Genomic DNA, 288,358 nt, shown 5'->3' with positions numbered 1-288,358 from the left:
ACATTAGAATATATATATATATATATATATATATATATATATATATATATATATATATATATATATATATATATATATATAAGTTATTGGGAGAGCATTACCTGTGGGTCAGGCGGAAGATGTTTATGATTGCATGTTGTTGTCACAATAGTATTAAGCTTACATGGCAGTTGCTTGTAATTTAAACCAGTGATGCTATGATACTAATATTAGATTATATGTGCTGACTTTACTTACTTTTGTTCTATTACTTCAAGGGGTAAAAAGTGGATCTGAAAAGGTAGGTGGACACATGACGTCAAGCCGTCCCCCGTGCTTATGTTTGCCAATTGTAATTTTTTAGAAAGCGATGGGACGCCACAGATATTTTCTAGAAGTGGGGGACGACATCCCCCACGTTCCCCTTCATTTTTATCTCTGATTATATCTGATATCTTGCGAATCTGTTTTCTGAGATATTGACAATAAATTGGATTAGTAATCTTTGTAGATAAAGAGTTTAGTTAAAGGCCAAAATTTATCTTGAGATGCAAGTGTACTGTTGTCCTCCCGGTGCATTGCTTTTGCAATCATTCGCCTAACACAGGGGAAAAGTCTCAAGTAATGGTTTCAAATTAATAATACACTTAACCAAATTTATGTATATTTGCTTTGAGGAAATAAAATAGAGTCTACTGAGAACTTAGGCGCAGAGAGGCAGGGGGTATAGTATCACTGATAAACAAGTACCCTTTGTTTCAGTCCGTCGTTTTATCCCTCTGTTTCAATTCCTTGTGAATTCTTTTGCACTATCTATTCTCTTGTAATCTCTTGTAGATTATGATATTTTGGTCCCAGCCGTGGGTGAATTTTGCCCACCATCAACGTTGTTACCTATGAATAGTTAACTTATTAGTCCAAAAGCATTTTGGGGGGTGGCCTAAAACTTTTGGAAGTTTTGATCATCCTATACGGAGCATATGGGCGCACCCTAATCGATAATACAAGATGTATTTTTTGCAGATTCTTGGTCCGTATCGTTATGAATAATATTTTACGAAGTTTCGGTTCTTGGTCTGCTTTTTCATGGTGGCCCTCATTCGCTCTAATATTCCTCGTGAATTTATTGGTTTTTGTTCCAAAGTAGTTTTTTTTATTTTTGCTGTATCTGTACGGCTCCTTCCTATCCACATTAGTAATTCCCGCATCCACTTCGTAAGTTTTTGGTTATGATAAAAAGTGATTTTTGGTTCTTGGGCTGTATCAGTATGATTGAGTCTTGGCATTTGTACATTTTTGGTATTTGATTTAGTTTGATTTGTAGTGAAGGCAGATGATCTTGATTACTGAGCCCAGTAGAATTAATGATAATTAGATACCAAGGTCTTGCACGAACGTTGAGAACATGGATTTTAAGTTATGGTAGGATCATGCCCTCTGATGTTTGCACTTGTTTCTTTGGGTTTTGTAACTCTCGGGGAGCTCGATACATGACGGTCTGAAGAGACGCTATTCTACGATCTTAGCCAATTCTCGCGGACTAGTTAAGTATAGTATTTCTGGTAGATAGAATTTTGTTAGTTTTGTCTCGTAATATTCTCCAGACTTAGTTGCTAAGAAAATCAATTTTAAAAATTTGTGTTGTAGATAGAGACCTTACACGTCTACATTTCTTAATTATGTTTTCTTTTTCTTTTTCCCTTTCTTCTTCTTCTTCTTTCTTTGTAGGTTTGGATGTCAAATCCGGCTGCACCATTTACTCCAGTAGTGGAAAAATATGGAAATCAACCTTTCTTGAAGAAAAATCCTTACGATATTATGAAGGATGGAGAGATGCAGAATTTGCCTTGGTTAATTAGCGTTACAACATCGGAGGGACTTTGGTTGACTTCAGGTATATCGAGCGTCATTCTAACTCTATATTAGTTTTATTTATTGAGACTGAATAAACTAAAAAATAAACTCTCAAGACCTTCAAAAGGTGAATCTGGGAGAAATTTTGATGCTGGTTTTAAATCCTTCTTTTGATTTCCTGCACTACCCTATAAAAGGTTCAACAACAGCAGTATAGTACAGTAGTAAAATTAAATATATACTAACGATGCATACAAAAAATTGGTTATCAGCTACAAAATGTAAAATGGTTGTATGTGTAATGGTCGGGTGACGTTCATAAGTCCTAAACTGTAGAAATCCTTAATATATAAGATAAAGCCTTAAATTTTAAGTCTTCTGTAGTTGAGGTCTACTACATTTCAGTAATTGTGCTCCTAATTTTGTTTTGGACTTATGCACGTTGAAATTTGTGCAGGAAAATGATCTTTATACCTTTTGTACTTCAGGACTTATGCATGTGAAGTTCAAAACAGTTTAGGACTTGATCAAGTTAAAATTCAGGTTGAGATCTTGAGCTGATGGTGATCAAATACCAAGTTGAGGTTTCAATATATATAGTTTATTGTTAAGAGCTTTGTTCCATTCTAGCTGCCAGCGCTGATGGAACTGAGCAGTGAATTGCGAACACAAATTCCATGTTAGGTATCTGGAGACTGAATTCCCTTCCTTCATGGGCAGCAACTTTCGCTACACATTCTGTCTCTTTTATTATCGGCTATTCAAACATGGCGCGGAACCCAGCAGAGTTGTACCTCACATCCCTATGCTAATAATCTATGACATGATAGGAGGTTTTGCTTGACGAAGGTGTTTACGTTGCACAAAATGGAGGCTACTCAGGGTATTTTGAGCGTCAGAACATATTCACGTCCTGGGTGTGTGATGCGCAGAGAGATAAAGTAAAGTTTGGAAAATTGCAACCAACTCAACAGTGGATACTGAAGAAAAAGTGTGTAATTTAAAATCGTAAGTACGTGTATGGGTAAGAAAACCAGATATGACAGAATCAGAATCTTTGCAGCCATCAATGAGAATACCGTACAGTCTTGAAACTGATGTAAGAGAGAGTAGAACTCTTGTCGAAATTCGTGAGGACTATTGGTTGATCCCTTGCCTTGTAGCAGATAGAAAGAAAGGAATGAACGAACTATCTTCCATGGGAGTGTTGGTAAAGAAAAAAACAAGTGACATGAAGGGAGAATTTCAACAGCAAGATATTCAAAAATTCTAGAACATGAATTCCAAGAGCTAGCAATGTTATGTAGTGCCAGTAACGTTTGCAATGCTCTCCAGCTTCCAGTGGAAAAGATGAATGATGATGAGGTATTTATTTTAGATGAGCAAAATAGTAGAGCCATAGCCGACGATGGCGCTAGCCGACTCGATCGCTTAAATATTCAAGCTGAAAATAGGACTAGTACGGGATGCACCGGTCGCAGAACATATTCAAAAATAATGGACAGTGTATAGTGGGCATAACTTGGTAAGTATGGTGGAGCCATAAATAATGCATCCATAGTCCAAATACAAATGGATCAGACTATGGTACAGTCGTAGAAAGACAAGGTAATCAGTACCCGAAGAAATATATTACAACAATATCAGAACCTTAAGTGCTCGTACACAGCGATATTTTTGCTTTTGTAGCCCGCCAAGCCATTGATCAAACTCAAGTCCGAAATGTGATATTGTCAAGAAAGATCAGCATATGTAACAAAGATGTATGCGCAATTGTGTAAGCGACAAAAGTGGATACAGTGTCGCTGAGGAGAGAGTAAATCTAATGTTCGTCAATCAGTGTAAAAGGCTGTTGAGAGTATGTTGTAATTGACTAGGACAACACGATTATCAGAAGGGCGGTAATAGATAGCCAGATGGTACACAATATTTCATGAATGGGTGCTAATATCTGTATCATAGCATTATTCATTGTCACACAAAAAAGTGCCACGCTTAAGACACTGCTTTATAGAACGCCTTTTCTAGAAAGAAGCAGTCGGAAAGTATGGCTTCTAATCAGACTCGAAAGTACTGGTCTACAAGAAACGTTTGTAGAAAGAAACCCATACGACCTTATACTTCTCAAAGAAGTAGGCCGTAAAATTCCGTATCGTCAAGCGGTGTTATAGGCTTCCAGAAGATCAGTGAAAATAACATTCAGTGGCGAAAATCATCCTGAATTGCACTATCGAGTTAAAAACTATTATCTATAGTGGGACGGAAATTCCGGAAGCCATATTGGAAATTAGAAAGCAAGGAGTTCGTTTCCAAATGCCACAAAATCGGCCACGTTGCATTGATCATTTCCAACAATTTACACAAGAAACTGATTAAGGAACCTAGTGTATAACGAGTTCGACGTGGCTGATTTTTCAGGTTTCAGGATAGGAAGAACACATAGTTTATGTAGTCTGATCCTGGTGCATTATTTGTGGTGATAGCAGTGGTAAGTTTAAAGGCAGTAAAACGCAAGTTGTAATCTTCAATATTTAGTGACGTAAATTCAAATGTTTCCATTCTGCTTGTGCTTTAACTTGTAGAAATCAGGCGAATAATGAGCCAAACTAGAAACTGCAGCAAAATACTGGCCCAATTCATTGGCAGGCATTGTTGCTGGTCAATGATCAGTTCGTCTAGCACAAGTAGCGTAGACATGTCGATAGAAATTGAATCACCCTAAAGACAACAAGCTTTGGACAAACAGCACTGATTGAACGGCATGCATTTAAACGAGGTATATGATATCGTTAAGTACGATATTTCTGTTGCTTAATCAAGTAGACTGCGCTTGCACGAAAGCGACGAACTTTGCCAAATTGCCAGCAGTAAAAGCACGATTAAATGGACTACGTCTCTTCCAAACAGGGAAGAGTATGTTTTCCGGGAACACTATTTTACAATGGAATCGACGTATTACCAGCAGCCATAACACTTGCTTAAAGAGTCAAAGTGTTCATCAACAAAAAGCAGGGAGTCTGGTATAAAATCAAAGTATTCAAAAAAACTCTCACCAGTCTGCATAATTTTGATTGTAACCTGGTGAATGATCGGAAAGTGATCCCTAGCCCATAAGTCATGATGAACATGCTACTGAAGATTAACAGAAGTCCTGGGCTGCAGGCAGAAAAATCTAGATGTAAATATGTTCTTTAGCAGTGGTAAAATGTTTTAGACTGCCATTTTTAAAATCAAATGTGTGAAGTGTTGGGAAAAGCTGCAAATTCCCAACCACGAGGTCCAGTATGACCTTAAGAATGACTGGACGTGGGAGTTGGCAATATTTATCACCTAGGTCAACCAGTGTAAAAGCTTCAGGGTATGAGTTAGATGTTTTAGAAAGGATAAGTTAGCCAAAGAAAACTCGAACAGTTAGAACCTGGAAATCATTGTTTACCTGGATGGAAGTGGAATATTTATCATGTATTTCAACTACTAGTCTATTTTTATGACACTTAAGTCTGTCACCTAGATGGTTTAATGTTTCGTACAACGTTAAATAATTTTAGATGTACAATGCAAAACGATTAAAGTACGTACGTCACTGCTCTTACACAAATTTAATTAGGTTCAATTTATCCTTATTATTTTCTTGAAAAAGTTATATGCAAATGAAAGAAGGTACTTCTAAAAGTAATTCATCTGACAACACTGCAATATGTCTGGTGAAGTTAGTTCATGACATCTACACAAACTTATCAGACGCATAAAAGTCTTATCTTTGGCAAGTAGTGACTTGAGTTCTTACACCATTACTTTACGACAATTGTAAGAACCGATAAGCTCACTAACGAAAATACAAAGTAGGAAAACGTTGTTTTTCAATGTTCAGATAAGTCGGACAATGATTCCAATTTGTTACATACTTATGAGAGATTGATTGATGGATATTAATCGTGCTTTGTTGAGACTTCTTTAAATTTAATTATTATCCTCAGTATTTGAAACGATTCTAGGATTCAAATGTTCCAGGCAAAGTCAAATACACACTTATTTTTCTCAATTGTAGTTTGTCTTTAAGAAAATGAATTCAAAAGAATCACTTTAATATAATCTTATTCGTATAAATTCATATTCCTCAAAAATTTAAATAATGTGCCTTATTTTCCAAATTTTTAGTGTTTATAAAACAAGATAGGCTTACTGATAAATTTACTTTTTTAAACAGAGTTTATAACAAAACCCGATCGTCTTGAAGAACTGGACAGAAATTTTGGAGCTATTGCCCCATTTTTATACGGCTACAACTACACTGCACCTCGGGAACAATTTGAAGAAATAGCAAAGAAGATTCGCCACTTCTATCTTGGCAATGAACGAATCAGCAACGCCACTACACATGAAATTACTCAGGTAATCTAATCTAATCTAATCTAATCTACCTAATATAAATAAGATTGGACTCCATCAGATCGTACTATGATTCAATGTTGAAATAAATGCTATATATTAAAGTTTTTTCTGCAGCCATAACAGAACTGATAGTAGCTGCACATACCAAATTTTCAGGTACAGTGACGTATAGTGTACTTCTATCCGTCAATATATTAAAACATCAGAAAATGAAAGATCGCTTATTAGCTTTGTTAACGGATTTCTCATATCGATTAGCCAATGCATGATTTTATCTAATGAAGATCGCTAGTTTAGTCTAGGTGAAATCTATTTACGCAACGTTAGAAGTGAAGTGCTTCTAGCAGAGAGCTATTTCTCCTATACGCAAACATGCGCATATTGCTAGTTTTATTGAAGCATAAAAATGATCCCAGGTAACATGTACTCTTAGCTCAATAAATTTAGGATTTTATGTGAAAATAATTCATAATTAGCTGAAAATTTCAGGATTAGTTTCTCTTTAAATGCAGAACGAATCCTGAAAAGTTCCCTAATTTTCCATGCCCGCTTCTATCCAAAATGGTGGATCTAAAATGGCCGTCAAGCACTTTTGTTTTATTTTATATTTTTCCACATATCTAATTTAAAAATAAATATATTTCAATTATGAAAAACCCTGTATACTCTACAGGAATTACTACTTCTATGTATATCATAAAATGACCAACAAAACAAGTCCATGTATGTATATATGGATTTAGGATTCGTTTTACATATCTCTAGGAGCTAACCCTGCAAATTTAGCTAGTTATGAATTTGTTTCACACCCACCCTATTTTTGGCCTAAATTTACTGGGCTATCACCTTACACTTCCAGATCAGCAAAGAAAGGGAAACTGACCAGAAATGCTTAGTTTGCAATCGGTGCTCAGTAGTTTAAATCAGGTTTACGCTACCTCAGATAAACAGTCGACAGAGTTCTAGCTTACTATCTCTATGAAAACAGTGAACATACGGAGCTGGTTTCTTTCTATTGAGTCTTATAGTAATTTCACACTACCATGTTTCCTTGATCTATGTAGCAGATGAAACCTCTCCTTGTATGTCTCTCTGCTTTCCTCTAACTGTAGAAGCAAGAATGTAATATATATACACCAAGGTTCCATGCATTCCATCGCCGTAGGACTTGGTGGGCCGCGAAGCGAAGAAGGTAATAGTGCATTGGTACCTCTACTAGAGATTTGAACTGGTGTCCTCTAAGATGATTGTCGAAGGAATGAAACAGATGATAATCGGACGGTATAATGTCCGGGGAGAATAGCGGATGCAATAGTGTTTCCCATCCAAAACGTAGAATAGTGTTCCGGGACAATCATAGCCACGTGAGGCTTAGCGTCGTCCTGTAACAGGAAGACTCCTTTGCGATTCAGAAGTGCTGGTTCCAGAGTTTTGAGTTTTACTAGAACACGACCCAACTGCTGACAGTACACAGTTGCATTGATGCTCTGACCAGCTCTAGCAGTTCCCAATGCATGATGCCGCGAGCGATCCACCAAACACACAGGAGGAGTTTCTTCTGGTGCAGTACTGTTTTCGGTTGTTTTGGAACCGGTTCATGGAATGCTAACTAATGATGACGGCACCGTGGAGTTTCGTACAGAACCCACTTCTTGTCACATATCAACAACCTGTCCAGAATTGGCTCCTTCCTCAGACGAGACAGCAAAGAAACACAGTTATCTGCTTGGGTTGCCTTCTGGCCCGGAGTCAAATTTTGTAGGACCCATCGACCCATTTGTAGTGCTTCCGAAGTTGATGGAGGTGCTGCCGAATGGTTTGTCCACTCACACTGAATTGTAGTCCCAGTTCCGTACATGTCTAGCCACTGTTCGCCTCAATTCGTGCCTGAATATCTTCATTTTGTACATGTATTGGCCTTCTGGCACGTGGTGCGTCTTCGAGTGTTTCGTCACTGTCCTTAAATTTGTTAAACCACCGCTGTATTGTCCGCGTAGTCACGACATCCTCATCAAAGGTCTGGCACATCTTCCGCCTCGCTGCAGCAGCGTTTGATCATTTTTTAAAACTCGTACAGCATACACGCCCTTATGACGCTCTGTGGAGATTCCATGTTCACTCTGTCCTTACACAAGTTCACGGTGTAACTAAACTGTCACAAGCAGTTAGCATGTTGGATATACCAACACCAACAACTGACCTTCGCCTTACCTCCATTCGCATTTAACTCACGGTGTGAGGGCCAATTGAACACTGACTTCCACAAAAACCGACAGATCTTTCTTGGGTACCTTTATATATTTGCTTACTAGAAGTTATAGTTCCATAAAATTGATTGTGTAACAGGCGAGATTTTGTATATATTTAGTCAAAGAAATATGAACATTTTTACTTCTCTGAAGGCATTAATCATAATTAATTCAGAAAACTTTATCAATGTTAAGAGACTCACACCAGTGTGAACTTGCGTATGTATGCAGAATTATGCTGGATACGTATGTGTATTAGGGATGGCCAAAAATTTTCGGATCCGGACCTAGATCCGGATCTCGGATCCGAAACTCAGATCCGGATCTCGGATCCGAAACTCAGATCCGGACCTAGATCCGGATCTCGGATCCGAATCTCGGATCCGAACCTCAGATCCGGATCCGAAATTCGGATCTCGGATCTGGGTCCGGATCTCGGATCTGGATCCGAAACTCGGATCTCGGATCTAGATCCGAAATTCGGATCTCGGATCTGGATCCGAATCTCAGATATTGATTCGTATGCAAACCTACATCTGAAATTGTGATGATAAAATTGAATATCTAAAATTCGTCAAAACTTTTTTCGGATTCACTAATATAGTAGGATGCTGTGCTTTTAAATGTTTCCATAACACGTTTGTGCTACCTTTGTTCTTTATGTTATTTTAACCTTGCAATATTTACTTTCTTATATAAACTTTCTTATTTTCTCATATACAAATGAAATATCTTTTAGATAAGACCCTTCCAATCGCAGGAATACTGGACAAAACAAACTCTTTATTAATAGTAGTTTCTGACTCTCTAGAGCCCAACCATCAACAAATCTTTCACTTCGAAGGTACAACAAAAAATATAGACTGGTTGGCGTGGAACAACAGTAGATCTTTAAACATACACACGAGAATTTCAGGAGAGCGATATGGTTGTGTAGTATTATTAGTATTAATAAAAGTGTTCGTTGTACGACTTTATTACCTAACTTATGGCTTGCCTTCTGAGGTCAGGAGTTTGTTGAAGGAGTAAATATAAAAGAGATTTCTGTCATTTCTTCTTCACCCTCCAGGTTTCTTTAATCATACATTGCAGGACGTAACCAAAACATATGCATGCATCGTATCATTGAAGCGTTTTGTGTTTTGTATATTAGTGTTCAAAAATATTTAACATATTCGCATTTGTTCATGTGATCTCAGGTTCAATTCTCGGTGGAACATACATGAGATAATTGAAAGCTGAAACAATATGAAAATAGTATTTAAAAGTCAGGAAATTAATATTAAAACTTTAGCTATCTATTGGGACTGTAAGGCTATAGTTAAATTAACCCACACGTTTCGTGAAGATATATTAAGTCGTTATTGTTTATTTACTATAAGCTACCAGATACATCCTCAGAGGCCACTTTACACTGTAATAATCAACAGATGAAAACATTGGGAAAGGAATGGAAGGAAGGTCTCCAGAGCCTTAGATCAAGGTACTAACCTAGCATTTGCCCAGTATAACTGAGGAACAACCCTGGAAAATCCTCAGTCAGGATAGCTGGTCTCCGAATTCGAACTCGGTATAATCCAATTGCGAAGCAAGAATCCTAACAAGTAGCCTGAGCTCACTCCGTATTATTATTATTATTTAATTAACGTAATGTTCTAAAATTAGTGCAAATTAAACCCTACTTTCTTTATTGCTGATGATATAGTTAATAAGCCTACATGAGACATCAGTCTCCCATTACATAGGCCTTGCTCAAGAAAGAATACCAGAACTGGAATTCAGGAAGCGGGGGTGAAGAGATTAATGAGGATGAGGAAACTATGTGCGATGCAAAAACTGAGAAATTATGACTTCATCACAGATATATTCACTTACATACGTCAATTAATATTTCTCTGATACAGGGCACTGATACAGGGCAGGGAAATGGCCCGCTTTTGTAAACGAACACATTAAGCACGTGCATATAGGCACAATATCCGTGCAAAGAAACATAGGTAAAACTAGAAAAAAAAATAGGGAAAGCGAGGGGAAAGTGATAAAACGCCATTCAGCTTAAAAAAAAAAAAAAAAAAGCTGAAAATAACTTAGAGCTACGAAAGACGCGAGGCGAATTTTATTGAAATGATTGTTTTTCCTTAGTGATTAGCTGTGCTAACTATGAACATGAATTAAAAAGAAAACAAGTAGCTAGCTCTGAGTTTCGCAAACTGGTTGAAAAGAAAATATTGGATAAAATTTAATAATAAAGAAGGCATTTATGATAATTAAAACAAATTAAATTCTTGGCACGGCAGTCCTTTGGTTCCTACCATCGGGCTTACGTTCATTTGAAGCGGGATTTGAATGCAAGACATTTACAGTAAAAGGATCCACAGCCTAATGCCGCAGACCACTCGACTATGGCTGTCGGGTTTTCTCGGCTAATCTGTAGCACATTTACAGTAACTGATTATTTTAAAAGTTGCTCCTAAATACTGACAATCTAAGTTTTATGTATCAAATATTTCCTGCGATAATACCATACACTCTCCGACTTCTATAGACGAAAAGCTATCGTTACCCACATTATCTAATACAGAAATAAGTTCTGATTCTCTAATAGCTGCTGATGGTGATAGTCAAGGTTCACCGAAGCATGATCCCAAACCCAAACTGAGATATTGATGTCACTGGAACGCCTGAAAAGTCATTGTGGGTAAGTGAATTGCCCACTTGTCAGGATGAAGGGCGATGGTGATGTGAAATGCAGGGCTGTCAGAGGTACTACTTATAATAATTGGATTTGTAATATTCTATGTTGCCGTAAACCCTCTTCAAGAAGATAACTGTTAATTTCAGCTTTGAAAATGTTACATAAAGAGTTTTATTGCTATCATTAGGTTGCATATAAATCTCTTTATTCCGGAATTATCGGATTTATTTTACCGCTTAACTTTCGCATCTCTTCTGATTTACGAATATTTAAATCACGATTATCCCCTTAAGGTCAATTAGTGATATTTTAACTTATTTCGAACCAACTATGTATATGGCTAGTCTTGTTATATGGGAATAATTGAGACTAGAAGCAGTCTACAGGCTACGTTCAAAAGAATCTTGTCCGACCTCCTGATAAACCACGTCTTTAAGCAAGGTGAATTGTGGCAATCCGATACTAACATGAGGAAATCTTCCGGTTCAAGTGAAAGCTTCCATAAGAATCAGCATCCTAATCAGTGGTATGTGCCTTGCTAATTTTTCTCCAATGTGAAAGTACCTAATTTTATTGTTAAAAATGAAAAGGTTTTTATTTCAAACAAGTTGTCATTACAGTTTTCATATTTGAACACAACACTCATGAAAAGTCATGTTAAAGCGCGACTTACTCCTGAAAAAGAATATTTATCTGTTTTTAATTTCTCGTGTTCCTCAAACTACATGCGGAATTAGTGCAAGTGCCTTCCGCTCGCATTACCTAGGTACAAACGCAATGGCGTATTTAGGGGAGAGGCTTCCGGGCTTAATCCCCCCCCGAAATCTTACTTACTATAGTAAACTATATGAAATATCTTGCAGAAATTTCACATTTTCAGGCAAAGCCTCCCCCCGAAAGTTAGCAAAGCCTCCCCCCGAAACAAAATCGTAAATACGCCACTGTACAAACGGCTACGATCTTGGTACTAGCACATGTTTTGGTTTCCAGATCTCAAATATTTATATTTCAGCCTGATTCTATGTATGAATTCGAAATTTCAAATCTAGATAAGAGGCACCAAAATTCATAGTTTATTCTCGGTGCTCATATTGTGATTTACTAAATAATTATTAAATCTAATTGTAGGGTATACATTTGATATTTTGAGCAGACTGAGCAAGATAAATTTACGTAAAAAGTAGTCAATACTTGTCTTAACTGTTTATGTTTTCTTAACTGTCAATGAAATAGGTGCATTGAGGAATTTTAAATATTCATCTCGGTCCTGCAACCGAGTGGAACTAGATTCGACATTTGAGCTCTCATCCGGATCATTTTTTTTTCTTAAGTAAGCCAAACATTTGATCTTTAGAGTAGAATGAAGGAAACAAATAGACTTGTCAATATTCGTCTTAATTTTCTGTTCTCTTCTTCACTGTCAGGACTTTGTGAAATTACTTTCGGCGAATTTTAGATATTCATGTTTATCATAATTTGGATGGGATGTGGGTTTGGATAAGAATCAAGATCCGAGATCCGAATCCAGATCCGAGATTCGAGATCCGGATCCAGATCCGAAATCCGAGATCCGGATCCAGATCCGGACCCAGATCCGAGATCCGGATCCAGATTCGAAATCCGAGATCCGGATCCAGATCCGAGATCCGGATCCAAAGGATCCGGACCCAATCAGATCCGGATCTTCGGATCCGGCCATCCCTAATGTGTATATGCTGAATTGCTGAATTAAATACCGGTTCTGATGTATTCTATCTTTCGCCAAGACGTAGTAAAATCCATTATACTTTAAACTTCATAGGTCATTATTGTAATTCATATTGATGAGAATGTAAAGTCTAATGAATGAGTTATATGTTAGAAGTAACTTGTAAATAGAATCCGTGGGTTTAATATACAATGGAAGCAGTAAATGTTAACTATAACTCAACTCAAATTGAACTACTCGGGTAAGAAATAATGATGTAATATTTCATTAATATCAATGTATGTGTACTCGCTTTTTCTTTCTAAGAAGCGCTGGCTTGTTCGGGCTCATACTTTCGCGTTATAGTCTTAATAAAAGTAAGATTTTGGGGTTGTCTTATCATAAATAACGCGTTCAGTGCACAAGGTGATTCAGTCCATTTTTTGTTAATTTTGACGTATGTAATCTTTGGAATTCTATTTGAAGCTCCTTGCAGAGTTTAAGAAATTCATGTTCAGATATTATAAATAACTCTTATAATGTAAAAACAGTATTAACTTCTCCGTGTACTGAACCGTACCATATACAAACTATACATATCTTTTTTTTTGTCACGACCTCCGGAACTGAACTTGATTTTCTTGTGTTCTCAACGCCCCAAATCTATAATGTCTGACTGTGAGTAATATAAAATGAAATCTTACTTTATTATTCCATGGTTATGGATAGTATATGACTAAGGAAGAGAAATCATAATTGTAAGTGAATATTACTGGAATGAAGGGAGTGGGATAACAAGAGAATCATGAAAACCTCACTCAATTTTGTTACAATTGAAAGTTACCTTAGTTCGTATTGAAGAAGAACTCTTGGTGCTAGATGTGAATGCCGAACTGTGAACCACTGTAACCTTTTACTTTTTAAAAATAGTAGTGTTTGTAATAATAATCGTGCAAATTCACGCATACTTTCAGCGTGTTGTCTATCTTGTTTAAGAGGCATGTTGGAAAAGTATCAGACTTTTGTTCTTTAGAAAGCTACACGGCGTAGAGTGACCAAATTTTGTGTCGTGAAAGAAAGGTCCATGATGCCGATAGTCTACAGATGGGATTACTTTTATTTGAATATTCTGTTGTAGAGGAGTGGTTATGTTGGGTGCTCTTCTGTTATTAGCCCAGTCAAATTAGCCACAAAAAAAAAAAAAAAAAAAAGAGGGGGCTAAACCCGGAGAAAATCATAAGCTGAAATGTTATACATATCTTTGGGAAGATGTATATATAACAACCTACTAAAAGTCCGGAAATATCCGGTGACGGGTATGGCCGCCATATTGGAGAATGGCCGACAAAATGTGGTTTTTCAACGTAATGACTGATTCTCAATTTAATAGCTATAACTCACGTTGTATTTGCACTATTGATGTTATTTTTACTTCATTCGAATAACAAAGAACTATTCTTACAGATCACGTATTACACTTACCAGTTTACTTCATATGCGGGAAGTAACGGAGGGATTTCCTTTTAAAACTCCCCAAAATTTTCCTTCTTCCAGATAGATTGCTTATATATTAATCCAGAAAAAATCATAACAAGCTGAAATTTTGTACACACCTTACAGAACATGTATATAACCACATACTAAAAGTCCTGAAGTATCTGATGACAGGTTTGGAGACCATATTGGAAAATGGCCGCCGAATAGTGGTTTTTAAAAGTAATAACTGTTTCTGACTTTGATAACTATAACTCACGTAGTATTTGCACTATTGATATTACGTGCAGAAATTTTATCCACGCTTTATATATAAAAAAATAATATTGGAATGTATTGTCTGAGGAGTATGCAACCTGGAATAAAGATGTAATTTTTTTAGCGCCTCTGGCGGAAAGTTGTGCATTACGCACCTATAACGGTGCCGGAAGAGAATGGCTTAGCCATTCGATTGCTACTGTGCATGTGGTCACTATCAGTTTTGTTATAGTCAACTGCGTATAATGTGATTATATATATATCTCGCGTTTCGGAATTAGTGAATTTTACAGTTTATTCATGAGAAAGAAATCTATATTCAAATATTTTCTAAAGTATGGGTACCTAAGTTCCGGAAAGTGTTATTTCTTTTTGGTGATATTTTGTGGATAAAATTTGCTGTGGTGTGACATCAAATTAATTAAATCGGGAGTGCATATAATTATATACCATTCTTGTAAATAGGTGAGTTGTTAAACTAATTTATTATAGTCTCTGATTTAAGGTGTTCCATTAGTTAGGAGTAAATATACATTATGTCTAAATTATTTAACAGCATGTTATTAGAACAATTTTGAATATGATTTTTTTTTTAAAGAAAATTAATGTTATGGAATTCTGGTAGGGTAGATGTTGCTACTCTGTTAGACTCCTTAAATATAATTACTGTAAAAACAGTTTTTATAGTATAAAAAGATATATATATATATATATATATATATATATATATATATATATATATATATATACTTAGGGGCGGATCCAGGATATGATCAAGGGAGGGGCTAAACCATATTTTGCCGTTTTATCCAGTGTAAAGCAGGATTGAAGCCCATTTTATCCATCGTATACCTGAGCGTCAAGGGGGTGGGCTATAGCCCCTATAGCCCTCCCCTTGGATCCGCCACTGTCTATATATATATATATATATATATATATATATATATATATATATATATATATATCAGGATATCAATTTACATATTGAGAAATTCTATTCTTGTTCGATTCCAATGAAAGTATATATTGCTTGATTGCAGTATGGTTATAAAATTTTTCAATTCACATATATAAGCTTTTATTTCACAATTTTAAGTGCATCTTTTTGATTATTTAAATCATGTTTTTCTGTTTTGCTAAACTGAAATACGCAGAACTAATATAGATAAGCATAATTATAGAAAATATAATTAAGATTTGTACTAGAAGGAACTCCCTATATTTCCCTGATTTAACAATTATTATTGTAAGGCATTCTTTACTCTATAGATATTTGTCCTGGTCATTAACGGCCGGTGGCCCACGACGGAGCCATACCTAAGGTACGTTACAGCTTACAGACAACGTATTACACTTACCAGTTTAGTCGACACGCAGGAAGTAACTGAGGAGTTTCGTTTTTAAAAATCACCAAAATTTCGCTTCTGAACATTAGTTTTCATATATTTATACATTAATCCAGAGAAAAGCCATAACAACGTGAAATGTTGCACATTCCTTTGGAAATGTGTGTATAACAACATACTAAAAGTCCTGAAGTATCCGGTAACGGGTTTGATCGCCATATTGGAAAATGGCTGCCAAATAGTGGTTTTTAAAGGTAGAAACAGGTTCTCACTTTAATAACAGGTAATAACAGGTTCTCAGGCTATAACTCACGTTGTATTTGCACTATTGATGTTACTTTTAGTTCATTCGAATAACAAAGGACTACGGTTTCAGACACTTACCAGTCTACTACTCACATGAGGGAAGTTACAGAGGATTTTAAAAAAAATCCTAAACTTTTCTTCTTCAGATTTCTTTTTTTTTTTTTAATCAGTTAACAATCTTGTCCCCTGAGAGCAGCAATTAATCTTATATTAAATACACCATAATACACACAATATAACACCCAAGTTTCATTCAAATCATAGTGATAGAATCGGAATGACAAATAAAACTTCGGTAAGTACTACTCCTTGACTACGCATAGGGGGAATAAGGCATTCTGTCAAGCTACATTCTCCAACCGTTATGTTTACTTCTTCAACGCTAGTTGTCACATCTCCAAAGAAGTTCTTTGTGAATCTGAAGAACAATTCTAGATTTATTGGAATACTTTTTAATCATCTCCACGGGTTTTTAGTTGTTACGGTAACTAAAAAGTCAGATAGAACGAAGAGCCATCTTAAAAAGACTGAATGTATAATATCTTAATGTGTCAAACACGATATATGTTGAAAGTGAATATATATATACAGGGTTCATTATGAAAGTAATGAGCATGATACTACCCTGACTCAATAATCCACCGCAGCGCGCGCTGCCGGCGCGGAAAAAGAATGGGTGGTCTGTCCTTCCAAACGCACCCGGAGTCAGTCTGCTGCGAATAGTGACAGCGTGTGGATGTCGATCCACGTGAAGCACGCTTTTATAAGTTGTAACACGGCGCGATGGAGGGTTCGCTTGAACAACGCTACGCCATAAAATTTTGCGTCAAGTTGGGTAAGAATGCACGGAAATTTACCAGATGCTGAAAGAGGCCTACAAGCAGGAATGTTTGTCAAGATCCCAGGTCGGAATATGGCACAAGTCGTTCAAGGAGGGTCGGGAGGAGGTCGCCGACGAGCCCCGTTCTGGACGCCCAACAACGGCCGGGACCGACGACAACTTTAAGAGTCTTCATCCCGGCGAAATTAAAATACCGCTAATTTTACAGTAATTATGTGATATCTTCAAATAGATAAAAGATAATCGAAATGTGGAACAAGACCGCCCTAGACAATATTATTTTACATAAGAAACCGTTATCACGACTCACTTATCTGCTTTCGATTTCGAGCCATTTTGAAAATTGGCATTTATTTTCGCGTTTCTAAACAGCTGAAAATGGAAAGCCACTAGGTGACTTGTGATAACGGTACCTCACGCAAAATAATATTGTCTAGGGCACTCTTGTTCCATATTTCAATTATCTTTTATCTATTTGAAGATATCACATAATTACTGTAAAATTAGCGGTATTTTAATTTCGCCGGGATGAAGACTCTTAACCGTGTGCGTGAAGTGTTGCGCTCAGACCGGCGTGTGAGCATTCAACAAATCGAGGACACCCCAAACATGTCAACATTTGCGGTACATGGGATAGTGACCGAGGACCTGCAAATGCGAAAGGTCTGTGCGAAGATTGTGCCGAAGGTGTTGACGAACGAACAAAAAGAACTTCGAGTTTTGCGCTGCAAGGAGTTGTTGGCATTGTGTGAAAGTGATCCGGACTTTTTAGACTCAGTCGTAACTGGAGACGAATCCTGGATGTTCGAATACGATCCAGAATGCAAAACGCAGAGTGCGGAGTAGCAAACCTCATCCTCCCCCCACCCCAAAAAGGCGCGCATGAGCAAATCCCGAATCAAAACCATGCTCATTGTTTTCTTCGACGTTCCAGGAATCATCCATTTGGATTTTGTGCCACCAGGACAACCTGTCAACGCAGGATTTTATCTAGAAGTGCTGAAGAGACTGAAACGCAGGGTCGCCCGCGTTCGAAGTGACATCAAAGACTCAATGAAACTTCACCACGACAATGCACCACGTCACATCGCTTTCACCGTCGTCGACTTCCTGGCCCGGAGCAGAACTCCAGTGGTCCCCCACCCCCCTATAGTCCTGACCTGGCTCCTAGTGACTTTTTTGTTTTGCCTCAAAGGAAAACACTGGGACACCTCAAAGGAAAACACTGGGACTCCGTGCAGAACATTCAAGCCCATGTTACAAGGTTTTTAAAAGCCATTCCAGGCGAGGACTCTAAAGATGCTTTCCAGGCGTGGAAAACACGTCTCCAGAAGTGTATCGATGCAGAAGGAGCGTATTTTGAGGAATTTTAAGGATTTGTAACAATCAGAACAATAAAACAGTTTTTCTAAAGCAATGCTCATTACTTTCATAATGAACCTTGATATATATAGCAGAAGAATTAATGTTACATATTTATATGGTGCTGGAACCGTGGAACTTTGTGACTAGTAAGAAGTATTAATAAACTATCTCACTCAGCATCACGGATTATCTATTACTACGTAATAAAAGAAAAATATACCGAATACCTAAAAATGAATACCAATACAGGAGATAAGGATATTCCAGAAATTGAGACTTCAACGGATGTAATTAATCTTTTACGATAGCTAGGACAGCAGATGAATTCCATGACACAACAGATGGATTCCAATTCGGATACCAAATTTGAATGAGTGGCACAACAAATAGGACAGCAGATCGATTCCAAATTGGATACCAGATTGGAACAAGTGGCACAGCAAATGGATTGAAAATTGGATACCAAATTGGAACAAGTGAAACAACAAATAGGACAGCAGATGGATTTCAGATTGGAATAATAACGCAGCAGATAAATACTAAATTGGAAATAACCGACAATACGATGGAACAAATTATTCATAGCTTATGCGGTGATGAGTACTGTTGATGTAGTCGAAACGCAAGTCAACGAAAATACAAACCAAATTCGAAGACTGTAAGAAGAGATTCGTACCATCAAAGAGAAAATCAGTACCGCCAGTGTAATCCTGATCCTGCCCTCAATGTTGTGTATGAAGAACATACGAGAAATGAATCAAGACCCTGTGAAGAAGACAACAACTCATCAGAAGGCTACTCTGAAAGGGAAGATACTATCTCAAATATTGAGTACGAAGAAAGAAAACTACATCCCAGGAACCATACACACGTAAAACCTCGGCATCTAAGGTACTTTTGTACTAATAATAGTCGCGTAAAATTCAGTGAAATAAGGTCACTAACTAAATTCAGCGGTAGATCTGAGAACATCCCAGCGAGTACCTTTTTAGAGAAATTTGAGGAAGAGTGTGAACGAATTGGAATACATAAGGCTAATTTCCTCAAAATCTTACCGCATATTTTGTTACCACCTTATTCGGTATGGAACAAAGCAATCACAGGTAGTCTGCGTAACTATTCCGATTTTAAAAATGCGCTGTTAGCAAATTTCGAGAACATTTTATGTTGGCAAACCGGGATGCCCAAATTAGAAACCGACGTTTTGATCCTAAAGTGAACCTTGTGAAAGTCAGACTAGATTGCAAGGTAATAATAACATAAATCAAGGTAACTATATTCGTGTTCGAAATATCAATGTTAGAGAAGATTGTAATTATAATACGAGGGGTTAGGTTAGATTTTCTCGTAATGGCAATACGACCGAACCTAATTTCAGAAGAAACAGAAATAATAATCATACAGCTTTTAGGAATAATGTAAATAATCGAGCTAATTTTTCACGAACTCCAAGATTTTGTAATAATTACATAGATAGAAACGAAATAATGGGTGAAGTAAATAACATACAGGACTGTACTCAAGATTGTGCCATTCAATGCAACCTAATCGAATCGTTTGACAATGCCAACTTAACCTAAATGTGGTTGACGTGGAATGGGTTAAAGCCACGTTAGCAATTTATTCGTAAGAATATAAAAGCAGTGATTTAAACTTAAATGACAATGCTTCAAATCCTTGAGACGATAGCAAGAAATAATATTGTGAGATTATTTTTGTGATATCAATTGGTTTTTGTTTTGTTTCACTCTGAATATTGTTAGGATTTCATTGTAATTTTTACTTCGTTCACATTCTATACAATTACATCTATGCAGCAATACAAATATTGTCTATTAAATTTATGTTAAATATGCCTCAATAGATGAAACATGTTACGATAAGAATGATTTTGAGATAAAATGAAAATAATATATTATTTTATGAATAGTAATTTTTATATATATGAAGACTATTCAAAAAATAAGGTAACTATTATATATGAAATGTTTAACGGTCCAGCATTCTTTCTGTAATTGTGATCAATTTAAAGAAGACCCAGTTCGGGAGCCATACATTCAACGATAATGTATAATTTTGTATGTACTTTCTAAGTATTGTTTATATTTACGGGCAAAAGTACTATTTTAAAGGCACAAGCAATTAAGAAGAAGAAGAAAAAATATAAAGAAATAATTTAAATATTTGTATCATATCAAAATATTTCTTAATTTCGTTGCTATGACAACTTGTTTATCTAGTTGATGTCGTTGTTATGGTAACTAAAAAAGAGAGATAGATCGAAGAGCCATCTTGAAAGACTGAATGTATAATATTTTAATGTGACAAGCACTATATATGTTGAAAGTGAATATATATATATATATATATATATATATATATATATATATATATATATATATATATATATATATATATATATATATATATATATATATATATATATATATATATATATATATATATATATATATATATATATATATAAAGTGCATAACTGTGTTTAATCTCGTGATCTGTATAAATATTCAATATATACATTTGGAACCAGGGAATGTAACGTAGCAGAAGAATTAACATTACATTTTTATCTTTGAAAACCATTGCTTGGCGGCCTTTTCCAATATGGCGGTCAAATGCGTTACCGAATATTTCAGGACTTTTAGTATGTTATTATATGTACACACATTCCCAAATCAACGTGCAAAATTTCACCTTGTTACGATTGTTTTGGGGGTTAATGTATATGAAAACTAATGTTGAGAAGAGAAATTTTGGTGATTTTTAAAAAGAAACCCCTCACTTACTTCCTGCGTCTTGAGCAAACTGGTAAGTGTAATACATAGTCTGTACGCATAGTCCTTTGTTATTCGAACGAAGTGGAAATAACATCAATAATGCAAATATTACATGAGTTATAGTTATCAAAGTCAGGAACAGTTATTACCTTTAAAACCACTATTCGACGGCCATTTTCCAATTTGGTCTCCAAACCCGTCATCAGATACTTCACGTTCTGTAAGGTATGTGCAAAACTTCAGCTTGTTATGATTTTTTCTGGGCTAATATATAAGAAAACTATTTGGAAGAAGGGAAATTTTGGGGAGTTTTAAAAGGAAATCCCTCCGTTACTTTCCGCATACGAAGTAAACTGGTAAGTGTAATACGTGATCTGTGAAAATACTTCTTTGTTGTTCGAATGAAGTAAAAATAACACCAATAGTGCAAATACAACGTGTTATAGCCATTAAAGTGAGAAGCAGTTGTTACCTTCAAAAAACACGGTTTGGCGGCCATTTTCCAATATGGCAGCCAAACCCGTCACCGGATATTTCCAGACTTTTAGTATGTTGTTACTTATACCTTCTCAAAGGTATGTACAAAATTGCAGATTGTTATGATTTTTTCCGGGTTAATGTATATATATTGACTGCATTATAACTCGGCACGGCTAAATTGGTAAGACAGGGGTAGACCAAGAGAACACTTGTAGATACATCCGACTTCACCAAGTCCTGACAGAACTCACGAAGATCCAGAGAAGATCACCAGATGCGTAGCAAAGTCAAACGAATGTTAATTGTGTTCTTCGACTTCCGAAGCAATTTACAATATGAGTAAGTATGGGAAGGAAGTACAGATACAGAAGATTTCTCTTCAAACGTTTCCCGTCCTCTACGTGACGCTCTCTCTGCGAAATGATAAGATCTGTGGATGCAAAGCCCTGAAAAATACGTCTTCAGACATTTATCTTTGTACCTAGGTATAATGTGCATACTAACTAGATTTGCAAAGTAAGACAGTAGTAGAAAATGGATCGATCTGGGCCAACCTAGCTCAGTGTTTAACAACTCACAAGCCACTGGGAAAATGACCACCGTGCACCGTGAGCCCACGGTCTTTTACGACCTCCATTTTAGGGGTGAATTCGTTCCCTTTTATGAGCACTTTTAAGGGGGGTGTATTCGTTCTCTTTTACGAGCACATTTTAGGAGGTGAACTCATTCCCTTTTATGAGCATATTTTCCAACCCCTATGAACAAACAGCAGAACATCAGACTACGTAACATAACGAACATACAGAAGAGCAAATTGAACTCATTCTCTTTTATGAGCACATTTTAAGGGGTGTACTCGTTCCCTTTTATGAGCATATTTTTCAACCCCTATTTTAATTACGAACACAGCGAAGAGAAGATAACACATAACACTACGTAACACACAGCAGAACAGATAACAGATAAGAATATGAAACATAGAAGGGGTGTATTCATTCTCTTTTATGAGCATATTTTTCAACCCCTATTTTAACACAGCATAGAATACATGGAGACTATGAACATACAGCAGAGCAGATAACAAACACAACCACCTCCATTTTAGGGGTGTATTCATTCTCTTTTATGAGCATATTTTCCAACCCCTATTTCAACATGACAGAGACTACGAAACATGGCGGACATAGCACAGGGGGTGTATTCATTTTCTCCACCCCTAATTGAACATAGCAGAACTAGTAAAAGAGTATGACTTATTTTTCAACCTTAATTGAAGACAGCAGAGAATAGATAATATTCAACCTCTATTGAAACATAGCAGTGAATACATAAAACATAGAAGAAGTTACATAAGACTACGGGGGTGTATTCCACCCGTATTTGACCATAATGAACATAGCAGAGAATGGGGGTGTATTCGTTTTGGATTCCACCCTTATTTGAACTTCGTTACCTCTTACGAGCATATTTTAGGGGTGTACTCGTTTTAATGTAACATAGCAGTGGGCCTATTTTTCCACCCTTATTTGAGCATAGTCCATTTTTAGGGTGAACTCGTTTTCAACCCCTATTTCAACATGACAGAGACTACGAAACATAGCAGAGGTGAACACACAGCAGATACATAAGACTTGTTCCACCCTTATTTAGAGTATGGTATATTTTCCAACCCTATTTGAACCCATGGTCTTTTAGGGGGGTGAACTCGTTCCCTTTTCCAACCCTTATTTTAACATAACAAAGAATACACTGAGACTATGAACACACAGCACAACAGATAATACATAGCTACGGAGGGAGGGTGTACTCGTTCTCATTTTTCAACCCTTATTTGAACATAACAGATAATACATTCGAACTCTATAGCAAAGATTCTTTTAAGGAGTGAACTTGTTTTAACCTATATTTGAACATAGCAGAGATGATTATTTAAAGAATGCGAAACTTCCGTGTTTTGTTATCAGTTACATAATAACTTCCGCCATATGTAGATAATTCTCATTACGTCATTCATCCGGATTTTAAAAAACATTGACCTAGTTTTCTCTTTAACAGACAATAACTTGTCATTCAACGATAGGAATCCCTGAACGTAATGTAATCAATCACAAAGGTATAAAAAAAGAGGGGAATTCCCGAGTATGACTCATACTATTGCGCAATATGACGTAATGCTGTCAGACAGGTATAAAAGACTGACCGACATGTTTTTTTGTAATCACTTCATGTTTACCGTGTGAAGCGTAAAGTTCAGATATTTTTTGTGTGTGTGCGTTTATATTATTAGTGTGGTTTATTAATAGTGTGGTTTTGTTTTCTTTTGTAAGTAAGACATTTTATAATAATACTATTAATATTATATTATAAAAACTCGGTTCAGAATTATTATAGTAACTTTGAAGAGTTAGTTTTTTAAAAAAATGGCAACAAAAAAGGTCAACTCAAATATTATCAATTCTGATACTCTATTTAATAATAATTTTAAAAAAATTATTTTAAAATGTGATACTGATTTAAATGAGGATAGTGGATGTTTTTTAAAGAATAAAAGAAAAGACTGTTTAGATATATTAAAACAGGAACAAGATAATTCAGCATTTAAAGTAAATTTTTCTTTGGCTACAACTTTTGTAAAACCAGTAGATTTAGAAACATGTCGATTCTTTGTAAATAGTGGTAACGAAATTATTTTACCGAGTACAGATGTGAATTCTATAATAGAAAAACTATTTAAGGGGCTAGACTACTAAAAATGATACAAAAGCTAACCATTTTTCTTTTGCTCGTTTTTCGTAAGTAAAAAGAGATAATGAAATGCAACTTACCACAATAATAGACAATGTTATTCTACACCCGAAAATACGAATTAGAAGAATTTTCAGTGTTGCTATCCATAGAAATTACAGTGTAGCCAGAATATGAATTACCCAAAAATCTAGGTTAAGACAGCGAGTAGGAAAATGAACTCAACGGTAATTGATAACTTATCATGCAGTCTTGCTTTCTTGTTTACTACTTTTAAAATAGTATTTGTATTTACTTTGTAATAAACAAAAAGTTATTAAAATTAAATATTAATATTCTTAGGAGATTTCGTAATGTTCAGAAGGTAAATATGATAAAGTGCCAAGATAGAAGTCAAGAATACACTTTAACAATAACACACATGAGTCCATTTATATTGTTACTGTGAATTTGTGCCTGTAATTAGAGTAATTCGAAGCTAATTGCAGGCTTTTTATGTAACGGCATACGATACTGCCATCTGTTGGCGAAATCGGGAAAGACATATTTCTCGCGGAAGGATATATCATCTCGCGCAGGTCTTCTGCTTTGGCTTTATGCGGGTAGTGTAAAGTGGCGGTCGGCGCCAAACTCGATTTAAGAGTGGAGAGCTGAGAGCGGGAATTGGGAAGAGTAAAGCGTAAACCATGCCACCAGAAAGGAAGAAAGCGAGATTGTTTTTGTCTGCCAAAAGAAAAAGAAAAAAAACGAAGAAGAGAAAATTTAATAAACTGGCATAAAGAACAGAAGCAAAAAAGGCAAATATATTCTATAATACTCTTTTGTTTTCTTATTAAAGACTAAATATTTTTTCAACTTTGTAGACAATTTTTACCGCTAACAAACAAATGTTAGATATTTGTTTTATTCAATTTTATGTGTACGTTTTTTTGGGTGAGAGCGGAATCTGGGACCTAATAGTTACCATTTACTATACTTTGTTATGTCCCTCATGTTCTCCTTCCCCTGGCTAAAGGTTTCGTTTTACCAGTGTAAATTTGCCCGTATTCTCTATCTCTTGTGTTCATTTTCGCTGCTTTACCAGTTTGTTATTCTCTATCAGTATAGTCCTGCCCTTCGTGTTTCTTTACTTTCTTTGCGCCTGTTATTCGATTCCATCTTGTTGTTGTTGTTATTATTATTATTATTATTATTATTATTATTATTATTATTATTATTATTATTATTATTATTATTATTATTGCCTGTAAAACATTTTCCCCGCAGTAAAGAGGGAAAAAGAAAATGAGCTATGCTTCAAACATCCAATTAAAAAGGGCGATGTGATGATTTTCAGAGCAATATGAATCCATTTACATGTTCTTTCATTCATTGCAGGTGAATGACCTTGACATCTCTTTCTAAAGAGAACGGAAGGGAAATTGTCCTTTTTCTTTTCAGTCATCTTCCTTTCCATTCCCCGCTTTCGTGCGTTTGCACACGGTGTATTTTTGTTTCGTTTCTTGTCTTTGGAATTTTGTTGTTTCCATTCTTTCTATTACAATTGTATAATATTATTATTATTATCTTGTCCTATAAACAACTTCGGAACAGCTTGTTATATTTTACAGTCTCTGTTTTGGAGTAGCTAATTCCCTTTATTAAATAACTATAAAATGTGGGAAGTCTGAAGAGTACTGGTTTCCCTCTAAATAGCTATTACCAAATAGAATATAGGAAATTTAAATAACCAATTTCTTGATTATTTTCCACTCCTTTTTTATTTTTGTTCTTTCTCTCTCACACACGCACACACTCTTTGATGGTATATTTTTTAATCTATTAATGCCTTTAAATTTTAATACATTCTGGAAATTAATTTAAGAGTAATTTTCAAAGTTTGATACACTGTGAACATAAGCATATGGAAAAAATCCTGATTATTATTACTTTCTTTTATTTTCATCAGAATTGTGTGCAGATCACTTTTCCCGGTTCCACTCAATAAGCAATGATTGAATAGAATATTTGTTGACAAGTCAAAGTAGAACTATTATTATTTTGAAACGAAACCAGCACAGTCAAACACTCTTTCCAAAGCTCCAAGGACAAGTTACTCATTTGGCATTTTCTTGCTTGTGATCTCAACAATAGGGATGTGACTTCATGCTTCACTTGTTGCAGATTTTTTCTCGAATTTCCAAAACTATCCCAAATCCCCCCTTTTTAAAAATAATTTGTGGAATGGCAATTGAAAACAAAGACCAAAGCTATGTATCCAAGTTTTCCCTCTCCCCTTTGTACCGGGATCGACCCCCTAATAGAGTTCTGCAGTTTAGCTACAGTGACTGAATGAAAAGGTTGTGTATTATTGCATTCGTATCTTTCTAGTTTTGCTTAGATTTTTAGAGATGGCAGGAATTTTTCCATTCGATATTTTAACCCTTATTGAACTTGTGGAATGTAGACCTTGCATATGGGATAAGATAACAGACTCTTTCAAGAACAGAATTGAAAAGCAAAAAGCATGGCGAAAAGTTTATGCAAGCCTTGCCCAGGATTTTGAGTTCATGGACAAAAAGAAACGAGAAACGACAGGTATGTATGCAACAGCGCAAATCTGTCTTCAACATTTGGGGGGGGGGACGGGTAAGATCGTTCCTATATTATATGTATAGCGATGTTCAAACTATTTCTGTAGTCGAGAAACAATGCTGTGGAGGATCATGGGAGCAGAGTTGTCTTCAACATTGGGATGAGGGCAGATTTGAGGCCTATTCTGAGTGGACATTAATTTCATCTCACTTTCCTTTCTGGCGATCGGATACAATCAAATTTCTCTCCCAAAAAACACATTTCAAATCGGATTATTGGGGGGGACAATCTCCCCAGTTCCAAGATTGGAGGGGACATGTCCCGTTCATCCCCCCGGGATTTGCACCAGTGTATGTATGGAGCAATGTAAAACAGAATTACTAATTCGAATCTTATCATTTAATCTACTATGACATTAATGTTAATTGCATGGAAAACAAAATAATATACATACAATATGTAACAGTGTTCCAACAAAAATGAAAACTAATATAGCTTGCAATGTACCGCAGCATCAATTTTCATCGAAACGAAGATAATATGTTTACAGCATCTATTTAAAACGGCACTGTTAAATCTAAACATGTTTAGGCATAGGGCTATTTTTTCTGTTTTGTACCGTCCTCCACACCTCTTCAAAACAGTTTTTGTAGTCCTTGTTTTAAAAAATAGTTTTCCCAATTATTATTTTTTTTATTTGTTTTCATATATGGAGGAGATTTTTTTGTGTGTGTCGCTTACTTCGCTCATCACCGGCAACGATATTGTCGGGGCTTCCACCGATATTGTCGGCGACGTGTGCAAAGTACGCCGACACCGACACCGATATTAACGGGGCTTCCACCGATATTATCGTTGCCGTGTGCAAGCGCACTTCTCAAATTTCACCGAGCAATTGCCAACAAAGCCACCCTCTGCTAAATCTGGCAGGTTCCAGGAACACAAACCCTGACAAGAACATAATCTTTTCACGTAGTTATCCGCACCCCATTGTAGGTAGAGTTCTTTAGAAATCTGCCTGTTGCAGAGACCCTCATGTGAGAAATTCCGGAAATTTTTTATGTATTTCTTCGATCATCACTTTCTAACCCTCATTTCAAATAGTTCGCATATATATATATATATATATATATATATATATATATATATATATATATATATATATATATATATATATATAAAATGTATATTATATATGCGTCTATGTGTGTGTATGCTTCTTCGACAGGCAATTATTATCCTCCATCATTATGTTCTGCCGCTGATTCTCGGTTTGAAAAAATGAGAGGTAGAGAGAGAATCGTTAGCTTCAAAAATGCATTACTGATTTTACTACTAGCCTTCAATAGTTATCCACATTGAAAGGGCTTATATTATAGCTTCAACGTTCGGCAGAATTTGCAAAATGAAATCGACGACTTCTTGCCAAAGTATAATAAAATTCCTTTTATACTCTATACCAGAACCGCTGCAATGATGTATGGTATTGAGAAGGAGCCGTTTGCTGTAGAACAGTTCGAGGCAGAATATGGAATGAAGGTAAATCCTTGCGGATTATTCATTGATGCTGAGAAGTGCTATTTAGGCGCAAGTCCAGATGGTATTATTGGAGTTGATTCTGTATTAGAAGTAAAATGTCCGTCTTCAGCAAGCTCCATGACACCAGAAGAGGCAGTAAGAACCAAGAAGGTTACATTTTGCACGATAAATCCTGATGGTAGCATGTGTCTTAAAGACAATGACAACTTCATGTACTAGGTTCAAGGACAGTTACATATTACTCGCCGAGATTATTGTTACTTTGTCTTTTAGACACCAAAAGGAATGCTGGTGCAAAAAATGCTTCGTAGTGACAAGTTCTGGGAAGAAAAAATGGAACTGCAACTTCAGAAATTTTATATGGAATGCTTGCTTCCTGAAATTATCAATCCTCGCCATACAAGGAACTTAAAAATTCGAGATCCCCAGTACATTATTGATGTTAAGCAGGGCCGTGCCGTGGAAAATCAGCGCCCGGGGCGAGAATATACGACGGCGCCCCCATACATTATTCCAAGCAATTTTTCCTATCTTTTTCCTTTTTTCTCCCGAATTTTCACCCCCTTACTTCGGCGCCCGGGGCCGTCGTCCCGCTCGCCCCGCCCCCATGGCACGGCCCTGATGCTAAGAATAAGAAATAAAAAAACAAACAAAAAGAGTAGAAGTATATATATGATATTGCATTCTGTAGAAAGTACGTCATTTGTATGTAGAATTAAGTTTTCTGAAGTAAATTGTGTAGAAATGATACTATTAAAGGCGTGAGTACCATTTGAAACGCTATAATATTTTAGTCGAAATACGTTGTTGTAGTGTTACTGAAATTCTGTGTTTTTTATTTATTGCATGTACAGGTTTTGGTGTGTAACCTTTTTGTATTGTTTTCACATATTTACAGGAAGACTTTATAAAGTATTTATTTTAAAATGGTAAGCGAGAGCTTCTGTAAATTCGCATTGAACATTCGGGTTCCATAGGCCATAGAGTTAGTTATATTCAATGCTTGGATTATTTTTAATTTTATAGTGCATTAATTATTATATTTCATGTATGCTTTATGCTATATTATTTGTTGAAGTTACTATAGTTTTTGATGTCAAACAGAAAATATTAGTAAAGTAAGAAATAGTGGTCAGGTTTTAATGTTATTTTATGTACTATTATTGTTCGTCCTTCATTTATTTTTTTTTTAAATCAGTCAAAAGTATAGTATATATCATACGCGATCGTTCAAACTCATCTAATGAAAAATCAAGTTGAACGTCCCACGATTATGCACCGAGGCTAAGAGAGACGGTGATGATGAGAAACGAATGAAACGGTGGAATGAAGAATGAAGAAAGTGGGTGGAAATGAGAGAACCCCGAGAAATCCCACACAAACGGGCAGGCACCACAAAGCTCCCTTGGCGAGCGCTGGATCTCACTAAGTACCACACCACCGCCTCCTCGATTCACTAGGCAGTGTACCACACGCACCAGTGTGAATGCTCTACCACTGAGTACCACGGCCCCAAACCCATCTAATACTGACTAAACTTGACATGGTAGTTGAGCTTGACGGGAATAGTGTGCAATGCGTTGGCTTTCAAGTTATGGGTCACCGAAGTTGAAATTTCGACTTAGTTAAATTAATTATGTTGTTGTTTCAGTACCTACTTATAATGAAGCTGTTAAAATCGATGAGGGACGATATTTCTTCTGAATAACAAATTGACTTTTTTTTTTTGTATTGTGTAAAAGTTGCATTCGTGAAAAATGTGTTTGTTTACGTCTAGAATTAAGTTTCCTGTCGTAATTACGTAGAAATGTTAGTATTGTTTAAAGATATCTGCAACTTTCTAAAGACTAAAATATTTTAGTAGGAATTTTGAACTTCTGGTACTCATTTCTTATCTTTTATTTCATTAACTTTTATGTATATTTTGTTTTATGATTTGGGGCTGTATCGTCTCGAAAAGATGTGAAAGTGGAAAGTTATGTTTTCTATTGAAAGAATTCTGTCCGTCTAGAACAGCGTTTCTCAACCGGTGTGCCGTGAATGAGCCGCTGGTGTGCCGCGAGGAATCGAATCAAAATTATTAATTTTATAGCAATCAAATTCCAAAAGCTAGGGAAAAATGTATATTTGTATTTCACATTACTATGAACCTCTACTGTGAATCTACAATTTTAAGTTTCATACCGTGTTACTTTTCTGTACATTTTTTATGTTGAAAAAGTATTTGTCATCATTGTTATGACTATTATGGCTTCTTTATTGTTGCAGACTATTTCGTAACTTAAAATTTAAAATATCATTCAATCCTTTCGACAAATTACCTACGTTTGTGTTTTAAAAGTAAGAGAGATTTGTTCGCTCGTTCGTTATTTAGTGATCTTCCTTCTTAGTAAAAGGTTGGATACACTTTTTAAAAAGAAAGCGTATTTTTAAAAACCTGAGTCCAATTTTTCATTGCAACTGTTTTCTATTTTAAATTAGGATGAAAGATAAGCATAATGATTTACCACGGGGAAAAAACAGTGATAGAGCTTTTTTCTCTGTGAGAAGATCAATAATCACAGAAAAAATGCCACTGTGTTTTATATTTACAAATAATAATATCCATAAGTGTGCCGCGAGAATACAAGTAACCCGTAGTGTGGCGCAAGTTGAAAAAGGTTGGGAAACGCTGGTCTAGAATATGGCAATGAAGAATCTGTCTCGTCTCGTCTCGTAGGGAATATCGTGCTATATAGTGTTAGTAGAAATTTTTGGTACGCTAATATGCCAATTGTTGATAGCTCCTGATTTACATGCAGTATTTTATATAATGTTTGACAATAAATATTTAGGTATAAGAACGGTTGACGTGTAGAAACAAATTGGATATCAATTGGTAATGAATTCGAGTACAATACTTTTTTGTGATATGTGATTTCCATTATCGCTATTTTGGATAATTTCTTTAAGTAAAAAGGTCATAATAATAGTGTCGAACTTCTACAAGAAAGTAGGTATATAAAAGAGGGAAAGAAAATCAATCCCAATTGAAAAAATGGAAAAGTACTGTAATTACATCCACGGTGCTTATAACGGAAAAATACTTTTTTTTTTTTGAAAATTATATCGTTCATTTCTTAGAGCGGGTTTGAAATTGCTACTAGACAAATAGGTTCAACAAACAAACTTTATATAAAAAGGATATTCTATATGTAAATAACAAAACATCTGTAGAAACTGGAAATGTCTTCGTGTAACTCCTTTCAAAAATATGTCCTTTTCTTAGAATTATAAATATGCTAGGAGAATGCCTTTCTTTGCATCTACCAGGTCAGACAACACTGCTCCCGCCAGCAAACCCACAGTTCTAGCATGATATGCCAAGTGACATCACCGAATCAAAAATGTCGGATGTAAGGCGAACAATCTTTTGTATATCCATTTGTGTGCGCTTAAGTGTGTATTATACAAATTTCGTGGCTGTATGCTGAATGATTAGACCCTATAAATACGTTGGTAATAACAATGGAAAAACATTGAATCAACCTACGTATCCCTTGAAGTGGGATTACTCAAAACTCCATCTTAGTCTGCATAGAGAACATTGTACAAAATTTAATCTTTCTAAGGCAGGCCTGCAATTAGGGGCCCAGCCCCCTAAATTTTTTTGGCTCCCCCAAACTACAATGCATCCGTCTGATGCAAAGAGATCTAGAATTGTTACCATTGCCCCCCCTAGCATATTTATGTCCCCCCAAACTTTAGTGACTGGTTACTGGTCTGTTCTAAAGTATTGAAATTCAGAAAATTCGGTGTTACCCAAAGAATAGTCTAGAATCTGAGGACAACATCTGTATCAATTATCTGTACTAAACCGAACTGTTTCGGGGATCTGACGCCGAAAGAAGTGCTATGGCGTTTTCCCCCCACAGAGCATTTCTATAACTTTGTCTTCTTCTAAACCTAGGGAGGTTCACTCACAACATGTACAAAATTTTAAGTTCCATGCCTGACATAATATGGGAGAACAAAAAAAGTTTTCTTTTTCCCTTAGAGGTTGAATTTCGCGAAATCCCGTCTTTTAAAAGCCAGGGGTGTTTTTGAGTAAGGGTGACATTTACTAACACTGGGAATCTAATTCGAGTTATCGCACCAAATCCAATATTCAAGCATACCTCATCTAATTAGAATTTCAGTCTCCTTGAGAAAATGGGATTTTTATATATTGCATATGGAATCTCACACAGTTAATAATGGCGTTAAACACCTCGCCAGCTTCTAATGTTCTCACATACTGTCGCCAAGGAACTTTGATCATTCATTCTCAATCTTATCACTTATTAGAGTTGATGAACTTGATTGACTTTCTTACATCTCGGTTGTTTTTGAGCGAATAATAGTACCGTAATACAGACACACAAAAGAAGTGGTCTGTTCCGAAGATAAGATCTATGTATCCCTATGCTTATTGACGCGATCTGACGAGGTGTATTGACACGATTATATTATATCTATCACTCCTGTAATTTTTCTGATCCATGTATTCCTTTTCCTGTATCTGCGAGTTATTGAATAAAGTAGAGAGAGAATTATTGATGTACAGAAAGAAATTAGCTATTAAAATTTATTAGCAGTATATTATATTCTTATCCGACTGCAAGCTTGAACCCTGAACCAGTGTCGGACTGCCAAGTTAAGAGCCCTTGGCGCGGGTCCTTAAAAGTCCCATATATATATATATATATATATATATAATATATATATATATATATGTATATATATATATATATATATATATATATATATATATATATATATATATTGTGTGTGTAAACTTAACAGGTCAGTTGCAAAGCATGGTAAGTGACGAAAATCATATTTTCTATATTGAATAAATATATAGTACAAAACAGATCGCAAAAAATGTTACAATAATACTGAAACAATCAAACGTAATCGTGAAGTTACTTCAGTTACTTTGACAGTTTTGACTCAAAGAAAGCATTTGCGATCGCGAAAATTCTTCCAAGACCTACAGGGCAAGCCCCTCGTGATCCCTGTGGGGCTCCTTGGGCCCTTGGTAATCGCTAAGTAGTCAACGTCGCCAGTCCAGGACTGCCTTGAACCCAAAGCACTAATCTACATCCAAATAATTACGCAAAATACACATATACGCACACACAAAAAGAAACATAGCTACAAGACAATACACTTCAAATTCAATGGATATCCACGGGAAACAGAAGAGAGGATTTCTGATGTGTCTTTCTAAAAACGTAAAAAGAAGAAAAGAAAAGAAAAACAACCCCCAAAGGCGAGGCAATAAGTCCCTTTCCACCGCTGTGCCTTATGTGTTCTCCTTCCCTTTTCCTTCTCCTCCCCATCCCTTTCTTTGCTTCCCGATGTGCTTTCAATAATGAACTGAAGGCCACTGACGTGGGAGGAACCGCGGTAGGAGGAACTATTTTTTTCTTGTGCATTTTTGCAATTCCATCAGTAGCGGTGCGTCCCATGTGCAGTTTAACTTTTCTTTTTGTCGATAGATGTCTCACAAGAGAGTGTGCTGAAATCCTATCTGTGATCCATTGCCTTAATAAAATTTTAGTTGAACAAGAAAATAGAGCAATTAAGAAATCAGCGTGGTCTTTATGTTCTGAACCAAACCATCACTTAGAAATTAAAATCAGTAAATATGATCCTCTTTCCGCTTCTTCTTTTATAAAATTACCTCAATGGATTTTATCCAAAAAGAATTGTGTTTTAAATATTCAAAATAACGATAATAGATGTTTTATGTACTGCATTCTAGCTGCGTTGCATCCCGCAAAAGATAATCCATATCGTGTGAATAATTACATACAATATAGTAATACTTTATTACCATTATTTGAAAGAACCAATATAAAATTTCCCGTCGAAGTAGAACACATAAGCAAATTTGAACATATGTATAATTCTGTATTTACTAAGGAACAAATTTCCATTAATATATATGGCATTAATTATGATCATGAAACTATTTCCCGTTACGTATAAGCGAAAACACATGTGTAGATAAACGTATAGATTTACTGTATTGTGAAGAAAATTGCAACAGTCATTATTGTCTTATAAAAAATCTCAATGCGTTATTGAAGAGTCATAAAGAGAAAATTTATGTAAAATTACCTCAATGGATTTTATCCACAAAATGTGTTTTAAATATTCAAAATAACGATAATAGAAGTTTTATGTATAGTATTCTAGCTGCGTTTCATCCCACAAAAGATAATCCACATCGTGTGAATAATTACATACAATATAGTAATACTTTATTACCATTATTTGAAAAAACCAATATACAATTTCCCGTTGAAATAGAACACATAAGCAAATTTGAACATATGTATAATTCCGTATTTCCTAAGGAACAAATTTCCATTAATATATATGGCATTAACTATGATCATGAAACTATTTTCCCGTTACGTATAAGCGAAAACACAGCTGTAGGTAAACATATTGATTTATTATATTTAAACTCTCATTATTGTTTAATTACAAATTTAAATGGTTTAGTCAGACATCAGTTAGGTAGTCATCAAACATTTATTTGTAGACGATGTTTAATATCTTTTTATAACAAATCAAAATTAGATGAACATGACAAATTATGTAAAGAACACACTCCAACCAAAATTAACATGCCGAAACAAGGAGAAGTTTTAAAATTTCGAAAATTGAAATTGTTATTACAGAATGATGTGATAATGGATCGATCTGGAACAGCGTTTAACAACTCACAAGCCACTGGGAAAATTACCACCGTGCACCGTGAGCCCACGGTCTTTTACGACCTCCATTTTAGGGGTGAATTTATTCCCTTTTATGACCACTTTTAAGGGGGTGTATTCGTTCTCTTTTATGAGCACCATTTTAGGGGTGAACTCGTTCCCTTTTATGAGCATATTTTTCAACCCTTATTTTAACATAGCAGAATATGAACATACAACAGAACAGAGAATACATAAGACTCGTTCCCTTTTATGAGCATATTTTAAGGGGTGAACTCGTTCTCTTTTATGACCACATTTTAAGGGGTGAATTCATTCTCTTTTATGAGCATATTTTCCAACCCCTATTTTAACATAGCAGAAATTACACTGAGATTATGAACACACAGAAGAGAAGATAACACATAGCACTATTTTAACATAGCAGATAACATATAAGATTACGAACACATAACATAGCAAGGGTGTACTCGTTTCCAACCCCTATTCTGAACATAGCAGATAACACATAGAAGAGCAGATAACACATAGCACTATTTTAACATAGTAGGTAACATAAGATTACGAACACATATAAGAGCAGAAGACTACATAACATAGCAGGCCTCATTTTAGGGGTGAACTCGTTCCCTTTCATGAGCATATTTTTCAACCCTTATTTTAACATAACAGAAATGACATAAGAATACGTAACATAGCAGGGTGAACTCGTTCCCTTTTATGAGCATATTTTCCAACCCTTATTTTAACATAGCAGAGAATAGGGGTGTATTCGTTTTTCAACCCCTATTTGAACTTAGCAGAGAATACATAAAACTACTTCAACCCCTATTTTAACATCTTACATAGCAAAGACTACTAAGGCAATAATGAGGGTGTACTCGTTTGTATTCGTCCACCCCTATTTTAACATAGCACTGATTTCGTTTCCCAACCCTTAATTGAACATAGCGCATCAGACAGAGACTACGAAACAGTGAACTCGTTTCCAACCCCTATTTGAACATAACGAACATAGCAGAGAATAGGGGTGGTGAACACACAGCAGAGTGGAGAATACATAAGATTCATTCCCTTTTCCAACCCCTATTTTAATTACGAAACATAGCAAGGGTGTGTTCGTTTTCAACCCCTTAGCATAAGACTATGTAACATAGCAGAACTAGTAGAAGAGGCTCATTTTTCAACCCTTATTTGAACATAACAGATAATACAATCGAACTCTATAGCAAAGATTCTTTTAAGGAGTGAACTTGTTTTAACCTATATTTGAACATAGCAGAGATGATTATTTAAAGAATGCGAAACTTCCGTGTTTTGTTATCAGTTACATAATAACTTCCGCCATATGTAGATAATTCTCATTACGTCATTCATCCGGATTTTAAAAAACATTGACCTAGTTTTCTCTTTAACAGACAATAACTTGTCATTCAACGATAGGAATCCCTGAACGTAATGTAATCAATCACAAAGGTATAAAAAAAGAGGGGAATTCCCGAGTATGACTCATACTATTGCGCAATATGACGTAATGCTGTCAGACAGGTATAAAAGACTGACCGACATGTTTTTTTGTAATCACTTCATGTTTACCGTGTGAAGCGTAAAGTTCAGATATTTTTTGTGTGTGTGCGTTTATATTATTAGTGTGGTTTATTAATAGTGTGGTTTTGTTTTCTTTTGTAAGTAAGACATTTTATAATAATAATATTAATATTATATTATAAAAACTCAGTTCAGAATTATTATAGTAACTTTGAAGAGTTAGTTTTTTTAAAAAAATGGCGACAAAAAAGGTTAAATCAAATATTATCAATTCTGATACTCTATTTAATAATAATTTTTAAAAAAAATATTTTGAAATGTGATACTGATTTAAATGAGGATAGTGGATGTTTTTTAAAGAATAAAAGAAAAGACTGTTTAGATATATTAAAACAGGAACAAGATAATTCAGCATTTAAAGTAAATTTTTCTTTGGCTACAACTTTTGTAAAACCAGTAGATTTAGAAACATGTCGATTCTTTGTAAATAGTGGTAACGAAATTATTTTACCGAGTACAGATGTGAATTCTATAATAGAAAAACTATTTAATAAAATTTTAGTTGAACAAGAAAATAGAGCAATTAAGAAATCAGGGTGGTCTTTATGTTCTGAACCAAACCATCACTTAGAAATTAAAATCAGTAAATATGATCCTCTTTCCGCTTCTTCTTTTATAAAATTACCTCAATGGATTTTATCCAAAAAGAATTGTGTTTTAAATATTCAAAATAACGATAATAGATGTTTTATGTACTGCATTCTAGCTGCGTTGCATCCCGCAAAAGATAATCCATATCGTGTGAATAATTACATACAATATAGTAATACTTTATTACCATTATTTGAAAGAACCAATATAAAATTTCCCGTCGAAGTAGAACACATAAGCAAATTTGAACATATGTATAATTCTGTATTTCCTAAGGAACAAATTTCTATTAATATATATGGCATTAATTATGATCATGAAACTATTTTCCCGTTACGTATAAGCGAAAACACATGTGTAGATAAACGTATAGATTTACTGTATTGTGAAGAAAATGCAAGTCATTATTGTCTTATAAAAAATCTCAATGCGTTATTGAAGAGTCATAAAGAGAAAATTTATGTAAAATTACCTCAATGGATTTTATCCACAAAATGTGTTTTAAATATTCAAAATAACAATAATAGAAGTTTTATGTATAGTATTCTAGCTGCGTTTCATCCCACAAAAGATAATCCACATCGTGTGAATAATTACATACAATATAGTAATACTTTATTACCATTATTTGAAAAAACCAATATACAATTTCCCGTTGAAATAGAACACATAAGCAAATTTGAACATATGTATAATTCCGTATTTCCTAAGGAACAAATTTCCATTAATATATATGGCATTAACTATGATCATGAAACTATTTTCCCGTTACGTATAAGCGAAAACACAGCTGTAGGTAAACATATTGATTTATTATATTTAAACTCTCATTATTGTTTAATTACAAATTTAAATGGTTTAGTCAGACATCAGTTAGGTAGTCATCAAACATTTATTTGTAGACGATGTTTAATATCTTTTTATAACAAATCAAAATTAGATGAACATGACAAATTATGTAAAGAACACACTCCAACCAAAATTAACATGCCGAAACAAGGAGAAGTTTTAAAATTTCGAAAATTGAAATTGTTATTACAGAATGATGTGATAATAATTGCAGATATGGAAAGTTTATTAAAACCTATAAATAAACAAAGTGGATCTCATACAATACAAATTCACCAACATATACCATGCAGTTTTGGTTATATTGTATGTTGGAGTAACAACTATATGAAATCAGATTTAGTTATTTATCGGGGAGAAAATGTATCGATGAAGTTTATGTCTGCTATGGAGAATGAATTAAGAAAAATCATAAACATATTAGATCAAGAAAAACCATTAATACCATTAAATAGTTCTCAGTTACAGGAGTTTAACCTATCCACTGAATGCTCAGTTTGTGATAGTAAATATACGAGTAACAATAGAAAAGTTAAACATCATAACCATTTAACTGGTCAATTTATTGCCACGGTATGCAACAAGTGTAATTTACAAATTAAGCGTCAAAGTAATTTTATCCCTGTCTTCTTCCATAATTTGTCTGGGTATGATGCACGTTTATTTGTGAAAGAATTAGGTTGCACCCCTGGAAATATTTTTGTAATTGCTGAAAGCACTGAGAAATACATAACATTCTCTAAGCATTTTAATTTTAATGGTAGACCTATCGAGTTACGTTTTGTAGACTTATTTAAATTCCTACCGTATAGTCTCGAAAATTTGGTGTCAAAATTAAAACCTGAGCAATTTGTCTATACAAAGCAATATTTTTCCGATGAAAAGTTTCCTTTAATTCTCCGTAAGGGAATTTATTTTTATGAATACATAACAAATTTAGATACATTTAAAGAAACTGAATTTCCTGGAAGAGAGGCGTTTAGTAGCAAATTGAATGGAACACAAATTTCCGAGACTGATTATCAATATGCAAAATTGATTTGGCGTGTGTTTAAATGTGAAAATTTAGGGGACTACCACGATCTATATTTAAAATGTGATGTACTTCTCACAGCAGATGTGTTGGAGAATTTTAGAAAGACATGTTTAAATGCTTTTTGTATTGATCCGATTAATTGTTTTACTGCACCTGGGTTGGCATGGCAAGCCATGTTATATAGAACAAAAATTGAACTTGAACTTTTATCAGATATCAATATGTATGTTTGTAGAAAAATCGATTCGCGGAGGTATTACTCAAGTTGTGTTAAGATATGCCAAAGCTAATAATCCTTACGTACATGATTTTTCTTTTTCCGCATCAAAATCATGTACGTAAGGATTATTAGCTTTGGCATATCTTAACACAGCTTGAGTAATACCTCCGCGAATCGATTTTTCTACAAACATATACATATTGATATCTGATAAAAGTTCAAGTTCAATTTTTGTTCTATATAACATGGCTTGCCATGCCAACCCAGGTGCAGTAAAACAATTAATCGGATCAATACAAAAAGCATTTAAACATGTCTTTCTAAAATTCTCCAACACATCTGCTGTGAGAAGTACATCACATTTTAAATATAGATCGTGGTAGTCCCCTAAATTTTCACATTTAAACACACGCCAAATCAATTTTGCATATTGATAATCAGTCTCGGAAATTTGTGTTCCATTCAATTTGCTACTAAACGCCTCTCTTCCAGGAAATTCAGTTTCTTTAAATGTATCTAAATTTGTTATGTATTCATAAAAATAAATTCCCTTACGGAGAATTAAAGGAAACTTTTCATCGGAAAAATATTGCTTTGTATAGACAAATTGCTCAGGTTTTAATTTTGACACCAAATTTTCGAGACTATACGGTAGGAATTTAAATAAGTCTACAAAACGTAACTCGATAGGTCTACCATTAAAATTAAAATGCTTAGAGAATGTTATGTATTTCTCAGTGCTTTCAGCAATTACAAAAATATTTCCAGGGGTGCAACCTAATTCTTTCACAAATAAACGTGCATCATACCCAGACAAATTATGGAAGAAGACAGGGATAAAATTACTTTGACGCTTAATTTGTAAATTACACTTGTTGCATACCGTGGCAATAAATTGACCAGTTAAATGGTTATGATGTTTAACTTTTCTATTGTTACTCGTATATTTACTATCACAAACTGAGCATTCAGTGGATAGGTTAAACTCCTGTAACTGAGAACTATTTAATGGTATTAATGGTTTTTCTTGATCTAATATGTTTATGATTTTTCTTAATTCATTCTCCATAGCAGACATAAACTTCATCGATACATTTTCTCCCCGATAAATAACTAAATCTGATTTCATATAGTTGTTACTCCAACATACAATATAACCAAAACTGCATGGTATATGTTGGTGAATTTGTATTGTATGAGATCCACTTTGTTTATTTATAGGTTTTAATAAACTTTCCATATCTGCAATTATTATCACATCATTCTGTAATAACAATTTCAATTTTCGAAATTTTAAAACTTCTCCTTGTTTCGGCATGTTAATTTTGGTTGGAGTGTGTTCTTTACATAATTTGTCATGTTCATCTAATTTTGATTTGTTATAAAAAGATATTAAACATCGTCTACAAATAAATGTTTGATGACTACCTAACTGATGTCTGACTAAACCATTTAAATTTGTAATTAAACAATAATGAGAGTTTAAATATAATAAATCAATATGTTTACCTACAGCTGTGTTTTCGCTTATACGTAACGGGAAAATAGTTTCATGATCATAGTTAATGCCATATATATTAATGGAAATTTGTTCCTTAGGAAATACGGAATTATACATATGTTCAAATTTGCTTATGTGTTCTATTTCAACGGGAAATTGTATATTGGTTTTTTCAAATAATGGTAATAAAGTATTACTATATTGTATGTAATTATTCACACGATGTGGATTATCTTTTGTGGGATGAAACGCAGCTAGAATACTATACATAAAACTTCTATTATCGTTATTTTGAATATTTAAAACACATTTTGTGGATAAAATCCATTGAGGTAATTTTACATAAATTTTCTCTTTATGACTCTTCAATAACGCATTGAGATTTTTTATAAGACAATAATGACTGTTGCAATTTTCTTCACAATACAGTAAATCTATACGTTTACCTACAGCTGTGTTTTCGCTTATACGTAACGGGAAAATAGTTTCATGATCATAATTAATGGCATATATATTAATGGAAATTTGTTCCTTAGGAAATACAGAATTATACATATGTTCAAATTTGCTTATGTGTTCTACTTCGACGGGAAATTTTATATTGGTTCTTTCAAATAATGGTAATAAAGTATTACTATATTGTATGTAATTATTCACACGATATGGATTATCTTTTGCGGGATGCAACGCAGCTAGAATGCAGTACATAAAACATCTATTATCGTTATTTTGAATATTTAAAACACAATTCTTTTTGGATAAAATCCATTGAGGTAATTTTATAAAAGAAGAAGCGGAAAGAGGATCATATTTACTGATTTTAATTTCTAAGTGATGGTTTGGTTCAGAACATAAAGACCACCCTGATTTCTTAATTGCTCTATTTTCTTGTTCAACTAAAATTTTATTAAATGGTTTTTCTATTATAGAATTCACATCTGTACTCGGTAAAATAATTTCGTTACCACTATTTACAAAGAATCGACATGTTTCTAAATCTACTGGTTTTACAAAAGTTGTAGCCAAAGAAAAATTTACTTTAAATGCTGAATTATCTTGTTCCTGTTTTAATATATCTAAACAGTCTTTTCTTTTATTCTTTAAAAAACATCCACTATCCTCATTTAAATCAGTATCACATTTCAAAATATTTTTTTTTTAAAAATTATTATTAAATAGAGTATCAGAATTGATAATATTTGATTTAACCTTTTTTGTCGCCATTTTTTTAAAAAAACTAACTCTTCAAAGTTACTATAATAATTCTGAACTGAGTTTTTATAATATAATATTAATATTATTATTATAAAATGTCTTACTTACAAAAGAAAACAAAACCACACTATTAATAAACCACACTAATAATATAAACGCACACACACAAAAAATATCTGAACTTTACGCTTCACACGGTAAACATGAAGTGATTACAAAAAAACATGTCGGTCAGTCTTTTATACCTGTCTGACAGCATTACGTCATATTGCGCAATAGTATGAGTCATACTCGGGAATTCCCCTCTTTTTTTATACCTTTGTGATTGATTACATTACGTTCAGGGATTCCTATCGTTGAATGACAAGTTATTGTCTGTTAAAGAGAAAACTAGGTCAATGTTTTTTAAAATCCGGATGAATGACGTAATGAGAATTATCTACATATGGCGGAAGTTATTATGTAACTGATAACAAAACACGGAAGTTTCGCATTCTTTAAATAATCATCTCTGCTATGTTCAAATATAGGTTAAAACAAGTTCACTCCTTAAAAGAATCTTTGCTATAGAGTTCGATTGTATTATCTGTTATGTTCAAATAAGGGTTGAAAAATGAGCCTCTTCTACTAGTTCTGCTATGTTACATAGTCTTATGCTAAGGGGTTGAAAACGAACACACCCTTGCTATGTTTCGTAATTAAAATAGGGGTTGGAAAAGGGAATGAATCTTATGTATTCTTCACTCTGCTGTGTGTTCACCACCCCTATTCTCTGCTATGTTCGTTATGTTCAAATAGGGGTTGGAAACGAGTTCACTGTTTCGTAGTCTCTGTCTGATGCGCTATGTTCAATTAAGGGTTGGGAAACGAAATCAGTGCTATGTTAAAATAGGGGTGGACGAATACAAACGAGTACACCCTCATTATTGTCTTAGTAGTCTTTGCTATGTAAGATGTTAAAATAGGGGTTGAAGTAGTTTTATGTATTCTCTGCTAAGTTCAAATAGGGGTTGAAAAACGAATACACCCCTATTCTCTGCTATGTTAAAATAAGGGTTGGAAAATATGCTCATAAAAGGGAACGAGTTCACCCTGCTATGTTACGTATTCTTATGTCATTTCTGTTATGTTAAAATAAGGGTTGAAAAATATGCTCATGAAAGGGAACGAGTTCACCCCTAAAATGGAGGCCTGCTATGTTATGTAGTCTTCTGCTCTTATATGTGTTCGTAATCTTATGTTACCTACTATGTTAAAATAGTGCTATGTGTTATCTGCTCTTCTATGTGTTATCTGCTATGTTCAGAATAGGGGTTGGAAACGAGTACCGGTACACCCTTGCTATGTTATGTGTTCGTAATCTTATATGTTATCTGCTATGTTAAAATAGTGCTATGTGTTATCTTCTCTTCTGTGTGTTCATAATCTCAGTGTAATTTCTGCTATGTTAAAATAGGGGTTGGAAAATATGCTCATAAAAGAGAATGAATTCACCCCTTAAAATGTGGTCATAAAAGAGAACGAGTTCACCCCTTAAAATATGCTCATAAAAGGGAACGAGTCTTATGTATTCTCTGTTCTGTTGTATGTTCATATTCTGCTATGTTAAAATAAGGGTTGAAAAATATGCTCATAAAAGGGAACGAGTTCACCCCTAAAATGGTGCTCATAAAAGAGAACGAATACACCCCCTTAAAAGTGGTCATAAAAGGGAATAAATTCACCCCTAAAATGGAGGTCGTAAAAGACCGTGGGCTCACGGTGCACGGTGGTAATTTTCCCAGTGGCTTGTGAGTTGTTAAACGCTGTTCCAGATCGATCCATTTTCTACTACTTAAGACTTCGTCATATTAAGTATATCAAGTACAGTAATTAACTCAGTATTATTCTCTCAAAATGTATTAATTTCTTCAATATCATCATGGGATAATTGATTTAAATACTATCCGCACTGACAGACGGGGTACAACTAACTATTTGTCGGGTCACCGATTGCCGCGCAACAGCCTTATTTCGTGCAGCAATATGTGACTGTTCTTTTGGCAATAGTCACTCACAAGAGAGTGTCTATTTGATCAGTGATATGATGCAACCGTTGTAATCGAACACATCGGTGTGTATTTCCTGTCTGTAGCCACCGATTCGTATTCACATCATTGAGAATCCATTGTTTTCAACACGAGCATCAATATCGCGGAAGATAATCAGCAGTCGCGATATACAGAGGATTGCCAAAAAAATATAAAAACACTTCATACAGGACACGTAAGTTTGGCCCTCCACTGTAGAACACGTGTTGCGGTTGCCGATCTTTTTTTTTTTTGTTTTCAATGTATCACGCGAACCTTCCTTTTCCGTCAGCTGTAACCAGTTCACCTGTGAGTGTCGTGGTGTAAAAGTGGTGCGGTAAAATGGGCTACCTGACTGACTTCCAAAGAGGCATGATCGTTGGTGACCGTCTGGTAGGAGCTTCAGTGGCAACAATGGCGAAAATTGTGGAAGTATCGAAAGGCACTATGTCCAATGTCAACGAGGGCATACACAATTCATGGGCAAACGACGTCTTCAAAGCACAACAGTAGTCCAAAAACAATCCTGTCAGATAGGGACCGAAGGGCATTAAAACGGATTGTAGCAGCTAAAAAGAAGACCACTGCGATGAAAGTTATGTCTGAACAGAATTCAGGCCTACAGAACCCGGTTTCATCGAAAACAGTGCGACGGGAACTTCATAAAATGAAAATTCATGGCAGGGCCGCTATCGCCAAACCTCTGGTCATAGAAGTAAATGCGAAGAGGCGTATCCAGTGCTGCAAAGACCACAAGGCGTGGACTCATGAGCAGTGGAAACACGTAATGTGGTCCGATGAATCGACCTTCACCTTGTTTCCAACAACCGGTCGTATTTACGCATGGAGAACACCGTCGCAGGCCTATGATACAGACTGTCTGCTCCCAACTGTAAAGCATGGGGGTGGTTCTATTACAGTATGGACAGTGATATCATGGTTTTCTGCAGGTCCCATCATAGTCCTGCATTGAATGATGAATGCTAAGGCGTATGAGGCCATTTTGGGGAACCAGATTGTATCCATGGCCTAAATATTGTTCCCTGATGGTGATGGCATCTACCAAGATGATTTGACACCCTGTCACGCTGTAAAAACGGTGAAATCATGGTTTGAGGAGCATGACCAGGAGCTATCACACCTCCCCTGGGTCCCACAACCACCAGATATGAACATCATTGAGCCATTGTGGTCTGAGTTAGAAAGACGTGTTCGGTCTCATTACCCTCCATCAGCATCCCTTAAGGAACTGAAGCATGTTTTGGAGGAACAATGGCACTAAATTTCACACACCACGATTTAGGAGCTGTATACGTCCATTCTACGTTGGATCCAAGCTGTTTTGGACTCAAAAGGAGACCTCACACCATGCTAGGTATGATTTTCACACTTTTGCAAACGTTTTAGATTTTTTTGTCGAATCCCTCTAATTCTTCTGCCATAGATCTTTCGCAAGCAAAGGCGGGAATCTGTTGATGCTCGTTCAATGATGAAACATTGATAGACCATCTAAACACACTTAAGCCACGGCCACTACTGAACTATGACTCTCTGGCCCGCGCCCGATTGCTGTTTCATGGGGATGTGGTCAGTGCACATGGTGATCGTTTTTCTATTCTTCCATTAACTACGAATTCTGTAAATGTAACTCAAGCTTATTTATTGCATTTTAAACGTCCATCAATGTATAAATCTCATTTGGTGATAATTTTCTGATAAATGAATTGAGAAAAAGTGTAAATAAAGAAATTACTAGAAATGAAGTATAATAGCTGTCAAAATTAGAGTGTTTGAAGCTTCACAAGTACGTGAAGTACTCAACATAAGTACTTCTGCTTTATATATCATTCTACACTTCCTCATTCGCATAGAGTAGAAACAGTAAGATACAGCATTTTTTTCTTTTTTATTACGAATTCATCATCCCAAGAATAGATTATATCTTCACCTCTATTCTCCATTGAAACCGGAAGCAATAAGTTAGATTGCAATATTGGAGTCCTATTGTTAGTTGAGCCAATGTGAAAGAAAACTCATTTGTATTCTTTTTCTTTACAGAGTGTAACTGATAGAGTATTTATAATATTTGTAGAACAAGCAGCAAAACTCAAAGCGTCCATGGGGACATCACCTGTATATTTTTATCAGTTTGACTACAGAGGCGAGCTTAGTTTGTCGGAGGCTTTAACTGGAGGATCTCAAGAAGACTTTGGTAAGATTCATGTATACTCAATAGCACAATACTTACAAGTTGTACAAGTGTTTCTTACAAGTACTAAATATTAGGAAGCAAATACAATTGAATGGGAAGAAAATTCAATTATAAGTCCTAATGCCATTACCTGTAATTTGCGATATTTTTAATATTTTGAGTGTTTTTACACTCATAACACAAGTTTCTTTCAGAAACAGGTTCCAGATCTACTAGCGGAAAAGGTATGTTATTTTCTAATAACTACGTAACGCTTTTTGTTTCTGACTTCACAAAGAGAAAAGCGCGTGGCAAAACCAAAAGTTAAATTAATAAATAAAATCTAAAAACACCAAAAGTATCAGGTATATTATTAACAGACTTAGTAACGGTTTTCTAGAAAACTCTATTTTTATATTGAAATCACTGAATTTACTAATAAGACACATATTCTATGACTTGTCCTTCCTTTTGATCTACTGGCTAGCATGCGCATCTTTGGTGTATGGGGTTCGAAGTTCAGTTCCCAGTGTTTTGGATTTCACCTTAAACAGTAGACCCAGTCTCATATAGGCTTCACTGAAAAGGGATGCTAAATTCTAACAAATTAACCAAACCAACCGTATCCTATGCCTTATTTTCCAACAGTGATAAAAATATTTTAACAAGTTATAATCTATTTGACAAACGAACTAGTTTTTCATATGTTCAAGGAGAAAACTCAGTCCTTTCTACTGTGTCGAAAGTATTCATCCTAATATATTTTAAAATGTTAGGAAAATAACTATTTATGTGATTAATCACCCTTGAATATTATAGTAGTCGTTAGGACTCGAACCTACTAGGGACGTCCGGAAAGTAAGTTTCCCTAGGACAGTAAACACAAAGAAGACACAGTGACCTTGAAGAAATGTATTACCACAGACACAGAACAGGTGACAATTGTTTTTCAACACATTCACCACCGAAATTGAGACACTTGTCATACCGTGAGATCAACTTTTAGTTAGCTAAGGGAGTCCTCAGATCCCGCGTTTGCTTGTCCAAGGGATTCACATCTCTTCTTTTAGCCTTTGATTCTTAATATTTTCCGTTTATTCACTTGCATTTATTTTTTACAGCAATCTTGTTTTGTTATTCATCGATAAGAAAAAAGATCGAAACAAAATTTTTGATTCTTGCAAGGATTAAGGAACATTTTATATTTTCCCTCTAGTACCAATAATTAAAAAAGAAAAATAAGTTAAGTATCTTTCAAAAAGACAAAGAGTCGTATTTTTAAAGCTCCGTAGAACCTCCTAGAAGTATACTTTTTTTTTTACGACTTTCTTGTTTGTCAGTTTCAAAATTCTACTAGCATACGAAGCTTTGAGTTTCTATTCTAGTTTGAACTCCCTAGACTTTTATGTTTCTCATTGAAAAATTTAACAAGGTCAATATTAAGTTAAGAAGGGCGTCCAACTAAAAATATTGAGTTTTGGAATTTTTCTGTGAGTTAGTATCCAGGAGGCTATAAACATGCAAATTTCGTCACTGTAGTCCTACCAAATTATAATGCGAAGGAAGTGTCTCATTTAAATGACATGGGGAAGATTTTTCAGTTCACCATTAGACCTCACTAAAGTTAGCAATATTTACTTTCGGTGATTTACTTACACAACACTATAAAAAATCTACAATCATACCAAATTTTAAGTATTATTCCGATTATAATTACCTAAAATGTGAAAATTAGTTAAAAAAAACTTCCATTTAAATAACATAGGGATTTTCTTACCCTCTTAGACTCCCTACAGCCTACAGACTTAGACAGATCCGGCGACCTGGTTAAATTTGGAGACAGACCCGCTAGCAGCCGAAATATAAGCTCTGGAGCACTGCTTCAGAATTATATGGTGTGTTAATTATGTAGTTCTATTATTTATTTATTCAATTTCCAATTTCACATTTCTTAATCAATTTGTCATGTCCTGTATATTTTGTATATTTTAAGTTGTACACCAATTATTTTATATTCTACACGAGCATTATTGATTCGCTCAATTAAACATTGATGATCCTTCATAACAAAAATATGTAGCTTTTCTTTTGTGATTCTCACGTGTTTATACTCTGATAGATCTTGTAGTTATCTTTCGGTGCTATGCTTTGACTCACAAGCTAGAAAGAAAACTGTAGATTTAGTGACAGGACAGACGCAGTGAGAGAGAGAGAAAAAAATAAAGAAAAGAGAATCAGTAGCCTCATACTCTCCATGAAATTTAATCATCTCTTGGTCACACTGAGTCAGCGGGTTAGACCACGTCACTGGTCACGAACTTCGTGAGCAGTTTCCAACACTGCCCAGGAAAATTCAAGAGATTACCAATTAGTACATCTACAGGCAAATAAAGTATAGAATTAATTGTGTGTAGTTGTAATAACCATAAAATCTCATCTTTACAACAAGCATCAGCAATAACATAATTTCGTAAAACATTCTCCTCACTTTTATTTCTCCTCCATCAACGCTGTTTATATGACACGTAATCTTTCTTGTCTTTTGAGGTATATAGATAACTCAAAATTATAGAAAACTGAAGCCTGCAATATTTACACAATAACATTCATTGTAAAACAATAATGATAATAATAATAATCAAGAATCATAATGTTCCGACTCATTTTAAGGAATATTTCTTTCTTAATAAGTAGCCTATATGCCTATTACTAATCGTAATCCAATACACTCTTAAAAAAATACCGGAATTTTTACGGTGAAATATATGGCAATCGGGGATGCCATATTTTCACCGGAAATTTTGCAGTAATTTCAACGGAATATTCCAGGAATTTCACCTGAGCTTTAGATATTTCACCGGGAAATTTTAGTAATTTCACCGGAATATTTGCATGAATTTCCCCTCATCTTCAGACATTTCACCAGAAAATTTGCAGTAACTTCACCTGGATAATTCCATGAATTTCACCTGACCGGTAGATATTTTACTGAAACATTTACAGTAATTTCACCGGAATAATTCCATGAATTTCGCCTGGACTTTCAAATATTTTAACGGAAATTTTGTAGTAATTTTGCCGGAATATAAATATTAATGAAAGGGGAAACAACCAATTTTTTAACATACCAGATCCTATGTAGATGTGAATTCTATACCCCACAAAAACAGTGGAAAAATGACCGACTGGATCGGAACTCGGACCCGGGACCTCTGGCATACCTTATCGATGCGTTAACCATTATACCACCCAGTCCGCCTTCCATAACAGCCACTCACTCTCTCAGTCTCGAGGTCAGTGCTCTCCACTCGAAGCACGTGGGTTATACGGAGTCGAAGTGGGAACCACCGATCTCGAGAGTGAGTGGCTGTTCTGGGAGGCGGACGGGGTAGCATAGTGGTTAACGCATCGGCACGGCATGCCGAGATCCCGGGTTTGAGTGTTGGTCTAGAGGGGCAGTTTTTCATTCTTTGTGCATTATAAAATTCACATCTACAGAGGAACTGGTGCGTTAAAAAATATGTTGTTCCATCTTTCATTAACATCTATATGAAATCACAACCGTCATAGGTGCTCAGTGTACGGATACAGGCATTGTCCGAGAACAGCAATGGTTCTCTGGTACAATCCATGGTCTGGGTGTAAAGCATCGACCTCGAGAGTGAGTGAATCTTCTGGGAGATGGACTGGATGGCATAGTGGTTAACGCATCGACACGGTATGTCGGAGGTCCCGGGCTCGAGTCTCTGTCCAGTTGGTCACTTTTTCACTCTTTGTGCATTATAGAATTTACGGGAATTATAGCATATACATAACCTCAAGTGCTAGATATTTCACACAAAAATTTAGATATTTCAACGGATATGTTGCATGAATTTCATTTAACAATTTACAGAAACTTCTTCTGAAAAGTTCCGTAATTTCACCAAAACGTTGGACATCTGTTTTCCACAGCCATTTGAAACTGCCTCACAGACTGAGTGGAAATCATTATGGTTAAAAACTAGATATATTTTGTGATTTCGTGTTTAGTTTAGAACAACAAATCAGCATGAGAGTATTTTGCACAGTGATGATTTAATGTATTTATTTGCAGTACTCTTCAACAAGCTTTGAAGTTATTGGCGCGTTCATTCAACAAAGAAATATCTTTTATCGGTTTCAACATCAAATTCAAGAAAGCACCTCAAGAAAACAATTTTACAGTGAATAGGCTTAGGCGAGTTCTTCCATAAATTATAAAGTGAAATAGAATCAACTCTTGTTCCTTGGCCGAAAATGCGGACAATATACGTTATCAAAAGCAAGAACTTCAGTTACTATCAATCACGAAATTTCAATGCCCAAGACGCTCCTCGCAGCCAAAATGGATTACATTATGGCAAAATTCGAGCAAGATTGACATGTTTGACATCGCTAACGATCTAAACATCCATTTACCCAGAACGGCTCCTACCACTAACAACTTGGTTTTCTTTCTGGACAATGTAATACAATGAACAATGCGTTTACGCTCTTTCTTTTCCTATCATCTGCATTTTCACAAGACAGCAAACCAATATTCACATTCTTTAAACAACACTTTCTCTAATGTCTTCGATAACTGAAGTACAAGATTCAACTTTGCGAGGAAGAAACGAGAAAAAATAATATTAATAAATAATCAATTATTGTGACTATTACTGATAGAGTTACAAGTAAGAATATTTTCAAGTGCACTTTTTCACAAGTATGTTAGGATTACTTTAAATTTTATTTACCCCTGCAAATTCACACATAATTACTAAGACTATATTTTTAACAAAGAATTACACAAATACATCTATAGCACATACTGGACATATTTTCAAAACTACATTAAAAATCAAATCAAATAGAAACCTCACTTACTCTTTCTCATTAGAAGGGTCCACTGGATCAATAGCGTTATTTCAGGTTTTGACAGGAGGAACAAAATTGTTCACTGACATAAGTTTCACGTTTTTCCATTAGAATATTAGTACACAATTTATTAAAAAGCATGTATTTCTCAAACTAAGTGCTAAGTGGGGTGCAATTGCCCCTACCCTTCCCACATGATGCCTCTGCAGTGAATTTGCAAACATTGAAGGCTAAAGCGGTAATCAAGGAAATGGGTAAATTTATCGTTTAATGGAATCTCGTGATTCTGTTCAGTGAAGAAAAACTCTACATGATATGTCGCAAAAGCAAAACGACTCCATATTTTCGGTCACAAAATTGCGGCAAAATACCTAATCTTGCATTCAGGAATATACAGTAGTTTGTATACAAAAACGTGTATGTATTCACGACACTTTTTCTTTGTAGCAGTAATACAACCAGCGTTAAGCCTACATGTACAGAGACCAGATGAAGGTTTTCAGAGAGAAAGAAGCAGCGAGTCATTTGGGAAGGGCAAGGAGGATAATTGTCCCTCTGGGTTTGAGAATCACATGCTCTTCAATAAGTTGCATGCTAAAATACTAATTCATAATGTAAAGCTCTTATGTTGATGGACTAACTTACTCCTACCTGGCAAAGTCTGAAATGACGCTACTGAAAAGAAATACTTAAAGATTTAAACATAAACTAACAGGACTTAGTAAAACCAAATGAAAACCATATATTCCTAAATATCTCATCATATTTAATTCTCAAATGATAGTACATGAAATAAAAAAGAAATGACCAGTCTAGTCAATATTCCGTTTATAAACTGACAATGAGTTATTTCATGGAAGTCAAAAATTTGCTACGGATAATCCTTAGAAGTATCATGTTGCTGTATCTTCCCTCGCTTTCCGTGGAATGGATTCAATTTCTGGATTAATTCCAACAAAACACCTGAAATCAGAAACAAATATATTTCGAAACTAGAGAAAAATAGGCAAAACCTATTCTTATTTCTTTCAAGCTGTAAATTGACTTATGTAGCTCTGAGCGCAATATCATGCTTAATGGTTTTTCTCTTATGTCTCTCATATCATTACATTTTCCTTTCCTGTACGATTTTTTAAGACAAAGTCTTCTCTGTTTCATAAACAATACTATGAATTATTTATATACATTTGCATTAACTATTCTATAAATTTACTTAAGTTTTGATTAACACTAACCATTCTCATTTTGCACTATTTCACATCCGTGAAGCTGGCATAAGAACTGTGGATTAAGATAAATAGAAGATATTGTATTATCATCAGTATTACAGATTTCACCTAATAGTGGTATCAAACACAAGAAGTGTGTTTTTCACTTACAAAGGGAAACCATATGTGTCTGGGATACATAGATATGGACAACATTCATAATCGTACTAAATGTGTGAGAGAACCGAATGAGTAAAACTGTGCATTTCACGAACGTCCAACGTGGTGAGATGGTTGCATGCCACATCTAATGTGTAACTGGTTCAGGATACTTAAGCTCTTAAAAAAAAAAAAAAAAAAAAAAAAAAACTCAGTTTGTTGCAGTGAAGAGGAAAAGTGGTGCGACGTTCCTGAACACAAAAGCAGCGTGGACGACCTCGCATTTTGGCCTCCAGAACTGTAGAGCGTTTAAGTGGATTGTTCTGTGGAATTGCAATCATCTATCGCCACGCTCACAGTGTATCAGGTTCTATTCACCGTAAGTGTTCGGCACAAGAAGTGAAAACTTAGGTCTTATGGCCAAGTAGCTACCCATAAGTAATTTTACTCCGACAAATGTTGTGAAGCCACTTTACTTGGTGTATGGAGCGACATCACTGGAACACGCAACAAGAGAGTATCGTTATTAACTTGAACTAATCTTGTATACGTCAGTCGTATAGTAACTGCCGAAATTTTCGATAGGAACTCCCGTCTTCATTAAAACACCAACCACTTGACAAAATTATAAATATGTCCGGAAATAAAGTTGTGTGAAAATAAACCTGTTTTGTACCATACAATCTTCAGACTTTAAAGTTTGTGCTCCAGATGACAGTTGATTATTTTAACTCGTTTGTTGTTCAAGTAGTCTTTGTCAAGATTCAAACTAGATTGTTCATTCTTGTACAAAACTATTCATAAACATTCCTCTTAATGAACAAATTTGTTCTGTGTAGCACTTTAATATCATTGACCTATGTTTGAACGCATGAAGATGTGACAAGTCTGAAAGTACCTTATCATCCTCTTTATCGAATCTGGAATACTCTTTGACCTTAGTGGCTATAGGCTTTTTTCTCATATCTATGAAGAACTTTGCTAATACATGTACATTATGAATAATTGTTATCTGGAACTTCAACTATGAAGTGTATGGGTTGAATGGTACAATACAGGTTTATTTTCACATCACTTTATTTCAATTTCGATGCAATAACTTATTAAACTGAACCTGCAACAACTTAATAAAATTTCAACCTACTGGTTAAAAAAATGTGATTGGTTAGTTTGTAGTCTTCATTTCTTTAGGGTGTCGCGGTGGCTCAGTGGTAGAGCGTTCACATCTAGTGCATGGGGTCCTTGGATCGATTCCAGCTCGCGGAAAGTGAGCTTTGTGTTAAACAAACACCGGGTGGGTTGGTTTTCTCGAGGTTCTCCTGTTTTCTCCCACTTTCTTCATTCCACAATTTCTTTCATTTCTTCTCATAACCGTCTTCTTTAGCCTAGCTGGCATAACCACGGGATGTAAAACTCAAAGATTTCATTTCATTTACTTTTATTTATTTGTTGACTTCTTTGTTCAAATATCAGCAAACGACTTCGTTTTAAAAAAACTTTTATTTCATAAAATTATAGGCAGAAGTATCGAGAAATTATTGCATACGTATTTTGCAGAAGGTTCGCGTGCTGACTATTCAGCTAACCGGAAGCCCTGTCATATTTATTTCTTCTAATCTTAAAAATTTGATGTGGGATCTACTAATGTTAAGACATTGTTCTTATAAAAGCGAATCATCTCTCTACTGAATCAGGGTCAATTATATAAACGCACTAAGCAACGCTATACTGTAGAATCAAGATTGATGATAGTTAAAATTAACGGACTTTGATGCTTGCCTCATCTAATATTTCGGCACATATTAACTCTATCTTCAGCGAAAAGTTGTTTATAATGAAACCCTTGAATAAGTGAAAAAAAAAAGTAAATCATTAATATATGGTATGGATGTGTGGTGTTTGGTGAGCAAAATAATTATATATATATATATATATATATATATATATATATATATATATATATATATATATATATAAAGAATGTAAGAAAATATCGCTACAGCATTAGGAATGATTTCAACTTACAGCGTACAGACCGTAATGAAGACAAGCGGATCATAATGTAGCAATTAGTAAACCGAGATTTTATGTTGACGCACAGCAAAAGGTAACAACTGCCAAGTAGCCACACGATACCATTGTTTCATAATAAGGAAAGAAAAAAAAGTTATCAAAGATGTAGTTCAGTTCAGTATGAGCTGTAAATATTTTAAATAATATATTCATTTTTATAGATAAATTGCCAATCTTTCCATATTATTTGAAATTTTCAGTCTTTCATGATTTTAAAAATTATTCCTTTATAAATACCTAAAGACAAGCATATTAAAAAAATCCCGTATTTCACAGAAAATTATACTCATAGAAAATTGTACTCTACTCATAGAAAATTTTTTTTAAAGTTCAAGAGTTGTATTCAAAATGAACACTACCATGCAACCATTTAAGCTTATATTAAGAATAAGGATTGAAGAGTAATATTTATTGATAAGTTGTGCCATGCAAAATTTATGAGACAACTGTACATCGGAACATTGAAAATAAGCATGAAACACTTTACGTTAAAGAGAGTTTAACTGTTGCTAAATAACAACGATAACTATAAAAAGCAATAATTATTGTATAAAGCAAATGAAGTTGGTATGTCTTAGCCAGTAACTCAATATGCTGATTAATATGCCCGATAAATTTTGAATGTTCAGCAAAGCAGTGTATTAAATTGAAAACTTCTTACCAAAAAAAAGTATGTTTACAGGGCTACTATAAAATTTGTAACCTTAATTCACCTGGCCTTACTCACCTTTTTTTCCTAGCAATCAACTGTTAGACAAAGGCACGAAAGCGAAGTCATATTCCGATCTCCACTATTTTCATTAACTGGTTAAAATGTGTAACGAAGCATCCACAGAGAATTTCGAGTTAAGTGCGTGAGAGTAGGACCTGAAATATGAAAAATACGTAAATTTTCAAGGAAAAACATAGTATTTTTTAAAAATTCACGCTAGATAGTTTAATGTAATATTTTCAGACGTGAAAATCTGCGTGCTGTTGGTACTATTTTCAGCGGATGCATGCTGTCATGAGACATTAAGGTATAATGAGGAAATTCGTTCGGCGTATTCAAAGATGGCAACTCGGTGTTCAATTTCGATTTTGAGTGTTATAAGAATGTGTGTTGTGAAGAAAAGAGTTATTATATTTTGTGATCCGGTACGTATTATTGAAATTGAGCAGAAAATATGACCAATGTAGGAAAACATTGAAAATAAAGAAATGTAGAAACAGTTATACGTATATTCAAATGTGTTAATGATATGAGAGAAGTGAGCACATGAAAGGTTATCAGAGGAATTCAAGTCCTCTACCACAAACCAGTTAGTTGTTTATAGTTTCCTAAATGGAGTGTCGGCATTGTATAAATGGTAAAGCTAAGTAATCGTGTGTTAAGAAAACAACCAAATTTATCTAAGTGTTTTCAACGACATCCTTGTTTACGCGAATACCTACCATCGCTGACACGCCTGCTGCCTACGCATGCACCCCTTGCTACCACTTGGGCTGCCCTGTCTTGACTCTATTACATGGCATTCGTGCGTTTAATGGCCACCCAGCACAGGTTACTGCAGTTTTATAGCATATATCCGGACGCAGTATTTACACACAAACGGTAAGGTCCTCTTAAAGTGAATGCGCACCAAGAAACAATTTCTAAGGTAGTGACAGCGAATTTCTTGATAAATAATAAAATTTTAACGTTTATAGGCCTGAAAATACTGGATCTACTCTACGGCACAAAGGCCCATTTTTTTTCTTGCACTTAAATTGACGGCACACATTACTACTTGCACTAGAACACTTCCGAACGTACTTTTCCTTATGTGATGTTGCATAATATGTGACTTGAACGTCAGTGCGTTATTTGTACACTGAACATGGGATCAAACTTTGGATGCAAAAAACCGAGGTGCTTCACCGATCAAAACTTTACACAGAAGACGATAATAAAATACTAAAAGAAACTTGAACTCCAATCCGTAAAATACAAGCAATAAGAACCTTATAAATATACTTAAAATAATAGTAATAAATGTACTCACCTATAATGTAAATGAAGAAAACGTATGATCAACAGTCTCTAACGTTGGAATACACACAACAGAAACAATCCCATTACTGGCGAGATTTTTTTTTTTTTTTTTGTCTTAAATGCTTCAGTTGCGGAAACAACTTTCATTTGTCATAAAAGTATCTTACGACAGTGTCTGCAACCACTAAATATAAGGCTAAAAGTATTTAATAATTCTTCAAATTATTTTGCAATTAAACCAGAAGAAATAATGAAAAACATCTTTGAGAGTTATTTTCTTTCGTATAACTTAATACTCATTCTATTATTCGAAATATGATAACAACTTCAAACAACTCGAAAGAACTTTTGTCAAATGCTGGATACACTGTTCAAAATTTACTGAAATTTCACCTGAAATGTCAATTCTGGTAAAAGACCTGTAAACTTTACGGTGAATTTTCTGCGAAACCACCTGAATTTTTAAGAGTGTAGATATATTACTTGCTGAGTAATCCAAAAGAAATATTGCATACATACAAGCAGTGGCGGATCCAGGAAATATTTTTGGGGGGGGCTTGGATAAGCATATTTCACCATGAGTTAGTTCGATTGAAGAAAAACCTTCCTAAATTATTTATACATGGTGCTAAACACGCTATATTAAGGAACCATAATTATAAGGAACTACAAACATGGTGTACAACCTCATTGTAACAAATATACAAAATAGAATGAAGAAGTAACAACATTTATGCCTAATGCAATACTGCTTAATTTGATCTTACCTGGTTTACTGAAATAACAATTGCATTCGTCGAGGATGCAATTGAGAAAAATGATCTATAACTTCTTCAACACTAATGGAAACATTTTCTCTATGAATGTTCATTAGAGCAAGTCCATTTAGTCTATCTTCACTCATTGTTGTCCGCAGATATGACTTAACCAATTTCAAAGTGGAGAAGCTCCTTTCAGCAGAACATGTTGTAACAGGTAGAACACATAGCAAGTGAAGAAGTTTCTTTATATTGGGATAGAACACTGTAAGTGGGTCACTGTATGCTTCTATTGCACTGTTAGGTGGATTGCTTTTATTTTTCCAATGCTCACGCCAAAGAGCCACTTCACTTTTTAGTGCAACTTCACAATCATCAAAATCTTCCAGGTATTTGCGAGCAGATTCAACCACATCATTTTCTTTAACTTCTTTCACAAAGGCTGGTAACAGTTTAAAAAGGGGGAGAATATCAGATTGAACTGATGAGAATCTGGAAGACAATTCATTTATAAGGTGGTCCAAAAATGGAAGGTAAACATTCCTTCTGTAGAACTCTTGAGGATTTGATGCTTCTACACTAGATCTGTGTACCTGTCTTTTAACTGTACGAGGACATGCTATTACAACACCATTTTGCTTTGCTATTTCCTCTGCTTTTTTAAAAATAGTATCATAATGTTCATTGTCATTACGGTACTCCTTAAGCAGATGCAAAATATTATCTATCATTGTGTAACACTGGTGAAGCTCCACAGAGGGATTCTGAAGTTGGCGAGAAAGTGAGAGAGTAAGACCAAGCACTGTGCCTACAATGTTAAGTGCAACAATAAAATCAAATCTCATAGTAGACGACAGGAGTCCAGCGGATTTTATCGATGGCACTTTTTCATCTACACAATTTAAAAATGCAACAACAGAATCAAACACATGAAGAAAAAATATAATGCTATCATGGCGTTCAACAAAACGAGTTTCACATAAAGTTTTAAGTTTGTGCCTCTTTTCTTCAGGATGTTGACTGATGATTGAATTTGCCATCGTTTCTATTCGTTGGGCTGAGTCCCGCACAAAGTTTACTACTTCTGTCACTGTACCTATCATATTTCTAATACTTGGTTCAGAACAAGCGTGTGTTAAAGATAAATTTAACTGGTGAGAAGCACAATGCATATATATTGCCAACGGATTAAGTTCCCGGATCCTATTCTGTACCCCTTTTACCTTTCCTGCCATGTTGGCTCCACCATCATATGACTGCCCTCGTAAGTGACACAGATCTAAACCTAGTTCTGAAAATTTATTCAAAATACTTTTTGCAAGACCTTCACCTGTGATATCATTAACTTGAACAAAACCTAAGAACATTTCTTTCACTTTACATAAGTCAGTGTCAAGATAACGAATGCACACAGACAATTGTTCAGCAGAACTGGCATCTGTTGTCTCATCGGCAATCACAGAATACAGTTTCGACTTTTGTATTTCATTTGCGATTTTTTTTTGCAATGATATTACCACAACACTGGATTAATTCATTTTGGATAGTCTTACTAATAAATGTGGCATTTTTGGGCGCTGTTTTCAAGTGATTTTCAAGTTCTATGTCCCCTGCATCAACACGAAATCTTAGCAGTGACCTGAATTTACCTTCATTTGTTTTGGTATCTTTGTCAAGTACAATTATTCCGTCATCACGATGACCACGAAGAGGAATATTTTCCTGACCACAGAACATTATGGTTTTGACAATGGGAATCAGTCGCTTTCTGTTTTCAGTTATTCTTTTTTTGGCTTCAGCATTGAGCAATACATCAATTGAAAGTTCAGGGTTTTCAAAAGTTCTTACAAAATTGACACTTTTTTCAATAGCACTTTTGTGATAAGCATTGCCTGCATGTTCCCGAAACACTTCCAGCGCATGCTTATATTTTTTCAACGGCGTTTTCACTAAATTCCCGAGAGGAGTTTTTCGTTTTTCTCCTGCTTCGTCCGGTCCAAACAATACACACACCTTACAGTAAGCACCTTCATTCTTTCTACTATATGACAACCAAGGGAAATCGGTTAACCACTTTATATTGAATTTACGATTCTGACCGGACTCAACGACAAGTGGAAATTGATAGTTTGAATTTGGTGTCCATGTTTTTGTGAAAATGTGGTATTTTTCTTCATTTGTAATTACACATTGTCCTACAAAACTCCCAATGTCGTCCATTGCAGAACCGTGTTTTAAGTCAGAGCTGCTTATCTTACCTTGCACTGCAGCTGTGAGTCCAGTTGGAATAGTTTCACAAGAAGCACTGGAAGAATCATTACCTAAACGTTCTTCTTCACCACTTGCTTTTTTCTTTTTTTCGGTCTTGATTAAAAATGATTTTAAGTCAATTTGTTTACGCTTCGACATCTTAAAGAACAGAAAGCTCAAACAAAAACATATAATTCTTTCGAATGGCGGGAATGTAACTCTTGTCTTGTCTTGTCGTATGACTATTATCAGTCAAATAGGTAGGTGTACCAGCTCACTAGTCATATGTGCTACAAATGCTAAATGGTCAAATTTGTACCTCAAACAGAGGATTTATGATTCAAAAGCAAAATAGAATAAAATACAGGACACAATCGGGAAGAAATGACACAAGTCAGGAAAATAGTCAAAGTTAGGGAAAGGTCAAAATCGGGAAAGAAGTTCAGACAGGGAAAGAGGGCGAAAAGCCAAGATGAACAGGACAACAAATTAAGGGTAAGTGGGAGGTATAAAATGAAAAAGAAAGCGTGTAAAAAAGAAGGGAATGTGTGTACGTGTAAATGTAACAGAAAGTGTAAGTGTATAGCAAGGCCCACTTAACCTTCTTCCTCACGGAGCACTACCAGACACGAGACACCCACTATAACAGCCACTGCCGAACTCCGATGTAACTCTGCGTGCTACGGACGATAAGCGTAATTGTTTTCTTCCTTCTTTACGGAGGCTGGCTGTACTCAGTTACGTAGCAAGTAGACACCGTAGGGCCTTATGCAGAATCGTTTTAAAGTTGATTAGCGTGATACTAAAAGTCTGACTACTGCAGGAAACATATGTTAATCGAACTCTTTAGTATGGCACTAATCATGCGTCAGAACAACTCTACATAGGACCCCGTAGCCTTGTCTAAAGTAGCCCTTGAAAATATAATGGATCTTACTGCGTGTTAAAATAATGAAATATATTTGGAAAAATAATTATTCTTGAATGGAATATATGTACGTAAGTTTACATTGTCAGCCGTTTGTACTTTCATTGCTTATTTTGAATTTTTGAAACAAGATTTTGGGGGGGCTTCAGCCCGTTAGCCCCCCCCCCCTAAATCCGCTACTGCATACAAGAGATATGTCATTGAAATAGAGGAATTATCAAAGATTGAGACCAGAAGAGGAGACATAAGTGAAAACTACTAATATCGTTGAAGTTACCCGGACATTGCCGTATATTTATTAGCATAATAGACTTCTGTGGGAATGCACGTTCGAATCCTATGTGTTCCAATTGTGGCTCACTGAAAGAGTACTTACCTCTGATAAGTGGGGTAGAGGTCTGCACTTGCTCGGGCCGAGCCCGCGGGCTGGGCGCGAGCCTACAAAGCATATATCACTTCGGGCCCGGGCCGGGCTCGAGCCGTGAATTTTTAAGTATACAACCATATTTCTCGGGCCTTCTTGGGCCTAACTTTGTAAATATACTATACAACGATATAAATTGCATTGTTCTTTCTGGAGAACTTTTAAAGCACAACTGCAAAATTAAACCTCTAATTGCTGTAAATAAAAATACAATTTTGCATTAATTATTAAGTTTCTGTAACTCGGGCTCATTTGATTATCATACGAGCTCGGGCCGGGCTCGGGCATAAATGCTAAAACATATTTCGGACTCGGGTCGGGCATCACATTGTAAATTCATGGGCCGGGCCGGGCTCGGCCTAAAAGTTCTGGCCCGTGTAGACCTCTAGTTTGGGATCACTGATACGATCCCTGCCGAAGTACGTTTGTGATGGACAACATCGTGTCCGTGGGTTTTCTCGGGGTACTCCCGTTACCTTCTACTTTTTCATTCCGCCAATTTTTCCATAATCATTCACTTCTTTAATAATCGTCTTCCTCAGTCTAAAAGGCATAATAGTGGGGCGTTAAACTGAAATATTTCATTTCATTTCAATTCAATTCCCTACTGAGTTTCAACCAACAACGAGATTATGGAAGCCGGAACTTACTAGTAATGTGAGTTCCGAACCTTAACGGAGGATATAATTCGGTGCAATTGGCGAGACTATTATGCAAGATCGGCCCTCACAGTACAGACCATTCCTCATCATACTTTCGCGCCTTCGCCTACAAGAGAGCTGTATAACAGTGCGACGCCACTGTCCCTAGGTCCATTACTTCTGATAATAATGGTAATGCTTAGGATACTCTGTGTACTGTGTACTTTGTCATCATAAATTATCATTGATTCGTTACATACAGTCTGAGATATTTGGATTTTCTTTCTGAAAGAAGGTCTCCATATCAGGATTCACGACTCTATTCCACTAAAACTTTTCTTACATTTATGGTTATTGACCTGCAAGGGTTTTGCGAAATGTCAACCATGAAAAGGTTTACCAAATCCATTTTTAGGATTTTGTATACCTATTTTACAGTTATAGGGGCCATGCAGGCACACACTTCCATGACCAAAATGCACGAAAGGTTTGTTTCATCACGCATGTTCGAAGATTTTTTTACCCATACATGTTAGAGGTCTGCACGGTCCTAAAGCCTATAACATATTTCGGACTCGGGTCGGCCTCACATTGTAAATCCACGGGCCGGACCGGGCTCGGGCTAAAAATTCCGGCCCGTGTAGACCTCGAACACACGTATCAACTTGCTGTCCAACTTATTAGAAGAATGAATCAGAGGAAAGAGTCAAGTGATTTCTTCCGCTGTCGTGATTGGCGGACCTAAATATAAAACAACCAACATGCATGAACGAGGTATGTGGTTTTATAATTTTTCATGCATGTTGGAAAGTTTCTTCATGCATGTGTCTGCGCGTATGGGTTCCTTTAGGAAGCATTCTTCGTTACTAATGTGAGACATACACGTACACACTTGCATGACCAGCATGCATGAAAAATTTGTTTCATCATGCATGCTGGAAGAATTTTCTGCCCACACACGAACCAACATGCTGTTCAACTTCCTAGAGGTAGTTTGAGAAATGTGGAAGACGGGGACCGGGAAGAGTCGAATGGTAAGACAATATGATTACTACAAACAAGTAGTAACCATCGAAGTATGTTAACTCTACACGCCAATACATAGGAATAAGTGTGAAAATAATAATAATAAAAAACTAGTTTTAATAATGATTTTTTTTTTTTTTTGCTTTCTTGTGGAGATAATTCTTCAGGGTCTTCATCACTGCTATGTTCATCTAGGTTGCTACTGCTTACACGTGTTTCTTCCTGATCCAATAAAAACGAAAGTTCATCGTAGTACCACAGGGATGTAGCCACGGGGGTGGGAAGCATCGGGGCTAGTTCCAAATGATTTCCTGGACCCCCAAATGACCAGCTTTTAAAACATAATCGTAAGATTGCCATGCTTCAGTCATTTAAAAATAACATTTACACATAATGAATAATCTAGGATAAATTATTTACCGATCGAAAAATAGAATGGTATCTCTTCCGTGTAAGGAATGACCAAATGCACAGCTTGCTACCACATCTGCTACAATCGATTGATCTAGTGCTCCTGTGAGAATCATGTCCCAATTGGATGGAAATGATTTAGGTAATGTAACTATGTTATTCCACACCATTTATAATATTTTGTGTAATTCTTCTTTAGATTGTGTCAATATAAACTGCATAACAAACAAATGGAAATACTTTTTCTGTAACAACAGATTACACAATTTATTGTGCTTTATATTTGGCAGTTTGAAGACAAACGTTTCAACAAGGTAGGCCCTACTATAAATACTGCTACAAAACAATGACACTAAACTGACTTCTAAGTACATTATATTTTTATATGCTGTCAAGTGTTTTAAAAAATACATTTTTTATCAGATGGAAAATATGGAGAGAAATAACATTTTTATTCAGTTTTTAAGCTTGGATTTCCTTCGTTTTTTTTAACACTTGATGTAAAACAGGAAGTGTGATGTACCTGTTAATAAAATAATTATGCTTATTTTTAGTCACGAATAATAAATAAATATTTTTGTCAGGAAATAAAGTGATTAAGTGAAATTTCAAGGAAAATGAGTCTTATGTAGATAGGTTTGTGTACAAGGGCTTAAGTTGAAAAAGTTTTGCACAAAGGTATAACGTTTGGTCCGGGGTAGTAGTTCTTGGTTAAGCATAATAAAAACTACCTGGTACATAATATTTATGGAGAAAAAAGCTTTTAAAAAGTGTTTTTATTTTTTCGGACGGAGAAAAAAGCTAAGTAACAGTGCTTTTAGTTTTTCGGGTGGCAACCTAAATTTTTCCGTTTTTTTTTTTCAGGCCTCAAGATCTCTTGCTGTATCACATTATTTGGCTTTGTACATTGTAGCTGCCCCCCTCAAAAACGACCGTCCCCTCCTAGATAAACCTGCTGGCTACACCCCTGTAGTACCATAACTTCGGCATGTAAACTTCATCAGCGGCAGAACCACTTAATATGCTTTTTACTTACTTTGTTGTGCTCTCTTCTGCAGTTGGAGCGCAACGTGTTTATCCTCCTTTTAACACCATCAAGTGTGGCGTCATGTTGAAACTCTTTGAGCTTTTCTAATTTTCAACGAACTTGAAAAGTTCGTTATTGAATTCTCTATGTCTGTGTGTGTGTTTGTCTGTCCGTCTCTCTATTATTTGCGATTTTTTCAATTTTGAACCGCACATTTGATAGAACTTCAAAAACTATCGGAGAAAGTGGTTAAATTTTTCGCGTCATTCTTACCGTTCCCGAGATATTGACCAAAAAATGGCTAACTTCCAGAGATTTAAGGAACCGTAAGTCATACACAGATCATATTAGTGTTGTTCATTACCTAAGAGAATGGTGAACATTTTGGTACCAAATAGTAACCGATGGCCACTGGTTTGGCCAATGGCCAGTTGTATAGTAGGCACCAACTAATATCGGTACCAAAATGCGTACCATTCTCTGAAGTATTGACTAACACCAATATCATCTGACTTACCGTTACCGTGATATTGGCCAAAAATGGCCAATTTCTAGACATTTAAGAAACCATAGCTCGAGAATCATAACTTGTAGAGACATGATATTGATGTCGATCAATACCTAAGAAGATGGTGAACATTCTGGTACCAAATAGTAACCGATGGCCACTCTCCAACTGGCCACTGGTTTGGCCAATAACCAGTTGCCCAGTGGCCACCAAATAATATCAGTACCAAAATGTTTACCTTCCTATTACAACACCCAATCTTCAAGGGACATCACCCAATTGTCCGGCTCCGATTTCAATGAATTTTTTTGCTGATAGAGGACATGTATGTATTATTTCTTATGACAGAACATTTTGCCATGGTGCATGTTTTCTATTTTTCTATAATTTTTAAGAGTTGTGATGTGGTTATTAGAGATTACTGCAGAAGTCCCTTACTACCCTTTGTAAACGGAGTGTTAATGAAAAAACAACCATGTAGATACATATAAGGCCTAGGACGAAGTCGTATGGTGGGCATGATCTTGGCGGCAGCCATCTTGAAATCCGTCATTTTGAATGAAGGTCAAGTTTTTCAAATAGGAATAGGGTAATGCGATACATAAGTTCAAGCTAGAATTTAATTAGGAGGACAATGGTGAAGTTAGTTTTAAGGCACGCCCATTTCAGGAAAAGTTACAGACATATTAATTGTTTATACTTACTAAGTGCGTAAGTCCCTTATCTCCGCTTCTAATCCGCGTATTAATGATAATAATGGATAAAAGCTTCGCTAATACATATTATGCCTAGAGGGAAGTGATACGGTAAGGGTATCCTTGACGGCAGCCATCTAGAAATCAGCCGTTTTGAATTAAAGTGGTTTTGAGAAATGAAAATCGTAGCATATGACACCTCATTTTAATAGTAAATTTTCCCAAAAAGCCAGTAGTATGCTTATTTTTGTTCTATAGTTAACTAGTATGAATTTAGTACTGCTTCTAATGTGCACCAAACGTCCATCATTCGATCTTTCAAATTGGCAACACTCCTAGTTTTCACCGCATGTTTTAAGAGTCTAACTGGCACTTTGCAATTGTTACCATGGCTCATGTTTTCTAAATTTATTACATGTTTTTAAGAGTCGCGATTTGTCAGTTCATGAATAGTGTTGGAATAAGCATCCTGCAATTTTTCTGAATTTTGAAGAATTGCCATGTAATTATTTATTTGCTATACCTGCCCTTCAAAAACTCGTTTAGTGACATGAATAATCGCACAACGAAAAAAACTCCAACTTTGTATTCAGGTAGTACCGAAGACGAGCTGGTAATGTATAGTAGATGAGACGAGAAATCAAATGAAAATTCACTTCAAAAAGGAAAACGAAATATGATTGTTGTGTAAATCAATGGTCTTTTGTTTCGTTTTATATTTATTTCTTTATTGTATATTTGTTTATATTCTATGGCAATTTTTTTAGCTAGTGAGACAAAAAAGTCATTCTTTTTCTAGCGATTGTTGTCAATGGTTCATTTTTGTAAGATTTATAACCAGTATTGATCGGGAATTCGATTGAGTTACACCTCTTTATAAACAAGTTACCTATTTTCATATTATGTTCATGGTACAGTCCGTACCAAAAAACGTGCAACATGAGGATGTAAGTTTATAGTGAAACAACGAAGGTTTTTGCTCCAAAATAAGTATGCAGGGAGGACGCTGAGGTTTCTGTGGCGTGATTCGTGCCACTTCGACGTTATGTTGATTCCCTGCGGTATTAGGCGTAGTTTCACAATAAACTTACATTCTCATGTTGCAGTTTTTTTTCCTGCGGACTGTACAAACAGTGTGTTGGGAGCAATCATAGTTTTGCCTCTTTTATGTTTTCTATCATTGCTACTGTTCCTTTTAAGTTGTATTTATTAAAAATATTTTATTGTTTGTCGTTTGCGCAACCTGTAGCTACATTTCTTGATAATTTTTGTTCGTATAACACCACTTTGTTTTAATTTCATTTGTATTTCTTTACCTCACATAGGTCCATAGGTTCCTCATGTACTCTGGTTCAAAATAAATAATTACATTGCAAGTCTTCAAAATTCAGAAAGATTGCTGGATGCTTATTCCAACACTATTCACGAACTGACAAATCGCAACTCTTAAAAGATGTCATAAATTTAGAAAACATGAGCCATGGTAACAATTGCAAAGTACCAGTTAGAATCTTAAAACATGCGGTGAAAACTAGGAGTGTTGCCAATTTGAAAGATCGAATGATGGACGTTTCTTGCACATTAGAAGCAGTACTAAATTCATACTAGTTAACTATAGAACAAAAATAAGCATACTATTGGCTTTTTGGGATAATTTACTATTAAAATGAGGTGTCACATGCTGCGGTTTTCATTTCTCAAAACCACTTTAATTCAAAACGGCTGATTTCTAGATGGCTGCCGTCAAGGATACCCTTACCGTATCACTTCCCTCTAGGCATAATATGTATTAGCGAAGCTTTTATCCATTATTATCATTAATACGCGGATTAGAAGCGGAGATAAGGGACTTACGCACTTAGTAAGTATAAACAATTAATATGTCTGTAACTTTTCCTGAAATGGGCGTGCCTTAAAACTAACTTCACCATTGTCCTCCTAATTAAATTCTAGCTTGAACTTATGTATCGCATTACCCTATTCCTATTTGAAAAACTTGACCTTCATTCAAAATGACGGATTTCAAGATGGCTGCCCCAAGGCCATGCCTACCATACGACTTCGTCCTAGGCCTTATATGTATCTATATGGTTGTTTTTTCATTAACACTCCGTTTACAAAGGGTAGTAAGGGACTTCTGCAGTAATCTCTAATAACCACATCACAACTCTTAAAAATTATAGAAAAATAGAAAACATGCACCATGGCAAAATGTTCTGTCATAAGAAATAATACATACATGTCCTCTATCAGCAAAAAAATTCATTGAAATCGGAGCCGGACAATTGGGTGATGCCCCTTGTTAGGTATTGACTAACACCAATATCATCTCTCTATGACTTACCATTCCCGGGATAATGGCCAAAACTGGCCAATTTCTAGCTATTTAAGGCCATAGCTCAGGAACCATAAGTTGTAGTGGTATTATATTGATGTTGATCAATACCTAAGAAGGTGATGAACTTTTTGGTACCAAATAGTAATAAGTGCAAACTGATTAACTGTCTACTGGCCAACTGGCCACCGTTCCCCGGATATTGGCCAAAAAGGTTCAAATTTCTAGATGTTTAAGCAGCCATATCTCGTGAACTGTAAGTCATAGAGAGATAATATTTTACTAATTTTTGCGAGAGAGAAAAGAAGATGCGGATAAAAAGATTACTTTTGCATCTAGGAACAATGACAGTTTTCCTTCCCGCTCCATCTCTCCATTCATTTCAAGTTCGTTCTGGCAATGCTCATGGAACATTCACAACTGGTTTTCATGTGGAGAATTCTTTACGTCCTTCCCCACTAAGTAGTTTTTTTTTATTTTATCTTCCACAAACATCGTATTTCTTTGTATATCTGAATAAATTCATGCACAGAATCCCTAGTCATGTAATGCAGATCATCCATCTTCAACGACCTTGGCATTGCGGAGGAAAGAGTCACGTCTTTTTTTCTGCTGTCGTGTGATTGGCGGACCTAAATATAAAACAACCACCTTGCATGAACAAGCCCATACACGGTAAACATCAAGGATGTTATAAAATAGAGGATCTGTCCTTACAACAAAATCTTGAAGCCATACGCCCAAGTTTCGCCATGCCTACTCTGCCCACTCCGGCCAATAAGATCGCAATATTTTGAGCCAACAATCATGGCGGAAACGAAAGTAGCCAATCAGACGGTGGCGAAAACGAGAGTGCCGATGCTCGGGTGTTTTTTGGCTTCATTAATTTAATAGGATGAAGATACATATAAGTAGATCCTCTATTTTATAACATCCTTGGTAAACATACATGAAGAACGGCAAAAACGTCATACATATTTTCAGAAGATTTTGAGAACTTTCAACATGCATGAGCGAGGCCATACACGATCAACTTGCCTGAGGTTTTATCATTTTCCATGCATGTTGGGAGGTTTCTTCATGCGTGTGTGTACGTGTATGGACCTCGTAAGTCAAGTTGAACATTCAGTAGAAAACAGGGGCGTCATTTAGGGGCAGGAGGAGGCAATTGCCTCCTCCCAAGAGTTTGAGGAATACATATACTTTAATAGATTGTCTACTAATATACTAGTACAAAACGTGAAAGTCTTATGTCGGTGGTGCTCTTGCCCCCCATAAGCGAGGTCTGAAATTACGCTCCTGATCCTGCTCAACAATGCTTGATTTTAAGAAATGAATTTTTAAACTATCTTCGTAGTGCACAAGTTTCCTGTTTATAGTAATTTAACAAGATAAAATAGTTTTAACACTTCACATCAGTACTATTCTTCTGACAGCGTTTGCAAATAATCTTGCACAACAGTGTAGAGAATATCACTGTTCTTAGAAAACTTTTTTACGGTGTAGAGGTATACTGTTTACGTACTTCAAACGATATTTTAAACTCATCACAGCATGGCTTGAAAAACGGTGCTGCCACCTACGAAACACTTTTATTAGTATTGCTAAGGTACGAAACATGATTTCATGAATATCTTTTTTTCTTACCAATTCGAGAACAAACTGGGTCGTTTTTCACAAACTGTAGGCTAGCTGATACATGAAGATATGGGCTATACGTGTATTTGTTTCCAAGAGGTTTTGTCCTCTGCCACAAATCTAGGTAACAAAATCTTTCCATTCCGAAAGTGAGATTTTCTGGACATTTCACTCTTTGCCAATTCTAGTCAAAATGTTAGAGCACCTAGTTCTGCTAGTGTCTTCCCCTGGTGTATCTGCTTTTGAACCATTGTTTCGTATTATTCTTGTTGTTTCTTTCAACCATCCGGAGCTTTATTATAGTACATGTTAGTATTTTTTCTTTGTTTACGGGTCTCCTCAGAAAAGCTATGAGATGGTAACTAATTTTATGTAGTGACTTTCAAATAACTATATTTCCACTGTTCAACAGAGGTTTGCTATATGCAGTTTTCGTAACATCCACAACTATCTGGTTCAAATATCTCTGGACTTCTTGTACACCTGCAAAGAAAAGAACAAGATACTATTTTTCATTCATAACAATTTAAGAAATTTGGTGCAGGCAGATGTTGGTTTAAAGACCCACAACCTCGTCAAGGTCCTTACCTCTGTGAGGGCCTACTTTTGACTCGAGAGAGACGTAAGATTATATGCACCATACGATCTTACGCCAGAGAACCAGATTCTAGCAAATTCCTTGATATTTCACTTAGCAAACCCTTTGGAATTCCTTTAATGCCAAAGATTTTGCTGCGATTCTATATCAAGTAACTTACTAGTGGATGATGATCAGATGAAGGGTGGGAAGAATTCTAACAAATTCCTTGGTATTTCACGACGCAAACACCTTGGTATTCTTTCAATCCCAAAGATGTTGCTGCGATACTTTACCAAAGAATTTGTTATTTTCAGGCTGAAAAAGGGGACAGAAAATGAAGTAGAAGCATGCTTATGTGTGTATGAATAGAGGATTGTGGAAGATGAGAAAATAAGGAAATTTGAAAGAAGATATTAAGTGTAAGCCCGAAGAAAATGGAAATAAAAGAATGGAGTGCTGCTATGGTTATAAAAGAATATTGTTTCAACAATACTTGTATTTTTTAAATACTAAATTGTCTTTATTCAAAATTGCTTATCCTCCTTTTTCTTCATTATTACCGTTAAACATTTTATGATGTAATTATCTTGGGAAGTTATAATAATTGTCTGTTTATCTTGCTGTTAATAACTGTCGAGATTGCGTTAAGAAACAAATCTTCTGAGCTATACCAAGCATTCTCATTTCTAATGAAAGTGATTTCTACGAGTTACAGACAAATATTGGCAAAGAAACCTTAACAAGTGGTTTTAGATTTTGTTCTTTATGTCCTTATAAAGGATGTACCATAAAGAATCAACTTTTGAAATGACCGCCATTTTTGTTTTAGTAAGTTGGCAGCACTGAACGTTACACGATTTTCATCTGTTGTCTTTGTGGTTAGTAGTAAGGATGTTGGTTAGTAGTCCCTGAGCGCCGAATAGCACAGATCGTCATCTATTTTCTGTACGAATCGGAATGGGGCGCTTCACTACGGAACAGTGTGTTGCAGTGTTGCCAGAGCTACTGATTTTGCAGGAGATCTCCTGCTTTTTCTACATTCTACTGATCTACTGCGAAAGAAAATGAAAAGTGAACAATCTCCTGCTTTTTCCTTACTTCGAAAAGTTGAAGAAATATTATTATCATTAATATTGAATTTTCAATGTTTCCTCACATAAAAAGACGAAATTTCTCTGTTATAATACACAAAGCTCTGTAGAGCATATAGTTATAGAGCTTTACTGTATATAATATGATGGTGTGGTGGTGTGTTTGAGTTTAACGTCCCGTTCAGCAGCGAGGCTATATGAGACGTGGACCTACTGATTAACGTGGAATCCGAACCACATGAGCTCCAGCCGGGAATCGAACCCGGGTCTCCCACGCCAATGTATATAATATGAATCCAAGGAATACAACTGTACGTCATTCTCTATATGCATTAAGGTTAGCGTTTTTATGACTTTCTGTAAAATTTACAAGTAAGTGTTGTAAATCTGGACTTGGGCTGGAAGAGTGGCTTAGATCGTTTCTCCGCGCCACTTACTGCACAATATAGCTACGTTATCCCTACGTGCATGAAAAGACATTTTCCCACTCCACTTTGCACTTTCACTACGTTTTACTTCACACATGTTTGTATCAAATAATATTAATTTAAATCGGGAATTTTCACTTTCATTTGCTCAATGTAGTTCATCGGAAATTAATTCTGGATTGCTTGTTTTGACTACTGCCCTCTTAATAGTGGCAAATTTTTATTGCCCTCACTCCAACGAATTTACATTGAAACGCCACCACTGTATGTGTCTACTGCTTTCTCCTGTTTTTTATCTTCGAATCTCCTGCTTTCCCAACTGACTGGTCTGGCAACACTGGCGTGTTGTCATAATCAAAAACTTATTACAAATGTGGTGAATATTGTGACAGGGGCGTCATTTAGGTGTGGCAGGAGGGGCAAATCCCCCCAAGACTTTGAGGAATACATATACTTTAATCGATTGTCTACTAATATACCAATACAAAACGTGAAAGTCTTATGTCGGTGATGCTTTTGTCCCCCCCCCCCTCAAGTAAATCTGAAATGACACCCCTGGTAGAAAATAGAAAAGTAATGTACGTTTTTATTTGTTTTCAATATAAACAAATCTATCTTTCTAGATGTTTTTTATCCATTATATTTATGTGTATATTCAAATACTTTTTTTTTTTTTTTGTCTCTTGTCATACTTCCCTCTTAATGTGATTGTGCTTCATTTCTTCTTTTAGGAGTGTGCCACGGAGATGATTCTCTTTACTGGTTTGATTCATCCGGATTGGTACCAAATACTTATTTCACTGGTGACGATAAACTTATGCAAGACGTCCTACTTGACATATGGACCAGCTTCATGAAATCAGGGTAAAAGAAATTCTGTATAAGTTAATAGAAAAATTTACAATTATAGTGATTCAAACATCGAAGTATTCATATATCAATTGAAAAACCACGATCATAGTTATTCGTTAGTTCAAATCATATTTGTAGTCATCAGAAGAATTGTATGAATTTCTTTCAGCAAGGTTTTTTAATTTTCTAAAATGTTTTAGAATCTACAAATTTTGTTCAGTATTCATCCATATTTAGTCTCAACACTCTATTCATCTCAGTATGCTATTTTAGACGGAAGCATTTATCGTAGCATTTCTGGTAGCAAATATGGTATCATCGATATCCTACCGTCTAAAGTAGCAAATGCTGTAGCATTTCCCATTCCATGGCATTTCTTGTCGATAGAACCTTCTCTATTTCGTAGCATTTTTCCCCAACATTTTTAGTCCAATTGCAGCGCCGTGATGTGTTAAAAGGAAGCGAAAGATTTTGTGTCAAATACGAGGGTCACTACGAAAGTTTTGAGATACGCTTTGTTGTGGCACAGTATTTGAATTCCAACAATTGCGTTCGGTAGTGGTATCCAGAGCGAAGAAGCGAAGCAAGTTTCAACTTGCCTCGCTTATCGGCGTGGCCGTATCGCCTTCACTTGTTTGTTGATGTGCGCAGTATTCGGCTGTCTAGAATGGAGCTCGAAAGGGAACATTTTCGGGCAATGATACTTTACGATTTCAAAAGTGGTTTTAACGAGACACAAAGCCTTGACCGTTTGCAGGGGGCATTTGGGGACCTTGCTCCTTCCCTTGCTACAATTTTTCGGTGGTTTGGTGAATTCAGAAGAGGCCGGACATAGCTTAAAGATGAAGAGAGAGCTGGACGTCTAGCAACAGCTGTGTCAGATGAAAATATTGCCGCTGTGGAACAAATGATTCGAGAAAATTCTCGAACAACTTTTAAGGATATTGAATCTACAGTGAACATTGGATCGCCAGCAGTAACAAAAAATCTTCATGATCATCTTCGGCTCAGAAGGTTTCATCTCGTTGGGTGCCTCATTCTTTGACTGAACAGCAGAAGCGCATGCGTGTGGAATGGTGTGAAGAAATGCTTGCAAGATTTGATGGAGGCAATTCTCGACGCGTCTCTGACATTGCTACTGGTGATGAGACTTGGATCTATCAATTTGATCATGAAAATAAACGCCAGTCTACAATTTGGATCTTTCCAGACGAAAATCCACCCACGAAAGTGAAGCGACCGCGAAGTGTGGGGAAGAAGATGGTCGCAACTTTCTTCTCCAAATCTGGCCATGTTGCAACTTTTCCACTTGAAGAACAAAGGACTGTTACTGCTCAGTGGTACACCACTGTTTGCCTAACAATAGTGTTCCGAAAGCTTCGGGAATGGCGTCCAAGAACTGGATTGCGTGGGATCCTGCTTCATCATGACAACGCGTCCGCACACACGGCCAACACCACAATTCAGTCTTTAGAATCTACGGAGGTCAAACTTATGACTCATCCGCTGTATAGCCCTGACCTGTCCCCGTGTGATTTTTTTCTGTTCCCCAGGATCAAAGATCGCATGCGTGGGAAGAGATTTTGCAGCCCTGAAGAAGCTGTAGTGGCTTACTATAATGAACTTTCAACACTTGAAGAAAAAGACTGGCAAGACTGCTTCCAAAAGTGGTTTTCGAGGATGCAAAAGTGTGTACAGTATAACGGTGAATACTTTGAGAAAATGTAAGTGTTAAATTGATTTTAGGTATGTAAGTTATTTCACATCTCAAAACTTTCGTAGTGACCCTCGTATCCATGCTCTTTGTTTTGTGTGGGAAATTGAATTGTAGTAAAGAAAAATGAGTTGAAGTAGAGGTGCTATTATTATACTGATTGAAAAATATGTGGAGCATCCTTTTTTGTACAAAGTTAAAAGTCCTTTGTATCATAAGCATCTATGACAAAGGACTTTAGAAGAAATGACAACTGAAATATCTGCTTTTAGTTTAGAAGTCATAGTTGCGCTCTTCTTCAGTGATTTGTTTGCTACGTCACGACAAGATGCTTATCAAAATGCTACCGTGTAAAAGTATTATATACATTTGATGCCATAGAATATTATACGAGATTTTTGGCAGCACATCTGCTACGATAAATGCTTCTATCTAAAAGTAGCCTTAGAATGATTCTAATATTACTGTACATTTAGGCATTGGTATTTAAAATAGGAACTAATAACAAATGAACTTCTTTCGACAGTGTGAAACTACATAGACCTCCAAACTATGGGAAGTCAACATTCAAACTTGAAGTAGTACATCTGTAACTACTGGTTCAAATACAGGAATAAGATCAAAGATCGAATTAGTTTCTAGAACGCTAAATCTATATCAAAAAGGCATTGTTTGCTATCTCTTACTATTTCTTTCTTTCTTTTCGTTTTCTTTTTCTTTCTTTTTCTTTCTTTCTTTTTCTTTCTTTCTTTTTTTTGTTCTATAGGGATTAATATTAAAACTTCAAGTGCTATAGATGTCCGTCATTTCCGATTGCAATACAGGAATAAAATCAGAGGTGAAATATATTCTTGCGAACTAAATCCACATTTAATATATATATATATATATATATATATATATATATATATATATATATATATATATATATATATCGTTATCTATTTCCGTTTCATCCTGTATGCGATCTATGTTGTAACCGAAAAATCATAGATATTCACCACTTCGGTTTGAATAGATAGATACAAGTAGTGCTCTCAACGGGTCGGGTCGGGTCGGGTTGAAGACCGACCCGACCCGACCCGTGACCCGAATTGACTAACCCGACCCGATGACCCGACTGACCCGAACCGTGATCCGATCTGATTGACCTGATCCGATAACCCGACCCGAGCTGACCCGGTTGACCCTTCCCGAGCTGACCCGACTGACCCGACCCGACAACCCGACCCGTTTGAGAGCACTATGGTCATGACACTGGGTGAACGCCAAAATGCACTCAAATTGGGAATTAAACCCGGACCACGTGTACCGAAGTCTTACACGTTAACCACTAGCTAGATCAAGCTGGGGATTTGTATATGCATCTTAATGAATATTTGGCACTTTTGAGGGTTAGTTATTTCTTTTTATAACTGATACCAATGTCCGACATGAAAGAATTTTTTTTCTTGCTTTAGTTCTTTGTGACGAAATTTTTCTTCAAGGTCAGTGAGGTCAGTGTTCTCACCTGCTCGGACGGCAGGGGGTCTTCTCAGAAGGCAGTAGCAAGAGTATCTTGGCGGAGACAAAAGGAAATCGTTTAACTACAATGATAAGGGTTGAGGAAACGGGAGAACAACTGTGATTTTTTCCAACCCTAGTAGATTGGTTACCTAACTACCAGCGCACTTTCCCCCTCCACCCCCTAACTACCCCAAAAAAAAATATGAAGCCGCCACTGACCATTGTACTTTAACACAGAAGGATACCCCAAAGTGAGATCGACTATGCTTTTATGACATTTAAAATCATAAAAACTTACACCTAAACTTACATCTAAAACTTACAACTTATAGCGCTGTCTTTGATTGAAAAAATAGTTTTTGTTTGGTGTAAATTGGTTCAAAAATAACTGAATTATAAGAAGATAAAGTTTACTATGTTGCATACTACAGATATATGTATATACACTCTCGCTCAATCACACACACACACATTTACAATATCAGCTGTCGAGCACACATATACATATATAGGAAAGAAGAAGGAAGAAGTAAAACTTGGACGCTTGCCAATTTTTTTTTCTCTCATTCTCTTTCTCTTTCCTTCCCATCAGCTCTGAACAACAGAGAGGTTTATGCAATAGAAAACAGAGAGAGAATGATTAACGACGGCATATACGTCGCCTCTCATATACTTAGTATTGAAATTAACGGCTTCACATAGCTCGGGCGCTGTATCCTTCGCTAAAGTTTTCTCTCGTAACGATTCGTAACGATCAGAATCCGAGCGAAACATTTCACGCTGTTACACGGCGGACTTTGGCTGTGAGGATCTTTGTCGACAGAGCCGCTATTTAGTTCCAAAACTTGCCACATGCGCGCGCTAGTGTTTCATATACAAAAATGTATTTTCTCGCATCTCTTTTTCTCCCCACACATTCTAGAGTTGAAAGCATGCAATAGCTGAGTTGTATCTGTATATTCAAAGGTCTTAGTTTTATGGCTTTATAACCATAAAACACTTAAAACATACTTAAAATTACAAGTTCGGATACTGATAATGGAATCTTCTGTTAACCTCGTTCTCTATAGGAAACAATGACTTCTTAAACTCTGTCCATTGATCGTAATTCAAGCTGAATAAACAGCCGTTAATATCAAAAACTACTTGAACTTCGGTCTGCACATTTTTCACAATTACATTGAAATTGTTAGTAAGTATAAACTTCTTTTGGGGATCCATTCTAATCACACCATTTTTTACTTCTGACAACATATTTTTGTTCATTTTCATTCATTTTTGGATTTACATACAGAACTCAACAGTTGGATAGTTTTCTTTTAGACCAGTGTATTTGATTTTTATTCCATCTTTAACGATCTCATCAATCATTTTATCTGTTAAGTGTTTTGTAAATCTAGGTGGAAGAAAAATCTTGAACTTCTCACACTCGACCAAAATGCTCTTTCCAAACTTAGTTTTAATCTTTTCTATTTTCACAATCTTATATTCTACATTTAATTCTAATTCTCTTAATCCAATAACTTGTTTTTGCTCAAGACTTCCAAGCTTGTTTAAAAGTTCAATGTGACTCGTCATCGTATTTATTATATAGAAAATCAATCTTCAATTTTTATCTTCACCAAAAAATATTTAATCATTTTTTATCAATTTCGTTTGATGGAAAAACTTCCATAAAACAATCGTTAATGAAAACAGTTTGAGGGTATCTTTTCGATACCCTTATGCCCGTTGATATTTTGCTAACTAACTAAAACTCTTCTACTACTTTTTCATTCTTGGGATCATATGTAAAGTTCTTTCGCCCAATTAAAATCGCATAACATATAGTATCACCAGCCACATCTTCTGAAAAGTCTACAACAATTTTTATGTTTGTTCTTTCATTTACTGATACATTCTTTCTCTTACTACAATTAATCACATGCATTGGTCTGTTGTCTATAAACTCTTTAGGGTCATAGTACATTTCGGTGTTGCCACACGTTATTCTCTTAAATGCAGTATAATCTTCGTACATCTTGAAATAATCCTTGTTAGCAATATCTAAGTTTCTTGATTCTTTTGGAAATACCTCATTCCTCCCATTCTTAAGATAGATATTCTTTACCTTACAATGATCAAACTTACTTGCATCTGCTGTTTGTTTGCCACTTCTATCAGTTTGGAACATTACAACTACGAAATCAGGCATATCAAATTGTCTAGAATTAAATTGAGTAGTAACATCAAACTCCAAGAAAGAACCTACAACAGTCTTTTGAACACATTGATAAGTATGGAATGAAAACATGATTTTTGGTTCTTTAAGAATATTCAACTTTAACTTGTTTTCGTAATTAGACTCGTATTCAACAATAGGCATTCTTATCTCCATACTTTTTATTGTTATTTTTCCATCATGAGGAGCTGCTCCCGATCCAGTCCATTTGTACAAGACATCGTTATTGTAGTTAGCTTTTGTAAATGTTATTCTCAATCCACCTTTCCACATAACCTCTTTATAATCACTTAAGAAGCCTGGAATTAATCTTAATGGATACAAAACACTAAAGTCCTTTCTTAGACCAAGTTTATCATCTGTTTCAAATCCTGCCTGTTTTAAATATTCAACTTCTGGCTTGGAAATCTTTAATGTTCCGACAGCTGTAGATGTAATTCCAGGTAGCTCAATTTTATCTATAACAACTCCATGCTTTCTAACCTCAATTTGAGAAAAGAAGAATGGGAAGAAGTTATCTACAAGTTTTATAGTATCGTTTGCACCAAATGTTCCTCCAACTGATGCACCAACAACTTCAAAAGTCATATGACAATCTGCGTTGTGTGGATGTATAAAGCCATCACCCACGTTGAAATCAAACTCAATATCTTTGTTAGCTTCATTCAAATTATTAAATGTTCTTGTGTTAGCTTTAAAACTCTGTAACTCGTAGCTCTCAACACTATCCATTTATTATAAAGAAAATCTTGAAACAACGCTTTGATGGGATATACCCATATAAGAATCATTGGTCCTTCACATGTGAAGGGCCTATTAACAGTCAAAAACTTATAATCCCCATCCCAACTTAACCTTAGCATTCATAGCAGTACCAACCCCAAAAGCAGCTAATCGTTCACCAATTGGCGCATCACTACTAAATGCTCTTTTCCATGCTTTAGTTTCTAGTTCCTTATCTGCAATATGTCTCGACTCTGTATCTTTATTGTCTCTGTAGTATATATCGTGTTCTTTACAAGCCTCATCTAATGGGTTAATACCTTCATCACCTCTCTCTAACCTTTCTTGAAGCTTCGTAAAAGGTCCGCAAAATCTGAAGCCTGGTATATGTAACTCCGGTATTCCCTTCATGTTTAAAATCTTATTCATTAGTCCTTTCCCAAGCTTCTCATCATTCCAGAATCGTGGCGGTAGCGTATTTAAGATCTTAATCAAATAACCTATACCTTTCGGATCATTAGGAATAAATTGTGAAAGCTTATTATTAATCATACTCACTATACCTACTTTCTCATTGTAAAAGTTATGATTTCCAGCCCTTTCTTCTCCATCTATAACTATTAGCCGATCAATTAACTTTCTCACATCATCCATCCATATATATTCTTTAGGCATCTCTGTATATTGTTTAATTCCTTCACCAGTCCTTTTAGGTGTCGTGTTCTTTTTAGGAGTTGGGGGTAAAGTTGGTTTAATATAATTATCCCAAATAGGCTTGATAATATTAATGTACTTTGAACCTCTACTAGATGCTACCTTTTTATCTCGATTATATTTTTGCAAGGCAGCATCTGAGTCTATTATTATTTCCTTGTACTGTTCAAAATCGTCATCATCATAATCTTCAATGGTTTTACTAGTATTCGTCGTTAACAATTCCCATAGACCTTCTGTTCCTTTATAAGTTTTACCATTAATTATCAAATCATCACCATTCACTTTAACTTCCAAATTTCCTATCTTGTTTATTATTTTTCCATCTTCTTCTACAGTTCTTATTCCAAACACAGCATCATTTCTTTTACTATAATATTTCATCGCAATCTTCCCAAATGACTGTGCTGTTGTTAAAGGTTCTACTCCTTCCACTTTGTCTTTAATTTGTTTTCTCATTTGTTTTATTTATCCCGTTATAGGCGTATCACTACTACTTGGAGAACTATCATAAGTTATCTTTTTAGGTGTTTCTAGTAGACTGGGATCTATTGAGACCTTGGGAGACCCGGGTTCGATTCCCGGCGGGAGCTCATGTGGTTCGGATTCCACGTTAATCAGTAGGTCCACGTCTCATATAGCCTCGCTGCTGAAAGGGACGCTAAACTAAAATCAACTCAACTCTATTGAGACCGTCTTATGTGCAACTGGGACAAGTTCAGTTATTAGATTTTTATTTTGTTCTGCTACTTTTTGATCTCACTTCCCAAGTTTTGAATAGCATCAATTACAGGTTGCTTTTGTGTTTTAAATTTATCGTATATACCTGCTCTTTCTTTCTTCCAAGATTTGAAGCCCTTTATCAAGAACTCCTTCAACTTAATATTCTTATCAATTTCTTTCTCATCCATTTATTGTATAGAAAACGAACGAACGTCAATGAACGTCAATGAACGTCAATAAACGTCAAAGAACGTCAAACGTTAAAACGTCAAACGTCAATAAACATCAAACGTTCAAGAAGTGTTTTATCTTGTTCCTATACTTACCATTGTTTACCTTCCTTGTCATATCAATTACTATGAAACCATAATCTTCTTGCCAACATTTTGAACATATCTCTTTAAACTTATCATAAGACATATCTCCTCCAACAAACTCATTATACACATGTTTGAGATTAGTATCATCTTGCCTGAATATACATAGGAAGTTGACGTTATCTCTTATAAGCTGTTTAGGTACTTTTGAATATGTTTGTGCAAGATAGAAACAGTCTAAATGTCTATGCCTACCTCTTGTAAAGTAATTTCTAACAGTATCTTGATTCTCCAAAATGTAATCGTCAAACACAACAACAGAGTATTTTTCACATTCATCAATAGGTACAATAGAATCATTACCGCTTAAGAACGTTGCTATTTGCTTCTTAAACTTTAGTTCTGCCTTTTCAAATCGATCTTTTAACTGCTCATACTTTGGCTGATTCATGCTTTTAGAATATATGTAGAAGTAATTATTGTTTAACCAACCTGGCTGTAATAAGAAGTTAAAGAGCAAAAACGTTTTACGAGACCCCGACGAACCTACGATAAGACAACGAACATCATCAGGTATAAGCTCCCCATTTCTTTTCTTAGCTGTTGTTTCTTTTATCATCTCTTTTACATCCCAATTGATAGTTTTCTTACTCATTTATTATAGAGAAAATCAGGGGCCCACCAGCACTGGACTCCTTTCAAACAGTTTGAGGATGAACTGTAGGGTGAGCGTTTTGCTCACCCTTAAGAACATTTTGGACATTCGAATACAGCGGGGCACCTTTTATGATCTTATATCTTTAAGTTGTTCTCTGATCTTAAGCAACGTATCTTTTATATATTGGCTATCCATTTCACCATTCAATGTTATTATCATCTCTAACTGTTCTTTAAATGAGTTAATACAAGTGACAATGGTTTTATACTCGTCTTTTCTTTTGCTTATGTTTAACTTCGAAGACAAACCTGTTATTATAGCACTTCCAGTTGCAAGAGACGTTGTTAATATCGAGTAAATTGTTACAGGTATAAAAATATTAATAAACCCAGTTGTCGCAGAAAGTATAACCGACAACGTGATCAAAGTGTAGTATGCATATTTAACAATTCGTAGTTTTCTCTTTTTCTTCTTTAAACTGCATTCTAACTTTCGAATGACATCTTCTATTAACTTGATTACTTTCTCTCTTGGAATATCTCTAGGTAAATCAAACTCGTTCATTTATTATATAATAAATGGCTAAGGTATTTAAGCTAACGAGTGATACTTCTGTTTTAAAGAAGAAACTCCATTACGAATTAGACAACAAGAGCAACTATTTAAGCATAGGACTAGTTGGGTTTTACAGTACATATCTAACTCCAAACATAACAACACAAAAAAACAGTTTCTCATATGGTGATAGACAAGTTTTTATACCAGAAGGGCAATACAGCTTAAACAGTCTTAATGAATATTTAAAATCTCAATCCATCAACATAACATTATCAGAAGATCATTTAAGAAATAGAGTTAAAATTGAAACTGATAGTAATGATGTTACAATTGGGAGTATAGGCTCTGTCCTCGGGTTTAATGTTTTTTGAAGTTTTAGAAAAGAACAAAACACATATTGGAAGTAAGTTGCCAAAGTTTCATCCGTTTGATACTGTAAATGTTCACTGTAATATAGCAGATGGCATGTTTGTTAAAGATACAGAATACACACATAGAGAAACAGGAATTATAGCATCATTCAAAACAGATGCTGAGTTCAAACATAGTATTATTTACGAGCCTACTTATCCATTATTTTCCCCTATATCCAAAGACAAGGTTGACAATTTTGAGATAAGGATAACAGATGAGAATGATTCCTTAATTGATTTTGGTGGAGCAACAAAAACTGTACTTTTACAAACCAAGATTTTCTCTTAGATAAATAGGAAGATGTGTTCTATTAAAGGTTGTATGTTTAGTGTTCCTTATAACGAACTAAAGGATCTAAATATTGATCATGTATTAACAAAGAAACAACTTAGCGATAAAGCCAAGAAAATTAAAGAAGGTAAAGGAATGGATTTAACTTTAACTACTGCACAAATGAAAAAGATTAAGAAAGAGCATATTCGTGGTTTTATCTTTACAATTCCAGCTATTCTAGCAGCTTTAGGAGCAGTTGGCTCATTAGCAGGTGGTGCAGCAGCGATTACTAAAACTGTATTGGATGCTAAGAAGAACAAACAAGAACTTGAAGAACAAAAAAGACACAATATGGCTATGGAAGAAAAGCAGGGAGCAGGTAAACCAAAGAAGTCAAAAAACTAAAACCATTGACCAACTTCGATATAGAGAGGTTGGCTAAAGAATTAAAGATAAAACGATTTAGAGGTGTATTTATGAGTAATGAACTTCCACAAAAACCTTATGTAAATGAGTGTGGTATAGTTAACCTTGATAAATCAGAAAACATTGGTACTCATTGGATATGCTATTGGAAAGATAACAACATAAAGTACGTGTTCGATTCTTATGGTGGTGTTCCTCCTAAACAACTGGTACAATATCTTGGTACCGAAAACTTACTTTACAATGACGAACGAATACAAGACTTTAACTCAGTTATATGTGGTCATCTTTGTGTTAAGGTTTTAAATCTTCTAAATCAAGGGTATTCTTTTAGCGACGTTATGTATATGATTAAAAATGATTAAGTGCTTTTATGGTTTGTATCCATAAATATGGAAGTTTTGCTTTAAGATAAATATGGAAGCTATACACAATAGATTTTTAGATTATTTTGAGAAGCATGAGGATGAACTAGATGCACTAGATAGATATAATTTTTATCAGTATTTTCAGGATGTTAGCGAGATAGACTTAAAAGATAAAAACAACGTATACAATGCTATTGATCTATGGAAAAGGTTAATACCAAAAGTTTTGTACACGGAAGAAGAGTTGAGAAAGTTACGTCCAGTAATTACCTTAAAGGACTTGCTGTCAAATTATAGCTCTAGGCCATTACAATGCAGTTATTGTGGTAGTAAGTCATTAACAAAAGGTATGAGTAGTTACATTTGTGACGATTGTTCTGTAGAGAGTGGTTGGGTTTACAGTACTTGTGAAGAAACGAAAGCTGCTTGCGTACGAAAACCATGGTATGATACTATAAAACGATTTAAGTTACAGTTATCTCGTTTGCAAGCTTTACAGGATAGAATTATTCCCAAAGAGGTGCTCAAGGTGTTAAATGATAAACTTAAAGATATACCGAGAGATTTAATATCAACAAAAGATGTTCTAGAAGTACTAAAGAAAAACAAATACACAAAATATTATGATGATGTCTATTTAATACACTATCACCTTACCGATCAAAAACCATTAAAATTACAACATATGGAGGAAACACTCATAAACGACTTCGAAAACTTACACGAGGTCTTTAGGGAGCTGTATCCGGAAAGAGCATTGTTTATTAACCTGAAATGTGTATTGCACTATCTGTTGAAAAAGCATGATGTTCATGTTGATATTGATTTTAAACGCTCACCTAGACAAATAGAGATGTTAGAGAAATGTTTTGAAAAACTAGGATGGGGAGAAAAATTTTTCAGAAGTTAGGGGCGTTGAATCAACGCCCCCGCGTTAGAGATGTTAAAGAAATGTTTTGAAAAACTAGGATGGGCATTTTCTGTATAATAAATGAGTATGGATATATTTGGTAATGTTGTAGATAGAAAAGGTGATGTTGATATTAGTGAGGAAAAATTAAAATTGTTGGAGAACTTAAATGATATTGTTAGCGTAAGTCAACTTAGGTCAATAGAAGCTCAATTAGAGAACGATAGAAAACGATTTGAAGATGCATTAGAAACGTTACAAGACACATACATCAAGAAAGAAGATTTTCAAAAGGTTAAGATGGATACTACTAAATTGATTATGCAGAAAGAAACCATACCTCTATTATGTCGATTGAGAGCTAAAAACGTTAAGGAGCCAATCTTTAGAATATTTAATCTCTCTAATGGTTACAAATTTCTCTATAATGGGAAAATAATGCATATGGAGTTAAGTTTGGATAAATACTTTCTAGAGATATATTTGGATGATACTTTGATTGAAAATTTACCTTTTAACTTTAACAAGAGTGATATAATTACAATTAAACCAACTAAAAATTCAGCTATGGAAGAAGGACAATTATTGTTTGTTGTAATGTACATAGAAAGAGAGCTTTCTTAAAGACGTTTGCTATATAATAAATATGGATATCTTTGGCAATGTTAAAATGACATCAGAGTTAGATAATACAGTTGTGAGAAAAGATATTGCTATGTTGAAAGAAGAGCTTAACTTCATCAAACGGAGTCATGTTATAGAGCTTCACAGTCGATTGATATAAGAAAATGTTGAAACTCCGTTCTTTTTAATACATAATCTATCTATCACATACAAATTTCTTTATAAAGGTAGGTTAATGCATATAGAGTCATCTTACAATACGTATTATATAGATCTATATTTAAATGATTCTCTAGTTGAAACTTTTCCATTGCACTTTAATACAAATGATAATCTAGCAGTTAGACCATCTAAAGGTTCTGATCTGAAACATGGTAAATTGCTATTGCTTCTTATGCATGTAGAAAGAGAAGACGAAGATAGTGATGATGATGGTGAGAATGTTGATAGCGTAATATTAAACAGCGATAGTTATTGATTTTCTATATAATAAACAGGATGTATTGTGTTAAGTGTAAGAAATCGACAGATACGAAGAAAGATACTATTAGAATTGAACAAACAAAGAATGGAAGATATCTAAAGAAAGGTATTTGTTCTGTATGTGGTGTTACTAAAACTCAATTCGTTAAAAAGCCTGATTGACTAGAAGAAGGTAAAGGTGTTAGAGAAGACATTATAGAAGAAATTCACAAACCATCTAGAAAAAACTTTGACAGATTAAGTGTAGTTATAAAAGGTATCGATGATCTTTGGCAAGCTGATCTTGTAGAAATGGATAGTGGAGTGTTAAAAGGCGTTTCCAAAATCAATAAAGGTTATAAGTATCTGCTAACGATTATAGATGTGTTCTCGAAATATGCGTTTGCTGTTCCTGTTAAAGATAAGAGTGGAAAGAATGTTACAGAAGCATTCGAATTCATATTAAGAACGAGAAAACCTAGCAACTTACAAACAGATCAAGGTAAAGAGTTTTACAATAAAGAGTTTAAGAAGTTGATGGATGAAAATAAGATTAATCACTACTCAACCTATAGTGGTAAGAAAGCTTCTGTTGTTGAGAGATTTAATCGAACACTTAAGCAGAACATGTGGAAAAGGTTCACGACACAAGGGAACTACAAATCGATAGAGATATTACCAACACTAGTTAAAGAGTATAATCATCAAATTCATAGAACAATTGGTTTAAAACCTATAGAAGTTAACAAGAAGAATGAGCAAACAATATTGGAGAAAGTGTATCAAAAAGAATATAAGCGTGTTAAGCCCAAATACAAGTTAGGTGATCATGTTCGTATAAGTAAGTCGAAAGGGTTATTTGAGAAAGGATATACACCTAATTGGTCAACAGAAGTATTTGTTATTAGTGAAGTTATTCCATCTAATCCGCCTACCTATAGAATTAAAGATTTAGAAGAAGAGGATGTGCAAGGTAGATTTTACGAACCAGAACTATTAAAGACGAAGCATAAAGATGAATACTTGGTGGAGAAAGTGTTAAGAAAGAAAGGTGATAAAGTATATGTCAAATGGTTAGGGTTTGATGATTCACATAATAGTTGGATAGATAAGAGTAATGTTGTAGTGTAAATATAAATGTTTGTCTTTTATGGTTATTATGCCATAAAAGGTTGGTTTAAATGAGATAAGGGGGGAAGCGAAACGACACCCCCATAACATATTTCCGGGGTCGGTATTTCGACTGTGGAGATTATCAGAAAAAAAAGCGATGGGGACGATTCTACCAACCGCTCCATGTACACAGTCAAAGGTGGAGAAAGGCTTGATAACTGGTTAAGAAATAAAGAATCAAAAGAACTCATAGCATACATTTCCAGCGCTCGTATTATAGGAGATGAAATTATCAAAAAAAAAACGACTCCTCATATACGAGGGATCGCTCCAAGACAAAGTTACATATATTTCCAGCGCTTGTATTCCAGCTGTGGAAATTATCAAAAAATAACAACACAACAAACTTCGAAGTGGCTGGGATTAATCATCGGAATTCCGAGGGTTTCAAACAGGCATCATATGAAGTCAAATTAGCAGGTAACGAAAATGAAGTTAAAAATAAAGATTATCTATATAATAAATATGAGTACTATGGATAGCTTTTCTAGTTTAAACGATATTTGCTACGAACAGATCAAAGATAACTATTGGTATGGTATCTTCGGTGATTTCAAGTTGATTACAGATAAGAGTACAGGATACTTCAATGCTACCAAGTTGTGTCAAAGTGGTGGTAAAAGGTTTGATCATTGGTTAGAAAACAAACAATCAAAAGAACTAATAAAGTACTACAGTGAAAAAACCGACTCCCAGCTTCCTGGTAGTCGCTCTAAGTATCTAGTAAAAGGTGGAGGGGATACAGAAACCAATGTTATTATCTCAGGAACATATATGTATAAAAAGATATTTCTTGCTATTGCCTTATGGATATCACAAGACTTCTATGACAAATGCTATGATATTATCGAAGACTATTTCGTTTCTAATTTTAAACAGCTCCGACAAAACACAACCGCCCTAGAAGCAAGAGTTAAAGAAGTAGAACAGTCAATGACTGACCTCAAAATACACAACGAAGAACAAGCAAAAGAGATAACAAAGCTTAAGACCATAGCAGCCGAACATACAGAAGATCCGGGGAAAGTACACAAACTAGTTATTGTTAAAAAGAACCTCACAGCTGGTCAGCTTCAAGACATAGTAGACAAGTATGACACAGACAAACATGATCAGGTTCGGCGCTATGAGTCATACAAATATTGGGTTGGAAGGGTTCAGCAGCGAAACATCAAAGCAAGACTTCAGTGTCTTAAAGAAAAGTACCCAAGAATGTCAGTGTTATCAGAAACCAAAGATCCAAACTCAGTCAACCTCCTAAACAAAGTCAAAGAAAAATACAGCTGTGTTGTTTCGTATGGTTGTCACGTGGATATTGAAGGAGAATACGACGATGAGTTTGTTGTTGATTTGTTTTTGAGTATAAGAGATTTGTAGAGGTAAAGGTAATGAGTTTTGGTTACAACTGGGGGTCTACCAGCACTGGACCCCTTTCAAACATACAACTTTTATGGTATAATAGCCATAAAAGATAATTAGTTAAACATTACCCTCTGCTGCAACAGCGAATGCTACATACAACATATCACCTAAATTGGGATTATTATGATATTTTCTTATTATAGCTCTCCAATCTACGTAATGTCTAAACGAATATATAAAGTCTATAGATAGGTCTTGATAAGTTGAAATGTTACGCCAATGAACTCTACCTTCGAACTCTGCAATAAATTCTTCTGTTAAATTTTGAGACATTGAAATCATTTCCCAATCTACTTTGTCAGCGTAATCTCTTATAAAGTTTTCTGATAATTGACGAGTTCCAGATATGTACCACCAATTAACTCTATCTGCATGTTCTCGTATAAAAGCCTCAGAGAGTTCGTTTTTGTAAGATATAGCATCAAAATCAACTTTATCTATAAACTCATTAATAAATTCTTCAGATAGCTTTTGGTGATACGATACTTCTTTCCAATCAACTCTATCTGCAAATTCTCTTATAAAGTCTTCTGATAAGTCTTGGCTTCCTGAAATAATCTCCCAATCAACTTTATCAGCTAATTCTCTTATAAACTCTTCCGATAAATTTTTCCATAAACATATTTCAATCAAATTAACTTTCTGTAGATATTTACGTATGAAGTCTTCTGTAATGTGATCATAGTTGTATTCCTCCTCATAATCATCATAGCCTATAGATAGCCATTGTTCATCAGTCAGTGAATCTAATATTTCATCTGACAAGTTCATAACGTTCGCATAGAGAATGTTTTGTGTAAGAAATGAGTTGTTTTCTTTAGCGGCTTTCTTGAACAAATGATCTAACATACCTATGGACATGCTAAAATTTATTTTGTCTTCATCATTATAACCACCAATATCTAAATATTTACATACACAATCAAATACAGGTTTGTAAGATAATATTTCCTTAGCACTAGTCATGTTTGTTTTTATTCTTAGATTTTTAAATTTATTTCATTTTTGTTGGTTTTCTATATAACAAATATGGAGAAAGATTTTGATTTATTACATGATAGACTTGAACTAATTCATCATGATCTTAAACTCTTAGCAACACTACTAGAGAAGCAAATACTGTTAAAGGAAAAAGAGTTATTAGTAACGCAGCAAAAAACATCTGATTTGAGTAGTGATGATGAATACAAATATGGTAGTGATGATTATGATGATGATGATGATGATGAGTAAGCTTACAAAAATGAATCAGTTTTAAATGTGTATATGTGACTTTGATGGGTCTTCCCATGAAAGTTCTAGACTAACACAACGAGGAAACATATGTAGGCAATGGCAGACGCGTGCAGATGTTTAAACGATGTGTTAGGAAAATGAAAATGAGCTGAAATAACCCGGTGAAAAGTACTAACGAAGATTTTCTATATAATAAATAAGATGAGTAATTATAATAAGTTTACTGTAATAGAGTTAAGACGACAATGTAAAGAGCGGGGAATCAGAAGATATTCCCGATTAAGAAAAGCAGAACTGATAGACCTTCTTAAACAACATGATGATGAACAAAGCAGAAGGCAGATTAGAAATATATTCCCCTTTAAACAAGAAGTAATTGAAGAACCAAGAATCAAAGTTGAATCACAACCAATCGATGTAAAACTTAAAAGCACAGCATTCAAATCAAGATTAGAAACATGGAGATTTATAACAACTTACAAAGAACATGATCCTCTAGAACAATATATCAATTCAACATCAAAAGCTTTAATAAATAGATTGAACATCAGCTTACAAAAACATGGATCGTTAAAGGCTAATCTCCTAATAAGCTGTCAATATAAGAAAGGTAAAGAGATTCAAGACATTTACTTCAACATCAATAACAAAGAGGTATTCCAATCAACCAATCTAAAAGAATTCATAAGTGATGCTAAACAAATATTACGAGCAAGAATGGACGAGTTCCAAGCTAGAGGTTCTGGATGGACTCTTACAAATATAAACTACTTGGAGTTAGCTCTTAATAAATATGCACCATATAGAGGATCATCATATATAGAACTACCAAAGGAAATCAAAAGAAAACAAGCAGTTATCAATGTAAAGAACAAAGATGAAAAATGTTTCTTGTATTCAATTGCCTCTGCATTGCATCCTGTTGAAAAAGATCCTCAACGGCCACCAAAGTACAAGCAAGTTGTTAAAGACTTAGAAACAATATTAAAAGATATTCATTTTCCTGTAAAACTAAGTGACATCCCAAAAATTGAAAGACGGCTCAATATATCATTTAACGTTTATACATATAGTGATGATGGAAAATATACAATATACGTTTTATATCATACTAAAAACAAGAAAGACATCCATGTGAATTTATTATATGTAAAAGAACAAAATGAAGACCAAGTTAAAACACACTATTGTTGGATTAAAGATCTAAGTAGATTAGTAAGCAGTCAAATAACTAAATGGAGAGCTCGAAAATACTTATGTGATAGATGCTTGTTATATTTTTACTCACAAAGTGCATTAGATAAACACGAAAAAGATTGTTCCACTCACGAAGCTGTTAAGATAGAAATGCCACCGAAAGATACATACGTTGAATTTAAAAACTATCAATTTACGATGAAGTTGCCATTTACGATTTACGCTGATTTTGAATGTCTGCTACATAAGGTTATGGGATGTAAACAATGTTATCCGGAAGATGAGTCATATACCAAAAAATATCAACAGCACAAACCATCTGGGTTCTGTTACTATATTGTAAAAAGTGATGGAAGTAAAACTAATCCTGTTGTGTATAGAGGTAAAGATACGGCAAAAAAGTTCATAAGAATGTTAAAGAAAGAAGCTAAACAAATATCAAACATATATAGTCAAAATAATGAACTACCATTAACACGTAAACAGATAAAGGAGTTCAACCAATCCGAATCCTGTTCTTACTGTAAAGCAAAATATACACCAGAAAACCACAAAGTTAAACATCACGATCATATAACAGGAAAGTTTGTAGCTGCATTATGTAACAACTGTAATTTGAAAGTTAGAATACCTAAGTTCGTACCAGTGATTATACATAACTTATCTGGATATGACTCTCACTTGTTTATAAAAGAGCTAGGATGTAATAAAGAACAAATAGAATTAATACCTAATAACGAACAACGCTACATATCATTCAGTAAAAAAGTTGGAACTATCAAATTAAAATTCGTAGATTCATTTAGATTTATGGCATGTAGTTTAGACAAATTATCATCAAACCTAACGAGAGAACAAATGGTGCACACACAACATTCTCTCCTGATGAAGAACAATTTAACCTTGTAACAAGAAAAGGTGTTTATCCGTACGATTATGTTAACAATTGGGATAGGTTTAGAGAAAGAAAATTACCACCAAAGAAAGCATTCTACAACAAGCTTAACAACACACATATAAGCGATGAGGATTATAAGCATGCAAAGAAAGTGTGGAAAACATTTAAAATTAAGAATCTCGGACAATACCATGACTTATATCTAAAAACCGATGTGTTGTTATTAGCAGATGTGTTTGAGAACTTTAGAGAAACATGTCTTAAAGCTTATGGTCTCGATCCAGCTTGGTATATGACAGCACCAGGTTTAGCTTGGGATGCAATGTTAAAGATGACAACTATAAAACTAGAGTTATTAACTGATTACGATATGGTATTGATGATAGAGAAAGGTATAAGAGGTGGGATTAGTCAATGCTCAAAAAGATATGTGAAAGCAAACAATAAGTATATGGAAGATTACAATAAGAATAAAGAAGATTCTTACTTAATGTATCTAGATGCCAATAACTTGTATGGGTGGGCAATGAGTCAATATATGCCGTATAAGGGATTCAGATGGTTAAGTGAAGATGAGATAAGAGAAATAGATTTCACAAATATACCTGATGATTCTGATACTGGTTACATATTAGAAGTTGATCTTGAATATCCTAAAGAATTGCATGACTATCACAAGAACTACCCATTAGCACCTCAAAACATGTGTCCACCTGGTTCAAAACAATCAAAACTCTTAACAACCCTATATGACAAAGAAAAATATGTAATTCACTATCGAAACCTAAAACAATGTCTTTCACTTGGATTAAAACTTACCAAGATACATCGAGTAATAGAGTTCGAACAATCAGATTGGTTAAAGAAATATATTGATTTAAACACGCAGATGAGAACTAGAGCAACAAATGACTTTGAAAAAGACTTCTATAAGCTCATGAACAATTCAGTTTTCGGAAAGACTATGGAAAATATTAGAAAGAGATGTAAACCTATAAAAATAGAATGTGATCCAACAAGAGTAGAAAAACTAATTGCTAAACCAAATTTTAAAGATAGAATTCTTTATACTGAGAATCTATGTGCAATCATAATGAATAAAACAAAATTAACTTTCAATAAACCAATATATGTTGGAATGAGTATCTTAGATCTATCGAAATATTTAATGTACGACTTCCATTACAATGTGATGAAACCAAAATACCAAGACAAAATAGAAGTATGTTATACAGATACTGATAGCTATATATATCATATCCAAACAGAAGATGTGTACGAGGACATGAAAAACTACATTGATTACTTCGATACCAGTGACTACCCTAAAGATAACAAATATAAGATACCGCAAATCAATAAGAAAATACTTGGTAAGATGAAGGATGAGATTAAAGGTACAATCATAGAAGAGTTTGTGGGTTTAAGAAGTAAGATGTACAGTATAAAAGCACCTCAAATAGATTTAACAGATAAAGACTTTAAAGGTAAGTTCGATAAGGAAAAGTGTTGTAAGAAGGCTAAAGTTGTTAAGAAGAGTGTCGTGTATAAAGAACTGTCATTTAACGAGTATAAGGACTGTTTGATTAGCCAAAAAGAATATTATAAGAAGATGAATTTGATTAGAAGTTATAAGCACGATTTGTACAGTATAGAAGTAAATAAGTTAGCTTTAAGTTGCGTGGATGATAAGAGATGTGTTTTAAAGGATGGGGTCAATACCCTACCATGGGGACATTATAAGATAGAAGAGAAATAGTTTTAGATTGTAAGTTTTTAGATGTAAGTTTTTAGATGTAAGCGTTTATGATTTTAAATGTCATAAAAGCATATGCGCAGTGCAATTACCCAATCTCGCTTTATGCTAACCTTCTGTGTTAAAGTGTAATGGTCAGTGGCGGATATGTAATTTTTTGGTAGTTAGGGGGTGGAGGGGGAAAGTGCGCTGGTAGTTAGGTAACCAATCTACTAACCCTTCAACTTTCATTCCAAAATAGGTTCCTTTGATTCCGGGACCCGTGCCACTTTGATTTTTCTTTCTGTAATTAAAACGTATTTTACACTATATATAGTGCACGTAAGAAGATACATAATATGAATTTTATAATTTAAAATTTAAAAATACAGTATGATAATTAATTATAAAGTACTAATTTTATTTCACCACTTTCAGCCCAACAAATGAAATTCAAACAATTCGCTCCCTGGGTCTTGGTCATTAATACTGCGTCTTATCCTTTGTCTTGCAGTCAAGTCTTGGTCCTGCGTTTCGTAGTCTTGGTTATCTTTCATGCTATACAAGAGCCAAGAATGCTCGCCTCATCGGTACAAATGAAGACCAAGTGTGATTTTGATTATGGTCTTTCATACTATACGAAAAGCAAGAAAATACGCTCATCGCTACTTGGTGATCACCAAAACAAGGCCAAGAGCAAGATTACTATGCACTTCGTCTTGCATATCCAATCTTTATCTTGTTCTTGTATCGGTGTCCTTGGGCTTGGTGAAATAAAATGAAATATTCAGTTTAAGGTCCCTCGATTCTGCACCGAGGCTAAGGGATATGGTGACCATGAGAAATGAATGAAATGGTGGAATGAAGAAAGTGGGATAAAACGGGAGAACCCCAAGAAAACCCACTACACAGCGTTTTTCCACCACAAAGCCCACTTAGCACAAGCTGGAGTCGTACCATGGACACCATCAGTGGCGGAGCCAAGGGCAAGACGGGCCAGGCCCCCTTGCTCAAATTCTTGGCACCCCTAGTGCTCCCCCCCCCACACACACAGATGATGCTATTATAGGTCGACAAACGGTGAGTTGCCAGTGGCTACAAGTGAAACTACTTCTAAAACATCTCTCGACAAAAAATTACGAACTGCAGAATACCGTTGCGTTCCAAATAAAATAACTCCACTCGTTTTAGTTAGTAGTACGGGAAGATCTAATTCACGGAAATCTGTGGGATGCTTGCATTGACCTCGCCACCTGGACATTCATTTTAACCTCTGTCCATTATCTAGTTATCTCCTTTGTTTTTGACAAACAACCAGAAAAATAGAAAATCAGTCGACATTCTCATTCGCTTCAATGTTGAAAGTCATACTAAAATATGATATGCATACTTACAAATAACATGCACTGCAGTAAAACATTACACTTGTGTTGGACGAAAAAAGTCTTCGTACACTAAGTAATTGATTTCCATTGATTATGGCGACATAGAACAAATGCATAGCATCCATTAAATAATTTGGTATTATTATTATTATTATTATTATTATTATTATTATTATTATTATTATTATTATTATTATTATGAGTTTATCTACCAAACAACTATTTATTGATTAATAAAAATGATTAATCAATTATATTTAGTTACGTATGGTAGATGACTTCAGATTATATTATTTACTGACCGACAGTATCCCACGCTGTCGTATCTGTGCATAAGAGGTAAGTTCTAATCTTTTCTTTGTAGAAGTTAAGTAAAAGAACCTGTTTTACCTCGAAATGCTTAATTACAATTTTATTTACACAAAGACAATTCTAACATACAAGATGATATTAACGATGCTATTTGCATATACGAGTTACTTGTCACAAAAACTAATTACGCTAGGAAACTAAAACTATGCCCAAATTGTCTTTCTTAGCTAACTTTTACAAGTGGTAGCAATTGAAACTCACGTGAGTATATGGTAACCTCTCACCCGAAGTTGAAGGTTAATCTCTTTGCACATGGCTAAAAAAAAAGTATATGTTGCCTCCGTTTCCACTCTCCCCCTCTGCCAGCCTGAATCCCCATTATATTACCAAATGTTATCAATCTTTAATTTCAAATTAAGTGCTTTATGATGTTTTTGCAATTATAAAGCCTCATTAGTTTCTATCACCGTTGTCCCTTAGGACAAGTTATTATAATAAAGGAAAAACATATTAATGGTTCCTCTTGATTACTTTTCAAGGCTTTTTCTTATAATTTACTTAAGCACTATCACTTTTTTTTTTTTTACAAATTATCATATCCATTTATTCCTCTTTTTTCATAAAATATGTTTTCGACACATTATATTATCATGCGGTATTAAAACAAATCTGGAACTTCTGATATTTATTTACCTCCATCATTCCATCCGGAAAATTAGTGTGATCTGTACACGAGGGAATGTTTTCGGGCTGTTAAATTTAAGATTACTGGTGCCATGCTATAACTTTGAGTTTCGCCTTATCTCAAGTAGATGCAGACATGTCAGAAGGTTTGATCCTTGTAGACACACTAGTTCAAACGCTGTCCAAGATGAGGTCTGGTAAATATGACTCTCAACGAACAATATTCGAACAAATTTATCAAGAATGTTTGGAGATGTGCAAAGAAACTGGTCTCGAATTCCAGAGTCGGAAACAAATAGAATATAGGGGTTCCTCGTGGAAACGAACTAGACATCCGCCATCGAAATATCACAAATTCATTTTGGATGAATCTTTTCTTTCATTGGATGCAGAAAACGAATTTTCTAAAGATAATATATCTATCAAGAGACATTTTTCTCCCTACTATTGATAGACAATCTCTGATATGGAAAACCGCTTTGTATCATGTAGCAAAATCATCAGATCAATCACCACTTTACATCCAAAAAGTAAAAACTTTTTAAAACTACAACATTGTCGAGCCTTTAACCCAGCATAATCGAGTGATCTGCAAACATTAAAGTGAGAACTCAAAATCCTCCCAAACACAATTAATATAGCAACCCAAAAGCATAAAAAGCATATAAAGCATAACAGCAATTTACACATATGGTTGGTACCTTGAACATGATTGTGATTGTCTAAGGGCCCAGAAGAAACTAGTTTTAAAAGCATAATTTTAGAAAATAAAGCATAAAGCATAATTTAAAATATATAGCACAATTCTTGGAAAATTCTCTTTAACTGAAAGTTTAACATACTGTGTTAATATTTTTAAAACCAATATTTACAATGCAAAATCATTGAGAACATAACAATGCAACAATGAAAAGCTTATTTTCATTTCTGTGAACTTTTGGGTGTAATCCTTTGATGTGGAGAAAAGAAAAAAAGTAAAAGAAGAAATTTTTCCGCCAACAATGAATAGTATGCAAGAACTCCATACTATATTGTTATGTTGACTTTTTGAACTTAAGCACTTTCTGTACTTTTTGCTGGCATCTTTTATAGTCTGGAGGATCCGTAAGAAAATCTCAAAGAATCGTGCAATTTATGATACAAGCGTCAAATTTTACACACGGTTTATAGACATCATAAGAAAGAATTCTACGGGTGGAGCCAAAAAATATCACGTGATTTCGGCGAGATAGCCGCCATATTAAAAATGGCCGCTCAGTACATATAAAATAACATTTAATTGTATTGTTTAACATGTTAATGCATTTTAATTTTAAAATTATAATCTATTTTTCACTTTTATGCTCTTGATAAAGGTCCTTTGACACTTGGCGTGGTAAAATGTTGAATTTAAATGTTTAATTTTGATTGATTGATTTATTTATTTTTATTAGTTCTTTTACAGGTATTTTGCCTGCTATTTCTTTCGTCTTTCAGTGTAACTCAAATTTTGTTTTCGATTTATTTCAGAACTGAACTGCAGCTAAAATGAAACGAAATTTCAAACTAATAGACACATAAAGATGGCCTTTCTTAAATGTCTTGGAGACATTATCAAAGGAAATGGCTGGAAAACTGCTCTAGAACAAGCTAGAGTTTCAACTCCCGGGTCTGTGGCCGCGTTTCTGAAAGTGGTGCACATAAAGAATACGCTTCGTGCCTATCAACTAACAGCATGCACACTTTTCAAACTGAAGAGCGACGCCTATAAGCAATATCTTGAATCGAGAGAGGACAGCAATGAGTTCTTATCTTTTAACGACTGGTCAGAAATTAGATGTAAGGAAAGTCCTCAGTTTTTCTTCTGGAACTTTATAATGAAAGTCATCCTTGACATATTAACATGGGATCGATCTGTCCATGAAGGAGATTTTCAGTGAATGTGAGTTCTTTATCAAACATTGTGTGGTTGTTCTTTGCTTTGGATCATACTAACTACGCCAGAGCTGCTTCAGTTCATCTCAGAGATATGAGAAGACTTAAAGAAACTCACCCTACTATTCCTCAAGAATTCTCCAAGGGGAAGTTCACAGTAAATAAAACTTCGAGACCTTTTTCTTTTATGCCTCTTGACGAAACGCATGAACATATAATGCGCTTGTTAAGGGCGAAGGAGGGGTTGTAGGATTTAAAGAGAATCCAGAAGCACTCCGTAGATGGATGGTCTCAGGGCCAGAAATGTTAAGGGTAATGGAGGAATTCTTAAAAATTATTAGCCTGTCAAGTTCCATCATGAACTAGTGTCATCAAATCAGATTCGATTTATCAAGGATGTTAGTAACCTGGCGGAAACAATAAAAGAAATGGGAGATCCTTTTCCGGACATTACGCAAGATTTAGTTACCTTGGATTCACGTGTGGTTGCTGACGAAAATGTTACAAAATCGTATAGAAACATGGAAGCACTTGGAAGAGAACAGAGCACACAATTCTTCATTGATCGCTGACAAAGGATACATTTCCGCTTTTCAGTTATCCAATTAGGTCGAAATGTACAACCTCCCAACAAATTGTAGCCGTCAAACAAGACCGCAATCTTTTCCTTAGAATGTACATAGGATGCCAAGTTCGAGATGGCGACCTTTATCAGTTTTTCAGTCATGAGCATCAATCATTTCCTTCGTCACTGGCAGAGTGCAATGGAAGCATTCGGTATGGAGATAAATCAGACATTGTACTCTGGCTGGAAAAACTTATTTCTTGCAGTGAAAAAGATAGTGATGAACCTCATCAAGCTGGACCTGATGTTGAAATGATTATTCTTGATGGTGCAGTCATTGTGCACTTTCTGACACCCGAAGCTCCAGATTTGTTTGCTGACTATGTCGAAAAGTTTGTAAACACGATCAAAAATTGATTTAAAGGACAAGTGAAATGTGTTGACGTAGTGTTTGATACCTATATACCAGAAAGCTTGAAGAGTTGTGTTCATGAGAAGAGAGGAACAGGCATTCGAAGAAAAGTTGAAGCGGATAAAAAGGTGCCTAAAAACTGGAAGGACTTTCTTAAAGTTGATGAAAACAAAACAGAATTATTTCTTTTATTGGCAAAATGTGTAAGTTTAGCAGACTATCCAGGAAAAGTTGTTGTCGCCCAAGGATACAGTGCTGTTAGTTCACAACCTGCGGATTTAAGTCGAATAGTGCCATGTTCTCAAGATGAAGCAGACACAAGGATATTTTTACATGCAGTAGATGGTATAAGGGTATCGAAATATACAAGTTTGTACGGTTAATTCAGATGTGGTTGTGTTGGCAGTCAATAATGCAGCTAAGTTGGTATGTGATTGTTTGTGGGTATTGTATGGATAAGGAAAACATATGCGTTACATCAATGCTACAGCAATATCAAAGCCACTGAGAAGTGAGAAAAGCTCTGCAATACTTGCTTTTTGTGCTTTGACGGGAAGTGACACTACATCTAAATTTGCGGGTAAAGGTAAAATATTAGCTTGGACAGCCTGGAAAGCTTATGATGAGGTTACGTCGGCATTTCAAGTATTATCAAGTGCTCCAGATGTAGAAACCGTGAAGATAGCGTTTCCAATTGTTGAAAAAATTGTTGTATCGCTATATGACCGTTGCAGCATAGATAATGACATAAATGTAGTAAGGCAAAAGATGTTTACACGAAATAATCGTGGGCGTGAGCTTATACCTCCAACTCAAGATGCTTTGCTACAGCATTTACTTCGAACAGCTTATCAAGCATGACGGATTTGGGGAAGATCACTTGAAAAAGAACCTGAACTTCCATCTCCGAGTATTTACGGATGGACACAAACCGAGGAAGGAAGATGGATACCTCGTTGGATAACAGCTCCACTAGTCAGTGAGTCTTCAAGAGAGATATTGAAATGTAATTGTTCCAAAGTGTGTTCTGGAAAGTGTAGCTGTTTGAAAGCTGACTTACCATGTACAGCTCTTTACCATGTGAAGGATGTGAACGCTGAATATATGTACACTAAGAAAGACTGTAAATTCCAATTTTACTTTCCTTCATGTTTTAACATGAAGTAAAATTATCAATTTTGTTGCTATGTGATATGCTTTATTGTACAGTTTTGGTATTGCAGAAATCTTATATTCAAACTTCAATTTCCACAAGCTTGACGTGTAAAGTTAGAAAGACAAACTTAAAATACTTAATAGTGCTATGAATTCCATTCTCTTAAATCAAGAACAGACCATCTGATAGTATTTCTAAGCCTATATTTGCAATTAGTGACATCAAGAACATATATTTTGATACTGATCACTCTATAGTTGTGGCATTATGTTAAATCTGGTCACATTGGGCGCCATGTTGAAAAATAGGAAACTAAATAACAAACTAAATTATACAAATATGTAAATTGTTCATTATTTGGTCAACAGTAATTAAAATAATATTGTCACTTGTACATAAAGAGAAAAATATAAGCTATTTTCAAGAAAAAAAAAACACCTTTACGAGATTAATTTTTCAATATGGCCGCCATTATGACAAGAGTGCCAATTTCGATTGGCTCCGCCCCTAATATTGTTGTTTGCACATCAATTATTGTGTACTGTAAATTTCATACTTGTATCGAAAAGTGCACGATCATATGACCGATCCTCCAGACTATTACTTTCCCTTTCTGTATATATGTACCTGTAAGGCGCACACAAATGATAGAAAAAATTTATTCGAGCAAAGCACATCTCTTTAAAATGAATTAAGTAGAAAGTTCATTAAATATGAGAGAAACTAGTTGCAAAAAATATTAATAAATAGATCAAGATATTTAGAATTTTTAATGTATAATAAATATTATACATTATACACGATTAATGTAAAATAATCATTGAAATTAACAACAAAGCATAATTTGAAATAAAGCATAATTAAACAAGAAATAAAGCAAAATGGGGATTGCTCTAACAATTAATTTGTATGAAGACGAGAAGAAAACCAAAGCTGATTCCTTAACGAATTTCGTTGATCTTCTTTGTGTCTACAAAAACGCATTCCTAGAAACCTACAAGCTAGGTATAATCTCTGTGATTATATCAGTTTCTAGTGCTACATGTGAAAGGTCATTCTCTTCTTTGAAAAGATTAAAGACTTGTATACGCAATTCAATGACTCATGATAGGTTGAAAAACTTATTGTTACTTTATATTGAGAAGAAAATTGCTAAATCGTTAGATCTTTAACAAGTTGTGGATATGTTTGCTGTTGCCCACACGAATAGAAAGATCCTCTTTAAGTAGAGGCATGAACCTATAAGTTATTTTCTTTACCTGTAAAAGTGTGTTTGCTTCCACTTAAGTCAACCAGCTACACATATTTTAAACGCCATGATTAAATAACTATTTATTTATATTAGAAATCAATTGCATTAATGATTCGTAGTTGTTTGAGGTACTAAATTCTTATATTTTCACTGTTTTCCAAAGAGTAAAATCATGAACCACAAAGATGGAAACATTCACCTTGAATACACACACACACACACACACACACACACACACATATATATATATATATATATATATATATATATATATATATATATATATATATATATATATATATATATATATATATATATATATATATATATTGGAGATGGTCCCCTCAAAATCCTCTTGGGCCCTTCATTGGCCCCTCCTGAAAAAAACTCTAGCTACGCTACTGCGTTACTGGACACCATGTACCAGAGATGAATTCTCTACCACTGAGCCACCGCGGCCCTGCTTGGGCTTGGTCGTCCATATCCAATATCTCTTTTGGCGTTGCTTAAACAACTTCTAGTTTTGTTCTACAGACTCCATATTGGCGTAGATATTAATATTACAGTCGATTGGTAAAATCAATCTTCCACATTTAAAAATTAAAGTACACACAAGTACAAAAATAAGCATTTACCATAAAAACACTAGCTGCAAGTGTTCAAAATAGATTTATGGTTTCTATAAAATCAATTGAAAATTGCTATTTTTAATTAGGCAGCTAGTGAAAAACAGCAGCTTTTGACTCCAGCCGAGTTTAAACTCAACCTAAACTCAGTTGACCAAAGCGAACTGACCCGACTGACCCGACCCGACCCGATAACCCGACCCGAGCTGACCCGAATAACCCGACCCGACAACCCGACCCGAGTTGACCCAATTGACCCGACCCGACAACCCGACCCGAGCTGACCCGACTGACCCGACCCGAGTAGCTGACCCGACAACCCGACCGGAGCTGACCCGACTGACCCGACCCGACAACCCGACCCGAGTAGACCTGACCCGACCCGTTTGAGAGCACTAGATACAAGTCAAGACAAATCTCATTCTGTGCCAGAAAAAAAAAATGAGTTTCAATATCTCTTACAGTTTTTGCTTCATGGGAATACATATTGAAATCGGAAGTAATGTAGTGAATTGCAACCACCTGCGATTTTGATAGATTGCTGTGGGTTGCAACCAATAGTTCCCTTGAGACGTTGAATCGATTCTAGAAATCTACTTGTTGCTGCCGATTACAGTTTTTGTTGATCATAAACGTTGAAATAAAAAGTGATTACGTCTAATCACTTCCAGTTTGAATAGAAGATAATCAGACTTGATGAAATCTATTCTCGGGACGCTGAATTGATTGCGAAAAACCGCTTCTAGATATCTCTCATTATTTTTGGACTGATATCTGTCGACAGACAAGGACAGACATGGCCGCTCTATAAGATTTCATTGAGATAATTTAAATGATTTTTTTAAAATTAAACATTTGTTTTTCCTTTTTTAGAATTCCCAATGCGAATAGAGGTGAGAGATGGGAACCCGTACCAACTGATGGTCGTTTGAAATATCTGGATATTAAATCTCCAACAGATATATCAATGAAGTCAAGGGAAACAAGTCTTGGTCATGCAGAATTCTGGAAATCTTTGCCTCTCACGGACCAAGTAGGCTTATGAAAATATCTGCGAAAACAAATGTGAATACTTCAGGAAGTATTGGAAAAGTTTGCATAAGGCTTGTATTGCATGTATATGCAACAATATCATGTTCTAATTTATTTGTAGAGATATTTTTATTAATTATGCAACAATTTAGTGTATGATAATATATGTGTTATTAGGGTTCCTTATTATTATAGTATATACAATTGTATTTTGAGATCTTTTTGTTATGCATAATCATTGCACTAAGTATTTTTGAGATAAAATCTGAATGGTGGAATTAAATATTAAGGTACCCAATATACGCTGGATATTCATCTGTATATGCAGACTCACAGTTATTAAAATAGAAGAAAGGAATGTACTGTTAACTATATTTTTCTATTTATATATTGCTATGTAGCTCCATCAGTTTAAAGAACTCCCTCGAGAGTACATGGTGAACGTATGCTCCTTCACTGTGGAGACCCAGGTACTCCCCAGTGGGAGTTGTTGTGGTATGAATCCCACGTTAGATTCTAGGTCCACGTCTCGTATGGGTTCGGTGCTGAAAAGAACGTGAAACACCAATCCAACCAACCAATCCATCAGTTTAATAATTAAAAATGGAGAAGAATGATAACTGTATCATTCTGGAAATAAAAGTAAAGAGTATGAGTAATGGTTATTTTGAAACCTCAGGTCATTACTCAAAATCACATATTATTGTTTTTTGTAATATGTAATGTTAGGAATTCCATTTTCTCATTCTTCTCTCCTCTGTTGAAAAATTTAGCCAATCTGAAAAATCAAAAACAACTTATCTGCGTTTGTTGTTTCGTCTGTTCGTAATATTGTTCAGATACTCCATTTTGGGTCTTCCATATCTTACTTTTGCTTCACCTTTTCTTTCCAGTAGAATGGTAGTGAATAACGCTATTTCGTCCATTCTCTATTGCATTCAAAGTATTTCTTCGTGTGTTTCCTTTAGTGCATTTACCTGATTCTTTTGCCTTTTCGTCTGTAATATGGACAGCATCTATCTCTAGTATTAATACCGTTTTCACCGTTTTCAACTTTTGTATTAACATTATTCGTTGTCACTTTAGTGGAACTCTGCTTATCATGTTAACATATCAGAATTGGAGTAACTGCTCTGAATTGAATAAAGTTTCGTTTAAAATTTAAGGAGATTTTGAATGATTAATAGCATATTATTTGACCAGTGCATTCAAAGAGTAACTATATACCTACATAAACATGGTTATATGTTGAACGATCACAGTTCTAACTCTGCGAGTAATGTTTCCTGTGAGGATTGGTGATCCTCTGTTGTATGCAGTTTGCTTACGCAGCCAATCAGACTGGTGGCCTTCAGACGAGAAGGTATGCCTAGTTTTGTATTGTTGGTTTTATTCATCACCTTTTACCGATTAAGATAGTATTTTTCCGTATGCACTCAGAATGGTGTCAGAATAGGGAATATTTTTAGTTATATAGTCCTCTGTGAGCATAATGAATGCATCGCTGTTGAAAATTTAAACCGCTTGCGTGGGTTTTTCTCGGGTTTTCCAATTTTCTTCCTACTTTCTTCATTCCACCATGTCATTCATTTCTTATCATCACCGTCTTCCTCAGCTTCGGTGCATAATCGTGGGACGTTAAACTAGATATTTAATTTCATTTCAAAACATACTAAACGGCGTGACAAACATCTCAGCACTTGAAGGCGGCGCTCCAAGTTCCCTTTAAATGTTGCTAGCAAATGAGAGGCCAGCGGTATTGCCACGTTTATTTTGTACACACCCACGTCTATCCCCTGTCACCTGATCGTGCTGTAGTTTGTCTCCTTAGCCACACCTCTTTACTACTTGGCAACGTTGCGCCAGAGCTTGTGTTTTATTCGTTTCGCTGAAATGCCAAGATGTTTGTCACAGGCTTTAGTGGTGTTCTTTTTCAAAACCTGAAGAGAAATGTAGCATTGAACATCGCTAATTCAGTATACCATAGGTTCCGACTACACTGCTGCGAGGCTCAAGCATCCGTTGTACTCTTAAAATTAATATCGAAATAACATTTTCATGATATTGACAAAAACTTAGTGCATGTGACCGCAAGACACAAAAGGCATAGACCGTTGAGTCGTTTTCAATTTCAACTCAAACTATTCTTAAATGTCAAGAGGCTAGATTATAATCATTATTATTTTAATTTTTCTTTCTCTTTTTTGGCCAATATTGCTAAACGTATCATCATCATATATTCTGCCATTATTGGCAAGTCACTTGCTGCAACTGAAAAGCTTCGATGTACGGTGGTCCTCAGCTAGTCTCTTCGTCTTGATGTAGCAATTTCCTGTTTTAATACCTTCCTTCAACTACAGTCTCCTTCGCCTTCTCCTTCTCTTTCCTTCCACCATACCCTCTAGCATGTCCCGCATGATAGAGTTCCTCCTCAGCCAATGTCCCAACCACTTCCTCTTCCTATTCTTAATTAAGCTTACATCTAAAATTCTTCTTTTCTCCCCTACCGCTAATATTTCTAACACCTTCTCATTCGTTTTCCGTTCAACCTAGCCAATTCTCTCCTTTTTCTCCATACCCAAGTTTCGAAAGCCTCTATTTTTTTCATTGCTTTTGTGCCTCCAATTTTTTTTTTCATGTTTCTGCTCCATAGAGTACATATTGGAATCAGTAAAACAAAATCTCGATATTTAATTGGAAGTTTGTTCAATACAAATATTAGGTTGAAAAGAAAAAAATCTGTTGCCTTTAGAGTGTAAAACTAATTTTGCAATTCATGATATTTCAGTAATCTGTGCCGTCCTAATTTTCTGTGCGTCTCAGGGGTAGCCTTTCAGTTTGGGAACTAGTGGAGTATTGGATCTGCTAAAAAATATAAAAAGATTACAAAACGTGGTGATTTATCTTATAAGTAGTGAAGCCATTGAAGAAGAAATAAAGATCATTGCTTATGTTGTACACCATCATCATACTTACATGAAGGTAAACTATATTACATTTAGAAACTTACATTTTTAAATTTCCGTCACTATTGGCGCATTGTAGAATTTATTATCCCTTATATCCAGAGTAAAATTTACCTATGAAAAGCATAAGATTTCTTAAAAGTAAGACTTACAAGACTCTTGCAAGCAAGACCAAGACCAAGACCAAGACTACGTGTGCAAGACCAAGACCAAGACCAAGACCAAGTGTTCCAGTGCAAGAGGGCGAGGAGAAATTCTCAACACGAAGGCTAGGTTGCGCGAGGGCGATGTGCAACTCCTTTTGCGAGGGCGAGGACAAGTCTTCAACACGAGGGTGAGGGCGAACGAGGGCGATGGACAACTCCGTTCGAGATGGTGAGGGTGAACGAGGTCAAGGACCAACTGCCACTGCAAGGGCGAGAGTGTACGAAGGCGAGGGTCAACTTCCACTGCGTTGGCGAGGGTGCGCGAGAGCGAGGAACCATTTCCTTCGCGAGAACGAGGGCACGCGAGGGAGGAGGACAAGTTCCCTTAACAAAAAACTATTTTGAATTTGGTGTTTGACCATTTTTGGAGGAATATAATATTTGAAAAAAGATTTGCCATGTCCCCTAGATGAAAAGTTGATATCATAGCAAGATTATAGATTGGTCATATTCTTCCTTTCATTTAATTGCAGTAGCCAATTTCTCTTGTGTACTTCCACATAATTATTAAAAATAATAAGGCAAATGATTATAATATTTGCATGTTTCTCATGAATGTTTCCGGATAGAAATAGCTCTACGTTTAGAAGCGAGTGTGTCTCATCGTTGCCCTGCCGGTGGTAGAGACATTTTTTTTTTTTTAGATAAAAAGTGTCTACACTGTCATGTTTAAAGGGGTCCCTGGTTCGATCCCAGCTCGCGCCGTGTGGACTTTGTGGTGGACAAACACCGTACTCGTGGATTTTCTCGGGGTTCTCCCGTTTCCTCCCACTTTCTTCATTCCACCATTTCACTCATTTCTCATTATCACCGTCTCCTTTAGCTTAACCGGCATAACCGTGGGACGTTAAACTTAAAGATTTCATTTCATTTTTTGTCATGTTTAAAGAGTGAGATGGAAACAGACTTTGCGGAATGAGTTTTGTTCATAGCTGGCCAGTTTGCACGGGCTCGCCCTCACTTCTCTCAACTGGGTTCACATTCACTCGGGCTCGGCCTCATTTCTTTCAACTGGGCTCGTGCTCGAGCTCAGTTCTCTCATTTTTGGTCGCCCTCGCTTGCTCTCGGGCTCGCGCTTAATTATTACATGAATAGTTTGTATTAAGTTTCTGGAACCAAGCAATATGATCTGAAGTTAATTGAGTACTAGTTTATTTCTTTACGTTTCCAACTTCTGTTGTAAAAATAGATGTTAAGTGATATGATACATCCATGAACACCCGGATGGTATAGCCTCGGTGCGATTTCTTTGTGTTTTTTATCTTCTTCCACCCAAAACCAAGTTTTATATGCTCAAGGACACTATGTGCCTTGGGGCAATATAGTATATGCAATATATATGCAGGTTTGTTTGGGAACCTGGAGTCCCACAATAGTGTTCCCAATCGAGCCCTGCACCTTATAAGTAAATTAGATTACCTTTTCCCCCCTTACTTTGAAGCAAGAAAGCTTAAAATTTTTAACTATATGACTTCCCTCAGGAGCAGCCTCTACTGTTAATTATGTGTTTGAAGACATATTGTCCTGCTAAAAATACATTAAATATGATAAATTCTTAATTAGTTTTTTTGGCAGTAGTAAAGAAGTTCGGTCGGACACATGTTCTTATCTTTTTTACTATTATTAGACAATAGACAATATTATTTACTCACCAACCAATACGCATTTCTTGGATTTTTTTTCGAATCAAGTGAGCAACACTAGTTCACTCAAGTCTAAGGTCTCAAGCACTATTTTAGTGCTAAATGATCCGTACATAAAATCTATAAATTGATAAAAGTAATTGTACGATCAGAATGAAGAGCATTTATGAGCTTTTAAAGATACTCAAATCACAATATAATTCAATAATATATATGGTTTAAATGTTGTTAGATGCACCTTTCTTACAACTCTCGTGACGCAGAATGATACTGAGAACTTCTAAATAAAGGAATACATTTCGTACGTAAATTTACAGAACGAGACGAGAAGTTAGTCGTCGAGAATCGAGACAATAAAGAAGTTTCCGAGAAATGAGACGAGATGAGACCTATAAAATATATGAAACGAGATGACAAACCTTATTTCTGGTCTCGTCTCGTCTCACGGGCAACACCAGTTTGCACCGAAAGATGTAAAGGAAACTATTAAAAATTTATCTGAACATATTCATGGTAATACTAAGCGTGGAGTAGTCAATGATTTGTTCCATTTTAGGTGACCCGTAGTAAGTTATACGATGGTATATATACAAGTTAGTTTTATGCTAGTTTTCTTTGTTTAGGACGTATGTTAAGGAAATAATTCAGCAAATAGGCTGGAAAATTGAGGATCTCATCCTCACGAGGACTTCCTCACCCTCAAATAACCTCGCCTTCAAGGATTAGAGGGCGAGGGCGATGGACAACTCCCTTCGCGAGGGTGAGGGTGCGCGAGGGCGAGGACAAGTTTCCAGCACGAGAGTGAGGGTGAACGAGGGCAAGGGCTAACTGCCACTACGAGGGTGAGGGTGAGTGAGGTCGAAGTAAAATGAACATCTATGGTATGATGTATACTGCGAAAGCAAAGATCAGGTAGAGAATGTCAATCAGCAAAGATCAGGTCTTCATTACTAATAACTCTAGTTAGATAATTATTGTTAGCCACTAATTTCATATTAGTAAGTTTCAACTCTTTGTAATAACACTGCCTCAACACTAGAAAATAGGAGGGGGGAGTATATACTTTGGAGAGCAGGATCAACAATTTGATACAGATCATAGTTGAAATTTAGCTTTCCTTTGCAGCACTAAGCTTGTATGAGACGTTTGCATGCATACAAACTACAAAATTCCCTCTAGTAACTGGGATTTGAAATTCGTTGCGGGTAGTTACTTCTACTTTCTGGCAACATTAGCTATTTAAATAATTTTCTGGAGTAATAAAAAAATCAACTTTACTTCAAGATTCATTCAACAGAAACGATGGATTGAACCCCATGAACAAACTTTCCAGTGAATAAATAGCCTATATGTAAGTAAAATACTAAAAATACAACAGTCCTTCCCGTTCGTCTGTCTATTGGCTAGCTCAAGCACCTTTGGATCACGAATCTCGGGTTCGACGCCCGGTGGAAGAGTCTTGAAATTTCAACATATCACTAAGGGTTCGGATTCCACTGAAGGCTCACGTCTCTTATAACATCGGTGCAGAAAGGGCCGCTAAACTCTAAACCCACAAACCAACCAAACTAATAAAGAACGGACGTAGTAATGTCTCAATAATTTAGACTACGTGAACGATTATTTAAAGTTTTCAGACGAATGGTATTAAATATAAGTGGAACAAGGGCCTCGAATATTTCTAGTTTTGTTACTCGATAATAAGCAGTATAATATATACACATGGTGTCAGAAAATAACGTCGGGAAGTGAATCCTCGGACGAAAACATGAAAAAGCCTATAGACCAATCTTGGTGCACAATTGCGTTATTTTAGAGATATTGTCCACAGGAAATTGGTCGTAACGGTACAAGAAAGCAACAATTCGAGCAATATTTTGAGTTTTCCGAAAACACCTGAAAGTTTTGTTGTATTTTAGCGCAGCATAACATTATTTAGTTTAAGAAATTTGGGCGAGAATCTTTTAGTGTGGTGACTCGTAACCTTCATTTTATGTTCTCGTGTAAGGATTAATTTCCCTGAGTTGTTTGATGTCGGTTCCGAACACCCTGTCTTCCTGTTTCGCCTTTTCCTGTTTTGCCTTACACAAGTTTTCCAGCTTTTTCTGCCCCCTGGCATCTTTACCAACATAACAAGATCAAACTTTGATTTAAGGCATAACAGGAATTCCTGTTTTGCCTTTTCCTGTTTCGCCTTACAATTTGAAGGGAAATTTCATATAATAAGGGTATTTTTAAGGGGATAATTCATTCAACAAAATTATTATTAAAATGAAAATGTTCTTAAAGTTACAAAAGGCAGGTTATGATTGGTCTACACAGTATAGCAAGCTGCAGCTATTGATTCAGCAGCAGGATTAGTTTCAAGGAAGAATGTTACTAAAAACATGAAAAATCAAACACAGCTGAACTTCACCGAGTGCAGTACAAAATTTAAGGAAAAGAATCATATGGGCATCCTAATAATATCAGTTATTTTCACAGTTAAATAATATCATAGTTACTTTTCACAGTTCCTGGATTTTGTCCGCTGCCCGTGTTCACCTCACAAAATTGTTATTAATGTATATTATCTTAAGCTTACAGAAGACAGGCCGTAATTGGTCCAACCACTATAGAAAGCCAATCATTTAACGAAATTAGTTTCAAAGAAGAATGTTACTAGGATTACAATCTAAGAGAGAGGTAATTTACCTCACAAAGCTATTTGAAATTCATTGAAAGAAAGAAGAAAAATTACAATAGTATACTGGAAATTACAAATGTACAGAAGCATATATATACAAAATTCGACGGAGAAAATAGCTAAATTATTATTATTTTTTTTTTTTACCGTTTTTTGTCATTTTTCCCCGAGCTTGGAAACAAACCGAAAATTTGAAAAAATTGAAATTTTCGAATATTTTACTACATTATGCTTTTAAAATGAAAAATATTTTATATTTACTAGTTTACAGTTAAGATCATTGAGTGCTTATGTTTCTTGTATTAGAATAAGGGAAATTTGTGTCAACAAATATATGTGCACCACTCCTTTAATGTTAGCACCGTGATAGAATGGCTACTAAAATAAAATTGATTTATGAAGAGACCCATTTAAATCTTAAGGAATCTTACGAAGTTCCTGCTTTATGACAGAGAGTGTTATAACAACCGGGCCAGAATCATTTTAGTTAATACCGGTATGTTAAAATCATATATATATATATATTATGGAGCCGGAAATTTTGAACTCATTAACAAATCTTTCGGAAATGTCGGCAAAAACCGGAAAATTTAATTTAAAAACTATTTCTTCTACTGATGTTATTCTTATTTGCTGTAACGTGTCTGCAGCGTATATAAAATGTATTTCGCTAGTGGTAAAAGTACAAAAAGCAGCAGGTTTTAATTTTATTTTTTAGTTTTCCGATTTCTGGGGAAAAATCCCTCTTCATTATTTGTATATTTTTCAAACAACTCAGAAAGAGAGATGATCTTATTTACACATACTTATACACCGCACAAGTGTAAATTCGAGCAGCGAGAAATATATTTAAAAAAAAATTAAAGTGTGAAACTTCCGTTCGTTATTATTAAATACTAGCAAAATACCCGTTCGTCGCACAGGAAGAATACATTTCATTTTTGACATAAAGGAAACCAAAACTGTCACCAATGAACTGGAATCCCAAAAACTATGAATTCGACACTAGTATGTTATTTTCAATTACTTTTACATGTCACTCTTCCCCTTCAGGAGTCCTGATGAGGGATGAATTTTGATTTAAACGGCATCGGAAGTGTCACTGTTTATCTCAGCGGCTCCAAAAACTATGGATTTGACACTAATATCGGCCATTTTCCATCACTTATATATATATATATATATATCCTTCCCCCAACTTGCGGTAATGAATTTGGATTTAAACAGAATCGAAAGTGTCACTGTTCATCTCAGCGACCCAGAAAATTATGGATTTGACACTAGTAATATCGGCTATTTTAAATCATTTTTATACATCTTTTCGTCCCTAAAGTTGTGGACCTGAATTTGGATTTGAACGGCATCGAAAGTGTCACTGTTCATCTCAGCGGTCCCGGAAACTATGGATTCGACACTAATATCGGTCATTTTCAATATATATCCCCCTTCCCACCTCCATCTTAGGCCCGAACTCCATCTATGTTGAAAATTTTATTGAGATCAGTCTAGTGGTTCAAAAGTTGTTAAGTTACAAATATAGTCACTTTCATTTTTATATAATTTGTCACACTACAAAACAGGTATTTGTTTACATACAAAATTTTGTGCATAGAGTTTATATAAAAGTATATAAGAGAATATTAAACAATAGTAGTTGTATGTTTTAGCGCTTGAGTATTAGTGAAATTTGCCTACTGCTGTGTCTTTTAAGAAGTAATTTGGTTAAAATTAACAAAATTTCAAAAGATCAAAGAGCACATTAAGAACTCAGTTTCATTCAAGAGCCCTATTTGCTGCAACAGAAAATCTTCATAATGTTATATGTATATGCAGCTGTTAAGGTCCTGTAATTAATGCACAACCATGAATAAACGACTAAAAAGCATATAAAGGAAATGCGTGCCGACTATTAATTTTTAACAATAGTTACAACAGTTTTATTTTTGATTGCTTCTTTTTTAAATATTCGCAATATTGAAGTTTCTCAACTTACACTTTTACGTATTTGAGGGAAAAAAATCTGTTCCATTACTAGCAAAATTAACCTAATACAAAGATATTTGTCATTTTCCCAATTTTTTCAATTTTTTAGGAAAGAAACAAAAAAAACTGTTTTTTACCAACGGGTTCAACATTTCCGGAAATTTTACAACACTAATAACAATACAAAAATACTTTAAAATACAAAGGAAAAGAAAAAAGTTGAAACTACTTTATGGGCATTGCCCATATATAAAAATTCATTTTAAATTTTTGTTACTATAATGAGTCTGTACAATATATTTAGTGTGTCTTATTAAAATGTTCATTTTCCTAAGGTAACAGTATGGAGGCTGTGATTGGTTCAGTCAGTATGTGGAAGCCAATCATTTAACGAGATTAGTTTCAGGAGAGAATATTACTAGGAACATAAACAATCAGGGGGAGGGAGTTTACTTCACGAAACTATCATTAAAATGTACACTTCGTAAAATTACAAGAGGCGGATTCTGATTGGTCCTATCAGAATGGAAAGCCAATCACTTATCGAAATTAGTTTCAACAGAGATCTATTATAATACGGCCTATATGTCAATTTTTCTTAGTTTCTTGTTGACTTTCACAGTGTCTAGTAGTGGTTATTAGGAGTCTGACGACTGATAGATGATGTTATGTCTGTGTCACTTGCAAACAGTAAACGGGGTGGAAAGCTCTTCTCTTACGATAATTATTTGTATCGCATTAACTACAAACGAAACACGAAGACTTACTGGAAATGCAACGAGGGTTGTAAAGCCACTGTAGTGTTACTTGAAGATGAAGTGGAATCTGTGTCTGGTATGCATAATCATGAAACTCAAACTGCACATATCGAAGCGAGGACAGTACTGGACAAGATGAAGAAAAGGTCTGCTGAGGAACCAATAACACCCATCACAAATTTGGTTCACACACGGCTTAAGACAGAAAATAGTAGTTATTTTTAGAACACTGAATGGAAAACAAAAAAACACTTCTCGCTTTTACCATTCCTGTTCTATGGATATCACTATTGAAACCGGAAGTGGTTAATTTCTGCGACTTCAGGTTTCAATTGAACATCAAAAGAGGAGATGAAAGGTACACTTGATACGTTTGAGAACTGTTCGATTGGAGAAAACTGCTTTCATCTATTTGTTTCCGAAATGCTCTATGTAGATCAATATTTATTGAAACCAGAAATTATAGTTGATTTGAACCATTTTCGGTTTTAGTGGAGAGTTAATAATAGAGATTAAATATGTTCTTACGAAGCTGAAAACTACCGGTCTCACTACATATTATCGTTTTCGATCTATGGTGATCAAAGATCAAACCAGAAATGGTTTATTTAAACCACTTCCGGTTTGCGTAAGTGGTTTTTATAACAAATTCAATTCCTAACTCTTGACTATATTTTGACCAAATTTGGTGATGATCCATCAAGCAGTTCTTTAGTTTATTTCTTTTTCTTTCTTTTTTTCAGAATGCACACACAGGTATGGTAAATATATAAAGGAGTAATTAAACCAAATTATAGTTATTTAAAAACTAAACAAGGAAAACTTGCTTTTGCCACCCATGCATACAATTAATCCGTTCTAACTAGAGAAACATCACACTGTCTGTTTTCTATGATAAATAATATGAAATGAAAAGAAACCTATCCTTCTTGAAAACAAAAGATATGTAAATAAGAAACATTTAGACTTTTCTTGGCTGTATATTACCTGACCAGCGAACCAGTGCGGGCGGCCGGTTTTGGAACTAAAATGCAAGCAGCAGTCTTTCTAACCGAATTACTCGTAATCAATCTATCACAGTTCTTTCTGTCCTGTTCGTAATAAACCACTTCACGCATATGCTCAAGTCAGGGACAGATCCAGGGGGCGGGACGATCGGGGCGATTCCCCCCCCCCAAGAATAGGATATTTTTTACTTTAAAAATAAAACCTAAGAATTTTCACCTTTGTATTACAAATGTAAAATAAAACCTAAAATAGGTAGGCCTTACTTTTTATTTTGCTTTACGTTGCACAAGTCAATAAATTGCAATAAATCACTTACATTGGCGTTCTTGCTTTAAAAAAAAAAATGTCCACCTTCGAAATCGCAGGTGGCCATTTCTGTTCTAGAAATTGCAGACAGTAGCTACTTCCCCTTTTCTAAAGTTGTTTTATTTTATTTTATTTTATTTTATTTTATTTTATTTTATTTTATTTTATTTTATTTTATTTTATTTTATTTTATTTATTTATTTTTTTTGCAATACACTCTTACCTTGATTTGACTTCGACCGACCGCCCCCCAAACATTCAGCCTGGATCCGCCCCAGACTCAAGTTAACACCAACAGTTTCAAAAGTTATTGAAGTTATTTGCAGAACAACTTAAGTAACAAGCAAACAATAACAATAAAAAAAAAACACCCTCCATATTAAATTGCGAACAAACTAGCGAGCAGCGTTTTACAGGCTGCTCCTGTTTTATAATGACATCGAATCAAACGTAATCAATTTTTATACAATCCGCTTAATACACGGTAGAAGCTCACTGAGTTGTCAATTGTGCTATGTTGTTCTTAAATTGGTAATTTCCATTCATATATCACTATTCACAAGACATCTGCATTACTGCAGGAATAGTTCACTACAACCACATAACTTACGGCGTTCTTTATTAAGCGGAAAGAGATTAGGCTATGCATAACATCCAAACTGCAACTATTAAAAACCGTTGGATACACTGCAGAGTAAAACTCTCCGCTCCCCTGTCCCACTGCGCTTGCCAAGAAACTGATGTAAACACAACAGCAGCGCCATCCTCCCCAAACCGCACTGCTATCCTGGTCACGTACTTATGAGCTGCAGAGGTGAAAGCTATTGCTTCGAAGAAGAATCCGTCCGTTTCAAGCAACAAAAGATGTAGAAAAGCAATCGGAAACATATGTTCGATACTGAGGTTTCAAAGATCATTATCTTTGTTCTACCAAATATTTTGTTGACACGTGGATCACACCAGCTTCCACCGAAAAGGTAAATTCAGATAGTTGCCGTCGTAAAGTTGTAGGAACTCAGTTGGGAAGTGGGGGTGGAGGTGGGAAGGGAGAATGCTCAAGGCGTAAAAGATTATGAAAATGGAGGTAGTAGACATGAGTTTCGATTCTCAAATTGCCACAATGCATCCCTACCCAGCATGTGTTCTTCAAAGAATGTCACCCGTAGTAATTTATGAGGTATTAAAGTGGTCTTTTGATCCTTTACCTGGAGTAGTGATTACCTCATTACGGAAGTAATTATTATAATTAACCCAAGTCATTAAGTTTAAAATTGAGATAACCATCTCCTTTGTATTGCTCTTTGGCATTCATATAGAAAATTGCAAGTTTCTAAGTGTAGTATTTTGTAAGACATTTATGAATTAAATTATACATGTTACCTTATGGAGATTCCGAAGCCTCTAATGATGGATAGACATCCCCTTAAGACTAAACCATATACGCCTATGTACCAAATTCGTTGCTATGTTGGAATTTTTGATCGCCTGGTCGTCATTAGTAACTGAATATTTCAGTTTGCCGATAGATAAATTATATTTTGCAAAAAAAAAAAAAAAATAAATAAATAAATAAAAATTAAAAAAAACCTCTATGATCTTGCTCAGATTTCAGCTTTCGTGGCGTGCCTGTAACATATAGCAAAGCAATATATAGAAGTCATTACATATACCGGCCTGAAAAGGTCAGAAATATGGCGTTTCAAGCGAATAACTGACCATGTACAGGGCCAAAAGAACACATTCTCACACTAGGGTGCAGCGTTTTACCACTTTTTTCCGGAACGAAATGTAATACCTGGCTAAAGTGGCCCACCCACATGGACATTACAGGTATAGATGTTTTTTTTTTTTAAATAAGATAATATCTTCTGTGAGAACTATTGCCTCAAAGTTTCAAAATTTCACTGAAAATTACAAAAAATACGAAAGTTCTTCATGAATTTTAGTTCTGTTAAAGTAAACATTTTTTGGTTAAATACATGTCAGTTACTTAGAAAACTGACATTAAAGTATAAAAATGCCAGTTATGTGCCCTTGGGGATATAGGGATACCTCCTCAGGGGGCCAAGAAATGGGGCAAATTTAGTACATTTAAGCGGTTGTGCAGGTCCTCGCTCACCTGGTCATATAGCCTGCCCAGAGTCTACCCCGTGGAGGTGGCTGCACCTAGGGCTCTTGCGCCAGCCCTACCCAACCTACCAACCATATATAGGGACGGATGAACTAATCCAATTCGTCACTGTCAGGAAAAATTGTCACAAATTGGGACTTTGATTATAATTTAGACACAGCTTGCCTAGAAAGTAAGATTGACCTGATCATCCCGTCCCTAGCATCACTGCCATATACTCGAGAGGCTGCTTCAGTGACTAATTTCTATCCGTTCTACTGCCATCGTGTGGCATGGATAGACGGTGGAAGACTATTCTGGCACAGTGTTGACAGAAAGTGAAAGTTTGTCCATGAGCTATTTGTTTGATAACGTCCTTAGAACTGGTGGTACAGTTATTGAAACATCAGTGCTTTCCCAAAAGATCATTCCAGTGTAATCTTTCGCCTCAAAATTTAGTCCGGGAATGATGTTATATCTAATAGTGTTATGAAGATTCTCTGCTTCGTGTTTTCGAGCACTAAGAATCTTATGTAATGCATCTTGTCGGATAGCAAGTAGACCATCGGTCATCATGGTGAAAAGAACATTCTCTGGGAGTGCGAGAAATGCATTCGTCTTAATGGATAAATGGATTACAGCCTGGTATTCATTTGGTAAGTATCTAGGCCTGTGAATGTTCTCAAAGACGTGACATGGACCATTAGCAATGGAAGACTTGAGATAAGTATCTCAGGTCTTTACTGAGTTTTCTGAGCTCTTTTGACTATGATGAGGTAAGTCACATTTTATTGGTTTGAATGACACCATTAGAAGCTTTTCACACTCAGATAGTGTTGAACCTATGTGACCTGTGTAAGAATAGAAGCTTGAATTAGCGCCAACATTCGTGAAGAGAGCTCGGAAAGGCAGTTCATTAAATTGCAAGAGACAAATAGCCTGTTAGTTCCTTCAATTTTCGACGAATAACTCCCTTCCAACCAGTGTTAGTGTTTGTTCCATCACATCCAAGAACCTCAACTTCATCAAAGCCACCTTCGATTTGGTTCATGATGTACTTGAAAATGGCCGTGGTCTCGTCATGGCCAGAGCCAGAAGATGATGTCACGTCACCAACGTATTGAGAGTTAGGTTCAGCCACAAGTGATAAGTGCTCTTCTCTAACGATGCCTGCGTGTGTTTTAGTGTCTTCCCTTTGACCATCAAAGTATAGACTTTTAATGGGATCATCATTTCTAGAACTTTCTTTTAAATACCGAGCAAATTTAAGTTTCGCATGCCTTATTTTGCTCTTGTCCACAATTAAAGCAGAGTTATGTTGCTAGATTGTTGAAAAGTTATAATTCCAGCCTTTAAAGCTGCCTGAAGCACAGTTGATGTTATATGTGCCGCAGCCCTTTCGCTTACATTGTATCTCTGAGCAATCATAGCAGTTTCAGTCAAATCTAGCTTCAGTTTAGATGTTCTGTCTCTGGGTTTGGTCTCTTCCTCAGAAGAGCTTTCGTATGCTTTCTCTTCAAGGTCTGCTTCATTGTCACTGAAGTCATTTTTGTGATATAATAAAGAAGACTGACTGTTTTAAAAAAGAAATACAGAATTTTATGTGAAAATAGTGTTTAGCAAACTCTGTAACGGTCAATTCATATAAGCTGAAGGCAACAGTAACCAAATATGGCGCTTGAGAAATGGCGCCCAATTTGAAGCGTATCCGCCCCGTTCCTGATAGTGACGCTGAGTTACGCAGATCGGGACAGAAGGGCGTTGCAGTATTGTGAGGTGGAGGGGTGGGAGTGTCATGGTGAAAAATAACAATGCTCTGCTACCACTATGAACCACCAGTAGAAGGGAAAGGCAAGGACGAAAATACCTGTAGAAACGCTTAATTGTACTGAATTTGCCCACTTTGCGGGCCCCAGAGGAGGCACCCCTATCCCACCTCAGAGGCATATAACTGACATTTTGAGACTTGAATGTCAGTTTTCATAGCATCTGGCATATATAAATCCAAAAATATGTTTATTTTAACATAACTAAAAATAATGAACAATTCTGGTATTTTTTTGTAATTTTCAGTGAAATTTTGAAACTTTGAGGCAATAGTTCTCACAGAAGATATTATCTGATTTGAAAAAAATCTATACCTGTAATGTCCATGTGGGTGGACCACTTTTGTCACGTATTACATTTCGTTCCGAAAAAAAGTGGCAAAACGACCCACCCTATTCTCACAGCCAAGACTATACTTCTGCCCCTCCCCCTTCCGCCAAAGAAAATATATTCGTAGTTATTGTAGTGTAAATTGCAATGATCAAATTGTCGTCACAATGAATTCTGCATTTAGTCGCAACTACAGAAAATTTCGCTTTGAATGCACGTTTAGGCCGGATCACTCTATAAGATAACAGTGTATTATAATATGTAATACACAAACGCCCACACAGGAAATTTCTAGTAAAATGGATCAATTTATTTTGTAATATACACAGCGAGGGAGAGGGAGCCGAATATGGCCCTAGGTTGGAGCCTAGGCGCTAAATTAAGCCTGACCACTATTACCGGTACTTATGTGCACCATGTGGCTGGCAGAAGTAATATTATTTTCAGTTTTCTTTAGTTGCACCAGGGGCGGATCCAGGACCGACTTCTGGGGGGGCGGTGGATTGTCATACTGCTACTTTTAAGGGCTTCAAACTTTGGGATGGGTTTTATTTATATATATAAAATAAGAAAGTTACCTCTTCTGGGGGAGGCGATCGCCCCGATCCCCCCCTGGATCCGCCCCTGAGTTGCACGATATTAAAAAACTGATGAAATTTGCTTACAGGTAGAGAGAGGTTGTGAACTTCCTTTCGCTACAGCCCGTAAAAATCTATGGCCGGCCAAATGGCGCTGTATCTACTCGGTGATGCGTGGTTAGCCAATCACCGCCGAGACACCACTATTTTTGACTTCCTGGACTGGAGTTTGATAGTTCTTGATTCAGATAGCATCCTAATTGTCTCATGATACTGAATTAACACTGGATAATGTTAGTGCTACCACAGAGAGTAATGGATTCTTCACATCAAAGTAGCGCACACAAACAATTTGGCTAAGCTGGAGCTCAGCAATGTAAAAACAGTATACGTTTTATTCTTTCTTCCTTTCCTTGTTTAATGCTTTCTATTTGCAATCGAAGTTAGTAAATTTTGATACATATGTCACAGAAAAAGTGATCGAAATTATTGAAGGATACGGTATATAAGAATTTGTTGAAATCTTATGAAGAGTTAAATGTAGAGCTTCTAGGTTTTTTTTAAACATGACTAATCCTTATTTTTCTTTGTGATAAGTTGTAACAAGAGGAACACACTCAGAGAACCGAACTCGGAAGCTCCCAGCGTGTATAGCTGTAGAAAACAGACTCTGTTGCCGAGCTCAGCCTGTATATGGCCATGCTTGGCCACCAAATAAAGTGACCTTTATTCTCAGACGATGGGCTACTTGTCCAGCAAATTTCCTTCAGATCCGGCAAATAGTTACTAAGAAATAAAGTACCATACACAATCAGAGCCGAGCCGAACCTGTCCTTGGCCGAGAACACCAAGTGTACCGATCTTTATTCTTTGGATGATGGATTACCTGTCCACCAAATTTCGATGATATTCTGCCAGTGTTACCGAGAAATCAAACACAACATACAAGGCAAGTTGAGCCGAGCCTGTCGCCCACCAAGCCCAGACGTAATATACAGTGTTCTTTATTCCTTAGGCCATGGGATACTTGGCCACTAAATTTGATTTAAATCTGGCAGTAGTTACCGAGAAATAAAGTACCACAAACAAACAGAACCGAGCCGAGGCTTTCCTTTGCCCAGTCGGCCACCATCAGGTATAGCGATCTTTACACACACAATTGTTCCACAATAACCAACCACAAACACTTTGTAGCTTTTTGTCTGCTAAGGCAAGACGTTAGCTAAAAACCACAGCTTACTCAGAACATAAACATTGAAAAGGCGAGTCCAATACAACAAATATAGTAACCCATATTTATGCAACAGACTTAAATGCCTGATTTTATTAATTACAATGTCATGTTTATATCTCACTGTAACAAGAAGATTACTCATAAAAATATGACTGATATTTTAACCTTAGGTTGAAATTTAGTAATATCCTCTATATTACTAAACTCCGCAAAATTATATATAACAAGACAGTTTGATTTAGTTTTATTCAATATACCTTAAGATACTTGTTGATAATTAGCAACACTTTGCACCAAGATTTTATAATCATGAACAGAATGTAGGAAAACTCCTAGTATCTTTATAAAATAATTATTTAATGCATAATGCGAGTATTAAAAACCAAAACCATACAAAACTCCATAAATATGAATGTTCAATATTATCAAATGCATGATAAAAATCTAAATTAGCAACTACTGCGGTAATCTTACAATCCTGATACAACCTAGTACAATCTCTTACATTCATTAAAATCCGATGTACATTTTTACCCTTAATGGTGGCATTTTTCAAGTTATCCAGTAATATATTCATGTGATGAGCTAATCTAAAACCCAAACAGCAACTAATAATTTTAACGTCAGTATTTAAAAAGGGAATGGGTCTGAAATGCACAACCATCGTTGGCTGAGGCACTTTGGGTATAAAAATAGTGACTGCAGGGTTGGGTCTACATATGTTCGGAAGCAAAAACCCAATCGTTGACCGCATCAGTAAGTGTTTGACACATGACATGCCAAAGTGTCTGATAGAACATACCAAATATCTCATCTTCTCCGGATGATTTCCCTGGCTTTGCAGTAAATGCTGCCAAACCTTTCTCCTCAAGTGAAAAAGGCTCCGTCAAAAGAGTACTATCATTGTACGTCACAACGTTGAGAATAGCATCAAAAATAGAATTCTGAAGATTGGGCTCTCTCGATGCACGAAAAGGTATTAGATAATGATCATAAAATACCTTTTGAACTGTAAAAACATTATCGTAGGAATCTCCATCGGGAGTAAGAACTGTCCGAATCAGCCAGCACTGGCCACGCCGTTTTTCCTTGCAAAACATGAGAAAGAGAACACTGTTGAGCTACATCAAATATAAGAGCCTTACTCCTAATTTTTAGACCTTTAACATGAGTTCGATGAAATTCTAACAGTAAGAGTTTAGTTTTATATTTCTTAAAAGAAGCATCAAGCTCTTGTCGGAAAGAGCATCTCGTTAAGCCTCTAATAAATATCCGTAATAAAAATTATACAATTTTAGGCGATCGCGTCTGCGTTCACCAGAATATCATTTACATAATCTAGTCAAAATATATCAGTGCATGTGTTAGATATTTTGTTGTAGAATCTTGCAAATTAATGTGCTACAACATTGTCCTTAAACACTCGAGTATATTCAATAATTGATTATAAACAAATAGACAAATAGTTTACTTTTCAAAGAAACCTTAAGTTCTGTTACTTTTCTATTGTCCGTTTTATTAGCAATATCATAGATACTTGGAAAATATGCATCATATCTTTCTCTTAGCCATTTCCCTATTGGGCGATGCAGATAGTTTCCCCATAACCGACAGATGATATCACAATACAGGGTGGCCCAAAAGTAGGCATATATCCCTGCATTGATCAAGTATAACATTCTAGCTTATAGGTTTATTTGCTTCGGCCCTTCCGAGCTTAAGATATAAGTAAAAGATATTAAGAAAAAATAATAAAAAGCTATGGATAGCAATGAAAAATTATATAAAATGCAGTAAGCTGATCAGTACGGGACTGTATACCTACTTTTGGGCCACCCTTATATGGAAAGAACATTTATACCAACTTATCCATCAACTAACAGAGAATAGAATGATAATTTGATCGTTTCATCTTTCATTAATTCTTCATCTGACAAAAGAAGAATAAAGAAATGTACTTACAAAATACTATGTACTACAAAAACGCCGGTTAAAAGTTTTAGTAAGGTTTAGAATTACAGGAATAAATATAATCTCTAGTATTTTATTTTACTTTATTTTATTCATCAAAAGTTACATCACTGTGTTGAAATTATGCATTAAATTTGAAAAGTAACATTGGTGGATAGAAAGATGAGAGTTAACAACGTGTTATTTCCTGATCACTCCGAAATGACACAAGATTCTATCAAGCGCTAATATGATAGATTATTCTTATAAGTGCCAAAAACAAAACAGGACACAATGTTGCTGAAAATACAATGTAATGACATATGTGATGGTTTTAAAATTTTTTCTATTAGTTCTGGCCTGTCCTCAGGTATTATTTTCACAAACCTACTTGGTCCGTGAGAGGCAAAGACTTCCAAAAATCACTGTGACCAAGACTCGTTTCGCTTGTCTTCATTGAGATATCTGTTGGAGATTTAATATACAGATACTTCAAAGTGCCATCAGTTGGTATCGGCTCCCATGTCAGTCCTCTATTCACACTTGGAACGCTAAAACAAAAGAAATACATTAAACAAGAATTTTAAGGAAAAATGAATCAAAAGATTGCGGTCTTGGCCAATACTTAATTTTATACTGAATTAAATCTGTACAAATTTATACTGAATTAAGAAAAGAATTTTAGGAATGATTAAAATAAATGGATCAAAAGCTTGCTATCTGGCCAATAATAAGTTTTTGGATCATGGGGCCACAAAATTTTTGAAGGCCCCAAAATTGAGTTTTCATATTTTCTACGGAATAAGCACATCATACTGAGTTAAGTGATAGTTTGGGTTTGGCTATACTATATGTTCTTCTCCAGATGAAAGGCGTACAAGAAAATTTTTGATTGAAGTATATTGGCTCTTTTGATTCAAAAAAGAAGTACATATATCTTTGTAACCCGTTTACTTACTTGGGTAGGTTTAAAGTGGCTATTACTGAAGGATAGTTTAATTAGTACTGCAATTTTCAATATTTTGATACGAAAATCAAACCAAGTAATCCATAGATTTATTAACCTTGATAATTCATTCCAACAGATATATACTACGTTCTCATTTGATCCTATTTCGTGCCAGTGCAATCTAACTCACATTCTCATTATCCACCTTCTAAGATCAGGATAGAATAATGCTACATATATTCTCTCACCTCATTATCCATCCAAATATCTTCTTCACAGCAGGGGCGGATCCAGGGGGGGCGATCGGGGCGATCCCCCCCAGAAGAGGTAACTTTCTTATTTTATATATATAAATAAAACCCATCCCAAAGTTTGGAGCCCTTAAAAGTAGCAGTATGACAACCCACCGCCCCCCCAGAAGTCGGTCCTGGATCCGCCCCTGCCAGGTTCTAACTGAAATCTTATGCATATTTCGCGTATTTCGTATAAGAACATATTAATTTTCCCACATTTTTCAGAGAAAGAAAGGAAGATGTTTACGATTTTAAGGAAAGATGGAATGGCATGTGATATACATAATTTACATGTAAGGAACACACATATCATACTAACGTAGAATAATTTCAGTGAAAAAAACTGCGGCAGTTTTTATTAAAAATAGTTGCAATACATAACGCAAAAAGTATACTACAGTTCACGGTGGAAGCTCATGTGGCTCAGAGTCCACATTAAGCTATATAGGTCCTCGTCTCATATAGCCTGATGATGAAAGGGACGTTCAACTGAAAACCAAGTGCATTACACAAATCTTTGTTGTTTTGTAAATGTATTTCAATGAAAATTTTGCAACTCTTAACAGTTCCACTTCGTTTCTATACGCAACACATATCAAAATTTACAACTATTTGGGGTTCTCCTTACATTTGTTCACATTAGCTTCTGTCCCTAACATTAGTATATCACGATCAATTGAGACTGCAATATGACCGAAATGCTGTTGATAGGCGAAGGCTAAGAAACTAAAACCAAATTATTCCTAACCATGAAATTGGAAAGCTGGATAGATCTGTTGCATTTTCTCCCTTGTTACAGAAGTTACATCGGTGGGTTGGCTGTTAATAGTGTGTAAAAAGCCGTTCTCCTATTTTTTTCGAATTAACTTATAAAAACATTTTAAAGGAGTCCGAGCTATTATTTTTTTATTTATTTAAAAAAACAGAAAAATCGTTTTACGGGGAAACTAAAAACGTATAACGTAAAACGTGCCTAAACAACATAAAACCTGCAAAAAAATGTAAGATCTCGGAAACCTACATCATATTTCTATTGAATACAGTCATTGATACGGGTGCACTACATATTACAGTTCTCCATTCATCTCTGTTTCTATTATTTGTTCCAAATGATAATCTCGAAACTATTTTCGAAGATATTCAGCCAAGGCCGGCTCTACCATATGTGCAGCACGTGCACTTGCATCAGTATAGCAAGTTTTGAGGGCGGCATGTTTCGAGGGACGGAAAAATTTGCCATAACTATATCAGGAGCGTCATTTAGGGAGGGCAGGAGGGGGAAATCCCCCCCCCCCCAAAGATTTTGAGGAATACATATACTTAAATCGATTGTCTACTAATATACTAGTACAAAACGTGTAAGTCTTATGTCGGTGTTGCTTTTGCCCCCTTCAAGCAAAGCCTGAAATGACGACCCTGAACTATATTATTTAAAATAAATATTTCTGATTGGAAACAGACTTCATTATGATGACAATTAAGTTTACTAAGCTGACTTTCTATTTGAATAATACATTCATAAATCATGTTTAGGTCACATTAGTTTAAGGTCACGTGGACAGTGCTAAAGCAAACGGTCAAACAAATCCCAGCATGAATTGCTTGATTGTTGAAAAATACAAAAACTCAATTCTCGAACAGTAGCGAACACCTGTTTCATTTAGCAAGTTACCATAGTTCTGATATGAAAATTAGTCTTGCCTTTGTCACAAACAAGCTCCTTATCATTGAAAGTGAAAACATTTTTTTAAAAAAATTAACAGCCATAGAAGAAAAACCAAGAAATAAAGATAAAAGAGCTAGTTGCAATGGAATTGCAATCTGATATATTGAATTTGAAGCTCGATATATATATATATATATATATATATATATATATATATATATATATATATATATATATATATAGTGGCGGATCCAGGGTATGATCAAGGGAGGGGCTAAACCATAGTTTGCCGTTTTATCCAGTGAAAAGCAGGATTGAAGCCCATTTTATCCAGTGTAAACATGAGAGTCAAGGGGGGAGCTGGAGCTATAGCCAATAACCTCCCTTGGATCCGCCCTTGTATATATATATATATATATATATATATATAAATATATATATAAAGATAACCGTTTTTCCTCTCCAGGTGTGTTTGCTTTATCTTTCACTAACATAATAGATTATTATTTAAAGAAAAAACAGACTAACTAACTAACTCTATGGCCTATGGAACCCGGAGGTTCAGTGCCGCGTTCACAAAAGCTCTCCACTGACTTCTATCCTTAGCTAATTGGATCCAGTTTCTACTTTGTATTCCTATCTCTGCGAGATCCATCTTAATATTATCCTCCCATCTGCGCCTAGGTCTTCGTAATGGTCGTTTTCCTATGGGTCTACCAGTCAAGACTTTGAAAGCGTTTCTACTTTCTTCCATTCTAGCTACATGACCTGCCCACCTAAGCCTCCTAGACTTGACGACCCTAACAATGTTGGGTAAACCGTATAAACTATGTAGTTCCTCGTTATGAAGCTTCCGCCATTCCCCATTCTCGTTCCTCTTGGGTCCGAATATTCTTCTCAGGATCCTGTTCTCAAATACTTTCAGTCTATGTTCTTCCCTCAGAGTAAGCGACCATGTTTCGCAACCATACAGAACAACAGGCATGATTATCGTTTTATATATTTTAAGCTTCAAATTCCTCGACAGAATTCGCGACGACAAGAGATTTTGAAACGAATAGTAACACGAATTCCCTGCTTTTAGTCGACATTTAATTTCTTCGTGAATATGATTTTCGTCTGTTAATATTGATCCTAAATATTTGAAAGTATTCACTTTATCAAAAGTATTATTTAATATTTTAACGCCTCCACAATTTGCCGTACTACGGTCCCGACGCACTTCCATGTATTTAGTTTTCTCTGCATTTACTTCTAAACCCATGTCCCTGCAAGCGTTTAATAATATCTCTGCATTTATTTCTACTGTTCTCCTATCATCCCCTATTAAATTTACATCATCAGCATATGCCATAACCTGGTGAATTCCGTTCAACTCTAGGCCCTGGTTGCTATCTTTGATTTTCCTTATGGCGTATTCCAGCACAAAGTTAAATAATAATGGCGACAACGCATCTCCTTGTTTCAGGCCATTTTCGACGTGGAAGCTCGTGGACAAAAATTTTCCTACCCGGACTTTACTTTGGGATTCACTTAAACATATCTTAATTAATCTAATTAGCTTTCCGGTATTCCAAGTTCTGTAAGAACGTTGTATAATGTTTCTCTCCTAACCGAGTCGTAAGCCTTTCTAAAATCAATAAATAGTTGATGTACCGGGGTATTGTATTCCCACTTCTTTTCGAGTATTTGGCGAATGGTAAATATTTGGTCGATAGTTGATCGATTTCGTCTAAATCCGCACTGATAATCTCCAATAATTTCATCTGCGTATGGGGTCAATCTTGCTAAAAGGATTTTATAGGATGTTGACAGAAGAGAAAGGATTTTATAGGATGTTGACAGAAGAGAAATGCCTCGATAATTATTACAGTCAGTTTTGTCGCCTTTCTTGTGAATTGGAACAATGATTGACTCTTTCCACTCTTGTGGCAATTCTTCCTTGTTCCAGATAAGGAGAATGAGTTTGTGTATCTTGTTCCACAATTTTTCGCCTCCAGCTAAAATTAACTCAGCCGGAATTTCATCTACACCCGGAGATTTGTGTTTCTTTAATTTCTTTATAGCGGCTTCCACTTCTATTCGATTGGGTTCTGGAATATACGGTTCTGCGGTGTGTATCTCCTTTTCTCCACGCACATTAGTTTTTGGCTGCGTGTTCAGCAGATCGTCAAAGAAATCTTTCCATCTATTTAAGAGGCTATCCGTATCAGTGAGAACTGTTCCGTCAGATTTCTTTAATATATAAGCACGAGGTTGATAGCCTTTCTTAAATTCGCTGATCCCCTTATACATGTCCCGAATATTTTTATTTTTACTATTATCTTCAAGTTCCTTAATTTTAGCTTTCAAAAAATCCCGTTTCTTTGTTCTAAAAGTTTTGGAAGTTTCCCGCCTGATATCTGCGAAATTTTGTGTAGTTATTTCATTCGGATTTTGTAGCCACCGTAATTTTGCCTGTTTTCTCTTCTCTACTAGTTTAATGCATTCTTGGTCGAACCATGGTTTGTTCCTACGTATTTCCGCGTGTCCCAATTTTTCTATTGCTGAACTTTTAATGCTATCTCTATTTTCAATCCAAGTATCCTCAACACTAGTGCACTCCGAGTCTTCTAAAACCGAGAATTTATTCGAAACTTCAATCTGGTATTCCTCTCTTACCTGGCTCTCTTCTAATTTCTTTAAATTAAATCTCTCCGTTTTCGGACATTGAGTACGAGTATTACATTTATTCAACGATAATCTCTCCCGTATTATCGCTGCTACCAGGTAGTGATCAGTGTCACAATCAGCCCCTCTAAACGACCTAACGTCAATTATGCTAGATTGTCTTCTTCTATCTACTAAAACGTGATCAATTTGATTATGTGTTTTTCCGTCTGGTGATGTCCAAGTGTATTTATGAACGTCGCGATATGGGAATTTTGTACTCTTTACGATTAGGTTTTTGGATGTTGCAAAGTTCACGAGTCTAACACCGTTGTCATTACTTTCCTTATGTAAACTTTCGTTCCCTATAATCGGTTTGAAAATATCCTCTCGTCCTACCTTCGCATTGAAATCCCCTAATAGAATCTTCATATGGTATCGCGGGAGTTGGTCAAATATCCGTTCCACTTCTTCGTAAAAACTATCTTTTATATCGTCACCCTTATCTTCAGTTGGAGCATGTACATTTAAAACAATAATATCACACCACCGTCCCTTAAGAGTAATAAAAGAAAGTCTGTCAGTAACAAATTCAACCCGTTTAATTGATGGTAATATTCGTTTGTGAACGAAAAACCCTGTTCCTAACTGGTGATTTTTATTTCCTTCCCCGTAAAAGAACGTAAAATTTCCGGAATTCTCAGTTCCATTTCCTTCCCACCTAACTTCCTGAACTCCTACTAAGTCCATCTTGTATTTCTCTAACTCACTCGTTACAGATTTTAACGCGCCTGCCCTATAAAGACTTCTAATATTCCATGTTCCAAATCTCATGTCCATTTTCTTTTGCTGATGTCGTGCCAAGTTATCAGTCCTTGTCCGAGGCTTTTGTGAATGTTTCTGAACAAGTACCTTTTTTTTACAGGATGAGGGTGTTAGCCTTACCCAAACCCCCAAGCTGGAGGACCACTCCTAGTCGTCTGTCCGCGACTGCTTATTCAGTATATTCGCAGCTAACCTCTATATCTAGAGGCCTTCTCCTCGATCCGCAACCTGAGGACGCGGACCAAGAAAAAACAGACACTACGAAATTGTATTTGTAGTTTAGACTTTAGAATTTACAGAATGCAAATGCTCTTTCCCTCCCCTTCGATGTTCATGATGGGGTAGCATACTTAAAATCGTGGTTTTTAAGATTTGTTTTTTCTAGAGAAAGGAAGGATCGACAAATGATGTCACTTCTCGGGACGGCAAATTGCCTAGGGCTGACCCTACACCTAGTCTTATGCGTCCTTAACACACCAACTTTTATATCCATATACTAGCAGAAGAGTAGTAGCGGTAAGTTCCCGCCATTAATGCTTGTACTTTCATTTTCTCGCTAACTCCGTCCTTATCTGTTTCCCGAGCAGCGTCTATATCCTCTGCACTGTAAGCCTAGGTTCCTACTTTTCAAACCTTGTCAACAGTATGCTATTCACTGATAACAAAACTTTCCACAAACCAAACCAGAACAATCTCTGATTACGAACATGAAATATGGCTATAGTTCCTGCATTTGCATTTATAAAAGAATCACTGCTAGACTATTAGTTACTTGGTTGACTTATAGTTTAGTGTTAGTTTACCACCCAAGGATGCTTTTGGAGTGAATGGCACTACTCGGGTCGGTTCGCATTGGCCCGGAACGATTCAGCACGGACATACGTTTGCACTGGCTTTGCTACTTCAAGAATGATTCACCAGGAAGCAGAAAAATCCACCATAAAGTAATTCATCCTCATACAAAAATAATGTGGAAGAGTACTTATTGTCTCCGGAATTCCTATGAAGGTCCTTACCGCTTCTACATTCTTGTTTCTTTATATTATCTCTACATTGCGCTAAGTCTTCTTAATATTTTGGTACCGCAACCTGTCCGAAATAACAGTAAATATTTTACAGTTCTGAGCGTAATTGTTCAGCTTATAATGATTTTTGCTCCTCCCAAACCTCTATTTAAGCTATATAATTCACTATCATACAGTTGATATTCTATGATGCTTGTTTAATAAATGAACAACTTTGTTAGACGTTTTATCCGTATAATAAATAGAATGCAGCTGCCAAAACAAATCGCCACGGCAGCAAAAAATTGACTCTCCAACATTGAACACAGACTAACTTCAGCACAGTATTGTTGTGATACTTACGGTACAGTTAGCATAAGTTATTCCCATGTTTCTAAGTAAAGACGTGGACCAACACGGTTCGACTCGGCATGCATCTGTCTGATTTCGGTCCGACTCAGCATTGCCGATTTCGCAATGTGAAAAACGTGTTGATTCAGATCAACATGGACTGGGTTCCCGCTGCGAAAGTGCCTTAAGATTCGTACATGAGAAGGTACCTACAATTCAACGTGCAATTCAAACCACATAAGCTCATACTTTGAACCCAGTTCATATCTCCCACTTAATAAGCGAGTATGAAACCATATAATCACGAAGGGAGGAGATAATGTACAACATTCTTACAGAATTTGGAATATCAAAGAAGCTAGTTAGATTAAATTAATCCCAAAGTAAGATTAAAAATCCCAAAGAAAAGTTGAGATTGGCCTGAAACAAGAAAATAAATTCTCCTACTTTGTCCTGAAAAACAAGTAGATGCGTTGTCCTACTTTGTTCTCGAGTACGCTAAAAGAAAAATCAAAGAGATTAACCAGGACCTAGAGCTGAATGGTATTCAGTAATTCAAGTACCAGTTTATGGCGTATGCTGATGGTGTAAATATAGTAGGGAATGATATGAGAACAATAGAAAGAAATGCAGAGATCTTATTACACGCTTACAGGGACATAGGTTTGGAAGTAAATGCAGAAAAAATTAAATATATGGAAGTTCACCGCTATCATCATACTGCAAATTATGAATGCGTTTAAATATAAAATAATATTTTCGATAAAGGTGATACTTTCAAATATCTAGGGTCAATATTAACAGGCTAAAACATACCCAAGAAAAAATTAAATGTCAACTGAAAGCAGGAAATATGTGTTATTATTCTCTTCAAAATTTTCTGTCGTCAAGAATTCTGTCGAAGAATTTGAAACTTCAAATATATAAAACGGTAATCATACCTGTTGTGCTGTATGGCTGTAAAATATGACTGTAAAATATGATCGCTTACTCTGAGGGAAGACATTCTGAAATTTTTAAAGTTAAAATCCTGAGACGCATATTCGAACCTAAAAGGAACGGCAGGAACTACATAATTTATACTGTTTACCAAACATTGTTAGAGTCATCTAGTCTAGGAGGCTCAGGTGGGCAGGTGATGTAGCCAGTAGGAATACTTCCAAAGTTTTACCTGGAAATTCAATCGGAAAACGACCATTAGGAAGATCTAGGCGCAGATGAGAGGACAATATTAAGATGGATCTCACAGAAATAGGAATAAAAATAGAAACTGATCCAGTTGGCTAAGAACAGAAGTCAATTGAGAGCTTTTGTGAACGAGACATTGAAGCTCCAGGTTTCATAAACCGTAGAGTTAGTTAGTTAGTTATAGAGAGTATAATCACGATGAAGCCTCGCCAGAATTTTCTTCTCTTTTGTGTCTCTGTGGACGTTCCTTAGAGAAGGAAACCACAAAAACATATTCTGTTGGAAATTCAATTTTTCCCACAAATCTTTCAGATTCTTAGTGCAACAGAAGACGCTTGAAGATTAATCGAATATTTCTGATTGACGATGTACACGTGCCTTGGTAATTAGATGGAGAAAGTAACTCTACTGATAAGAAATTATTCTCATGTGTCTAAGAAAGAATAACTAAATTATTACATAATCTTAGTATTTTCAAATCAGTTTGCCTTTAAATACGCTTTTAGTTTTCCATTTTTCTGTTTTGCTTCTCGTTTTCAGCAATTTCTTTCGATAATAGCCATTATTGATGCCTTTAGAATTACTATATATTTTCTTTGTCCAACACAAAGGAAATTCTACGCATGTCTGGTAATATCCAAAACGTTCTGTAGGATTTTGAACTACTCGAAATTTGCCAAATTGAGTTGAAAAATAATGGAAATTACTTGTAATTCCTCAAGCAATTTGCAAAGCCTTTATCTCCCTTAACTTTTTGCTCGTTATTGCGTCCCCTCTCCAACTCTGTTTTAAGCTGTTAGTTTGATTTGAAATAATAGGTTTAATCATGCAAATACAACTGACAATAGATTAGGTTGATGTTTGAATGCAGTTTTGTTGTTTACTCTGAAATTAAATTCTTCGTATGTTTATATTTACCCTGTTTTCATGAAACTTGTCCATATGTCAAGCAGGACGTCTTGCATGAGTTTATCTTCTCCAGTGTAATGAGTATTTGCTACCAATCCTGATGAGTCGAACCAGAAAAGAGAGTCATCGCCATGGCTTACTCCTGCAAGTAAAGACGAAATAGAGCTATTCTAAAATAAATCATACAAGCGAAAAAAAAATCAGAATTTACACACAAAGATAATACATAAGTTTTCGGTTCTTAGAAAAGAAATCCGCAGTAAATGAATCGAAATCTATGTAAAAAGTATTCAGACTATATGAATGCAAATATATAGCTAGATCGAGATTCAAAAGCACATGTATAAAGTAGATCATGTAAAAGTGGCCTGGTCAGGTAACACCATAGAAGAGAAATAATTGTGTGTAATTCTCTCAAGAATTGTGGCTGGCGCCGGTGTGCCGGCCGATATGAAATTGCTTAGCACCTTCTGGGGTCTATTTCTGCGTGGCACCGCGATGTGGCATCAGTGTGCCGCTCGATGTGTAATTATTTAGCTGGATTTCCCTGCCTGTTCAGTTTTGGTAAACAAGTCGCGTAGAGAATATGGTGTATTGCGTGCAGCATCGAATTGTGATAATGGAAGAATATGTGCAGACGGCGTCAACTGAAACACAGAACATGTTTCACTTTCAGATACCCAGAAATAAAACCACCTGCGAAACGCTGTGTTCAGAACTTAATGCTAATACTAACGTCAAACTAGCTCTGTGGCGAATGTGAGTAGGTTGAAAGCAAATGTTACCCGAACACCGGAGGTCGTCCGTCATATCCAGCAGCGGATAACACGATGCCCACAAAAGTGGAAATTATCTCAGCAGATTGATGTGACACGAACAGTGCGTCAATGTGCTGAAGTTTCTGAAACTGAAATTATACCGCGTAACATGTTCCAGGGACCGAAGGAACCGGACACAAGGTAAGCGGGTTACTTATTGTAATTAGTTATTGACCATGATTGCGGATGGACATTTGAACACTCTGCTATACATTGTGTGAGACAAAGCGTAATTCTGCTTTATAGGTTACGTGAATGCGCAAATACGCGGAATTGGTTTTTATGAACAGTATTTCACATGACACTTCTCAATGACCAAAAAATTGGTGTTTGTGATACAGTTTCAGGGACACGTGTAGTGGTCCAGTGAATTTTAAATCAACAGTGAATAGTGAAGTTTATTGTGAATTTTTGCAACAGTTTGTGGCAAACTGACACCACAAGAAACACTATCCTTAACAAGATGGAGCCACATTTCAAACGATCCGTGGCGTTGGCACATGAACTATTTACAGAGTAAGAAAAGAGATATAGCACCTCCGTTCCCCGGATTTGTCCTCGTGTGATTTCTATCTCTGGAGGTAATTAATGCAGAAGGTGAATGTAAATAACTCCCATGTCTTAGCTTAGCTGCAGAAATACATTACCCACACAATTTAGAGAATTCCGTGAGCAGCTACAAGTAGTGTCAGCCAATATGATGTATCGTATGCAGAAATGTCTCAACGTTAACGTGTCCCAGTATAAGTATTATTTTGTAACATGTAGGTATATCAGTGCTTACATATTCTACTCTTTCGAGTGGTATTTAGTATTGCCACGCCAAGCCACTTTTAAGCAGGCCAACTTGAGTCGTCAGAAACAAACTGTGTTTGTCATGCTCTACAAAAAAGGTGTTACCAGGTTTTAACCCCTCCTTTCTACAAGATATTATGAACAAAATATATATTTGTTATATTAAGATATGAATAAAAAATGTCCATGTCCTGAATCAATATAAACTTGGTGCTTGAACCTCCCTGATGGCATTTTATGCATGCTATTATTAACCATTTAACCACTGATAAAACCAGAAACTGACACTGACACTGACATGACATTTATCTATTCTTTCATCAAATCTCTTGTCACTTTCTGGATAACTAACAGAAATAACAAAGAAAATACTATTAATAAACCTTACTGACTAGAAGGAAATTACAACTGTATGATTCTTTAATAGATATATTAGATATTAATTTACCAATGAAGTTGTTCAAATCGGAGAAAGCAACTCTACGAATTACTAGCTACAAGCTCATTAAGCTATTTACATGTATGGCAAGTCTGTGAGTAAGTTCAGTTTGTCAGTAATTCTTTTAAACCATTAGCATAGTGTTGCAAGTTTGGAGGATTTGTACGAAAACGTAACAATTGACCTGAATCTTGTAATCTGGGAAATCAACTTTAGTTTGTTAACAATCATATTCAGTTGTTTTCAAAGTATTGTTTAAAAACTTCATGTTCCTTGAAATCCTAGTAATGAGTTGAGTACAATGATATCTTCTACAGAACTTGATTTGTCAAGTTCATAATAGTGTTCACGATGATCCTTATAAGTTAAAAGATATTAGAGTGAATCAAGAATACTTTCGATTTGATTTATTGACATAACACAACAGGCACAGGCCTAATTACAGTGTTACATAGTATATCGTTATACAGATTATATAGGTTAATAAAGCTATTGGCAATAACTACATTTGTCTTACAAAATTAATAGACTTCTTAAAACTACTTACATCCATTGCCAGTACATCCAGATTGAAATTTTCTTTAACTAACCTGTTGTAGGTTGCACTAACTCTCCATATAGGAGATCTGCTTAAAACGTTTGTTTTCGCTGTCATACAAAAAATGTATTTTTCGAAGCAGTGCGCAATTTAATAGATGGTACTTGGATACATATTTTTTCGTTAAGATCAGGATAGTCTATTTTGCCATGAAAGAGTTTGTGTAAAAACAATAAATCAATATTTCTTCTCCTGAGTTCTAATGTTTCAAATTTAAAATTTTCAACAAGGTTAATGTAGCTTTCAAATTTTGGATAGAATTTTGTTTTCTTAAGGGTAAGAAGCCTTAAAAACTTATTTTGAGTACGCTCAATCAAGAATGAGTATTTCTGTATATTAGGGTTCCATATATTACTACAATATTCTAATTTTGACCTGACGTATGCATAATACAGCACAATTAAAGTTTGATCATTTTGAAAATCTTTACTGACTCGATAAATATATCCAAGATTTTTGTAGGCTTCTTTGCAAATAGTTTCAATATGTTGAATAAAGGTTAATTTTGAGTCAAAAATAACTCCCAAATCCCTTATAAAATCAAGCTTTTTTAGTTTTTCCCCTAATATTGAATAATTATATTGAATATATTTTTCTTTTCTAGTGAATGTTAAATAACTGCATTTACGAACATTTAACTTAAATTTATTGTTTTTGCACCAAACTTCAAGATTTTGTAAGTCACTCTGAAGTTCTAAACAGTCCTGAATTGTTTCAATTCTGTTGAATATTTTAAGGTCATCAGCAAAGAGTAGATTTTTAGAAAATTGAAAACACTCAGGAAGATCATTTACCGCCAAAATGAAAAGTAGAGGTCCCAGATTCGAGCCTTGAGGGACTCCAGATGTTGCATGAAACATTTGAGATTTATGATTACGATATAGTACAGTTTGTTTACGATTTTGAAGGTAGGAAGCAAAATATTGCAGAGTTGATTTCGAGAAGTTAAAGGATGCCAGTTTGTTTAAGAGAATGTCATGGTCAATTACGTCAAATGCTTTAGAAAAATCAGTATATATGACATCTACTTGTCCTTGCTTGTCAAGTTCCTTCGAAATGTAGTCTGCTATTAGTGCTAGATTTGATACAGTAGATCTGCCCTTCAGAAATCCATGTTAACTGACAGATAATGCAGGTTTAACATGATCCATTATTCGCTTATGCAGTATATATTCATACACCTTGGCAAACGCAGATAAGATAGAAATTGGTCGGAACTGTTCAATGTTACTAGCGGAGTTCGATTTGGGTATTGGACACACAACTGACTCCTTCCATTTTTCAGGAAAGGTACATGTTTTTATAGATAAATTAAATATAATATGCAGAGGTTGTAAGAATATATCTGAACAGCCTTTCACAATGTACGTTGGGATCATATCTGGGCCACTTGCTGTTTTCGATTTCAACTTCCTTACTGCTTCTTTTATTTCTTTTTCAGATATGAGAGGTAGTGAAAATATATCAAGAAGAGCACTGGAACGATCATTTAGAGACATGTTCGATACGTCATAGTCCGCTCTTAAGGAGCCATAGACTGAACTAAAATGTTGCCCGAATGCTTTAGCTATGTCCCTATCATCAGTAAGCTCGTGACCATTGTACTGTATGCGATCAGAAGACAAGTGACGCGATTTATTTTTAATGAAGGACCATAATAATTTCGGATCATTCTTCAATTTATCTTCTGTGCTGCTTAAAAACTCTTTATAAGCAGCAGTTATTTCTGCTTTAATTTCCCTACGCAGTTGACGAAATTGCTCTTCATGGTACTTAGTGTTGCCTACACTGAAACGACTCTTTTTACGATGATAAGTTTTACGTTTAATTTTATTAATAATATTCGGGGTAAACCATGTAGGGTAGATTTTATTAGTTGCTCTTTTACGGGGAATGCAATCATCAAATATTTGATACAATACTTCATAAAATAGATCGACAGCGTGATTGACATCCTTAATATTCTGCAGCATCCCCCAATCCACAGCTAATAGGTTTCGGTAAAGTTTTTCAAAATCTGCTTTCCTAAAATTATAACCTACTGTGTTAGGCACTGTTTTAAGTTTGGTTGAATACAATGCTGTAAATTGAATAAGAAGGGGAGGATGATGTTTATCTTCTATTACCAGTGGATCGCATTCTCTTTGAACTGTTACTTTTGAGAGATTTGTGAGAACAAGATCTAAGGTTCGGCCATTGCTATTAGGAATATTATTAATTGAAATCAAATTAAAGAGGGACATAAAATTGTCAAGACTTTTACATTTAGCTGATGACGTCATTAAATCGAAATTTGAACTAGTTATTTGTCGTAGATTCAGATCCCCTATACAAAGAATTGTGCAACCCACAGGACAATTTGATTCTACAAATTCAAAAAACTGTTCATATATATGAAGTGGTGAATCAGGCTCTATGTAAACAGTACAAATATACACCGTAATTGAGTTCAAAACCAGTTTGACAATTACACTTTCATAGTTAGTTTCCCAGCTATTTACTTTTTGAATATTATATTTTTTAAGCGCAGCAAACAATACTCCCCCACCCTTAGCCTTTTTTTGTAGTTCAATATTTCTGTCTTGCCTCCAGACCACATACCTATCATCAAAGAATTCTGAGTCAAAATAATTTGTCGTTAAAGAAGTTTCTACCAAGCTAATAAAGTCATAAGAGTTAGATAAAACATCATTATGAAAACAACTGGCTTTAGTACGCAGGCCATTGATGTTTTGAAAGCACAAAGAAAATGTTTGGTTTTGATGTTTTGATTTTGATGGGTCAATGATTCTACCAAGCAATAACGCACCCACAAAGTTAGCATGTGTGCTTAGAACTAGTACGACTTGGGTCACATGTGCAAAATTTAATCACGATTGCGTCATTTGAATTTTAGCTATTACTGCGTAGACATGTCTCTCTTCGTTAGCAGTTTACACCAAGCAAGAACAATGAGCAGTGATCTGATTTCTCTGGTTGTAGGCTGTGAAAGTGGCTGAAATGTATCGCAGAATTTATCACAGTATGCAGACAGTATTTAATCACGTATTTTTTTTATCCCTGTGAAGTTGGCGACAAAAAGTTTTAAAAATCGATATATTTTTAGAGTTCTGAGTAGCACTCAAAGAGATCTAGAGTTCCTGCTAGGTTAGACCAATAGTTCTGGGTAAATAAAGATTTTATAGCGAATTTAATGTTTCGGTGCTAACTTGAAACAAAACCGTAAATGTTAAAATGTCTATATTTTGTAGAGGTCTCAGTAGCACTCGAAGAGTTCTATAGTTCCTCATGAAAATTTAAAAGAGTTCTCGCAAAATAACGGAATAAAGGGAAATCAATGTTCTCTCATAATCTACTGACCACAAATGCCATAGGGGTAAAGCATTACAAAATATATAAAACGTGCCTAATAAAATTTAATCAGTATTACCAAAAACATTATAGAACTAGACAAGTGCTAATCAGAACTCTATTTCATTACGCAATAAGAGAGCTCTCTGAACTTGTTCACGGCCAGATCGCGAGTGCCCAATAAATTGTTGATTTAAATTGTTATAAATAAAGAGTTAACCATTTCACGGACAGAACTTTATAGAACTTGGCGAGTGCTTCTCAGAACTCTCATCAGAACTATATTTCATTACGGAGCTAAGAAGTTCTCTCAACTTGTTCAAGGTCGGATCGCGATTGGCCCATAAATTGTTGATTTAAATGATTATAAATAAAGAGTTACCTATTCCACGAACAGAACCTCCCAGAACTTGACGAGTGCTACACAGAACTCTATTTCATTACGAAATAAAACAGTTCTGTCTACTTGTTCACGGTCGGATCGCGAGTGACTCAAAAATAGTAAATTTGAATTGTTATAAAATAAAAACTTAACCATTTTACGAACAGAACTTTGTATAACTCGGAGATTGCTACTGAGAACTTTAATCGAAATTCTATTTCATTACGAAATAAAAGAGTTCTCCAAACTTGTTTCCGGTCGGATCGCAAGTGGCCTATAAATTATCAATTTAAATTTTCTAAATAAAGAGTTAATTATTCCACGAACAGAACTGCATACAACTCGACGAGTGGTACTCAGAACTCTCACCAGAACTCTATTTTATTACGAAACAAAAGAGTTCTATCAACTTCTTCACGGTCGGATAGCGAGTGGCTCATGAATTTTCGATTTAAATTTTTATAAAATAAAAACTTAAGTATTCTACGAACAGAACTCTATAGAACTCGACGAGTGCTACTCAGAACTCTATTTCATTACGAAATAAAAAAAGTTTGAGGCCGGATCGCGAGTGACCCATTAATTGTCAATTTGATTTATAAATAAAGAGTTAACCATTTTACGAACAGAACTTTATAGAACTTGACGAGTGTTACACAGAACTCTCATCAGAACTCTATTTCATTACGAAATAAAAGAGTTCTATCAACTTGTTCAAGTCTGTTAGCGATTGGCCCATAAATTGTTGATTTAAATTGTTATAAATAAAGCATTAACTATATCGTGAACTGAAATTAACCAAAATCAAATGTTTTGTGACTTAAAGACTTAAATGTTTTGTGATTTTTGGTATTATACTGAAGAGCATATATTTATACTAGCATATTGTAAACGGGAATGTTTATTTTTATATTTATATGATGAGAAATGATTCAAATGTTGAACAAGCATCTCGATCGATTCAAGTAATAACGGATACGGCTTAACTAAATATTTCATTTATAATGTCCTTTGACTCAAATGTAATAGACTCAAATCATTATGTAGTTTGGTACTTAAAAAAACAAAGAATAGATATAAATGTTTAATGAAAAAATAATTTCAGATTACAAAATATGTGATAGACATTCAAAATTAACGAATATATAATAGCAAGAAATAAATCACACTATGAAGTTGAATTGTACAAAAGTCTGACATATATTCTGATTCTCATTATGTGATTTCCATAGAAATAATGACAATGACAATATAAATAGAAGTTATTATTTATTACAATATATCTTACGCATGTATTTATAATAGAAGAATGAAGCAACTGTTGCTTAGAAGATTATATATACGAAAATAGAAGATTTTCTTCTATAAAAAATAAAATGTGATATATTAATAATTCTCCGAAAAAAACTCCCAATATACTTTTATTATCTTCTCTTAATCATTACATTAGAGATTAAAACATAACTTGAATGTTAGTTCAAATTGACAGCAATCGCAGATTTTGAAAATTTCAGTTCATTATATAATTAATACTTTACTTATAACAATTTAAATTAACAATTAATAGCCACTCACGGACTGACTGTGAACAAGTTGATAGAACTCTTTTATTTGATAATGAACCAGAGTTTTAAAGAGAGTTCTGAGCAGCACTCGTCGAGTTCTATGAAGTTCTGTTCGTGAAATAGGTAACTCTTTATTTATAGCTATTTAAAACAACAATATAGGCCACTTGCGATCCGACCATGAACAAGTTTAGAGAACGCTTTTATGTCGAACTGAAATAGAGTTCCGATGAGTGTTCTGCGTAGCACTCGTCAAGTTCTGGGAGGTTCTGTTCGTGGAATAGGTAACTCTTTATTTATAATCATTTAAATCAACAATTTATGGGCCAATCGCGATCCGACCTTGAACAAGTTGAGAGAACTTCTTAGCTCCGTAATGAAATATAGTTCTGATGAGAGTTCTGAGAAGCACTCGCCAAGTTCTATAAAGTTCTGTCCGTGAAATGGTTAACTCTTTATTTATAACAATTTAAATCAACAATTTATTGGGCACTCGCGATCTGGCCGTGAACAAGTTCAGAGAGCTCTCTTATTGCGTAATGAAATAGAGTTCTGATTAGCACTTGTCTAGTTCTATAATGTTTTTGGTAATACTGATTAAATTTTATTAGGCACGTTTTATATATTTTGTAATGCTTTACCCCTATGGCATTTGTGGTCAGTAGATTATGAGAGAACATTGATTTCCCTTTATTCCGTTATTTTGCGAGAACTCTTTTAAATTTTCATGAGGAACTATAGAACTCTTCGAGTGCTACTGAGACCTCTACAAAGTATAGACATTTTAACATTTACGGTTTTGTTTCAAGTTAGCACCGAAACATTAAATTCGCTATAAAATCTTTATTTACCCAGAACTATTGGTCTAACCTAGCAGGAACTCTAGATCTCTTTGAGTGCTACTCAGAACTCTAAAAATATATCGATTTTTAAAACTTTTGGTTTTCCAACTTCACACGGGTAAGTTTTTTTCGTGGTTCGAGAAGTTTGAAAGTGGTTGGACGGGTGTAAAGAACTAAGAAGGAGCAGGACATCCGTCAACCTCCATGTCGAACGGGAAGATTCAGCAAACTCGAAAGATGGTTCTGGCAAATAGGGGAGTTACCATCGATGCAGTAGCTTCTTTGATCATTGATCATGATTATTTCATTGATTTTCCCCAGACTTAGACATGCAGGTAGCGGTGCAAAAGTAGCTTCGTGACCAACCGAAGACTTTCTTTGAAGGAATATACGAGCTTTGGATTACTGAAAAAGTGCATTGACAAGGAATGTGGCTATGTAGAAAGATGATCTGCATGCTGAACTCCTACTTTTGTGTAAATAGCTTGTAGAACGAAAAGTGTAGATAATTTTTGACAAGCCCTCGTACTAATTTAATGATTAATTCAATAAAGTGTCATATTAAATAATAATTGAATTTCTGTGAGAAAATTTGACTGATTTTACTATCAAGTCTATTGCATTCATTTTATTGAAATTGAAGTTATTACAGTTGAGACCGTATAAGGAAGCATTGTGTCATTAATTAGTTGGCATCATTATTTTAAGTATTTTAGAACATGAAAGTGTTTCAGAATTATCGAAATACAGATTTGTTTTGCTTGATACTGGCCAAATAATTAAATCAGTGTCAAGACTGTTAAACTTTGCTATTGACAAGAAAGCAAGTAAGAGAAGGTTTATACTTTGACTGGCAAGTATATATAAACATAATAAAATAGCATATATACGTACCGAAGTTTTCCTTAGAGCCTTCGCTCATAGCTTCCGACAGACTGTACGTTCCTCTGTAATCATACCGATAAAAATACACAGGAGTTGTTCCTTTGGACGCTTGGAGTTTTGCTGCTTGTTCTACAAATATCACAAATATTCTATCTCCCACACTCTGTGAACAAAAGTAAAAGGAAAATGTGCATAATTGCATAGAGATGAATTGAACACAATTGTTATATTAAGAGAGAGATAGATAGGCCTATTTAAAACTATTTTAGCATTTCAAATATTATGATCTGGGTGCATATGCTACTTTATTCTTTCGTTTGGTCCGGCATAGACCTTTTGCATAGTTCTGTAATCCAACTCGCTTTCAGATAGGGCAAAATGACGTGGTGGGAAAGGACCTGTTATGTAATTGTCAGTCCGCCTGCTAACTAATTTATTTTAGAATTAAAGTCCTGGCTGACATTGAGCAAACGTAACTATTACTAGGTCTCATTCTTCTTAGCCTTGGTATTGTATTAGAGCATTATGAAAAATCAATTGATGAATTAAATGTCCAAGTTCAAAAACTAGAAAATACAATATCGAGTTATACTCCAGACTACAAGAAGTAACCGCCAAGTTAAGAAAACAAAAGAAGTAACATGCCATTCTTATTTAAATATCTATGTTCGTAGTTTAATTATAAATTAGGTGGCGATGCTTTTTATAAGTAGCTATAAATTAAATACGTGGAGTGATAAAAAATAATGGTAATCGGACATTTGCACTACACATAAAACCTAAATAAAATAATTTTCCTCTGTATCCTCAATAGTTCTCTGTAAAGAATATATATCTAGGAGATACATTCATTTGAATACAATGAGTAGAGCTGATAACATGAAAATGGAGAAAAATGAAGTGAGAGCTGTAATCTCGTACCTTTATTTGAAAACCTTTTGCCGAGTCTTCGAGCCATTCGAACACCCGCCCCATTCTCCCAATATAGCCACCAGTGGCCTATTATATTATTTGTACCTTATATCATATTATAATTATCTTACATTTATAATTATACTATATAATAATAATAAATTTGTACCGTACATCATTATTTAAAGAATGCCTTCAACTTCAAACTAAAACAATCGAGCCTTAAAAGCCAGGAGAAGAGGGAAATCCATTTCACTTCCATTGACGAGAACTTTGGAACACATGGAAATAGAAGGTTGCACGTGGAAATACAAGATTGTATATCAATGACCCTGTAAAGTTAGATATAATATATCTGCTCATTTCGAGATCAACATACGATATTATAGGTAGTGTTTATTTAAAATTGGTAGGATTCTGATGTTTGTCTTCTCTAATTGAAAAAAAAATCAAAATTTAGTGTCAATATACTGTCAAAAGTACAAGTAGAACTTTTATACTGTTAAGATCTTGCTGTGTTTCAAAAATGATTACCTGTGTTACTTCGTGTGTGGTGGCGCTGCTGATCCGCTTATCGCCAAGATAGTATTGCCGGATCTTTTGAGCTATTTCTGGAAATTGTTCTCGAGGTGCAGTGTAGTTGTAGTCATATAAAAATGGAGCAATAGCTTCGAAATTTTTGTCCAATTCTTCGAGCCTTTGTGGATCTGCTACAAAATCTGTATAGAATACAAATAGCTTTATAATTATTTCATTTAAGATTTGATAATAATAAGAAATATTAAATTAAGTACTATATAATAACAAGAATTAAAGGCTTTGCTCAAAATATTCACCAGTCAAGTGTCCTTAAGACGTTACTGTTTGCAACGTAACATTTGAAACCGTATTCCTTTCGGTTGATAATATGATTTCTCAATTGATATACAAAATATAGTGGTTTGTCGGATCTTAAGTTACTCTACCTTCTTTCTAGGGTCATCAACATTTTTGTAATGCGTACTCAAATTTTGTACAGAAGGCTGTTCGGTTTATATCTGACCATTTGGTACCGTCGTTGTTACCTTTGTAGATCTCAGGAACATGAAACCGGTGCCATTTTCCTGTGCTATCTTAGCTTGCATATGCTGGAGTATTGTGTTGGTGCTAATGAAATGTCGCCTGAAGTGAAGCGAAATTGTGAAGGATAAACCATGGTTCTTTCTTGTACAACCGAATAGTTTAACAGTCTCTGGAAAATATTCAACTGTCGAAGTGATCAGTGTAAAGATATCGTGCACGCAAACACAAATGGATCCCGTGCAGAAACATAGGCCAACGAAAGGTGCTCATTATAGTTTACCAGCCAAAGTGTCGCTCGATATGCTTCGTGGAATTCCTCGAATGACAGGCCAGAGAATATACAATTTCGACATGACGTGATTCAAAGATTAAATCAGGTGCATTACATTGTCAGCTACAAGCTACTCAGACGATACATAAATAAATATAATGTTGTAGGGTTGGCATAAAAGGCCAAGTGGATAATGCCAGGTTGTAGAGTTGGAAAACAAGGCCAAGTTGTTAACGTCACTAAGTACAATTGTTTAAACACATTTCAAGAATTGTTATCCGTATTATTGTTAGTTCATGTATACTGTTAGGTATAAAGAAATGTCGATTTAATAGTTAATTATTTGTGCAAGTAGGAGTCACATGAAGTTTATAACAGAATTGAGGAAGTTAATTGAGTTGTGTACGAAATGAATTATATGTTAGTATGATATTTTGTGCTTACCAGATGATTTTGGAATGAGACAGAGGATCCATAAGTTGTTATGTTGGTAATGAAGAATAAATGACTATAACTTTGAGAATGTGTATTGAATTCTTACACATTAGATAAGTTGTCGCAAACTGTACAAAAGACAGTTGCACAGAGAGGTAGGGTTGCAGTAGGAGATGGTTATGAAATTGGATGGGTCCTACATTTATCTCGCGCGTAAGAGGATCATGCAGGCAATTTCGTAACATGACATCTCTAGGCATTACTGCTGTATTGCCGGACCAATTTGAAAATTGAGAAAAAGTACCAAAATGTACTGCATTCGGTTATTGGTTGCATTACATTAAGTTACGTTATTAGGCATGCAGTTTTACTATACGGATCTAAGTAGGCGTAGGAGTAGGAACGAGTTAGCAACCCCGCAGGGGGGGGGGGGTTGTTCTCGACATGAAATGGGCAAATTAAAGACTTGCCCAAATTTTTCTGTACATTTTACAATATATGGATCCGTACGTTAAAACAAGTGTACCTCTCCGCGAAATAGTCCATCCGCCTCTATACAGTGCCCCTTACAAGATAAAAAAACAACCAACAAACATAACCACTTTCTTAATTTTTACTGTTGCCCTTGCCTGACTTTCACTCATTCTTCCTCACACACTTAAATAAATTCTCCAATTGATCCGGTAAATTTCGTAAAATTGGTCCGGTGATGCAGCAGTTAACCCCATCTCTGAAGTAACTAGCGAGTTTTATCTCCAGAGCAGAGCAAAAATCTTGAAGAGAATCCTGATTGCAACCGGATACAGTTACGATGGAAAATAGAGGTACATAAAGTGGACAAAAATGTGAAGGTGAATGCTCTTACTTCTAGCAACCCATTATGATTTTTATCGTGCAGTCTCTTGATCACTTTCAAAATTCCCCTACCAACCCTTGGATAAAAACTTAATTAATAAGGAAATAAATAAAAAAAGAGCAGAGAACGCACAAAACATGTAAGGAAAGAAAAGTACCTCACTGGTCGAAATTTTCTCCCCCATTTACCCAAGGGTAGACAATTTAAAATAAGAAATCCTTTGCTCTGGTTCATTACAACACTTAGGCCTAGACTATTTACAAATACAAAATAGTTCCAAAAGGATAATGGAGAAGAAATTATTTAGAATTTTTAGAATATTTCAACTTTTATTCTAATTAGAAACCTTTAATTTTTCGATATACCTAGGTATACGTTGTAGTATACGTTGTAGTTGTAGTACGCTGTATATCATTTGAACTTTAGTGGTCTGTAAAAATTGATATATTGTACTTAATGGTTATTTTTTTTTTCATAATAACTTCTAACAAGTACTTCTCCTATCTTCATTCGCTTATTAACGTTGTGCTCTTAATATCAAGCAAACTAGGTTTACAATGGTACTTCAGTTTTAAACATCATGACTCTTATTACCTGAAACGAACAATGTAGAAATCAAATCTAAATATATTCCTCGGGTTATTTGTTGTCAGAATACTGATTTAAAGAGGCACTCGGCACTGCTCCATCTCGATTCTGGAAAAGAATGTTCTCAGGCCCTTTAAACAGCTGGTAACTTTAGACGTAGAAGAAAAGGACAACTGTATATTAGGTAAGAACTTTAGGCATAACGGACATTTTGAAATAATTATAGCTTAATTTGCAGGAACAGAGAACGTTTAGGGGAGGAGTGTTTCTTTTGTGGGTCTAAATATACGTACTTGATAAATATGGATGGAAATCTGCTTTAAACAAAAAGGAATAAGTCACTACAGTACATTTATAACGGGAGCCTTCTGTATTCAGTAGTAATATACCTACTTGTTTATAATACGTTCATCTGTCTCATCAATACTATGAGCGGTGGAAAAACACAGATTTAAGATCAGCGTCAAGAGCACTATCACATCCTTGTATTGAATTCTTGAGGAGTTGAAATAAGAAAAATGTTCTTTTTATTATTATTATGTTTGCCTCCATTATTAAGTAAAATATAGTATTAAATTTTCATTTGGTATACCTCCTGTTGGCCAAAGTCCCTCTGATGTCGTAACACTTGTTAACCAGGGCAAGTTCTGCATCTCACCGTCCTTCATGATGTCATAGGGGTTCTTCGCCAAAAAGGGTTTATCTCCAGCTTTTTCCACTACTGGGGCAAATGGACTGAATGGATTTATGGACCAAACCTACAACAAAGAAACAAAAGTATATTTAAGTAAATAAAATTCAAAACACAGTGAAATGTCTTACGTTTTCCACCCATGGCCCCAAAGAGAACACTACCTAAGTTAAGCAAGCAGGTAAGTTTCGTATGAACATTAGTAATTATGTACTTAAATTTTGGTGGTTTCACAGACCAGAAGCTCAAAGAAATCTGGAAAATAAATTTGTTCTTTTAAATAAGGTTTATCTTAATTGTTCATGTCTAGACAACATGTTGAGTTACATCATTCTCCTTTACGACTCTGAGTCCTTTTACAGACTTTAAAGGTAGTCTTAAGTAGTGTTCTAAATTTCCTGAAAGTTTGAAACTGCCAGAATAAAACTATTTCTTCCGTAAAAAAATTAAACATTAGGAGAAAACGTTTTGCTTGTATATTATTTCTCCCAATATACATTAATTTTAATGTATTTTCGCTACATGATGTTGACTTTAGCTACGTTTATTTACATCTAAATCTGATCTCCATCATAGTGGTTCTTTTTCTTCAGTTTGTCAGCTATATTCGTCTAAGTGAACGCAACTTGTCGTTACATTTCGTAATATTGAATAACGTTTACTCTCATTTCAAAGGGAAAAAAATGGAAATGGTTGTACAAATACCAGAAAGGCAAAGTCGCGGTACACTATACCGTGTTGATTTGATGAGGAAACGACTTTTGGCTGTTCATAGAGATTTACTTAACATTCCTCGACTTCTTTGCACCTTAAAGTTAGTTGCACCTTAAAGACAAAATGGTTTTCACTTACCAGGAAATTTTCAACTTCTTCTACAATCTTCGTTGCTGGACGTTGACGTAAGCAATCTATGAGGGTTCGGGAATCATCTGTTGGACATCCTAGGTTGGCACCAATTTTATTGGCCTTCTCTCTTCCTGCTTCCATTTGAGTCCATGAACAAAACGCTGAACCACTTACTGAAATTGCTTTTTCAAATAGACCTACAAAATAATAATTAATTACTAGCTTCCGAATTGGTACATCGGAAAGCAGTGAAAGTAAGCAGCCTAATAGCACATAAAACTAGCTGAAAGCACAAGATAAAAGTAAACAATCTCAAAGTTGAATGTCCTACTACCGATTTCGTTTTATTCGTATTATTTCGAGTTTGTAGTTAAGGAGAAAATACTGTATATAAGCATATTAAATGGTCTAAAATCAGGGTTGTTTGAATTTTCCCCAGCCAAAAATCTCCAGTGTGTTTTATTGGGTAAAACCAACATAAAAAACTCATAATAAAACCCAAAAAGCCCACCTCAAAAAATAGACTTCAAAACTTGGATTGAAATAATAATATGATTATAAATGCTTTTTTAAATCGTACTTCTTAGTGTAAGCCTAGTTTCAAAATTGGTTTAAAATATGTATATATATCACCAGAACAGAATATAATTGAAAACAAAAACAGGTTTAGGAGTCATTCATAATGAATTTTATTTGCGCTCGATCAAATTCGCTGTAGCAGTGTTCAACTATAACCTACTATATAAAAACGAAAAGCATCTTGTTTGTGCATGCAACATGGGAAAACGGTTAAACCGTTTGGAATGCATTTTTGGATGCAATTATCATGTACCTCGAAGAAGGTTTTTAATCAGGGGGAAGGGGAGTATTTTCTATAATTTGAAAGTGGTGTTGCCTGTTGTTTCTGATTACATCACACGGGGAAATGGTTAAGCAATTTAAAATAAATTTTTGAACATACAGTAGTTACCTACACTGAAGTGGGTTCTTAGCTATAATATTACTTTGATTTAAGGGCGCATCCTAGGAAAAGGAGTAGAGGAAGTTCAAAATTCATGTTTAAATTTTCGTTTGATTTTCCATAATTCTTTTGTTTCCATTGAAAGCGATGTTACCTGTTGTTTGTGATCCACACCACGGGGAAGCGGTAGAACAGTTTGAATGAAGTTTGGAACATAATTCATTATTATTGTTTAATATCTTTTTTGTGTTACTTTAACTAAAGGACACATCGTAATGGAAGTAAAGGGGTTCAAAATTTCAGTCAAAATTACAGTATCTCGTGAGCACGTCAAGTTAAGGAAGATGAAATTCGTTATATAAAAATCTCACTAAAAATAAGGGGACATGACACTTTCTATTTTTGAAAATTTCAATTTTAAGGGAAGAAAAAGGTGATTTCTATAAACTTTCTTCACATTTAAATCGACGACGTGTATTGTTTGTAATCGTGTTACAGGAAATGGCTGAACAGTTTGAAATGAGTTTTAGAAGATAGTAGGCCTACCTAGCTCATGCTGGGATATTATCATGTAACTTTCTCTAAAGGACGTATCCTGAGGGACAAAGGAGTTAAAAATTCATGGCAGAAATAGAATAGCTACACTTTTATTAATATGCGTATCCTAAGAGGGAGAAGAGGTTCAAACATTTTCCTTGAACCTAATTCAACCCGTGCAAAGAACGGGCACTGCAGCTAGTATGGAATCAAAAGTAATGCGGCTACATTTCCTTTGTTTTTGTTACATACTTGCGTATTAATATAAACAGATAAAATGACTTACTCTATGTGTGTTAATTACAAATCCAAAACGTTCCACTTGAAAAAGAAAGTTACTAAAGATGCACCTCTATCTTCTCAACACTAACGGCAATCAGATCGTGGAATTCCCTAATTCTTCTTGTGTATCTGATGAAGTATGTGAAGCACAGTACAATTATTGTGTGTCACAAAGCCCCTTTAATCGTAAAATTTATTGTAAGAAACCACACTGGTAACTTAAAATGGGAAAAAATCATCCATTTTCAACATTTCAGTTCTAAAAATAAATTAAAAAAACGTTTTATTTCTTTTAGAAAAACATCCATTCAATAAAGACATTTTTTGTCTCTGGCTCCTGAATTTGAGGTACTATCAAATTGCCTAGTGTGTTGAGTGAAACTCAGAACGGCAGGCTCAGGGATTTGAATCAAAGGTGTAAAAGGGGATATTAGTCCTACTCTATATTACATGAAATTATCCATCTCTTTGTTACTCTAGAAAATTATGTACTTCCTTCTTTCTAGAAATCGAAATATAAGCTATGGTCAATGGTGCAAAGTGTATCCCACAAAACGCATATCGGACTTCACGGATTCCTTGTGCATCACTTTTTCTTTCTTTTTTGTTATTTTTAAGTTTAGGTCAATGCCTCATGATTATGCACCAGGGCTAAGAGAGGCTGTGATGGTATGGATAATAATGGTGGCATGACGAGAGTAGTAGGAAACGGGAGAACTCTGAGAAAACACATGCACATAATGTTTGTTCACCACAAAACGCACTTGACGGAAGCTGGGATCGAACTAGGAACCCGCACCAGACGTGAACTACCGCGGTTCCACGAAGGAATTCATAGTTTCATGTGGACAGTAGAACATATATACTTAAGTGGTATTTATGTAGGAATATGGTTTTAAATATACGTACAAAATTTAATAAAGCCCAATTTTACCCAATAAAACCCAATTTTACCAATAAATCCCAATTTTACCCTACAGAACCCACAGGGCTGTTTTTTTTTGTTTTGTTTTTTTTTTTTTTTAACTGGATTTTTTACAACCCTGTCTAAAACAGATGGTTCTTCTTTGACATCATCAACTTCGTTATAATTTTATAAAATGTTTCACACCTCGTATAGTAGAACTAAAAATAATTTCCAAAAATATTATTTCTGATTTATTCTTTTAATACAGTTAACACTAAACATTTTTCTCATCGAGGGTGTAAGAGCAAACATTTAATACGAATATATAAAATGCTGTTGTTGATTGAAAAAAAAAAAAGAAGTATGATACAGTTCTAATTAAATAATAACGACAAGATATAGTTTAAAAATTGTCGTTCAGTTAAAATAATTCTTGAATGGATAAATCTAAATAGTTTATGTGATTCTGTCAATAATTAAAGATATAAAGTATTTATCGTGAGACGAATAACATGATAAATTTGTCTGAGTAATGTTTCAGGTTCCCTAAACTTCTTCACCTCACCATATAATGTAATAATGGATCATCTCTATCGCTGTTATATTTATGTACAGGTGTTTATCTGTTCAATTAATTTAATAAAATATAAATAAGGTGGTTAAGTTCTGACGTTGAAATTGTAGTTTCTTTTGTTGATAGAATCTTGAAATAGCGTATATGTATAGATTTCTGATATGTACTGAATGGCTTAAAGGAACATATAGAGTCAACATGTGATGCTGAAGATGGATTCCGTCTACAAAAGGATTTCAAGTTCGATCTGATGTTATGTCGAACTGGATAAAATAAGGGTTGATGTTTGAATCCTAGACACAATTATTTAATCACGCTGTTGACATAATCTGGAGTTTCGCCGTTGTATATACAGATATTTAATACTTGAGTATACACTTCTTTACGAGTTTATTGTAATACCGCTTACATCGTCTAAACTCTATCTTTAAGAAACACTGTGTAATTCACAATGCCATAAATAGCCAGAAATACATTCAGGATTCCAATCCAAAGTGAACTTGGAAAGTGATATCCTAAACCCTTTATTTTTAAAATTGAAGTCCGTATTCTCTGCGTTGTTGGATAGGGGATAAAGTGACGAGTGATAATTCTTTAATGATCAGGCGGTTAACGCTTACTTTGGTGGAGGTAATTTTGGATTTAATTCTCGGTGCTTGAATTTGGGCTTCGGTATTTCTCTCCAACGGAAAAAAGAAAACTATAGATGTTTGAATTAGATTCTAAGCATTAGTCTGACTTAAATTATTGTACTGTCGATGGAGATTCAATCCTGAGGCTATTTGTCACGTTCACGAAAACGAAACTGACCGACACATCCTTCTCATAAAAGCTCACTGTACCGTTGTTCAGTGGTAGAGTACTTATATTTGGTGGAACTTGCCCTTGGCTTGATTCTAGGCTATATGAGTTCGAGGTGAGCGACATTGCGTTCGTGGGTTTTAAATGGATTCTTCCGTTTCCTCCATATTCTTATTCCATCAGTCATTCATCTGACTTTAGCACCTGCTGAAACGTTAAGCGAAAGATTTAATATTATTTTTTCTAGCTTTAGTTTATTCGTTATATATATATATATATATATATATATATATATATAAATTAATTCCAAAATTATAAAGCAAATGATAAACTGGACAAAAAGAGGCCTTCACAACCCCAATAAGAACAATATTAATGAAACGAAATGTAGAGCTCATCTTCTGCACAGCACTACAAAAACACTATTTCAATGATGAAGAAGATAGGGCTACTAAGAAAATGTTTGCTGAACAAATTTGCTCACTATAGAAATAATTCTTTCACAAAAATATTCAAACTGAAATTCACAAAATAATAGTTGAAAACGAAAATGGCAATCCTCGGTGAAATTTAATTTACCACAATTTGTAATAGACATGCAAACAGAAATGTATGAGATGTAATACGAAAGGTAAAACTCTGAGAATACATGGATAGGATACAACATCCTGAAAGGAATTCACAAACAAATAGTTAGCCAAAAGTAATTTGTTCATTGAAACAGAAGGATCTATAGAAGTGATCCAAAACAAAGACGTACCAATCCTATACTACCGGAAACATACCCTAAAACAGTGAGTGGTTCTTAACGTGAGTGTTACCGCTCCCCAGGACGCTGGAACGAAAAGGATTATAAGGTATATAGGGATGTTTGATTAAAGGAAAGTGAAGGAAATTAAGGGAAAAATGACTAATATAAAACAAACTATAGAAATAAGATTTCTTTTCAAAATATGGATTCTCATTTGCGGCAAGTGATCTGCTAATAATTGCAGAATACCTATGATTTAAACCTTTCTCTTGTTCTTAGATTGCTCACTCAAGTTTTACTCATTTCACCCTTGAGCATGGATGGACTGAGTTAAGATGAAGAGGAATGTTCAGGCCAATCGGATTCACCAAGAGCTCGAAATGGAGAGAACTACTGCCCTTAAAGACCCAATAAAGAAAACAGACAATTGTAAAAGGTGTCAAGAATAAAATGAAACAATAGAAGATATTCTCGGGGAATATATAGTAAGAAACAAACCACAACTGAGTGTACAGAAAGACACAATAACCTAGCAAAAATTATACACCAAACCAAAGCACCACAATGTCAAATGATATCAGAAAAAAATCCATATTACAGATATACCCCGTTGTGGAAAACAAAAACTTCAAACTAATGTATTGGGACATATCCATAATCACACATAAAACTATAGAATGCAATAGACAATATATTGTCTTAAACAAGAACAAAAGAATAATCTTTGTAATAAATATTGCAATACTATCGGATAACAACCTGCAAGAAGAAATGCGCTGAAAAGAAAGTGCATTTACTGACTTAGCAATTGAAATTAAAAACATTTGAAAATAAGTAATTGTAACCATAGTTCTACCATATTTACCACAGGACTTATACCAACCACTTTGAAGGCAGAAAAGAAAATAATATATTAGTATTTACTGCATTAGTTATTAGGAAGCTCATGAAACTTGTCTTAAATGAACCCTGATTCAGCCATAATCAGAAGCGTTAATCTCAAAAAAGAACCTAGTAACAAATGGGAGAGGATGAAGTTATTCATTTCATTATATACTAACCTTTAGACATTGGTGACAGCAAGTGATAATGAACACTGGCCCCGCCAGCTGAAACTCCAGCAATTGTGATGCTTCTTGGATTTCCACCAAAAGAGGCAATGTTTTCTTTTATCCAGCGAAGAGCCATGGACTGATCCTTCATGCCATTGTTACCTGGAACTACTTCATCTTCAGTGCTTAGGAAACCTAAAGAATGAACAGGAAATTCATAAATATCTTAATATCATGACACTACTGCATAGTACAGATGATATAAAGATGCATTTAAACTTCAGATTGAAACACATTTAGACCTATCTTATGTCAGGAATATAATATGATTTTAGTTACAATATAATGTTAATTGTAGTTGTAATAAGATATGTAGTTATGATATGTAAAAGCTGCTTTTATTTCAACCCTTGAACAGTAGTAAATCACTGTCTTCCGAAGTTTATCGAAAGAGTTGACTTTGAGTTTAACATTCCTTTCAGCAGCGAGGCTATATGAGACGGAGTTTATCGAAAGAAATCCTATGTCTTCTTAGATGGATGTGACCAATTGAGTTACATTGAAGTACATGTCAGTACTTAAAATGAATAGAAAATCACAGAAAACATAACTTTTAAAGAAAAAATTTGTTCTTCTAGTTTTTCTTAATAAATACAGAAGAAAATAATATCTTGTGAATGTTCTCTCATGTAAACAGCAAGACTTATGATACCATCCGTTTGTTTGTATCCTGTGAATTTATTTGACATTTTTTTTTTCAATTTGAAAATTTGTGATCTTATAAACTATGTCTAACATTATTTTTATAAACAGATTTTAAGAAAGCACAAAACTTATTGTCTAACCACATATATACCCCTTGGTAAATTCATGCAATATTAAGCCATATATTTAAATATTAATGTTGAAATGACAAAGAAAATTAGAAAAAGGAGTAAGAGCGCTGACAGAAGTGAACGAATTTATAGGAAAATAGATGGAGTACGGGAACGAGACTAAGCTCAGAACATCTGTTTTACAAAGTATGAAGTACGAACGTTCACAATGGCGTATAAGCGGACCCACCAGTGGTTTTGGACTCTCTGTACAGAATAGTAAAAGTACAAATTTATAGTAAAAGAATGATATTTTCAGAGATAGAAAGTAGAGAAATATATATATTTCAATAGTTTTGTAGATGATATTGCGCTTGTACTATTCTGAAATTTATGTTCTGCATAAAGGTAGAACAATTGTGTAAAAGTTGTGAAGAATATGGAGTGATAAATTTCAAAAATATAAATTAATTAATTATGATTGAACATTGGCATGAGTTATACTATATTTGGAAGTTGAAGAAAAAGTTAAAATAGATAACTGATATCTCAACAGTATTATTAGCAAAAATGAAAGACTAATAAAAGGTAGCAGCGACAGGATGGATGAAAGAAGTCTTTAGAAAAAAGGTAGACATGTTTTATACGATCACAAAACAGAAAAGATCTAATTGAAATAGCTGTTTCTGTGGAGCATAGTAATGCACGGAACACAAATTCGAAAAACATGAAAATAGTATTAAAATGAATTAAAATAGATAGATAGATAAAATATGGAAATCCAATGCTGAAAATTTTTTAGATGTAATAAAAAGGTACATAAAATTAATAGAACATGGATTAGGGGATAATAAACTGAAACTAAACTAAAATCAAAGTGTAAAGTAGTTTAGTAACAGTATGAAGGTAAATTGCTTATTGGCGTTAGGTGCTAATGATAGAAAAAGTACTTATGACAACGGACTTGCTTCCTTACCTAGTGGTCCCAGTCGATAATTGATTGTAACCAGCACAACATTTCTCTCCATCAAAAACTTAGGTCCATAATGTTTCCATGATCTTACAATAAAACCTCCTCCGTGTATGTAGACAAGGACATCCAGATTCGGATTGTAGCCTCTTTCAGGCAGCTAATCAAACATAGAGCAGTTGTTAATATAGTTTTAAAAATACTTAAAAACAAAGTTTATCTTAGATATGCATAACCCATCCGAAGCATTAATTTCAAACTTAACTAACATGCTGGTCTTCAGAGATCTAACTCATGGCAATGACAGTTGCGAAAGTAGCATCAAAATACAACAGTCAATTTAAAAAGAGATATTTGGTACAAAAATTTGAAAGAGATAACAAAACATTATTTTACTTATAATATGAATGGAAAATACTTTAAAGCGTCAATTCCTTTTTTAAAAAAGTATAAACTTATCACTCATTGACAATTTCTAGAATAACTTTCTTTTATTAACCCTAACTCTGTATTGTACTAACAAAACAAAACAAAACAAAAAAAACTCATCTTCCTCACCTCTGGCGTATAAACATTGACGTGTAAGCAGTCTTCTGTGCCTATAACTCTGGCTGATTTGTCTTCGTTGAGTAAATAATACTGTAAACAAATGGTGGGCTTTCCTGAGGCGTTCCATACTCCAATCCAAGGCTCAGCAGGTTCAGGAGGCTGTAAGATAATCATATGTATCTAAGTTTAGTTCTATTAATATTATTATAGTTAGTTGATTTAGAATTAACATTATTACTATATGATTATGTTATTATGTATTTGTCTATTATTATTATTATTATTATTATTATTATTATTATTATTATTATTATTATTATTATTATTATTATTATTATTATTATGTCACAACACCAAAACCTATCGCCATGTGAGTTTGTGGTGAACAAGGAAGTATTGTGTTCGTGGGTTTCTTCAGGGTTCTCCCGTTTCCTTCCACATTCTCATTCTACCATTCCTTATATACTCATTTACTTTTATTATCTATTTGTCTGTTTTAGTCTAAAAGGGATTAACGGTGGGACGTAGAAACTGAGATATCATATTTCATTTTCATCAGGGACCCCATTTGGTATCAGTTTGCGTCAGCGCAACGCAATATTTCCAATTGTAACAGGAAACTAAATACATGATACAGAAATAAATTGCAGGAATAATTAACACTTGTGACCAGAGTATATACACTTATTTATTAAAATTAAAATACAGTGTAACAGTTTTGACAACGTTTCATCAGACACTAGCTGCCTGCGGTTGAGGAGCAAAGCGTAAGTAGGTGCATTAGCGTGGTGCACCATCAAATTTTGGTTTTACCACAATTCAAGCCTCGTGCTGCGTACAATATCCTTCAACCGCACTAAAATGCCCTGGTACGCCTGTTTGTTTACCATCTAACCACATAATACAAATTCATGAGTTAGAATGCCTTTTCATCAAAAATAAAAAAAAAAAATACACCTTGATCTTTGCTTGACTCATACGTGCTGTTTTTCGACATGAAGAGTTTAAATGAATTAAAAAGCAATTGACGTGTCTCTGTAAATGTTCTGTCAAGTTTGTAGCATAATTTCACACATACATGTAATTCTTCAAGTTCTTTCATTGTCACTGTATAATTAATTCTACTAACAGCTTGTGCACGTGCTCACTTCAACGGTTGTAACTCGGAGATTAACGGTCATAGCAAATCGAGGCAGATGGCAATTCGTTGCCTAAACCTGTCGCTAGTTGCGCTCAATATCCGCAGCAAGCTCCCTCTGCTGGTTGGCGCGTTATTTCAAAAGTTCACTTTTTTTTAACATACCTCGTATATCAAATATTAACAAAATTTACTGAGTCGTTGTTGAGAAAATCATTCAGAGAGAACCCTGTTCAGAGAGTAAATTACCTCTTGTAGACTCCTTCATGCAAAATGATATATGCCATATTGGAGAATTGTTAATCAAATATTAGGAATTCAACTGAACGGATTTAGAAAAATAATGCAAAAAAAAAAAAAATCTCATCAAAAGGGTAAACCCTTTATGGACTTTCTCGTGCAGAATAATTTATGTCGTATTATGGGGTTTCGAATGAAACATTTTTTTACGAAAAATGAACAAAGTTTTTGAGAAAACGTCTAAATAAGTTTTCCTCAAATAACTTAACTAGCCCTTGTGAAAGTTTAATAAGTGTTAGCTTGATAATTATTATTATAAATTATATATAAAATTTCCTAAATCGTTTTTGAAAAAAATCTTAAAGGACTCACTTCTAAAAGTAAATTATCCCTTCTTAATTTTACTAAGGGAAACTAATTTACCATGTTGTAGAATTGTTAATAAAATATTTATTTATGAAAATAAAGAAGACTGATAGAGTTGTTTTATTTTTAAAGAATCACAGTTTTTAATTCTTACCCTTCAGTAAACTCTTTTTTTTTTTTCTTTTTGGAGGTAGGAAGAAAATAGGAAAAGAACCGTAGAGAATTTTATGAAAACCTTTAATTTAAAATTTGGTCCAGAGACATTCAACGATGTGACTTGTAGGTGATCGTGTGAGGACGAACAGGTGAACAGGTGGATAGACACCAAAAATTCACTTTTACTGTATGTGGTAGCTATGGTGCTTGTGAAAATATCTATATCTATCTATCTATCTATCTATCTATCTATCTATCTATCTATCTATATATATATATATATATATATATATATATATATATATATATATATATATATATATATATATATATATATATATATATATATATATATATATATATATATAGTGTTTTATTTCTGATGGTACGCAACGGTACGTCGTACCTGCACCTTTTTAATAAGAACTGAATATTTCCTCTTCTGTTTTAGAAAGAGGTTGACGAAAAATTTCGAAAATACCAAATAGTAAATATATAGTTTTATTGAAATCAGAGTTTCTATTGTTTTCCTTTCCTTTTTCCCTTTCTAGAGAAAGAGTCGAGAATCTTTGTTCCTTATTCAATTGTATTCAGGGACTAGAAATATTTGGGCTCTTCTGTCTCTTGCTCGTTGGCACGTCCTCGCGCCTCCCTTTTTTCATTCCTTTTTCGCATGGTAATATAAATCATAAAGGCTCTGAACCGACTAGATTGTTTTTCTGAAAAGACTGTCCTCCCACAACGAAATAGTCCCAGCAAATTTGCCTGTCGCTGAAATCCGACTAAACTGAAAATCATACAAAAACTGTGGGGCTCCACCTTTGTACTTTCTCCGCAGAGGAGCCTTTGCTCAGTTCCTATTTTAGTGTATCCAATTAATTGTTTTTATTCATTATTAGGAAGAGGATTAAATGATAACATCTCTTAGATCTTTTTGCTTAATTTATCCATTAATTTAGTAGAGGTTTGTAGAACATTTTGGTAGCATGATCAGTATTCTGAAGAACATTATGTGAGCAGTATACTGTGCGTGTGTTGTTATTGAAATTCAGTATTTGTGAAACGCTTGATGGGCAGCTTACTTCCGCACGTTTACCAAAAAAAAAAAAAAGCAAGAAACAAATCATAAGAGATATTGATTATCTACGTTTATTGTGTTATAAAAATAATATGTAAGAATCAGATATTTTAAAAGCATCTTTACATATATGTATGTAAGAGTTTTTAGTTACAAGACTGCAATTTTATATTCTACTGGGCATTATTATTTTTATTATTGTTAATAATAATAATATCCTTAAAGGTTTGCAACTTTTTAACCATTATGAACCTTTATTTTTAGAAATAAAATACTATTATATATATTTAGAAAACGACGTATTATATATATTATGTCTATTATATATATACACATTGGCCATTACTTTTCTCTCCTATCGTCGCTCGAAAGTAAATATGCCAACCGGAGACAGAAGAGAGCTGAATTTGCTTTCAAATACATGAGCGCCCTCGATGAAAGCAATTAATACTGGCAATAACCATAGGCTATAGAGTTAGTTAGATAGTTAATATACCATAACAATATAAACTAACTCTATGTTCTATGGAAACCGGAGGTTCAATGCTGCATTTAGAAAATCTCTACATTGACTTTTGTCCCTAGCCAAGTGGATCTAGTTTCTACTTTGAATTCTCATTTTTGCGACATTAATTTTAATATTGTCCTCCCATTTGCACCCAGGTAATCCTAATGGTTTTTCCCGATTGTGTTTCCAATTACAATTCTGAAAGCGTTCCTACTTCCTCCCATTCTGGTTACATGACCTCCCCACCTGAGTAATTACCGTAACAATGTTGAGTAAACCGTATAAATTATGCAGTTTCTCCTTATGAAATTTCCGCCAGTCTCCATCTCCGTCCACATTGGATCCAAATATTCAGCTTTCGATTTTATTTTCAAATACTTTCTGAGCGCGTTCTTTCCTTAAAGTAAGCGACCATGTACAGTATAACAGGCAGAATAAAGACCATTCTCGACGGCAAAGATTGTGCGGACAAGTATTTTCCTACTCGGACTTTACTTTGGGATTCATATAAACGCACCTAACTAGCTTTTCTGTTTTCCCAAATTCGGTAAAAATGTTATACCATGTTTCCCTATTAACAGGGTCGTATACCTTTCTAAAATCAATAAATAAATGATGTACCAAAGTATTGTATTCTCATTTCTTTTAAAGTATTTGACGAAAGATAAATATATGTTTGATAGTTGATCGATTTCACTTAAATCCACACTCATAATCTTCTGCATATGGAATCAAGCATGCTAACAGTATGAGAGGATTTTATGGAATGTTGACAAAAGAGAGATGCCTCGATAATTATTACTATTGGTTTTGTCACTCTTTTTGTCAATTGGAATAATGATTGATTTTTTTCTACTTTTGTTACAATTCCTCCTTCTTTCAGGTAACGAGAATAAGTTTATATATCTCGCTCTACAGCTTTTTTCCCTCCAGCTAAAATTAACTCAGCACGAATTTCTTCTATACCTGGAGATTTGTGTTTCTTTAATTTATTTATAGCAATTTCTATCTCTGTTCGTTTAGGTTCTGAAATATACGGTTCTGCTATATGCATTTCACTTTCTTTATAATATTGATTTTCTATTGCGTGTAGAGCAAATTGTCAAATAAATCTTTCCATCTATTCAAAATACTATCCATATCCGTGAAAATGGTGCTGTCCGTTTTAATGGTGTTATCCGCGCGGTTGATAGCCTTTCTTAAATTTGTCGATGCCTTTACATGATACAAGTTTGGAATATTTTTGTTTTTGTTATTATCTTCAAGTTCTTCAATTTTAGCTTTCAAAAACAATCACGTTTTTATGTTCTAAAAGTTTTTGAAATTTCCCATTTGATATCAATTTTATGCAGTTCTATCGTTCGGATTTTGTAGCCAATGCGATTTTGACTGTTTTCTCTTCTCTGTTAGTTTAGTGCATTCCTGGTCGAACCATGGTTTGTTTCTACGTATTTCCGCTCACCCTATTTTAATTATCTTTTTCTGAACTTTCAATGCGAAGTGCATTACAAACTTTGTAAAATCGAGAATCTATTCGACACTTCAATCTGGTATTCCCTTCTCGCCCCTTAATTTCTTTAAATTAAATCTCTCCATTTTGAGATGCAGAAGTTTTTCTTTTTTCAACAATAATCTCTCCTTCTTAGAAGTTCAGCTACCGCTAGTGGTCAGTATCACAGTCAGCTTCTCTTAACTACTCATCAATTATGCTAGACTGTCTTCTAGCTACTAAAACATGATTAATATGATTGTGTATTTTTCCTCTGGTGAAGTCCAAGTATATTCATGAATGTCACTATGTGAGAATTTTGTACTCTTTTCAATAAGGCTTTTAGACGTTGCAAAGTTTACGCGTCTAATGCTTCTGTCATTGCTTTCCTTATGGAGACTTTCATTACCTATAATCGGTTTGAAAATATCCTCTTGTTCTACCTTCGCATTGAAATCCCTTGATAGAATTTTCATACGGTATCGCAGGAGTTGGTCAAATACACGTTTTAGTTTTGCATTTTAAAAAAACTATCCTTTATATCATCATCTTTATCTTCTGTTGGAGATAAGGATGCATATTTAGTACAATATCTCATCATTTGCCCTTAAGAGTAGTAGAAGGAAGTCTATCATCAACAAATTTAACAAATTTAATTGCTACCTGTTCCTAGTTGATGATTTTATTTCTTTGCGCCAAAAAAAAAAAAAAAAACGGAAAATTTCCGGTCTGCACCGCTCCCTTTCCTTCCTACCTAACTTCCTGAACAAGTACCAGGTTTATCATATATTTCTTTAACTTATTTGTTACAGATTTTAACGCATTTGTCCTATTAAGACTTCTTATATTCCATGTTCCAAACCTCATGACTATTTTACTTTGTTGAGGTCGTTTTCCAAGTCATCAGTCCTCGTCCGAGGCTTCTGTAATATTTTTGAACAAGTGTTTTTTTTTTTTTTTTTTTTTTTTTTTTTTCAGGATGCGATTGTTAGTTTCATACCAAATCCTCAAGTTGAAGGGCCATCCCTTGTTGTTTATGCACTAGTGTTTGTTCAATATTTTCGCGGATAACCTCTATATCTAGAAGCCTTCTTTTCGATCTGCGACCTGAGGACGCACCATACCGCTTGCCGTGGTGACGGAAACACATGTTACACGGATAACTACCGGTACATAAACTATTCATTAGTATCAGCGCCTTCAGAACAGCTCCCCTACGCTTATTTCTTCCCAAAGCGAGTGATGCATATTCCATCTAAAGATGTGTGATACGAGCATGCATATCACTCGTACATGCATATGCGGTCTTAAGTAGGTTTAAAAGCAATTTAAAGAACTTGTATCTCATAGCGACTACAGTAACCTTTTGCGTTTAAAAGATTAAAGATATTATGAAGTTGGAGCATCTGATAACAACAGTTTGATTTACGCATTGAGCTTGACTTTATTTATTACAATGATTTTATTAGGTTTATTTTCCGTTTGTTAGAGTCAAATGTTGGAACTTAAGTTTCTACATGTTCTTCGTTTAATATTTTGTTGTACTGTAAAATTTAGTTACTAATTGTTCTCTACTAATAAATATTCTATTCTCTACTTATAAATATGTAACCGAAAACGCTCTGGAGTTAACATGTACATTATAGTATTCAGAAAGTAAAAGAAAAAATCATTAAAAAATGCAGCTTTTATAAAATGTACCACATAGAGGAGAATATTTCTTTTTTAGCAGGGTAAAATGCAGAAATACGAGCAAGGCTATAAAAGAGCTTGTGTGATTGATTATAAGCGACTATAGCGAACAACTTAAAAGTCCCTTTAAAAATGCTTTTAAAGTTTTATTCCCAGTTCTTCATGTTTAGGGATGCGCACGAGTCGAGACACACTTTGTAAAATTCTAGACGAGTCGAGTCGAGACTGCGCGTAAAAATCTCGACTCGACTCGAATGTCTCGAAAATCTTTCTATAATTTTTAATTATTTTGAAAAAAGTATTCACTCAGAAACAGCCTTGAAAGCAATTCCAGCATTTATTACTTTAGAAAGATACAGAACATATAAACTTAATAGTTAATCTTTCGAGATCAAGATTTAATTTTCAGCTCAATTCAGTTAATTAAAACTAATAATTAATGTAGTGATATTTGATTGTACTTCAATAATAATAATAATAATAATAATAATAATAATAATAATAATAATAATAATAATAATAATAATAATAATAATAATAATAGATTATCTTACATTATCTAGTTGTATAAAACTATTGCGATAAAGTGAACTTAAATCCTCTGAATGAGCAATTGGCAGTCTGTAGTAATTTAGCATAGTCATAATTATTGTTTTCGTTCCTGTGAACGCAATAGGGCTACATAACTTCTGGATTATTCTCTTTCCTAACTATTTTAAGGCTTTAATGTGTTGTAACATATCATGAGTTACGGCTAATATATCTAGGTATAATATAACATTTGTTGTACATCACATATTATGATACGAGACTGTTTACATAGTATATTATAATAAATGAACTGCTTGGATGTCAAGAACTAGTACAGATAGATATCTTTCACTTCTGTAGATAGGTCATTTTTAAAAGGATTTTTGTAAACACTACATTATAAAACGATAAACTACATACAGTAGTTATGGTTTTGGTTCCCAGCATGAAAGAAATATGGATTGTTCATGAGATATTGAATTTCAATTTTCATTCCTGGCTGATGTGTGCGTATATTTTAACTCGGATATTTTCTCTCGACTCGATTTTCGTTTTGCGTTGCGTTTATAATTTCTCTACTTATTTATATCGCTTTAGAAAGTTAATGAAGTACACTACCTGAAATCTAAGGCTGCCAGTAGGAGGTTTGGCGTAAGGAATTCCTTGAAACGAGTAAAACTGCTTCCCAGAACATGTTCTTTCAATAGCTCCCTGGACAAGACCCTGATTGACTTCAACAACACAAGACAATTCTTTAGTTTCAGATAACACCACACACAAATACACTAGAACAGCCTGTAGATACTTCATCTTCGAACAAACCTGTATTACGAATTATCTTATACTGAACGAGACACAGGAATAAAAGAGTCGAAGGTGAAGTTCGCCTTCTATTTATTTGGTCAAAAGTTAAATAAATATTGGCTCAACTTGTTAATTATCTGCTCTAAGTATCTTTCTCTGTCACAGTCCTGCTACCAGAATGTTATCAATCAGGATTTGCCCTTCTGCCCTTTTATCGTACGTTTTCAATAAACGACTAGGAAAAAATAATGAATAATCGTTATTTTAATTTGTTATGACTGGTTCATTTTATATTAACATGACAACACAATAAACTATTCTCTTTTTCACGCTTCAACACTGAACCACCACATATCTCTCTCTAAATTCCGACAAGTGAGTTTAATTTCACAGTGTGAAACTACAGTACAGTTCCAATCTATGTGAATTCAGTATTCTAACTTGATGTAGCACATCTATACCTACTTGGTTAGAGGAATAAGATAGAACCTGTTCCTCGAATGCTGAATCCATATCAAAAAGCAATTACTTGCTAGTTCTCTTACTGCTTTTGCTCTATGGACATTAATATTGGAAGTGAAAGTGCTAATTGATGTCTACCACTTTCGGTGGAAATCTAATATCAATAAAATAAAGAGTTTGTTTTTGGGTCTGTCTGTGTGTTGCCTGGGGACAAGACGAGTGGACCAAAAGTTACCAAATTTTGGTCACAGGTACCTTGGTCCAGACTCCAGAACAAGACGAATCGCTTTTTTTTTCAATATTCGAACTAGGGAGTCTCAAGGGAGTGCTTACCGGGGCATGTAAAAGTAGTAGACAATGACCGATATTAGTGTCGAATTCATAGTTTTCGCGGTCGCTGAGATCAGAGGTGATACTCCGATTACATTAACTTCCAAATTCTCCCCATTCGGCCGCGGGCCGGGGGTCACCGGGGGGGGGGGAAGGATACTGAAACGTAAAAATAATCAAAAATTACCAATATTAGTGTCAAATCCATACTTTTCGCGGTCGCTGAGATGAATGGCAATACTCTCACAGGCGTTCACTTCTAAACCCCATGTGAAGAGTGAGTATTACAGCTAGTAAAGGAATTAAATCAGAGATGAAATATTCTTGCGGTACTGAATCCATAGCAAAAAAGAAGAAGAAGAAAGAAAGAAAGAAAGAAAGAAAGAAAAGAAAAGAAAAGAAAAAAGAAAACTCTCACTATGTATTTCCGTTTCATCTATTATGCGATCACTGTTGTAACAGGAAATAGTAAAGTTTCACCAGTTTCGGTGAACACGTAGATAAATGTAGAAAAAAGTCATTCCTGGAACATTGAATCTGTCAAAAACAGCTTTTCGATACGTCTTGCTGTCTTGGCTCTATGAAATGAAACCTATTTTTGCAAATCAGATTTGATTGCAAAAACAACTCTTCTGGGTATATATATATATATATATATATATATATATATATATATATATATATATATATATATATATATATAGAGAGAGAGAGAGAGAGAGAGAGAGAGAGAGATATTTGTTTTTGGTCTATGAAAATCAGTATTGAAACCAGTAATACTAATACAAAACGAAATGAAATGAAATTGTTGAGTTTTACGTCCCACGGTAATGCCGGTTAGGCTAAAGGAGACGGTGATTATGAGAAATGAATGAAATGGTGGAATGCAAAAAGTGGGAGGAAACGGGAGAACCCCGAGAAAACCCACGAGCACGGTGTTTGTTCACCACAAAGTCCACACGGCGCGAGCTGGGATCGAACCAGGGATCCCAAGCACCGGAAGTGAACGCTCTACCACTAAGCCACCGTGCAATACTAATACACTTCGAGCACTAATATACTTCGAGATTTTAGCAGACTGCTGTGGGTGGTAGCATTTTGTTCCCTTGAGACGTTGAATCGGCTACTTATTTAAAAAAAAAAAAGTTTCTCGCTATCTGTTACTGTTTTTATTTTATGGTGACTAACATCAAAACTTGAAACAGTTGGTTTCTACCATTTCCAGTTTCACTATGGAGTTAACAGGCGAGAGAGAACCTGTTCTTGGGGCGCTGAATCGATTGCGCAAAACTGTTTCTCGGTATCTTCTATCGCTTTGCTCTGATACCTGGCAACAGACGAACGGGCGGATATAGTCATTCTATGAGACTTCCTACACTCATGCATAGCATAGTTTGGAAGTCTAATAAGTCCTCAAATGCCTCATTGTGCTGGAACAGTGACAAAAATTCTATTCTCGTCTAAAAAAGTAATAAACTAAGAACTATGTACGCTACAATCAGAGACACTTATCATTAAAAACGTGAGGGCCACAACAAAGCATAACCAGTAGAACCAATAATAATTTATATCAAATTTGGGAGTTCAAAGCACAAGAGAATCAACAAATTACCAAAATTGTGAGATAAGAAGGTATAAAATTTGTACGATATTCTTAAATGCAAAGAAAAGTCAACACTGTGTTTTTCATTACAAAAGCTCTTTACAGTGTTTGAACGTAAATCTTTTCTTAGAGGTTGAGATAGAGTTCTTAAAGGTGAAATATGGCCAAAATGGCCAAAACTGGACTTCATTCCCTTGTGTACTGAACGCGCCAGTTATAAGTATTTACATTAGGTCGTAGTGGCTGTTATGCCCGAGCTTTCGGTCCGCTGTACACCCAGCCACAAAAGTAATTCCTTCCCCCTAAGCGCTCTAATTCCATTACTTGGGGTCCAGGTAATTTGTAGTTGTGAGAACGCCTAGACACATGCAACCCAATTTACACGTAACTTTTCTCGGCACTGACAGCAGTTGGTAGCCCTGATCCAGGTGTTTATGCGGGTAAAATTGTAAAATAGGTGACTAACGAAACAGTTCTCCATTGTGAGATCAATCTCTCTGGTTCAGAGAGTGTTGTTCAATGAACATCATATGTTAATCTCAATATTGCTGTGTATGTAATGTATTTTTTCATTATATACTATATATTCAAAGAAATAAAAACACTGATCACATATGAATCAGAAAATGCTTGAAAGTAGCTGAAAATATCAAATCTACAACAACTACTGGAAACAACTTTGTAAATGATTGCCTCCATTGAGAGAGGCCTTCTCCAATTGTCCTCATTCCAACATCTTTTTCTTTCTAGGGAAGAGAAGATCTTGCTTATCACACTGAGTATGCATTGAAATTGAAACAAGAACACCTGAAGAAGTTTCAGCCTCGGCGGGATTCGAACCCGGGTCTACCGAACAGAAGCTCAATGTGCTAACAACTCACCTACCGCGCCACTTAACTTTCGACCAAAACTAATAACTAGTTAAAATCGTTTCATAGAAAAATATAAACAAGATACTCAAATATAAAAAAACAAACAAATATAAATAAAATATAAATAAAAATATAAATAAGAAAATATAAGTAACTTGTGTGAGTGTCTTAATGACTTACTCGAGATTTCCTTGTTTAACTAAAACACAAGTTATATACACGTTGCTCAATGAAGAAAGTATCACCAAATGTTCTTCAAGTTGAACCTACGTTATCGGCAGAGCCGTAACTTGTGGGGGGGCAACTGCCCCCCCGGAAAAGCTCCCCGCCGTTCGAGGGGGGCCATTTTGAGACAAAATTGTCTTACTCCATATACGATACGAACATGAAATTAGAAATGAAGCATCAAATAGGGTCGCTACATTGCATAAACAAAACAGCACACAAAAGGTAAAATAAATAGAACAAAAATGAGTCCTGGACCCATTTGAGTAATAATTATTCGTAGCTGTTCCTACCAGATGTGCGTATGTTTGTCTCTCAATCTCTCGTTCTCTCTGTGTGAAAAAATGAAATGAAATCTTTGAGTTTTACGTCCCACGGTTATGCCGGTTAGGCTAAAGAAGACGGTGATTATGAGAGATGAGTGAAATGGTGGAATGAAGAAAGTGGGAGGAAACGGGAGAACCCCGAGAAAACCCACGAGCACGGTGTTTGTCCACCACAAAGTTCACTTGGCGGGGGCTGGGATCGAACCCAGGACCCCAAGCACCAGAGGTGAACGCTCTACCACTGAGCCACCGCGCCCCCCTCTCTCTGTGTGAATGTGATGTTTTATTTCTCCGTAAATACTGATCGGATCTGAACTAAATTTCGTGAGCAAGTCCATAGAATATAGCTACGTATATTTGGTACCCCCTCTGACCCTCCTATGGATGCTGATATGTGTGTATGCGATACTCTATTTCTTGGTAACTTCTGATCAGATCTAAATCAAATTTAGTGAATAAGTAGCCTATCGTCTAATTAATAAAGATCGCTATATTTTGCGAACCCTCTCTGACCTCCTAGGAGTGATGGGGGTTACATGTAAAAGTAATGTGTCGAATCCATAGTTCAGGGGGTCTGAGAAGAATAGTGATACTTCTGATGCCATTTAAATACAATTTTAACCCCCATGAATTTTTTTCTTTCTAACTTGCGCAGAAACCGTCATCCTCATCTCGTACAGGAAATTGATAAGTTGAAGATATAACATATTCACAAAGTAGACTGTTTAAGGGAAAATTATAACACAATATCTTGTTTAATGGGAACATCTTCACTGGAAGTTAAGAGTGTTCGGGATTTCCAGCAATGTGGTTCCTCGTGTTCGGATCAAGGCGTGCTGCTATATTTTTTTCCCACGCTTAAACGTGAGAAAGACGCAAAATATACCATGACAAAAAACACACAGGCACAAGAACAATGAACCTTGGAATTGGCAGTCTCAAACACTTCCGACTTCCTGCTGAAGCATTCCACCGCTTGTTCACTGTGGTCAAGGCTGACATTTTAACTACTTTACCCACCTCGACATCAGCGCATATCTGAGAGTCCTGTTGGAGCATATCTGGGAATTATTCTTTGTAGGGAGTCTCTTGTTCACCCATTGCACATTGATGATATATGCATTTTTGGATTGTGTATGTATGGCTTCCTTTATGCTGATATGGATCATCATTCTACGGTTTCTCAAATTCGAAATGTTGTATGTTGAAATTTAGCCTTTCCACAATTTTGGACACTCTTAGCTCTGAAACTATGTACTTCTCCTCACAGGTCCATCTAAACTTCTTCTCTTATCTTGTTATGAGGAATCACCTCTTGCAGTTTGTAGGTATAGTTTATTAACATTTTATATATATAAGGTGTCCACATGAAACCTCCCTGATTACAAATATTAATTGCATGGAAACTATTAGTGCCAGAGAATAACGGTTTGCGGCATCTTGAAGAGCATCTCAAACAGTTTTTTCGTATATGTACCACTTCTACATGGACCCCGTAAGTGGCTCTCAGAATGTCCAGTCGATATTAAATCTCCCGCCATGTGTTGTGTAGCATGTCCGATGTGATCGAGTTGATGGCTTCTTCAATTTTTTGACGAAGGGAAAGAATATTACTTTCTCACTATCTCCGACATATTCACGAACAACGTTTGGGACATTGTGGCGATTCACCTTTCCTGATGTGTGGAAGGTAGCCTCATCACTGAAAATTACCCTCCCCAAGTAATCGGGAACATCCTCGATCCGTTCCAGAATCTCCATTGCAAACCTGGTTCGGTTTGGTAGGTCATCGGGCTGTAGCGCCTGAACGATTTGCACCTTATATGCATACATACGCAGTCTTTTATGGAGCACCTTATGGACCGTTGAATGTGGGTTGGGCTTCTAGTGAAGGCCTCCCTGACCTCATCCACAGTTTCCTCAGACGTTCGTGCTTTGCCCGAGCCAGGCTGTCTTTTGACACTCCTCGTGGCTAAAAACTTCTGAAACCATGTTTTAATGGTCTTGACGACTGGCGGATCCTGTATATCCTATATGTATATCAGCTCTTACAAAGGTGGTACATTGGTACAGCCGTACTCCCGTTGTTTCACGGATGTCGAGATATATGATGGGAGAACAATATTAATGTCTCCAGTGCTATTCCAATTTAGCTACCACAGTAGATTAAGTGTAGAGAGAACCGAGTACGATCAGCAGCCGATCTTGAAAGCAAAAACTGGCGGGGGAGGGAGTGTCAGTATTTTGCTATGTAAAATACGTAATTTGGACTGCGTTTTGGTATTTATGACATTAGTGATTTTCTAGTAACCCAGCAAAATTGGGGGACCAAGGCCCCCCGACCCCACCCTAGATTCGCCACTCTTTGTTCAACCATTCTGAGTGGCTTTCTTCAGTTTCACAAGTCGAATGCCAAGATGGTACCTCTATAAACGCTCTGGCCGCAAGATCGCCTGCGTTTGTGTCTGAACTTTAGTCTTCGGATGTCATTAACTCTCATAATGTAAACAGATTTAGGCTGCACTTAAATGCACACGCAGTCGAACTCTGTAGGGTATTGTCGACCTTTAAAAACAAAAACAACATTGATTATCATTTTACTGTGTGTAAGGAAATTGGTTTCTGGTCTTCTTTAAATATTAAAACATGTAAGAGGTACACTCACCGGACAAAAAATTAGTCACCCCTGTTGGTACTCACGTTAATACCGTGTAGCGTCGCCCCTGGCCTGGATAACCGCCTGGATGCGGTCGGGAAAGCAGTCCACAAGGGTCTGCAAGGTGGTCACATCCAGTTGAACCTACTCACGGAGGATAAGATCACGCAATTCCACCAAACACCGGGGATGCTGATGTCGACGTTTCACCTGCTGTTCCAATTGGTGCCACAGATGCTCAATTGGGTTGACGTCCGGTGATTTTGCAGGCCATTCGAGTTGTGGTAGGATACCTGACTGTTCCTCAAACCACTCACATACGGGTTCAGCTGTGTAAACCCTACTGTTTCGTCTTGAATAATGGGTGTGTCTATAGCAAAGTCATCGCGAAGAAAGTGACTGAAGGGCAACACCTGCTCGTCCAGGATGTTCAAATAAACGTGCTGGTTCATGGTTTGGACACCTCAATGAGTGCGCCCACCACATAGTACGAAAAATACCCCCAGAACATGACAGACCCACCCCCAGCCTGCACCTGACCTTCCACACACTCCGAGTGAAATAGTGGACACAACGCCGGGCGTCATTCGAATACAGGCAAAATCGTGATTCGTCAGACCATATGACACGGCGCCAGTCTGCTACTGTCCATGTTTGATGATTATTGGCCCACAGCAGACGAGCAACGTTATGTGCATGTGTGAGCAGTAGCCTTTTGCGAGGTACCCAACTCCATATGTTCGTTGCATACAGTTCCCGTCGCAATGTTCTCTCGCTGAAAGGTTGGACTGGGCGTGCATTCACGGATTCCAGTAATTCCTGGCGGGTTTGGAAGCGATTTCGATTCACAAGCCTGGCAACTCGTCTTCGGGTCCGATCTGTGAGGATCTTTTTCCGACCATAGTTCTGGCGACGTGTTTCATTGCCACGTATGTGACACGTTGAACAGTCCGCCGCGAAACACCAACAAATCGGGCAAATTTATCACTGTGTGGCATTGGGCACAGCCAAACACAATTGCCCCTTTTTGCCACTCTGTTACATCGTTACTTTTACCCATTTTGACGCACACAGTCCACTTGTAACACACTTGTCTCACTGACTGAAGCTGCCTTATGTTTCTGTAGAGGCAGTGCGCGCACAGTTGTGCACGTGACTCGACTGCTACGCAATCTGTACAGGCTTTACGATTCATCTCTCCTTCTGCACAAAGGTGACTAATTTTTTGTCCAGTGAGTGTATTTCAGTTTCACACGATAATTTTAACTGAGTCCAGAATATTCAACAAAAAGACATTGTCCTTGAAATGACAGTACATAGTGTTTGTCTTACGTCCAAAACTGTTTATAGGAACAAAAATACGATAGAAGAGATAAAATAAACATTGATTAACAGAGTCATGCTGTTAGTGGGATTCGACTCTAAGCTATATGACAGACGAGCACCTAAAGAAGCTAGTCTACCGAACACTGACGTGTATTCTGGAAGCGACTGTGCTTGTGTGCAGTGCTTACTGTCTGTGCTTTATAAAACACCGTAGTGGGAAATGGAGTTTACTTGGGCAGAATTAAGTGATATGCATCTGGCATACAGCTTTGGGAAATGCAAGGGAGGCACAAAGACTGTATAGAGAACGTTTTCCAGAACGACGGTGCCCCCATCACACTACATTTACGTCAATTGATCGGCAGCTGCGAGAATCAGGTTCCTTACATATACACCGGCCTGATGCAGAAAGATCACGAACAGTGAGAGCACCAGCTTTCGAAGAGAATGTGTTGGACCAATTTGAACGAAATCCCTGAAAAAGCACGCGGGCCGTTGGACATGTGTTGCATGTTCAGCACCAGCAAATGTGGAAGGTCCTACATAAAGAACATTTCTATCCATATTCCACACGTGTGCGATTTGCCCGATGGTACCTGCGGCAGTGTGTGGAGAATCCGCAGTTCGCGCGGCATGTTTTGTTCACAGATGAGAGTAGTTTTACTCGTGACGGATGTTACAATGCTCATAATAGGCATATGTGGGCAGCAAACAATCCGCATGCAATGTTTCTCCGAGGTCATCAAGAACGATTCACAGTTAATGTGTGGGCCGGTATAGTGAATAATGTCTTAGTAGGATCTTATGTATTACCTCCACGACTGAACATGCATACTTACAGTGTGTTTCTTTCAGAGGTACTCCCGGAACTGCTAGAAAATGTCCCCCTTGCAGTCCGGCGACAAATGTGGTTCCAGCATGACGGAGGTCCACCCCATCGGCCGCGGCGTGTTCAAAATGTACTTTCTGATATGTTCGTGAATCGATGGATCGGGCGTGCTGGTCCTGTAGCATGGCTTCCTAGATCACCGGATATGACACCTATGGACTTTTACCTATGGGGACACATGAAGGAGTTGGTCTACCAGACACCAGTGGAGGATGAATTGAACCTTGTGGGCCACATTGTCGAGGCTTCCGCAAGAATTCGTGTTAACAACGACGTTTTTCTTAGTGTGCGAGACGAAGTGCTTCGACGCTATCTCTTGTGTATTGAAGTTGATGGTTCACATTTTTAGTAGATTTCGTGACGTTGTAAGGTACAAGTGAATTACAAACACCATTTCCTGCATTGACTCGTCTTCTTCTGTCTTTGTGCTTTGTGTATTTTATTTGTGACTGGAGGTTATGCTTTACAGCATTGCACGGTACCAACTATGCTACTAATATGCGAATCACATTATCGCTATTCCCAGGAGGTCATTTGTCAGCTGCTTCTTACGTATGTTAATACTATACTCCACAATGCTGCATATTTAACATACATTTGTCCACGATAATTTAGGTACATTTTGATAGCGGGTTTGCATCTAGTTTCAACAGCTCTCAATCACTCTGCTTTGTGTGTTATGCTATAGCAACACCGCTCGTGCCGCACTACGAACCTTCGACTGCTTATTCACAGTACTTCATATTCCGAAATTCATTATTGGGCATCATCCTTATGTGGCGGTTATGCAACCACACACAACAGATATACAAGTGTCCATTATTTTGTATCCGTTTGAGTTATCGTCTTGGTACCAGGAAGTACTGTTAACGGGTGAGGAAGTCGTCCATTCATACCCCTTTCGAACCATCTTCACTCGGCAGATTATCCGGGAATCCCTATGCTCCTTTGGGGAATCTCTTCCGCAGGCATTGCAAGATTATGAAACATGCATGTTTAATAAGAGCAGGTATGACTTCGTTGGTGAGTTTTTAAACCGCACCCTCTACGTTGAATAGTTTCTGAAATATACGCCTTTGAAGATTCATTTCCCACGGTTTCGGCGCGTTATATCTCCGAAACAATGCGTTTCCGGACCCGTGTTTACTAAGACTTTTTGTTTCTTCGTATGAGAGGATTTACCTCCCAAAGTTTGTCGGTGGAATTTTTTGACACCCGATATATATATATATATATATATATATATATATATATATATATATATATATATATATATATATATATGTGTGTGTGTGTGTGTGTGTGTGTGTGTGTGTGTTGTATGTAATAACTCGTATCGTATACTATGTTTTATTATAACAAATACCAAAGATTTTAACAATGGATTATAGAGACACTAATAGTTGTTAGACTGATCTTTTTTATTAGTACTCTACATATACAGAAACCACAATTCAGAAAAAGTTATTTATCTTTAACACAAATTATTGCCTCGAGACGCTTTAGCATAGACCGAACGAGCGTTTTGGTCATTTCTGGGGAAATCTTATACCACTCGTAAAAAAGTATATTTTGTAGTGCTTCCTTGCTCGAGGGACAGCGTTTCTGTACTTTTTATTATTTTTACCTAGATAATCGTTGAGTTGAGTTGATGTGAAATTTAACGTCCCGTTAAGCAGCGAGGCCTAACGTCCCGTTCATGAGACGTGGACCTACTGATTAACGTGGAATCCGAACCACATGAGCTCCCACCAGGAATCGAACCCGGGTCTCCGCCAGAGGCGTGAATGTTAACCGTTTAGCCACGAAGGAGCTCACCTAGATAAGCCTGTAAGTGCTCGATTGGATTGATATCTGGGCTTTGTGGAGGAGTCACAAGCCGTTATGGAGTGTTATGTAGGGTTGGCAGAAAAAAACTTTTAATTTTTTGTTAAGTAGCTATAGACCGGAAAAGTTGCCTTTGGTACTGATTAGAAAAATTAAGAAAAAAAAATGAAATCGGTTAACGTCTTCCGTTCGCGCATCACAGTTAAAGTTTAACAAAAATGAAAATTTTGTGATTTTTAATTTATTTTGTCTTTTAAATAAATAATAGTTAATCGATTCCATGATTTATTTTCTGTAATACAAATCGTATTAAACTGTAAAAAATAATTATTGTATTTTTTAAATTCACAACATAACTGAAAATTATTTTCCAAAAAATAACATTTTTCATTTGTATAACATAGTTTGGATTATTTCAGTTAAATGACTGGTTTAAAAAGCAAAATGAACATTGTAAAACCATTCATGCAATTTTTTTTTATTTTTTAAAATTGTACTTAAAATTTAAATAATTTCATCTGCAGCTTTTCGCCCATTCGTAAACAGGAATGTCCCAGAACTCACCACGAGGAGGTGGCTGCAGTTCGAGTTCCACCCACACCCTTCCCAACCAACCATCCAATGCAGGTGTGTTTTACATATGTTTAGTTAATCCTTGATTTTTGTGGATTTTTTCACTCGTTTTAGTAATGAGGATTCACTTTAAAATGAGATTTTTGGCTGAAGTGTGGCATAATAGCTCTGGATTGCAGAGTTGCCCTGATATATCCATCTCTTGACTGAGCACCACATACTTTGCCAGCTGCTTCTGTTACCAGTTTTACATGTCTCTCGACAGCTTGTGTGTGGCAAGGGAATCCTCTTACAACTTCCCATTCTGGTACCATGCCACTCTGTATAAGGAGTCTGATTTCATCATCATTGATTCGACGCAACAATGGAGGAGAATATACTTTGCAGGTCGACCAGCCAATCATTTCAGTATAATCTTTAGCACCAAAATTGAGTTTGTGTGGTATGAAGTTTCTGATTGTCTTTCCTTTAGTTTTTGCCTGTCTTGCCTTTATTATTCTTCTAAGAGCAAGTTCTCTAATATATTTCCTTTTGTCCATTATCATAGCGAACAGCAAGTTTTCTGGATGGGCAAAAAATGCGTTTCTCTCAATTACAGGCTCTACCATTTGCCGAAGAGTTTCAGGGAGGTATCTTGTTGTAGCAATTGCTTCAAAAAGATGTTTCGAACCATCTGAAAAAGAATGGCTTGTTTTGATTTTAAACCGCAAAGGCACGTACGAACGCAATATAAAAAGTACCAATTCTTTAAGACCTTCTGAGGGATTTTCAGTACTGATGTACAGCCTAAGAATTCAGTTTGCGGTTGTCAGCCATTTTGAGTGCGACATAGAGCCAGGGTCTCGGCAGGACAAATATTTTGGACATTCCCCTGCATTTACCGATCTTGAAATATCCAAAAGGTACTTCTGGTCTTTGCTGAGAATTTGACGGTTTACTTCAGGGATTGTGCAGTCAACTCTTTCAAATTCAACTACAAGTAACCTTTCACAGCCATTAAGAAGTTGACCGATCGACCCACTAAAGGTTTTAGGACCTATTGTTTCCAAATCAAGTGTTGAAATAAGTGGCGGAGAGGCAACTCATTAAAATGGAGGAGACATACAGCCCACTGCAACGGTCCACCTATATGGAGTTCATTTTGCCGAATTACACCATTCGTCCATCCTGTATTGGTAACTGTACCATCACAGCTAACAACATCTAATTCATCCAAAGAAATGTCAACTTCAGTCAAGTAGGGAATTATGCTGGAAATGATATCAGTAGAAGATCCCAATGATGGAGAAACGTGGCCAATATATGTCGACCCAGGTTCTTGAATGATAGTGTAGTGCTCCTCTTTTTGAAGTCTTAGAATAACTTAGAATCACGTTCTTCAACTACCAAGGTAAAAATATTTACGCCCATCAAAGTATAAACCACGAAGCAAAGTATCAGGTTTACACTGCAAAGATCTCCTGATATGACTTTTCTCTCTCCATATTTTATTTTTATCGACCACGTGAGAATAGTCCGTGTCTGTCACCATTCCAATATCTTGTAGAACGCTGGAAGCAATTGCAGCAGTAGCACGGTCAGATACACCAAACCTATCACTATTTAGTGCCGTTGTCTTCAGTTTTATTCTCATTTGCCATTCTGACGGAGTTTTGGTGGGGATATCTGGGACGAACTCATCATTTTCACTTTCACAGAACTCGGAAGAGCCCGTACCGTCTTGTTGAAATCTTGAACTGAAACAATCTTTAGGGTCGTTTTCAAAAATGGTTGATGAACTCGAAGGCGTACCATTAAAAACACGTTTATGTTTGTAGTTCCTTCTTCTCATTCTTGAAGTTAGCGTTTTCGTTTCTTGAAGATCTATTGATCCAATTTTGACCAAACCACACTTCCTTTGAAAATAGATGAATCGTAACTCAAGGGGAGGTATCTTAGACTTTTCACACTTACACTTGATAGAAATTAAACATTCACACAAATCTTCTGTCTTATCACACGTTCAGTTCAAAATGATAGGACATTTGCATGCTGCACATCAAATAACGACAATGATCTTTGCTTGAAGTCTGCAATCTTCTTTGCAAATGTTGGCTTGTTCAAATCACGACCCTACGACTTTCTCAGTTTATAGTAACTGTCATGATACGCAACAACAAGCTGCACGATCATGTATTCAGTAACGGTAGGAATGGACGCTCTATCATAATTTTTTTTAAATTTTTCTTGCTACTATCCCAGCAACTTTTTAAATCAATCATTTAACTCATATGTGCAAAATTACCCCAGGCATGAAGTATGACAGTCTTTTTTTGTAAAAAAAAAGAAAAAAAGAAAAGAAAAAGAAAAAAGAAAAGAAAAAGAAAAAAGAAAAGAAAGAAATTCAGTAAAGTTGTGCAATTGGAAAACATAAAACAAAACAACACACTGTAAGTCTAACTATTTTTATACTTTACTACAATTTATATTAACGAAAATAAATCATGGAATCGATTAAATATTATTTATTTTTTGCAAAAGAAATTAAAAATCACAAGATTTTCGTCATTTTTGGTAAACTTTAATTGCTATGCGCGAACGGAAGATGTTAACCAATTTCAATTTTTTTTCTTAATTTTTCTAATCAGTACCAAAGGCAACTTTTCCGCGCTATAGCGACTTAATAAAAAATAAAAAGGTTTTTGTTTTCGGCTCACCCTATTATACCGTAACCATTCCCTAGTTATCAAAACTGTGTGCTTAGGATCATTGTCCTTTAGGAAAACAAAGAGCCTGTCAAGACCCAACTTCTGCACACTGAGTATTAAGTTATGGCGCAACACACTAATATATTTATTAGCATCCATGATTCCTTCAATAGAAACTAAGTTTCCGACTCCAGAAGATACTATGCAACCCCAAACCATCACACTTCCTCCTCCGTGTTTTACTGTAGGGATGTTGCGATTGCAATTCACTGTTTGGCTTTCGCCATATCCATCTTTTGCCATCTGATCCGAATCTATTAAACTTCGATTCATCGGAAAATACATTTACTCAACATTCGTTAGGTTTAGTATGGTATTCGTTGGCAAATTTTAGAAGCTTTTGTCGATTTACTTCTGAGATGTGTTTTGGTTGTCCTAGCATGAAAATTGGCATTATGTAGCACATTTCATATAGTTTGAGGATTCACAGTGCAAGTAGATGTTTACACAATTTCATCAGCTAAAGGCACGGCACCTCTGAAGAGTGCTTTACGTGATAAATTGACTACTTTCCGTCGGTCGCAGAGTGTAAGCACTTTTGGGCGTCTTGATCTTCGTCAATTTTCTATTGTTCCATTTTTTTAATACTTCTTGATGATGGAACGGACAGTACCAAAAGCAATTGAGAGAGTATTTGCAATTTCACGATAACTCCTACCTTCTTTATAAAGAGAAACAACCCCATCACATTGCGCTAAGGAAAAATCACTTTTCTTGCATCCAATGTTGACCACTAGCACTTACGACAAGTGCAGACTAATAAACATGCAATGAACCCTTGCTGCAGACAGCACGATTGCTCGAGTTGAACAGTACAAACAGGGGCGGATAAAGGTTTTTGGGGCCTGGAACCGACTATTTCAAAGGGGCCCTATGTTACGAATAATTCTAGTGCATAAATTTATGCAAAAGTGCAGAGTCAACAAAGTACCCAGGCGCAAAGTCCAGTTAGTTCCCATCAATTGCAATCGTCAGAGAAAAAGTTAGATAAATTAACTTTACAGATTAGTCAGCAGCAATCTGATCAAAACAATACTAACAGTAGTAACAAAAACAATGGTAATAAAAACGGAAGCAATTTTCAAGGAAAAGGGAATAATTTTTACAAGCAAAATAGAGGAAATCAGAATCACAATCAAAGAGAGAATTTTAGAGGTCGATTTCGTGATAATTTTAGAAATTTTAGAGGCCAGCCAGACGAGAAATCAATTTTATCCTAGAGGAAATTTTCTAGTGTCTGTAAATGTGGAAAGTACATTTGCTGATAACACTGTATTAGGAAATAAGGGTCATGTTGTAAAATCCTCATTACTACACGAAATAATATGATCTTAATGCCATTATTGAAGATAAGAATGCTGATACTGTATTAGACAAGAATGCTTATGCTTATTAGATTCTGCTTCGCAGATATGAATAATTCTAGAGGATTTAGTTTCACCTAAGGCTAAGATATTGCATATCGACACACAAAAGAAACTACCCGGAATTCTCTTTTGATAAACAAGATAGCGATTGTACGTTTCAAAATTAATGGGAGAATAATATTTCATCATGTTTTTCGCGTGTTAAGTAATTTTCCCAAGACATGTTGTTAGGGAATGACTTAGTATCTCAGAGAGCCCAAATTGAATTGAATAGGAACGTTTTCTTATTAAGGAGATTTAGAAAACCTACTAGATTTGCTCTAAGTAATGACGGAGATATTTCAAGGGAATTGTCACCACAAGCTACTAATTTGGTTTGTAACAGAGGTCCAAAATAGCTCCCCCACAAAATAAGTATCGTAAAGACGCTGATGGAAGAAGACTTAACTCTAGCGATACCGCGAGCGGGAAAATAATAAATAATAATAATAATAATAATAATAATAATAATAATAATAATAATAATAATAATAATAATAATAATAATAATAATAATAATAATAATAATAAGCATGGGTCTGAAGCCTATAATATAATAAGTTGATTGCTATATTTTAGTATTAAAGAGAGGGATTCCCCGGAGCCTGGGCTCCATTGGCTCCAGTATTAATCCGCTCCTGAGTACAAGTGTTCAAGGCACAGAACTGAATAATAGTCTCGCTGTATGAATACTTTTCTGACTATCATAATTACGTGATTCTCGTTGTCGTCGTGTCCTTATGGTCTTGGCGGATTTTCAACTCATGCAACTATAAGTGTTTCTCTTTGTTTCAGTAACGCTTTAATTTTCTGCTCCCACATATAACTCACCTATGTCTAAATTTTTGGGTGTATGAATACTTTTTTTGAGTCACTGTATCTCATCGATTGGATGCTATAGAAGTGAATAGGAAGGGAGCGCAAGGCCGACTTAAGTAGCGGTTGGGTGATAGTGTGAAGGAGGGTGCAGTGTGGTGGCACAGAGGATATGATCCAAACAAAGATAGAATCAGATGGAGGACAATGAACCGAAAAGCCGACCTCAACTAATTGAGAAAAAGGTTTACAATAAGAAAGAAGAGATTTAATAATTCAGCGCAAACGATTAAGACAACAACAACAACAACTACTACTACTACTACTACTACTACTAATAATAATAATAATAATAATAATAATAATAATAACGAGAAACTGGTTGTTCTTCCGAGGAAAGCTGCAGTTTATATTAGTAACTTTAAGGAATATTAAAATTAGAAGAATCAAAACAAAATGATAAAGGATCTAGAGATTAAATGAGAAAATGCAAGTTATCCAAAGTCTCTTGTTTAATTTTTCGCAAAAAGACTTAATCCTCTTATCATTGACAGGATGTAATGTACAGGCTATTATATTTTTGGACCAAAATTTGGCTATTTTACAAATGCAAGAATATGGAACTAACACTAAAAAAATAAAATAAATCATACTTCAACCACAAATCCAGTTTTCCCGAGATAACAGATAGGAAATGCATATGTCTAAAGGTCGGAGAATTGATAAGATTTTTAAACAAATAGTAGAGATATTGATAAAACTTGCTTTTAATTACTTCATTGAAAACTGCTAAATTAAACTCCTACCAACAAAGCAAGTGATAGCGAGCGAGATTCATCATGTTGTGCAAGCTATTTTCTCTTCCGTACTGTACGTTCCAGATTTTTTCTAAATAAACGAAATGCATATATTCATGTCATTTTAATATCCTTGGTTACACGTAATGAGGTTGGATCGTGTTTGTTCTTCCAGTTCAAGAGACTAAAAATACAGTTTTCTCGTCTCATCTCGATTCTGGAAAAACATCTTTCTCATCTCTCTAGAATTTCGGAGAGTTTCTCCCGTCTTGTTTTATAAGTTAATGTAAAAATTTAAGTCCTGATAAATTTAAGTTCTTACTTTCATTTAGTAGAAGTTGTCAGAATCCTTTCGTATCACGATAAGTTCACGAAGGATGTGTATATAGCAACATTTAAATCATATTAATTATTGTATGGACGACTCCAAAAATGCATTCCCACTTGCAATTCTTCCTTTCCTGCAATAGTAGGCAACCCAAGAAACAGGGTCGTTAGGGTGGTTGGGAATTAGAAAGCTGTTGGGCCAAGCGTCAATTTTGTTACAAATATACCAGTGTGGCAAACTGCAAATAAGAGAATAAAATAAATTGTTAAGAATGACGATTTTATTATCCTGAGAGCAATGAATGATATGAAATGTTATAAAACGATCTCATTTAACCAGTTCAAACAAGATGAATGGTAAGAAATAGATACCACAGGAAAGCACTTTCCCTCTTTTTTCCAAAACAAATTTTAAAAAAGAAAATGTTACATAACTAAAGGATGTAAAATTTTGTAACATTTGTAAGTAAAGGATGTAACATTTTACTTCTGTTTCTTATTGTCATCACAAATCAGCGATAGTACACATACTTTACAAAGCATAGCAATATACTCTATAACTTTTCACAACTAAGCGAACTGGAAGATGAAATTCCTGTGCTATTAAAGTGGAATGTTCTACAAAATAATCATAATTCATTGTCCTTATTTCTATCAGTACTTTTGCCCAGACTCAGAGCTACAAGACTAATAGAACTAGAAATTAGATATTTCATTCCTTTTTTCTGTCACTCTAAAGACTACTGCATTTTGCTGAGATTATCATTTATTAAAATACAAGTCCAATATCACTAGCTAATTGTTTCTACTCGGGTTTCTAGGTAATCGGTACCCGAAAGTGAAAAGTTTGTCAACCCTCAAATCTCGACAGTGTGTTAAAAGAGATTACACATTTCATGTTGTTATTTCTTTGTTATAAAAGAACTTCTGGTTGACTCTCTTCATGATGAATTACTGAATACATACGGGTCATCGCGTCAGTCAGGTGATGGGAGTTAGCTTATGGACCACCGCTGGGTCAAGGAATCCAGCCCGTAGTGATACGGTGATTTGATTGAGACTTGATAACAAACAGAAAAAAAATTTTTACTTATTTTCGTGATATAAAGATACAATACATGATAAGGAAACGTCAAGAAAGGTAGAGAGAGAGGGAGAAAAAAGAGACAAATATAAATATGAAAACTATTTATCATTACACTGTATGATGAAGAACACACACGGCATTTATTTGGATTCTCATCAGAGATGCCCTGTAACTTCTCTAACCGTAGGCGAATTTCTGTTGGTATTTTATTAAAAAACTACTTGATGGGAATTCGAACCGAGATTTTCCGTTTGGAAGTCTAATACGTTACTAACACTCCACCGGTTACACTACTCGAAAATAGTTTGACAAATGGAATAGTGTTTCTTTCTAAGAACAATAACATGAAAATTGGATAATACAGACCAATTAAATGTTTCCGATTATCCTAGTAGCTCCCATAGTTATTATTTACCCTTTTCCAAAAAACATTCGTGAATCGTCTCTGTCGTAATGCAGTTGTTTTCTTCCACATCTTACGGATTGCTTGTTTAGTATGAGAAGTCACTCTTCGATTCTTCACGATCACTTTGTGAAAAAAAAAACATTTGGCTTGAATAAGATTTGAATCTATGGTTTGAATATCTACTACTCGTTAGTGCATTACGTTACCCCTACATTATCGTGCCATTTAAAACTATAACCCAAATATTACTAAGTTCTACTCTTTATAACGAACCAGCTTCTCCCTGTAAGGTTATATTATTGTTACTACAGTCGTTGTGTAAAAAAAGAGAAGGAAATCCCCTTTGGTTATAGCATACATCTAGTATTGCCAAGGGGAATTTCCCCATTTTCTCCCTTGTAATTCGCACACTGTCCACAGATATAGACACGAAGCGTCAAGAAAATTTTTTACACAACAACTGTGGTAACAATAATATAACTCGTGATATCAATATATTTACGGAGTATGTTACATTCTGGTGCTTGTTAACATAGAACATTGAAAGGTTTTACAACTGACTTGAATATTTCTATTGTTTTATGCATTATAAACATATAGTGAATTAATATTTTACTTGTAGTTACAAATGACTACTTTATTGGTTAAAGCGAAAAATAAAAACAAAATGAACCCGGGATTAATTGCACGGGAGGCGTATAAGCTATTCACTTTGCCACGCCGTCACTTGGTAACTTTAAGCTTCGTATCATATATGCAGGTTGCATCATTGGTCTTCCTTTTGCATTTTACCTTACATTGATATATCACACATTTCGCTTCTCATTTCAATACCTTACGCTATATCCAAGATGGCTGCCCAGTCAGTGTTATAGCATATTGAATATCTTGATTTTATTTTGGTGCTGCCCATCCTTTTCGTTTTCGACATAAATGGTATATTGCGACGTTTACCTTATATCATATTGTCGCGTGGTGCGTTATGTTGCGGAGCATATATCCGGTGTTTCTGGATATGGGCAGCTAAAATTTGGCATTTTTCTTCTTTTCTATCATGTGTCCTCTGGGCGAAATTTGAGTCGGATCTGATCCTGCCTTGTTCTGTACGTTGCATGTTAGCCACGAGGCAGCTCTATGTAGTAATTTAATCGCGACTACTACGAAAACTTATAATAAATTACCAGAACGAGATTCGAACACGCCCTCCTTAGGCGCAATGCATCACTTCACCGTATGAGCTACGGCTATATGTTTACCTTCATACAGTATATCAATGCATTTCTGGCACCGCTTTGGCGTACTTTAAATCACTGTCCTTATTTATGTTCTACTCCACGAGCATACTCAATATTTTGCTTGCTGTGTCTAAATCCCAATTTTTCCACATCAAATTTCATCCAAATAGAACCACCCACATATGAAAGCTTTTCCTGGTTAGCTACAGCAAGCATAATACACCTTTTTTATCGTGTATTCTTTCACTTTGCACAGAGCGATCACGAAGCCCGGGTATCCAACATCGCGTGTTCACATATTCATAGATGCTCGCATTACATTAATGTGTGATCATGGCAGAGGACAATTTCGAGCGATTTTTTTTTTTTTTTTTTTTTTTTGCTGAACTAGACAAACATCTTGAACAGATGACGATAAACTGATCTTAAACTGAAGATAAATGTAATAGCATGCGCACAAAAATTATATTTAATTGTCCCATTATTTATTTTCTGCGAAATAAACACACAGACCTAACCTTGTGGACAACATTGTCGTCAGGTCCATTGTACAGAAAGGTTCTGCAGCGTGCTCGCAGCAAGACATTTAAGAATATGCCACGAATTCGGTGCTATGTAGATCCCGGGTTCGATCCCAGATCCCGCCAAGTGAACTTTGTGGTGGACAAACACCGTGTGCGTGGATTTCCTCGGTATTCTCCCGTTTCCTCCCACTTTCTTCATTCCACCATTTCATTCATTACTCATCATCAGCGTCTCCTTTAGCCTAACCGGCATAACCGTGGGACGTAAAACTCAAAGATTTCATATTTTTTCGGTGCTATGTAGAAGTGATCGCTGATCAGCGAGGTGATATTGGTCGCGCAAAAAATGGTGAAGCATTGTCGCACATTGCTCGAGATCTTAATTGAGTTCCTCGAACATTTTTTAAATGAGTGAATTGTTATACACAGCAAGAAGATATAGATTAGGTAAAGTCAAGACGCTAAATAGGCCGGACACGAGAAACGTCTGTGCAACAGGATGCAGTTGCGAAATCAGCCTTTGCGTCATCGATCTATTTTGAGGGATAAAGCAGTAGAATATGGTTGTTCACATCGACATCGACTCAAATCTGCTAGATTCAACCATGCACGTCCCATGCACCATTTTAACAGAAGAGCACAAGGGGCGGCGTCTGGAATCGGCTCTGCTATCTACCGTCTCCCTTGAGTACTGGCTCCTACAATAGTCCCTAAACAGTTAATAACAACCTGGTTTAGAGCTCATGACCTGTTTAAGAGGAAATTATCAACAATAAAAAAATATGTGATACGACATGGGTAGCCTGAGTGGTTCGAAATTTCAGGTTTAACTGTAGTTTACTTTTGTACACATGTATGTGTATATATTACTGGCAAGCTGATGATTCCATAAGTATTCGCACACACACAAATTAAAAAGAGAAAATTATCTTGAACGAATTCCTATTTATTGAATGTTTGGGCATATATCTGTAGTAAAAGAAAGGGTACTGATAACACAAATTTCCACTTGATACAGCATGAATGCTTGAGCGAACAACACTGCGCACACACTTCAGAAATATGAAACACTTATGGCAACAAAAAACACAAGATATATGTATAGCAAATGAAAGAACTTAGAATATAGCCCTTATTGTTATTCCTTTTATCACATTCACTAAAACACTATTTACGCTAGAAGTATTGCTTTCACTGTGAAATAGGGGCAATGAATATGGGGATTGGGCAGCGCACAAGTTTCCAGTAAGGTCTTGTCGTTTAAAAAATGACGCATTTTATAAAATTATACAAGAAACATTTTGTTCACTTCTTCTGTTCAGGCTGTGGTTGTAATTACACACACACACACAAAATGTAATACTTAGTCGTAGTCATCTGCATACTAGAAAATAAGTAAGTTCGTCCAACGCAGGTTTTGTCGTGCCTTACTTTATTAACACCAAGAGCGAACTCCTCGCATTGCCAATACTCGGGAAAATCTCGGCACAATGTCTGATTGACAGTGTTTTTTTTAAAGTTTTGCTATGGAAAATACACAAGTTTATATATTCATACTAGATGCAAATATAGTTATGATATATTGAGTAGTTCTGGTAACATGTCTCTTAGTTCCGTGAGAACGAAGAACTCGAAATTGCAATTAAATAAGTGTTGCAGACCAACTTTAAGAATTCAGTCTATAAGTGATGGATTCTTCACATAATAGTTCAATATAAAGCAGTTTAGTAAAAAATACAGGTTGGCAATTGTGGAGATAGACCATTCTGTCTGCAATCCATACAGATTAAAAGCACAGTTCCCACCGCAATCGAGATAATAAAGCGTCGAGATGTCTGATTCGCACCTGTTTACACTGTAACTATTTTGTATCTAAGAAGATTTCCAAGCGTTGATAATCATTGATATGAAATGAATATACAAAATAGTCTTAATAGCCAAAATCATGAGTTTGTAACTTCATTCAAGGAAAGAAAAACTTTGCTGTTTCGAAGCACTCTACTAATGAGATAAGCATTTAGTTCAGTAAAGCATGATTTCTTTGTATTCTTGATGGTGCCTGTCTAAGTAGAGAACACCTGTGTGCAGAGAAAGGACGTAGTTTCTCACGACTCGAAAACGTTCAGAGCTAAGCAAGAGTAAATTTTCCGTTTACATGAATAAAATAGTAATTTCGCATGATGACTAAAAATCGGCGAAAATATACAGTTTGTCTAAAAAGTGAGTTGTTATGGCCGACCTGACGGTCATTGCTCAGTTGCATGTGAGCACTCCCCAAGCGTATTAGGACGTAGTCATTATTTCCGACGAGAAGGTATTCTGTTCTGATCAACGCTGAAGGGTAATATTATATCGACCATGTGGAACACGATATCAGTTGGAACACGTAGTTCAAACTTCTCACTCTGGCTGAGATTCAGCTCAATTTTGGGGTTATATGACAGCTGCAGGTCCTGGCGAGCTCATGCCGGATTCAGAAAGAATGGCCAGTGCAACCTATATTCAATTACTACAGAACACCCTACAGCCATCCCTTCAAAGGCGTTTCTCGGAAAAGGTAAATTCATTTTTAAGCTGGACAATAGTGCTATTCATGCATCAAGAGAGAACGGAATGCTTCGATAGTCACCCTGTACTGATCTACCTAGATTAGACTGACAAATCTCCTGATCTTAACCACATAGAACATCTTTGGGCTTTCATGGTTCAAGAGAGGGAAGTACGTTGAACGAACCGGAACCAGGAACTTCTTCACGCTCATGTAATGGCATACTAACTGCATCCGGCAATATGTTATAATATATAGCCAACATTAAGAAAGGAATGTCTGATGTTATTGCCAGAAATAGTTATCATACAAAGTTTTCATGTCTCCATACGTAATATGACCTGACATCTATACCTCTTTTCCCTTTCTGGGATAGTTGCAGGAAGACGGAAACTCCTCTGGTTCCAAGGGTCCCGTCATACGAGTTTGTCATGAACAACATCATGTTCGTGGGTTTTTCGGAGTTCTTCTGTTGATCCCCACATTCTATGTTCCACCAGTTCTTTCATATCTTATTTTATCATCCTTTATCGCCTTTTTACCCTACCCAGGACAATTGTAGCGAGCTTAAAATAAAGTTTGACTGCATTGCTTAGCAATGGTAGGCGGAAGAGAAAATTTTCATTCGTTTTATTTTTCTTCTTTATTCAAACACGTTGTTTCTTTCACAGCTCTTAGGCAAATTAAATGCTTTGTTATGCTCATTACTAGAAATTCCAATAGAAATTCTGGTAAGAGTGAAGCTATATCATTTCTTTCATATTTTTCTTTTTCATATAGAAAACATTTTTTACATATTCTTAATTCGGGTATTTTATAATATATAATAGTTAAATAACTATTACCTCAATGTCTTAAACAGAAATGTCTTAGTTTATTTCATTATTTCTTGATATTTCTAAACGTGAGAAAAGAATTACCTTTCGTGCTCATACAAAGGACCCCGCACAATTCTTATGGAAACTTGATTTTGGTGGAATTGCTTGAAACCGTGATATGTTGTAGATATTGTGATCCTGAGAAAAAGTCTCAATGGGCACAATTATAAATCACTGACCGTTTAAACAATACAGGACCAGTTTTTTTTTACAAAAAAGAAAAAACAAAGATAATGATATTCTGGATTTCGGTGAAAATACCTGAAACCGTGATATGTTATATATATTGTTAGCATCAGATAAAGTCTCAATGGGCACAACCACCAATCATTGACTGTTTGGCTACTACAGGTCCACATTTTTGAAAACAGAGAAAAATAGTGATATTCTGGATTTTGGTGAAAATGAATCAAACTGTGATATTGTAGATATTTACATCCTGACTATCTATCATTGACCGTTTGGCCCCTACACGTCCGATTTTTTTAAACAGTCGGGTATAACGATATTTTGGGTCTCAGTGAAAACGAATGAAAGTGTAATATGTTGTAGATATGATCCTGAGAAAAAGCGTTAATTTATGGCTTCCGAGCAACTGCAGGCAGGGCCGCAACTAGGGGGGGGCAGAGGGGGCACGTGCCCCGGGCGCGTGGTTGGAGGGGGCGCCAGAAAGAAGATAGTATATCAATTGTTTTAAAAATCGCACCCTTTCCCTTGAGGAACTTATTCTAGAGGTTAAAAGAAATCAAAAGTTTACTTGGCCTTTTCCATGGGACCTCTTTTAGAGAGAGAGAGAGAGTCTCATCTAAATAGGTGTGATGTCATACATTAAAAACCTAATATTGCATGCATTTGTTCCCTTGGGCGACCACAGAGAATCCACCCCCCCCCTTTCCTTTTCCTACCACAAGGAGCTGTTTGTCTGTATAATTCCATTGAGTTGAGTTGATTTTGAGTTTAACGTCCCTTTCAGCAGCAAGGCTATATGAGACGTGGATAGGGATGCGCACGAGATAAGATTTGAGGCTGTCTCGCCTCAAAAATGTGCTGTAAAAGTGATGTCTCGACTCGAAAAATGTATACTTTTCTATTGGAAGAGCTGTGTCTCGACTCGAAATTTGTCAGGAAAATTCTGTCTCGACTCGTCTCGTGCGCATCCCTAGACGTGGACCTACTGATTAACGTGGAATCCGAACCACATGAGCTCCCACCAGGAATCGAACCCGGGTCTCCCACGCCAAAGGCGCTTACGCTAACCGCTTAGCCACGAAGAAGCTCTATAATTCCATTGAGAACAGCTCTGAAGTTTAAAACGCTGTTATCAATAGGGGCGGGGGCGAAAAGTTACCGATTTTTGTTGCTTGCTGGTGGTTAAAGAGTTTAGCTCAGACGCGCCCCCTGTAATGTTACGCAATTGCTGTAATGTTTGTAAACTAGAGGGCAGTTTTGTGGCGGAAAAGATAAGTTACACGCCTCGGTGTATTTAATTGTTTCTTGTACGCCTACTAAGGGATTTTGCGAGTAAAGGCTGTATGAAGTTTTATCTATTAGTTTTGCTTGAGAGCTTTTCGAGGCATTTTGAATTGTTATCTATCAGTCCAACTTATGCTTTATTATGCTTTATTGTTAATTTCAATCATTGTTTTACATTAATCGTGTATAATGTATATTTACTATACATTAAATAATCTAAATATCTTGATCTATTTATTAATATTTTATGAAGCAATTTCTTTCATATTTAATGAACTTTCTAGTTAATGCACTGTAAAGAGATATGCTTTGCTCGAATCAGTTTTTTCTATCACTTGTGTGCACCTTAGAGGTGCATATATTCAGAAAGAGAAAGTATACAGAAAGGTGCACAAAAAGTACAGAAAATGCTCAAGTTCGAGAGGTACACTTAACAATATAGTGTGGAGTTCTTGTGTGCTTAATTGTTGATGGAAAGTTTTCTTCTTTTCTCCACATCAAAGGATTACACCGAAAAATTTACAGAAATAAAAATAAGCTTTTCATTGTTGCATTGTTATGTTCTCAATGATTTTGCATTGTAAATATTTAACAAAAATATTAATATAGTATATGTTAAACTTGCAGTTAAATAGAATTTCCAAGAATTATGCTATATATTTTAAATTATGCTTTATTTTCTAAAATTATGCTTTATTATTCTTTAAAATTAGTTTCTTCTGGACCCTTAGACAACCACACCCATGTTCAAGGTACCAACCATATGTCTAAATTGCTATTATGCTTTTTATGCTTTTGGGTTGCTCTATTTATAATATACCAGATATTTTCAAGTTTATTTTGTATTGTTTTTATATTTTTAAATGAAAGCTTATGTACAAAATTATTTTTGGGTTTATTAGAACTAAATGTTATTTCAATTATAACTTTATAATGTACTAGATATTTTCTAGTTTATTTTGTATTAGTTTCTTATTTTAATATGAAAGCGTATGTTCATAATTATTCTTCGGGTTATTAAAACTAAATGTGTTATTTCAATTAATAACTGTATAATGTGGCAGATATTTTCTAGTTCATTTTGTTTTGATTTCTTCATACAACATTAAAACAAAATGTATGTACAAAATTATTCTTAAAACTTGTGAGCACATAACGAATGTAATATATTTTTGTGGTTGCAATCCATAAGTAAGTGATACTTTTCGACTAAACCTGGGGGGCGGGGGGCGCCGAATTGTGTGTTTGCCCCGGGTGACAGAAACCCTAGTTGCGGGCCTGACTGCAGGTCAGCTGATAGAGCATTTGTTCACATTCGGGCAGTGCAATCTAGGACAATCATTCTGTCAAGGGTTTTTCGTGCCTTTCCTTTGTCCCACAAAATGAATATCGGGATGTTACCTGTGCTTAAATGGTTGGCTGCTGCACTCGTAACCCCTTTTCAGGATTATGGGATTGGATGAGATCCAAATCTTTTGTTGGTTTCATATAATTCCACCGAAATCCAGAATACCGTTACCTTCTACTGTTTTCAAAAAACATTGCCTCGTAATGGTGATTCTCCCCATTGAGACTTTTCCTCATTATCACAATATCTACAATATATCAGTTTCAAGTCATTCTACCGAAATCCACAAAATTGTTACCTTCTGTTCTATCCAAAAAAAATCAGGCCTCATGGTGACAAAAAGAGTCAGTGATTGATAGTTGTCCCCATTAAATTTTTTCCTCAGAATCACAATATGTACAACACATCACGGTTTCAGTCATTTTCACCGAAATTCAGAATGTCTTTATCTTTGGCTGTTTTCAAAAAATTGGCCCTGTAGTGGCTAAATGGTCAGTAATTGGTAGTTGTGCCTACTTTCAAGATTTTCTCAGAATCATAATATCTACTTCATATAGCGATTTCAGTCATTTTCATCGAAATCCAGAATATCATTATTTATGTCTGTTTAAAAAAAACAAAAAAAACGGAAAAACGGAACGTTAGTGGCTAAATGGTCAGTGATTGGTGGTTGTACCCATTGAAACTTTTTCTCAGAACACAATATCTAGAAAATATCACGGTTTGAAGCAATTCAACCGAAATCCAATTTCCATAAGAATTTGTGGGGTCCAAAAAATTTTATTTTTCTGTAACGTATTGCTGTTGTTTTATTCCTCTATTTTGTGCGTGGGTTTTGTCGGGGTTCTCCCGTTTCCTCCCACTTTCTTCATTCCACCATTTCATTCATTACTCATCATCGCCGTCTCCTTTAGCCTAGCCGGCATAAGCATGGGACGTAAAACTCAAAGATTTCATTTCATTTTTTATTCCTCTATTTATTAAGAGTGGGCTCAATTCTCCAGAACAGAACTATTTCAACAGGACATAGTTATTCTGGATATTTCTTTCATATATACTTGCATTTCTAGATAGAGATAAAAACACACCCTTCTACTATTTTATTGATCCTTTAAACAAGTCACGTAGTGATTTATAACTTTGGTTCAATGGAGCTCCAGATTTTTTGTGACGCGTAAGCCATTTTATTTTGTTTTGCCTTTTTTAGTTGTGCTCAAGAAACAAAAATGAGACGCTGTGAGTGGGAATCGATCCATGGACCTCAAGATCTTCAACCACATTGCTGTCCAATACTCCACGAGGAACGATAGACAGAAGAGGAAAATCAGTGTGCCTTTCTCTTTTATTGTTTTTTTAAATACAAAAATGACTGTTTTCGTCGAAAACTTATCTTGTGACTTTAAGGTCTATAGTGTAGAGCGTTGACGACTATAACACACTGGTTATTGATTATAAAAGAACCAATAAACTCATTTCACCACTCATTATCCACGGTTTAGACTGCAAGAAATTAAAATATTCCTTAGTGACAATGTGCCTGCCAAAGTAAAATATGTTTTTACACAATTTGTTTTTCTTTTTTCGTATGAATTTACAATATAAAAAATTCTATTGCGGTAAACAAAAAAGGCTTGAGCAGGAATCGATCTGAGGATAATCTCATTTGGAATTCACCTTCTTACTTATTAACTACAAAGAAGCTGCTTGAATCAGAAATTATGCATTGAGTTCTTTGTGGAGAGAGGCAAAGTACTTTATATCAAATCTTTTTTTCTTGTTTTGTTTTTCGTACAATGCATGAAACAACAAATACATTTTTCAAAACGCTGTTCAGGAATACTGTTTCAGCTGCTCAGAAAATAGGAATCTAATGGCGAAATGATATGGTGTATTGTGTAGTATTTTATTTTCATACCATCGATAACAGCAAGGGGCATACGATACTATCCCACGAAAAACATGCATATAATTGTTTGACACATACTACGTGGTGTCGCTAGAATAGAAGCATATTGATATTATTATTCGTTGAAGAGAGAACTGTACAGTAAAGATGAACATTTATTATTACTATTAATGGACACTAATTCGCCTCCAGGTCGTTGAATAAATGAGTTGCACCTTGCACTTTGGTGTAAATAATCTTACAAGAAGAATCCGATTCTTTTCAAAGAGCAGAACTGAACTTAGTAATATTTGGGTTATAGTTTTACGTGGCAGGATAGTGTACCTGTAACGTTAGGTTCAAATCCTGTTCAAGCCAAACGTTCTTTTTTCGCAAATTGATCCTGAAGAATCGAAGAGTGACTTCTCATAATAAATATGCCATCCGTAAGAATGTAGAAGCAAACACCTGAATTATGAAAGGGACGATTTACGACTGTTGGTTAGGAAAAGGCAAGTAATAACTATGGAGGCTACTAGAATCATTCAAAACTCTTAATTTATCTGTAGTGTCCACTTTACACGTTATTGTTCTTAGAAAGAAACATTATTACATTTGTTAAACAAGCTTTGAGTAGAGTAACTGGTGGAGTATTGGTATCATGTTATATTTCCAAACGAAAAATCTCGTTTCGAGTCCCCATCGAGTAGTATGCTTTTTCTCATAAAACATTCGCTACCAGCATAGATTCATCTACGGTTGAAGAAGTTACCAGGCATAACTGGCGAGAATACGAGTGAACTGTGTGTGCGTTCTTCATCATACAGTGTGATCGTTTTCATATTTATATTCGTCTCTCCTTCTCTCTCTATCTTTCTTGACGTTTCCTTATTACATGTCTCGCATCTTTCTCTTTTCTGTCTCTCTCTCTCTCTCTCACACACACATATATACAAACACACACACTATGCCAAGGAAATAAGTAAAATCTCCTTTTTCCCTGTGTTACCAAGTCTCAATCGAATCACCGTGTCACTACGGGTTCGAATCTTCGACCCAGTGCTGGTCCATAAGCCAACTCACATCACATGCCATGCGATTTCTCGTTTCAGCTCTAGCATGTACATTCTATCATTGCTAATTCCAACGTTATATCCGCGATACGTAAAATTGATAGTGGGTGTTCGGAATAGAAATGTTCAGAAATGACTAGAAAATGGCCTTCATTTTGGTTATTTCGAGAAAAGATTTTATTTATATTACTTTGACACAAAATTCGTTTCCATCCTATAATTCAATCTGTTTTATCGACGTATGAAATATGAAATATGCAAGATTTGCTACATCTATAAGGGACATTCAAGTTTCCTTTTGGACAAACGTTTCAGTATGATACAGTTTCGACTTTTAATATAGCTCTTTCTTATAGAAACTTAGCAGTAAAATAGCACTCATTCATTTCTTTGTGTTTTTTCTTTCTATTGTTCTCTTTTTCTTTCTTTTTTGTTCAGTTTGTATTAGTAGTCTGGAATGTAATAGTAATCTGGAATTTTATGACCTACGCTACCAACTAGGTTTATTTCGGACCAGTACGTTTAATGAACATATCGAATTTGCAATTGAACCACGTAGAAACCAAGCATGTGTGTTGAACTTTTGACATGATCCTAGATGTGTCTCGGAACTCTACAGTTTCACTGGAAATTGAGTATTTAATTTGACCACCAAGTTTGGTATTGATTTTGAAAGTGACTTAATGATTTTTTCAAGCATCCTCTATATATTCCAGTAGTTCTGAAAAATATAAAAAACAAATGTTACTTCTATATTACTATTGAATTTCTGAAAACGGAACTTTTTAATGTTGAGTTCTTTTCTTACTCACTCTAAAAAATAGTACCCATGATTTTGCACGATGTACCGATGAAATAGAAGGTAATTCGCTGATGTACCTATGAAACCAATGTACCGAAGACTGTAGTTGGTATACACCACATTCCACCTCTTTACCCATGAATTAGTGCGTACATGGATGATTTATGGGTATTTTAAATTTGTACCGAAGAATGTACCCATGACAATAGAAGAAGGTATATTAAACTCATAAAACTACTGAACAGACGCCTTATTTGTGTTATCGGTAGTGTATTGTGTGTTCATGACTTGCGTGAAGATTGGAGTAACCAACCAAACGGATTAAATACAAAAGTAAGTGGAATATCCTGTATTTGCAGATGTATTTTGATATTGTGATTGGATTAACTATATTTCATAGTTAACAGTAATTTTAGCGATTGGTCATTTGAAACACAATCGGATGCTTAGGCCGATTATGAAATGTAAATTTTAATCCAGTTTCTTAACATGCACCACACGTTAATTTTCGTAACATTATCTGATTAATATTCTGACTTTTTCGTAGTTGTCATGAGCTAACATATCTAGGAACGTGTAAGAATCATTTATAGAATTTAAAGTAAAATGGTCACCTGAGAAAATAACAAAGCGTAAGTATTACAAACTGAATTCCTCATAAATGCTTACGTACATTTTGCACTTCACTGGCTGGAATATGTTATGCATATGACTTCTTGTGTTTATGTTTAAGGGAGGCTTTACTAATGATCTCTGTTGGAATTAAACAGACGAATATCATTTCGTTAAGCTTCCCTGATCCGTCAAATAATTGTCTGTAAATACTGTGATTCTACTGGTGTGTATTGTACATCCTTCCCAAAGTAAATTATGCTACTAATATCGAGAATTATTTAGTTTTTCCCCGAATCACTTGGTAGTGATTATGGTTCGTTATTTTAACTGTGATGTAGTCATGAGAAAAATTTAGTGTGGACATATGGCATAAAAACTATATTACATAAACCGTGAACCAACTTGTGGTAGATGGCCACTGAAAAGCACGAATTCAATCTAACCGAGTCAGGGCAGGAGCAAAGCAGTGGGCCCGATCTGTACGAATGGAGTACGTTTGTAGGGAGCAGGCGTCATTGACGGCAGGTACACATATACGCATAAACGAGCTCGTTTACGAGTGCTCACTAAAATCACAAAACTGACTCCGGAGGTGTCGATGGATTTGAGGGAGATACTAAATGCCATTCCTAACATCTAATATTACACATGGTTATTGGCAGTTGGCGGAAAATATTTTGTTGGGTACCAGTATCTGTCTGCTACACAGGGTTGGCAAAAACAACGAAAAAAATTAGTTTGATTCGATGTAATCACTTCACTAAAGTATGTTCACGCAGGGTTTCCCCTCAAACTAAATAAATAAATTCGCGGTTTTCCTGGTTTATTATTTTTAATTTAACGGCCGAGAAATTTATAAAAATAATCTTAACTTAGCGCACAATGACAATAAAAACTTCCCGGTGTGGGGCTTAAGAGTGAGTGAGACCCAAAGTGCAGCGCACCGGTCGGTGCATTACACTGAAATAAATAGACTTGATCTTGTTGAAATTAAGACGTCAACTGTACAGTCACCCATATAAGTACTTGGACCCCTGACTGTTACAATTCCATTACATTAGTATTAGGTCGAAGAAACAACTTAGAGAATCGCGTGGAGACAAAAAAGTTATTTCTGGTTTGTCAAGACACTGCAAGAAACGCATCACCAGGTATAAGACGTGAAAGCATTGCACCGTACTAACACAAACATGGATAGGAATGTGTTTCACGCCTATTTCAATAGGACAAAAAATTTCATGTTGAATAGAGATAAAGGAATTTAGATAGGAATCGGGATGGTATCACATCTACTATCCATTTCATAAAGATAGGCCCCTGACTTCGCGGTGCTGCCGTGACGTCCAGTCAAAACTTATATTGCATTGTCGTACCTCGTTGGAATTGCTGGAATGTTGTCTTTTCAATACTTAAGACATAAAATTTTTCTTTGTACTATGTAGTGAGAAAAAAATAAAAATAAATGTAAAAGTGCATATTTTTTCGTACTTTTTTGGTAGATCAATGTTTATAGGACTATATCTCAGAAAAGAGATCACGTAAAATAATTTCCTGTGTACAATATGTAGATGCATCCATTAACTGTAAGATGTGAAAAGTTCAATTTTCATCACTTGATATTTTTTGTGTAATTAAAACAAATGTACGACGCTCTTATCTCCTTTCCCATGGTAGGTAGAGAAACGTACTAAACACTGTTCGAAAATTTGGAAGTCTAGTGTTCCAAATATTTGGAACTATTAACAAAAAAGGGTTTAGTTGGTAGAGTATTTATTTTTTTAAAAAAATATTTACTTCAACATATTCTCTGCGTTAAGCGGTGAGCCATGTTGCAGCCCAACCTTTAAATTCCCCGCGCTTATATGAAGAAACAGCATACAGTAAGTGGAATTGCGGCAACGCTGCCCTGCAGTGTTGTCGCGTTCAGGAAGCTTGTAGCGCGAAGCCTACTTCATAAGAATGTAATAGGAAAAAGTATTTATTATAACCTTTCACATCATCATAAAAATAATGCATGTACACTCATGTCCAAAATTATTGTCGCATGTCTATAAATATGTTATTGTAGGAATATAATTTTATAACGAATTCGCCTGGTATTTCTTATAATGTTAGTATGTGTATAATCGGCAAAGACATGTAGGCTATGTGGCAAATTTCATGTCAAAAGAGCAGTAAATAAGAACAATAAAATGAAAATAAATTTTTTTTATCCATTTAGCAACATTTTGTTTTACTCATTCTAATTTTCGTATTCTTTTCCTATGAAATTTACCACAAATATACATTTCCCGACTCTACATATAGTATCAGTATTAAAAGTACCCTGCAAAATCATTATCAAATTATATTCTTCCAAGAAGACAGTTATAGATATGCGACAATAATTTTGGACATGAGTGTACACATTTCAATATAATCAAAATAAAACGTTGAAGTAACACATTCAAAAACTCATCTCTTAATCTATTTACTTTATTTACTTCATTCACTTTCGTCATGGCTTTGTTGACTCATCGCTGCTCCTGCTATCTTCCTAAATACTTATTAACAATGGCTCCATTTCTACCTCAAGATCTATCAGTATAGGGCCTACACACTTTCCAGCTTACGAACATGTTAAAGGTTAAAAAGAAATGTAGCCTTGGCAATCACATGTTCACCCAAGTTCTGCGATCAATTCCCCTGCCGAATGTACAGTAACACAGAATGGGTCCTTTGTTTTCTTTCAACGAAAGTAAACAATGCAATGAGTAGGTGACGAGGTCTGTATTTGCGTCAAATCACGTCGCACTGATTAAGTCTTCAACACTTCCCTTCGGTTCGTAGGCGTCAAAAACTTACACATGCACTTATATCATATGGGTTCATTGCAATGAGACGGACGAATGGGCATTTATATTTTCCTGAGTATATCTTGTGCTTTTTGATTGGAATATATATGGATATTCCTTTACGAGCGGCGGTATGACTCCGACTCAGACGGTTATGATTTAGTAATTAATAGTAATCACATTGATTATTCTGTGCTCAGTGGCGTATCCAGAAGTGAACAAGATAGTAACTCTGTTTCAAGTAAACCTGAGGCTGCGCCGGGAAAGAGAAAAAACGCGTCATTCCTATTCAAAGGCAGATTCTGATGTAGCTTGGAGCGATAATATTCAAGTAAATGCAAAACCCTAGTGGTGTCCCGGGAATTGATCAAAATGCTGGGCTATCTACAGAGTATTCCGCATATAAAGTGTTTCAGCTGTTTTTACGGATGAAGTTTTATAGTAGAAAGAAAAGTTGAGTTGATTTTGTGTTTAACGTCCTGTTCAGCAGCGAGGCTATATGAGACGTGTACCTACTGATTAACGTGGCATCCAAACTACATGAGCTCCCGCCAGGAATAGTAGTAAAAGAAATGAATCAATACGCAAAACAGCAGATTGAGAAAAAGAAAATTTACTAAAACAAAAATCTTTGTTTTCTAAATGAAAGCGTGTTATTTCAATTGAAAACAAGGAACTTTCTCACTAATTATTCACATATACCTTGTACGGAAGCCAGCTTTACGCGATTTTTACAAATCAACTACGCCAGAGCTATTAGTATGTCTGCCAAGTGGTGGAAGAAGCTGTTTTTTCTGCTGTTGTACTTATCACACATGTCAATGCTCACATACTGTACAGGAACAAAGCAAGAAAACATATCGCACTTCGAACTTTTTATGCGAATGTAGCAGATAAACTGCTGCACTCAGCAGGCGTTGAAGTACAGGGACCTGGTAGAATTCTGGTAGCAAGGGACCATTAGAGAGTTTCCCCCCAATATCTGCAAATTCTAACAGAGTAGGACAAAGGAGATGCAAAGTGCGTAGCATCCGCACGGTGAAAGGAAGTTTTTAATAAATATTAGCGTTTATTGCAGAGATGCAAACAACCACTCGCCCGGGGCGTGTGGTTCATCGATGCGGGCGAGTATTTAATATCGTACGGAAGTTAAGTAAATTATATTTATTATGTGATGTGTGCTAGTAACTTTATTCTTGGGCGAGTAAACTCTTGATGCTTATTTGCATCCCTGGTTTATTGTCTGATATATAAAGTTGGACTTTGCGTGGGAAAGTGCTTCGAAATGTACAACACTTAAGAGAAGTACTGGGACTCTTAGATCTAAAAACAGATTTTCTGTGGAGTGTAAACCCAATATTACACATCAACTAAGGTTGTATCATATAATAAACTTTGTGCGTGTATTTGTTTCTGTGCAAATGTATTTTTTACTGCGAGCAATAAGTGAAAACCTGACAAAAAGCAACAAATTTTCGAGGACCATCACATGCAAATCCAAACAAGATAAGAGTTCGCTTTTCTAATTTTGAACATTTGGCACATTTACTGTATATCCTGTTAATTTCTAAGGTTGGTTTAAACCTTAGAAATATTAATTGGTTTAAAATCTGTGGAGACATTACATTTCAAAAATATCTCTAAAAAGTGCCGGACAGTGTGCGTGACAAGTTTAAATACCCGTCCGGCTGAGAGTGTATAGCGCCAGGAAAATGTGGCAACGTAGCACTCCGTATAAACTACGATAGCGAAGGGCGCAAAGCAGAGAAAATCATAATGTCATATTTGTGATTGTTTATCTTTTAAAACAAGTCAAAACAGTTTGGTTGAAAAAGCTACTTTAAGATCTTTCTAAACGTTTTTTCAGATTGTTAATACACCGCAGCAATTCAGAGATAATGATGTCTCACTTTTTACTGAATAACAAGAAAATTACTACGTGTTGAGTAATGAAATTTTCAGAACTTACAGGTAACATATGCATCTACATATCGTGCACAGGAAATTATTTCATGTTATCTCCTTTCCGAAATATAGTCCTATAAACATTGATCTACCAAAAAAGTACGAAAAAATACGCACTTTTTCATTAATTTCTATTTTTTTCTCACTACACAGTGCAAAGAAAATTTGTATGTCTTAAGCATTGAAAAGATAACATTCCAACAATTCCAACGAGGTACGACAATGCAATATAAGTTTTGACTGGACGTCACGGCAGCACCGCGAAGTCAGGGGCCTATCTTTATGAAATGGATAGTAATGTCACCAGTAAGAAATAGTCTAATGAAGAATTTTTTTATTTCAATAACTGAACATAGATTTATTACTGGTATATAAAAATCAATAATTTGCTCCAAGTCTGGTTTTAGAGTTAAGTAGGATTTGACAACACTGTACATTACACAACTGGATCTTAATGGATTCCCGTCTCCTAGAATATTTTTATTCTGCAACAAATATGAGACGTAGACCTACAATTTAAGGTGGAATCCGAACCACCAGAATCGTTTAAATTTTTCCAGGCTTCCCACCGCGTATCGAACCAGGAACCCTGTGCACCGAAAGTACCTATGCTAGTCACTAACGGGAGCTCAACTTTGTCATGTGCCAATCTATCATTAAACAGGTACGTTGTCACTATTCGTTCATCGAGATATTGTCACACTGCTACGCATCTGCAGCTACGTTCCAGTAGGGCAAGGCATCGGATCGAAGACAGATAAGGAGATGTTACAGAAGTGATAGACTTTATGTATAAGAAGAGAGATGTTGAAACAACTGACCGTAATCGATGTCATTATTTTGCATTTGAATCCTTAAATAAAACCCAGATTTCAAAATCTTTAGTTCATTTATTATGCTACTCATGCCCAGTATATAAACTTTCCTGTTTATTGTTGCACACAATATATCAGTTTGAATATCTATAACTTTAATCCAGTATTCGAACGGTCAGTTAAACATGATTCGTTAAAGGAATTTACAATCTCTAGCTCATCAAAGAGAATGAGCCCAAGAAACTTAGCTAAAGTTGATCATTTCACTAGATATGTCAATTAATAATTCAAATTAAACTTAGTTCCAAGATAATTTTAAACAAATAATGATCTAGACACAATTAATTATTATTTTCCAATGTTATGTGCACTAAATAATCAAAATAGACAACGATAATTATACCTAAACAAAATATTTTTTTAAATCTTATTGTTTGATGATAATTGAATACAGTTATTTTACAAATCATAGTTAAGAAGAAGAAAAGAATTGGCATTAAATTCATAGTCTATAGAATCCAATTCTTATTATGTGGTGCAGATAGAGAAAACAACAGCACAACAGCACACTAGAAATATTATGAAAATTAACTATTTAACGTTAGAAAATTATAACACCATTTGACAAAATTATAACACCATTTGACAGATCAGGAAATAATCAAACAAAATAAAATACAATAAACGAAAAGAAACTGTAACGAAATCAGGTCGTTACAGGTTACCCCGACTTCGAAAAAAATATATATATCTATATATATTTTAATTATGAATATCTACTAAGTAACTCAGATCTACGTTGTGCTGAACAATTGAAACGTTTTAAGTTGCGAAAGTTGTGAGTTCCAATGGATTTCACCGTTAATGTACTCAAAACCGCACAATTTCTCAACACTTTTCTAATAAGATAGGGACCTGTATATGTTAACATATATTTATGAATTTTATCTTTAGCAGCTATTGACATCGGGTGTGTTTTTAACATTACAAGGTCATCTTCATTTAGTAGCGGTTGCGATGAGGAACTAGACACGCTTCTTTTCGACTGTTTGGTCGGAGTTGATTCAATTTGTAACTGTCGATCCTGTAATTCTATGGATAATAGCTCATGTGGCCAAGGATAACGGCGTTTAAAACTATTAGTCGCAGAGAAAGATATAAACAATTCTGCAAGACATTTACCTGTGGCACTGCTAATAGAATTATTTAAGAGATCCTGTATTTCTTTTATGGATTCGCTCCATCGGGTGTGATCTTGATTGCATTTCAGTCTTAGGATCCTATTAATCTCTCGATGTTGTCGCTCAATCATTCCGTTAGCTTGCGGAGTATATGGAGAACTCATATGATGAGAGATCTGATTATGTTCACAAAACTTTTGCCATACCTTAGATAAAAATTGTGGTCCTTGGTCTGTGATAATGTGGCTTGGCAGTGGAAAATTGTAGAAATACACACGCTGAAGCACTCTTACAATTTCCTTGGTGTGTGCCGTTCGAAGAGGATAAAAACTAACGAACCTAGTAAAAACATCAATTACTGATAATATATATCGATATCCTTTACTCTTCGGCAACTTTCCCACAAGATCTAAACAACTTCTCGTGTGGGTAACTAGCTTCGATGTGATAACATTCTCCACTGACAGCTTGACTTCTAAATTTTGTGCGTGCGCATTCCAGACATTCCCGGATGTATTGGGCGAAATCTTTCTTTTGTCCACGCCAATAAAACAAAGATCTTGTAAATGCCATGCACTTTTTGACACCAAAATGCCCCTTTTTATGGACCTTTGCTACAATTTCAGGGACGAGAGATCTAGGAATTACCAACAGCCATCGGTTGTTAGACTTGTCTTTGACAAATATTAAATCTTCCACTATAGTTACTTCCTTTGAACGATGTCCAGAATCCATTAAATTTATCATCTTCTGACAATAGCTGTCCAACCGCTGTTCCTTCCTTAGTACTTCAGGTGTAAAAAGATCTGGATCTTCAGTGAAAATAAAATTAGAGTACACTATCGTATCTTGATTAGGAATCAAATTAATATAGACTTGCTTGATTTCTTCATCTACCTCCGGAGGATAACGACTTAAAGTATCAGCGACGAAATTTTCTTTCCCAGATATGTGTTCGAAGTATAAATCATAGCGCTGTAACTTAAGTACCAGTTTTGTTGTTCGTGCATCTAAATTCTTTAAGGTAAATGCATGAGTAGCCGCGCTATTATCACAGTGGACAATAGTTTTTCTACCTAAGATATAACTAGAGAAATAGTCACAGAGGTATAGGATAGAAGCCAATTCAATTTGAAATATTGACATGGATAATTCATGAAGCTTCAGACGTCTGCTGGCATACGCAATAACTGTCAAATCATCAGAATCATCCTGAAATTGCGCTAAGAAACCTGCCAAATTTTCAGAGCATGTGTCACTATAAATGTGAAATTCTTTATCAAAATCAGGCTGACCTATTGCAGGAGAATTGCTAGCCAAGTTTCTTAAAGTGTTAAAAGCTTTAATGGCACTTTCATCAAGAATAAACGGGTGGTCTTTCTTTAATAGCTCAAATAGGGGTAATGCTAATTTGGAGAAATTCTTTATATGCCTGTGACGCCACCTAACGAGCCCGAGGAAAGATCTAAGTTGCTTCCTAGTTTTCGGGATTGGAAAACATCTTATAGGCTCGTTTGACTTCGGATTTATCTTAATCTCAGAGCCGTTCACTACATGTCCTAGGAATGTGACCTCTTGTAGTAACAATTTACATTTTTTGAAATTGAGTGAGAAATTCGCTTCATCAAATATATGGAAAACAGACTCTAAATGACGAAAATGTTCTTCCCAAGACGTTGAGAAACATAAAACGTCATCGAGATAAACAATGACGTAAGATCGAGTGTTCATCTTAAAGAACCGACTCATTGTTTCCTGGAAAATGGCGGGAGCAGATCGAAGACCCATTGGAAGAACGAGCATACAGTATTGCCTGCCAAGATATATGAAGCTTGTGCATTGATATGACGAGGGATGAAGACGTATTCCATAATATCCAGAGACACAGTCAAACGAGGAAAAGACACGGGAACCAGATAAACGCACTAACAATTCAGTAATTGGTTCTACTTGCACCTTCGGTGAGATAACCTTACGATTTAAACCTCTCAAATCTAACACTGGGCGAACTCCTCCGTTGGATTTTCGGACACAGTGCATTGGGTTTCTGTATGGCGAAGGCATCTCTCTAGCGATTCCATGTTGCACCCATTTCTCCAATTCTTTTTCAAACTCCGTTCTCATCGCTTGGGGCACTCCGTATAAATTTCCAACTACCGGTTCATCATCTGTAAGTTCAATTTTATATAAATCGGTTTTAATACCCCTAGGATATTCTGTAAATAGTTGCCGGTATTTACAAAGAAGTTGAAACAATCGTGATTTATTTTCTGATGAAATATCTTCTCTTTCGTAGACAACCTTTCGTATTTCCTCCTCGGTAACATTCGGTTCAGGCACAGAATAGTTCACTGTCGCTTCACCCTCATCACTTCCGGTACTAATAAAATTGGTATGCATTAGTTCGTCATCCTCATTGATGGATAAATGAATAGGAGTAGGTTGTGTTAATTTTAATATTACTACATTTCCATCCTTATCCGTTAGTTGAAGTTTTTGGTTACCACTATCTACAATACCATTACATTTTTTTAAAAACGGGCTTCCAAGAAGTAAATCCGGTTTCATTCCTTGAATGACAAAAATAGGTACTTCAAACAAATGGTGTTCTATACAAAGGTTTAGCATTTGCATTCCCATTATTTGAAACTAATCATTACCAACAAATGTCCTGATTTTAAAGTGAGAATATTTTCTGAGCTTGGCGGATGGAAATTTTGATTTAATCTGGTTCCATATTCTATCGCTGAGTAGGTTAAGTTCAGCGCCAGAATCAATTATACCGGTTAAATTTATTGTAGCTACACTGCAAGACACTGTAGGTGACGGATAACAGAAACAATAACCACTTCTTCCTACAAGTACCTCTTGATCTAAGTCTTCCTCTATAATAAACGATTGTGTAATTTAGTTCTTTCATAATTTCGTGGTCTTCCATTGCTCCAGCAGGGAATAGCATCTGCGCGCAACCCTCCTTCCCTGCTATACTCGGGTGCGCGGACCGTTTTCCGACGTGGATATTGCTACAACCTGCTCGGTGGAACAATTTTGTTCATCAGATTCCGTCGTCTGACAACCCTGATCTGTGCCGTATCGCCTACGATAGTTGGCACGATAACAACCATTTCGTCTTTGATAATTGTTGCCACCATTTTTGTCTCTTCGTGAATACCGTTGGTTTCCGTAATCAGGCGAGTTAGCTTGAGTTGAAGATTCACTAGTGTGAGGTTTCCAGTTTACTTTAGCCAACCTCACATATGGTTTACCTGAATTTATATTATTACCTCGCTGAGTAGGATTAACCTCAACCGAGTTCAGTTCAGTTAGTCGCAATATCAGTTCGTCTACTGATTTCAAAGGCACAATTCTAATTAGACGAGATTCATCGCGTGGAATACACGCTAACAAGATGTGGAGCAATTCTTTTTCATCATAGGTTTCCGCTATTCCGTGATATCGCTCTATTAACGACCATGCAAACTCTACTGTCGAGGAATATTTGGATTTATCATATCTTGTCGAAAGTAAGCGTCGTTTTTGCGCTCTCTCCATATTCTCGGACATATATTGCGCTTTGAATTTGTCCTCAAATTCAGTGTAAGTTTTAACTTCTTTTATCTTTGTGCGGTACCACGCACTAGCTGCTCTTGTCAGACACTGGTCCACTAAAATTAATTTCTGTTTCTCTGTTAAATTGAAAAGTCGCGAGAGTCTGTTGAACTCCTCCAGAAATTGTCGGGCAGCACCAGGAGTTGACTGTCCTCCAAATCGCGGGAAATCACGTACGTCCCTAGGTTTTAGAGATGGTTCAACTACTTTAAAGTCATTCAACTGTGTTTGCAATCTACATTCATGAGGTAAGGTCGATAAACCATTCCCGATATGAACCGGACTATCTACACTGGTCCTAGTTGGGTTACAACTAGATACAATATCTCGCGTTGTGCTATTCAATTCTGGAGTAACATATGTGTAAGGCATTTGGCAAGATTTAGAAATTTCACTTGGTCTATACATACTACTAACTCTATAAGTATTAACAGAACTGACAACATTAGTTCTGGTTGATGTTACTGTTGCGCTAGATGTTACCGTTGGAACAAATTCATTCCCTGAAACAAAATTGATATTATTAGTAGCAGTTACCAAATCCGAAACATTGCGGTGTTTGTTCATCTTCAAGTCTTCCACTTCCTGTCTCAGCTGTGCAAGTTTCCGATACATACATTCATGTCTGTTTTTACAATCGACCTCAATTTCGTTTGTTTTATCCACAATAGCTTCCGTAACCAATTTGTAGTCCGCCAGTTCTTTCCTGAGTTCATCCGTTTTCTGGACGTCTTCGGAAATTGTATCTGTCAATTGCTTCATCTTTTCTTCTTGTAAGCTCACTTTCAGATTCGCATGTTCAACCACAGCTTCAATTTTTGAAACTTTTCGGCCTAAATCAGCTTTCCACTCATTCTTCATGGCTTTCATCTGGTCCTTTATTTCTTTGAACTGTTGCTCCGTTGTTAACTGATTCCTGTCCATCTTCTCCCTCATACTCTTATTTTCTTCTTTCAACATATTGACAACACCAAGAGTCGCACTTGTTTGCTGCACCAAGCACATTAACTGCTCCATCACATTTTTAAGAGTTATTTGTTCTCCCTCAACATTTGTTGTCTCAGTCTGTGTTGAGTTTGGACTTACATCGTGGCTCGTAATTAACTGAACAGCACTCAGTTCATTACTATATGTCTCCCCATTATTAACTTCTTGATACGCCGTTTCTGTACGACTCAATGTTTCTTTACAGATGTCACAATACCATTCCACTTCTGAATTACTCAATTCATCATACAGTGAATCATCCAGATTGACACAGTGAAAATGATACCAGCGATTACATGATCCACACATCACCGAGTTCAATATTTCATTATTAGTTTCATCAAGTTCTGTTACGCCCATACAACAAGCGTAACTCTCGCTCTCACTGTGTCCATTAACTTCTTGTTTCACTTTCATTATCTCATTTACATAGGCCTCATTCCCAATGATTCACTAGTAATTGTTTTCCTTTCGTATCTTCTCCTTCTCACTTGTCCTCTATCACTTCATTATCTACGTAGCTACGCTGATGTTCTACGTCGTCTACGTTGTCCTGGAAATACGGTCGCCAAAGTATGTCATGTGCCAATCTATCATTAAACAGGTACGTTGTCACTATTCGTTCATCGAGATATTGTCACACTGCTACGCATCTGCAGCTACGTTCCAGTAGGGCAAGGCATCGGATCGAAGACAGATAAGGAGATGTTACAGAAGTGATAGACTTTATGTATAAGAAGAGAGATGTTGAAACAACTGACCGTAATCGATGTCATTATTTTGCATTTGAATCCTTAAATAAAACCCAGATTTCAAAATCTTTAGTTCATTTATTATGCTACTCATGCCCAGTATATAAACTTTCCTGTTTATTGTTGCACACAATATATCAGTTTGAATATCTATAACTTTAATCCAGTATTCGAACGGTCAGTTAAACATGATTCGTTAAAGGAATTTACAATCTCTAGCTCATCAAAGAGAATGAGCCCAAGAAACTTAGCTAAAGTTGATCATTTCACTAGATATGTCAATTAATAATTCAAATTAAACTTAGTTCCAAGATAATTTTAAACAAATAATGATCTAGGCACAATTAATTATTATTTTCCAATGTTATGTGCACTAAATAATCAAAATAGACAACGATAATTATACCTAAACAAAATATTTTTTTAAATCTTATTGTTTGATGATAATTGAATACAGTTATTTTACAAATCATAGTTAAGAAGAAGAAAAGAATTGGCATTAAATTCATAGTCTATAGAATCCAATTCTTATTATGTGGTGCAGATAGAGAAAACAACAGCACAACAGCACACTAGAAATATTATGAAAATTAACTATTTAACGTTAGAAAATTATAACACCATTTGACAAAATTATAACACCATTTGACAGATCAGGAAATAATCAAACAAAATAAAATACAATAAACGAAAAGAAACTGTAACGAAATCAGGTCGTTACAACTTTAACTTTGTTGCTAGGTAGTAACAAAAATAAACTAAGAATTCCATAAATTGCATCCAATCGCTTGACATTTAGAAGATATACAAAAATCTCCTAATCTGTCAATAAAAAGCACAATACAAAAAGGATTAAGGGAACAAGTACACAGGAGTATCTAATAATATTAATACGAAATAGTTTATACAACATGAAATTTATACATTTATACAACAATGTTTAAAAATATTTTAAATGAAATTAAATATCTTCCAACGTAAAATGAATTATTTTCTCGATGAAGTTTTCACTTCCGATGCTTTGTGCGTTCAATTACGGGAACTTCCCAAGCACTTGTTTCATGACTGCTCATTTCCGATAATACAACTTTATTTAAGTTAGGCTTTAGTTCTGGGCTGAGGGATGACATTACTCGGGATCACACTATCAAAAGAAAGGGAAGGAAGGAAATGGCCTGGAGCCATGTATGTTAGGTACTATCCTGGTATTTGCCTGGCGTGAATGAGAAAAACTCAGGAAAACCTCAGAATGGCTTGCCTGAAAAAGCTTCTACACCTTTTCGACTGAGTGTCCTAACCGGGAATCGAGCCCGGGGTCATTCACAACTTTATTTACTGTACGTCGAAAATTTAAGACTAAAATTGCATACTTTCCTTCAAATGGGGCCGCGGTGGTTTAGTGGTAGTGCGTTCACTTCTGATGTGTGGAGTCACTGGTTCCATCCCAGCTTGCGCCAAGTGTTTTGTGGTGGACAAACACCATGTTCGTGGATTTTCTCGGTGTTCTTCCGTTTCCTCCGACTTTCCTCATTCCATCATTTCATTCATTTCTCATCATCGTCTCCTTTAGCCCACAAGCCATAAACGTGGGACGTAAATGTCAAAGATTTCATTTCATTTCATTTACTTCAAATATAAGCATAATCCATACATTAATTTGTTCTATAATTGTCTCAAGTTGATGTTCTTTTTATTATTCATACAGGGCATTCAGAACTTTTAGAAGGTCCTAGAAAAGAGTTAACATTAAAGCGTCTAATTCGCCTAAGAAGACTCCAAAATTTCGTGAAAATCACTTTTAATGTGATGAACTTAATTGTATGATTAATATACACACCAAAAGGTCCAACCCGAAAACACCCACCGATATTTTGGGCTGGACTGGGCCCACTTGGGCAAACCCTGCCGGAAATATAGAGTTTTAACAAGAAAAAGCGAATCCCAAAGTATATGATAATTACCAGTTTTTGTATTACGTTCCCACTTAAAATATGTAAAACAATATGATATATTTCTAAAGAAATATATTTCGATTTCAAAATTAATATTCTTTAGCATTCTAAGGAGTATTTCTACTTGTTTGTGGTCTTTATAGTGAACTAATGTGTCGTCTACGTAATGGTAGTATGTAAACAACTTTTGAATTTAGATGTAAACTCATGTCCAAAATTATTGTCGCATATTTATAAATATGTTTTTGTAGGAATATAATTTGATAACGAATTCGCCCGGTATTTCTTATAATGTTAGTATGTGTATAATCGGCAAAGACATGTCTGTGGCAAATTTCATCTCAAAAGAGCAGTAAATAAGAACAATAAAACAAACATAAAACTTTCTTGTCCATTTAGCAACATTTTGTTTTATTCATTCTAATTTTCGTATTTATGATTCTTTTCCTATAAAATTTACCATAAATATACATTTTCCGATTATACACATAATATCAGTATTAAAAGTACCCTTCAAAATTATTATCAAAATATATTCTTACAAGAAGACAGTTATAGATATGCGACAATCAGTGGAGTATTTACAATTTTGTTTCGGGAGGGGCTTTGCTAACTTTCGGGGGGGGGGGGCTTTGCCTGAAAATGTGAAAATTCTGCAATATATTCATATACTTTACTATAGTAAGTAAGATTTCGGGGGGCTTAAGCCCGGAAGACTCCCCTTAAATACGCCACTGGCGACAATCATTTTGGACATGAGTGTAGCCACATTTGATAAGATAATTGAATATATTTTACATATCACTGTTATTTCGTGATTTTATTCTTTTATGTAAATATGTACTGTATTCCTTATATTTCATTAAACATATATATCTAAACTTATTCCTTTCGGATATATATTACAGGAATCGTTTCAAGAAACCTTGAAACTTCAAGGACCAACACTTTTCTATAGTACCGAGTCCAAAATCCTGCGGACAGAAAATGGAGAAACAGCTGAGATATCGAAGAGGCCTGCTTGCTGCTCCTATGTATTCATTACGTGAAAAATTTATTATGTCCAACTTGGGCAGTTTCTAGGACTCTGGCAAATAATTATTTTGACACATGACAAGGAAATATCAAACGCAACGTACTGCGGACATCATATAAAACGCTAAAAATTGTAACGAAAACAATTGTAAGAATAGCAATAAACTTGGCTTTTGTTTCACTTGAATTATTTTTCTGTATATCAAGTATTTTAGCACTTCATTCTAAAATAATGAAGTTTATTTATTAGTAGTAAGATTACATAATGTAACAGCCAAAAATTGTGAACAATAATCTGTCAACACATCAAAATTGCATTATCAAGTCCCTCCCCAACCAACAAACCTGTCTAGCCCGAGCTTGTTCTTGAAATTTTTCGCGTAGCTTCCGGATTTGCTTTATTCAATTTGGACGTGCTTTAATTTGTGACTAAGCATGGGAATTTACATTTACCTATATCATTTTGTCCAATTTAATGACATCTATCAATAGGTATGTTTTATCTTTAGACAAAAGAATTTCCGTTAAAAGCTTAAAAATTTTGCATAATTAACAATATCCTTATTTTTAAATGTCTATTGTTAATTTTAGGCTACTATTTCGTAACTATCGTTATTAATTTGTCAAGAATTAAATTATCAAAGCAATTATATATTTCCTCTGAAGAACTAATTTCTCCATAAAATGGGAAGAAGTCTTAGTTTCAGGTAAACATTACTATCATTTATCTATATCTTCGAAAGATGCCAATTATTTATAGATGAACTGGAAAAAAGTAGGAAATACTTATACCATAATTTCGAAACTATCTGAAATCGCATAGTCAGCAATAAAATACGGTAGACTTTCTTCAAATCTGATTTGTAAAACGATAAAATGCCATTTACTTAAGTTTATGATTTATTCTTTAATTTCATGCTTTATATCTTAAAAGGTATGTGTTGAAATTATTTGTTTACTGTCTTGTTAAATGTTGTCAGGTATCTAGGAATTACTTTTTATGTTTCTCAACAAATAGTTTGAACTCCTTTCCAGAATTTCTTTCTGTCTTGAATTAATGATTTTCCAGTCTGTAACACATGAAATACAAATACCAAAAAAATAGCGTATTTGGATTGCAATCAAAAATTATTCTATCATTCCCCTTTATTGGCATTGAAAAATATTTCAATAATCATGAATTGTCATATTAAAATGTTTATTCATAATTTTAATGTGTTTGAGTTTTTAAACTATTATTTCTACCTATTTTATCTTTTATGATAATAGAAATTATGACCGAATAGAAAATGGACTCAAACTACTACTAAGGACTTTTAAGGACAACATTGAGGTTTCTTAACTATTATAGAAGTCATTACTTTTTGCATACAGAAAATAACGTTCCGATTAAAAGTTTTCGATTATTTTATAACAAATGGAAAACACAAACTCCTGCAATTACAAATGGGTCTAGTTCGTTAGCTGGTATAATGAGGCGCATTGTTATGAAAGTAGTTCGGCGACGTCAGTGTGTTATGTTAATTTAGAATCGTTCAACACGGTCAAATCTGTATTATAACAGTAATGATATAGTTACTCTGTGTGTGATGAGGGAGTTAGAGGGAGCTTGCCCCCCTCAATATCTAAACTACTTACTACTTATATTAAGTCTTGTCTTATCAATGTCTACTGTTTTACTTGCTCCTATTTTGTGGGAATGTTTTGTTGTTCAGTAAATATACACTCTGCGAGAAAAAAACTTTTTACTAGTTTGCATTTAAACTTGTTTCTGTTAAAAGAAATTCAATATAAAGGTTAGTTTTGTGCTTATTAACCTCCTTTTCCCAGATGGGTGTCTATTTGAGAATAAGTTGTGCACCCTAGGTTTGTGGTAAATGTGACCACATAAATGCATGTACTAAATGCACATGTACTAAAAGCAATAAATTATTCGAACTCAAAGCATTCACTAGCAGTGAAAATGGCAACACTTTCCGAAACTTCTTGCCGTAATGTTTCGGTTTGGAGCCTGAAAGAAAACAGAATTTAGCAAAAGCAATAGTTTAAGTCAATTTTCTGAAGGTTGAAGAAAAAGGATTCACTAAGTAAAACAATATTTTTCATTCACACCACAGACGACTAAAAATTATAAAAAAAATTCTATTGAAACAAATATACTAGTAGTTATTGATGCACCTCATCAAAAAATCCTGGATCCGGCGCTAATATATATATAGACTTTAAAAGACATTAACAAGGAAGAATAACACAGTGCCGGTACCGCTAGGGACATGGCATTTTAGGAGAAAGCTTCTGTAGCGGACATTACACATAAGATATTCAGATTTTCCTTCTTGTGTTAACCGATCGCAAGAATTACTACCGTTTTGTGAAAAAGTAGGAAATTAGATGCTTTTCAGTTTATTTTTCTCAGATTATTCTAATTACTGCGTTGTCATGTAGAAATATAATTTTACTTTTCCATTCTGATTCACGAGATGAACTAATGATGAAGTGGGCTTCTAAGAAGCAAGTGTATTTTCTGGATAATGACAGTTAATAGTCCTTACTGTATGATACCGGTACGTCTAAAAAGAAAGAAGAATTACATATTCCTGAAACTGTCGCACAGTAAATACAGGACATTTTACAATACTATTAGCGTTTACAGGGGAAAAATATCCACAAATAAGACAAATATCAATTGGTACATCTCATTGGACTGAACGAAATGATATAGGGCGAGTGCAAATCGTGATGCGTAATTTGTAAGAAAATAGAAAAAAAACTTTTTTTTTTTACAAAACTAAGAAAATGATATTGTACGATAATCATGCCATCTGTTAAAGATGAAACTGATGTTGACGCTGATTCTGAACTGAAACTGATGCTTTATATTCTCTTGAAGTTTTCACTATTAAACTAACAGAGATGACAATATGCAGTATAGTTAATGAGAAATAAGCCTAATTTATGATTAATGCTTAAACTGTAATCCCTTGCTTAACTACAACATTGTCTAAAGATGAAGCATTCAGTGCCGAATCTCGAAGGTAAACACTGGGAGGGGGCGCATCCAGAATCCAGACTATGGCAGGTACGGTATATAATGAGTTTACTATAAACTTTCAAAAATACATAAATAATAGCTTAAATTATTTTTGACACTCAAAAAATTGGAGGGGCTTGGGCTCCACATGCTCCGGGCTAGATCCGCCACTGGAGACATTACTACTCGATAGATGAAATCGAACTAAAGATCAAGTAAGATATTTGAGGGTATATTCTCGTTTGCAGTCTTCGAGAAAATCCAGAAATAAATTTTATGGCACGCAAAAGTATGTATTTCGTTGCCAAAAATAATTTATAACTTTTATACAATGTTAAGTATCACATTATATCTGTTGTTATTTATCCTCTTCTAACGATGACACACACTCCTAACAGTGACACATACCCATAACAGGAACCCATATACTACTTGTACATTTTTCTGAAAAAATCACGTTACTTTCCTGGAATATATACCTGAAATTATTAATACGTGTATCTTATAAATCTTTCTTGGTAATAACGTTTGAAGGCGTGTTTAAGATTGGTTAATCTGAAGTTACAGCTATATTATTGGCATATTGCGGTTATCATCTGTAATAAGATTAAAACATAACTTTTGTTTGAAGTATCTTTATTTCAGAGATGGCGATAGTGAGAAATGAACGCAATGTGGAAATGAATAAAGTGGGAGGAAATGGGAGAACCCCGAGAAAACCCATGCACACGGTGTTTGTCTCCCACAAAGCTCACTTCACGCAAGCTTGGATCAAACCATAAACCCCATGCACCAGAGATAAACGCTCTTCCACTGAGTCACCGCAGCCCCATCTATAAATAACATAAGACTCCTCCGATTAATTGGAATAGTATCCTTCCAATATTTGTATAAATTCAGGATGCCCTCTCAATATCTGTACTTCCGTCCCTTTCGTACAGTCGGCCCATTTCTGTACAGACATGAATTACTGTAACCTGTTTTATGCCTAATAATTTTGAGAAACAGCTCCATTAAATCGTTAAAACGTCTTAGAACATTGCAAGCTCCTTTTTCGCATACTTTGATGGTTTTTTATAGATGAAGAAAGATATTTACGTAATTATCTCATGGGACACACAATGATTCTTTGGTAGAACACTCGCCTTGCGTGCTAGGAGTTCTATCTCGTGCTAAGCGAGTTTGTAATGGACAACAACGTTTTCTTGGAATTCTGATGTTTCCTTCTACGTTCTCATTCGTGTTGCCACGTTTTGCCTAATCCTCGTTTCGCCTAACCAATTATCTGACACTTTTATGACAGATAAATGATAAGATTTCAGTCCGCCATTTTAGGCGAAAAAAGGATCCTCGTTTGGCCTAATCCTCGTTACGCCTAAAATGGCGGACAATAAAAAAAATCACGGAAATTCAAGTAGAGGGAAATTACAAAAGAAAATTCCCTAGGAAGAAATGCAAATTTTTAAATTAATATTGATATTATATTAGCCCGCGGTCAATATTTTCAAGCAGTTAGGATTAGTAGAACTCCTTTATGTATTTACCATGTCCGTATATATAATGCGTGTGTGTGTGTCTGTATGAGAGAGAGAGTGAGTCCGCTCGGGAGACAAAAATATCACTACTATGCAATAAGGATGTTAGATTCACTATTATGCACACCAGTTAAATTTGATTGTATCATTCGTGTCTTCAACTCCGGATTATCCTTAACTAGTATCGTTAAAATTTGTTCAATTTTTACATCATCTCCGAGACGTAGCAATCTTAATCAGAGACTTATGCTATGGACGTTCCGGCAGTATGTCAAACGAGTGAAATTTGAATTCAAAAGTTATAATTTCACCAATGCAAATAATTTTAAAAAACTAGTTGATTAAGTGCTTTGAGAAAATTTAAGTTGTACTGTATTGGGACGACAAAACTATAAATGAAGCAGAGACGTGCGGTATAAAAAACTGCTAGAGTATGAAGAATATTTGTTTATCTTGAGCTTCTTTCAGATGTGTTCCTGCACATCTGACCTTAATGTACTTCAGAACATTCTGCAATAAAAAATACAAATGTTGAAAGTAGTGGAACAGCTTTGTAGTCATTTCCTGCATTCGAATTTCTAAAATTTGAGCAAATACTGTACTGGGAAATATTCCAGTATTATGTGAAATTCACTTGCTACAACAAAAAAAATCTATAACGGAACATCATAGTGCTAAATAATTACACAAATAGCAGATATGTTTGAATGGAATGAAATACCATTTACAAGTGCACGTTACAAATTTTGTGTAAGGGTTATCTTGGGCTTCATGCGTTTCCTTCCACATTCTTCACCCCACCAGTTTCGTTCATTGTCATCATCACCGCCTCTCTTAGCCTTGGAGCAAAAAAATGAGATTTAAACAAAAGAAAAAATAAAATATTACGCTTATTTTCAATAGTGAATTCTCAGAAATGTTGAAAGGAAAATGAGAAACCTATTTTTTTTTTTTTTAGAATGAACGTTACTTTTATTTCCCAAAATTTTATGTAAAATGAGTAACTAAAAAATAAAGTTTGCATTTAAAGTAAACAAGTAAAACACAACTTAGTATTTCAGTCATCTAACATTCTAAATGAATGCATTACAACATAGCATTAAAATAAGAAACTACGGTAACTAACTCTATGGCTTATGGAACCCGAAGGTTCAATGCCGCGTTCACAAAAGCTCTCCACCGACCTCTATCCTTAGCCAACTGAATCCAGTTTCTACTTTGTATTCCTATTTCTGCGAGATCCATCTTAATATTGTTCTCCCATCTGCGCCTAGGTCTTCCTAATGGTCGTTTTCCGATTGGTCTTCCAGTCAAGACTTTGAAAGCGTTTCTACTTTCAACCATCCTAGCTACATGACCTGCCCACCTAAGCCTCCTAGACTTGATGACCCTAACAATGGTTGGTAAACCATATAAATTATGTAGTTCCTTCATAACCTAAGTTACGAGGTTTCCGCCATTCCCCATTTCCGTTCTTCTTGGGCCCAAATATTCGTCTCAGGATCTTGTTTTCAAATACTTTCTGTCTATGTTCTTCTCTCAGAGTAAGCGACCATGTTTTGCAACCATATAGAACATAGGTATGATTGTCGTTTTATATATTTTAAGCTTCAAATTCCTCGACAGAATTCGCGACGACAAGAGATTTTGAACTGAATAATAACACGAATTCCCTACTTTTAATCGCATTTAATTTCTTCGTGAATATGATTTTCCTCTGTTAATATTGATCCTAGATATTTGAAGTTATCCACTTTATCAAAAGTATTATTTAATAATTTAAGGCATCCAAAATTTGTCGTATTACGGTCCGGACGCATTTCCATGTATTTAGTTTTATCTGCATTTACTTCTAAACCCACGTTCCTGCAAGCGTTTAATAAGATCTCTGCATTTCTTTGTATTGTTCTCCTATCATCCCCTATTAAATTTACATAATCAGTATATGCCATAACCTGGAGAATACCGTTCAACTTTAGGCCCTGGCTGTTATCTTTGATTTTCCCTATAGCGTATTCCAGAACAAAAGTTGAATGGTAATGGCAAAAACCATCTCCTTGATTCAGGCCACTTTTAACGTGAAAGCTCGTGGACAAAAACTTTCCTACCCGGACTTCACTTCGGGATTAATTTAAACATGCATCCAAATAAGAAAATAAAAAGTAGTATCATCAGTAATTGTTACTATTGCTTTTAAAACAATATTATTTTAAATAACAATTTATACAATAACAATATATAACAAATCTTTTTCATAGGTCCTAAGAACAATAAATTAAGATTTCTATAAATATAAGGATTATTTATAGAAAAGTAAAAGGACAGTTACTTGAATACATGATAGGACACGCCTGAAAGATGTAAACAAATACTTGCTTCTGATTGGCCAAAACTGGAAATTGTAAACAAATCCTTATCTGTGATTGTGCGAATGCCTGTCCACGATATTTGAAGGGAATGCCTAAGAATACTTATATATATATATATATATATATTTTTTTATACAATTTTATTTCCTTAACAGATTTTCAATAGCTATTTGCTAATGGTTACTTAGAATTCAAATATATTTTCATTTTTTCTTTGTTAGTAATACATTGAAATCTTTAAGTTTTACGTCTCACGGTTATGCCGGTTAGGCTAAAGGAGACGGTAATGATGAGAGATGAGTGAAATGGTGGAGAACCCGGAGAAAACCCACGAGCACCACAAAGTCCACACGGCGCGAGCTGGGATCGAACCAGGGACCCCAAGCACAGGAGGTGAACACTCTACCACTAAGCCACCGCACCCCCACATTGAGATATTTGGATTGTGGAATTATGCAAAGATCACTTGCCAGTAGAGCGGTTTGTCCAAATCACTCATTTCAATCACAGTTGTCCATTTTTATGAGCTAATTTAGATATATCTTGTCAGATCTAGCTCGAAACTTTTCAAATTTCATATTAATTAAAATAATATAGAATCACAATAGGATCTCTTATAATGGATTAACAGTTTTAAAAAAAGCATTGGAATTGGAATGAAATCCTCTGAAAAACCAGCAAACCTACAATAACAATGGTTCCGTATACTTCTGCATCCACATTAGTGCGAAACAGAAATATAAAATCCATATTTTCGTAATACTCATGCAAACTATATTTCCTTTAAGATGCTTATTAGCAGTACAATTGACAATATCAGATATTTGGAAACAAACTGCAAACTAAAACACCCACCTTTAAACGAAATTAATAATAGGGAATAAAGTATGTGTAACTTGTTTTTTTTTTTTTTTTTTCTCATCTGAAATATAGCCACTATAGATGCTGTGAGGGCGTTAAGTTTAAATGAAAGATATATCGAAGTTAATGTTCTCAAAATGGAAAGAAAAAATAACCATAACACAAATGTCGAAGCATTTTCCCTAAAGCAAATGCTCGTACTACAAATTAGTTTTGGAGAAATAAAATATTTCTCAATTCTTTATATAGTAGGGAATAATCTTTAGAAATTTACCTCCAGTCTTACTTCCGCGAATTTTTTTATAGTCCACCATTTTAGGCAAAACGAGGATTAGGCCAAACGAGGATTCTTATTTCGCCTAAAATGGCGGACACAAATCTTATTATTCATCTGCCATAAAAATGTCAGATAATTGGTTAGGCGAAACGAGGATTAGGCCAAACGATGCAAGATCGTTCTCATTCTACCAATACTTTTATCATTATTCGTTTCCATTAATCATGTCTCTTTTAGTCTTCAGGGCATACCCATCTCATATTAAACTAGATATTTTATTCATTACCTATTAGTAATTTTATTTCTTAGCCTGTTTAATGTTTTATCTTTCCTCAAGTCATCTCAAGTAAAAGTCACAACAGACTCCCCGCCTTCCAAGTATTTTGCATACGAGCGCAGTGTCCCGCCTGTTTTGAGTATGCCAATCTTACAATCAGCAAGATGCTTGCTAATCTCTTAATTACGAACATCAGCATTGTTCCTAAGCTTACACATTGAGTTCTCTATCATTCCACAAAAGTCCTGAATGGCACACAATTCCAGAAACATCTTTAAGGTGTTTGCAGTTCTTCCCAATCTGGAGGTCTGCAAATGCACATGAGTTTGTGAAATTGCTTCCATTATTATTATTATCCACTAAATATTTTAATAAAATTTTGTTTTTGTAGATCTGATACACCACATACCGCGATTGTGTGTGAGATGAAATCTGAAAATCATTTACAGCGAAAGCAACGACACTAATGATTTTACAAATTTTGACTTTGATTTTCTTCCCATAACAAGAGTTATAAGTAACAAGCATATACTTTGCCAATACACATTTGACACCAAAAGCTAGTACGAAATAAGAATTTCAAAACACACACACAAATACTTCGAGTCTCTTCCTCGTGGCTAAGAGGTTAGCGTACATGGCTTTGGATTTGTAGAAACGAGTTCGATTCCCGACGGAAGCTTATGTGGTTTGGGTCGCACGTTAAGCTGTAGGTCCGTGTCTGATATAGTCTCGTTCCTGAAAGGGACGCTAAAATGAAAATTAAATCAATACAAATACTTCGAACAAATATTGTTTCCAAAATAAACGATATCAACATAATCGACTCATATAGAGGTATTTAGAGAACTACATTCAATAATTGAAATGTATATTGGAAACTCAATTAACCCCAGTTTCATTTGCAAATTAATTTTAACCTTCTTACAAAAAGTCGTTTACATGTTAACTTACATACATCGTTATTGTTTCAGGTTAACTGACGAAGATAAATCTATAGAAGAATTTATGACTACTAACATCATAAAAGCTGAACTTCCAAGACGATGTGACTTCCTTCATGACTCCACAAGACCTAACAAATATCAAGAAATCAGCTTTTTCAAGTATAGAATCGCAACAAACTTCTGTAAATGAATTAAAAAAATATCTACAACATGAAATGAAATGTGAAATGTTGTTCTTAGGTGAAGTGGAATCTCGAGAGGGAGAATAGAGGAGGTCCTGGCCCCAAAAATGTTGAAAATCCAAATTTCAAAATTAGAATTACATTTAACTCTGCATGTAATGGAACAAAGAAGTCCTGTCAACTACGATACAGAACTATATTCTATGTTTATCCTACGGAGGAGCACTTCTGAGGGGAGGAGATGAGGACGCCTTGAACCACAACAGCAAACAAAGTTTACAGTTTAAGAGATGTAATTGCGAAGGGGAGGAAGTATGAAACACAAAAACTGAAGATTTTAAGAACCTTTACAGAATATACTAAGATGAGAGGTGATCCCGAAAGGAAGGAAGAAGAAGCCCCGGACCACAGTCAGCAAATTAGGTTTCCCTCTCAGAAAATTTAAAGGCAGATAGAGCAACATCTGAAGACTTCAAGTGCCTGGTTAAATTACCTCATATTTCCAGGTGAGGTGTGGTCCCGGGGGAGGGAAGAAGGATGCCCTGGGCCACCACAGCAAAGCAAGTTAACAGATTACAAGACATAATTTCTCAGGAGAGAAAGCAAGAGATGTAAAAATTGATTATGAAGAACCAGAACATAAGCACGTGAGAAGTGATCACGGAAGAAGAGAGAACATCCCCCACAACAAACAGCAAATCAGGGTTCCCTCGCACACGATATAAAAACTCATAGCGTAACATGTGGAGACTTGAAGTGCCTGGTGAACTTATCTCATATGTCCATGTGAGGAGTAGTCCCAGGGGAGAGGAGGAGGTTGCCCTGGGCCACCATGGTAAATCAAGCTTATAGATTCTAAGATGTAATTTCGAAGCAGAGCGAACAGGAAGTGCAAGCCTATAGTGCATGTCTCATTCGCCCCAGTAAGGAACAGTCTGAAAATAGAGAAGGGGACTAAGTCTGAAATTTTTGTAAATAATGTATATAGTATGTAATTATGTATATATTAATTGTATTATATATATATATAAAGTGATTGTAAATATTTGTATTATATGTAAATAAGCTTTATGCAAATATCTATATACCTTGTAAATATTTTCATTGAATGTAAATAATAGTAAATACATTTGTACATATGTAAATATATAAGGTGTAAATATTAATTGTATTATATGTATAAAGTGATTGTAAATATTTGTAATATATTTAAACACACTTGTACATATGTAAATATATAAGTTGTAAATATTTCCATTATATGTCAATAAAATTGTAAATATGTATATATATATATATATATATATATATATATATATATATATATATATATATATATATATATATATATATATATACATTTTTCGTTTTATTTGTTAAATTATATGTAAAGAGCAACTTAAAATTTCTGTACTTCCCGAGTTTGTAAAAGATGATAAGGTTGAAATTGAAAAAATAAAATGGAATTCTAGTTGTGAAGGCGCGTGAATAAAGGTATTTAGTGCCTTTTGTATTAACGACTCCAAAAGTGCATTACCAACTGTAATTCTCCCTTTCCTGAAATAGCAGGTAACCCAAAAAGCTTGATCCTTGAGAAGGCCGAGAATTCGAAATGCGTTGGACCAAACCTCAATTTTGTCACAAATATATCAGTGTAGCAAACTGCAAATAAGAGAATAAAATAAATTGTTAAGAATGACGATTTTATTATTGTGAGGGCAATGGATGACATATAAAGTTACAAAATGATCTTACTTAAGCAGGTCAAACAAGATGAATGGTAAGAAATAGATATCAGAGAAACGCAGTTTCTTTCCTTCTTCAAAAAGACTCGTAAAAAAAGAAAAAAAGGTTACATAATGTAAAGGTTTAAAATAAATGCCTAACAGCACAACAACAAACATCCACAAGAAACGGAGAGACACACAGACTAAAAGACACCATTAGCGTAGCAGAATTGCGGGCGTCCTTGCAAGATAAAGAGACGGGACCCTACTTATAAACAAAATTTTATTATTATTATTATTATTATTATTATTATTATTATTATTATTATTATTATTATTATTATTATTATTATTATTATTATTATTATTATTAAAAACTTTCCCTTTTCAAAATCTATCACTCTGCCTAAGAGCATGTCTGCATATAGCAGTCCTGTGCGCCCTTTTTTTTTTTTCAATGACCGGTCTCAAAAGCCAAAGGCCAAAAACTACGAGAAAGAGAAACAAAAGGCTTTCTTATTATAAATTCTAGGCCAAAGTTTAAAGCACTTGTTTTTTACAGGTGCTCTTTTCTTTCTTTTTCGGGAAGAGAAAGTTTTGGCACTAAGAAATTACAGTATATAATGTTGCAAAATTGCAAGTGGATTTATTTACATTGCAATTTGTAGTAATAAAGAAAGTGTCATTAGAAGACATTATTGTAAAAATTAAGTTGTATTACGTAATCTATCGCAAGACTTAAGGTCCCCTTTTACCTCACTGTCCCTGGAAGATGGATATCGAAAATTTAGGATACGGAATATAGTTGAATCAAAAATCAAAATCTAAATGTATTCTTCCGTTTCTATGCCTAACATTAAGGGGGAAGGGGTGAACCCAAACAAACATTTTAAGCCAAAGAATTCTTAAAATAGAAGTAATTATACTACCCCCTTAATAGGAAACTATCACTATAATTTATCTTTTACCTCAGTTTCTGATTGTCATCAGAAATCAGCGGCAGTACACATAATTTACATAGTATAGCAATATACTTTATAATTTTTCACAACTAAGCAAATCTGAAGATGAAATTCTTGTGATAATAAAATAGAATGTTCTACAAAATAATCATAATGCATTGTCCTTATTTCTGTTAGTAATTTTGACACACTCAAAACTACAAGAATAATAGAACTAGAAATGAGAGATTTAAATCCCATTTTCTCTCACACAAAATGATGTCCGCATTTTGCTGAGATTGTCATTTCTTTAAATATACTAGATGAACCTGCGCTCTCTACACAGTGCATCATTCGCATATGAGCATAAATCTCCTTATCGTTCCTCACAACATGTACTCCCATGCGCAAAAAAAATTGCGCGTATACTGTAACTCACGATTTTCCGTATTTATTCCTTTTTCCTTACGTTTATGGGTAAAATTGAGTTATTAGTATGTGGAGATAATAGAGAGCAATGCATCTAAGGAGATATTTCCAAAAAATATAATAAAATAATAAAAATATAAACAAAATTATGCTCGGTTTTGTGTATACTGGCAACGATGATTTTTTCAGTAGTACAGCACGATTGCGGAGGGAATTCAGTAGGGAAGTCGAGGAGATGGATCAAGGAACTGGATACTGAACTAAGATGTTGCATTTATTGGTTAAAACGTAGTGTGTAGATTGCCTGCCAAATATAAATTAGCTTCTGTAACTAAGATGTCGTACGAAAATATAGAATTAAACAGAAAAACTCTTATGTTAAGGTTCGAAGCGATACGCACTATGGTTATGAAGATTATTTCTTAAGAAAAAAGAAGAAACACAACGTAGCCTCTGTGGTTAGGTGGATAGAGTGGCGGACTCGTGGATATTTTATTATTTTGACACCACATCGAATCCCATTTTATCCCATCCCATTTTTTTTAACAAAACATTATTAGAAGTGTATAACTTTGATGTTAATAAGAACCGAAACAGTATAATAAGGAAATAACTTATTGATAGTATCCTTTAATCGACGTATTTATTCAGTATTAGAATACGTGTACTATTGCCAACAGTTATTGTTTTCAGTTTATGGTCTTGTATGTTACCTGCCCGTTCTTGAACAGCAGACAACTCACTTCGGATTTGTGTGTCAAGAACAGGAAAAATAACATACGCGACCTTGACAGTCTTCCCAAGTTTACCCCTTGTTATATCGACATGACGTTACATCGAATGATGCTTGTTGTCGTGAAAAAAAGGAAGAAAGGAAAAAGCTGATGTCAAATTATCGTTTGTGTGTGTGTGTGTGTGCTTGTGTTTTTTTCTTTTTAGAGTATTGACTTTCTCCCTCTCTCTTTTTTTTTCATATCCACAATTGCAAGAAATTATGACCGACCTTTGTAGGTTTATTGGGAATAGGACGATTTATTTTGGATTGCTAACAGACGACATTTTTTTTTAACCATTTGCTTTAAACTTTGGCTTTGTGGCTCTTAGCACCCACAAAAGGTCATTATAAACTGTATAAGCAGTTCCCGTTTTCACTGGCCGCTGAAAAGATATTGGGGAAGAGAAAAGTGCTTGCCGTAAAGATAATGAATAAAAAAAATAAAACAAATAATTTATAAATCTTTATAATACACTGTAAAGTTACGAGCGATTACGGCTAAGAATTTAACGTGAGATTAAAATTACGAGTATTATGTATTATGATTAAACGAATAATATACAATAAGTAAACTACAAGCAAATTGTATATTTAACAACCTGAGTGCTTAAAAACAATTACTTTATTTTTAATTTTTATTTTTTTAAAATTATTTACTTTGATTAGATGGCCTTTTTGATTTATAGGAATGTTTTTTTTTTTAATTTTATTTATAATTTGCGCTAACGGCAACGAATGAGAGTAGGGGATAATTTATATAACACTTGCGTTTTATTATGCACTGCACAAGGAGGGTGGAGATTAAGTCAGCCGCAACTTTTTACTTTTGGGCTTTTTTTTACTGAAACTTGGTTTTCTGTAAAAGTCAAAAACTAATTTGAGTGTTATGCTTATATTTACTAAATTCTAACGATGACAAAAACACGATTTCAAAATGCAATCATAAGTCGGTGTAAGGAATGTTTTCGTTGAACAAAGCTAAATTATACAGATCTATGTATGCGGAACACGAATATTTCCAAAAGATAGCATGAATATGAACGATAATCATACCATATTTCTACATTATATAGTAGCTTGAAAAACTGATATTAAAATGATATAACAAACAGTCATAAGCTTTTTTTCTAGCACGGCAACACATTAAACTTAACTCATTAAATTTTGGGAATTACAAATTATCACCTTACGTGTCGTTGTATTCCTATTCGTTTTCACGTTCGAGCGACGAAAGAAGAAATTGTAGTAATAGTGATAAAAATCGAATTCGAGATTTCAATGAATTCAAGTTTCACGCCCCCACATATCGAAAAAGTAATTTTGATGTCTGTCCATCTGTTCGTCCGTCGGTTCGTCACGCTTTTTCATGTATTCAAATAGAGGCCATACTGTTCGACGTATCTGGACCGAATTCTAGACATGAAGTTTTTATAACACTTTAAAAAAACTAACTAACTATATGGCATATGGAACCCGGAGGTTCAATGCCGCGTTCACAAAAGCTCTCCACTGACTTCTATTCTTAGCTAACTGCATCCAGTTTCTACTTTGTATTCCAATCTCTGCGAGATCCATCTTAATATTGTCCTCCCATCTGCGCCTAGGTCTTCCTAATGGTCGTTTTCCGATTGGTCTTCCAGTCAAGACTTTGAAAGCATTTCTACTTTCTTCCATTCTAGCTACATGACCCGCCCACCTAAACCTCCTAGACTTGACGACCCTAACAATGTTGGGTAGATCATATAAATTGTGTAGTTCCTCGTTATGAAGTTTCCGCCATTCCCCATTCCCGTTCCTCTTGGGTCCGAATATTCGTCTCAGGATCTTGTTCTCAAATACTTTCAGTCTATGTTCTTCCCTCAGAGTAAGTGACCATGTTTCGCAGCCATACAGAACAACAGGCATAATAATCGTTTTGTATATTTTAAGCTTCAAATTCCTCGACAGAATTCGCGACAACAAGATATTTTGAACCGAATAGTAACACGAATTCCCTGCTTTTAGTCGACATTTAATTTCTTCGTGAATATCATTTCCCTCTCTTAATATTGATCCTAGATATTTGAAACTATCCACTTTACCAAAAGTATTATTTAATATTTTAACGCATCCATAATTTGCTGTATTCCGGTCCCGACGCACTTCCATGTATTTAGTTTTCTCTGCATTTACTTCTAAACCCATGTCCCTGCAAGAGTTTAATAAGATCTCTGCGTTTCTTTCTATTGTTCTCCTATCATCCCCTATTAAATTTACATCATCAGCATATTCCATAACCTGGTCAATACCGTTCAACTCTAGGCCCTGGTTGCTATCTTTGATTTTCCTTATAGCGTATTCCAGAACGAAGTTAAATAATAATGGCGACAACGCATCTCCTTGTTTCAGGCCATTTTCGACGTGAAAGCTCGTGGACAAAAATTTTCCTACCCGGACTTTACTTTGGGATTCATTTAAACATATCTTAATTAATCTAATTAGCTTTCTCGGTATTCCAAGTTCTGTAAGGACGTTGTATAATGTTTCTCTCCTAACCGAGTCGTACGCCTTTCTAAAATCAATAAATAGTCGATGTACCGGGGTATTGTATTCCCACTTTTTTTCGAGTATTTGGCGAATGGTAAATATTTGGTCGATAGTTGATCGATTTCGTCTAAATCCGCACTGATAATCTCCAATAATTTTATCTGCGTATGGGGTCAGCCTTGCTAACAGAATATTTGAAAGGATTTTATAGGATGTTGATAGAAGAGAAATGCCTCGATAATTATTACAGTTTTGTCGCCTTTCTAGTAAATTGGAACAATGATTGATTCTTTCCACTCTTGTGGCAATTCTTCCTTGTTCCATATAAGGAGAATGAGTTTGTGTATCTTGTTCCACAATTTTTCGCCCCCGGCTAAAATTAACTCAGCCGGAATTTCATCTACACCCGGAGATTTGTGTTCATAACACTATCGTTTCGAATTCTATATCCTCCGACACCTAAAAATAAGGGTAGTTTGCTGAAGGATGAAAATTTAAAATCATTAAATTGTCTCAAAAACGGCTGTAAAGATTTTGTTTGTATTTTTACAAATATAGTATGAATCATTGCTCTGAAAAAATACGTAAGGTGTAATTTACTGTATGGGATGCATTTTTTGAACAATTTTCTCAATCACATTTTATAAATAAATGTATCATTAATAACCTGACAATATGACACAACTCGTTCGTCCTGTAAACATTCAGAAGAGGTAGTTTAGCCTACTCTTCGACGATTTTCCCATTAACGCCTGACCCAATTTTGTTCATATTTCATAAATAAATGTTGCATAAATAACCTAACGATATGGTATAATTCCATCATCCTAAAAAGCTAGAAGTGGTATATTACTTTTCGGAGCAAGTTTTACCCTACGATTTTGTCCATAATTACTCTGGCAATTTTGTTCGTATTTCATAAATAGCATAACTCGTTTGTCCTGAAAAGATATACAAGGGATATTTTATTCTTGGGGATGACTTTTTTAACGATTTTCTCAGAAAGTACTCAAACGCTTTTGCTCATAGTTCACATACAATTATCTGCTTAATAATTCTAATGTATGGCATAAGTTATTTCTAACAGAAATATGACGAATGGGTACTTTACTTTTGGACGTAAGTTCCTTCGAACAAAGTTTTCTAAAACACATTATTTTATTCGCATTTCCCAAATAAATGTTTCAGTAATAGCTGCAGCCTAACACGAGTCAGTTTAAGAAATTCGAGCGAGAAAATTCAGTGCGTTTCATCCGTACCCATTCTTAAATATATTTTTAAATGTTACACCCAATCACAATTTTCCTAAGAAAATTGAAACTTCTTTTTAAATGTGCCTTGCTGTGGCAAAATGGTTCAAGTGCATTGGTTCTGGATTTGATTCCCGGTGAGAGCTAGTGTATTTTTATCCAACGTTAAGGAATAGGTGCAAAGAGAAAAGTGTTTAAACAAGTCTAACCAAGCTAATGAATAATACAAAGAAATAATAAAATATTACGAAATTCTAGAAGAAACGTTGTTAATATTAGATATTTGCGTGTAAAAGTCCAACCTATGACTGTCAACTCCAAAGGTAAGAAAGTGAAACATCCAATACCAGGTTAATCAGTGGTCTCTAGTTAAAGCTATCCTACTAGGAAGTGATTGAGATACCAAAAAATATTGTAATCGCTGGGAGACATGTTAGGAGAATACATTGGGTGAGAGAGTTTAATACGGGAACTCATGAACAGTCTCTGCACCTTCGTTTAGTATTGAAGTGCGTAGGTCTATATAGGTTTGCATTGAAATGAGCATTAATGCACAACATCTGTTGAACATTACGGGGAGCTTGCGGACAGGTTTGCAGTACATTTTACGGGGTTCGATATTGTAACGATCCTAGCAAACTCCTCAGCCTTTCCGCACTGTACTCTATAAATTAAATTCGTGCTTAATTAAAACTATGTGTTTAAATTTAACACTGTTAACCGTTAATACCTGTGCACAACGGGCAACAATCTGCCAGTAATTCTTTATTTTTGCCCTTTGTTTTTAGCGCCATAAATGTCTTTGTTCATAAATTTCTTTGTCTATGGTTTTGCATATACGTAGCGTGGACATTAAATTTTGACTTCTACGCCATATGCATCTAATTACAAACACACCTATAGAACGAACACAACAAACTTGGAATATATAGTTTATGTATGGAAAATCATACACGAGGCGCTGCACGGGAGAGCAGTGTGCATACATATGGCAGTCAACTTCCTAAGAAATTTATAATAATAATAATAATAATAATAATAATAATAATAATAATAATAATAATAATAATAATAATAATAATAATAAAAACAGAAAACGAAACAGTTATTTACATAATGTATTTATTTAAGCATGGAAGTGCAGTAGACTTAAGTTATTTCTCTCTCTCTCTCTTTGAAGGCAACAACCTTTAGGGTGCCAAGACGTAGAAAAGGACTTGTGGCACTCATGACTATAGAGTGGTGTGTGTTTGGCACATCGGGTTCCTTCGTTGTTAGCCCCAGCTTTCTAGACCGGATGCAGTTATTCCCGGTAGAAAGTACAAGAAAATATACCTTTCTATTACTATTAAAGTAAATAATTACACTCATTCCCTCAACGTGATACTTGTTTAACTGTATACAGACAGCTGATCCATGGGAGAATAGTTGATAATAATAAATAAAATAAACTCGACAAATATTCTTGTAATTTGCTGGACACGCCAGTGTGCCTGTTATCCGGTTGTGGCACACTGGAATATAGGGTATGGCTTTCTAATTTTTCCCCAACTATTTTAACTGCTTCAATTGAAATTTATCTATAATAATAAGAGTGAATTTAGTCTTCTTACCCTTCGATTTAGAAATAAGGTCCGCTAGAATTGTATATTTAAAAATAATAATACTGTACTCAGAATTTTATAGAGTAGTTTGTTTTATTCGAAATGACATACTTCCTGCAACTGTTTGGGTTGGAATTATTTGAGATCAAATCTTTAAGTTTTACGACCCATGGTTATACCGACTAGGCTAAAGGACACGGTGATGATGAGAAATGAATGAAATGGTGGAATGAAGAAAGTGGGAGAAAACAGGAGAACCCCGAGAAAACCCATGCACATGGTGTTTGTCCACCACAAAATTCACCAAAGGTGAACACTTTATCACTGAGCCACCGCGGCCCCTCTGAAATTATTTATAGGAGAGAGTGACTACTTTATGAAAACTTGATATCGAACACATTTGTTTAAAAATACCAGCTTTTTGTGAAATATTGCTTAATATTCAGGAAAACCTAAGTCAATAAAATAATAATAATAATAATAATAATAATAATAATAATAATTATTATTATTATTATTATTATTATTATTATTATTATTATTATTATTATAATAATAATAATAATAATAATCTTAAATTAAAAACTCTCTGGACCTAGTGCATTGGCACAATTCCACGAATTAAAAAGAGTTTGTTTACTTCTCATGTAAGTGTAGAAGGACTTAATCCCTGTTGCTTTCAATATACGAAGAAAGTGTCCAACTGTCAAATGATAAGCCCTATGCAACATAATGTAATATAGAGTCATCATTTCAGGTTGTCTAAAGAACACTTTCGTTTTAGCAAGAAAGGAAGAAAATAGAAAATACTCAGTTTTAACCTAGTAGAAAGTTTGCAGATTTAAGAGAAAATGTACAGAGTTGTTGGATATTAAATGTAGTTCGGATTAATGGAGTAAGACACCGTAGTTCATTGTATGAAATATACTGGGAGTGACCAAGCCATTGCCTATGGAAATATCGAAAGAGATACGTTAATGGTGTTAGTTGCCAACTGTTGTAGAAATGAAAAATGTAAGGAAATCTTTAAAACTCTAAAATCACAGATCCAAATTGACTAACTGCTAAGTAAAACTGCTAAATCTGACTAAAGCAAAAAAAAAAAAAAAGTCTTAATGACCTGTGTTACAGTTTCAGACACATCATTCTCATATCAAAACTACGATAGAAGTAAATTATGAATACAGGTGAATTTGCAGTTCTGGAATACCAACAAATGATTTTGCTAGATGTAAATTTTGGGAAAACATTTTTATAAGGTTTTAGATTTATTTATTGGTTTGTTTGTTTATTAGCTTCTCCATGCCGTAAACATCGCCAACACCTAGTGGCCCACTTGCTGGTAAATGGCGATCGTCAATATAGCGACGCGTCGAAGGATTGCCGCTAGTGTGCCACTAGTGGCAGGGATTCGTCGAGTCGAAGCAGATATCTAGAATCGGAGATATTGAAGTTACCACCACGTAACAGCGAGGACTTCATTTTGATCCCCGCTCCTTTGATTTGTCACGGAGAATCGCAAAGGGACCAACACGAACTATCCCAGTCATGTGCATGCGGTTATTATTATATATTACTTTTCCCTGACGAATTGTTATTATAAGGACAATACTTGAGCTCCGGGGGTCAAGAGTAACTCCTGCCTTTACATCATAAAGTGAAAAATCTTGAGATGGGTGCGTATAATTGTATGAATTTAGTTGGCAACTGTCGCCGATCACTAGCAAGTGAATATGGGAGAACTATGAAAAAAGTAAATAGACGCTTGCCATTTTGTTATAAAATTACATGACGAGTGCATTTGATCTGATTCCAAACAGTTATCGTCAAATATACACGGTTAATGGAGCACTCTGATTAGAAATATTAAAAATACTTCAAAGATTTATCACTCTACAAGCTGTGTCTTCACAATCGCCTCCGTGGCGAATTCGGAAGAACACGCACCTAATAACCCTAACGTTGGTGGTTCACGCCCAGCTCAGGGCACTTTATTTTTACTTTTTTTAAAAAATGTTTGTAGACTCACCTTAATGCAAAGGCGATTTAACGTATTTTAGGGGAACAATTTTGTGGTTCGTTGGCGTTCCGTCGCTTCTCTGCCAGTGGTGGTATAGTTTTCAAAGCGGAAGTGGGACCAAGTTTTGGCTGCGGGACCACCAATTTTTGGGGACATGTCGCTAGTTGCCTATCGGTAGTCCACCGACGCTTACGGCATGGGGTTGTCCCCTCACAAGTGAGGCAGATTGTAATCGACCAAGAGTGTTTGGGAAAAATGGGAAACATCTTCCGACTTCGACTTCTGAATAATCCGTTTAGGATCAAGTCGAATCAAGGCTGAGTCACGGGAAGGTAGAACAAGTGAGGCAATCTTTCCAAGCACTACGCTGAAGAGCCTCTGTCTCATTCAAGACTTAGACTCTTCAGGAAAAGTAACAAGTTTATTACTTGTAATTTATTCTTTGAGTCAAAGTATTTTGCAATAAACCATCGTTTTGTAAGATATTTTTACGATTGTATACTATTAATTTCGAAAATTGTACACATAATATAATTTCCCATCATGGATTTGAAAAAATCAAAGTTCGAACAAAGAAAGATCTTCGATCCACATGTCTCTTTCATTATTGATCCTTAATTTATTTTAGTCCTAGGCAAAGCGAATCGACGGGATGGCTCTAAGTGAAAACATTCATTTAGATGGTTAAGTAATCTGGAAATTCCTGCTGTTATTTCACGAAACACAACAAATCTTGAGAAACAAAAACAATTTTGCTTACTAGGGGAAGAGAATAAATCATCTGCTTACGTTTGCTTAACTAGGAAGAAGGCAAGGGCGCCGATCCTAGGGGGCCGGGCCCCCCAAAGCTCATGTAGGCCCCCTTTGTATTTATGAATATACAATATTCGGCATAATTTGAATGCAATTTGCCTTAAAATCCTAATATATATCGTCTGCATTTGAATGCCGTCCCAGAAAAAAAAATTACAGAGAAATCGGCGCCCTTGGAAGAAGGTCTAGTGAAAGGAATAAAAATGTGATAACGTAATGCTTGAACAACTCTATCTAATGGAGAAAAGTAAATTAGTATTCAACACTTCTTTCAATTTTCAGCATTTCAAAGATTCTCGTAATTTAGTAGCGTCCCGGATTTGCATTTTTAAAGTACGGGTACTCTATCTATACCTTAACGTTTCAGACCACGCACTTAAGCCGCTTTGCCACAAGAGGCACATAGGAGTTTTTCTTTCGATTTCCTTAGGAATATTGAGAATGGTATGACTTTTAAAACTATGTTTAAAAAAAGAATACATATCGACACAATAAGATGATAATCTAATACCTAGGAAATATATTGAATTGTTTTCAATTTGTTCTCACGCTACCAAAGCAGTATTTATTTTTTTTTATTTTTTATTCCAGCCTTTTAATATAAGCATTTCACACTATTGTCTGTTCTAGGACAATACAATTCTAGTTCATGTATATGCTAGCTTCGGAAATACAGTAGAATTTCGCTCATCCGGCATAAACAGGCAAGTAGAACGCTGGATAATATGGATGTGTTAAGAAAAGACCTGTTAAAAGTAAAACTTATGATATAATTTTACATATTACATATCTAATAATAATGTTTTATAACAAATAACTTCACTGCACTGAATCAGGGACGTATCCAGCGTCAGAGCCTGAGGGCTGTCCCCCTCCGAAACTCAAGCACTTTTTAATAAACATGCTTTTACCCTTTTGAGATTCTTTTATATCAGTTTACTAATAGTCAGTGTCCAAACTTTGGGCAATGTGCTGTTGTCTTGTTATAATTCTAAGAACATACATTAATGCCATTATACCATTTGGAATTAAAGAACAGGAATTAAATAGGATTAACATTTTGTTTCCGTTCTGTTTTTAACTTTAATATATTAGAACGATATACTCAATGTCTTCTTGCTATTTTTGTTATGAGATATACGTAGCAGACAGTTTTCTTTAGTTACATTTCTCTCGAAAATATGTTTCATTTTGTTTGTGCTATAATGCAGTTTCCAAAGTAAACCGGTTTATAAATGAAAAGTAGGAAAAAGTTTAAGAGAAATACAGAACTGTTGCATTATTATTATTATTATTATTATTATTAATATTATTATTATTATTATTATTATTATTATTATTATTATTATTATTATTATTATTATTATTATTATTATTATTGATATTGATATTTTTAAAACATTAGAATTACGTGCTGACGAGGATTCGTGTTGGGCCGCCTCCGAATAGAAAACCTGGATACGTGTCTGCACTGAATGATAGATGTATGAGTCAACGTGTAGACGGGCGCGCTAGGCGATATACTCCAGAGCATGAAAAATAGATTAAGACCACAACTTGCAGTTCTTGCCGATTGGTGCTTTCTGCAATGATATATCGGATCATACGGTATGTGTAACAAAGGATGGTCGGATAAGCGAGACCATTGTGTATTGGTGTTTCACTCACCTAAACCTGTAAAATGTTTGTATAAACGATTATCTTTCACTCCCTAGCTAAATTTGTGGGTATGATCACACACCTTGCCTCATAAAGTATAGTCTTATAAAGAAAAAAAAATATTTTTTTAGCTAAAAGCTAAAGGGAAGTCAACTTCAGTAAAGTATGGCAAACTAGTCCATTTCATCACGATAAATCACGTTTGATATTAAGATGTCTTTTTCTGTCCGTATATATCCTTTACATTTTGTTGAAGACAAAATTGTTATTTTCCCAAGAAAACAGGGTGAGAGAAGCTATACAACAACATGAACTGAAAACAATAGCTATTACCAATAATACTGTAATCCTGGATATCAATAAGTTGTCCTTAGTATATTGCTTCGGTTCTTATTAACATGAAAATTATAATGTTTTGTAAAAAAAAAAAAAAAAAAAAGATTGGGATAGGATGGGATTCGATGTGGTGTCAAAGTAATAAAATAACTACGAGTCCGCCACTTTATCCACCTAACCACAGAGGCTACGTTGTGTTTGTTCTTTTTTCTTAAGAAATAATCTTCATAACCATGATGCGTATCGCTTCGAACCTTAACATAAGAGTTTTTCTGTTTAATTCTATATTTTCGTACGACATCTTAGTTACAGAAGCTAATTTATATTTGGCAGGCAATCTACACACTACGTTTTAACCAATAAATGCAACATCTTAGTTCAGTATCCAGTTCCTTGATCCATCTCCTCGACTTCCCTACTGAATTCCCTCCGCAATCGTGCTGTACTACTGAAAAAATCATCGTTGCCAGTATACACAAAACCGAGCATAATTTTGTTTATATTTTTATTATTTTATTATATTTTTTGGAAATATCTCCTTAGATGCATTGCTCTCTATTATCTCCACATACTAATAACTCAATTTTACCCATAAACGTAAGGAAAAAGGAATAAATACGGAAAATCGTGAGTTACAGTATACGCGCAATTTTTTTTGCGCATGGGAGTACATGTCCCTTTACAGACACAAGTGAAAGACGTCTTGATAAAAAGTCGGCAAGGGAATTCATAAAGGGAAGATTTTTTCGATTATTTTTTTTTTTCAATATCTCACACCGTTTGCAAGATTTGAGCCTACTTCCGGTTGGAGTTTCTAATTTATGTATGACCAGTGTTTTCTATCTTCTTACATTCAGTATGTAATAAGCAAATACATTACATATACAATTTATTATAATGTCAGTTATGTATGGTGTTCATTGGGCAAAACACTCAAAAAATAAAGATTTATCTTAAACTCGAGAAATGGTTATCCTTCCTTTTTCATTATTATTTGGCCATGAAACAAATGCCTGAGACATATACAACCCCAATATACAACAATGTGGTGTTGGAATGTATAACCCATAGGATATGATGCTTTAGTTTTAAAAATTTCAACGCTTCCAGTGTACCCTTAAAAATGTAATAAAGAAATAATGGCCATGCTTTTTAAATATTCAATTAGAAGTGGACAATCTAAGCAAAATTTCCGATCGATCAGTGAAAACGTCATCTTTCTAGAGCCTGCAGTTTCCGAGATCTCATTGTTGAAAGGATTGACCACAAACATATAAACGTCCTCAACATATAGTTTAAAAACTCGGAAGATGGAAGCACAATTCACATACATTGATTTTAGAGAAGGCTTATTAAAATACAAAGGCTCTGAACAATAATTTATATCATAAACTTTATGAAAAAGATATAGTTAACTAATTTAGACTATTTAAAGTACAAATACTTGTCACTGTTAAACGTGAAATCACACATAACCGTAAATGAAAGATTTGAAAACTAAAGTTATAGATTGGAGCTCGGGCGCTTTTAATTATATTTACTACGAACCTAACTCCTCTTGTAGTTAGTTACTGTACTAAGCAGTGATCAATTATTGCAAACGTACTTGTGAGATCAGTGCAGATACCCTATCTAGGAGATTGACAGAGGATTTTCATCTTCTGGAGGATTTAACTTAAATTTTGAAGGTCATTGTTTCTGATCACACTTTGACCAACTCTTTTGTCGCTTTGTTAGGGCTACCTGTAGCACTATCTGAAAGGGCTGCTGTTTACATCAGTTTATGCGGTTCATATTTTTATCGCACCATGCATAAGCTACCGGGAATAGTTCAAGGTCCCACAAATACAGCAGCGGTTGATGCCAAACGCGATCCGCGAACCAATCGACGTACCCGTCAGCTCTCGGAGGGTAGTTTAGAGTCGGCTGATAAGCGTTCCAGATCTCGCTCACCTACCTATATTCGCAAGCCGGAAGAATCGGAACCAATGCAGACGGCCACTGGGGATCCTAGCACATCTACTGTTGGATTACAACCGTCATATGCAGCTACCCTTGCTCGTCCTAAATTGCATTCTTTTCTTCTTACTAACTTCGACCCAAAGTACAGTAACACCCGTCATGTCTTTAATCAGATTATTAAGTATCTTCCCAGGGCCAGTATCCAACAGATAGTTTTCACCAGGGGCGGTGTTATTATTAAATCTCAGGACGAAAATTTTGGCATTACTCTCCGTAATAAGGCCAGTTACGAGATTTTTGGCAAAACTGCCCAACTGACAAAATCAAGCTTCCTGACAAAATCAAGCAAACTCCTCCACCTTCGAGAACACCAATGATGTCCGTAGTTATTCGCGGAGTTTTACCTGAAATAACAGATGATGAGGTGCTTGAAGAGCTAAAAGCAGAGGGAATTAAAGTGACCAAATGTATTCGTATCAGAAATAATAACGGTCCAACATATATGGTGAGAGTCCTGACTACTTCTCAATCCTCCATCGATGCCTTGTTACAAGATGGCGCATACATATTTAAGAAACGTAACAGGGTGGAACCATCCCGAACAAGCATCCCTCTTCCCATTAGATGTGAAAGGTGCCAGGTATATAACCAACATATAACGGCTAAGTGTCCAAATGTCGTAAAATGCGGCTACTGTGCTGGCAACCACGATACTAAAGAGTGTCCGAATACGGGAAAACCACCTCTATGCTCGACCTGTTCCAGTGACAAGCACCCAACGTATAGTTATAAATGTAAAGGCAAACCGAACCCAACTCCTGACCACCCGGAGATGACGGTACCGCTACGTACCATAGATTCTAACGTGTCTTTGTCACAGTCTATCACCTCTCCTCTTATTGTGGAAAACTTCCTCCGCTACATAACACTCATATTACAAAATATTTTCCCATTCCAACGTCAACTTATACTAGATCATGTTATTGCAGCAGCCTCCGCTATATTTCAAGTTAACTTGTATGCTACATATTCTGGACCATACGTACATTTCCATATTGCTCCCCGAGACACAGCAGTTTAACTCCATAATTTTGTGTATGAATATGTCGCTCACACTTCTTTTTCTGAACATTCGATCTTTAGCGCAACACCGCATACTATTTGAGCAGTTACTGTTTGAGGAAAATATCGATTTATTTGTACTAAATGAGACTGCACTCAAACCTGCTACTTATGTCCGATTTCCTCGATATCAATTTCTTCGCTGCGATTATGGAGACAATAACGTACGAGCCCAAGGTGGCGCTGCAATTGGAGTTCGTAATAAACTCACTTATAGATGCAACTCTGTTCCGCAGCATATGCAGTTATCGGAACGCCTAGTGACAACAGTTTACGTTCCTCACCTTATATTAACAGTAGCTACAATATACGTTCGACCAGGTCATATCATTCCTCTTGCCTTCTTCACCTATTTGTTTCACCACTTTAAACATCTTGTCATATTAGCCGACGTGTAAGGGAATTGAAAAAAAGGGGGAGTATAGCTTTGTGAGCATTTAGATTGAAGGATGAAAGAGGATTAAGTAGTTACCAGTTTAGTCGTTAGAGGTATGCAGTGATAGACTCTTTCTATACGCATCAAAGACATAGTGACATCTAATGGCAAATTTTGGAACTCGCTGAACCGATGTGAGAGTACTCAACCTTGAGTCAGGTACATTTGCTGACTGGAGATCGAGTGAATGGAACATTAGAATTGTGCTTAATAATGTAATTGAATATCGTTCCATTATATACCTTTCGATGTGAATTTCCAGAACAGGAGTTTCGTGGTTTCGTAAGTTATTATTGTAATAGTCCATATTAGCATAGGATAATAAGTAATCTTTAATCATTCTTTTTCATGTTATTTTTCTTGTGTTTTTTTTTCATTTTTTTTCTTTCTTTTGAAATAGTTAACTTGAATGCTTGGTTTGATTGGGGATGCCTTATCATTTATGGCAATATGGGCTAGTGTATTGCGTACTAAGTGAAATTAGGAAATTGATATTAAATTCCTTTTTGGATATTTAATTCTTGCTAAATTAAAATTGGAACATAATTGTCAAACTCCGATGTTCATTAAAAAGTAATGATATATTTGCATCGAAAGATAAACGTTTCTGACGAATTTGTTATGAGAGTTTTCCATGGTTATTGTTATCAACGTTTAATAATTCTGTTGTTGTTGAATTCATATATAGTTTTTGTTAAAATAAATGTTACAGCAGAAACGTCCTTTTTGATATTAAAACTCAATCTAACCTACATCCAACACATATCGCAGCTGTATAACCGCATTGAACCTATTGGGATTTCCTCTAGTCTCTTAGAGGCCTCACGAGGAAGTAAAAATAAAGTATTGGGGTGTACCCCCGCAAAATTAGACTTGTTGCAAGTCTCCAGTCAGCAAATGTCGGTTATTGCTGTGTTGGATCGTGTCCCGGTATTATTACTTGTGTTGGTTTGTGTCCCGGTATAATATTTGAATATTGGTTCGGATCAAGATAGCGCAGGTTCGATCCCGGAAGGTAGGAGAGGTTAGTGCATTACGGTTCGAGTCCCGGTTTGTGGTACTTGGTTCGATGTCCCATTATATCAATTTGTATGTGGTCGGTTGAATGTAAAGAGTACGTATATGTTTCATTCCCTTACTTGTTGAGAACAAAAAGGAACAAACAAAAATCGTTTCAGCATTGGAAATAATACGAGTAATTGGCTTTTGAGAAAATCTGTTGTAAGGAATATTCGTTCCGATATACGTAGTATATGTAAATGGTTCTACTGTGTTATAGATTTAATAAATTTAGTGTGTTGTACGGGGGAAGTTTATGACCATTTTCGGCCTTTCAATTAGAAAATATATTTAAAAAAAATCACAATCATGAATTTTGCCGCTCGTGTTGGAAGAGAGTTCACAGGTTGGTCTCCTGTGTGTAATCCACCAGGGGGTAACGAGGTGCCCGTTGCTTCCCTGGTGCAGATTGACGATGTGCCCACCGCAGGAGCCAGGGGGGCCTCAGAATCGGGATGTTTCTGATTTGTTGGACTTCGCTGGCTGTGCGGTGCCACAAGTTCGTCCTTATCGTGGGTTGAATAAACACCTATCACATGTAATTTCACAAAAATATTTTCAGAAAGCATTTATAAATCTATAGAGATGCAGATTAGCGAACTACCTCTTGTGAATGAAAATAGTGGTATTCTTTTGTGTCAGTTCTTGTTGAAGGTTAATGAAATGATCGAAATGAAGGTCGCACCTTCCGAAGCAGTTTTGGTACCTAGTTTAAGTAAATGTAAAAAACCAAATGTTTGAAGAGATGCAGCGTTTACTTAATATAACAACTGATTGGAAGTATATTTCTGAATGTATTTTGGAAAAATTTATCTCACCTTTAGTTCGTACGGAATTTTATAATAGTAAGATGTTTAGAGTTATGAAAGAGCATGAATCCCTTCAAAATTTTCTTCGTGAAAAAATATCAGTGTTGCAACTATTGAATATAGAAATGTCAGATGTAGAATTTTGTCACACGGTCTCTAACTTAATCAAACCTGAGATTCCGGATTTATTATTGTTAACTGGTTTACCTAACACTGTTCATGAATTCTTAGAATTCGCCGAAAGTTATGAGATGAATAGGCGATATGCCTTGGATTACCAGGAAACAGTAAGAAATCAATATATTTCAAATACAGTAGTACGTAACCTTACGAAGCAAAATCGTGGTAGAGATTTTGGGGTAGGATTGGTTTGCAATGTATGTGGTAGTAGTAATCATGTTTGGAATCGATGTCCGTATAAAGGTAGCAATATTCGGGGAGACTCTATGTATGTGAACAATGAAATGGAGAAACAATATCATCTTTTACAAATGATGGTTTCCATCTGTCGAATGCCTTATCCGGCCGTTATTGATACAGGCTCAACTTTGAATTTATGTGAACGAGCAGTATTTGAGGAAATAAGTATGAAGTGTCGACCTAAAGTTAAACCTGTAAAGTATTCAGTAACTGTTCTGAACAATGAGTCTGTAAACATCGCAGAAAGGGTTGAACTGAGATTTTTCGTGAACAATTCTTGTTTTAGTGCTTGGTTTGGAATTATTGATCACCCTAGTTTAAAATTATTATTGGGAATTTCGTTTTTAAACGAAAAGTTTGCTCATATTGACATTCGAAATAAAACTTTATTTTTTGAGAAACTCAATAAAGAAGTAAAATTGACTGAATTTAATCAACATGATTCTCTTCATTCGGATATATTTGTGGATTATCCTACAAAATTAAAACATCCTAGTGTAATTGATAATGGGGTTAATAGACAGAACAGTAATACCGGATGTCGTTCTAGAGCATGTAATACGACCGCTTCACTTCAGAACTCCTCTTCATTGCTCTCCTAGTGCAGATATACAATACCCGGGCCAGGTAGGTTGTTCATCTTCTACCGGACATGGTTATCAAGTTGAAAACAATCATAAACGATTGGAATTTAGTGGGGGTGAGAGTAATGGTAATGGTATTAGACCTGGATCGCGTTCTATATCTATGCATCGTAGCTCCTCAGCGGCAGCGTGTAGAGGAATGGGTTTGCCTCAGTTATCTGGGAATACTAGTAATCGTCGTGGATCAGTGGTGCGTTTTCGTCAGGGGACTTCTGCTGTCAATTCATCCCATCCATCAACAACATCGTGTGATGTGGGAAATAGATGCCCGTCTGTTCATCAGAGTGGTCACCATCCATCCATAAGGTTAAGAGATCTTGGAGCTTCAGAGACGGAGCCTAATCTAGATGTCTCTCACCAAGCAAAAGCATTACCATCTAGGAATTTTAGACGACAGTCAACTGTTCGTCGAGGTCAGCGTCCGTCTGCGGTGCGCAGTGGTCACGAGTCTTCAGTGGAGGTGGACAGTCATGGTTGGTTGTGTCAACCGTCAACGACATCTGATAGGAGCGGATTTCAATTTACGACATCGAATAATCGATCAGCGTTATATGATGGCTGTCATTCAGCAGTGGCGGAGTTCAGTAGTGGTGTTAATACTCAGTCGCCTGTCACACAGAGGTCAGAACATTCTGAGGAATCAGTTCCAATGAGTGATCGTCGATTTCCAGTGATGCGTAATGACATTGATTTACCTTATCAATCATTAAAACCCCCATTAACTAGTAACTGTTCACAGTCAATTTTGCAGATAGACCGTTTAACTTCAGGTGTGGAGAGCAATGGTGGTGGTCCTAATCGATCTTCCCTAGGCCAAACAACTTCGGGTGTGAGCAGAGAGATGGTTTCCGGTCAGCGTCAGCGGGCCAGATCTAGCTGGAGAAGGGGAAGTTCCAGCCGAGCCCATGTTGAGACAAACGTTTATATACCACGGCGTTCTTCATCTAGGCAGATGGATCCGAGAGATTTTTCCAGAGAGGTCCAGTTTGTGGAAGAAGTTCCAGCTGGGGTCAGTGTTGACAATCCCAACAGATCAGAATTCCAGAATTCTCCCAATGAGTTGGAGGGAAATGGAAAAGGTAATGTTGATTTCTCTGTTGATATTATTTCTCCAAATTTAATACCTTATGTTGAAAAATTATTTAATGAATTTAAAGATGTTATCACTGATGATTTAGGTATGATAAAGGATTATCAACATAAGATAATATTAACTGATACTACACCGTGTATTACACAGCCTTATCCTGTTCCCAAACATAAACTTAAAGATATGGATAAATTTATCGATTCTTTAATAGAAAAAGGGGTTGTTGAAGAGATTAAAAGTTCGCCATACATTTCACCCTGTTTCATGATTTCAAATAAAGATAAATCGCCGAGGTTAGCAGTCAACTTCTCAGAAATCAACAAGCGTGTGTTAATGACAGGATTTCCGAGTCCCCATGCGGAATCTATCATAGCTAATATTGGGAGACATCGTTATTTTAGCTGTTTTGACGTAAAATTTAGCTATTATCAAATAGAACTTCATCCTAGCTCAAGAGCGATAACAGCCTTTGCTACCCCAACTAGATTACTCCAGTTTCGCAAGATACCAACGGGTCTCGTTACATCAGGCTTTGTTTTGTCTAGCTTAATGCATAAAATGTTTAGGGACCTGGAAGGCGAATATCTAGACATATTTGTCGATGACATAATAGTTCATGCTGATAGCATTGAAAAACACAATGAAATTCTTGAAAAGGTTTTGCAAAGACTTCGAGAGAATGGTGTGACCATTTCTCCACATAAAACTCGTTTGTGTAAACGTAAAATAAAATTTCTTGGTTATGAATTTTCTGAAGGAAATATGTATATCGACAAAGAAAGAGTGAAGGTTATTAAACAACTTCCCCGACCTAAAAATCGTAGAGCATTAGCGAAACTGCTAGGTTTTCTTTCATATTATTTGAGATTCTTGAAAGATTATGGAGAATTGTTAGGGCCTTTATACGAACTTAACAGTCCTAAAAATATATTTAAGTGGGGTACAGAGGAAGATGAAATTTTAGATCAGATCAAGGAAGCTATAATAAATCATGTCATTTTGAAAGTCCCGGATTTTTCAAGCCCATTTGTTGTACATGTCGATTCTTCTTGTCGATGTTATAGCGGAGTCCTTAGTCAGTATGATGATCAAGGGTTATTAAGACCGGTGATGTTTGCTAGTAAGTTAATTCCAACAACTGATTGGTCGAAGAATATTTTTGAACTTGAGATGAAATCTTTAATTTACTGTTTAGATAAGTTTGATATGTATTTGCATCATAATAAATTTACAGTATTTTGTGATAATGCCAGCTTAACATGGATTTTGAAAAATCATAAAAGACAGAGAAAATATGGGTCTATGATAGAAAAAGATAAGTAAATATAATTTCAATATAATTCATCTTAGGAGTAAAAAGAACTTTTTGGCTGATTATATCAGTCGTATGTATAGTTTTGTTGATTTCGAGCCTCTAGGCGATGATATTGTTGAGATTAATACTGTTAACAATCAAAATGTACATTTATCTTTCATAAATTTTTGGAGATTGCCTCTTTTTAATAAACCTTTAGGAGAATTGCAAAGGATGGATCCAAAGCTGAAAGGTATAATTCAATCTATAGAAAATAAACAAACAGTAGAACCATATCTTATCCAAAATAATATTTTGTTAAAAAGGACGAATGGCAAGGTATATGGCGGACTTTGGGCTGTAATTCCTGATAGTATGAAAGAGAGTATCATTAAATTCTTCCATGAACAAATCGTCGGGGGTGGTCATGGTGGTCGGGCCAAGACCATCGCTAAAATTGCAAGCAGCTTTACTTGGGACAATTTGTATCAAGATATTGCTCAATTTATTCAACGCTGTGATATCTGCCAGCGGATAAAAGATCGAAATATACCTCTTTATGGTACATATTTCTCAAAAAAAAAAGAAACTAAACCCAATGCTTGCTTGCATATCGACGTAATGGGTCCTTGGTTACCTAGTCATGGATATAAATATCTGTTAGTTGTCACGGATGCCTTTTCAAGGTTCGTTATTATTGAACCACTTAGAAAGATAACTTCTATGATTATATGTGTCAAGTTGGATAAGATATTTTATATGTATGGCTATCCAGCTCGTTTATTGCATGATAATGCGAGTTACTTTAGATCTGATCAGTTCCGTCAGTATTTGTTTAGTCTGGGCATAGAAGACATTTGTACGGCTCCCTATTCGCCTTCTTGTAACTTTACGGAAAGGCAAAATAAAAATATAAAGTTGATACTGAAGGCGTATATTGATCAAAACCAAACTAAGTGGGCTGAACATATTTATAAAGTGCAATATACTTTGAATTCGTCAGAAAATTCAGAAACTCGTAAAACTCCCGGAGAGTTGTATCTTGGGAGAATAATGTGGAATCCTCTTGACGTTAGATGGATCATAGATCTTAGTGTATTGGATAATACACAGGATAAGGAAGAGATGAGTCAGAGGATTGCTCAAAATATTGAAAAGGCTTGGCGACGGAAAGAATCCGCTTATAAGAAACGCCATATTCCGGTGACGTTTGCTGTTGGTGATTCTGTCTTAGTGAAGCGTATGTTAAAGGCTTCGATCGAGCAGAAAATTATGCCGAAACTAAGTCAGAATTATGATGGCCCATTCCAGATACTTTGCTATCCGACCAAAAACACTGTCTTGTTAAAATCTATAGAGAATCCTGACATTGTTATAAAAAGGAATGTAATGCATATAAAAAATACTATCCTTCTAGAGCTTCATAATTTGAAAAATTGAAAGAGTTTAAATGTAAATTGTAAAATTGCATTTAAAATTTCTATTCAGAAATAACAGAACCTTGTTCATAAAATAAGAGCTTACTGGGAAACACATGTAATAACCTTAAATTGTAAATATGTAGATATGTATATTTAATGTTAGATATTTTTATTATGTTTGTATACTGTGTTTGTTTGTTCAATCCTGCAGGATGTGTGTTCTTGTCCATGCCTGTTCATGTCCCTGGGAACACGTCGTCAGAAACGATAGAGACTTTCTTTTCTTCGTCATCAGTTGCAATTGATAAATACTCTGGATCTTTGAGATGGCTGTCTCATTCTCATCCTCGTTATGGAAAGGATTAGAACTCTACATGGAACTCTGAATATTCCGGAATTTGTTTGGGCCCATATTCAAGTAAGATCTTTGTTTTGGAACGTGAGTGGACATGGTGAGTTGATTCTTCCGTTTTTGGCATGCCTGATTCCAACAGAGACAGATCATATTTTTTTCAATTACCTTAATATCTGTTAAATTATTTATACACCTTTGTGGGGGAATTTTGTAACGGAATTGAAAAAAAAGGGGGAGTATAGCTTTGTGAGCATTTAGATTGAAGGATGAAAGAGGATTAAGTAGTTACCAGTTTAGTCGTTAGAGGTATGCAGTGATAGACTCTGTCTATACGCATCAAAGACATAGTGACATCTAGTGGCAAATTTTGGAACTCGCTGAACCGATGTGAGAGTACTCAACCTTGAGTCAGGTACATTTGCTGACTGGAGATCGAGTGAATGGAACATTAGAATTGTGCTTAATAATGTAATTGAATATCGTTCCATTATATACCTTTCGATGTGAATTTCCAGAACAGGAGTTTCGTGGTTTCGTAAGTTATTATTGTAATAGTCCATATTAGCATAGGATAATAAGTAATCTTTAATCATTCTTTTTCATGTTATTTTTCTTGTTTTTTTTTCATTTTTTTTCTTTCTTTTGAAATAGTTAACTTGAATGCTTGGTTTGATTGGGGATGCCTTATCATTTATGGCAATATGGGCTAGTGTATTGCGTACTAAGTGAAATTAGGAAATTGATATTAAATTCCTTTTTGGATATTTAATTCTTGCTAAATTAAAATTGGAACATAATTGTCAAACTCCGATGTTCATTAAAAAGTAATGATATATTTGCATCGAAAGATAAACGTTTCTGACGAATTTGTTGAGAGTTTTCCATGGTTATTGTTATCAACGTTTAATAATTCTGTTGTTGTTGAATTCATATATAGTTTTTGTTAAAATAAATGTTACAGCAGAAACGTCCTTTTTGATATTAAAACTCAATCTAACCTACATCCAACACATATCGCAGCTGTATAACCGCATTGAACCTATTGGGATTTCCTCTAGTCTCTTAGAGGTCTCACGAGGAAGTAAAAATAAAGTATTGGGGTGTACCCCCGCAAAATTAGACTTGTTGCAGACGTTAATATTCACAGTCGCTCTGCCCGTGATAAATCTGAGTTTTTCGATCATATAACTCTTAATTTAAATGGGCATGTCCATCAATTGCCCAAACATACGCAACCAAGCAGTCAGACCACACCCGATGTTGTTATTAGCACTGCCTCTCTGGTCGATAAATGTAATATACATGTACTAGATTGTATCGGCAGCGACCATCTTCCGGTGAAAGTCGTTATCAACCATCAGAGACGACAACTATCTGAATCAACTATGAGAACTATCATGTTATACGACAAGGCGAATTGGGATCAGTTTCGTACTGATATAGATGTTGCTCTTGCCTCCTTGATACCACCGACATCAAAGACCGACCTTAATAATACCGTTCATAGCATTAGCACAGCTATCACCAGTAGCGCCAACAAAAACATACCTACATATCGAGGCAAAACATACCAACCTATGTTACCTCCGCAGTACTTGGCTCTCGTCAAAAAGTCTCACACTTACTTTCGAAAATACGAACAAACACGGAATCCAGAGTAGTTGACTCAAGCAAGACGATGGCAAGGAACAGTTCATAACTATATTGTTGCTCATAAACGGCTTACCTGGAGCAAAGCATGCAATCAATTGAATACAGTCACATCCCACGAAATACTGGAAAAAATTTCATCTTCTAACTGGACAGACAGTTAGTTCATCTTATCCTCTCATACAGGATAATCAATCTATAGATACAGATCAAGATAAAGCAGACGCTTTAGCCATACATCTCCAGTCAGTATTTACACCTCCGCCTTGCACACATCAATTCAGCCCTAGAGTTTCTGAAGAGGCAATTGCACAATTACTTCAACCTTCCATCCAGCATACTTTAGAAGCGGTTAATCCTTTGACTCGTGAAATCACTTCCGCGGAGATACAGTCCGTCATCAAGCGGAAACGTAGTACTGCCCCAGGCTTTGACCAAATAACTTACAGATTACTTAAGGAATGTTCGGTCAATTTTTTCATATTTCTAGCATCGATATATACATTTATGCTTAGAAGTGGTTTCTATCCTCTTGAGTGGAAGGTATGTTTGTATGTTTCTGAAACCCAACAAATCACCGCATTCCGTACAGTCCTATCGTCCAATCCAGTTAACTTCCACGTTAGGTAAAGTCTTTGAAAAAAACTCGTATCTCGTTTACACCCACACATTATGGATCTAAACCTTCTACCTCTCCATCAAACTGGATTTCGACCTCATTATAGCATAAATGATCAACTACTTCGTCTAACTACCATTATTACCAATCATTATAATAAGTCTCTTCCGTCCTGTCTCGTTTTAATGGATCTGGAAAAAGCTTTTGATCGGATTTGGCATTATGGATTATTTTATAAACTTCTTAAACTGGGTCTTCCTGTTACATACCTCCGAGTCATATTTTCTTTTCTACTCAACAGAATAGCCTATGTCAGCATAAACAACTCATTACCACATCCAGTCTTCCCATACACAGGAGTACCGCAAGGCTCTAGTCTATCTCCTCTTTTGTACATACTCTATGATTCCGATTTACCATCTCCATCACCGAACACTTATCTCTTTCAATATGCTGATGATACAGCTTTTCTTACACTGGGAAACACGATACAGCAGATTAATACAAACTTACAGACAACAATTACTAGCTTTCTGAATTGGTGTAGTAAATGGAGACTTTCAGTTAATGCAGACAAAACTCAATCACTTGTTATTTTACCTCCTAAATGTCGCAGCAAAGTTAGACGAAATCCAAATTTACTCCAGATATGTGTGGGAGATCACTTTCTTCAGCCAGCTAAAACTGTAACATACTTAGGAATCATTTTCGACGATAAGTTGCTATGGAACCTTCAGAAACTTGCTATCAAAGCAAAGAACCGGTTCCAACTTCTTCGTCGTCTTGTTGGCCAGACCTGGGGTCTAAATTCCAAATTATTACTTAACACATACAAAGCATTTATGCGGAGTATACTTACATTTGGCCACATAGCCTGGTGTTCAGCGCCTCCGAAATTTTACAATAGACTTGAAATTCTAGAGAGACATGCCATTCGTCTTGCATTTAGGATCAAACTTCCGTATCATAATACTGACTTGTATGAAAAAATTACCTTTCCTCCGCTTGTTCAACACATAGCACAATTGCGTCATAAGTTCATAACTACCAGTCTCAGTGATCGTAAAGATATCTTTCTTGACACCATATTTACTGATTTACAACAAGAATCTCAATTTAAGTACTTCTATACACCACTCAGAGTTTTGCTTTCCATATACATCCGCACCCTTTCAGCAGATCATCACCATGCCATCTTTTTCCGCCACCAACTCATCCGTCAACATCTTCCACATCTTTTTCCATCATAGCACTTGTCTCTCTACAACACTAATCTGGGCTTACCCCATGTTTCTCATCAGTCCTGAGACGCCCCAGGACAGAAGATTAATCTGCATTTGTTTGTACTAACATCTATATGTTGTGTTGTGGCGTTACGAGCACCTCACTCATCATCATTTATCCATTTATGCATTTTCTACGATATTCATTAGTTTATTTTTTCCGCACCTTTTGTTATATTTTTCTATGTGCACCTTTCATTTCGTTATTATTGATATATTATTAATGTTCTTGTTGTTTAATATTTTTTTATTTTTTGATTTTTTGTTAGTGTATAATAACAATGATTGTTTCACAGCTCCTTAACCAACTATGAGTTTAATAAAGAATAATTGATGCTCCCACACCCCTGGCCAAGAGAGAGGGCGAAACCCTCTAGTGGCCGTTTCTTTACACCCATTGATTCCAAGTTCTTCAGCAATCAACAAATGTTTTTACTCAAATTGATATCCATCACCTTCCGACTCAATAAATAAAGTACTGTTTCTACCCACCACTGTAAAAAAAAAACGCTTTTAATTGCTATTGTAGCATTTTAATAGATAGGTAAGTCTCCTATCCCAGGCTAATTCTGGCTACCGGGGTTTCGAGGTAATCGGTAATTAAAATACACTTATCTATCTATTACGAGTTTGTTGACTCTCAAATCTCGACTGTTTGTTAAAAGAGATTTCATATTTCATATTGTTACTTCTTCGTTATAAAAACACTTCTGATTGACGATATTCATGGTGAATTACTGAGCTTATACACTCTGCATAAAAAAGCTGCAGCTAGGCCATCCAATATATACCTTCTTATCCCACAATCGTGTCTGGTAGAGAGATCACCTCTCTCCTTTTCTCTGTCTGGTAGAGAGATCCCATATTAAAATCAGCAACAACATGAGCACAATTCTAATTTCAAAATATACATGTATTAGTGTCAATAAAGTGAAAGAATAAAAATGAGACGAAACGAGATTCATAAGTTGATGTAGAGAGGATCTTAAACATCTCTCAGCGAAAAATTGAAACCAATACATATATGTTAGAGGTACGGGAGTGACACAGAGAGAGAAAAGTAGATAGAAGAAGAAAAAGAAAAGAAAGCACAGATAAAAATATTGGATTTAAACTAGTAAGAAAAGCACCTAACATTATAAATTTCCGTTTCCAGAAATTGAACAGTAATATAGAAATATCTGCTTTTTAAATTTTTGTCAGAACTATACAAATAAATACGTAGAGGATGCTTAAAAATTCATTAAGTCGCTTTCAAAATGAATACCAAACCTGGTGGTCAAATTGAGTTCTCAATTTAAAGTTGCAACTCTGCGTGTTTTTTTGGAAGATTATATGTACTCCATGTATCTCAGTCTTTCCTCTAAACAGTCGTTTTTGTTTGTGGTCGTTGTGTAAAATAATGTTCTTAATGCTTCGTATCTATATCTATGGTCAGTGTGCGAATTACAAGGGATGAGGTGAAAATCCTCTTTGGTAATACTGGATGTACTCTATAACCAAAGGGGATTTCCTCCTGATCTCCCTTGTAATTTGAACACTGTCCACAGATATAGGTAGGAAGCATCAAGAACATTTACTTTACACAACGGCTGCGGTAACAATAATATATCCTTATAGGAAGGAGCTGGTTCGTTCCAAAAGGCAGATCTGAACTTAGTAATATTTCGGTTATAGTTTTAGGTGGCAGGATAATGTAGGGGTAACGTACTGTATTTTACCAGTAGTATAGGTTCAAATCTTGTTCAAGCCAAAGCATTTTTTTCACAGTGATCCTCAGTAAGAGCAGTAAGTTCTCAAGCTTGTTGTATACAATGTTGAAAAAATGCATAATGGTCGATCGAGATGTTCAGAAGCTGATGGAATATGATTTCCAAACAAAAATGAACGACATGTAATGAGAGGCCTGAACAACCTCTAAATGTGCGGCTCAGAACTTTCTGGGGATTACCCTATACCTTGATTATGTTCACATAATTGAGAACATCCTGATGGAATTCAAAATCGCAGAATGATCAATAAGTTTGGAATTATACACTTTAAATGCATCTGAGCTGGACTCTTCTCCCGAAAATCTCGGTGCTGTAAGCGAGAAGTAGATTATAGTGCTTTCATTAGGATATCAAGGACATTAAATAACGATTATCAGGGGAGGTGGAACGTTCGATAACGAGTGACTGCTGCTGGATATTTCTCCGCGAGAGTCAGGAAAAGTTTTGTAAGAGAAACAGAAAGATTATCACCATTACAAGCAAGAGAACAGAAATAATAAGGTACACTACAAATTGTAACATTCTTCCGCACGCTAACAAATTGAACGCGTACAACATTTGCAACGGTTCTTTTTATCCATGCGAACTGTATATTTGCATATGCTATTCCTTCATATCAGTATAAATAAGGCATGCCGATTTAGTGAAAACGGTGATTGCTGGCCAAAAAAAAAAAAAACTAACAAGATATTTCTATAGGTTTACCATAGCAGATATATATATGAAATGCTACAAAATGTTTTTAACTTCTACATTTCTGGACTAGTGATATTTTCTTCATTTTGTCACACTATAAAGTCAGTTAAAATTTTTGGTAAACTTTTTATTGTAAGAAGTAAGCTGATCTTATTAAATATTAACTTGTAGAAGCATCAACTGTATCTTAGATCTGTATGAGGCATGAATTTGTAACCTTAATACGTTATTAGAGTCTTTTAAGGACTAATTGACGGACTACCAATGTCATGTTATGATCACCTGGTCAGGCACCGATAGCCTAATTGTACAGGAGGTAACATATTGAGAGTGGCAACTTATAGTGAGTTCTTGTGAGTTACAAGGTCAACTACATTAACTGATATATTTTAGAGACAAATAGCCACGTCGGTGACACCCCCATTCAACTATAATTATTCATTCATATATTGTGGAGATTTTGGTCTTACTGAATATAACCAGGCATCGTTTTCTCACATTCTATAATCATATTATCCTTTTAATATACACACGAACCTTCATCTACTGATATATATGCATGGGAGCATGCAGTTTTCGTCTCATCCGATAAATATTGATGCATACTAAACATTTACATTAAGAATTACTGCAATCAATTATTTTTTCTGATCCTCGCAATTGATTACAAGCAATTTGCAAATTTTAGAATTACACTTCTGGTCATTTAAAAGATTACTAAAATTAAATATTACGATTTGTCTCATTGGTTTAATTTTCAAAATATTTCAATAGACAACGCTAACTTTTGTTCCAAAAATCACGTCTCTATTATTCTTACTTCCAAAAATATACTCGATCAAAGTTTGGTTGCATTTCTTTTGGGACACTTAGTACTATTCTACTATAGTAGAATATACAGAAGTATGATAAAATTATTCCTTTTTTGCGTTTGCTGCGTGATTACGTATTTATATATGATTTATTTGTTATCTTTTCAATTTATTTTATCGCTTGAGGATCTAAGATGTTTTTTATACGCATATAAGCGACTCGGTGAAACATAATGGTATGTTACACTTACTATCTTTTTAGAAAACTGGGAAGGAAGATTCAACATTCTCATTCAACTCATTGCAATAACATATACCAAACAAGCTTCATCTGTCATCTGCAGGTATATATATTTCTAAAATTAAACTACCTACATACTGTTCTATGGTTCGATCACAACCCATTTCTCCTAATAACTCAATTTCACCCAAAAAGTGGCGCTTATCATTATGTTCGCCCGAGCTTTTCATATATATCGTGGTAGCGAAAGGTTTTCAGGAAAATGATAGCACATTTTTCTCGGAGAGCTGCAACAAATACAGGTATCGACTTCGCCTTTGTGATCTGGTACAAAGTCAGCGTTCCAAAACATCCCTAAATACCTAATTTGATTCAAATAAAGATCCTGTAACAGGTTACTTTATTAACAGTATGTTGTTGTTGTCCAACTGCTCATCCACAGATTGTGAAGTATGAACGGTGCATAATGATTATCCACACTTGTTCTTTGATTCTAGGCATCAGATAAGTTGTTAGCACGTCATAATTCTCTGCCATAAGATTGTAATGTAGAGCAGCAGAGAAGCCATGCCATCTACACAGGAACCAGAGCTAGGTATTTTATTAGGCCCAGGCTTCTGCAATGGATTAAGCATTCCAAAAATATATTCCATCTCCATTCTAATATCTCTATGCAAACCGGAAGTGATAATCTATTTACATATTAATCAAATGTTGATTCAATATTAATCGAGCAAATATCACGCCATACAAACCAAACTCCTTCGTGTGGTGTACAAGTGACACTGTTATTTACAATCATTTGCACTTTATATTACTTTTATTTATTTATTTATTTACTTATTTTAAATGAATGAGAACACACTGTCTCTTCGGTATGCCAGTTTGCAGATAACATTTTAAATACAAGAGTTTTTTTTATTTTTATGTATAAATAAGAATATATAAAATATTTCCTGTATCTACACAGAGTGAGAGTGTTAATTCCTGGCAGGACTTTAACACAACTCATAATGTACATCGAGTCTTGAAACAAAAACGTACATTTCAAATCGTATGCGGTAAATATAAAGATTGTATTTTCGACTTATGTGACAACAGGATGTGATCTGTCTAGACCAGAAGTCTAATTTTCAAGCGAAAAGTTGTAATTTTTGGTCCAAAGTTTACGCAATAAAAATAAGAACTTAAGTTTTTACGCATTTTTTGTGCTTCCTTTGCCGTAAAAATGATAATCAAAATGTAATGTAAAAACAGCATTAATAGAATGAGTTTCGTTTCATATTGTGGAACTCAAAGATCAGTTCTCGATGTATTCTTATGGGAGTAATTATAAATACCATCCTTGTTAGATATACCACCCGCAGTAATGTTTAGATTAGCAGGTTAGTATAATGCTCAGGATGCAACGCTAAAATCAATCTAAATTACTTCTGCTCGGCAAATCTTTTCAAATATTCATTTATTTTAAAGTATGCTTCATTTAATTTGATGTAAGATATCATATTTGAGCCTAGGCTTGGTATAATTTAGCTTCTTAAGGAATTTGGTTTATCAAAAAACAAACCAAGCTTCTTCACGTCTTATACACTATAACTGTTATTTATTCGTACATTTGTTATCATTTTCGGTGCAAACAGGACATGTTAGAAATTAATGTTTAAAATCAAAGTTTCTTTTGAATGTATATATATATATATATATTCGTTGTTAATATACACTATCTAAAATGAGAAGTTAGCAGTGAAAACACCAACACTTTCCGAAACTTTCTGCCATCATGTTTCCGTTTGGGGCTTAAAAGAAAGCAGAGCATTTCAAAAGCAATAGTTTAAGTCGATTTTCAAAGGGTTGAAGGAAAAGAATTCACCAAGCAAAATAATATAACATTTGTCAAGTAGAGAAGAAAACATAAGGCAGGAGGAGGGAAGATTTTTTTTTTTCCTGCATAACACTTATGACACTCTGCATATGTTACCGCCAGGACCGAAAGGGTCCTCAGTTCTATGCATCAGTTTTGTCAGGGGTAAAGAACATTGTCATATATGCTAAATCAGAATCAATTTTTTATGCTTTTCACTTAGAAAATTTGACCGCCGGCTTGGTTGGCCATTAAAGTTTAAATCTTAACCATATTAGATCTGGTATATGCGATTTGAAATGATGCGTTTCTGCTTCAAGATTCAGTGCTGCGCTGGTACGAATTAATCTCCTTATCTTGGTATACATTATAAGTTATCTGAAACTCAGGATTGTTTTTAAGTTTTTTTTAAACGGAGCTAGATGATGATTTTCCTCTTGAATTTGATGATTTTCTAGCTTGTTGTTCGTATATAGGCAAAGAATCCCAGAACTCCGGATGCGCAGTACCATTTTCGGAGGTCTCCATATACATTTTGTACGGAGAATCTATTTTTAAGTATTTGAAAGGTCCCTTAGGTGGAACTGGTTCCCATTTTACATTTTTGTAGTTTGAAGGCCTCCTGCAAGAAAAACACTATTAAATCTCTCATTTCTTATTGTTGCAAAGAATTTTATTATTTTTTTTGATTTAATACCAAATATCAAAATCGTTCCAGTGTATAAAGTAAAGGACAAAAGAACTACAGATACTACCAAATTAGTAATAGATTGTTTCTGAGATAGTCTAGAGATTTCGGCGCCCGGGGCGAAGTAGAAGTCTGTGCCCCATACACTCACTTAAAAGAAAACTTTTCCTTTTTTAATCTTTTTATTATTTTGTTTTTATTTTTTTATTTCTTTCTTTTTACAAATCAGAGAAGCAGCTTTTGTTGTTATGCTACGCTGAATTTTTATCAAGCTGCTTGGACAGACCATTGCAACAACCAAAAGCGGCCAAGAATAAGTGCGTAAAATCCACCTTATGCTGCAAGTTCACACACACACATACAAAACAATCTCAGTATAACCTTCGTAAAAATTATCTGACTTTATTTTGATTTTGATTATATTTTCTTTTAGGCATCTCAATCATTTGCATTAGTTAGGGTTGAAGGCGATAAAGGATAAGTGTGTAAAAGGGCTAAGTTCTCCAAAACTTCGAAATTTCCTCATTTAAATAAGTTGACATTAAAATAATTTTCTTCGATAACGTTCGCAAACATTATTAGATTTTCATGTAATATGACGTAAATTTTCTTAAGGTTTTACAATCGTTCAGACTGCAAGGAGTTTGATTAAGGGCAAGGTATTGAATACCATTTCCCCCACAATATTTAGAGAACAATTTCCGCGATACCTTATGTGAAAATTAGAATTTTATGCAATCTGGTGTATATAGCCTATTATTTTAAAGATTTTCAGCTTGATATTAAAATAAGTCAAGAATGCAAATTAATTCATTCAATTTAAGGAAAATTTATTCCCCACTTCTATCTGCAACGTATGCTTGAAGGTAACTTTTGTAATATGTTCGATACTGGTGCAATATTTTGTATATTACTTTTTAAACTTCATAATCATCACTACACGGATATGTTTTTCAAAACACTTCGGTAATATACTCATATTTCGTAAAAATAGATTTTAATACAATAGGAGTATATTCTTTTTAGTTTCTTTTTTGATTGAGCTTAAATTTCATCATCAAATATCGGGATCGATTTATCATAATGGAATTAAAGTAACCCATCGTATATTATGTCTAATATTTCGCAATTATCACCATTGTTTGGGTTGCAAATCAGTGAAGTATGTGGAAATAAATTCATCCTCCTCCATTTAAAATTAAGTTAAACATAGTATCGTAAAACATTATTGGATTTTGATACAATATAGATTAGGGTGGGCCGTTGTTCTAGGAATTTCGATAGGCCGGGTTGCGGAAAAGTTGCCTCGTGTTAGTGGTAGTCAATACAGAAAAATTTGATTTTTTTATTTGGTCAACCTCTTCCTTTACCTCATGGGACTTGGATATTTTCACAGCTGTGGCTTTGCAACCCGCACGGCACTATGAAGAAAATTGTGCTACACAGCTATTTTTGTTTTGAATTTCGATTGGCCGGGCTGCGGAAAGGTTGCCTCGTATTAGTGGTAGTCTACACAGAAAATTTGGAATCTTTTTGGTCATCCCTTTCCTTTGCCGCATGGGACATAAAAACTTTTATAGCTGCGGCTATGCAACCCATACGAAAATATAGAAAATTGTGGTGCACAGATATAATCTTTAGTTCTTTTTCACACTGAAGCATTTTGAGGCTGTTGGTAAAAAATTATAATCAATTAGACGAAAAATTGTATTTCTATGTTTCAATTCATGTTCTTCATATACAGCGTGAACAATATGTTGTCAATCTCACACTGCAGTTTTTTTCACATATATCGTGAACAATTTCTTTTAGACCCGTTTATATTATAAAGAAAATTTTAATAAAGTAATCTGATATCAAGTAATTTTGAAATCGTCTGTGCAATAATAGAAAATATATATTTACCTACAACATTGTACACGACTATAATAATGGTACATAAACCATTGTTTTATATGAAGTCGGAAACATTATAATTTTATACACAGTCCAGCGGCCTGTGTGTTTCGGCGCCGGCCTGACCTGACAAAATGGTGTTAAAAGATTTGAGTAACCTTTGGACATTTGACGAGCCATTTCAGAAGGTTTGTGTCCGCCAGACTTTCTGAAGGAAAAGCCTGGACCAATTGTCATATCCCGATGATAGACGACAGCTTCTCGCATTCTCCGATTATATATTCGCACCGAAAATCCCTAAGAAGCACTTCATTGGCTTGCACAGTATGTCAGCAAAGTATCTGCACAAGTTTGGTTTGAAATAAAGTGAAATTGTTCCCTTTCTCACCATCGGGACGCAACACTTGTGGCTACTCGTTCGATCTGCATCCTTTCTTCCAGAGGGATTAAGAAGAAACCTGTATATGTATTGTGATTAGCTGTAATGGTTACTTTACCCATCCGGAAAACTTGTTGTTGGCAATGATCACCGACAGGAACCAGGACATCCAAGTTTTAGGATGGAGAAGAATAAAAAAGTATCGATAGAGAAAGGGATCAAGTCTATACATGAATTCATTGTTCCGACAATAAATTTAGACGCAAGTAAATATCATGAGATCATCGATTGGTTCTCAACTGATGTCACCGACCCACCATTAACAAGAGAACTTTCTTTGAGCTAGATAGAAGAAAATATTAGAACGGCGGCGAGAACTGAGGAGATTAGATGTTTTAGGTGCCATATGCAAGCGATGGAGAGGATGATAAAAGTAGTTACAGAAGCTTCAACATTAGTGTGTGGAGGAGATCAAAGAGAAGGCTTTATCATGATAAAATTAGAGCCCCGAAGAAAAAATGCAAAAGTTGGACTCCCAGCAGGACTATCAAATATAAATGAGCCAAAAAATGGAAGCAAGTGGACGGGCGGGTGGAACTCGATTTGCAGCCATCTCCTCGTGGTGCGTTCAGGGGAGTTTCGGAATGTGTATATTAAGACGGGCTAAGAGCTACAATGGAAGGTTGATCAATAATTTTTCATGACCTATATTCATAAAGTATTTTGAAAATATCAATACAATTTCTTCGTCTAATCGATTATAATTTTTAACCACATACGAACAATATCGCATCTCACTTTTATCTTGCGTTTTATTTTTCGGCCTCAGAATGCTTCAGTGTGAGAAAGAACCAAAAGTTATAACTATGCAGAACAATTTTTTCTCGTAGTATCATGCGGGTTGCATAGCCACAGCTAAAAATATTCAAGTCCCATGAGACAAAGGAAGGGGATGACCAAAAAGATTCCAAATTTTCTGTGTAGACTACCACTAATACATGGCAACTTTTCCGCAACCCGGCGAATCGAAATTCAAAACAAAAATAGCTGTGCAGCACAATTGTCTTCGTAGTGTCGTGCGGGTTGCATAGCCGCAGCTATAAAAATATTCAAGTCCCATGAAGCAAAGGGAAGGGTTGACCAAGAAATACCAAATTTTGTGTGTTGACTACCATTGAAAAGAGGCAACTTTTCCGCAACCCGGTCAAGCGAAATTAAAAAAAAAAAATTCAGCCCTCCCTAATATAGAGCATTTTTAAAACTTTTTCCCCAAGATCATACAACTTGAAGTTGAGATCAGTCAAGAATGACAAGCGAACTATCCACCCACCGTTTCTATGATAGCTTTCATAATAATAATAATAATAATAATAATAATAATAATAATAATAATAATAATAATAATAATAATAATAATAATAATAATAATAATAATAGAAAACGTATGATTTTCTCAGTTTTCTAAATCAATTCTACTGCTTAGAGTTGAAATGAGTTAATAATGTGGATATAAGACTTAGAAATTAGATTTCTCCACATTTTGTAAAAAAAAATAATAATCTGTTTTGTTTGATTTAAGATACAGACTTACTGTAATCTTTGAGATTGAAATTACTCAGAGAGAACGTGAATTCAATCCATTTTACGAAATATTTTTTGCGATAATGTTCCTTTAAAATACTGCATTCTCATAGGAAGTTACATATACTTTCTTTCAAGCTTTCCAATGTGATCTATTATTTATGGTCCCCATCACTCAAGGGTAAGGAGGCAAACACATCTCGACTTTAAACATGTACCATGTAACTTCGGTCAATATATTCTTAACCCTATGGCCTATGGAACCGGGAAGTTCAATGCTGTGTTCACAGAAGTTCTCCATTGACTTCTGTCCTTAGCCAACTGAATCCAGGTTTTACTTAGTACTCCCATATCTGCGAGATTCATCTTATTGTATTGCTATCCCATTTGCACTTAGCCCTTCCTAATGATCATTTTTCGATTAGGTTTCCAGTTAAAACTTCGAAAGCCTTTCTACTTTCTTCCATTCTGGCTACGTGACCTCCCCGCCAGCGCCTCATAGACTTGATGATTCTAACAATGTTTAGTAAACAGTATAAATTGTGCAATTCCTCGTTATGAAATTTCTGTCATTCCCAATTCCCGTCCTCTTGGGCCCGAACATTCGTCTCAAGATTTTATTCTTCAACACTTTCAGTCTGCGCCTTTCAGAGTAAGCAACCATGTTTAGCAACCATACAGCATAACATTAGGCACAATTATCGTTGTATATATTTTAAGCTTCAAATTCCTCGACAGAATTCGCGATAACAGAAGATTTTGACCTGAATATTAACACGAATTTCCTGCTTTCAGTCGATATTTAATTTCTTCATGGATATACTTTCGGTCTATTAATTATTATTATCACTATTACTATTATTATTAATCATAATGATAATGATAATCGATATTTTCATGGAGCAAAGCGTGTACTTTCTTGGAAGATAAAGATATAACACCGTTGGATGGGAGTGCGATTAATAAAGTGTAGGATGCTGTAAATGTCGAATTGAAAAGGAAAAAAGTTCTCGGTCCTACAATACACAGAATCACTAGTTAGAACTAAATCAAATGAGAATTAAAAAGAGTTTATTGAGTTTCAACCATTCGACTCTACGGAATTTGTGCGTCTAACTGTCCGTCTATTTGTCCGTTCCATACCAGTTCTCTCAAATGTCATCCAATTTAAATGAAACTCGTTATGTAACTTCCTCCAATTATCGAAAATAACCCTATTGTTTGGAGTTGAATTCTATCAACAGTATAAGAGTAAGAACAGGAATCATCACCCACGTTGGAAATTTGCACATATGTGTACATTTTTCGACATCACACTCACTCAATTTCATGCTCTGACTCAATCTGACATCACGCGCACAAAACCTCATATACAGGGTGTTTCAAAACAACACCGACAACGTTTGGGAGGTGGTTCCTCACACCAAGATAAAACAAAAAGTATAGACCAACCTGGGTGCACAAATGCTTGCTTTCGGAGTTATACGCTGACGAAAACATGAAAAAAATCAATTTTAAAGGTCCATAGCTCCAAAATTATGGGACCTACAATAGTCGGCTCAATACTTCACTTAGGAACTAGTATGCCCTATCCAAATATCTAAGTTTCAGAATCCTACGATATTTCCAGAACAATTTTTATAGAGGTAGTTGGTGAGTACTTCAGATTATATGCCGGTAACCAAATTTCCTGTATAAAAATTGATGCGTGAGTACCTTAGGATTCTGATATATGTATTTTTGGAAAGCGCACATATTAGTTTCTAAGTGAAATCTTGACCCGACTATGGTGGGTTCTATAGTTTTGGAGCCACGGACCTTTTAAAGTTCATTTTTTCGTGTTTTCGGCAGCCTATAACTCCGAAAGGAAGCACTTGTGCACCCAGGTTGGTCCATACTTTTTGTCTTACCTTGGTGTCAGGAATCACCTTCCAAACATTGTCGGTGTTGTTTTGAAACACCCTGTATATTTAACCTCATGGTTATATAATCATTGGAAATTGAGTTTCTCAAAGACATTATTATTCCTTCAGGGATTAACGAGGAAAATAACTCGGTTGGTGGTGAGCCGTGTGTGTGTGGGGGGGGGGGAGGTGTAATCGATTCAGCATTTCAAGAATAAGTCCTGCCTCCATCTTTATTTCCCTACTACGACTGCAAGTAGAAAAAATGCACCACACCACTTTCTTTTTCAATATTGATCTTTATGAAGCAAAACTGGCAATATACGGGATTAATTGTTCTAACAATTAGTGTACTCTCGAACGTAATTCCTCTATTCAAACGGAAGTGGAGGAAATCCAAGGTTTCCCGTTTCAGCCGTATTGAAAAAACGGTAGTATCTAGGTAGAGAGCGAGAAGCAGTTTTGCAATATGGATAGGTTTCATCCATGTCATTATGTTTCTATTGCAACCGAAAGTGATAGAAATTTCTTACCCCATTTCCAGTAGAACAATAATGATAAGAGACAACGAGAAATGGCGTCTTAATGTTGATTTAGCGTCTTTAGGATAAGCATCAGCTTGACCTTTATCCCTGAATTCAAAACGGATGTGGAGGAAATTACAATTTTCGGTTTCAATGTTGATCAACATATTGATAGAATGGTTTTGGATAACAAGAAGACGACGTTTGAAATCTATTGAACTTCTCGAGAATGGATTCTATCTCCACTAAAAAAGGAAGGGCTAGAAACCCACTACCATTTTCAGTTTTAATCTAGATCTCCATTAAGAAAAACAGTAAGAAATAGTGAGATATTGCTATTTGGTAACTCGATCAGCTCGAATATCTGAGAAGTGTTTTGACGAGAGATGCAATAGTCACAGAGATCAAGTCAAGAATTGCAATAGTCAAAGAGGTATTCAATAAGCGATTCCTAACTACCAGGCTTAACATTGGACTAAGGAACAAGGTGGTCAATTGCTATACACAGTATGAAGTATTGGATTGTATGGTTCGGAGACTTGGACATTACGAAAGTTGGAGAAAAAATATTTAGAGAGCTTCAAAATGTGGTGTTGGAAGAAGATCCAGAAGATAAAATGGACACATAGACTAACAAACGAACATATTTTAGCATGGGTAGGAGAGAAAAGGAGGTTTCTTGCAAGCATTCTTTGTAGAAAGACCAATTGAATTGGACACATCTTTCGAAGAAATTGTCTTCATACTTCCAGGAAAGCAAGGATAGGAAGAAAAAGAAGACAACTGATGGATGATTTTAAAAAAGGAAGAAAATATTAGGAGTTAAAACAAGACACTGAAGATCGAGAAAATTGAAAGAAATGTTTCCAGGTTTGAACCTAAAAAAGAAAAGGACAAGACATTAGCCCCAGGGCCTGTCGACGGGCAGAATACTTAATAATAATAACAATAATAAATTATTCACGCTCGTAAAAATAAGTTTAACCTCGACCTTAATCCCTGTATTACGGTTTCAGGCTTTAACGTTAGTCGCCACAGTAAACATTTTTAATAGATAGTGAAAAGCAAATTTTATGTTCATATGCGCTAGCACTTGCATGAAAAGCAAACTTTATGGACAAGTAGGCATGTTCATATGTGCTAGCACTTGCAATTTTCGAAATTTATTATGTAACTGCGAACTGACATAAATCGAGCTTTTCTCGTGCGCAAGTCAAGGGTGGACATTATGTACTGCATTTTGCAATGCTGCTTTCATATTTAGAATATGCGAGAAAGCTGTGTTGAAGCTTCGAAAGCATCAATTTTCCCTGATATGCTATGTCATTGTCCTATAAAGGTCAATGCCCTTCCAGATAAAAGAAAAGAGGGGGTGGAATGCACGAACAAGAATGCTAGAAATAGTTTTCTATTTTCCTTCTGTTTTGAAGAGAAAATATATGAACATATTGGTGTCTTTCTTAAACAGTTTCTGGAAAATCTCTATCATTATAATAACAAACTTTGGTAGTAAGCAGCTTAATTAATAAGACTCCATGATTTGTCACTACCTCGTCAGTAGATAATTTCAAATAGCCATCAATAGACATGTTTTCTTTAATGTATTGTAATGGAATCTTTGATTTTAACGTCCCCGTGAAAACCTATGAGCACGATGTTGTTCACCACAAACTTACTTGGCTAGGAATCGAACCAGGGACCCGCACATCAGAGGTAAACATTCTACCACTGAGCCAACGTGTTCCCCCAATGTTTTGTAATATTTGATAGAACCAATAAAAATACTAGTTTATTATTATTATTTCACTAATTTCCATATATTTATTACTCAGTAAATGAAAAGTTGAGGTTGCATAATACAACACACAATATTAAACATTTTCAAGGCTGTAATTGGTCTGAGCAGTGGCGTATTTAGGGCTTAAGCCCCCCCGAAATCTTACTTAGTATAGTAAAGTAAATGAAATATCTTGCAGAATTTTCACATTTCCAAAGCCCCCCCGAAAGTTAGCAAAGCCCCTCCCGAAACAAAATCGTAAATACGCCACTGGGTCTGAGTTTTAAAAGGCTATCACTTAGGAAGGGATTATTTCAGTGGAGACAAATATTCCTGAAGAGTATTTACTATTCCTACACCCCTACTCTAGGCGTGACTTTCTGCTTAAATTCAAGAAGAAGCAAGTCTGTATTATCGATATTTATAGTTTCATTGAAGATTCGAAGTTTTCAAAAGAAATGAATTGTCTTGCGGAAATATTGATTTAAATTCAGGGTGTCCGCAAGGAGGGTTCCGGTTTTTAACTCCCCTTGACCAAGATATTAGGTCTAGGCAAAAATATTTACCATATTTAGATATGTATACAAACAACAAAAGTGATATGACTCAACTACCACCCCGTTGACGTAATTCTGCGTAGACCAGTCAATAAATTTAATAGGATAACGTAATCTTAAAATACACAGTACTTGAAATGGAATCTAAGATTTTCATTATTTGGGTAGATAGTTAGTTGCAGACTTTGTTTGTTGAAATGTAGTGTCTGTTTTCAGCACGAAGACTATATGAATCACAATAAAGCATTCAAAATTGTAATGCTCTCCAAAGGGAATCGAACGCCGGGACCATGTGTACCAAAGAAGCACGTTCTAGCATTTTTTCTAATGTCTTTATTTCAGACCACATTTCAGTCGTTTGCCTATCGTGGGGGGGGGGGTCAGTTGAAGATTTCACTATAAACAGTGAAAATAAATCAATTTGATGATTGGGTTTTAATAAATAAATAAATAAACAATAGTAATAATAATATTCGTGGGACATTTTCTTCTTTTCATCAAGAAAGGGGGTCAATCATTTCAGAAGTTTTGTATATTTACGTATTAATGAGGTAAATGTTTGTTTTGCAAACTATTTCGTTCAATGCGTGGAAAGTTAAAACCTGGAAACCTTTCCTTTGCGTACGTCACTGCATTTGATAAAAATTTAAATGAAGTCGCAATTTCAATGGAAGTAAAATACTTTTCATGCTGAAAGTCTGTGGTAACAAATTAAATGAAATATCCAGTTTAACGTTTCAAGATTATGTCCTTCCAGCTACAAGAAAAGTACATGATTCATAGAATGAGAATGTGGGAGGAAGCAGGAGTAATCATGGACATGATGTTGCCTGCCAGAAGCCCCTATAGCATGGGATTCATCAAACTAGAGGCTCCTCGCAGCACCATAAGTGAACGCTGAACAGCTGGGCCACTATGTCCCTAAATTTGGTGGTAATTTTAAAGAGGCATTGGGATTAGGGAGGTCTAAAAACATTTGTTGGAAAGTACAGAATTTTCTTTCAATAATAATAATAATAATAATAATAATAATAATAATAATAATAATAATAATAATAATAATAATAATAATAATAATAATAATAATAATAATAATAATCAATGTTCTTATTCAGTATTAATTTTCTTTTCGAACTCTGTACATTAATAGGCCTATTTAATTTTTAGATCAAGAACAGCGCTTTTTTCAACGCCGTAACTTAATTTTTTCTGGAGGGGGGGGGCAAGCATTAATATATCCCCTATGAGTATTCGGGCCTCCTCGAAAACATTGTTTTTTTTTTAATTCTTGGGCCCCTCTTTCCATTTTTCTTTTACTCTTTATGAGACCCCCGGAGCCTGTGGGCCCTCCCGCACGGCAAAATATACGGGGCCGTTAGTTACACTCCTAGGCCATTCCATACATGACAAATTAACTAAGAGAACAATATTGACAAATCTCAAAGCCATACGAATAAATATTATTTCTAGGACCCCTAATAGTATACTTTTTTTGTACTGAAATGGGCCCATGACTCATTTTTGTTTTATTTACTTTTTGTGTGCTTTTTTTGTTTATGTAATATAGTGAACCTGTTTAATGCTTGATTTATAATTTCATGTTCCTATCGTATTTGAAGTAAGAAAATTTTGTCTTAAAGTGGGCTCCCTCGAACGATGTGGACCTTTCCTGCAGGGGCAGTTGCTCCCTGCCCTCCAACAATTTACGGCCCTGACTTTTTAAAATCAGCATCATTATGCTGAGAAAAATCAAGAAACTATTTCGAGTTGAAAAACTTGGACCTTTTCGATTTACGTTTGTGTAATTTTAGAGGCAAAACATCATACACCTAAATCCATGACCAGCTACCTTCCAGAAAATTTTCCGACGCAGAGGGATCAAGATATATATCCAGGATATCCAGGATATGATCAAGGGAGGGGCTGAACGATATTTTGCAGTTTTATCCAGTGTAAAGCAGGATTGAAGCCCATTTTATCCAGTGTATATCTGAGCGCCAAGGGGGGGGGCTATAGCCCGTATAGCCCTCCCCTTGGATCCGCCACTGTATATATATATATATATATATATATATATATATATATATATATATATATATATATATATAAAGGGACTGAACTGGGACACTATTTACCAAGGAATATACCCTGCACAAGAATATGTAATAACAATTTGTCTTGACTCCAGTGGGCATAGTACTCCTGGAAGTATACCTGAAAGGAATACTGTTCGTGCTCACATTCTGGAATTACGCGCCACACTCTGAAAAACAATGATAATCAAACAAAATTTCAGGATCTGTTTTTTAAACAACAAATAAAATCCTCTCATAAGCAATCTCAAGAAAATCTACAGAATAAAGTAATATCTAAAAATATTAACAATAATTTCAAAAAGTTGTATCTGTACGAAGGTAATAAATGTAATAGGTGATTTAGTGACAAACGAATAACAAGTAATACTTTTAGTCTATGTCAGTATATTTGCTGAATGAATGCAATACAAAGCGATATGACAACGACAATGATCTACAGTAGAATTCATTCCTTCGTAAGAGAGTATTAATATTCAAAATTGTTTAAACAACTCACATTAACTTAATTTTTATGAATTTCATGAGCATTCAAAATATTTTATACAATATTTCGTTACGAATCAAAAAAATAAACAGTTTAGATTTGATTACGGACCATTTTTTTCCTGCTTATTATTCCGTCAGAGAAAGATTTTTTTACCGCTTACTATTAGTTGCAGTGGAAGTTTGATTTTGCCGTTTAACTTAAAACAATTCATTTTATCGCTGAAGGAGGAAAGAATTAAATTAACAATTTCTTCCATTTAGAAATTCAAGTGCTTTTGTTGGAAGCAGCACTTTAGATTATTATACTAATTTGGTTGCTCCTGTACATCCTGTCCTTTCCATGGAAGGTCCAGATGGTTTTATATTCTGCAGGTAGGCATACTTTTTATTTACTTGATAAAATTATGTAGTGAATTCTCAATTTTCAAAAGACTGCTAAAATTACACGAAACTGTGCTAATTTTTAAAATTATTATTTCATTTTAAATGCCAAATTAGATTCGAATTCTGATGTATCAAAGACTTCGGACCCAACAAATATCAAATAAAAATTTAGTGAAATTAGTGGCGTATGCAACGGGGACTTGAGGTTTAATCCTTTCTTGAGCAACATATTATGAAGAATTATTTGTGTTTCATAGAAAAAATTGTCCAAAGTTGAGACGTATACCAATCGGTAGTTATCATTAAGTTCAATAAGAAGATATGGGTGAGTGTAAATCCTCATGCGTAGTATTTGAGAAAAACGAATTTGTTTGTAAACTTAAAAATTCATGTTGCATGAAAACAAAACCACCTACTAAAGAGTTCAACTCTATTTTATGATGCATTTATAAGTTCATGTGTGATAATATTAATTGTGCACATGTCTGCGGCTACCACTGAAAGATCTGACACTACAATGAATCGAATAATGAAATAAATAGGAAATTGTCTCAAAGACTCATTGTTGGATCACTGGATAAGGATTTCTGTTGAAAGAGAAAAATATCCGAAGTGAAGAATTTTTAATTTAGTTGCTAAACGATATACACCCAAAAGATAAAGAAAAATCCATCTGGTTTAAATAAGGAGTGCCTTTGCAAAATTATTATATGAGTTAGCTATATTGTTGTAGGTAAAATGATAAGTACTTTTTGCGACATTTAATTATCTGGTACATAAATTGTCTGGTATTAAATTTAATACAACTAGACATTCGCAATAAATGTATCTAGATAGATAATCATTTATATTCTGTATGCAATAAGTTGTAAATTGTTTAATGATTGATAACTCTAATTCGAATTACTGTAAGAAAGTGCTACTTTGAAAAGCTTTACGTATTAGCCTAGTACAAACTAAACTTTTTTAAATATCTGCTATTCATTTAGAGACATTCTCAATGAATTAAGAAAGAATGAAGTTTTTAAAAACATGGTAAATATAGATTTTGCACAGATGTGCTTCCATTATAATAAGATTCTACATTCTAATGTAACGTTCTTAGTTCTTTTTTTAACCCTTTAATTGGCAAGCATTGATAGCATTACCATAAAATATTTAATTTGCTTTTATGGTTGATCCACGTCTTCCTGATCATAATTTCGTAATTTTTAAAGTATTTTTGTACTCTGGTTACAAAATACAGTGTATTTATTTCAAAGCAACATTCCCATAAAATAGGTCTTATGTGTAGCTACTGAGCAGCATTGCCCTATTATGGTAAAATATCATAAGAATACTCTCAGTGATTACCATCAGTTTCGTTTAATTATTTTCTTACAGAGCAAGAAACCACAAATAAAAAATAAAAAAAGAACTTTCGTGTAACGTAGGAGATAAAGCTTCTACAATATTAAATTTGACTGTCCCCTGTTGACGAAGATTAGAAGTATCTAAAGAAGCGATCCGCAAATCATGTATATACATATTGTATGAAAGCAATAATGCCAATTAAATGATCACTGAAATCAGTGGCGTATTTACGATTTTGTTTCGGGAGGGGCTTTGCTAACTTTCGGGGGGGGGGGGGGCTTTGCCTGAAAACGTGAAAATTATGCAAGATATTTAATATACTTTACTATAGTAAGTAAGATTTCGGGGGGGGGCTTAAGCCCGGAAACCCCCTTCTCCCCTAAATACGCCACTGACTGAAATAATAATTCGTGCGGATAACGCAATAGAATGCGATGTTGCTTGAGAGCAACACTGCTCAATAAAGGGTTTTAAAAATAATGGAAAACGAAACACTAAAGACTATAACAACTTTTGATCTTGTATTATTTCATGGTTGAACTTTCCTGTCAAACATCATTATTTTAATACAGTAACACCAGCGACGTATTTAGGATCTTGATTGGAGACGGGGAGTTAAAGCTGGTTTCATTACAATATGTATTACATACTAAATTTTAAAACAATGTAGTAAGATTTTTACAGAACAGCGAGTGAGCTCAATTATTGTAGGCTTTTGTAAATACGCCTCGGAGTAATTCGAATCATTCCTCCCATGAATTCCAAAATACAACTCAAAAACATTTTTCTGAAAGAAGCTCCGGCACACACAACTTGTAAATGTCAGTATATTAGGATAAATGAACAAAAATCTCGGTTGACTGAGTACCTCAGTCTCCCTCCTTGATGAAATTCTGCGTACGCCAATGTTAGGAATTATTATACAGGGCATACCACTCGTTCCTACTAAACTCTAGGAAATCGAGTGAAAAGTCTACACGGAACCTGGTGCCAATGGTTATAGACGACTTTTGTTGCTGTTGAAAGCTTAAAACACATTGGACACAAAAGTAAATAACTTCGTGTACAATTAATCAGATTACCTTTTACCTAAAGAAAACGAAATGAAATCTTTCCATTTTACCTCTCACGAACATGCCATGTTGGTTAAAGAAAATAGTAAAGATGAGTAAGAGTAAAGGAAACGGTGGGATGAAAAATGTGAGTGGAAACGGGAAAACCTCTAGAAAACCCAAGAAGAGTGTTTGTCCTCCTCATGTCTACTTGGAGTGAGCTAGGATGAAAGCAGAAATCCAACAAAGATAAACACTACTATTTCTTGTTAACTGATTAATCGAACATTCTTCAGGAACTTCATTTTTACCACAATTTTACCTAATTTCACTCCTCTAATTAAGTAACTTTATTTCCCTAATTACCACTGTTTTACCTTATTCTACTTAATTTCCATTTCATTTTCTACTTAATGTGACAGGGAAATACCTACAAAGTCGAATACAACTAAAATTCCATATATGGTCTTCCACTGCAAATCGAACCCAGGACCACTAAAGGCACATGCGCCAACCACTGGAATAGCAAGGAGGGTGACACTGAGCCACCGTACCCCCCATTTTCTACCGCAAGAATGTTCCACACTCTGTTGTAAATATGTTGAAGCAGTTGTGAAAAAGTAGCTTACAAAAGAAATTTGCTGTAGATTAAAACTTCGGTTTCTCACCCGTAGATGACACAAAACGACCCCAAATTCAATACAAAATCTAAAAAATAATACCGTCCACAGTGTTTCTTGCTATTTGCGGGGATTTTCTTCGACAACAAGATGACACCAGTCTCGTCAACTCCTGTCACACAGTTTAAGCAACATTTGTACGGCCCCAATAGAGGTGGAGATGATCAGAAACGCAGCTAGAGGGGGCCTAGTGGGGCGGTCGTCCTGGACGCTGATGCAAGAGGGCGCCGAACGAGCAAGAAGAACGGAAAAGTGTTGGAAATGAGTAAACGACACGTTGCCCCAAAAAAGTATTGGCGCTCTATTGAATGAATATTGTTTCCGTTTGCTCGCTGCGCTCGTAATGCAAACGTTTCAATAAGAATCACAACAAGTTTTTCCTTCTACGTAAAGAAAATTATTATATATGATTTGTTAATGGTGATGCTATATACAAGGTGCTGAGAAATGACTTATAGTGTTCGTAGGAGCGTTTTCAAAATCAGAAACTTTCAAAGTCTGAAATAAGTGTTCGGGGTTTTGACGATGAAGTTTTGTTTAGTTAATCACGTTTCTCTACCCAGTTGGATTAATCATGTCAGTGAGAATGAAAGTATGAAAATGAGAGAAGCGAAGAAGCACACGCAAGCTGTTGTTTGCGAGGGAATATTGGCGATTGCCTGTTAGTGCATTTTTGGTATGTTAATTAATAATAATTAACCTTAAATTCAGAACTTTCATTCATTAAAAAGTAATTTCTATAATTGCAAACAGATATAGTAGCCAAACTATATTTTGGATTTTAAATACAAACATGAAACATCATTAAACATATTTTTTACCTCCATCGATCAATATTGAGAAATTCGCAAAGAAGACTCCTGAATTTTCGTTACATTGTACAAAATATTTTTACCGTAAAAAGAATCGAAATTAATATGCTCTAAGCACATACAGAATAAAATTACAAAAGTTTACAATTATTACTGGAAATTAATGCTGTCACTCATTTCGAAGATTTTAAAAGCTAATATTCTTTAATGTATTGACATTTCATTTCTTATCGATAGTACGAAAGGTTGTAAATAGTTGTAAATTTCCATAACTGTTCCCCAAGTGGACCTGTATACAACCACAGATAGTTGGTCAAGTTTACCAAAAAGTCCAAAATAAGCCTCTTGAAAACAGCTCTTATTTGTAAGAGAATACGTAGTGCCCGCTTTTGGCCGTTGCAATTGTCTGTCCAAGCAGCTTGATAAAAATTCAGTGCAGCCTAAAAACAAAAACTGCTCCTCTTATATGTATTTTAAAAAAAAAAAAAAACTTGGCAAGGTAAGTGTAGAAGGGCGCTGAAATCTTTAGCTACGGCTTTGGAGATGATTCATCAGATCAAGCAGTTTTTAAATCTTTTTCGGATGTAACAACATACTGTTTAAAAACAAGCAACCAATTACGTGGTACATCACAATCTTAACGAGAACCTTTGTGTATGTACAGTATGGTGAACAAAGACGCTTCGGCATGGGAGACCTGAGTTTGACTACCGGTAGGTATTCGTGCAATTGAATCGCAAGTTAAGCTTAATTAAAAATAGGGTCTAATAATAGTACCAATAAAATACTAAGATTAATAATGATAAGACAAATTTATATATATAGGACTTGTAGTTACTATATCGGTATTGCCAATACATTTATCACTCTATTTCTCTAATTGAAGGTCGCTGTGCCTCAAAAATAGAGACTTAATCTCTGTTGTGTGGGTCTCTGATTCAATCTCAGTTCGCACCAAGCTGCTTTAAGATTAATTGGCTAGAATCCAAGTTAGGTCAACTTATTCAGTAATGAAATATTGGGTTTATCTCTATTAACAAGGTGTGTTTAAAAATTTGCTTTGGATATAAAATCAAATAATAAAATACATCCTCTAGATATTTACATAAAAACCAAACTCTACAATCTGTTCATATGGATATTAGATATCACGCACACATCAACCAAATCCTCACTCAACACCAAGTCCACAATTCACAACAAACTAAGATCACACTAACCCAAACACTAATATTGCATACGAGACAGTTCATCGTCTCTATTCTCGACTCCACTCGGTTAATACATTTTTATATTCGAGACAAGATTAAAAGCATAATTCTTGTGTCATTCAGAGACGAGAATCTAGAAGATACGAGAAATTTCACGTGTCTCATATGGGCAACTCTGATTCACCCGTGTCCTAGATATTAAACGACGCTATTTTAGGTTATATGATTCACAATATAGAAACTACAAATTGATAACGTGATTGTAAGAACACCATAAAGTGTACCTATCAACATGTAAACCATTACACAATATGTAAACCATTACACAATATAATACTGCAATAATAAATATGTTAGAAATGTTATATCACTCAATTCGTGAACTTGAATCTGTCGTGTCGCAGAATGGTTCTGATAACTTCTAGATTAAATTAAGGAAAAGATCTAATTTTACGGAATAAGAGAAGAATGTTTCGAGAATCGAGACGAGACAATATTACTACAGACAATACTTATATAAGATGAGACGGAAAAACTTTATTTCTCCTCATCTAGTATCATCTCGACCTGTAGCAATACGTTTACTAACCTGATACTTATTTATCTATTCCAACATTATGCTTAGTCAACCCCACCAACCACTCAATTCGACATTTTAATACCTTAAATTCAATCTAACATCAGTCATTCGAAATGACGAAATTTTTAAGTTTTACGTCCCACGGTTATGCCGGCTAGGCTAAAGGAGACGGTGATGATGAGAAATGAATGAAATGGTGGAACGAAAAAAGTGGGAGGAAACAGGAGAACACCCACGCACACTGTGATTGTCCATCACGAAGTTCACTTGGCGGGAGCAAGGTTTGAACCCGGGACACCATGCGCCAGAGGTGAACACTCTACCACTGACCCACCGCGGCCCATCACTCATTCGACCTCACACGCACAAGTCATGACATCATTTCGACATCACGCTCACTCAACCTCACGCTAAGTTAGTGAGGTTAAGATAGGATGAGTGTGAATTTTAAGCAGTGGCATCAACCTCATGAATTCGGCCATCTTTGCTTGTGACAACCTGCAAAATTACAGGGCCCGGAGACCCTCGTGCAAACAACATTACTTCCATGGCTACTGAAGTGAGGAAAGAATTATACCCCTTAGGCCTTTAGACGGACCTCCGTTAGTATATATAAAAGAAACGAGACGAGAAAAGTTCATTTCTCATCTCGTGAATAACAATAATTGGCAAACATATAAGGTTTCTCGTTTTCTTTTTGAAAGAATGCTTTTCGTCTCGTCTGACTTCTTGCAAAGCTTTTCTCCTCTAGTCTCGATTTTTCTCATCTCGTTTTGCAAATTTATGTTCTGTTTCCTCTTAACTTTATCTACTAATAATCAAAATGCACCTGGGTCCTCATGAGGTCATCAAAGAGTGTAATAGAACAACATTTAAGTAATATTTATTCTTGGACTATATTACTTAATGACTTACGTATCTTTAAACATTGATAACTGTAAACGAAATTAAATCTTTCAGGTTAACGTCCTACGATTATGCCTTTTAAATCAAAGGAAACGTTTGATTAGGATAAGTGAATAATGATGGAAGAATTGGTGGAATGAGAACGTGGGAGGAAACGAGGTTCAACGTAAAAACTCACGGACATGATGTCCAGTACAAACTTATTTGTTGGAAGATCGAACCACGGACCCCACGCAGCAGAGGTAAGCCCTATACCATTGAGCCACCGTGCCTCCCCCTAAAAACATTGATAAATGTTCTTCATTATATTCGTACAACCAATTTATGAATTTATAATTTTTATACTACGAATCATGTAACGCTGAAACAGTGAGATCTAAGACTTAAATGAACTAGTATAATGGCACAATTCGCAATTCAAAATTTTAAAAATGATCAAATAGAGGCAGTAAATAGCATGTACAGATGTAAATATTGTGTAGATAGAGTCAAGTACTCGCTAATGATATAAATAGGGACTCGTTGACTCAGTGGTAGAGCGTTGAGGTCTGGTCCAAGTGATATCTGGTTAGGTCCCAGGCCATGTTACTTTGCACTGGTCAACATCGTCTGCAACGGTTTTCTACGGATTCTTCCGTTTCTTCCCACATTTTCATTTCATTAATTCACTTTCATTAATCATTCTGTGTTTAACCTACAGGGTACAACTATGGATCGAAAAACAAAAATATTTCAATTTTCACTTACAATTGATGAAACAAATTTATTCCGTCTTTTACTGATTTTCAACTTTTATGTGTTTAAATTTAACATATTTTGTATTCATACACCATTTTGTTATATCCATCCTATTATGTTATTATTCTATTGTATATTTTTTCCCATAAACAAATTGAATTTAACCATAAACCAATTAACAGTGAGCAAGCATTGATAGCACTACCATTAAAATATTTAGTTTGCTTCTGTGGTTGAACTATGTCTTCCTGATTATAACTTCGTAATTTTTGAAGTATTTTTGTACTTTGGTTACAAAATACAGGATATTTATTTCAAAGCAACATTGCCATAAAATAGGTCTTATGTGTAGCTAATGAGCAGCATTAATCTATTATACTAACAGTTTCGTCGAAATATTTTAATACAGAGCAAGAAACCACAAATAAAAAAAAAAAAAAAAAAAGAAAAGAAAAGAAAAGAAAAATTTTCGCTGAACGTAGAAGGTAAAGCTTCTACAATACTAAATTTGAATATCCCTTGCTGACGAAGATTAGAAGTATCTAAAGAAGCGACCCTCAAATCATGTACCGTATATGAATATTGTGTGAAAGCAATAATGCCAATTAAATGATTACTGAAGTAATAATTCGTGCGGACAACGCAATAGAATGCTATGTTGCTTGAGAGCAACAGTGCCCAATAAAGGATTAATGATATAATCTATTGTAAGTCCCCGAAAATTGCTGTTTTGCAATTATTTTATAGCCATGAATACCTATATTCTAGATATTGTTTCTTATTAGTCACGCACATATTATCTGTTATGCGTAATCCAGGTAACATCTTAACTGAAACTTTTGAAAAACCGTTGGATACACTCCAGGATTGGAATCTCCTCTCCCGGGTTCCAACGCACTATCCTGCTCAGTAATGCTGTATTTTGCAATGCTACTTTCATATTTAGAATGCAAGGCACATGTGTTGGTTTCGAAAGCATAAATTTCCCGTGATATGCTATGTTAGTGTCTTAGAAAGGTCAATGTCCTAAAGGTAAAAGGTCAGGGGAAGTGGAATGCAGAAACAACAATGCTAGAAATGGTTTTCTATTTCCCGTGTGATTTGGAGACAATACCGGTATATTTCTTAAACACAGAGTTTCTGGAAAATCTCCACGATAGCACTAATGGCTTTTGGTAGTAAGCAGCTCAAGTAATAAGACCCCACGGTTTGTCACTAGCTCGTTAATAGATAGGGTATTTTTTAAACTTGAATTCCTTTCGATTTTTCACGTTTTACTTCAGCAATATTGTAGTAGACCAACAACAATATTACAAGCACATGACTACCTTTAGAATTTTAATATACACAATCAACAGCAGGAATAAATTCCAAATAATATTATGATTACAATCTTAACTAGTGATGTACGCAGAATATAATCAAGAAACGTTCCAGCACTCTATCTCATAGTATTTCAGCACTATATACATTAAACGTTTATTTCTTCATAATATCTTGTCCAAGAAGACTAGGACCCGCGGTGGCTAAACGGTAGACACAGATGTAGTGGGTTAGTGTGTCAAGATTTGTGAGTGAGTCAGTGGGCTGTGGGTCAACCTAACGTGACCCACTGGGATCCACCGCCCACCGTGACCCACTCTGCTCAGTGCATTGTATACATCTAAACACTGGTGAATTTGTCTACGTTTTTCTTTCAAGGCCAACATTTTTCTTCCTTTTTCGTTTGTTTCTATTTACTTACCTGAGATGAGTATACCTAAGTGACTAAAGAACTTCGAGTACTTTTGGATATTGATATTTGTAATTGTAATAATAGCAATAAGGCTTACTACTTGGCTTTTGAGACACTGAGTGTGAGTTTTTAGAGGAGCTATATATATAAAATGATTGTAACTATATGTGCGAGATTATCACGGCCAAATGGCAAAGCGAAATGAAAAGACTTTTAATGTATGGTTAGGCCTGAATCGCAACAGGAGTGGGGGAGTGGGAGGTTCAAATTTTTGCAAAATAATTGAGTATCTCACGAGCAGTTCAACTTAGGGAGCTGAAATTCAGTATGTTAACTTTTCATTAAAAATAAACAGAACGTGTCCACGCATTTTTAAAAATTCTCTTTTATTGGGGGGTCATTTTCTATATATGGGAAATTGGTAGTGGGTTGATTTGTAAAAGTAATCGAAAATAATCGATATTAATTGAGAAACAAACTGAGAAACAGAAACTACAGTGCTTTGCATTTTATATCCACTGCTTTCTATTATAATAATTGCTGAAACTTGTGTTTACTATATGGAACGTTCAGAGCAAAGGCAATTAAGTCATAAAACTGTGAGAAAATTAGACATAAAATTTGTACTGTAAGTTTAATTACATGGAAATTTTAAGTTTGTACTGTATGCTATATTATATGGAAAAATTTACACGTTTTTCTTTACGTTGATTTTACCTTGATCAGGTCTACTTTCCCGTGATTTTAGACTTTCAAATTTTATCATATTTTCGCCTAAAAAGTATCTGTAATTTAACAAGGAAATAATTATATATGATAAATAAATTGAAATTTATCGTATGATAAACACTTTACCATTTTATATCGTAAATGTCAGATCCAAGAATATTGTAACAGAACGGTGCTTGAGCGATTAACCGTAGAAATTGAAACCCCGATTAGTGATAATTTCATATTCCTGTTTGATTGCAAGTGTAAACTCTTTAGTCAGTGGAGAGGAGAGCGCGGATCATAGGTTAGAGTTTATGACGATAAGTTTTGGAGGGTCGAAGTGAATCACAGTGGCTCAAAGTAGTTCATGGTGGGTGGTGAAGTATATTCGTGACCGGCTTTCTTCCAAAAGAAAAAAAAATGCGATACGCGGAGGACATTACTCGGAGTACATGAAGGACTGTACTCGTACACTATTTACTACTGGACATACCCTTCAGAAGAATAATATTTGTGTAATCGCAATATATCTTAACTGCAGCATGCATAATCCTCCTGAAAAATACCTGAAAGTAATACTGTTCGAGCCCACATTTTCGAAGTACACATTACACACTCTGAACAACAATGACGACCACACAAAATTTCAGGAGCTGATTTCTAACTACAAATATAATGCTCTCGTAAACAATTTCAAGAAACTTCGCAAGCTAGCGATATAAATCTAAAGGATTTATAGTTCTTCAATGAATGCAGTATAAGCAATCTGCGAAGGACAATGATCTACAATAGAATTCATTCCTTCGTAAGAGACTGTTAATACTCAAAATTGTTTAAATAACTCACATTAACTTAATTTTAAGAATTGATTTGTTTCATGAGCAGTCAAGATTTCTTAAACAGTATTTCGTTACGAGCCAAAAAATAAAAATAATAAAAAAAGTTGTGATGTGATCAAGGATCCATTTTTTCTTGTTCATTATTCCATCAAGTGAAGGACTTTTTTTTACCGCTCACTGTCAGTTACTGTGGATATATCACAGGTAGTATATCACATCCTTCCTGGACCTCGTAACGCGGAAGAATTCTGATAACTTTTAGATCAGAAATGAAAAAAAATCTTTAACTATTATGCCGGCTAGGCTAAAGGAGACGATGATGATGAGAAATGAATGAAATGGTGCAATGAAGAAAATGGGAGGAAACCGGAGAACCCCGAGAAAACTCACGCACATGGTCTTTGTTCACCACAAAGCTCACTTGGCGCGAGCTGGGAACGAACCAAGGACCACATGCATCAGCGGGGAACGCTGTACCACTGAGCTACCGGGGTCCCAACTTTTAGATGAAATTAAGAAAAAATCAGGTATAAATTTTGTATGCCCTATTCCAAAAAGAATGAGCGCATTAATTATGACTGAAAGTTTATAAGTCCAACTTCGGGCATCTTGGAAAATAGTAAACCAAAGATGTCTTTCGAACTTCCAAGTCAACCTTCGCAACTGAGAAAAATGGGCAGATGTGTTTCTCTTCTTTTAAGGGTAATAAAACGTGATGAGATGTTATTAAGATTGGAAAGAAAAAAAGTTATTTGAATCAGTTAATGATTCAGTATTTCGAAACTATGTACTCGTACCCTATGCATATAAGCACATGCTTTTCTTGTCATTTGTGTTTCCATACGTAAAAGAACATTTCCAATGAAGGGAAAGACAGTGAACATAGTTCATGCATCCATAGTAGAATAAAAAAAAAAAAGACAAGAGGATTAAAAACAATTGCATTTAAAATGCATATTAATGTTATTGTCTTTTAAATTCAGTTATATTTCTTCAGAAGGAGCTCGGCAGAGGTGGTTATGTTAGCTCAGTGGGAAACCGCGAAACTTTTAATCGTACGGTTGTGAGTTCGGTTTCCGTTCGTGAAACGTTTCACTTTTAAGGAAAAAAAAAGGGCGAGTCCCAAATTTTTGGTCAATATATAAAAATGAGATCGATTTTATCTATTTGATCATCACAAAAAAGTGGGTGAACCGTTTGAAATGAATTTTTGAAAATGTGTAGTTTGCATTTGACTACTGGGAAAGGGTCAACAACTGCTTGTTGGAAATTTGATTAACTTGAACACAATTTAGAGGATAGTCAACTATGCCTAAAATAAATTTTCAGGTGGTAGTGCACACGGGGGAGAAGTAATGAGGCTTTGAAACTTAGCAATTGAAGTAAATGAGAAAAGAATTAGATGAGCGCCCCCCCCCCCAAAAAAAAAGTTATACAACTTCTTATTGGGTTTCAACATACGAACATCTGAATGAGATGCTATATACTCAAACCGCTCTCTTTTTTCACTCGTGTCTAATGACAGAGAAAACAAGGCCTAATACGATGGCTAAAGAAAATAGTAATCATCGAAGGTGAAGTCTTAGGAAGATGGAAAGAATGTGTTGAGGGATTGTATGAGAATAGATGTAGAACGTGTGACCTAGACATTAAAATAGAAAACGAAGTACACGAAAATGATAAATGGTTAAGTATTTTTCGAGATGAATTTGAGGAAGCTATATCCAAGATTAGGAACAGAAAAGCAACCGGGATAAATAATATATCAATCGAATTCATTAAGAATATAGGAGACAAGGGCTCTGCAATAAAATATATGCAACAGAAGAGTGAACGAAAGATTTTCTAAAGGTGATCATGATACAAATTGCTAAGAAATCGAACCCAGAGAGATGTGAAGATTATAATACTCCTAATCTCATATCGCATGCATCAAAAATTATGATTACAATACTGAACAGAAGCTTGTATAGAAGAACAAAGGGGAAAAACATTGAAGACGAACAGTTCGGGCTTATGAGGGGTAAGGGCAGAAAGGATACAGTTGGATTATTAAGGAATCGGTGAAAGATTTATAGAAAGAGCGAAACAGTTGTATGTTGTATTTATTGATTTAGAAAAATCATTTGACCGCATTAACTGGGAATTCTTGTTCTAAAGAAGATTAGTTTGGAATGGGAAAATCGAGGACTCATAAAAATATGAACCATTTGGTACATTGGCTAAGAAGGAGTTCTATCATGAAGAAGGTAGTAGAAAGTATGATAGCAGGAAAGAGAAGGGAAAAAGGAGGCTTCAGTTGATGGAAGATACCAAAACAGAAAAAAATGTACATGAAGACGAAGAGTTTTGTTTAAGGCCGTCGTTCGTGAAAGCTTCTCAGTTGCGGCAAGTGATGTCAATGATGGCAGAATACTTATGGTGATGATGATGGTGATGATTAAGTCTGCATCAAAGGCTGTTTCTCATTAAGTTTCAGTGCTAAACTTTAGTTCAACTTTCCAACAGCTGTTTCTCCTCGGTGCACTTCTACATTTTTTTATTATTATTATTATTATTATTATTATTATTATTATTTAGGCATAGTTGACTATTCTCTAAATTGTGTTCAAATTTGTCAGCGGGCACTAGCTGATCACTTTCTAGTTAACTTGGGTAGAGTTTTAATCACGTTACTTTCATCACAATGGGGGGAAGGAGTATTAAAAAGTACACCAAAAAAGAAATGGAACATCTCATTAGCTTCTTAACACAAGAAAATCAAACTCGGTGTACAAATACATTTGTGACTACGTGCTACACTGTTTCCGAAGCGTCTGTATATAACTGAATAGAAGGAAATGGAGACAATTGCAACAAAGTAAGATAACGTTTTAACTGTTTAAAATGAATCTTGAACATAGTATTTGGATTAACTTGGATAGATTTTATCATTTAACTTTGTTTGAGTTGTAAGGGGTTTAAATATTTCGCAAATAACATTTCCATAAACTTATTATTCTCGTGCAAAGAAGTGGGAATTTGAAGTACTTGGTGATAATTTTAAAAATAACGTGAACAGTGAAAATGTGTTTTCAAAATCCAGATTAATTCAGTTATGTGTCTAATTATTTTCACATGTTTATTTTCAAACTCTGAATTTTAAACTTTTACCCAGTCAATATTTTTAAACGAAGTGTCGAATTTATTGCATGGTGTTTAGAATACAGGGTGTTTGAAAAAGAACTCCCTAGTGTTAAGTATAAATTTAATTGGGAAATGAATGAAAACTTACATCAATGAGTACATATCATGAAAGAGAATTTCTTCAAGTTTTGTTTAATGTTGGTAGACTTCAACGTGGGATCCATTTGTGGCCCTGCACACGTCAAGACGATATTCCACTTCTCGCCACGTATTCACCAACATTTCAGGTGTAACTGTCCCAACAACATCATGCACAGTACCTTTAGGCACTCCTAATTGTAGACTACGTCTCCCCAATGACTTCTTCGGGCTCCGAACACAAGGAACACGGATCTGTTCAACATCTTCAGAAGTTCGACTTTAGCCAATGACGGATAGTTTTTGCTGTAGGTGGTTCACCACCATACTGACGTCTAAAATTACGTTGCACTGTTATAACTGACTCAGTTTTCAAAAGCCAAATAACACACTGCGCTTTCTGCTGCGGAGTGCACATTGTTGCTGAGTTGCTCTGCACTGCACGCCTTCCTGAACTGAATTGAGGAAACAGGAAAAAAATAGCACTGGTGCCGTCTCAAGGTCAAGTAGACCTGCCAACTGCAGGGAAGCCAAACACCACAAACTACAATAGTGTATGTCACTTTGTACAGATTCAAGGACACATTAAAAGTAGGAAGTTCGTTTTCAAACACACTGTATACTAGCATCAATTACCCGCTTCGTTGCGTTAAATTAAGAAAAAATACTAATATGTTCCCTTGGCCAGTCACTTTTTACAATTACTAAAGCGCTCTTTAATATCGGGCATTTTCGATTATTTTTACACATCCCCTCCCTTCCCCATGTTGCGGGGCACGGCATCGGAAGTGGCATTGTTCATCTCAGCGACCCGGAAAACTATCGATTCGACACTAATATTGGTTATTTCCTATCATTTTTAATGTCTCCCGCCTCCACCACCTATAAGTTACAACGTCAAAGTGATATGATAAAAACCATCTCAGGTTTAAATTTCATCTAGATTGTAAATTTGATCTTAGTTTCTTTCAAGTCTAAATAACGAACTGGAGAAATCAAGAAAAACATATTTGTTACATTATGGTGTTTCCACCCTGAAAATCGAAATAAATAGATCAAATTATTTCTAGTGTATTTTACACTTGTGTTATTATTTTTGATCTTAGCAAAACGGATTACATATTGCTTCCCAATAGTAAGAGAATTCGTACTACCATAAACAGGTAATCGTGTGATATAAACATCAACTATCACGTCGAAGACAGACACATCAATAAACGCGACTGTGTCCATTCCTACGACCAGTAATATATAAAATGTACATTACAAGGATTTATAAATTAAATGAAAGATCAGTTCCAGAGAATGGAACAACTATAGGAACAGTTATTTAACACTAGATTTGAGCAGTTGGAAAAATCTCAGGAGCAAAGTTTTAATAATAAAATAGATAACTTACAAGTAACTTTTCATGAATAAGTAACGTTTATGAGAACTATGCTGGAAGGAATAAATACTCGAGTAAACTCCAACTTAAGCCAAAATCATCAAATCTACAATCATTTAGATACATAAATTGTTACAAAAATATATATTACATATTAACATTTTCATTTTTTTTTTCTTGTGGTAGTCCAACATTTGTAAAGCACTTTCCGACATTAATTAAAATCAGCTTGCAAGTTTTTCTTTGCAATCCATAGTACGGAATAAGCAGGACGACCTAAATTTACAGTTATATATTCGAGTTCAAAACATTTACCAAATTTTATTTTTAACAATTTTGAAATTTAAGGACTAGAACATGTATCCCTCCCAAATTTTGAGATGAGAACATCAATGTGCTGACGTCTTATTAAGGAGAACAGACTAGGGATGTTCGATAAGGCTGAGGATCTATCGAACTTTGGGAGTAAAAATTTATCGAGTTGTCATCGGTTACTCGAAACCGTTCGAGTATTTGAAATTATCGAAGTTTCGGGTATTATCGAAATTTCGAGTATTATCGAAGTTTCGGGTATTATCGAAGTTTCGAGTATTATCGAAAGTTCGAGTATTATCGAAATTTCGGGTATTATCGAAGTTTCGGTATTATCGAAAGTACGAATATTATGAAAGTTTCTTGCAGCCAATGACTCCTTCTTGCAGCCAAACTAGTCAGATAACTTTTATGATCTGATAAGTTATTGCAAAGTTGTATTTATGAGGAGAAAGGATAGCGCGCAGAAAGGGACTGCTGTTTCAACAAACACACATACACAGGAGTCACTGGCTCAGCTATATTTTATGAAATAAGTAATATTGGCGATCTTGCAAGTGCAAGATTGGGGGAGAAACTAAAACTACCCAAAATAACAAGTACCAAACGTACCTGGAACCGAAGTTCTCCTGTTGGTGGCTTAGCGTATGGAATTCCTTGAAAAGCAATATATTTCTTCCCAGAAAGTGTTTTCTCAACAACTCCTTCTATAGAACCCTGTGCTACGTTTACAATAGGTGAATACTTAGATTCACTAAAACATAGAAAAGCAGATACAAGCACAAACAAAGCCCACTTCATCTCGATACGCACTTGAAGACTCTCACAACGATACTGAAATTGGCAATGCTTTTGGCGAGCGTAGAAAGAATATATCCTCGGGGCATAGGAAAAACAGAATAACCAGTTTCATTCCCTGCACTAAGTTTAGACCAACCTGAGATTATAATAGATAAGTTAGTTTGGAAGCAGGAACTTACTTTAACATATTTTCATTTGTTTAATATTTTTATATTATTTGTGGTTTCATTTCACTATTCGGTGCAGTGCATTCCATACAACAATCTTCACGTGTTATTTTAAAGATTGTTTTAAAAATGTATCTAGTGTGCTTCAGCGGCGCAAATCTGTCTTCAACATTGGGTGGGGGACAAGTAAGACTGTTTTATTGATTTTGTTACGCGATACTCAAAATCAGGGGCGTCATTTAGGGAGGGCAGGAGGGGGCAATTGCCCTCCCCTCAAGAGTTTGAGGAATACATATACTTTAATCGATTGTCTACTAACATACTAGTACAAAACGTGAAAGTCTTATGTTGGTGGTGCTCTTGCGCCCCCCCCCCCCAAGCGAAATCTGAAATGACGCCCCCTGGACAAAATATTTGTGAAGTTGAAAAACAATACTGTGGAGGATCAGGGAGCAGAGTTGTCTTCAACATTGAGAGGCGGGCAGATTTGAGGCTTACTCGGGGGACATCAATTTCATCTCGCTTTTCTTTGTGACAATCGGACACAAATCATCACATTTTTTCCCAAAAAACACATTTCAAATCGAATTATTGGGGGGACAGTCCCTCCAATTCCAAGATTAGAGGGGACATGTCGCCCTCATCTCCCCTAGGATTTGCACCAGTGGTGTGCTTAGATGCCAGGTACATCATGTAAAAGAAAACATTTGTGATAAAATTCATTTATTAAAATTGATTTCAAACAGTGAAACCTAGGTATGTTTGCTGTTCTATTGAGATATTTGCCAAAAAAAAAAAAAAAAAAGTGTACAATAAACCTCGATAACCCTCAGAAATCAGCCTTATTATAATTTGCACAAGCAAAAAAAAAAAAAAAAAAGGTAACAATGAAAAAAAGTGCCCAGAAAATAATCTCACTCGACGCATATAATCCGTGATAGTTAAAAATACTGCATTCACCCATTCTCGTTAATGTTATTGAAACGCTTAACAGTTTAACATGAATAAATATCATCCAATTCAAGCGTCATTTCTTTAATTTCACCGCGATCGTAACATCACAAAACCCAACGGTTGTCCCTCGTACCGTAGTCTGTAACGTTCTCCCATTTCGTGCAAGCGGTCCTGGGTTTGATTCTCGATGGAAATACTGTCAAAAAAGTGTAAGAGCTAGTAGTTCTAGCGTCACATGATCACACTCGGCTCTGATTCGCTGAGGGACATCGTGTGACCTAACCACGTGGTATGACGCCATAGGGATGAATGCCCTCTTGATCTTGGTCAGTGTACCTTGGCCCGCCTCCTAAATTTTAGGAAGGGTACATAGGATTACACTTTGAAATTGTGGAAATTGCCAAATTTAAGAATTTGGCATGATAGTATAGGACTGGGATTTGTAACTTTGTGAGATTGGGTCCATCTTGTTCACTTTTATGGGTAAAAAAAAAATGCCAAAGTTGTGAATTTTGGAGATTTTTCTATCTATTTCATCCTCTTTTATGAGGTTATATTAGCTCATATGATTATATGGGTATGTACAGAAGTCCATACATTTTCATAAGACATGGGAACATTGATGTTATCATCTTAAATTTTGGGAGGGGTATACAGGACCACCAATTAAATTTGGGAATTAAAAAAAAATGGCAAATATTCTCTAAAACCCAAATATATACTCTTGTAAGTATAGGTCATCCATATTGTTCCCTTCTTGACCTTGATCAAAAGAACTATAAACAGAAGTATTTATAACTTTTGAAAATTTTTAAATTAAAATTTCAAGGGTATCAGCCAATCAGATCGCACCAAGGATACTTTTTACTAATGACTTAGACCAGTGCTTATGAACTTTTTTTATTTTTCTCGCGTACCCTTAGACACAGTTTGCTATCCTATTGTGTACCGCTGAAGCTGTTTAGAAGAAATTAAATGGAAATTAACTTATTAAACATAATATACATGTTCTGTTGATTAAAAGGGTGGACAAATAGAGTCACACAAAAAAGAACAATGAATGTGCCAATCAAAAGACTATTTACAGAGGGGTAAAGCGTACATCCGAAAAATTAACATGGAAAATTTCCAAAACATGGGAGAAATCCAGTTCAATGAGAGGGATTTTCCCCTCATCCTCCCTGATAATTCGTACACTAAGGACATTCTTAAAAATTCAAAAACTAAAAGTAACTTTAGAACTAATCTGTTAATGAGATGACTGAGCGTGTTTCCAGGATGCCACCTCCTCGATTCTTAGCCGAATATGTGAAATATACTTATTTCAGGATTACGTACCCCCAGAAACATCTTTTGCGTACCCCTAGAAGTACGCGTACCCCCGGTTGAATAGCACTGAATTTGACTAAGAGTTATCACTAAAGTCCAAAGTGTTAAATTGCTATTATTACATATTTGGTCTCAAATCCTAAATTTTCACCAATGACAGACTATCCTAAGGTTCAAAAATTTTCCAACTGAAATTTTAAACGATGATCGAACAATTTTAAGCAATGTTTAAAAAAAATATTTAAACAAAGATTTTAGAGTGATAAGCTAATCATATTGCATCAAGAATAACTTGTCACAAATGATCTTAGACTATGAGCCGTAAATAAAAGATTAAGTTTCAAAACTTTTCAAATCAAAAATTTTATTCAAAACTTTAAACAAGATTTGAAAGTGATTAACCAATCAGGTTAAAATTATTATAATATATAAAATTACACCAACGGCTTTTACATTATGAGTCTTAACTATAATACTTGAGTTTTAAAATTTGGAAACTAGAATTTAAAAAAAAATCAAACAATGGTTGAAAAATTAAAAGAATACACAAAACTTTCAAAACTTTAGGAAACAATTTAAACAATGTTTGGGCAGTAATTAGCCAATCAGAATACATCAAGAATAACTTTCCACCAATGTCTTGAGATTATGAGTTCCAACTAAAGCTCAAATTGCGAAATTGGTATTATTTCATATCAACCGGTTTTTATAATTCCGTTTTAGGTTCCAAGTCCTAAATTTTTAAACCAGTGACTTTAGACCATGAAGTATACCCAAGTTTTAATGTGTAAATAAGATATATTAGGTTAACAATTTGAATTTGAATTTTTACAATTTTCTTCCCCATGAAAGGACATAAATTGGACCATCCAAATCCACTCGAGTTGATTTGATTTGATTTTGAGTTTAACATCCCTTTCAACAGCGAGGCTATATGAGTCGGGACCTACTGAGTAACGGGAATCCGAACTACATGAGCTCCCGCCGGGACTCGATCCTGGGTCTCCCATGCCAAGCAAATTACCCGAGTTCTAGACAACAATTGAGAAATTATTTTGACAATTTCAAAATTTAAGGGTAAGGCTCAATGTACTTTTGAAAATTTAAGAATGTCTCCAGATACTCATCTCCAACGAAGGACAATGAAACCTTACGTTCAGCTGAACATTCAGAATTTGCATTTAATTCTAATTAATTTAACCACCAAAATTTAAAATTCCCGCCAAATATAAAGTGATACTTTTAACAATATATTTTTAACATTTTCGTATCCATAAAAAAGGAATAAGCAAGACTAACTAAATTTACAGAAGTCCCAGAGAACATATACTGTATATTACAACATTGAAAATGACTGTTTGTGACTTCATAATTCTTGAACCATCCGACCGATCTTGATCCAATTTTCAACATAAACAATTTTCGGGTGTGTATTTTTTTTTTTTTAAATTTTAATTTCACCTTGACAGTGCAACTCAGGGGAGGAGAGGGGGGGATAATTGAAAATTATTGAAAAGGAAAGATTCTAGTGTTGAATTCATAGTTATGGGGGTCACTGAGATGAACAGAGACACTTCCAATCCCGTTTAAATCCAAATTCAGCCCCGCAATTTGGGATAGGGATATATATATATATATATATATATATATATATATATATATATATATATATATATAAATGTTCGAAAATGACCGATATTAGCCTCAATTACATACTTCTCGGGGTTGCTGAGACGAACAGTGACATTTCCGATGCCGTTTAAATGCAAATTCAGCCTCCGTTGCCCTTCATGTTCAAAATGAAACGTATTTTTCCCAATATAGTGGGGTGGGGGGACACTGAACAATTTCATGGTAATTTACCTTATAAGCAAATGGTTCGCAACGAATGGAAGAAACCTTACATGCAATCGAAACCCCAATATGTTGTTCAACACTCGGTGCAAGCACTGTGCGATATCTGGTATAGAATGGATGCTACGTGCGTGGAAACGAACACATGTGTTCTGTTCAGAGTCACCCACGATCGAGGGGTGAAACTGAACAAGGGAGGGGTGACATTGAACATTAAAAAAAGCACTAAAATATGCAGAAATACTGAACGTATATATTTTAGGGAAGAATAATCTGCATGTATGATCTGTCCAATAAGAACAAAGGAAGAGATTTACTAAAGTCAAAACAAAATCAATAATATATCTACTGTGTATTAAAACTCCTTGGGGAACGTAGACCCCGTAGAACTAAGCAATGCTGACATGTGCTCACGCACTGGTTCTGGATCGTCCACAGATAAAAAGTACATTGTCACCAGTGCTCACACAGACTATGTGGTACCCACGGCTGCATCTTGAACATTGGATCCAGTTACTTACTGGAGGTAACCCAGGACAGAGAAATGAAAGCGTTTGCAGCATTACATCACGTAAGTAACGAAACATTTTCTCCTTTCTCGGCGCATGTCACGAACAATGCATTTGAACAACCTTTATCTGCCACAACACGCTTTGGTTTATTGTTGAAAGAAAGGTCAGTCTCTTCCACGTTGTAGATGTGTTCCGGAGAGTTGACCAAGCCAGTCCCTTCTATGGTTTGATGCAGGAGATCAAAATATTCTGTGACAATTTCACTGTTGAAAACTTTTGCTCTTGTAAGAAATAGCTGTTTCAGGGTTCGTAATAATAATTCAGAGTTTCGTTTGAGAAACAATTGAAGCCAATGTTTTCCCGTCTATCGCGTCTCCCTGTTGAAAGGGTGTTTCAGTGATTTCTTTTCAGCGAAGTCAAATGCGGCTTTTCTTACATTTTGCGGTGTTATAGGGAAAACTTTCCGTGTCACCTTGAGCAACAAGTTTGCCATTTCGTCTTCCTCTTCTTTCCCAAACACGGGCTGACCTCCTTGTGACCTCCTACTGACAGATTTCAACCGCAAGTGTAACATGCCCTTGGGTATCTCGTATTTCTCGGCAACCTGGCAGAGGACAGATTTTTTAATTTCCTCGAAGGCTTGCGCCATTGTTTGCTCATTCTATCCTTCCTATTTTGTGCCATTCTTTACTCTCTTGTAGTCTCTGGGCAGCTGTAATGAAACATGAAACCCTGATAAGGCACTGTATACAAATTGTACAGTAAAAACATCATAACAGCAATACAAAGCGGTGTTCAGTGTCACCCCATCAAATCTGTTCAGAGTAACCCCTCAACGCAGGTTGTCGGTTAAGTGTTCGTAATTTTTCACAGATGGCAGCACCAGTCAGCATGTAGCAGTCAGGCATGACCCAATCCCCGCCAAACTTCAATGCATCAACGACGTGGTTCTGTGCTGTCTCTCATAGAAATTACACACTATATACACAAGGTTACAGTATGGCTATTTTATTGCTTGATCCTTACATTTGTGTTTGTCTCTTTCGCGTTCCTCTCCAAAATAAACTTGAGTTATTCACGTCGCACGAATATTAAGCTCACCACACAAACGTCTTCCAATTCCACCACTTTCTACCAAACTCAAGGTGCGGTTTTAGGAAACAAATGACAAACGTTAATATGTTCAGAGTCGCCCGCCGTTCAGAGTCACCCCACCCCCACTCTACTCATTTATATAATCATATACTATCTTACTTTTCTAAGTTGCGAAACATCTGAAGCGACTCTGTCATGCGTTTACAAACCATCCACATTCAAAAGACTTGCTCTGTTATCTTTCCTTCTTCTTAACTACAACGTAAATCCTCTCGTCATTTTCTACAAATTTCCTAGAAGGTTCCCAAAAGAAAAGATTTGGTAAACAAAAGATATCATAGCTCCATCCCTCTAGACCAGTGTTTCCCAACCGGTGTGCCGCGGCACACTGGTGTGCCGCGAAAGAGCCGCTGGTGTGCCGTGAGGAAATCGAAACAAAAATATTAATTCTATAGCAACCAAAATGCAAGACATAAAAATGTATTTTTGTATTTCACATTACAACGAAAAAATACTGTAATAGTAATATATTATTGTAAATATATTACTGTGTAGCAGATAACTTGTCGCAAACAGAATTTTGTTTGCCCGGAGCCTCATACACACCAATGTTGAGAAGTATTTTCCTATGCTTGACTTCATTTGACGGGGTGAGGGTCCCCTTTCCGCCTTCTCTCCTATAGTCAACAGAATAAATGTCAGAAAGAAAGTGAATTGGTCGATGTGAGAAATGATGAAGGTTTGAAGCTCTATCACTCACAGAGAGAATATCCAGTTATTTCTACAAAAGCTGTGAAAGCTCTCATTCTCTTTTCTACATCCTACTTAAGTGAAGCAGGATTTTCTGCAATGAACACAATCAAATGTAGGAACAGGTCACAACTGTTAACTCTGGAACACAATACAAGGATGTGTTTATCATCTATCCGTCCACAATTGAAGAAGCTTATCAAAGAACATCAAGCTCAAGTTGCACATTAATTTTGTTTCGTGCACCAACTTGTTTTACTATATTATTTGAAAAAAATGTAACCTGTATATATTGTTATTATACCATTGTAACCTTCAATAGATATTATTGAAAAATTGTTACATTACCAGTTAAGAATTCTAATCTCCACATAATATTAAAAATTGTATATTAACCATGTTCATTAATTGTAAGTTTCATACTGTGTAATTTTTCTGCACATTTTTAATGTTGAAATAAAGTATTTGTTATCATTATGATTATTATTGCATCTTTATTGTTGCAGACCATATTGTAACTTGAAATTTTAAAATATCATTCAATCCTTTCAACGAAGCAATCATGCATACAAATTACCTATACTTGCGTTTTAAATATACAAGAGATTTGTTGTTCGTTCGTT

General features: G+C 35.3%; 3 protein-coding genes and 1 long non-coding RNA gene across 5 annotated transcripts in view; 2 read left to right on the top strand and 2 right to left on the bottom strand.

The window, feature by feature from the left end:
• LOC145662601 (venom carboxylesterase-6-like) overlaps positions 1 to 103,612 on the top strand; it is a gene marked incomplete in the record, with an annotated part of 151,579 nt that extends 47,967 nt beyond the window's left edge. The window contains 5 exon segments of the mRNA XM_081728317.1: positions 1,708 to 1,873; positions 6,041 to 6,225; positions 46,505 to 46,658; positions 72,444 to 72,576; positions 102,016 to 103,612. Coding sequence (XP_081584443.1) covers positions 1,708 to 1,873; positions 6,041 to 6,225; positions 46,505 to 46,658; positions 72,444 to 72,576; positions 102,016 to 102,187 — 810 coding nt within the window.
• On the bottom strand, positions 52,166 to 59,237 carry LOC145662602 (52 kDa repressor of the inhibitor of the protein kinase-like). Its single transcript, XM_081728318.1, has 3 exons — positions 56,983 to 59,237; positions 55,686 to 55,825; positions 52,166 to 52,481 (listed from the first exon to the last, which is right to left on the bottom strand). The coding sequence occupies exon 1, from the start codon at positions 59,095 to 59,097 to the stop codon at positions 57,745 to 57,747; it is 1,353 nt and encodes a 450-aa protein (XP_081584444.1). The 5' UTR covers positions 59,098 to 59,237; the 3' UTR covers positions 52,166 to 52,481; positions 55,686 to 55,825; positions 56,983 to 57,744.
• An 18,239-nt stretch (positions 103,613 to 121,851) lies between the features above and the next one.
• LOC145662598 (venom carboxylesterase-6-like) lies at positions 121,852 to 281,110 on the bottom strand. 2 transcript variants are annotated; one of them, XM_081728315.1, is made up of 10 exons: positions 280,886 to 281,110; positions 155,138 to 155,287; positions 154,586 to 154,739; positions 152,804 to 152,989; positions 146,936 to 147,126; positions 145,985 to 146,150; positions 142,715 to 142,899; positions 141,278 to 141,431; positions 131,603 to 131,735; positions 121,852 to 122,310 (listed from the first exon to the last, which is right to left on the bottom strand). In XM_081728315.1, exons 1-10 carry the CDS (start codon positions 281,072 to 281,074, stop codon positions 122,139 to 122,141), a joined length of 1,680 nt encoding a protein of 559 aa, XP_081584441.1. In that variant the 5' UTR covers positions 281,075 to 281,110; the 3' UTR covers positions 121,852 to 122,138. The 2 variants fall into 2 exon arrangements, with proteins under 2 accessions (XP_081584441.1, XP_081584440.1); XM_081728314.1 differs by lacking the exon at positions 280,886 to 281,110 and adding an exon at positions 162,945 to 163,200.
• LOC145662037 (uncharacterized) lies at positions 209,958 to 219,741 on the top strand. The gene is made up of 2 exons (XR_014126956.1): positions 209,958 to 210,023; positions 218,641 to 219,741. It is a non-coding gene; the product is annotated as an uncharacterized LOC145662037 (long non-coding RNA).
• Positions 281,111 to 288,358: the final 7,248 nt, after the last annotated feature.

Source organism: Thermobia domestica, chromosome 10 (genome assembly GCF_964235325.1).
Source record: "Thermobia domestica chromosome 10, izTheDome1.hap1.1, whole genome shotgun sequence".
Lineage (NCBI taxonomy): Eukaryota > Metazoa > Arthropoda > Insecta > Zygentoma > Lepismatidae > Thermobia > Thermobia domestica.
This window is presented reverse-complemented; position numbering and strand designations above follow the sequence as displayed.

Bases quoted from the DNA above. Each gene is read 5' to 3' on its own strand.
- LOC145662602 (XM_081728318.1), bottom strand. From the start codon at position 59,097: ATGTTCTTAGGTTTTGTTCAAGTTAATGATATCACAGGTGAAGGTCTT.
- LOC145662598 (XM_081728314.1), bottom strand. From the start codon at position 163,136: ATGAAGTATCTACAGGCTGTTCTAGTGTATTTGTGTGTGGTGTTATCT. The intron at 155,288-162,944 runs GTAGTGTACTTC...ATTATCTTACAG, and splicing joins CTGGCAGCCTTAGATTTCAG to CCTCCTGAACCTGCTGAGCC. The intron at 141,432-142,714 runs GTAATCATTTTT...TTTTGTTCACAG, and splicing joins CCACACACGAAGTAACACAG to AGTGTGGGAGATAGAATATT.